Here is a 273248-nt window from a genome sequence, read left to right as displayed (position 1 = left end):
GTTTTAAGTTGATAAATGCAGGCTAATTTGTTAGTTATCAGCAATAGATAGTTAAGATAGGCTGTCTTCTATTTCTTTGCTGAAAGAACATGCCAATGAGTAACCTTGACTGGGTCAAGCATATACTTCTTTCCCTTTTTATGCATTTCACTTTTGCTCATGAGTTTTATTTAAAATTTTTTTATTTTGGAGGGGAATAATTCTTTGTCCATGTTTGGGAGGTAGAGATCAGTGCTGGAAGTACAAATTTAGGAGTTGCTCGTGTAAGGATGATATAAATGACTAACTTGATAAGGGGATAGTGTAGAGAGAACAAGGTTGAGGTCTAATGTCAGCCCATATTCTCATTTAGGGAATGGCTGGAGAAGGGGAGAGAACAGTGTAAGAGAATGAGGCATCACCAGAAGCTAAAGAAGAAAAGTCGATGAAGTACATGTGGTCAGGATGTTACAGAGAGGTAAAGGACAATGAAGAGAGGCACGTCTAGATTTTGTGAAGCTCAAGTGTATAAAACTTGGAGAATTATATGTAAGTAAACTGATATAAAACTGCAGATACAGAATTAGGCACAAGATATTGGAAGACACCTGGGCTAGAGAGGAACTGTGAGGCCTAAGCTTCATTAGCTTCATGGTTGTTTTCCTTTGAAGATTAAGAACTTCCAGTTCTCTGTTTATGTCTGACTCTACCTCTCAGTAAGCATCTGACTATTCCTTCCTCCCCGGAAGTATTTTCTTTTCTGGCCTTCATTGATAGCACACTCTTTGGTTTTCCTTTTATCAATGGCCTCCCTGCCCTGGCTCTGCTTCTGTCGGTCCCCCAAATGCTGAAGTATTCCTGGGCTGTTCTAGACTTTTCTCTCTTTCTGTCTTCTTTCCCGAGATGATCATATTGAAGCTTTAAAGGGCAACTATGGGGCAATATTTCTCAAAATTAGACCTCCTCTGCTTCTCTTTTTTAGCGACCGATTATTTTAAAAAACCCAACTGCCCCCGACCTCTCCATTTCTATGTCTAAATAGCCTGTCAAACCTGATGGACTTTGTCTAATTTCCACCATATTTAAAATGATGCCTGGCACAAAATTGGTGCTAAACAAATATTTATGTAATAAATGAATACATGAACAATCAGAGATCACTGGCATATCCGTTAGGGATTGCATTTAGCTACTAGTGACAGATCCTGCTACAGTGTCTTAAACATTAAAACAATCATTCTCTTATATAAAAGAAGTCAGAAGTCTATAGGAAGTCAGTCTACCACTGGCTTGGCAACTCCCTGATTCCACTAGGGACACAGCTGAAGTCCTCATATCTTTCTGCACCATCCCACTCAGCTCACATTCTCAAGGTCATCTACTGATCCAAGGTGGCTGCTAATGCTCCAGACATTACATCTGTTCTTGAGGAAGAAAAAGAAAGGATGGGAAGAGAAAGGCCTGCTCCAGCTTTTTTAAAAAAGCACTATTTTTTTAAATGCTATTCCACAATTTTGCTATATCTAATTGGCCAAAATTGAATAACAGGTCACTCCTAGGGGCAAAGGATGCTGCGAAATAGACTTTTCAGCTGGACAGTTTGCCTAGAATTCTATTACAAAGGAAGAAGGGGAGAATGGATACTGAGGGGCAACTAGCAGGCTCTGCATGGTTGGATTTGGTGACCTGGAGGTATTTGAACCTTGAAAGTTCAAGAGGTCAGCTTCAGTAGAGTAGTATCTACAGAAACAAGGTACTAGTGGGCTAAGAAGTGAGCAAATGGAAGACATGAAAATAAAATACATTTGCAAAAAGTTTGGCAGTGAAGGGAAAGAGAGAAATAGCATGAAAATTCACAGGGATCGAAGTGTCAAATGAAGATTTTTGAATGTCTTGTTTTGTTTGTAACTCAAGGGAGTATTTGGAGAGACATAGTGATGAAGTAAAGATGTACAGGTTATTGGAGAGGATGGGACTGAGGAGGACAGAAGAGAAGGGTTGAAGATAGAAAATGTTAGAGATAAAGAGAGAGACCTCATGATGTCTCTCTTTACACATGATGTGTAAACATGTGATCGTTGGACTTGATCCTGAGACAGACCAATAAGACATATAACGAGTATTGATTTATTGTTTGTGCTCTACATCATTCTATGATGGCTTAGAGTTAGCCACTATAATACAAACCATAAAGCAGAAAAATATGTAAATAATTTGGGATTCATCCAGAGAAACAGAACTAGTAGGAGATATGTATGATACAATTTATTGCAAGGAATTGTATAATGTAATTTTGAGGGCTGGCTAAGTAACTCTGAAGCCCGTAGCACATGCCATCAGGAAGGGAAGACTGGAACTCCTGGGCATGGCAGAAAGCTGTTGTCCACAGCTGGAAGTTTTTCTTCATCAGGGGACCCATATCCCTGCTCTTAAGGCCTTTCCACTGATTGAATCAGGCCTACCAGATTAACTATGATAATCTCACGGTTTTGAAGACAAATGAGGCTGGGCATGGTGGCTCATGGCTGTAAACTCAGCACTTTGGGAGGCTAAGGTGGGAGAATCACTTGAGGCCAGGAGTTCGAGACCAGCCTGGCCAACATGGCAAAACCCCATCAATACTAAAAATACAAAAAAAAAAAAAAAAAAAAAAAAAGCCAGGTGTGGTGGTGTTTACCTGTAATTCCCGCTACCCAAAAGGCTGAGGCACGAGAATCGCTTGAAACTGGGAGGCAGAGGCTGCAGTAAGCCAAGATCATGCCACTGCACTCCAGCCTGGGTGACAGAGCAAGACTCTGCTTGGAGAAAAAAAAAAAGTCAACTAATTATGAACTTTAGTCATATCTACAAAATACCATCACAGCAACACCAAGATTCGTGTTTGATTGAAAAACTGAGGAATGTAGCCAAGCCAAGTTGACACATTCGAAGAACATCACAGAGGCCAGGGAACACTCAATTAGATATAGAACATCAGATTGACGGAAAGTAAATACATAGATCCATGGCCCTATGGTACCCTAAATTTGGCTCTGGGAGTCTTCCTGGGATTTATGGCCAGCATCTAGCTTCTGTTGAAACCAAGGAGATGGCTCCTCATTATTGCTGAGCAGAGGTGGACATTCCACCTACCTGCCGGGCCTCTACTGCTGCCTCCCTGCTGCAAGGTAAAGGAGTCCTCGTCACTATTCCACTTGTGGTTTCCACTAGCACCACATGGTTATGGGGGTATGGAGATGGCCTCCTTTTCCTTGGACAGTGGTGAAAGTCCTGACTCTCACTAGGCTGCCTCTGATACTACCCCAGAAGGGAGGGAAAGGGGGACCTCATTCTTTTTGGGCAGGGGTGGAAGTCAAAGATCCCCACGTGGTCTCCACTGCCACCATGGAGAAGAGGGGTCTCATTACCACCCAACCAGAATGAAAGTTCTGGCTTCTTCCTTTGCCTTCTTTGACATGACCCTGGTGGCATGTGGAGGCACCTGGAGAGGGTAGAAGTCTAGGCTGCCCACTCAGCCTTCCTCATGGTTTATTCTTTGGTTTTGGCTACAGTAGAGTGATTGTTTTCTAAATGTATCTGTCTTGCCCCTTTCTTGGTCTTTTAGCTAGAGGGACGAGGCTTTTTGTTGGGGCTTTTTTTTTTTTTTTTTTTGTCTGGGCCCATTGGCATCTCTGGGTTGCTAGCTTCTTTAGCAACCAATCTGTGATATAAGGGGGAAAAAGAAGTCCAGGGACCTCACCACTCTGTTGTTCTTCAGATTTCAGAGCTCCTGCCTCAACTGCCTTTTTTTCTTCACATTTTGAAGTCTTATTATCTTTGTTTTATATATAATGTCCAGTGTGTTTAGTTGTACTTAGCAAGAAGAATTCAAAAAAAATACCTATTTCATCTTTCTGAAAGCAAAAGTCACTCCTCTTTGTTTTATTCTGAGCATTCAGAGTAGCTTCACAGACATTAATGCACTGAAATTCACCTACAAATTACAATTTAGATGTCTAATTCCCCCAAATCCCACTTGATATAAAGTCAATGTCTTAATATTTCTAATATCAGTGAAATTTAAGGTTAGCAACTTTAGACTAGAAATTGGATGCCTAGAATACCATCCGGTAATCCATCTACAATAGGAAAATGCAAGAGATACAAATATCCCTGACAAATGCCTCAGAATAGTAATTTTAAACATATAAATGTATTAGTAACCAAAGGAATTTGAAATAAAAATAAACAAATGCCATTTCCACCTTTCCAATTGTCAAAGGTATTTAATAGATATGGGGGATTGGTGATAAGGGAATTTGGTATAATATTTTGGAGGTCAATGTATCTATGTGTATCAAAAATTTATAAAGATATTCATATAATTTGACCTAGAATTAATTGTAAGTAAATATTCATATACATCTTTAACTTTACTAGTAATCAGAGAAATACAAATGAAAACCACAATGAGATACTACACACCTACTAGGTTTGCAAAAATTGAAGTCTAACTATATATGATGTTGGCAAGTGTTTGGAGCAATAGAAATGTTACCAGGAGTATAACCACTTGGAAATCACTTCCAACCACTTGGAAAACAGGCATTTCTAGTAGAGTCAAAGGTGTTTAGAGTCTGCCACTCAGTAATTCCACTCCAGGTTTACACCCAGAGAAGCCAGGAGACACGTACAACATGTCCATAGCAGTGTTGTTCATAATAGCCCCCATACAGGAACAGCCTCAAACATCTATCAGTGGCAGAATAGAGAAATAAATCCTCTCATATTCATACAATAAATAGTATACAACAAAGAGAATGAACAAACTATAGCTAGCTACCATGGAACAATCTGGGTGATTCTCACAAACAAAATATTGGGCAAAAGGAACAAGTTATGATAGAACACATGTGGAATGATTGTAGTTATTTATTTACTTATTTATTTGTCTGTTTATTTATTTTTGAGATGGAGTTTCACTCTTGTTCCCCAGACTGGAGTGCAATGGCATGGTCTAGGCTCACTGCAACCTCCATCTCCTGGGTTTAAGTGATTCTCCTGCCTCAGCCTCCCAAGTAGCTGGGATTACAGGCGTGTGCCACAATACCCGGCTAATTTTTTGTATTTTTAGTACAGACAGGGTTTCACCATGTTGGCCAGGCTGATCTCGAACTCCTGACCTCAGGTGATCCACCTGCCTTGGCCTCCCAAAGTGCTGGGATTACAGGTGTGAGCCATAGTGAAACTAAACTATATTGTTTAGATATATATTGTGTATATATAATATTATATATGCTATATATGCACAATGTATATCTAAACAATAGGTATTCATTGAAAAATTGTATACTGTATCATATATCTCTCTATATATATCTCCATAGGGTTTAAAACTATAAAGAAAATAAAATCAAGATTGCAGGTGTTGGGTTAATGGTACCTCTGCAGGTAAGTAAGTGGGAACTATGATCGGAGAGGGGTACATATGGGCTTTGACGTACTGTCAATATTTCTGTTCTTGATTTGAGTGGTGGTCACATGGGTGTATTCTTTATTCTTTAAACCATTTAAAAATGCTTTATGCACGTTTCTATCTACATATCACATATTTTTCAAAATAGCTAGGAAGGAAGATTCTGGAATTATCTAATGGACAGTATTGTAATGAATACTTTTCTTTCTTTCTTTTTTTTTTTTTCAGACACCATCTTGCTCTGGCACCCAGGTTGGAATGTGGTGGCGTGATCATGGCTCACTGCAACCTCGGCCTCCCCAGGCTCAAGTGATCCTCCCACCTCAGCCTCCCCAGTAGCTGGGACTACAGACACGTGCCACCACACCGAGCTAAATTTTGTATTTTTTTGTAGAGACAGGATTTCGCCATGTTGCCCAGGCTAGTCTCGAACTCCTGAGCTCAAGCAATCCACTCGCCTTGGCCTCCCAAAGGGCTGGGATTACAGACATGAGCCACTACGCCTGGCCTGTAATGAATACTAACTAGAATATTACCCTGAGTTGACATGAAATAACTCACGAATTTTCCTGCATCTTTTTAGTGCCATTTAATATAAGTGATTATGTGGAAGTGTTTTCTACTCAAGGAAAGTAAATTTTCTTTCAAAATTCCTTGTGGTAATCTAATGTAATCGAGTACTAAACTCTCTCCTAAAACCAATTTACTTTTCAGACATAAACTTTATGAATTCTGTTCTAGATCTTTGGCCAAAAAAAACAAAAACAAAAACAAAAAAAACCCACTCAGTTTTATAGTCTGATATTTGTCAGTAATCTTCACAATTTTAGTAAACCCATTTTTTTCTAAACAAAACTCTAAGACATCACATAAAAAGAAATATTATTTAAAGGCACAAAAGTAAACAATTAGTTAAAATAACAACTGTGAAAATTAGGAGTGAAGGTGAGGATAGTGGCAATGAACTCTGACACTGGGGAGTCAATAAACAATGTCTTTTTTTTTTTTTTTTTTTTTTTTTTTGAGAGAGAGAGAGTCTCGCTTTGTCACCCAGGCTATAGTGCCGTGGTGCCATCTTGGCTAACTGCAACCTCTGCCTCCTGGGTTCAAGCGATTCTCCTGTCTCAGCCTCCCGAGTAGCTGGGGTTACAGGTGCCCCCACCACGCCTGGCTAATTTTTGTGTTTTTAGTAGAGACGGGGTTTCACCATGTTGGCCAGGTTGGTCTCGAACTCTTGACCTCAGGTGATCCACCTGCCTCGGCCTCCAAAGTGCTGGGATTACAGGTGTGAGCCACTGTACCCAGCCTAATAAATAACATCTTATATTGATAAATCAAGAGATAAATAGCACTAGGGGCACCAGAACTTTACTGTTCAGGGAGGTAATCCTGAGTAGAACTAAAGTCATTAAAAGTTAAAAGTGGTTGCCACTGAGAAGAGAGGACTAGTGGAGAAGCAAAGAAGTTTGGGAGATATTGCTTACATTATAAATTGCTCTGTATTCCTACATGTTTTGCTATGTGCATTGTATTACTTTGATAAAGAGTAGTATGGCCAGGCACCAGTGGCTGATGCCTGTAATCCCAACACTTTTGAGAAGCTGAGGCAGGCAGATCATTTGAGGCCAGGAGTTCAAAACCAGCCTGGCCAACACAGTGAAATCTCATATCCACTAAAAATATAAAAATTAGCTGGGCATGGTGGCGTGTGCTTATAGTCCCAGCTACTCAGGAGGCTGAGGCATGAGAATCACTCGAACCCGGGAGGTGGAGCTTGCAGTAAGCTGAGATTATACCACTGCTCTCCAGCCTGGGTGACAGAGTGAGACTCCATCTCAAAAAAAAAAAAAAAAAAGAAAAAGAAAAAAAAGAAGAGTAAAATATTTGTAAATAAGCAAATGAGAAGGAAAAAAGCCAAACTACAGCTCTTTTGAATTAGACATTATAATGCATGTGAAGAACCTGAAACAGTAGGAGCTACAAAAATGTTTGCCCTAAATGAATTTTCTCCTGTTTAAATTACATTTAAAAATCCTCTTATTTAATCATTGTATTTTAATTTCTAAATATAATTTTTTCTACATTAGAGAAATTAAATGTTCATAAAGTATTTCAAAAATCTTTGTTCCAGTTACCTGTTATTATGTTAAACTATCCCCCTTGGTGGCATATAACAACCATTTATTATATCTTATAATTTTATGGGTCCAAAATGTATACAGGGCTCAGCTAGGAGATTCTTCTGTTTCATGTAGCATTGACTGGGGTTACTTGATGGTATTCAGATGGCAGATAGGCCAGTCCGGAAAGTCCAAAATGCCTTTATTTCATGCCTGATGCCTTGGTAGGAATGGCTGGAATGCTGGGCTCAGCTGAGACTTTTGATCTGCATGGTCCCATGTGGCTTCTCCAACATTGCAGTCTCAGAGTAGTTGAACTAAGTTTTCAGAGACTTATAAGAGGCCTAGGCAGAAGCTGCAAGGTTTTTATGTCTTAGGCTTAGAAGGCACAGAATGTTGCTTCCGCTGTATTCTCTTGATCAGGCAAGTCAGTAAAGCCAGCCCAGATTCAAGGGAAGGGGAATTCGACTTTACCTCTCAAATGTAAAGAATTTGCAGCTACCTTTGATCTATACATCCCCCAACAGGACCTGTGATACAAAAATAAAAAATATATATGGGGCAAATATTTTTTTTCTGCCTGAAGGGGGAAAAAACCATATGTGAATCAGAATTGTGGGAAAATTCAAATCGTTAACTGAATATGCAGTTTGGAAAATAAATATTGTTTGGCCTCAACACTGAAGAGTCTTCTAACAAATATTAAGGTAATACTGTTTCAAAATCTGATTCACTTAATATTTGAATTATTTAATCAGAGTATTAAAAGGTTTGTGTTATTTTCAAAATCTTTTTGTTCTATTTCAAGTTCAAAGAATAAAGTTTTTACATTTAGTAAGAAAATGATAGTAAAATATATCTATCAGATAGAAAATGAATATTGAATACAAGGACTGTGAATGTATTCAAGTACCTAGCACAGTACCTAGAACATAGTAAGTACCGGGAATAATTTGAAGATTGACTATAGAAGGGACACAGAGAGGATATCTAACCTTGCTAACTGCTTTCAGAAAAGATTACATCTAAACCCCCAACCCTAAGGAAAGTCTCTCCTAACCCAGACCCAAGATACAAACCAAATGACAAAGGAAATGTAAGAGGTATATAATTATAAATGGTAATGTAGAAGGTAATTATGGAACTTATAAAATATTAAGCATTTTCATAGTCATTCAGGGAGGAGCCTGTGTTCAAATCCTGGCTCTACTAATATCATTGTGATCCTGAAAGTTCTTAAATTAACTGGCCCCATATGACTCATCTGAAAAATGAGAATGATGACAGTGCCTTCCTCTTAAGTTTTGTGTGAAGATTAAGTAAAATAACAAAAAAGAACAGAACTTGGTACATTGTGAGTCACAATAAATATTAACTGTTATCTAACATTTAGAAGAAATTCTATAGGATATTATTTGAAAATAGGGCAAGTAAAAATGATACTTTTCTACTTCCATTTCAAAGGTAATTAGCTAGAACTGAAAATATATGAGACAGACAAACTATCCATTTGTGACCAGGAAGTGATCTGGGAAGCTTCGTGCTCCCTAGAGACTTAGTCAGCCTTGGATAAAAACTTCAATTCCGTGGTCTGTGCAAGTCCAAACTCCATCCCAATATTTCCAGGAAATCTTGCTGCCTTGTTCCACTCATCTCTAGCTCTTCAATTATTCTGCATAGCAGCTAGGTGTGGTGGCTCACGCCTGTAATCCCAGCACTTTGGGAGGCCGAGGTGGGTGGATCGTGAGGTCAGGAGTTCAAGACCAGCCTGACCAACATGGTGAAACCCCGTCTCTACTGAAAATACAAAAATTAGCTGGGTATGATGCCATGTGCCTGTAATCCCAGCTACTCAGGAGGCTGAGGCGGGAGAATTGCTTGAACCAGGACCTGGGAGGCAGAGGTAGCAGTGAGCCAAGATCGTGCCACTGCTACTCCAGCCTGGGCTACAGAGAAACACTCTGTCTCAAAAAAAAAAAAAAATTATTCTGCATAGCTCAAACTCAGTCCTTTCTTCAGTTTCCAGAGAAACCCACTGGTTCCAAACAAGCTGATTTCTGAGAGAATGGAAAGAAGAGTGTTCAACCAACAACCATCTCCCCAGGTTCCTGCTCACTCTCCCCTGATTTCTCCTTTTCCCAAATTTGCCCTTGCAAACTCTTTCTTCTCCTCTCTTCTGCCCAGCATGTTAGTTTACCTTAGGGTAAGCTATCTCTAAACTACCTTTGATGACCCAACATCATCAAGGTATTTAGTTAGTAGAATAAAGGATCTTCCATGTGACAGGATTTACATGCTCTGGATCACAGACGTAGTTAATGATCCAGTACTTGGCTCCTGCTCTAGTACATGTTCTTCTATCTCATGTTTCCTGCATTGATGTCATCAAGATTTGAAGAAAAATAACCAAGGGATAGGTGTATAACATCTTGATGAGTTTAAAGTAGTTGATAAAATGAATAGTTTCATGCATATGCATACAAATGGCAATTCCAAATAAAATTTAAGTTTGCCTGCTATGGGCTATGCAGTGAGTGGTCTCTGTGCTTATAGCAATGGAGTTCCTGGATGGTGCTATTTGAGCATCAATAATCCAAGAGCCCAGTGGCCCACGTTGCTATATGCTAATGCGCTCTCCTTCTCCTTGACCTGAAATTCTTATGATTCGAGTCATTCAGCCACACTAAACACTAGAGTTGGAAATGTCTCCAGAAGTGTCAGTTTGTTTGTGATTATCTAATCTTGGAAGTTGGGAAGAAAAAAAAAAGCATAATAGGTATCAGACTGTATTTTAAGGATTGTCTGAGACTAATACTTTCCTACCCCTTTAGAAAAGAGCCACACTAATTGTTGGGATTTATAAGAAGGCAAATATTGGCTCAAAAATGTTTCAAGAGTCAAAAGACAAGTTACTGTTTTCACAATCCATTGGAAGAGTGTCATAGTTAAATTTATCTTCCTAAGACAGATCATTTTTCATTTGCCTGGGTCTTAGGAGTGAATAAGTGAGGGAGAAGCCCTTTACTTCCCACATAACAGACCCCAGTGGGAAACTGGCTTTTCTCTGAAAAATGGGAGTGCCAATAAGAATGGGAATGCAAATGGGGTAGAGAGAGGAAAATACTTCAGTAGGTCGGGGACCCACATACACCAAGGCTTCTGGGACTGGCATTATATCATTTACATTAGATGACGCCATAGATCCGTCCCTACTGTTTGCATCTCCCCACATGGGAAAAGTGACATGCCAACAGTTGAGTCCTTGTCTTGGAAGGATATCAAGAGCAAGTCCATAGTAAACCAAAGATATGCTGAAATGAAGACTGTCTGAACATGCAAGACTTCTAACAGGCATTGGAAGGGGAATGGCAAACTGGGCAGGTAATGCCATTCCTAGTGTTTTCTTTTTCCACAAACCCAATAAAAGGGCTTTGTTTCTCTGTGGTAATACCCCATGTTGAGTATGTTATTCTGTTGAACCATGAGGTTGGGCTCAGAACATCTGGAATAAGCAGATTATAAATCAGTGGAGGTAGTCCAGGGGACAATTTTGCAAATGTTACTAAGATTCAGATATACTACCCAAGGGACACATGAGAATTTTCTTCCCTGTGTACATGAATAAATACAGGTTTAATAGGTTTTAGAGACTTCACCTTGAAAAGCAATGTCTTAGACACAAGAGAAGTACATAAAGCACACGTGTTTATAGAAGTAGGGGAAGGTCGCAAGAGCAGCAGGGTTGGGAACATGGAAGGAGCAGGCAGGATGCATGGGTTGCAGGAAACTGTCCTGAGCAAGAAGATGGTTCTCTCATCAGAAAGCCACTCTTGCTAGAGCCCAGCAGCATGGAGTGCCTGGCCTACCAGGAGCTATGCTCCTTTCACGACTGAAGGGTGATAGTTACGTTTATGGTCTTTGGAGTTAGACTTTGAGTTCAAATGCCATCTCCATCACTCACCAGTTGGGCAAGTTACTTCACTTACCTTATTTTCCCCCATCTATTAAATGGAGATATCATGAGAATTAAATAAAAATAATCTAGATTCAGAGTTTAGCACCCAGCTTGGCACAGAGTAAGCACTCAAGAAATGTGGGTTATTGTTATTATTATCCACTTGAAAAATACCAATTGAGTGTACTGTGTTCCAGGCTCTGTGCACTGGTAAACAATTTTAAGTATGGCATGCATTATTTCTGTCCTCCCAGAGCTCACAGACCAGCGGGAGATACAATACGCAATCTGGCAATGACAGCATTGTATGAAAATGGGATACGATTGGGAAAATGCAGGGTGTTATGGGATCACAGGGGCTTCAAAGAAGCTGAGACTTGAAGTAGAACAGGAGTTCACCAGGTGAGGGCTGCTGGGGGAAGAAGGAAAGGGTAGCGCACATGAAGACCTGGAGTTAAAGAGGAATGATGCACTGAAGCCAATAGGTCTGTGGCCCTTGTGTGCTGAGGACAGGGTAGGCAGTCAAGGGTGACATTGAGGGCGTGGGTTGTGAGAGAACACGTTATGCAGAGATGGTAACTCAGGTGGAGGAGACAGGAATTTTAATTCACACCACAAGGGCCCATTGACTTTACTTTAATGAGGCAAATTTAATCTGTTTTGAATCCATGTCCCACTTGGTTATCAGAATATTCACTCAGTCATTACTGGGGCTCCTTTCTTCTCCAGCCCCACCCCACCAGGCTCATATATGAGTCTTGGGAGCTTACACAGCCACAGCATTCTGGGCTTAATCTGCACAGTGGCCTATGCTGATGTGCTCATTGTCCACGTCCACATGGTCTCTTGAAAGCAGGTGCAAGCGACACCAGTGCCAAGTTTGAGCCTGCAGAAATTCTCCCCCCTAGATACCAAAGAGATGGCTCTCTGTGAATAGCACCATCCTAGTTCCCATTAATCCACTCCACCATCCTCCATCAGTCCTTAGTCTGAAGTGTTACTAACAAGTGACTCAGGGTCCCCATCTGATTGAAAACCTTTTAGAAACTGATCTCTTAACTCTGGAAATATCTCTCAGCCCTCTAGTTTGTCTACTTCTGTCTCTCTTAAACACCCAGCTCTTGACCTCTTCCTCTCCTTCTCTGGGACAAGTTAATATCCATGAGCCCAGATGTCACAAATAAAATCTGGGACAGGAGTTATCTTCTTCCTGGTAACCTCTCCTTTCAGTTCTCTAACACAGACTCCAAGAAAACACAAAAATCTGACTACTTTCTTGGGATAGGGGAAAGAAAAATATCTAGAGCAGCAAAAATGACACTCAAAACAAAACTCATCTTGTCACATATTATTCTGGAAGCTTTATCCTAAAACACATTAGGGAACATTTAAAGGGTTCTATGATTTGTATTTCAGAAAGTTCACTGTGGCTATAGAGTGGAGAAGAAGAGGTGGGTAACAATAGAGGTGGGGAAAGTGATTAGAAATAACCATCCCAGTAATCTAGGTGAGAGCTGACTTTGGTCCCATCCAGGGTAGTGCTAATGGAAATGAAGGAAAACAAAATTAAACACAGTATAATATTCATATTTAAATACAGATGCTTGCTTTTCCAGGCAATTTTCTGATTTACTAACTTTTTTTTATATCTGCCACTTCCTTATGAGCTCATTTTCCTTTTTTTCTGAAAGATATCTTTTAGTAGTTTCTGAATCTCTGTATATCTGAACTTGTTTCTTCTTTATCTTGATTTTTGATTTTGAATGATTTAGCTGGGTATAGAATTTTAGATTCATTATTTTCCCTCCTCGGTGCTTTTCTCTTTTCTTTTTTTTTTTTTTTTTTTTTTTTTTTTTTTTTTTTTTTTTTTTTGAGACGGAGTCTCGCTCTGTCGCCCAGGCCGGACTGCGGACTGCAGTGGCGCAATCTCGGCTCACTGCAAGCTCCGCTTCCCGGGTTCACGCCATTCTCCTGCCTCAGCCTCCCGAGTAGCTGGGACTACAGGCGCCCGCCACCGCGCCCGGCTAATTTTTTGTATTTTTTTTTTTTTTTAGTAGAGACGGGGTTTCACCTTGTTAGCCAGGATGGTCTCGATCTCCTGACCTCATGATCCACCCGCCTCGGCCTCCCAAAGTGCTGGGATTACAGGCGTGAGCCACCGCGCCCGGCCTTCTCTTTTCTTTTCTTTTCTTTTCTTTTTTTTTTCTTTCCTTTTTTTTTTTTTTTTTTTTTTTGAGACAGTCTTCTTCTGTCACCCAGACTGGAGGGCAGTGGTACCATCTTGGCTTACTGCAACCTCTGCCTCCTGGGTTCAAGTGATTCTCCTGCCTTAGCCTCCCGAGTAGCTGAGATTACAGGTGCCCACTACCATGCCTGGCTAAATTTTGTATTTTTAGTAGGGGCAGGGTTTCACCATGTTGGCCAGGGGGGTCTCGAACTCCTGACCTCAGGTGATCCACCCTCCTCAGCCTCCTAAAATGCTGGGATTACAGGCGTGAGCCACCAGCTCCGGCCCCTTAGCACTTTTTCTTCACTCCATTTTCGTTTCCCCGTGGAATCTATTGACAAGAAATCTGTTATCAATCAAATTATCATTCCCTTAGCTATTTTGTCTTTTCTCTGTGGCAGCTTTTAGGATTTTTTTTCACTTTGTCTTTATTGTTTTAAAATTTTTCTGTAATGTATCTGAGCATAGATCTTTTCTAGTTTATTCTGTTTGGTACTCATTTGTTCTTTTCAACTTGAAGAATCAAATCTTCTTTTAGTTTTAGAAATTGTCAGCCATTATCTTTTCAAAGATTGTTTCTCTATCATACCATCTTTCCTTCTCTTCTGGAACTCTGGGCTTTTCCTTGTTTCTACATCTGCTATGTATTCCCTGTTTCTTATCTCTCTGAGCTACATTTTGAGAGACTTAGTTCTTTCTTCCAACGTGCTTATTGCCTCTTCAGTCTTTTTTTTTTTTTTGAGACAGAGTCTTGCTCTGTCACCCAGGCTGGAGTGCAATGGTGCCATCTTGGCTCACTGTAGCCTCCACCTCCCGGGTTCAAGCGATTCTCAAGCGATTCTCCTGCTTCAGCCTCCCAAGTAGCTGGGACTACAGGTGCGTGCTACCTCGCCCAGCTAGCCTATCTAATGAATTTTTTAGTGGTATAATAATCAACTGTATTCTTCACTTTCATGATTTCTAGTTTCTTCTTATTCTTCACTTTTCTAATTCTTACTTCATAATTGAACTATATGTTGTGCATATGAAATTGCACATTCTTTCTCATAACTTCCAGTTTTTGTTGTATTATTGCTATTTTCTTTTTAATGTCTTAAGGATTGCTCTATTGTACTTATTTCCTCAGGTGTGAATTTTCCCATTTGTTAGATCTGTTGATTCTATGTTATGCCATTAGAACTTCTTTGGCCTTAAGATTATTGCTTGCATGCATATTTTCTATTGTATTTTTTCCCACATTTACTCTGAGGCTATATAATGGTTGCTCCTACTTCAACACCAAAAGATGCACAAGTAGGTCTTAACAGCTCAGCCAGGGGTTCTCGTCATAAGTAATATCCCACAGCAGGTCCCAAGTCCTGACCTCATTCTGTGACTCATCCTCTGTCCCTGGAAGTTTCATTTCCTCCCTCCATCCTTCCCTTCCTTCTCTCCTTCCTTTTTGTCCTTTCTTACTTTTTATTATAAAAAATGTTCAAACATACATAGAATAGAACTAGTGTGAATAGTATAATGAGCCTCTGGTACCTATTACCCAGCTGTAACACTTATCAGTATATGCCTAATCTTGTTTCATTTATACCTCTCTCCTTTCTACCTCACTGGATTATTTTAAAGAAAATCCCAGACATCATAGCATTTTATCCATGAATGTTTCAGTATGTATGTCTCAGAAGTATTGTCTTCTTTAAAAACACATAACCATAATACTATTATGACATGCAAAAATTAGTAATTTTTTTTTTTGAGACGGAGTTTCACTCTTGTCACCCAGGCTGGAGTGCAGTGGTGCGATCTCGGCTCACTGCAACCTCTGCCTGCCAGGTTCAAGCAATTCTCCTGCCTCAGCCTCCTGAATAGCTGGGATTACAGGTGCCTGCCACCATGTCCAGCTAATTTTTTGTATTGTTAGTGGAGACGGGATTTCCCCATGTTGGGCAGGCTGATCTTGAACTCCTGACCTCATGATCTGCCCGCCTCAGCCTCCCAAAGTGCTGGGATTATAGGCATGAGCCACCGCGCCTGGCCAAATTAGTAATTTTTTAATATTACTAAGCTGTTAGTGTTAAATTTCCCTGATTATTTCATAAATATTTTTATAGCAGTTTTGTTTGCATTAAAGTTCATATAAGCTGCAGACATCGGCAGGGTGTGGTGGCTCACACCTGTAATCCCAGAACTTCGGGAGGCCAAGGTAGGAGGATCATTTGAGTCCAGGAGTTCACGACAAACCTGGGCACAATAAGGAGACCCTGTCTCTACAAAAAATTTTTTAAAAATTAGCCAGGCGTGGTGGTGCAAGCCTGTGGTCCCAGCTACTTGGGAAGCTGAGATGGAAGGATTGCTTGAGTTCGGTAGGTTGAGGCTGCAGTGAGTCACGATCACACCACTACACACCAGCCTTCGTGACAGAGCAAGATCCTGTTGCAAAAAAAAAAAAAAAAAAAAAAAAAAAAGATGCAGACATTGCCTTTGGCTCATATGTCTCTTAAGTCTTCTTTAATCTATAACATTTCTTCCTCCAGAATACAGGGATGAGAGAATATACAGGACAAGAGAAGAAACTACATTATTTATCCTGGACAATTTCCCACATTCTGGTTTTCATTGATTGCATCCATGTGCCATTACTTAACATTTATGGATCTATTGCTTCAATAACGCTATGTAACAAAACACCACAAAACCTCAACGGCATGCAATAATAAGGGTTTATTACTGCTCATGCATCTGGGGAAATTGGCAAGGTGACTTTGCTGATCTTGGCTAAACTTGCTTGCCTGTCTGAGGGTCAGCTGGCTAGCTCCCAGCTGGGATAGGATGACCTTGGCTGGGAGGACTGGGGTGACTGAATTCTCTTCTATGTATCTCTCATCTTCCATTAAATTAGCATGATCATGTCCTTCTCATGGTGATGACAGAAGCCAGAACACAAAGATTGCCAGGGTTAAAGACACAGGGGTCAGCAAGGCCTCACGTGAGGGATCTCTTTTTTTTTTTTTTTTGAGACAGAGTCTTGCTCTGTCACCCAGGCTGGAGTGCAATGGTGCCATCTTAGCTCACTGCAACCTCCACCCTCTGGGTTCAAGTGATTCTCAAGCAATTCTCCTGCCTTAGCCTCCCAAGTAGCTGGGACTACAGGTGCGTGCCACCACACCCGCCTAATTTTTGCATTTTTAGTAGAGACAGGGTTTCACCATATTGGCCAGGCTGGTCTCAAACTCCTGAGCTTGTGATCCGCCCGCCTCAGTGTCCCAAAGTTCTGGGATTACAGGCATGAGCTACTGTGCCCATCCCCTAGGATCTCTTAGAAGATGGCTGAAACAGGAGGAACCCAGGTCCTGAGGGAAATGGGTGACTGGAGAATGTAGTAAGTTGGAGTCTCAGAGAACACTGCAGAGTCCACCAATAATTGGACTGTAGGATAAAAGAATAGTCACAACATATAAAGCAATAGTCCAGATTCTGTGTCCTAAATAAAAAGTGAATCAGAATCAGGATGAACGCATGGCAGATTTTCTGTAGATTAATATTTATTGCATTCCTACTAATGCTAAGTACTTCATCAAACACATCACATAAATTATAGTATAGTGGATGAGACCAAGAATTCTGAGGCTGCCTGGGTCTGAGACCTATCTCCACCAGTGAAATGAGTGAATAGACCCACAATGCTTAGAAAAATGCCCGCCGCAAAGTAAGCACTCAAAAATCTTAGCTGTTACACATGATCTCATTTTACATTCGCAGTAACCCTTTAATATAGAAAAATATTGGCTGGGCGCAGTGGCTCACACCTGTAATCCTAGCACTTTGGGAGGCCGAGGCAGGTGGATCACATGAGGTCAGGAGTTCGAGACCAGCCTGGCCAACATGGTGAAACACCATCTCTACTAAAAATACAAAAAGTAGCCAGGTGTGGTGGTGAGTGCCTATAATCCCAGCTACCTGAGAGGCTGAGGCAGGAGAATCGCTTGAACCGGGGAGGCAGAGGTTGCAGTGAGCTGAGATCATGCCACTGTATTCCAGGATGGGCAACAAGAGTAAAACTCTGTCTCAAAAAAAAAAAAAAAGATAGAAAAATATTGTATTCCCATTTACAGATGGGAAAAGGGAACCACAGACAGGTTAGCTGACATAGCCAAGTCACATAGCCAACGAGCAGCAGAGCAGGAATCCAAACCCAGGAATTTCATCTCAGGGCCCACATACCAATTATGATAGGATGCTATCTCATCTGTATCACTTGATTTGATATGAGTCCTGGAGTTAGTTTTTTAAGTGTCCTTGTCTCGGGCTAGGATTGGCTCCAGAGCCTGAGTATGTGCATAAGAGGGGTGGTGGGGGTGGGGTTGGGGTGGGAGGAACTGGATTTATCCCCGTAAGTGGCTTCAGACATAGGAATTAGTGAGCTACAGGGGCAGAACGCAAGCAGTCAGAACAGTGTGGGACTCCCAGTGGACGAGGGCCCCAAGGACACAGGAGGAGCAGAGGTGTGTGGCCAACGCTGCAGGTGCAAAGCAACGTGTCCCAAAATCAGTCAGCAAGGAGCAAGGAGGGTGATGGTGGAGATGAGTTGAATTTGAGAGATTCTTCTTGAGGTATTTCTTTAAATAGAGTACGAAGAGAGCCATGCCAATGAAAGACCAACTGTAGCCAGTTTTCTAACGTGGTATTTCTTTTCTTTCTTTCTTTTTTTTTTTTTTTTTTTTTGAGATAGAGTCTCGCTTTGTCTTCCAGGCTGGAGTGCAGTGGTGTGATCTCAGCTCACTGCAGCCTCCACCTCCTGGGCTCAAGTGATTCTCCTGCCTCAGCTTCCCGAGTAGTTTGGATTACAGGTGTACGCCACCAGACCTGGCTAATTTTTGTATTTTTAGTAGAGATGGGGTTTCACCATGTGGCCAGACTGGTCTTGAACTCCTGACCTCAAGTGATCTGCCCACCTCAGCCTCCCAAAATGCTGGGATTACATGCATGAGCCACCACGCCCAGCCTTCTAATGCAGTATTAATATTTCTGAAACATGGCTTATTATCAGAAACATCTGGTGGAGCTTTTCAAAACTGCCCATTCCTGGGCTTACCCTTGTCAATGCTAATTAGTAGTTCCAGATAGAGCCTGAATAGCTGAACATTTCTAGAGCTTCCCAGGTCTTGATTAGCTTGGTCTGGGTCCCACTGATCTAAAGGTACAGCCCTTCGGGCTTTTTAAAGTTTCGACTTTTATTTTAGATACGGGGGTACATATGCAGATTTGTTACATGGGAATATTGCGTGATGCTGAGGTTTGGAGTACTGATTCTATCGCCCGGGGAGTGAGCGTAGTACCCAGTACATAGTTTTTTAACCCACCCCAGCCTCCACCCTCTAGTAATCCACAGTGTTTGTTGTTCCCACATTTATGTGTGTTCAATGTTCAGCTCCCACTTGTGAGAACATGCAACAACTCTTCATTTAACAGGTAAGGAAGCTGACACCAGGGAGGTTAAGCATCTCACCCGAGCCACACAGCTGGTTGATGGCAGAACTGAAACTGGGTTTTAGTCCAAAGTTCTTTCTATAATACACATTCCTGTCACTATATTCAACGGGTAAAGTTGCTTGGGGGAAAATACTCCCAAATATAAATGCATTTGTATTTTGATATAGGAGTATCAAATAGCATTCATCGTCATAAACTATGAGCAACCATAATTATGCACAAATTCTATTTGACAAACTGTCTTTTCAGCTCCTAGGTGTGTGGCTGTATCCCCAGGTGGGATATGAGTAGCTTATATATTGGAACTTTTTTTTTTCATTTTTATACCTCCAACTTTTCCCACAGTACATTTAATAAATGTCAGTTAAATAATTGTAATGACCAAAAAAACTCAATATATTATGACATGTTTGGTGGGGAAAATTCAATAGCATGGTATGAAAACATATTTATGCTTTTGCAAACCTCAGAATTTTTTTTTCTTTTCAAGTCTGTCAAACATTTGCCATTTGAATTACAGCTTGTTTGATAAGTGATATCAATCCATGAAGGAATAATATAATACTTCCTACTTAAAGGAGATTTTGTCAAATATGATTGAGTAAACCAACTTCAGATGAATGGATCAGTTAATGCACTTAGCTTGACGAATTCTCTGCCTCAGTTGATAGCACTGATTTTCACTTTGGGGATGGCAGTATGCCACACTAAGCCTGGTGTCACATGTTACCTTCCTTTTTCAAAAAAGAAAACTGAGGCACAGAAAGTTTGCATAATCCTCCTAGATCACACCACTAACAAGTGGAGGAATTTGGAGCCTGTGCTTTTTCTATGCATAGTTTTATGCTGCTGCCCAGGTAAGAAGAAGAAGATTGCTGGGTATGCTTTTGCTTTTGCTGCCCAAAGATGTCTGCAAGTCACACAAGCACAGAGGCAGAAGAAACTTCAAGAGAGTAGGAGGAGACTCAGGGCCAGTGAGAGTCAGTGCGGGAGCTTTGTTAACCACATAAGCCATCTTCATGGGTATTCTCAGAGGTTTCTGAGGTCCATAGAACCTGGCACTCTGGGGGCTCCTGGTCCTGACAGAACCCCAGGATAAGGAATAGGGCAGATTGTGCTCATTTATCCCCAGAGGCTTAGAGCCCAGTAGGGGCTAGCTCTCCTAAGTCTCTGGAACAGAAGTCTTAAGGATTTGTTCAGGAGTCAGCGTGGGGTCTCCACACCAGAAGAATGATGACTTGATGTCCGTAGGGATGGGGCTGTTGTTAGAACTTGGAAGGGCCGCTCGTTACATGACTTGGCTTCAAGTTGTACCTGCATAGCAGGTGCACTGCTTTTGTTTAGATTCTACTTTTATTTGGGGTGGCTTTGAAAGGGGCTGGGTGGAGATTACTGGAAGGGGTGTTTCTAAATCTCCCAAGATACCTCTTTGTGTCCCCGTTGTGCAAGAGACAGCTTCAACTGAAGAGCATTCACCACCATCTGAAAAGGAAGCTGGAACGCCATCGACTCTGAATCTAACTTGATGTTCACAGGAATAGAGGATCATCAAGTACCACGCAGGTGGTACTTGACATCTACAGGGGTCCCTTTAACCCATCTAGAGGCAAAGGAAGTGTGGCAGTCTGGGCCATCTCAGATGGCTCTCTGGACTGCGGTCCCTCTGGAGCCAACCTGTTCAAGTTGGCACACAAAGCTTCCCTCTTAGCTGGGCCTCCATCTGTCCAGGCAGACCCAGTCACATAGTTTTGGGAAAGCAGTCTTGGGCAACCTTCTCTGGTCAGAAGGAGAATGAAAGACCCAGAGGTGGTAGTCACTGGACCCTGAGCAGGAGTCTTAGACATCCAGGGAGACAAACAGTCCCAGCTATAAGGACCTTGATTTAGCCTTTGCTGGAGAAATTATGATTAATGTACCTGAGGAGGAAGTTATCTGGGGTTTGAAGCTGTTTAAATGTCCAGGAGCAAAAGGACGTTAGGTCACCAGAGGCATAAAAGGAACTGAAGGGCCACAGTACTAAGAGAGAATCTCAATGACCTGCCCTCTCCTAGGGAGAAAGGAAGATGGAAGATAAGAATGAAGATGTTCTAATAGAGGGATGAAGGAAGAGGCGCTGCTCAAATGTGCTGGAATCACAGTGATGAACACAGAGCAGTTCTCCAGCATAGCCAGCCACCACGGGGATCCTGCACTGTGCTCTTACCACTACCCCGGGCACCCAAGATCAAGTGCAGGGGCTTCTGCCAGGGATTTGAGACGAGGGCAGCAGACCCTCAAGCTAAGCCTTCTAATTCTAGAGAATGTATTGCTATTGATGAAGGTCTGCCACGTAGATAGCGATTAGGTTTTTTTGTTTGTTTGTTTTGGTTTTTTAAAGATGGTGGAGATGAACAAAAATGGGAGACACATCCATCCTGGCTTGCAGACACCTTTCTGTCTTCGAAGGTGTTAATTCTGCCCAAGTAACCTCACCACACATTCATGTGCTGGGCCCACAGTGATGCTTATAAGTGAAAGAGTTATTGCCAGAAAATGTAGCTTGTGGATGGAAGGGACATAGTATTTCTCACCACCGCACTGGAGCTGAGTAGAACAACTTCAAATACAAAATATAAACTCACCCAAAATATTGACATGCGTGAATGTTGAAGTTGTCTTCAGTTCTACCTTAATCAAATTGGCGAACATAATCCAGTCTTACTAAGACAATTAAAGGGACACTTCTATAATTAGATGGAAAGGTGTTTTTTTGTTTTGTTTTTTCTAGGGATTTCATCATCCACCTTGCCAACAATCTAAAGAAAAAAACATGCAGATCTTATGGCACTAGAGCATACTCTAGTGGTGGTGAAGAAAAGCAAACACTTCCAAACTGCTATCTGTATCCACTGCTGGGGAGTACTAGGTAAATACTTCTTGTTTGGGCAAAAGGTTAGGTAGGATTGCCTCATAAAACAGCAAAGAAAATGGATGGAGCACTGTGTGACAACTCCACGCCATGTAATTCTCCCCTAAGAATAAGGCAAGTTCTGTTTTATCCAATGCTCAAAGCCAAAGGCAAACAAACAAGAATTATTAAAAATCTTAAAACAATCTAAAATAACATCCTACACCGTGAGGTTTTAGCGAAGCTTTTGGGTTTTTTTTTTTCTTCTTCTTCTTCTTAAATCTGAGCCACATTTAGACTTTCCCCTTAGAGATTCTGTTTAAAGAAAGGAGAGGGAGCAGATAATAGATATAATACCTAAAGCAAACTCCCTTCAGCCGTGACAGTGTTATTACAAACTTGAGTGAGTGCCATTATTTCGAATAAATCAAAACAATGGACCAGAACCAATTTTACATAAGAAAATATTGTTCAATTTGTTGCAAGCCATGGTGAAGACTCCTCTGGTCTGTCAAGTGATGGTTAATATAAGTAAGAACATCTGTCCTTGTTAAAGATAGCACTCATAAAAGCAAACTTATACATTTAACCAAGTAAACTCATTGCCATATGCTGTGTGTGTCTCCAAACTGAGGGAAATATATTCCCACGGTTTTAAATGTAAATTATACTCTTACATTCAAACTAACATGAACTAAAAGGAAGAAAAATCCAACATCACCACACACATAAAAAATAAAAAAACTTTTTTTAAAACCAGAAGCTTTGTGTTCTATTGTGTTTAGATTTAAAATATGGAACTATTTAGAAAGAATTAAAGAGATTATGTTTATTTGATTTCAAGTTATCTCAGCAAGAAACATATTTTTCATACCTCTTTGGAAGAACAGCAGGTCAAATGACACATTTGTGAGTGACTGTTTGAAATATTTCAGCCACGCCGCAGGGTCCGCCTGACCTGGGCACCGTAGATCGAGGGAACAAAGGCTTATGTTTTAAAAGTTCCTTTAAGAGCCTTTCTGGGGGAGGGGAAAGGGGGACACGGGAAGCTGTCACAACCTCGCTTTTTATTTTTATCCTATGACACTAATCAGTTTAATTATATTTCTAACCCATGACTTGGGATCATAATTAATTCTTCCAAATGCAAACATTATATTGCATAATTCTGCAACTTTGCAAGAATCAACACAGTTTGTTTCAAAGTCACCCACATTCTTTGAACTCCAGAGTTTCCCAGTCTGTGCAAATTCATTCCTCCCTTTGAGTAGGTTTTGTTTCTGGCTATGTTCAATAGCAAAGGTGGGTCTTTATTCTTAATGATAAAACAAGTTGCAGAACAGTTTCATTAAAGAGATCCAGGATCTGAAGAACCTATTCACTTCATTACTTGACTAAATGAAAATCATACACTGACGTAAGGTTAAATGGGGCTGCGATTTCCTTATTAAATGGAACAATTAATATTACAAGTGTTTGAAGATCATGATCGAGAAGACTTCACTGAACGTTTCCAAGAGTAATTATTGCAAACAGAACACAAACCCTATTTAGGGTGTAACTCAATATGAGGGCTTGTGAGTCAAATGTTGAGCCATTTAGAACTACAAATCTTTCTTTGTGGCCTTATTAAAGAAATTCTCCCATCTCCATTTAAAGGGATAGATTGCCAAGGCCTAAATAAAAGGCCAGAACCTAAAATGAAAATGCTTCTGACTTCACTGCCACACCTGATACTTCCAATACAGATTTCCTCCGAGTGCCGCTTTCTTCACCTCCTTTGCCCCGGGCCTTCATAATCCAGAGAGAGAAAAATGAATTTCATTCCCAAATGCTAGAATTGCTGGTGCAGAATGTAACTAAATATCAGCAGCTGTGCCAGGGCACCTGGGGCCATATAAGGAAGCCTTACAAAAGACTTAGTTATGAACAAGATCCCAGTTCTCTGCTCATCTTGGTTTTCTGTGCTTTAAGAAGGGCAGGGAGAATTGCAACTATGCCCTTAAAAAAAGTGTGTGTGTTGTGGGGGAGGGGGGGGCGGTTCTAGTTCTCAAAAAAAAAAAAAAAAGAAAGAAAGGATAAAACAGGTGTTCCTACTGCAAATAAATGGGACCAAAGTAATGCTGCTACAGCTCATGACCATGACTTCTCAAACATTAATGTACAAATGCATCACACAGGGATCGTTGAAGATGCAGATTCTGAATCAGTAGGTCTGGACGGGGCCTGAGAGTCTGCATTTCTAATAAGTTCTAACATGATGTTGGTGCAGCTGGTCTAAGGTCCACATTTTAAATAAGGAGTTAGAGCAATTCACGGCCTTTTCACGTGATTAGCCTCCTTCTCTATATTACTATTCCAAAGTAGTTTCATTTAATACTTGTCACTCAATCACCGAAGTCAGGATTTTCCTGAAGACAAGCACTGTGTACCCCATCTCTGCTATATCCTTTAGCACCTAGCATAGCACTAGGAATGAGTGCTATTATAAGGATGAGAAAAAGGAAGTAGCAGGTAACAGAGACAGACCCTTTCTGGAGGTATGGGCAGCAAAACTGCGAGGAAGGAGGCAGGTTCAATGGCAATTATGCAATCTTTGTGGAAAAGGTGTCATAGAGCCTCTCTTCACAATTCTTCACAGATATCTTTAACAAAGAGTGTCTGAGAAGACAGTCTGTGATCTCTTTTTATCTCTCTTTCGGTGTTTGGAATGACGGTATTGTCCTTCCAGAAGAGGAAACAGATTTAGCAGAAAAAGATTGGGTTTAGGGACTGGCAAATGGAATGCACTGTCTGTGACCTTGACTCAACCTTAAGATGATCATAGCCACTTGCAAGTTGATTTTAAGGGTTATAAAGGATCTGTATAAAGCACCCAACACAATGGCTGGGGATAATAGTTGCTCAATAAATGTAAGTGCAATCAATTCTCCTGTATCAGGGCTTGCTGTAACCCAGGTGTTTTCAACCTTAGCAACTGCACATCAGAAACAGCTGGGGGACCTTTAAAAATTCCTGATGCCCCCAGGCCATACCTCAGACCGAGTACATTATATATCTCTGAAAGGGTGAATGGGGACGCTCTTAAAACCCCCAGGTGGTTCTAACACCCAGTAGCTGAAGTTGAGACCACTGACCTAAGTGTAGTGAAGGAGCAGTCACTTCTTTGGGGCTTAGGAATAGGCACCAGCTAATTAGCCTCCCCTAAGGATGGCAGGGAGAGAGGGAGGATGGTGAGAAGCTTCCCACCCTCATGCACATCCCCAAGGCGTGTCTTCTCTCTTCTCGCCCTGCAGGGGACAGCAATCTGCTAGCAATCAGTGCTAATCAGTTTCCTCCTAGTTACAGAGCTATCCTGGGGTTGTCAGGACAGTGCCATCCCTCCGGATATTTGAGCATAGATTACTTTGTGTTATTTGTGATTTGTGTTTATCTACCTTCTCCTTAACCCAGTATGATTACTTTATTATTACCACCCACATTTTCCAGGGGTTCACCAATCTGTGAAATTGAATGGGGTCACATGAATAAAACAGCCACCGGAAACACTCATCTGATATTCAGTTCCTGGCCAGCTCACCCCACAAGTGTGTCTGTTTCCTGGGGTGTGCCTTGTGTGTTCTTGAACAAATCCAGTCAGTTACCATGCTGATTCTATAACACCGTATCCATGAGATGAAACTATCTCATAGGATGGTGAACAATTAAAATAACATGCGTAAAGTACACTAGCTTAGTGCGGGGAGCAAAGTTATGTTTTTAATAAATATTATGGTTTTACAATTAACAGGTGGCACCTGCTGGGCTTGACCATCCCTGACAGGCACTGCCTTTGTCAGACACTACAATCCCTTCCTGATGCTATTTTTTCTCATCATATTGCTTCTGCACAGGGCTCCTGTCATTGTCTGGAGACCATGCTGTGGAAGCTGCATAAGAATTTGTGGCAAAGGGGGGCAGAGTCCCAACCTTTTGTGAGACTCGTTACAGAGGTCCCCAGCAGTACAACTGGGGCCCTGAAGTTTCGCTGAGCTTTTACATCCTTCCTTTTTTTCCCTCTAACCCAAGCCTAAGTGCCCACCCCGTACTCAGAATCATTCTGCCCATTATTCCTGAAATGTTGCTGCCAGATTACGCTCACTGGCCTGACTCCCCACTTCCTCTTAGGAGACACTTGGTGGGCTGCTGCACTAGGTCATTAGACATTGCTAGATGTAGCTGAGTCTCTGCAAGGAGCACAACCTGGGCCCAGGCTGGGGCATTGATACGCTTTCCTACAGTGAGGGGAGCAGGGCCTTTGCGAGGTACTGGTTTGCACTTACCACCCACACCTTCATCCACTACCAATTGATGAACAATTTCTGTCATTTGGTAGGTGATGGATGCCAGACCCAGTTATGCCCTCATTAAATTCTGTTTGAGGAGAAACATGATTTATAGGAAGGAATAGTTAAACACATTTAGCACTGCATTTAAATAAGGGCTATAAAGATATAGAGTATAACAGCTACAGAAAAACGCAGAAGAAACAGATATTGGGAGTCAGCTTGGCATGGATTTGTCAGAAGAGACTTTCTAGATGAGATAGATCTAAGAAAATATTTGAAATAAGAGCTGTGGTGTCCCAAGGGAGGGGAAAGGTTGGGAATGTCAGATCAGGGTGCAGGCAAAATAGAGGTACATTGTCTGGAGAGAATTTAAAAACAAAACTAACTAAAAGTCAGTTCGCTTTTTATTATCACCATACACCAGAAATTCTAGACAATAAAAGACCATTCCGGTAGTACTTCATTTATTGGTTTAGTAATTCTCAGCAAACACAATGAGTTGGTGACTTAGACATAGAGAAATCAGTAAGCTATTTGACCTCCCATTGCTCCTATCAAATAAATTAAGAATGTATTTTTAATCTCCCACCTCATGCGATTCCTAAGAGTCTGGTACTTTCTGGAAAGTCCTTTTGGAAGTCCTTTCTGAAACACGCAGTGTTTGGCAAAGACCAAGTCATTTATTCCAATTTAGAATGAAAATAGGAAGTCAGAGAGAGGATTATGGTCATAAACAATATTTGGGGAATGGGCAGTGGGTCTAGAAACTTAGAATTCTACTTCAATCATTACGTTTATGGCTCCCCTACATAAAACCACTGTCCCAACCAAAAGCAGGCAGCCCGTGGTTTTGTGGATGGCCAGGTTGTAGACTGCATGAGAGCAGGAAGTCTTTTCTTTACTCTGCTCACTGATAGAGCTGTGGGGGCCAAGAGAGAGCTTTCCCTTTGGCCCTCTGAAAGTTTGTGGAAAAATCAACTCACAAAAGGCAGACTAGAGAAAAGGCATGCAAATTTCTTTAATGTGTATACACAGGAGCCTTCAGAATGAAGACTCAAGGATAACAGAGGAACTGTCCATTTTTATGCTTAGGTTCAACAAAGTCTGGACAATTGTGTCGAAATATGATTGGGCAGAAAGGGTAACATCTAATGCTAGCTATAGACTGAGCTGGGAAGCCCAGCAAGGCCTGTTTAGATTCTTCTTGGCTTCTCTGAGAATGCATTTCCTCCTTCTCTGGAATGGCAGCCTAATGACCTAAACAAGGTAAGTCAGATAATTTCTTTATGGCCAGTTTTTACATAGAAAGGCAGAGGGAAAGTTAGAGTAAGGCTTTTTTAGGTTTTATGGCTGGCTTTGGGGAAAGGGGGTTCTGGTTTCTATGACCTGCCTTGCGGGAGAAAGGAACTGAGGGATAAGAGAGCAGGAGAAGGTCAGAGATAAATGTTTGCTTCTGAGGCTGCTTCTGAGTTTTTCACTTTGGCATATTGTTATCTGAGCCCCAACATACCCGAAGCACCTGGATAAGTAGTTGGCAAGAGGAGATGGTCAATACACATTCGTTGTGTCAGGGAAAAATCAATAGTTCAAGTGATCCAAACTCAGGTTAAAGGCTTCATTCAACTGATGGGAATCTAGATCTGAAGACCTAGAAACTCCCCAAGATGAAGCAGTATTGGGGGTCTCAAAGATTGAGAAGAGTGGGGGCCTGTCCTTGTGGTCTGGTGGAGGTTGCAATTTTCTGTATCTCTAACTGCTGTACAATCTGCCTTTGGAACAGCTGGAGATTGCTCTGGGTTTTTTATGCCTCCTGCTTGGGAGCACTGGAGCAATCTCATTCCAGTAACTGTCAGAACTGTTCTTTCAAGAGCTGTTTTTATAAGCATGTGGGTTGTCTGTTAGTCAGGGTTCACGGAAGGGGAGGTAACAAAAAAAAGTAGGGGGTGGGGCAGGGGTGAAAAAAGAAAAAGGAAAAAGGAGGCAAGGGTTGAAGCCAGAAAAACCGAGGTCTATTTTAATCCTTTTATAGTGAATGAATGAATGAACGAGCCCCTTGCCTTTCTCCTGCTGAGCCATGAACTGGGAACCTGGAAGGTTGCTAGAAATATTTAAGACACATTAATTTTTTTGGATTCATACACGTAAAATCTGCTGCTGCTAAATGCCCCTCGAGAGCTCTGGCCTCACATGGGAGACTTGCTACTGCTTTCGTTTCCAAAGCCTCTGTTTTAGCAGTCGTGGTAAATTAAAGTCAGATTCACCGCAGGCATTTTAACATCTCTTGAATGATGAGATCAGGACTTGGGGTCCTCACTGCACACTTCAAATGGACGGCCAAGAGGGAGCAAATCAGCCAAGTTCCACCGCGTTTTAAATGTGGTCTAATTCTGCGTTTGTATGCAACTTCCATGTGTTCTGGGGGCACAGCCTGCACTTCTGGTCTGGACCCATTGTCTTGGAAATGTATGTCCTGTTCATAAGAGATGCTGAGAAAGATGAAGTAAATAGATTAGGGCGAGGCCAGTACTCCAGAGAAAAGCACCTTAAAGGCAGTGCTGGTGCTATGTCAGCATTGTCACCTTTAATAGGAAAGGTGCTTCACGTAGGTTTCAAAGGTATTCAGTTTATAATTAGGACTGTGCTGAGGGAATTGGGGAGGAGAAGGAAGTAAGGCAAAATGCTATTTTACTTATTGAGAGAACTTTAAACCATACAGTTCTTTCCTTTTTCAAAATACTTGTTGAGCTGAATGAATCTTGATCGCTTGTCAATCTTCCATTTAGTGGTGTGGAAGTTGGCTTGCACTGGCTCATGTGTGCCAAGTGTGGGCATCCCACTTCACATTCATTAATGTTTGATTGGTAGTTTTAAGTCAGCCATGGTGGGAGTATTTGTGGACATTGACAAATGCTACAAATCAGGCTCCCCATCCCAGGAGCTGGTTTTTACCAGCATACCTCTGCCCCAATTCATCTTTCATGAACCAGCTTGCTACCTATTTTCTCATAAAGCTTCAACTGACAACTCCAACCCAACAGTGATTTCCTGCTTGACATGAGCTGAGAGCACTTATACCAGCTATTCCACTTATTTGACACTTAAGCAATTTACTGTGCCTTTGGTTATTGACTTAGTGTTATCTTCTTAACAGACCACCATTTAATGTTTAATGATTCTTCATGTAAAGTGTAAGCTCCATGAGGGCAGGGGCCATGTATTATGCATCTATGTATAGACTCCCATGGGGTTTGACAGAATGAAAACAAATGGCAGGTGCTCAAACTGATATGTGCTAAAGAAATGAGTTATCGCAGGGGTCCTCAATTCCCTGGCCATGGACCTGTACTGGTCCTTGGCCTGTTAGGAACTGGGCCGCACAGAGGGACATGAGCAGCACGTGAGGGAGCATTACCACCTGAGCTCCACCTCGGGGTCATTTCAACAGTGGCATTAGATTCTCTTAAGAGCATGAATCCTGTTGTGAACTGCACATGCGAGGGATCTAGGCTATGTGCTCCTTATGAGAATCTAACTGATGCCTATGATCTGATGCCAAACAGTTTCATCCCAAAACCATCCCCCCGACCCCTCAGCCTATGAAAATATTGTCTTCCACTAAACTGGTCCCTGGTGCCGAAAAGGCTGGAGACCGCTGAGTTATTGGGTAATTAATATATTAGGTGCTGGAAAACCTGGGCATTTGAATGGAACGTGAAATATATTTTGAAATAAGTAAAACTGTATTTTTGGAAAACAATTAAAATTAACCATATAGCCATAGGTAATGCCACTTCCACCTTGTTGATCACTGAACTGGCTTATGGTTTTTGGAGGCTTTGGCATGCCTTTTGTGCTAGTGCCAGCTTTGCTTACTTGTGAAATCTGAAAATTGATGCGCGGTTTGCTTATGGCACATGTCCTTCAACACTGCAGCCAGTCACAGGCAAAGACAATAAGGCAAAGAATGCCACAAGGTACCGTCTTTTTAATCTGCTGTCTTGCTAATCAATTTGTAAATGGCCATCAAATCTTTTCTCTGCTACTAATTGAAAAACGGATATAAATCATAATCTATATTCCCTGCCTAACTTCACATATAGTGATGGTTTCTACTGAACATTTTTGGGGTCAAGATGTATCTTAATACCAAGAACTAAACTCCACACATAATGTACCAGTAATGGATACATGTGTTTTTAAATATTTGTTTTAATACTAATGTCAGATTATTTAGGCCCAATCCATTCTGTTGATTGGACCTAGTATAAGTGGAAGGATAAAGATTTCTATCCCTACATTAACACATTTTATGGGTTGCAAAGCCACTTTTTTGCCACTAAAACATAAGGTCATGAACTAATAGAATCCTCACTTTCTGAGGGTTTCATTTGGCTTAAAAAAAAAACAGTTTTAGAAAAATTAATCTGCAGAATAGGCTTGTAAAAGTAAATAAGTCATCTGAATTTTATAAAATGTTGCTCTCAAACCAATATCTGTTCCTCAAAACATTTATGTTAAATGGGATAGAAGTAAATGTCGAGAAGCACTCTGCTCAAAGCTATTTACATAAATGTGCTGTCACAGATTATAGTTAAGCGACTTGAGGCAATTCTTCCCCCCACCCCCAAAAAAAGGCTAAAAGAAAAGACTTTTGGTTCTCTTCATATCCTTTTCCCCCCCCAGATAACTAAAATTCCTTATGGTCATTAGTAGTTATAATACTATGTGATTTGCTGTTACTGATTTCACCGTTCAGTTCATTTTTCCTTCTATCATGTGAGTCTTCTCTATCCATCGTTTTTACATCAGTAAATGACAGTCTTGTGGATTTAAAAAAAAAAAATCAGGAAAATAATATAATTAGGACCCTGTTTTTAAAAGTAGGACCATTCCCTCTCCTCTCTGCCCAGATCCTGCAAACTTCCTGCCTGACACCAAAGTTTTCTCCTTTTTTTTCTCCTCATTTCCAGTATTTTATTGTATTCTACTAATTTCTTGTTTCTCCAGAATGGCCCATTTAGTCTTCCTTCGGGGCAAAATCAGATGAAGTGAGAGCTGGAGAATCAGGCCTAAGCAGAGTGACCTCACCCATTTCCTCACCTGTCCCTCTCTCTGCTGTTCAGGCTCCTGGCAGGTGATTTAGGACTCACAGTCCCGGACAAACAGAGTTTATCTCCCAAAGAAAATCCTGAACCAGCTGTCTCTTTGCTTTGGTGTATTTCCTTTGAATTGTGCCAGGATGAACATATTGCAAACTCTTTCCAACCTAAGTGGGAAAAGGCTACTGTAGGGGCATTACCAGAGCTGAAGCCACAAGGCTACAAGTTTTAGGTGACCCCAGAATCTATTTGTCCATGCAGGAACTTAGTAAACACTGGGTTTTACTTTTCAAGAAAAAGGAAACTTTTTTTCTTTTTTGAGACTGAGTCTCGCTCTGTCGCCCAGGCAAGAGTGCAGTGGCACGATCTTGGCTCACTGCAAGCTCCTCCTCTAGGGTTCAAGTGATTCTCCTGCCTCAACCTCTGGAGTAGCTGGGACTATAGGCGCCCACCACCACGACTGGCTAATTTTTTGTATTTTTAGTAGAGATGGGGTTTCACCCTGTTAGCCAGGATGGTCTTGATCTGCTGACCTCGTGATCCACCCGCCTCGGCCTCCCAAAGTGCTGGGATTACAGGCGTGAGCCACCACGCCCAGCGAAAAAGGAAACTTTTTAAAATGCTATTTTCCGCAATTAAATCATGAAGATAAAGAGGCTTCCTATGATTTGTTCAAGGAACTTGGTATTGTTGTTTCTCTTTGAATTGTTAAGCAGCACAAGTTTTCTCTTTTCTTCCCTGAAAGCATCTCTTCTCAGTCCTTTGCTCTCTAGTCTCACTGCCCAGAGCATTTTCTTTCTTCTGTTCCTATGGGGCCATCTGTATCTCATCTTATATTAAAAGCCACCCTCCATATACCACCTGAGGGGTCTTTCCAAAACAGAAATTTTGTTTTTTCACTCCTCAAAACTTTTCAACGTTTAAGTCCTAGCTCCTCAAAATGGCAATCAAGGGCCTGATCCCTTGAGAAAGTGAAAAGCAACTGCATTGATGCCCCAGCTGAACATAAACTACGCTCACAGCACAAGGATCAGACAAGTTCCCTCCATGACCCTGTCTGAAGCAGCAGAGACAAGGATACCCTGCAACCACAAAAGTGACTACAACCCTCCCCCTCTCCCAGCTAACACAAAAGACTTTGCTATTGATGACACTAGCCCCACTTTAATTATTCTATCTCCTAAATCAAATTATTAAATACCCAATTACTGAATTGTCTCTGTTCTTGATGGCGCTCAATCCAGAATGGGCCTGCACTTTTTTAAACCTTAGAACCACTCAGCAAAAGCACAAGTCCCATAATAAGGCCTTCCCAACTCCATCTTACTGAGCTGCTCCACAAACTTTCTGCCATTTATTCTCTCTTGATACAACAAGCTAAATACTTTTACCTTTTCAGCCTAGAAGTGGATTATTGGCAGTTTTGGTCTATTGCCTTTAATAAAATATCTTTCCCCCACAGTGCATGCTCCAGTCATACCAAGACCATGTAAGTTTCCCAGACATACATGTTTTGGTCCTACAGAAGTACCTTTGGTTTGTAGGACATTTTCTTCCTTTTTCCACATAGAAAAATTTTATTTTTCAAAACCCAATTCACATTTTAACTCACATGTGAATACATCCAAGAATCTACTCATAGAATTGGGTCAAGTTTCCACTGTCTCGTGTTAACTCTGAGCTGGAGCCTATAGTGTAGAGGCTTAATGCATATGAACGTGGAAATCAGAGAAGACCTAATTCCTCCTGCCTTTGACAATGTACAACCTTAAGAAGCTCACTTATTACTCACATCTGGCAGAACTGGCAAATGCCATTTCCCTCCATCAATTCTACTCAATCATTACTACCCATTGACAATAAAGCAACTGCACACATATCACGATCCTGGGGCAGAGAGAAACATATCTTTTTCTTATTGGAAGTTTAATAGGGCAATGCCTAAGACTGCTAAATAAACCATGTTTATTTCTTTTGCTTCTTTGCTTCTCTAGTTTATAAACTAGGACTTACCAACTTGATTTATTCTGGAGCGTGGTGGGTGAAATATTTAGATAAATTGGCTCTTAAGAGAGAGAGGGAGTGGAGGATTGTCTGAGGATTAGGTCTAGGTCTCAAGCCTCAGACTCTGTCCTGACCACAGAGTGCTCTCCATCTGGAAATCTGTGATAATACCACCTTCCTCTAAGGGTCAATGGGATGAGACAGATGGAATTTCTCAATCAGTGGTTATCAACTGGTGATGTATACTAGAATCACCTGAAGAGTTTTAAAAACATACTCACGCCTGGGTTTCACCCCTCTAAATTCTGGAGTGAGGCCTAGGTACTGGCAATTTTTTAAAACTCCATGGATGATTCTAAAGCAACATCAGGAGTGAACACTGCTGATCTAGATAGAAGCAGAAAAGTTACTATAAAAACATAAAGCATTTCTCAGTGCTAGGGAATGGGTAATAGAAGAAGCAAGGAAATCTGTTTCCAATAAACAATGATTGACAAATAATCAAATTTTATGAAGACCCTAAGCACAACTTCATAAGGGCTGGACTCTCCCAAACAAAAAGGAAGTAAATGGTGGTTAGATTCACTGTGAAATTCAGGCTGTAGAAATTTAAAACATTAACAAATTTGGAAATGTATACTGTTGCACAGATCAGGGAATATTGAAATGAAATGGGGCCAGAAGCTAATTATATGGAAATATTTCTATTTGCACATTTCTCCAGAAGGCAAAGTAGAGATTGCAACCAATATATCTATACAAATGACAAGAATATTAAGTTTTCTATCATTCCCTTAGTACACTACCTTTCTCAGCATGTATTCTGTCCTAGTTCTTGCAAAGGTGAGAATAATATCAAACTCATTAATTGTCTACATTTTAGAATATGATGTGACTTTAGTGGATGGTGTTAATTAAACTACAAAACAACTCCTCTTGCTGTGGTGTGCATTCCAAGTTAGAGCAATTAATTCACTCACTTAAACTGATCAAGATTTAATTACCATCACTCTGTGCAATTACTCCATAATTAAAGTAATTTGGTTCATTCCACTTGCTGACAGTGTCATTGAACAGCCATTCACAGAAGCAAAAGAAGTGATAATTAACTTAAAGAATAGCTCAGGGCAGTTTTACCCAGACAAGTTCACTGTTAGTTATTCCTAAAATACCTAGAATGAGGTAAAGTGTGGAGAGAAAATCCTGGGAGAATTTTAAAACAAAAATAATCATAAAATAAACAACAATTTAGGGGGGGTTTTGCCTCCCCAAAATAAGGTCCCTAAAAGCTTATGAATTTCTTAGCAGTTTAAATGGTCGTGGTTGCCATCATTATAACCTAACCATAAATTAGTGTGATGGGCAAAACAAACAGAACTTGAAAAAAATTAAGCACTTAAATATTGGTTAGGGCTAATTACTGTGGGGGATTAGCGCCTATTTGCGGGTTGGTAGGTGTGGTACAAATATACTGGTACAAAAAGAACACTCAGAATCTTCAGAGAAGAACTGAATAGGTGTTTAAGAATTGCAAAATCCAAGTTTGGAAAAAGCTTTTGGAAACTGCATGTACGCACACACACAAACACACACATACACATGGGCCACACTCATGACAGCCATGGAAATGAGCAGTTGCCTGTGTTTACCTGTAGAATTATAGAATTTACCTGTACAGTAGTTAATTGACTAGTTCCCCAACCAGCAAAATACAGAAAGATTAGCTTAGGAATTCTGGAATTCTTTTTTTTAATTTTCCTTTTTTTTTTTTTTTTTGAGATGGGGCTGTTACCCAGGTTGGAATGCAGTGGCACAATCATGGTTCATTGCAGCCTCGAACTCCTGCGCTCAAGCAAGCCTCCCACCTCAACCTCCAGAGTGGCTGGAACTGTAATCCCACACCACCACACCAGGCTAATTTTGAAAAGTCTTTTTGTAGAGATGTGGTCTCCTTACTGTGCCCAGGCTGGTCTCGAACTCCTGGGTTCAAGCCATCCTCCTGCCCTTGCCTCCCAAAGTGCTGGGATTATAGGAGTGAGCCACTGTGCCTGGCAGAGTTCTGGAATTCTGATAGAGCACTAATGACAAATACTAGAGCAGATCCTAGGCTATGGATAGGAGTGGGTGGAGTAGATTTGCCTAGGATCACAGGTCTAGAGAGTGAGAGAGCCGAGGCTGAAACTCTCATCTCCCCACATGGTGCACTCAGAGGCAAATTGTATTGAACTGAAGAGACTGAATTAAATGAGGTTTTGGGGGACAGGACCAGATAGAACCTAAAGTGGCCTTCATACTAAAGGGCCAAGCACAGCTTATAGCAGCTCTGCTGGGACTTGGGAATAGTTCCTGACAGTCCTGCTTCTAAGGGAGCTACTCACAGAGGCAACAACCTTCCATTACACTCGGGGGAAAACAATAGCTTTTGAAGGGTGGTCCTCTAGCATCAACCTGCTGAGCATGCATGATACCTGGGGCAGCTTCTCCTGCTGAACCCTATGCATGGAGTTGGGGAGATGGTAAGAGGTGTCATATCCTCTGCCATTTTCTGAACATTATTTAGATGTAACTTGGAAATTTCCACCTTTAGCAATGTATCTTATGAAGCCTGTCAAAGATGCCAAGATTGAGGCCTCCTTTCAGGTGCAATTGACTTGGGTCCACACTGGCAGAATTGCCTTGGGAACAGAGCTCTTCCAGGGAAGCCCTGCCCACATCTGCATCATTATACTCATAAGAAAACCAGATGGCCCAAACATCTTCCTTCAAATACTGACAACAAGGAGGCCGTGGGGATTTGCCCAAGATCACAGGTCTAGCTTGTGCCAGAGCTGGATCTGAAATTCCCATCTCAAGTCAGCCTAGATAAACCATAGAGTTCTTACCGGGCAATTACTAATATAAACTATGGCATGAATGGCTCTCCATTAATCAAAGCATTATGTATTTCCCCATTCATGATATTTCCATGTATACTTAGAAATTAACAATGCATTGCTCAGCCCTTACTCTTTTTTCTCTCCAGATCTCATTTGAAAATATTAGAAGAGGCATGATTTAACATATTGTTCAAGGGATAAGACATATTCCTTCAGAAGATTTTTACTCACAAATTAGTAAGTCATCTATACGTCATTAAAGGTATTTCCCGAATATAATGAAAAAGATTGTAATAATAATATATATAATGATAAAAAAACATTTGTAAATAGTATAATGTCACAATGATCAGGATGATAGAATTTCATAGCTAGATGTGATTGTAGGAATCAGCCTAACAATGTAAATTCATATATAAGGAAGGACACAGATGCCTAGGGAGGTTATGTGATTTGCCAAAGGCCAGGTGCCTAATGAATGGCAGAGCTAGACCCAAATTTCCTCATTCTCATCCAGGAAGCAGTTTAGAAGGTCACAACCTTTCTTAGCACAGATATTTCAATAGAACATAAGACTTTCTGAGCTTTCCAAGGAAATCCACCCAGGCTTCTGCAGGTAAGGGGTGCTATGGTGTTAAGGGCAGAGGCTCTGGAGCCAGATCACCTGCTCTAGATCCCAGGCCCACCACTTACTGATCTCTCTGTACTTCAGTTTTGCCACATGTAAAAAGGGGATAATGACAGTACCTCCTTGTAGAGTTATTGTTGGCTTAAATGAGTCAATTCAAGGAGAGGACTTAGAAGACTATCTCGTCCATCTAACTCAATGGCTATTACTATTCTTACCACACCTTAGCCATGAGAGGCTGTCTCAGCAGTTGTGTCCATCCTCTGTTCTGTTCAGCCTGTTGTTGGACCTCCAGCTCAATCCAATGTGGCTGTTTTCTAGCCCAGACACTTGAGCTTCTAAAGGGTCTGATACTTCCGGGTTGGAATGCACTGTAGTAGGAAAATGGGCCAAACAGAATCCTGCCATCTTGAATTGGCTTACTCATAAAATCATTAACCCAGATCTGCAGACATAGCCAAAACCTCAGGCAGTTTTTTCCATTCTTACTGGAAAACTATTGTTGCTGTCTCTCCAAACTTCTCACCACCAATCTTATTTGCATCCTCTAGCTAATGAATTCTCTCCATGGAATCCTAGTGGACTTTCCACCACAATTTACTTGAGTTTCAAATATTATTTTCTGTTGGGTACAAAGGCAAAATTCTCATTTAAATAAGTTGTTTTCATGTTTTAAAAGTACATGCATGTCTGTGTGAGTGTGTGTGTGTGTGCACACCAATGTGATACAGTGCACAAGTGGCACAGTGTGCAAGAGCGCTGAAGTAAGAATTTGAGAAACTATTTCTGATCCTGATTTATTCCCAAGTGGCTGTGTAAGCTCGAGCAAGTTACTGGCCTCTCTGGTCCTTAGCTGAGTCAATTCTAAAGCGAGGAGGTTGGGTGAAAAGCCTTCTATATTAGGGTTCTCCAGAGAAACAGAACCTTGTTCTATATTCAGACCGTATTCCAAACCTTATTCACAGCCTATTCAAACCCTGTGTGTGTGAATGTGTGTGCATACATAGCTTATATATGGAATTAGTTCATGCCATTATGGAGGCAGGGTGAGTCAGCAGGTTGGAGACCCAGGAGAGCTGACATTGTAGTTCCGGTTCAAAGGCCAGGAGGCTCAAAACTCAGGAAGAGCCAATATTTTTAGTCCAAAGGCAGAAAAAAAGCCAATTTCTCAGTTCAAAGGCATTCAGGAAGGAAAAGTTATCTCTTACTCAGGGGAGGGTCAGCCTTTTTGTCTATTCTGGCCTTCAGCTGTTTGGATGAGGTCCACCCACATTGGAGAAGGCAACCTGCTTTACTCAGTCTACTGATTTAAATGTTAATCTCATCCAAAAACACCCTCATAGAAACACCCAGAATAATATCTGACCAAATATCTGGGCATCCTGTGATCCTGTGGTCTAGTCAAGTTGGTACATAAAATTAACCATCACACCTTCTGGGATCCCTTCCAATTTAAACCCTTATTATATAAAATCCTACTTAACACTAGTGTACAGACAAAAGTCTCTTCTGTAAGTGGAAGCAGTGCTGTCTCCATGGCTATTCCCTAAGTGCAGGAAGCCTAACAACTGCTGTAAGAGAGGTGCATGTAAACTGTAGTAGAACAGAAAAGAAGAAGCCCATTGTTCGGACTGCGGCTCTCTTCACCAAATGTGTACACAGCTTAGCGGCAGGAAATATTCTCTTTGTCTTATAGTAGCCACTAAATAATAACTGCTTATTAAACTGAAAGATATAAAAAGAGTGATAATTGGATAGGCTGGGGAAAACAAACATTTCAAAATATTGAGCATAATATGAAATTAATCAGGTCAGCAGGATGAGAAGTTATATAGGGGAAAAAGTTAGAAAGTCTGGCGAGTAATGACCAGTCCAAATTGAGATACAGGCACACCTCAGAAATAACTGTGAGTTTGGATCCAAACTACCACAGTAAAGCAAATATTGCAATAAAGGAAGTTGCACAAATTTTTCATTTCCTAATGCATATAAAAGTTATTTTTATACTATACTGCAGTATATTAAGTATGCAATAGCATTATGTCTAAAAATGTACATAATTTTAAAATATTGATACAAGAAACTAACAATCATCTAAACCTTCAGCAAGTCATAGTCTTTTCCATTGGAGGGTCTTGCCTTGATGTTGATGGCTGATGACTGATCAGGGTGGTGGTTGCTAAAGGTAGGGTGGCTATGGCAATTTCTCAAAATAAGACAAGAATGAAGTTAGCTACATCGATTGACGCTTCCTTTCATGAAAAATTTCTCTGTGGCATGTAATAGTGTTTGATAGCATTTTACCCACAGTAGAACTTCTTTCAAAATTGGAGTCAATCCTCTCAAACCCTGCTGCTGCTTTATGTTGATGCAATTAAGTTGATGTAATACTCTAAATCCTTTGTTGTCATTTCAACAATGCTCACAGCACCTTCACCAGGAGTAGATTTCATGTAAAGAAACCACTTTCTTTGCTCATCCATAACAAGCAACTTCTCATTCATTCAAGTTTGATTATGAGATTGCAGCAATTCAGCCACATCTTCAGGCTCTACTTCTAATTCTCTTGCTATTTCTACCACATCTGCAGTTACTTCCCTCACTGAAGTCTGGAATCCCTCAAAGTCTCCAGGAGGGTTGGAATAAAATTCTTCCAAATGTCTGTTAATGTTGATATTTTGACCTTCTGCCATGTATCATGAATGTTCTTAATGGCATCTAGAACGGTGAATCCTTCCCAGAAGACTTTCAATTTACTTTGCCCAGATCCATCAGTGGAATCACTATAAGGGCAACTATAGCCTTATAAAAATGTATTTCTTAAGTAATAAGACCTGCAAGTTAAAATTAGTCCTTGATTTATGGGCCACAGAATGGATGTTGTGTTAGCGGGCATGAAAACCATATTCATCTCCTTGTACATCTCCATTAGAGCTCTGGGGTGACCAAGTGCAATGTCATCAATAAGCAGTAATATTCTGAAAGGATTTTTTTTTCTTTGCAGCAATTCTTAACAATGGGCCTAAAATATTCAATAAACCATGCTGTAAACAGATGTGCTGCCATCCAGGCTGTTGCCCCATTTATAGAGTACAAAAAGAATAGAGTTAGCATAATTCTTAAGGACCCTAGGATTTTCAGAATGGTAAATAAGCATTGGTTTCTGCTTAAAGTCACCAGGTACATTAGCCCCTAACAAGAGAGTTAACTGTGAAGCCAGGCATTGACTTCTCTCTAGCTAGGAAAGTTCTCAAAGGTGTATTCCTCCAATAGAAGGATGTTTCATTTACATTAAAAATCTGTTCTTTAGTGTATCCACTTTCATTGATGATCTTAGCTAGATCTTCCTGGATAACGCTGCAGCTTCTATGTCAGCACTTTCTTCACCTTACACTTTAATATCATGTTTCTTTAAACCTCATAAACCAACCTCTGCTAGCTTCCAACTTTTGTTCTGCAGCTTCCTCACTTCTTTATTTTTTATTTATTTTTTTTTTTTGAGACGTAGTCTCGCTCTGTTGCCCAGGCTGGAGTGCCATGGCATCATCTCGGCTCACTGCAACCTCCACCTCTGAAGTTCGAGCTATTCTCCTGCCTCAGCCCCCCTAGTAGCTGGGATTACAGGCACGTGCCACCATGCCCAGCTAATTTTTTGTATTTTTAGTAAAGACAGGGGCTCACCATGTTGGCCAGGCTTGTCTTGAACTCCTGATCTCAGGTGATCTGCCCACCTCAGCCTCCCAAAGTTCTGGGATTACAGGCGTGAGCCACTGTGCCTAGACTGGAGTAGCACTTCTAATTTCCTTCAAGAAATTTTCCTTTGCATTTACAACTTGGCTAACTATTTGGTGCAAGAAGCCTAGCTTTCAGCTTATCTTGGCTTTTAACATGCCTTCCTCACTAAGCTTAATCATTTCTAACTTTTCATTTAAGAGATGTGTAACTCTTTCTTTCACTTAAACACTTAGAAGCCTTTATAGGATTATTAATTGGCCTAATTTCAATATTGCTGTGTCCCCAGGATAGGGAGTCCTGAGGAGAGGGAGAGAGACAGGGGAATGGCCATGAGTGGAGGAGTCAGAACACACACAACATGTATTGGTTAAGTTTCCATCTTACATGGCCACAGTTCCTGATGCCCCCAGACAATTACAATAGTAACATCAAAGATCACTGATCACAGATCATTTTAACAGATTTAATAACAAGGAAAAAGTTTAAAGTATTACAAGAATTACCAAAATGTGACACAGACATGAAGTGAGCACATGCTGTTGGAAAAATGGTGCTAATAGATTTGCTTGACACAGGATTGCCACAAACCTTCCATTTGTAAAAAAAAAAAAAAATCTAGTATCTGTGAAGTGCAGTAAAGCAAAGCACAATGAAATGCAATATGCCTGTATTCTGTAAGTATAAAATACACACTGGAACAGAGACTTAATATTTAAAAAGAATGTAAAATACCTCAATAATTTAAAAATACTGATTATGAGTCAAAACAAAATTATATTGGACATACTGGGTTAAGTATCACCTTAAAATTAATTTTATCTGTTTCTTCTTACTTTTTCAATGTGGTTACTAGTAAATTTAAAACTATATATGTGGTTCAAATTGGATTTCTATTGAAAAGTGCTATCATAGAACTTTGACAAAAGTCTCTAATGAAGTAGAAGATGGTAAAAATTGTTAATGAGAAGATATGGAAATCCTGAAAGGGAATGATGTGGTTACTTGAGTACACATATATACATTTTAGGAAAAAGTTTTTAAGAGTTACTAAAAGTACAGGTGTGCGGAATGTCTTTCTGTTAAATACTCATTAAGAGCTCATGTCCACTCAAGGATGCCAAAAAAGAGCCTATGAAGAACATATAGAATGAATATATCTTATTAATGGACTATGAGGCATTGTGCTTGGCACACTGAGGTTCAAAAACTTTATCCATCTCTTTACATCTCGTTGGCTGGAATTAGGTCATTAAACACAGCAAAGGATAATAGGATTATCCCAAGGACCCAGGGTAAAGAGTTCACCTTTCTTGAAATCAAGTCATCTCACCCATATACCTGAATGCAATTTGAGTTTTTAAGCAGGCAATAAAGGCGACAATTGCTGTATGTAACAATCAGTGCGTGTCACGGTGTCCGGGTTAAAAGATAAGTATACTTCACAGGATTCAACCTGATAGATCCCTTAACAGAAATATCATTCAGAAAGAAGAGGCAATGGGCTCATTCACATTTGATCATCATCTTCCCAAAAGCTTCAAACACAGACATGAATTTTAGTCTTGCTAGCATAGGATTCCAACAATAGGCATTTCTTGCTTTTATTTTAAATGATTTTTTTTTTTTTGAGACAGGGTCTCACTCTGTCACCCAGCCTGGAGTGCAGTGACACGATCACAACTTACTGTAGCCTCAACCTCCCAGGTTCATGCAATCTTCCACTTCAGTCCCCCTGAGGAGCTGGGACTACAGGCATGCGCCACCATGTCCAGATAATTTATTGTTTGTAGAGATGGGGTTTTGCTATGTTGCCCAGGCTGGTCTCAAACACCTGGACTCAAGTGATTCACCTCCTTGGCCTCCCAAAGTGCTGGGATTACAGGCGTGAGCCACTGCTCCCAGCCCAATATGCATTTCATTTAGACTTAGGTAAGGACAAAAATTGGTTTCAGATTGAAAAAGATACACATAAACATGATCCTCTCTCTGTCTCTCTCTCTCTCTCTCTCTCTCTCTCTCTTTCTCTCTCTCTCAATGCTACAACATGGGTATACCTTAGCACTTATTTTTTTACTGCAAGGGGGAAATAAGAGAGTAAGGAAGCTCAAGCCTCTTCTAAAATATAGGATTTTCTTGGATGGTGTATACTTCTGTCTACATTTGTAAAGGCCTGTAATAAACTACCACAAAGTTATGTCTTCCTCTGGTAACTGACTCAATTATGTCATCCCCTTGAGCATGGACCAAAGGACAGATTTATATCATAAAGCACTTGTCCTAGGTATATATTAGTCTATCTAACTCTTTTAGGAGGGCACTTTAGAAAAACAGAAAAGAGAGGATTCCACTGAATTGCTTCTTGAAGCTTTCTTGCACAAGAATGAGACACATTTAGTAATAGGTGGATGTGGACATAATTTATATGAACCTTGCACATTTAATACCATTAATTCTTCAAAACTAATAATATTAATTCATTCAAAAATGAGATTAAACCCAGGCACCCCTTGCAGCCATAATCCGTGACTGATGGCTCCGTGACGCCGGCAGCCCAGCACCGCCAGCAGAGCCCAGCAGAGCCATCAGTGCACGTGTGGCAAATTGCGATGCGAAGCCACCCGGGAGCTCCTGTCTTGAGTTAAAGCATCGTTGGGGAAGAAAACAAGATTGCTTGTCTCTCTGTTCACCTTGAATGTTATATTTTAGCAGCCAAACCAATGATTTATATTTAACACCAGCAGGGCAGGGTTACAAAATTATTTTTCTAAACAGCATTTAATGGAAATCAGCAGGTATAAAGAACCCAACCTGGCTCACAAAATGATGGTCGCTGCAGATGAGTTTATTTCTGACCATGTAAATCAGGTAGGGGCGTTGTTAAATGTAGCCGACCAAGAATAGAGTTATATGTTGCATGATGTCACTCTGAAGGACACCCACTTGTCCCTTGTCTTGTTTCCCTCTCTTGCTCAGTTTGCAATGTATTAACACTCCTACCTACCTTCCTCTTGTCTTTTCTCTACTTTTGTTTTGTTTTTTTGAGATAGAGTCTTGCTCTGTCCCCCAGGCTGGAGTGCAATGGCGTGATCTCGGCTTACTGCAACCTCCACCTCCTGGCTTCAAGTGATTATCCTGCCTCAGCCCCCCAAGTAGCTGGGATTACAGGTTTGTGCCATCACACCTGGCTAATTTTTGTATTTTTAGTAGAGATGGGGTTTCACCGTGTTGGCCAGGTGGGTCTCAAACTCCTGACCTCAAGTGATCCACCCACCTCGGCCTCCCAAAGTGCTGGGATTACAGGTGTGAGCCACTGAGCCCAGCCCTTTTCTCTACTTTTATACATTCTATAAACATTTACTGGGTGCCTACTATGAGTGAGGGATCTACTGGAGCTGGGCCCAGGAAGATTACTAGAAAATGGCAGTGTTTCCCATGGAGGTGCTTTCCAGTGGAGAGGTCATGGTACATGGAAAACAGTAGGCAGACAAACCAGAGTCAGGTAGCTCCAGTGTCTAGCTCCAGCTGGAATTAGAACTAGCTGCACGACCTTGACGCATGATTCAGCTTCTCTAAGCCCCGCTTTTCTCCTTCATAAAAAGAAGGTATCTACCAAATGCTTATAACGTTGTGGCAAGAATGAACTGAAAATATTCATACAACAATTAGTGCAATGCCTGGCAAATGGTTATTAGTTAATAAATAATAGCAAATGCTGTTGTTATTATCATATAAAGTACTCAGCAAAGTACATGTTGTGAATTAGACACCCAATAAATATTTACTCTCTTCTTCGGAAGTGGTGAAGTGGGAGAAATTTGTTTTGGCACATTCTCTCTTCTGTGCCCATTTTCCTCCCTGGTGAGGCTTCTCCCCACTATGCTTCCGTGTCTTCTGTATAAAGCACCTATTATCAGGGACATAAATCTAAAATTTCTCCAGGCTGAAAAAATGTCAGTAAATAACTGACACGTGAAATGAAACTCTAAAAGTAGATGCATAGCCACCAGTCTGTGGATAGAGAAGCCTTCTGCTTTTATTAGGTGCCAGGCACCAGAGATATCAAAAAACCTCTGTCCTCTGACTCTAATTACTGGTGGGGTTGTGATATAGAAAAATAAGCAAAACCAAAACAAAAAAGATTTTTGGGGTTCAATATTCTGTAGCAGGCATTTACTAAATTATTTTTCCAATCAGAGATAGTTTTCTGTCTAAGATAAATTTCTGTGATAGTTGGAAAAACAAAAGTAAATATATTTTAAAATATATAAATATATTATGTTTACAATAATGGTAATATTTGCATATGTTGTGTATGTACATAACATGGATTTTCTCATTACATCCCTTAAAAATTCTACGTAGTTAACTTGTTTGCATTTTACAATGTTCAGATGAGAAAACTGAGGCCTGAGAGGCTAAATAACTAATTGCTTATGCCGGGATTGACAGCTCCTTTGAAATGAATACAAACATGGTATTCTTTACCCTACAGTGTTATGGAATCCTTTCTCACAAAGTTGGGCTTCAATAAACTATATGCAGTTAAATGCAATTTTTATTTTATTATGGGTTTATAGGTGGACTTTTTCTTTACAGTTACTTTTATCAGTAAAGCAAATCACACATATAAATCTGTTGGGAGCGGCTGATGACTCTGGGCTACCTCTGGCTTACATAGAGTTCACCACTAGCATGGCTGGGTGAATGGACGTGTGCACAACCAGCGCAAAAGAACCTGGGCAGCTTCCTCGTGTGTCCCACTGTTTGTTCTGCCCACAGGTATCTGCCCAAGGCCTCATATCTGAAATGCACGCAGAAAACAGCACCGCGGAAGCAGGTTTTTGCTTTCATGTTTTTAATTAAGTAATTAAGTTACTAAGCAATTAACTAATTAACTAATTGGATCTTGTACCTTTTTTTGACACTATTTATTATTGATTAGGGCCTAGACTGTAGGAAGTTACTTGTAGTTTGTCTTTCAGAAGGCTAGATTCTTTTTAATTATGTTACCTATTTTGGTGTCTTGAATGAGAGAAATAAAAAACTCTACCTTGTTTGGGTTGCTCATAGCTCAAGGGATTGTGGCTGGCAATGTCTCCTGAGCTGAAGGCCCAATTCTACAACAGCCTTCAGGGTGCTTGGTAGGACTTAGTGAGGAATACAAGGGCCTAGCTTTCGGGGGTTACTAGCCTCCAGTAATCTTTCCCTCATGGAAAACATACCTCATTGCAATGTGCGGTTTTCCTTTAATACATTCAATTCAATCTCTCTCTCTGTCCCTGAGGTAGCACCTAGGGGCAAGTGAAGTGGAGAGCAGCTGCCATAAAGGCACCGGGGTAGGAAGGTGCCAGGTTTGTTTGGAGTATGGGAAATAGTTTGCAAGGGGAATCAATGAGAAGATGTAGCTGAAGGTTAAAATGAAATGATAGATTGGGGCTTCATTATGTGTCTTGATTATCAGGCTAAGATATCTGGATATCGGGTAGCAGCAGGGAGCTGTTGGAGGTGTTTAAGACATAAAGTCATCAATGAGCTCTGAGTTTTGGATCACATAGGCAGCAGAGTGGAGGGGGTGGGGAGTCCAGGGCGTCTGGAGGCAGAAAGACCCACTGGAACTCGAGTCTGATAGATCACCTTAGACACAACAAAAACCTGGTTTAGAGATCACACAATATTCATTGTGAGAAACAAACTCACCAATCCAAATCCAAGGAATGGACTCAGAGACCTGAGAACATCGAAAGTGAGACTTTTAATGACGGTCTTGCAAGATCGAGTGTCTGATGGGCAGGCACACCCAGGACAGTTACAACAAGCAATTTATCCCCTAGTGCTCAGGTCCCTCACAGGTTCCGGTTTCTCGTAGGCTGAGTACTATGGGGTCACAATCTTCTTGGACGTCGCCTATTGGTTGTTGGGTTGGGGCTTTAGGTGTTTTCTTTAGGGTTGCCTTGCTGCAACCTAGTCAGCTCAGGGGATTTTAAAGTATTTGACTTACGACCTAAGTAGCTGGGCAGGCTGATAAGAACAGACAAAAGCAAGCTATTTTGCTTGCTTTTTTGCTGGTAAATTTTTATCTTAGACTAAACTTCTTTGGTTCGGGTGAGGGCAACTAAGGGTAGAGGGCCCCACAAGCAGTCCTCAGCTCTCCAAGCAGGGGCCTAGTATATCCTGTTTTTTCTGTAGTTTGCTGACATAAGCCGATTTAAGGCACTTTGTCTTGGAAATGGACCACTATATACATTATTTCCTTCTTTCACAGAGAGGAAAGGACACACATTCAAAAGAGGTTTTGGGGGTGGAATGATTCAGGTCGGGGTAGAGAGACAGTCCACTGATCACTGCATATAGATTAAGGATCAAGAAGAAGGCTCAAGGATAGCCCAGAGTTTCTAGGCCAGACGTGACCATCAGATTTCATCTCAAATGCCAAGAGGATTCTGGGGTGGAGAACTGGCTGGGTGATCCTGCTGCAGGCACAGCAAGAGCAGTGGCAGCACACTGGCAAGGTATTTGTCACCCCATCCATGGAGCAGGCCTTTGTTTTTGAATCAAATTCATGTTAGTGCCTAATAATAATTTGATTGGTCACCATCAGCATGATTGCTGAAGACCAGAAGATGTGGAATAAGATAATACACATCACCTGCAAAACTGACCTAAACCAGCATACATCAGCTGCAAAGCTGACCCAAAAAGTAAGCACCATGAGATACTAAAAATATTAACAAAAAAAGAAAAACTATGGAGAACTACAACTAAACATTTTTGGACAATGTAAACGTAGGAGGGCTAGGAGACAAGCCCAGATTCTTCCAAATATGTTTGAAAAATTGACTATAAAACTCTCTTAAAAAAAGTATAGACACATGCTGATGCTTTGTTTCCTCACCTTGTGGGTGAGGAAGGGAATGCTGCCCTATGGTTCTGGAGAGAGCTGAATACATGACGCTGGACACTCAGTAGGTGAGACTGACAGCAGTTATTAGTCCCATATACTCACACTCAAATACTTAGGGAGGAAGATGCTGCGTGACAGCCAGGGCCATGCAGGGGTTGCACTCAGGAGCAAGGTGAACCAGCAGAGACTGTGGAAGGCTGGTGTTGTAGTAACAAGATGGGGAGATGACTCCTGGTTCTCACGGGAGGATGTAACTGGCTTGTTTGGATAATTCCACAGGCTGGCAGGGAAATGGCTCATTAGGTTGAGAAGCAGGTGGGGAGTGGCTGCTCTGGCTGTCAGGGGAACTAGCTGGGTAGGGAGCCATTCCTACTTTTTTGGGAAGAGAGCAGAGGAAATTGCATTTAAGTTTTGGGAGTCCCCAGGAATCTGAATGATGTCAAGACAGCACAGGACATTTTAATATGTTAGCCACTGGCTACATGTGGCTGTTAAACTCATGAAATGTGGCTAGTCTGAACTGAGATACGCTGCAAGTATAAAATACACACCAGATTTTAAAGACCTAGTATGAAAAAAAGAATGTAAAAAATTTCACGACTTTTTAATCAATTACTTGTTGGAATGATATTTTAGGTATATTTTTCAGTTAAGAAAAATATATTATTGAAATTATTTTTACCTATATATTTTTGTTTAAAAACGTGACTACAGGAAGATTTAAAATTACACATATGGCTCATATTTATGGTTTGCATTATGTTTCTATTGGACAACAATGGCATTGACCTTCCTCTAGAAAAATGGGGAATTCAAAATATTCAGGAACAGTTGGTTAAAATCTTTTTTTTTTTTTTTTTTTTTTTGAGACAGAGTCTCGCTTTGTTGCCAGGCTAGAGTGCAATGGCGCGATCTCGGCTCACTGCAACCTCTGCCTCCCAGGAGAATTCAAGCAATTCTCCTGCCTCAGCTTCCCGAGTAGCTGGGACTACAGGCATGTGCCACCATGCCCAGCTAATTTTTGTATTTTTAGTAGAGACAGTGTTTCACCATGTTGGCCAGGATGGTCTCTATCTCTTGACCTCATGACCCACCCACCTCAGCCTCCCAAAGTGCTGGGATTACAGGTGTGAGCCCTGCACCCAGCCGGTTAAAATCTTTGTAGCATGAAAACCTCCACTTAACTGACCAAGAGAGCTCATTATAGCTACTTATTCTACTTATCACTCCTCAAACAGGCCCCTCACAAACAGGTGGAGTATTTTCCTGGTCCTGACTGAATCTCAGCCTTCATTTACTACATTCCAAATTGGCTTAACTGAAGTTCAGAAAAAGAGATTTCACCGTTAAGTTTTTGAACTGCGTTATGGCAAAGCACCAGAAGGGGCCTCAGGTAGGGCAGGAATCCCGGCAGGAATCCCGTCCCTTTCTTCTGTGATGTGCATAGCAGAAGATGCTCTAAATCTTACACAGGATAAATCTCTAAGCCCCTACAGCTTGACTATGCTGGCCAAAAATATCAGCAGGCTTCAAATAACATGAATTAACAGGTTAAAGAAATGAACAACAAATGATTATTTTGACTACTAAACTGAAGGCCAAATGCATGTAACATTAAACAAATTGGAATTAGCACAGTTTTACACACTCAGAAAAAAACTGACTAAAAAAGGAGTGGCCAGGCAGTGGGAAGCTCAGTGTTTGGAGGCAAAAACTGTGCATCCAAAGAATGTTTCTGTTTTCTCACTGAAATGCTCTATTAGATGCTAATTTTGCCGTTTGCTGGTGTGATAACCACTCAGGAATCAAATGCGGCCACGGGATTTGGTTTCACTATAAACAAAGCAACAACTTGCTCTCCAGGTGTTAGAAACACTGAGCATGCATTAGCCATAAGCAGAGAAATCTCCTAAAGTCAGAGCAGAGGGACACAGTTTTTAGATACTATTTATGGACCATCCTAACTAGGTAAGGGTCTGTAAAGCTGAGCTCAGCCTGTTAGTTTCCACTCCAATATGGCCTTAACACTTTGCCCAGAAGACAGTGCCACCTCAAGGTAAGTTTGGGTCTGCTCTTTAAGTTTCCCCCCCAAAAAGACTCATTTTATTCTGAATAATAATAATCATTATATATTATTAATAATCATCTCCAATTATTACTGTGAGCCAAGCACCGGGCTAGGAGTTATACATATACCAACCAGGCTTTACAGCAAAGCTTCAAAGTTGGTAAAGAGTAGATACACATTTCACACATGAGGAAAATGAAGTTCTGAGACATCATTAGCTTATCATCAGAAGTGACTTTGGCTGAAAATAACAGAAAACCTGACAATTGGTGGCTTAGGGAAGTTGGCCTTTATTTGGCTCACGCAACAAGAGCTCATGAGGAGGCCATCTAGGGTTGCCGTATTGGATCAAAGATCCCAGGGTCCCAGGCTCTTTGTGTCTTTCCACTCTGTGCTTCAGAGTATGTTGGGTTTTGTCCTTGGATTCATCATTGCCATATGGCTGCTACACCTGTAGCAGGAAGACGCAAAGACAGAGTGGCAAAGAAACCTGACAGCTTAGGCTGCTTCTCTTAATTAAAGCTTCCCCACAATCCCATCCAGCATCTCATTGGCCAGAACCTGTCTCATGGCTACTTGTTTTCTGGAAAGGCCAGGAACCAGTATTTTTATCTGGACAAAGAACCCAAAGCAGGATTATTTTAGCAAGGAGCAAAGGGAGAATGATTAGGCAAGTAACTATAGGATCTATCACTTTGGGATGGTTTCATCTTAAAGGCTTTGCAGCCTCCAAAGGACCCTATCTTATTAATCATATTCCCAGTGACTAGCACATAGTAGCCACCCAAGGCACCATGTTGAAATCCCACCAAATAGAGAAGTTTGAGTATCCTCCTATGTAAACACCTTCCTTGTAATTTCCTCTGGATGACAGCAAATGCTGCACAATTGGCTACAGTTCAGTTGCACACCATTAAAGTCTCTGCTTAGGGATACTGAGAAAAAAAAAAAAAAAGGCAGGGATGCTAAGCCTTACTGCTTTGCTAAGTGGTTTTTAAAAGGTTTGGAGACCATTTACATGAAAAGATTTCTCCAACAGCTAGATACAGAAAACAATTCCAAGACTACTCTTGTCTCTCCGTCTATCTAAGCTTTTACTAATATGTTTTTAGCCCCTAAGACCTGCCTCAAATCCTTTGCCTTTAAGCAGCAAGTTATTGGCACTAAGCTTCGCATTTTTGCTAAACTCACATTTTCTCCTTAGGAGACATGGATGCTACTAGATACGGGATATTTTTGTAATTGGAAAACAAATGAGTGATTGGCATGAGCCTGTCTGTATACACATGTGGAGGAAAAGTTTTTTGAGGACAACAGCTGATGAGGTAGACTGCAAACTGCAGAGCTAAGGAAGGAGCCAAGAAGACATCATAAACATGACTTTCTTCTAGGATAGCATCAGGATCCCTCATAAGGAAACCCCTGTGGAGTGAGATTTTCTAGGGAAGTCCCAATTTTCAATATTCTGTCCCGTTGCAGCCCAAATGTTTGATGATGTGTCTGAACTGTCATGTGTGAAATACTTGCCTTTATCTATAAGCTTCTGGCAATCATTTTCTATCACAATGATTTAAACCTCCTTGGATTAAACTTCGGTGAGAGATGCTTAGTTTGGCCATTCCCTCTTCTCTATCTTTTCCTGTTGCTTTTCTGTTCTTTATAATAAGTTTCCAGGGTGAAACTCACATTTCTAGGCCAAGGCACTTGTGTAGTTCAGACCACAGGGCTTGGGTGCGCTCATGAGGCCAGTTTTTAAAATTGGGAAGCTGCTCGGAATTGCTAATGATTAACAAACACACACATGAAGTCCATTTTATCTGAAATAATTGCACCTGATTATAGATATACTCATCAAATGGATGTAGTGATAGCTTTACACTAAAATAAAATGAGCAAAAATTTGAAAAAGAATTGTCTTACTTTTTAAGTGTTTAAACCTTGCAGATACATTTGACTTTTATCATATAAATAGCAAACATTTCATTCAATGCTATAGGCTGCTTGGCTATTCACTAGGACTATCACAGCCATTATAGCAATATAATAGTTGTACTAATGTATGCCCACTGGCCAACTATATTCATTTTTGTGTTTGCTTCTGACCTCATCCAAATGATGTTATTTTAAATTGAAAGATGCCCACTGTTTTAGTTCATTCCTGCTGCTATAACAAAATACCTTAGAATGAGGAATTTATAAATAATAGAAATCAGTTTCTCACAGTTCTGGAGGCTGGAAAGTCCAAAATCAAGGTGCCAGCAGAGTCAGTGTCAGCTAAGAGCTCGCTCTCTGCTTCCAAGATGGCACCTTCTTACTGTGTTCTCAGATGTTCTCGGGTTGAAACAGATGGAACAGCCAGGCAGCTTTTTGATGCCTCTTTTATAAGGGCATTTTCCCATTCACAAGGGCACTTCGGGATGGTCTCATCCCAAAACCCATGCTTACATCTTATGAATTAATCACTTCCCCAAAGGTCCCACCTCTTAATACTATTCCCTTGGGAATTGAGTTTGAATATGAATTTTGGAGGGACAACACCATTCAAGCCATAGCACCTGCCTTGTCTTCATATAGGGCACAGGAAGTGCCATTTGACTTATTTTGCGATAAGCTAATACAATTTTGGTCTTGTTTTTATTTTGTTTCTTTCCCTTCCACCCTTCCCAAAAGCTCTGGCATGAGGGAACTTTAACTAAAATCCGTATTTTAAAAGATACTACAGCGAGTGTGGCTTTTTTTTTTTTTCCAAAGGTCTGCTGAAAATTGCAACAGACAAGACTAAAAAGGGCAGGTAATCAGTGCTTTGTCTCATCTTCTGGCTTGTCAGTTCCAAATTTTCAGTCCAACAAACACCAGTTTGGGGTGCTTTTTTAAGCCAGTACATGGCTGATGGTTTCTGGAAACTCTCTCTAGTCAGAACCACACTATCTCAACACACCCTCATCCATAATCCTGGGGTGGGCTCAAAAGCGACTAGGCTGTGTGAAATGTTTTCATTTCCCATTGACTGGTTGTGTACTTCCCTTGTGTTAATCCCTTGTTAATGGACACTTTCTTTGAGCCAGCTGAGATCGGAGTTGTGTTGTCTTTGTGATTCTAGCAGATTTTATTACTTGGATATCTTTGTTTTCATTATTTTGAGATTTTGGGATTTTGTCTGTTTCATTGATATTGATTCTCTCAGAGATGGCCCAGCCTCCCACTGTTTCTGTTTGTGTTTGATCTACAAACAGTGGGAGGGAATCCTCAGCCTGCAAATGTTTTGGTTCTATGCTTCAACTGAGAAAGGCATGGTAAGAGCCATTAGCAGCTTTCTCAACTGAAAACAGATGAATGTGGCTTTAAACCTAGGTGGGAGACTTGTATTTTGTCATGTAAACTACCTCACGCCATTGTTCTGGGACATTCATTTTACAGGGCAATGTGGAATTTTGAAGAGCCCTGACAATCACTTTCTGTGAAATCCAAAGAAAAATACAATTCCTTATTTTGGTTATTAACTGTGCCTCTTTCTAGCTGTGTGACTTTGGACAAGTCATTTTGCCCCTCTGAGTCTCAGTTTCCTTATCTCTAAAATGAAGATACTAGACCAGATGATCTTCAATCTCATTGATTAAGCCAGGGGAAGAAAGCAAAAATTCCTTAGCTGCTACTATACACTCAGGTATTTAAATATTTTATTTCAATGATGTATAGTTATTTGACTTAGTGACAACCCTGTGGGTAAGTACTATCATCCCATTGTGCAGGTGAAAGAACTGAGTTAAAACATAAGTCTGTGTTCTCACTATATCCATCAATACCGAGATACAGTTCACTATATAACTGCTTCATATGGGGAAATGTACCTTCTCTCCTCATTAAGTTTATGAGCACCTAGAAAGGAAAGGCCACATCTGCCAGACACCTACCCCAGGCTTGGTCTTAAATAAATGCTTGTTGAATTGGGTTACTTAGTAATTTACAGTATGTGAGGATAAGATGCCCTTTTGGCAATGCCCCATGCAAATGGATGATGACCCTGCAAATACACTAGTTGTGTGTGGTTGCATCCAGGTACCAGGCTGACTTCAGATGGCAATTACAAGAACTCTGACGGGCTTCTAGGTGTCTATTGTCTTGTCATCCAACTAACTGCCACAAAGATGCTTCTTTTCACTCAGGATCCCTCTTCAGGTAATGCACCTTTTCACTTATGTATCTGCTAAGAAAGGTTAAAAACTGACTAAACAAAGAAGTAAATTTAAAAAAATGTTTAAGTATCAGCAGTCAAGAGATTTAAAAAGCTGAAACATGGTGAAAATATTTTATAATTGCATAATTAAAGAACTAATCTAAATTGGCTAGGAGTTTTATAATAGTTATAATAAGACTGCTATTTCAGAAGGAAGCATACTTTCAAGCATCCCCCTTTATAATCAAGCAGCAGCCTGGGCTGGACAGCCCTGTCTTTGCAGAGAACCTGAACCTTTTTACTCAGAGGTAGAGGAACTGATGGTCAGGTCCAGGCTAAGAAAAGAGGACTTAGTAACTTGGATCCCTTTCAAACTGATACTGTTTACATTTTTGCTAACTATGTAGGAATGGCTGAAGGCTGAAGAAGGAAAGGCTGGAGAACACCAACTCCTGGTGACAATTCAGTTTTGGCCCCCAACTTTTCATTTTGGCCCAGCAAAACAAAATTCCTGTGATTAAGTGTTTGTGCTTCTTAGAAGACAATTTAGCAGTAGTTCATTGCCCTTCATAGCATGCCCTTTGGGGATGCTTACTTAAAGCTTCATACTTGGCCAGGTGCAGCAGCTAATGCCTGTAATCCCAGCACTTTGGGAGGCTGAGGTGGGCAGATCATAAGGTCAAGAGATCGAGACCATCCTGGCCAACATGGTGTAACCCTATCTCTACTAAAACTACAAAAATTAGCTGGGCATGGTGGCACACACCTGTAGTCCCAGCTATTCAGGAGGCTGAGGCAGGAGAATCATTTGAACCCGGGAGGCGGAGGTTGCAGTGAGCCGAGATCGTGCCACTGCACTCCAACCTGGTGACAAAGCGAGAATCTGTCTCCAAAAAAAAAAAAAAAAAAGCTTCATACTTACAGCTGTTCAATTAAGAATTCCTTCCAACCTGTTGCATATCTTTACCTGAAAAGGGGGTCTAGTTTCTCCATCTCCTAACAGTTCTAGAGACACTTTGGCAGGGTCTTGAGCAGCTGCTTTGCTGAGCCACCCTTTAGTGCAGCTCAGGATAGGATGATGTGGTTTGGTGCTCTTCTGCCCGGACCTACCCTTCCCTGGACTGACTTATCGGGATGCTTGAAGACTCTACCATCAGAATTTCTCAGATGACGGTGTCCTAGAAGTCATTCTCAATCCTGAGGACACATCAGAATCCCTTGAGGAGTTAAAAAAGTCCTCGATGCCCAGGCTGTGCCCCAGGCTAATAAAATATCAGAATCTCTGGGGAGGTGAGACCAAGCAGGCATCATTTTGAAAGCTTCCCCAGGTGATTCCAACATGCAGCTAAGTTTGAGAACCATGGCTTTGGAAGGACTCTGTTAAATTACAAGGCTGTTACCTGGAATTTGCAATATATTTATCTGTTACCACTCGTTGAAAATTATGGCTAATTCATCTGTTTTTCTGCAGAGGTCTGAAGAAACATATTTTTTCCTTTGTAAAAAGAGGGGTAGATTATTTAATAGATGGTGCTGGGAAAACTGGCCAGCCACATGTAGGAGGATGAAACTGGATCCCTATCTCTTTCCTTATTAAAAAAAAACAAAAAACTCAAGATGAGTCAAAGACTTAAATCTAAGACCTGAAACCATGAAAATTCTAGAAAATAACCTTGGAAAAACCCTTCTGGACATTGGCCTAGGCAAATAATTCATGACTAAAGCCCCAAAAGCAAATGCAATAAAAACAAAAATAAATAAATGGCACCTGATTAAACTAAAAATCTTCTGCACAGCAAAAGAAATAATCATCAGAGTAAACAGACAACCCACAGAATGGGAAAAAATGTTTGCAAACTATGCATTTGACAAAGGACTAGTATCCAGAATCTACAAGGAACTCAAATCAGCAAGAAAAAAGGACAAATAGGCCAGATACAGTGGCTCACACCTGTAATCCAAGCACTTTGGGAGGCTGAGACAGGTAAATCACCTGAGGTCAGGAGTTCGAGAACAGCAGTGGGCAACATGGTGAAACCCCGCCTCTTCTAAAAATACAACAATTAGCCAGACATGGTGGTGTGTGCCTGTAATCCCAGCTACTCGGCAGGCTGAGGCAGGAGAACCAAAAAAAAAAAAAAGGAAAGAAAGAAAAGAAAGAAAGAAAAGAAAGGAAAGGAAAGGAAAGAAAGGAAAGAGAAAACGAAACCAAATAATTCCATCAAAAAGTGGGCAAATGGCAGGAATAGACATTTCTCAAAAGAAGATAACAAATGGCCTACAAACATGTAAAAATGCACAACATCACTAATGATCAGGGAAATGCAAATTCAAAACGCAATAAGATACCACCTTACTTCTACAAGAATGACCATTATGTAAAAGTCAAAAAACAATAGATGTTGGTGTGGATGTGGTAAAAAGGGAATGGGTATACATTGCTGGTGGGAATATAAATTAGTACAACCTCTATGGAAAACAGTATAGAGATTCCTTAAAGAACTAAAAGTAGATCTACCATTCAATCAAGCAATCCCACTATTAGATATCTACCCAAAAGAAGTCATTACATGAAGACACATGCACATGTCTGTTTATTGAGCACAATTCATAATTGCAAAGACATGGAACCAACCTAAATGCCCATCAACCAATGAGTGGATTAAGAATATACGGTATATATACACCATGGAATACTACTCAGTCATAAAAAGGAACAAAGTAATGTCTTTTGCAGCAACTTAGATGGAGCTGGAGGTCATTATTCTAAGTGAAGTAACTCATGAATGGAAAACCAGATACCGTATGTTCTCACTTACAGGTAGGAGCTAAGCTATAGGTATGAAAGGCATACAGAGTGATAAAATGGACTTTGGAGAGTTAGAAGGGGGAGGGTCAGAGGAGATGTGGGACAAAAAACTACATATTGGGTATAACATACACTACTTGGGTGCATTAGAATTTTAGAAGTCACCACTATATAATTGAACCATGTAACCAAAAACCACTTGTTCCCCAAAAGCTGTTGAAATAATATATGTATAACATATATAAATAACGTAACACATATGTATGTATGAAACATAATGTATTTGGTTTTCCATTCCTGAGTTACTTCACTTAGAATAATGGCCTCCAGCTCCACCTAAGTTGGAGATATATATATATATGTATGTGTATGTGTGTACACACACACACACAAACACACACACACACACTCTTTTAAGAGCATACAAAGGAGCGTTAGAAGCCAGGGTGGAGGTAGCCACTTAGAGCCTTGAAGTTGTAGTGATGTCTGCTCTCTGAAGATGAATGTGTGGCTGACTCTGCCCTGTAGAAGCAACTACGGAAAAGCTGCCTTGTGGAGGGCAAGGACAGAAACAGGAGACTGGGACAAGGGGCAGAAGAGGGCTCTGAGTCACAGTTTCCATCTAGAACCCTCATTGGAGAGCAGAGACCTCAGCATGGCCCATATCATCCCAGCTTCCCCACGAGGAGCTCAACCCTTCCTTTGATGGAAGAAGCTGCCCATTGTCCTATTTGAAGGCCTTTCCATTCCTCTGCTCTGCCCTGCCCTGCCCTGTCTGCATCACATTCTCCTCCAACGTATTAACTTGGTCTTTCATTTATTAAACTTTTATTGAATATCTATAATATACTAGGCTGTCTACTGGGTCCTATAGTGGTGATTTCCTTACTAAAATGTGCATTAGAATTAGCTGCAAAATATGTTTACAAAAGTGTATTTCTACCCCAGTTCCTTATTAAAAATGAAGACTTCCAGCACTCACTCTCATACATTTGATTCAGTAGAGCTGGCTATGGGTGGGAATCTGTGTTTTTAAACATGGCCCCCATACAATTCTGATGCAGGTGGTCTGAGAACTCCAATCTGAGATGCTGTTCCAGGGGTTATATATAGAGAAGAGTCAGATGGAGTCCTTGACCTCAAGGAGAAAGACAACAACACGTTGTAACAGAGCGGCAGGAGCCACAGTGCAGGATCAAAGCGTGTGGTGCTCCAGCCTGGGATTCAATAGGAACTGGTCTAGCCCGTGCTCCACTCACCACTCTTGTACTCTCTCATCTTCACTAGAAATGTGCCAAATAGACCAGTCACAGCCTTGACAGAGGGGTACCCTAATACTAGAGTAAGATCCATAGCACATGACTTGTTCCCCAACTAGTCACATCTGGGAAGTTTGGTGCTTGGTTTCTTCTGCCATATCCCTTCTTGTCTATCTGGAAAATTCCATCAACTGTATAACATTTAATTAAATATGTCACCCTCTGGGCAAAGTCTTGATCCTTCTAAAGCCCAGTTGGTGTATCCCTTGGGCTCTCATGACAGTGTGCGCTTGCCTCTATTTGCTTGTCTCATGCTGTATGTCTCACTGCAGCCCCTAGATCAGGCAGTGCCTGCCAATCTCAGTATCACCAGTGCTTCACTGGGGGCAGGCATATGGCAGATGCTCAATCAGTCTTTATCGAATGGATTCCTAAAGGCAAGAAGAGGCAGCCAGTGAACTTCTTCACATAATAGGAACATCCTGAACAGTCAGAGTGCGATGAGAAGACACTTTCCCTTCTCTAGCATACCATGCATGATTTTCCCCACACTCCAAGAATGGTGGGGAACAATGGAATATGAGCTTCCTGCTATGAGGAACTCTGCATCCAGCAAGCTGATGAATGCCCTTTGTCCAGAGCTCACAGTCCCAAAGACATCTGGGGCAAAGGCAGAGCAAAGAATTCATGTGTAACAGATAGAAATATCTCAGATAGTGCTTCCTGCATACAAGGCCCTATGCTAAGCACTTACACTAGCAACTGACACATTGTCTCCATTTAATGATGAGGGAACTGAGGTACAGAGCGCTCAGTTAACTTACCCAAGAATGTAAGTGGCAGCACTGTGATTCAAACTCAGGCAGTCTGGCTCCAGAGCCCATGTTCTTAATCATTGTGCTCTAGTGGTTCTCTATAATACTGGAAAGCATTCATTTTACGGCAGAAGAAGTGGGGGAGAAGGTCATCATCATGCAAGACTCACTGATTTCATTGTATTAGGTTTTTGTATCACTCAAAATCATTTAATCCCATTTGCCAATCCAGTGCAGCCATGACTCATCATCGTCTTCAGGTATTTAATGCTACCCCCAAATCTATATTAATTCACTAAGTTGGGACTTTTAGAATTCAACATTTTTGCTTACCTCTTCAATTGCTGCATGAGAAAGCAAATTGACCATGCAGAATCCTTTCCATTACTTGGTGTGATTTTATAAAATAAATTATTTTAGTTATTTAAGCTTAAATAATTTTCAGTGGTAATTGCTTAATGCTGTCCACCAAGCTTACTTTTTCCTACTCCTTTCATTGCTTCAAGGTACTCATTGAAGAGGATTTAAAATTATTGCTTAGAACGCTCTTTCCCTTAACCAAGAGTAAAGGGCATTATATATCCAACAGACTACCTCACCTTTTCCACTTAACTTTTCAGAAAAGTTGCCCCGTGCTTAACATTTGCAAGCCGCAGAACAAAGGGAGAAGCTTAGATATTGATGGTGTCTTTGGGAATCAATGCAAGAGAGCTCAGGGGAAACTGGCAGAGGCACAACACCGGAGGAAAAAGCCTTAGGAAAGTCAGAAAAGAGATGTTCTTCCTAAATTAGCCATGTCTGGCAGTGGAATAGGGACAGGGGCAATGGAAAATACCTGGATGGGTGGCCTAATGCCAGAGTCTGCAGCAGACAGCTGCTCCCACCCACTGCCCAAACCGTGGGCATTCTCTTGCATCAACAACCAAAAATCAGAGATGGGAGCCTTTGCATTTGTCAGGAATCGTGCACTAACGCTGATGAATTTCTTTTGTGATGAGTTAAGGAAGGAAGGAAGAAACGAGAAAGAGGGAGGAAGAAAGGAAGGAGGAATACCCAACATAGAAAAAACAAACACCAGCACTCAAAGGTGGCAGAAAGAAATGGCAACCTGCCTAGATTCTACATTTAATCACTTGACTTCTATACTTTTTCAACAAATAGATGGCAATTTATATTACTTTCTTTTCATTTTTCGGGTTGAAAAATAAGAGACCATTGATTTCTTGTCTAGAAAACTTCTGGGAATAGAGTGGTAGGACACAGATGGTTTGGGACTCCCCTGCGAAGCACAGTAAGATAAAACTTGCCAAAGCTTTCTAAACTTGCCTCCTTGAAGCAGACAAAACATTTCATGGCTGGTGGGAAGATGGTGGTGGCGACAGGAGCATAAGTACTTTACAAACAAAATTCTAGTGCAGAAATTACAGGCTGAATCTCTCCAAGGATCCATCCACCCCGATATGTATGTAGTCTCATAATATCTTCAAGGGAACTTGGAAGGTATAAGTATAAAAGTTGCCTTCTCTAAAATTGTTCTCATAGATTAGGAATGCTTCCCTGGGACAAGAATGCTATTTACCTCCAATATTCTTTTTTTTTTTTAATTAAAAAAAATCTTAATTTTTAGCTAGACATGTCGTCTAGTCAAAAGAATTTGCTCTTCAATCTCCCCTGAAGTTAGGCATAGCCAAATGATTACAGTCTGGCCAATGATATATAAAAAGACATGTTGTGTGCAACTTTTGGGAAGTGCCCTCAAAGGGAGAGGGTGCACTCTTCTTTTCTTGGACATGATGCCTGGGAATTGAGCAGCCACTGTGGAACACAACACAAATGATGGCAGGGCAGCAAGCTAGCATATCTAGTCCCTGATGACCATGGAGCGCTGTATCAGCCCTGGATTGCCTTCCCTTGACTTATTTTTTTTTAAATAAATGTTATAGTGCGTATTTGAGATTTACAACATGATGTTATGGTCTTGACTACTATTATGTGTGAAAGAAAAATACTTTCATCTCGTTTAAGCCTTTGTTTGTTTAGTCCATGCTATTGCATGCAGCCAAAGCTAATCTTAACAGATAGAGCTCCTTTTTGTAGTTCATTACAGTTCTGTTATCTATTAAGTTACTAAAATTTTTTTAGGCGAGAAAAGCTGCGACAGATTTTCTCAGAGACCTAGAACTTAGAAACTTATTGATATACTGAGATATAGTTAATAGCCCCCCTTTTGTACAAAAACCTATAAAACAACAACAAAACACACTTAAATTGGATGGCCAAAGAAATAAGGCATAAAAAATGAGAAAAAGCCTAAGTAAAAGAAGTTTCCTGAGGAGGAAAATGATTTGACAGTTTCGAATTCTTCTTTCTCCTCTCAGAAGTTCTCTAAAACACAAACCCAGACTGACTTTCTGATGCTTGATAATAAACATGGCACATTAACTCACCTTCAGGTTCTCAGCAATCGCTTGTGCTGGTACTAATTCTCTTATTTCATGACTTAAAAAACCAATTCAAGGCAGCAGCCATTTCCTATTTCACTAAGTGGATTGAAGCCCTCAGCTGGTGCATATCACACTGTAAGACATGTGAAAAACTGATACCCACAACATAAATCACCATTCCTTTCTCTCCTGAGACGAGGAACATGATCCAATATCTACATAAGGGCTGTCAGAAACATACCAGTTCAGTGCAAGAAAAATAATCTAACACCGCTTCCCAGACACAAAATGTTATTGTTCAAAACATTTTTTAAAAGCACTTTACACCTTTCTCCAAGCAGTTAACTAAAAGCAGTTAGCTAATTAACTGGCTAGTCCCCAACAGTGGACTCTTCAAAAGAAATCCAACACAATTGTCAACATCGTTGACATTTCTTTAGAAAGATGATTTGTGTATAGGATATAATTTTCCAGCAGAGTCTTGGGGTCGGTCAACAGGATCGGTGAAACCTGGTTTACTCCTCTATAAGGCAAAGGGCATTTCATTCTGATCATGAGTAAGTAGTTCTAGTGTTGGAAATAACAAGGGTGCTTTGGATGACTTATGCCATTTTGTGAGAATAAAAGTAGACTTGGGCTTAGATCCAGCAGGAAGTTAAAAAAAATAGCAGCTAATGTTTGGTTTTAAATTTGTGCTTATCTATTTTTCTAGATCAGTCATGGTGAATATATGGCACTTTATTCACTCTGCTTCCCTTGAACGCCCCTGGAAAACATTGTTCATCTGGACTCCTGCTTACTGAGTCCAGATGTAATTTCAGGATACTTCTCAACACAGCATGCTAATTACTTACTACCAAGCGATTGGCTTTGACATGTAAATTAATATTGGTTAGCTCTGCTCCCATGCTTGAAAGTTTGGTGAAAGTTATTTTATCCAATGCAATTGGGCAGTGACTCAAGGCCTTACTGTGGCATATGACTCTGCTGAAGCTCCAGTCATCGCACTGGCTTAAAACAGGGCCATATTACCTCATGCATGATTTCCACTTTCAGTCTCTTTCAAGTGAAGTAAAAACCTAAAGACACCTGTAAAGCAACCTAAGTTCAGAATCCTTTTGAAGTTTTTTATGATTTTCCCACAAGCTTTAACTTTACTTTGTCCATACCTAGTACATCTGCAATATTTTTTTAGGGCTCACCTTTATCAGGTTTTACAAAGGTATTCAACTTGGTTTTCATAAAAACAACTCTTTGTCTTTGTGAGCTCACATTTCATCAGCTTATGTAATATTTAATAAAATTGCATAATTAAAACAACCAGGTGTGAACAGGTTTGGGAACTGTATTAGTCCATTCTCACACTGCTAATAAAGATATACCCAAGACTAGGTAATTTATAAAGGAAAGAGTTGAATTGACTCACAGCTCAGCATGGCTCAGGAGGTCTCAGGAAACGTACAATCATGGTGTAAGGGGAAGCAAACATGTCCTTCTTCACACAGTGGCAGCAAAGAGAAGTGCAGAGTGAAGCAGGGGATGGGGGAGAGGGGAAAAGCCCCTTATAAAACCATCATATCTCGTGAGAACTCGCTGACGATCACGAGAACAGCATGAGGGTAACGGCCCTCATGATTCAATTACCTCCCGCTGGGGCCCTCCCACGGCACATGGACATTACGGGAACTACAGTTCAAGATGAGATTTAGGTGGGGACACAGCCAAACCTAGCTGAATCTCAGGAGGCATACAGCAAACGAGGGGGAGCAGAACGCATGAGCACAGGCACTGATGCTGAGCTTTCAGCTTGCCGGACCCTCAATCGAAAATGTTCTACAGCTGGAAGGGAGTGTGGGTGGATGGATCCTCTGAGTCAGTTAAATGGAGGTCAGCTGGAGATGCCACTGCCAGGCAGAAGCTGCTAATTCTCACCACAGATAATACTATGAGTCATGAATGTGATGACATCATGAATGTAAGAATAAGCGTCATTGCTTTTTTTTTGCTTTTTGTAAAATTGTGGTAAAATGTTTATCATAAAAGTTACAATTTTAACCCTTTTTGAGGGTGTGACCCAGTGGCATTAAGTACAGTCACATTGCTGTGTAACCATCACCACTATCCATCTCTAGAACTTTCTCATCATCCCAAACTGATATTCTATCCCTCTTAAATGCTAACTCCCCATCCCCTCCTCCCACCAGCCCCTGGCAACCAACATTCTACTTTTTATCTCTATGAATTTGGTGATCCCGGGAACCTCATACAGGTGCAACATATATCTATCCTTTTGTGTCTGACTTATTTCACTGAGCATCGTGTCTTCAAGGTTTATTCATGTTGTCTCACTGGCTTTTAGATGGCTTTCCCTAGACACTTTCCTCCTCAGACCATACCATCATAGCCCTGAGTCTGCCATATACTCACGTGGTTGCCTTTCTTCCTTTAGCCTCCTGGACAGTGGCAATCATCAGCCCCCCAAGTGTGAGTGCCGGTGCCTTTCTTGGAGCTGAAAGCCTTCCATGGCGGGCGTTTCATGAAGACCACCCCACAGGTCCCCAGACACAGTTTGCGGGCCTCATTTCGTCCTTCCCAAGGTTCCAGGATTTTCCAATGCCTATTAAATCTTCTGTAACAATCCATTCAAATACACAAGTTTGGCTATTCAAATTACTTTTTCCAAAAGTACTTTAAAATGCATTAAGTTATTAATTGCCTGCTGGCACTTTAATCAAATGGGAAAATTGACATAGCCAGAGGCATGTATTTTTGTGGAAAGAAAATTTATTTAAGAAGAAACAGCAGCTCTTACTGCTTAATTTAAACTGAGAAAACTGTGGAAAATCAACTGCTATGGAAAATTAATAAAACATTTCCAGCTGCAAACAGTGACTAATTGTACAAGATGAAGACTGCCCGGAATTAATAACTTGCAGTCTTCTGTGTGAAGAACCCCCCACCACTTCAATTTACTGGGAGATTAAATTACTTCTAAGTTTGCCATATTAAAACAGAACATGAATAAAATGTTAGTGAACGCACATCTATTATTTACTGTCTGTGATATGGATATAATTATTTCCAAACAACTACAATGTGACGTGACCAGTAATATTTAAATGACTCTTTTAGCAAGAGAATCTACTGCAACATTTTTTTGCATGAAGAAAAAAATTCTTCTTTTACTTCTAAAGTAATAAAATGATGCATAGTGGAGTTCTACAAATGGTGTGTCCCTGTCCCCAGTGGACTGAAATGTGCTCAGTGTCCCAGCTTATACCTTTTCTTCTCTGAATCAAGTATTGCTTTAGGGAAGCATGTGCAGAAGGAAATCTTAGCTACTCCTTCATGAGCCATGACCTTAAATGGAAGCTGATCCCACTGCCCACAGGAAACCACGGTAGATGCTTAAAGGCTTCTCCTGGTGCCTGGTATGACCATGAGCACATGTGCCTAACAGGAGGTGCCTTAATGGGAGGCAGAAGGGAGGGCCAGACTTTTTCCCAAGGAAATAGGACTTATACACAGGGGATATACATCATCACAAGCCCCCTCAGCCTTATGTCTCCAAGTTTGCTCAAGACATTGCATTGTCTCATACGCCCTGGTTTCCTTGGCAATAACACGAACATTCAATAACATAAACAAATCGTGTTACTTTTCTGTCTTTGCTGCCAAGATGGGATTATTCTCTTGCCCCGGAAAGCCACCAGGAAGGTCTGTCCATTTTCCTAGTGCACTCAAACTCTCTGAGACCCTGAGAAGCAAGATGTTATAAGAGGACATCCGGCCGGGTGATGTGGCTCACGCCCGTAATCCCAGCACTTTGGGAGGCCGAAGCGGATGGATCACGAGGTCAGGAGATCGAGACCATCCTGGCTAATGCGGTGAAACCCTGTCTCTACTAAAAATACAAAAAAAAAAGGTCTGTTCAAGAGTGAGACATAAGAAAAAGAAATTCAGAAAACTAAGAGCTCTGTTTGCTCAGGGTGATGGGATGTTTTAGGTTTGTTTAGTTTTTGTTTGTTTGTAAAATTTTAAGAATTAGAAAATAACTCCAGAAATCAAGAGGAAATGAGCTATTTTGATTGATGTGTTTGTAGAGGAGAGATATCAAAGATGGAGATTTTCTCAGCAGAGAGGCACTGCCTCCTTCGGCTGTTTATCCTTTAATGCACACACAGAGGGTACATTCAGCCTCTTGCTATTTGATATTGCTGGCAGGAAGGTCCGAGTATTGGCCTAGAGAGAATAAAAGGCATGTTGTTTAAAAATGCAGAGGCTTAACCTGAAGCATAACTGGTTTGGGGCTTACCACAGAAGTTATCTGGACATATCATTTGATTTCCAGGTTTTAAATGTAATTCTAAACAAGATCTGGCCACACAGCCTTCCACTGTGTGACACAGAGCGACTTTATCTGCCACCAAATGCCATTCAGGCTTAATGCTGTAGAAATGAATTGTATAAATTGGGGCATTCTTTGAGGCCCTAAAGCATTAGTGCCTCTCAGAGGAGGAAAGATGAAGCCTGCTACCTCCTCCCCGTCACTCAGGGAAGAAACCTGTTAGGTTGTTCCTCTCTGTTTGGGTTCATTTTGGTTTTCCTTTTTTAGAAACACTTAAGGCTTGCTTTAGCGAGCCGAGCCTTATCCACAGGCCACATGGGCAGCTGCAGATACCGCTGGATTTGAGGAGTCATTGGGAAGATTCCTTGACCTGGAAAGCCTCTCCTTCCTGCTGCAAATGCAAGACATCCTCGCAAAGTGGGAGACAGCGTGTCTTACATCTCATTTTGCAATAAGGCTCACAGTGCAAATACATAACAGGAAATGAAGTGATTTGGGCTTTGCTAGAGGTGGTGTCAAGCAGGATTTGAACCAACGATCAGTAGACCTTGAAGGGAAAAGGACAGTGGAAAATGGCATTTGAAGAGAATGGGGAGATAGATCCCAAGGTCAGAGTGCCTTGGTCTAGATCAGCCCACATTGGTGAACCGACCTGTCCTCTCCCCTTCACACATCACTTCACATATGGAGTTTGTCCCAGCCTTGAATTGAAAGTGGACATTTTAAAAAATGCATCTTTCCTCTAAGGAGTATGTACTACACAGTGTTTCTCTCTCTGAACCCCCTTCAGTCAGACCCTCTTATTCCTGTTGCTCCTTCAGAACTGCCTTTGTCAAGGTCATCATGACCTTCTTGTTGCCAAATCCAGTGGTCAACTCCAGGTGCTCCTGTTATTTGCCTGACATGAACATCTGATCCCAAACATTTGATCTTTCTTTCCTTCTTGAAACGCTTCCTGTACTGGCTACCAGGAGGCCGCACTCTTCTCATTTTCCTACTACCTCCCTACCACTCCTTAGTCTACTTTTTTTTTTTCTTTTTGAGACAGAGTCTCGCTCTGTCACCCAGGCTGGAGTGCAGTGGCTTGATCTGGGCTCACTGCAAGCTCCGCTTCCTGGGTTCACACCATTCTCCTGCCTCAGACTCCCGAGTAGCTGAGACTACAGGCGCCCGCCACCTTGCCCAGCTAATTTTTTGTATTTTTAGTAGAGACAGGGTTTCATCATGTTAGCCAGGATGGTCTCAATCTCCTGACCTCATGATCCGCCTGCCTCGGCCTCCCAAAGTGCTGGGATTACAGGCGTGAGCCACCGCGCCTGGCCTTTCCTTAGTCTACTTTTAACCACCTCATGTACAGTATATTATTTGCTTTTCATCCCTTTCTCCACAATGATAACGCAACCCTATAAACGTGGGGAGTTCTGTGTCTTGCTCATGCAATCGTCATACATGGTAAGCACTTATTAAATATTCATGCAATGTTGGAGGAATAAAATAGTTTAGAACACTCAGTTTAAAGCAAGGTTGGAATGTTCCTTTTTACAAGGTATGTGAAATTAATACAGTGGAATTATATCTTGCATAGAGATTAGACTCTAAAGTTAGCTTTTAAGGAGTAATTCTCATACAGTCAAAAATGAGGCTTAAAAATCTCTTGAAAGGGGCCTTGCTGAATTCTGATTTACCAATTTCTGAATAAGGCCAACCTAGACAATCTCTCCTCCAGAACTGGAATACGAATTGCTGTTTCTTCAGTTGAGTACCAGATGAAGTTGTTGGCTTGAATTAAGAACCATGATGTACAAAAATATCTACTTAAAACATCAGCCTCTCACACGTGGTGTGGCAGCACTCACACTCTGGCCGTCACAGGAAAGTGGGTTCCCTGCTTCAGTCTCCTGGTCACACATACTCCAGGGCTTGTGTGCCATGAGTCGCATGGTTACAGAAAATACCTGGCATTCTCAAACTCACATTTCTCTCTGAGCTCTTGGAGTGAATTCACCTGTGTTCAATTGCACATATAGACAACTCCACTGTGTGAAGATTTGCCAGTGTCTCTTAACTATGACTGGACACTAGAATCATCTATGGAACTGTAAAAAATATACAAGACCCCACTACAGACTTACTCTATCAGAATCCCCAGGGATAAAGGCCAAGTCTCTATATGTTTATTTCTTAAAGTTTGATAACAGAGTTTGATGCATAGGGAGAATTGAGAGTCACTGCTGGGGTATTTGATTCTGTTTTCATTTGATTTTAATGATTTCTTGGTCCGTCTTATGTCAGACGGCATTCTTCTTTTAGAAAACGTAGTTCAAATTATTGCTGTATATTACTATGGGGTCCAGGTAGTGTATTTCTAGGCAAAATTAGAAAATAAGCATCTCCTGCCTATTAGGGCCCTTGTCCATGATGTCGTCTCACTCCTACCCCATCAGTGCTTGAATACTGCCCATGGGCAGGGAGAGTCCCCTAAACCAAAGCATACTTCAGAAGTGTTCTCTTGGGCAAAACACTATGGATATTTCCTTCCCCTGCCTCTCCTCCAATTTCAACTTACCTTTTCCATCTCATTTAGCTAATCAGAAGTTAGTCTCATAAGCCAACCCCGTTATGGGCTAAATTGTGCCCCTCTGCAAGCTCACAGGTTGAAGCCCTAACTCACAGTACCTTAGAATGAGACTGGATCTGGAGGTAGGGTCTTTAAAGAGGTGATTAAGTTAAAATGAGGCCATTAGGGTGGGCCCTGTTACAATATGTCTGGTGTCCTTATGAAAGGAAATTTGGACACGCAAAGAGACACCAGGAATGCACGTGCACAGAAAAAGACCTCGTGAGGTCACAGCAAGAAGGCAGCTACCTGCAAGCCAAGGAGAGAGACCACAGAAGAAACCAAACCAGCTAACACCTTGATCTTGGACTTCTAGCCTCCAGAACTGTCAGAAAATAAATTTCTGTCGTTTAAGCCACTCAGCCTGTTGCATTCTGTTATGGTATCCCTAGCAACCTAGTACACCTGTCAAGATATTAACTACTGATAAGTCAAGTCTTAAGTACAGACTGTTCGACTTATGATTTTTTGACTTCATAATGGTTTGAAAGCCAAATTCATTCAGTGGGAGCTCTAGGTTCCCATACAACACTTCTGCTTTTCACTTCAATATAGTATTTAATAAATTGCATAAGATGTTCAACACTTTATTATAAAATAGGCTTTGTGTTGGATGATTTTGTCCATCTGTGAGTTAAAGTAAATATTCCAAGCACTTTTAAGGTAGGCTGGGCTAAGCTAGGATGTTCAGTAATTTAAGTGTATTAAATGCATTTTCCACTTCTGATATTTTCAACTTAGGATGAGTTTGTTGGTACTTAACCCCACTGTAAGTTGAGCATCTGTATTTTTCTCTATAAATTATATTAAGAGGAGAAAATATCAGACAGAGACTTTGGCCTCAAAAAACTTGCCATGCATTGCCCCTGCAGGGGTACTTGCATTTTTATGGATCATTCTGGTTATTCTCCACTTGACTTTCTAGAACCTCCCTCCATCCTACTTTGTCCTGCTCAGTGCCCCCAGAGGCTGACTCCAGTGGACTGAATCACCTGGGTTCTCTTGTCCTCTAACTTCGAGTTTGGTTTGGCCAATGAAAAGCACTAACAAGAAATTGGAGGCAGATGAGAGAATTAGGTTATTTATTTCAGCCCCTCTCCAAGAAGGGCCAGGTTTTCTCAAGGATTGGGTTCCTCCCTGGCTACAGCTTTCTCTAGGTTCTGTTATTTCTATTCCCCCTCCTTGTCCCTCCAGGCCTATAGGTGGTCATGGCTTCCTGCTACTCCTAGCCCTCAGGTACTCTCTCCTCTTGTTGATTTTCTTAATCCTGCACACACCTCTATAAATAATCTCTTATTTAAGCTCCTTTTGATTATACCTCTTTGAGCGTGCTGTGCTTCTTTTGTTAGAACACTGACTGATAGGTAGAGGAGTATGTGAGAAAAACCAGCACTTTGGTGTCAGACAGCCCTGAATGTAAACAGCAACCTCATCTGTGAACGGTTATGTAACTCTGAGCAAGTCCTTTTATTTCTCTGATCCTCAGTTTCCCCATTTATGTAATGGAATAATACCACTTTTCTCACAGGGCTGCTGTGAAAATTTAAATAAGATAATACATAGTGCCTAGCAAATATCAGGTGCTCAAAAATGGTATTACGGAAGTAGTTGTAGCAAAATCATGTGCTGCATAAGAACATTTCGGTCAGTGGTACATTACATATATAGTGTTGGTCCCAGACAATTATAATGGAGTTGTCCTAATGGGTGTGACATTTTATGTCATTTATACTATAGTTTTACTGTATCTTTTCTATGTTTAGATACACAAATACTTACCATTGTATTGCAATTGCCTATAGTATTCAGCACAGTAACATGCTGTACAGGTTTGGAGCCTAGGGACAATAGGCCATACCACATAGCCTAGGTGTGTAGGAGGCTATACCATCTAAGTTGGTGTAAGTACTCTCTATGATGTTCGCACAATAGTGAAATGACCTAACAGGACTTTTCTCCAAGTGCATCCCCGTTGTTAAGGGATACGTGACTGTAATTTCATAACACACTCAGAAATATGAAGCTTAAGCCCAAAGGAATGACTTTCTCTTGAGAAGGTTTCAAGTGCCACAGTAATTTCAAAGAGGAAATTGAGGCCCTGGCAGGTCCGCTGTGGTGGGCAGAATTCTAACATGGCCCCCAAGTTTCCCAGCCCCAGGTATGCACACACACACACACACACACACACACACACACACACACACTTTCTCTCAGGTATTCTATCAGACACTCATACAGGTAGTATTATTTATTTATATATTTATTTATTTTTGAGATGGAGCCTCATGGTTCTCACTCTATTGCCCAGGCCAGAGTGCAGTGGCACAATCTCGGCTCACTGCAACCTCCACCTCTCGGGTTCAAGCGATTCTCCTGCCTCACCCTCTCAAGTAGCTGGGATTGCAGGCATTCACCACCACATCCTGCTAAGTTTTGTATTTTTAGTAGAGATGGGGTTTTGCCATGTTGGCCAGGCTGGTCTCAAACCCCTGACCTCAGGTGATCTGCCCACCTCGGCCTCCCAAAGTGCTAGAATTACAGGTGTGAGCCACCACACCTGGCCTAATATAGATATTATGTTAAAGGGATTTTGTAGATATAATTAAGGTTCCATATCACATGACCTAAAGAGAGGGGGATTATCCAGGTGGGCCTTAACGAATCACCTGAGCCCTGTAAAAGCAGAGCATTTTCTCTGGTAGATCACAGAAGAGAAATACAGAATTGTGTTCCAGCTGTCCTGGAAGACAGAAAATATCCATGGTGTGAACAACCTGTGGGGGGGCCACATGGCAAGGAACTGTGGGCAGCCTCTAGTTGTTGAGAGTGGTCCCCAGCCATCAGCTAGCAGGAAAATGGAGACTTCAGTTCTGCAACTGCAAGGAGATGAATTCTTCCAACAATCAGTGAGCTTGGAGGGGACTCCAAGCCCCGGGTAAGAGCTGCAGCCTTAGCTGACTGGTGGACCCAGAAACTAAGATTTCTGCCCGGTGGACCCTGACCTGCAGAAACTATGAGATGACAAATCTGTTATGTTGTAAACCACTAAGTTTGTGGTAATTCATTTTTCAGTAATAGAAAACTAATTCATTTCCCAACCACCATGCCAGCAAGTTTCTATTCTGACTATAAAGAAGATGCATTCTGGCCCCAACTCAGTCACAGAATTGCTCCATTCCCCAGTTTTACCATCAGCAATTGACACATCCCCGCCTCTGCCTACATTTCCTGCTCACTTATCTTGAATGTTCACCCTCCAGGAACAAAGTTTCAAACAACGTTAAATAATAACAACCACACATCAAGCTTCTGCCTGTGCTGGGAAACAAAATAGTCTGCACAGCTATTGGCCAAAGGGATAAACAAATGAAGAGAAACAACACAGAAGGATAGTTTCTGATTGAAAGTGAAATTTTTAGTAGGCTTGCTTAATTTCAAGAGTGACAATGGAGGACTTTGGAAAGTTTCACAGTTCAAGACTAGGAAAAGGAAGGCTTACCAGAAGGCACATAAGTTCTTACCTGTGCTACCAGTGCCTGGAAAGCCACTACACTCTCAGCTTAAAGAAACAGGTAGCACGAGGCCACCGTGCAAACACCTAAAATCTTAAAGAAACAATTGAAGAAGATAAAGTATGTAGGGAAACATTGTTTATGTGATAGAGGTGTGCCTTAAATAAAATGGAATTTGAATAACCATTTTGGTACAACAGCAAGCATTAGCACTAAGAATCCAGTTTACTCTAAAAATCTGTATCTATCAGGGATCATAAGTTATAAGGAAAGAATCTTATTTTTGGTGGCACTTATAAGGGGCTTGAAAACATGTGTCTCGGATGGGTTTTCATGATTTGGATAGATTTTTAAAAACTTTTTCTTATGAACATTTAAGGGAATCTAAATTCCTTTCTGAATCTTCATTGTTCCTCCCTTGTTCTGTGGAATACTGTGGAAATTGAGCTTTTCAATACAGTGCTAAGGTCTTTGTTCCATCATGGGGCTAATTGTTACCATAGGTCATTATAAGATAAGAAGCCACAAATACATGAGGAATAGCAAGGATCTAAGCAACTAATATAATGCACATGCTTGGATGGGGATATATTCTTGCAAAGATATCTTTACATTCCAGTAATTAAGTATGTCACATTAATTGCATGGCCCTTTCACAAAACCTTGCAAAACAAACAAACCAAAAAAAAAAAAAAACCCAAAAAAACAACCAAGAACTTTTCCTCTTGATATCAGACTAAAACTGATTGCATAATTACATTACCTGGATAATTAAATACAAATTTAGTGGCCTCAGAACTGTATGATATTGTGGTTTCATTTTCTAATAGAATTATCCCGCCTTTGGCATAGAATTCTTGCTAAGCAATGGAGATCTAATTACTTAGTGACATGACATTAACTCCTCAGGGACCTTTCTTTGGAATAAAGGCTTAGATTAAAAATGATGCACAGAGCTTCTTTCTCATTTCATTACTGGGATCCAAATCATAGGAATTAGAGATGTGAGAGATCTATTAGGCTTTCTTCTCTCTTATCTAGCAGGCAGGGGAAGAGCGTTCATCAGACATTGTTCTTCTGGGCTTGGTTAGGTCCAATTTAGATAGCAAAGAACCATTTATTGATGTGATGTATTGCTGGGATGAGTCCCTCCACCAGCCCCTGAAAGACATGTCATTACTCTTACCTCACAGATCTTATGTAATGAGATCTGAGGACACACTTGTTTGTCAAGATCCAGGGTGTTAATATGGCAGTGTTCCCAACAGAATGATAATTAATTAATATCAAAAATGATTTAAGGCAGAACTAAAACAGGAATATCATCATATAAGGGGCACCTTCAAATAACTCTATAGGATTTGAAGACCATCATGATTTGGTTTGATAAACAGACCTGGAAGCTCTTGCAGGTCAGAGCCCAAATCTTTTCATAGTTGTTGAAACTTACACTAGCTCCAACTCTCTTTGTGAAAGTGTTTTGATGAGGGCATGCAAAGAAACATCTTCCATCGCCTCTACTAGAGGCAATGACCGTGGAGAGCATATATTTTTCACATTTGTAGTATGTGTCAGGTTGTGGTGATAGCTCACGTGTCTGTGACCATCTGGAGGTCAGCTAGGAAGCTTTGCTGACCTTGGTTAGGCTTGCTCACATGTCTGGGGGTTAGGCTAGCTGCAGGCTGATCCAGGCTGGTGGGACTGGGGTGACTCAGCTCTGGTCCTGTGGAAGGCTAGCCTCAGCACATCCCCATGTCGATGGCAGAAGTGCAAGGGAGAGCAAAGGCAATGCACAATTCCTCTCGAATCTCTGCTTGCATTCTCTCTACTAACATTGCATTAGTCAAAGCAAGTTATGGCATAGGGTGTTAACATACAGACTAACATTCCCATGGTAGGAGAGCAAAGCTACATGACAAAGGACATACATACAGGAAGGGATAAAAAGTTGGAGGGATAAAAAGTTGCAGACATAATTGCTATTTATTGCACAGCCTAACCAGCAACTTGAGATTTCCCTTTTGTTTTATCTGGAAAACATCCTTTATTTATTGTTAAAGTGTCCGGAGGATGACCTTAGATCATAGAGTAGGCTTATAAATGAGCCATTAAATGAGATATGTAGAAAAATTATGTAGTATCTTTATTATCTCTGAGTTCTCTAGTTAATTATTGAAATTGGTAGTTAGAAAGACCAATCTTGGTCTGGGTGCGGTGGCTCATGCCTGTAATCCCAGCACTTTGGGAGGCTGAGGTGGGCAGATCACCTGAGGTCAGGATTTCGAGACCAGCCTGACCAACATGGCGAAACCTCCTCTCTACTAAAAAATACAAAAAAAGTAGCCAGGCATGGTGGTGCATGCCTGTAATCCCAGCTACTCAGGAGCCTGAGGCAGGGGAATCACTTGAACTCGGGAGGTGGAGGCTGCAGTGAGCTGAGATTGTGCCATTGCATTCCAGCCTGGGCCATGGAATGAGACTCCATCTGAAAAAAAAGAGAGAAAAGAAAGAAAGAAAGAAAGAAAGAGAAAGAAAGAAAGAAAGAAAGAAAGAAAGAAAGAAAGAAAGAAAGAAAGAAAGAAAGAAAGAAAGATAGAAAGAAAGAAAGAAAGAAAGACCAATCCTGGATATAACTTACATTACATCTTACTTTTCTATCTTTATTAATCGGTAGCATTATTCCTTAGGAATAGCTGTTATAGTCCACTCAGGCTGCTAGAGGTGAAATTTGTTGGAGCTCTTTTCTCAGGCTCTGAATGCCTCTATAGATGTGGGAGCCCACTTTACATTTATGTTTCTCTAAGCACCTTTATTATCTCTGGTGGGTGTGTATTTGCACAGATGGTTGACAGTCACTCTGATTTTTTGTAGAGAGTCTTTACAGCTTCTTTCACAGAGAATCATTTTAGTTCTGGAATTACAAGGTTGATCAATTACTCTAGCCTGTTATTCCATTAAATATTACAAGTAGTTAAAATACCAAATATGCACAGATTTCTTTTCACTAAAACATGTTGAAACTACAAGTTTGGGTCTCCTCACACCCTTGTATATTTAATTCAGTCGTCCGCAAGTTGAAAGACTTGAATCATCTCAAGCCATGTTAAGGACTGGGATTGCTTAATGAACAGAAGTTATGGGCAGGCCAGTGACTGGATCGTTGTCAATAATCCTGATAGAATGTACTGTTCCTGCTTTATAGTAATTATATTTAAACATCCCCCAAAACACGTGGTCTCAGATAGTCCATTACCTGGGTTCAAGTTATATTATGACCTAAATCTTCTGTAATCACAGTCTGAACACCCTCATCTCCACTCAGGAAAATCACTAGACTAGAATGTGGGAGGGGCAGCTGGCACCATATTCATGTTGTAAACGGTAATTCAATTTCAATAAAACATTATGTCAACATTAATTTAATGTTGTTAATTTGAATTTTATTGGTTTTGCAATTTGTTTGTAATTAGTCCATTTACTTTGGTTTTGTAATTGAATAAGAACTGCAACATAAGGAGTACATAACTAGTTTTATGTTCATACATGTTGAAGTAATATCATTATAAATGTAATTGAAGTCAACATCTGGGGAGCAGTGGGAGTTTTTTTTTTTTTTAAAGGGGTTTGTATAGAACTAGAGTTTGAGAAACTGTGATGACACATTCATATACCAGTCCTATTTCCATTTCCTGCCCAGAGAACTTAAGTATTTTAAAGGTAATTTGAGTACAATAATTAATAAATACATAGATGTATGTATTTATATTCATGTAAAATATATATGTAGGTATACATACATATGCAGAAGAGCTGAAAAATGCTTTGAACTCCTCAGAGATACATTATGTTTACATATGCATTATCATAATAAAAGTTATTACATTGTATCAAAGTATATATACATTGTATCACGGTATTAACAATAAAACCCAATGTGGCTAATCCTGACCCAGGACCGTAAGTCTATGCAGTAAGCTATACTAATGGAGTGGAGTTATTTTTCACTCATTAGAATAACTTGCTTTTTGTTTGCATTTCTCTCTTTCAGATTTTCAAACCAAATGCAAATACCAGGATGAAGCATGCAGTCTGTCTGCTCTGATGGAGGGAACTAAACAGCATTTCCTGTTTCCCCTGAGTATTGTCACTGCTCTACATCTGAGTGATGGGAACCTGGGAGGTGCTCAAACGAGTGTCATTTGATGGGGAGATGCCTGGTGCCAAGTCTTGAAAAACAAACAAGAAAAAATCTTCTCGCTCTGATCCTCTTAACCTGAAGTTCTTACCCTGGAGAGGACTCTGGGAGCTGGGGTGTGGAGGGTGGAGGGGGTGGGGGAGAGGAGAAGGAGAAAAAGGCCTCTCCGTGTAAGAGGAGAGCAAATTGAAAGTCACCGAGGGGTGTGCCTCAAGGCAGTTTGTAAATCCACTTCCTTTGTCATAACAAGAACAAATCCCACCTTTGAAGTTTTTCCTTCTTGTTACAAGGGGAATGTCTTTTGTTTAATCCATTTTAGCCCTTAATACCTGACCTGGATCAATCCTGTTGGTTAGATTACACAGCATTCATGCTGATTTTAAACTGGCCTGGGGGTGGGGGGTGGGACAGGTTCTGTCTCATTGGTGTGAGAATCTCAAGAATAATCAACATGTATACCTAGTCCATTTTTACTTTGAATAACAAACTGTCCTTTTATATTTAAATGAATAATTATAATGAGCATTATTAAACAGATTTTTGTGTGTTCTATTAGTGGTGTATTTTGAATGGTCCCTTAAAAACTAATTCTTTTTCATTTATTCACAGTAGGGTAAGAGACTGATTTTCATCATGTGGTGGATCATGTCTTCAATTAAAAATCGAGAACCACTTTTTCTCTGAGGCCCCACATCAAATGTGAGTGTAAGTACAAATTTTTCCAGCAGTAGGAGACACTTAACTTCTCAACCCCAAGCCTGAGCATCACCTCTTTTTCACAGGGATCTGATCATTGGATAAGAAAGAGAAAACAAGGAAAAACAAAAACAAAACAACAACAAAAAAACCCAAAAACTTGTTTCTAAAACTCAACCGCATTCCTCAATCTCTGAAAGAGTTTTCAGTTCCATTTCTTACAAGAATTGTCAAAGTGGGTGACGAGCAAAGGTGAGGATTCCTCTGCATAAACCTCAAAAGGACCATTTGTTAATTAGGTATGTTTCTAGGCAAGTGGCTATTAACTGATTCTTAACAATACTCACTGTTTCTCAAATCCCTTCATCTTGCCTGAGTGCTAAGAAACCTTCCCAGAAAACCGAATGGATGGCTAAGCAGGGAGGAGGAGAGATGGAGCAGGCTGTAATTATCAGCAGGACTTTCCACTTACCTTTTGTCCCAAAGGAACACAAACTTCATGACTTCTCCTCACCAGCCAGTTGTGTCTTTAAAAAAGCTAACCGCATAGGAATGACCATAAAATGTCCCAGTGAGTAGGGCAGGAAATGTACATTTGATACTTGTGTAAAAAAGAAAATAATGTGCCATCAGCCAAACTGCAAGACAGGTTGGCTGCTGGCTTCTTCGTTTTGGCTTGTGTTTGCTCTACAAGGCTCCCCAAGCTTTGCAAGGGCAGGAGCCATGATTATTCATCTCTCCAGCGACAAATCACATCACAGAGCTTGGGGCTTTGTAAAGTCTCAAAATAGGTTTATGATGATGAATTGACATTGAGAGTACATTGGGTGCTCCTCCCAATAAAGGTGAAACTATCTTAGCTTTGTCATCAATAATCACACCAAGTAAAGGATGTAGAACATGCCACTTTTCCTCTTTAACAATCAGGAGAGAGAAGTATTATTTAAGTTACGGTATTTGAGAATTGAAATTACTTATTGATGTTGTCAGAGGCATTTGAAACAGAGTGACTCCATCTTGAATAGGGGTTGGGTAAAATAAGGCTGAGACCTACTGGGCTGCATTCCCAGGAGGTTAAGGTATTCTTAGTCATAGGATGAGATAGGAGGTCAGCACAAAGTACAGGTCACAAAGACCTTGCTGATAAAAGGATGTGGTAAAGAAGCTGGCCAAAACCACCAAAACCAAATGGGGATGAAAGTGATCCCTGGTCATCCTCACTGCTCATTATACACAAATTATAATACATTAGCATGCTAAAAGTCACTCCACCAGCTCTACGACAGTTTACAAATGCCATGACATCTGGAAGTTACCCTATATGGTTTTAAAGCAGGAGGAACCCTTAGTTCCAGGAATCGTCCACCTCTTTCCCGAAAAACTCATGAATAATCCACCCCTTGTTTAGCATATAATCAAGACATTACCATAAAAATAGCTAACCAGGCCTGGCGCTGTGGCTCATGCCTGTAATCCCAGCACTTTGGGAGGCTGAGGTGGGAGAATTGCCTGAGGCCAGGAGTCTGAGACCAGCCTGGTTAAAATGGCGAAACTCCGTCTCTACTAAAAATACAAAAATTTAGTTGGGCATGGTGGTACACGCCTGTAATCCCAGCCACTCAGGAGGCTGAGGCAAGAGAATGGCTTGAACCCCACAGGCGGAGGTTGCTGTGAGCCTAGATCACGCCACTGCACTCCAGCCTGGGCGACAGAGCAAGACTCTGTCTCAAAAAAAAAAAAAAAAAAAAAAAAAGCCAACCAGCATCCCTGAGGGGAGCAGCCATTCTTTTATTCCTTTATTTTCTTAATAAACTTGCTTTCAGTTTATAATATAGACTCACCCAGAATTCATTCTTGCACCAAGAACCCTCTCTTGAAGTTTGGATTGGGACCCCTTTTGGCTAGCAATGTTATATTAATTCATTTATTCCCATGATGCTTTTTCATCTCTGTCTTTCACACTGGCAGTTAGAACATAATATTGCTGGCAGGAGATAGGAAATACATGAAATGATCCTGAGAGATGATGGAGTTCAGGACACACTACCCCAAAATATGGCACTTTGACATTTGAGAAAACAGCAAAAGCAGGAAGGCTTCTCTGACCTTCTCCTGTCCTTCTCCCTTGAGGCAGAAACATGCCATAAAATAATTCTCTGATTTTCCTGTAAAGTAGGAATAAGACCCTCATTCCAGAGGTCCTCCCTATACCTGGAAGAAAGGATTGGAAATACAGAGACACAGAGATTAATCTGAAAAAACAGGCATTGCCATGTTCCCCCAGTTAATGTGACCATGAGATCACATCTTTTGTCCTCCAATCAAACTTCTACATGTTCTTAAAAATACAGTTTCCCTTGTTTCTTTGGGTCTTCATTTCTGAAGGTCTTACATTCCTGAGTCATGTAAAACTGATAACAAATAAATGTGTTATGCTTTTCTTTTGTTAATCTGTCTTTTGTTATAAGGGCCTCAACCACGAACCTTGTGATGGGTAAGGAAAAGATACTACTTTTTTTTTTTTTGAGATATAGTCTCATTCTGTCACCCAGGCTGGAGTGCAGTGGCGCAATCTCAGCTCACTGCAGCCTCCGCCTCCCGGGTTCAACAGATTCTCCCACCTCAGTCTCCCGAGTAGCTGCGAGTACAGGCACATGCCACCATGCCTGGCTAATTTTTGTATTTTTAGTTGAAACTGGGTTTCACCATGTTGGCCAGGCTTGTCTCGAACTCTTGACCTCAGATGATCTGCCCACCTCGGCCTCCCAAAGTGCTGGGATTACAGGCATGAGCCAGTGCCCCGCCTCCAAGATAATTCATTTTTATCCCCTACAGAGACAAAGCAGAACATCTTAGCCCACTCTTTTAATCATATGAATTAGATTTCAAAGTTGCCAATTTATCTTAATATAAAAATAAATGCAGGTACAGAAATTGATAAGCTGATTCTAAAATTCATAGGAAAAGCAAAGGACCCAGAAAAGCCAAAACTTTCTAGAAAAAGAACAAAGGGGACTCACACCTTCCCGAGTTCGAAACTTGCTACAAAGTTGCAGTAATTAAGACTGTGTGGTGCTGGCATAAGGCTGAGCAGATTGTGATGGTCAGTTCTATGTGTCAGCTTGGCTAGGAAATAGTCTCCTGTTACTCAATCAAACACTAATCTAGGTATTGCCGTGAAGGTATTTTGTAAATGTGACAAAATCTATAATCAGTTTACTTTAAGTAAGGAAGATTATCCTAGATAATCTGGGTGGGCCTGAATCAATCAGTTGAAAGGACTTACGAACAGAACTGAGGCTTCCCTGGAGAAGAAGAAATTCCGCTTGTGGACTGAAGCTTCAGCTTGTGCCTGAGAGTTTCAGCCTGCCCTTCTTGACAACTTTAGGCTTGTCACAATTGTATAAGCCAATTCCTTGCAATAAACCTTGTTCTCTTTCTTCCTTCCTGTATATATGTATGTGTACGTGTGTGTGTGTGTGTGCGTGTGTGTGTGTGTAAGTAATTGATTCTCTTTCCCTGACTAATATGTAGTCAACAGAATAGAATTGAGAGTAGAGTCCAAGAACAAATTCTTACATTCTTACATTTATGGTCAGTTGATTTTTGACAAGGGTGCTAAAATAATTCAATGAAGAAAGAAAGAATAGTCTTTCCAACAAATAATGCTAGGACAACTGGACATCCACATGCAAAATAATGAAGTTGTACCCCCACTTCATGCCAAATACAAAAATTATTAATATGTCAAAATGGACCAAAGACCTAAATGTAAAAGCTAAAACCATTAAAGTCTTAGGAAAAACAGGTGTAAATATTTGTGACTTGAAATTAGGCAATGGTTTCTTAGATATGACCTGGAAAGTACAAGCAACAGAACAAAAAAATAGATAATTGGATTTCATCAAAGTTAAATTTTTGAAATTTTAATCTTCAAGAAATCATCAAGAAAGTGAACAGCACAACCCACAAAATGGGAGAAAATATTTTCAAATTATATATTAATAAATGTAGTAGACTTTTATTAGGTCTACTACCAGAATATATAAAGAATGATTACAACTCAACAATAAAAGGACAAAGAACCCAATTTGAAAATGGGCAAAACATTTGAATAGACATTTCTCCAAAAAAGACATTCAAATTTTAGAGAAATGTCTATTCAAATATTTGTCAATTTTTAATCATTCTATATATATTTGGGTAGTAGACCTTGTTAATATACAATTTGCAAATACTCAAAATTTTTAGTCATTAGAGAAATGCAAATCAAAACCTCAGTAAAATACCAGTTAATATCTACTAGGATGGCTAAAATCAAAAGTCAGACAACAGTAAGTTTTGATAAGGATGTGGAGAAATTAGAATCCTCATACATTGCTGGTGAAAATATAAAATATAGCCGTCACTTTGAAAACAGTCTGGTAGTTCCTCAAAAGGTTGACTAATTCTGCTACAAGGTATATATCCAAGAAGAATGAAAACATACGTCCTCACGAAAACTTACACACAAATTTGCATAGTAGCATTATTCATAATAGCCAAATAGTGGAAACAATATAAATATTTATCAATGGATGAATGGATAAACAAAATGTGGCATAGCCATATGATGGAGTACTATTCAGCCATAAAAAGGAACGAGGTAGTGATACATGCTGCAATGTGGATAACCTTGAAATCACGCTAAGTGATAGAAGACAGACACAAAAGGCCACAAGTTGTATAATTCCATTTATACGAAATATCCAGGATAGGCAAATCCATAGGAACAGAAAGTAAATTAGTGGTTTTAGAACCTGAGGGGGAGAGGAGAATGGGGATTAATAGCTAATGGGTATGGGATTTCTTCTGGGAGTGATGAAAAACTTAACAGAATTAGATAGCAATAATGGTCACGCAAGCCAGAATATATTAAAATCCACTGAAATGTATACTTTATAGGGTAAAATTTATAGTGTGTAAATTATATCCCAATAGAAGAATAAATAGGTGATAAGTTAGAAATCTTTCAAATACATTATAGAACACATATGACCTTACTATAAGTAGGTCTTCATGCTTACAAGATTGACATGCAAAACACACAGTGTTCCCAAGCTGATATTCTGTGATGTTTCCTAGAGGCGAGGGATTTCATTATCACGAGGTTGTGGGATATGGAGCTGTCTACATATGTGCGTATACGGAGCGAAGAAATTTCCCAACTTCATTTGTGTAACATGGTTCATTTTGGTTCTAGGGTAGTGAAATCACCTGCAAATAAGGAAACTTTGAACTGATAAAACCATATAATTAAAGATCCAAGACGCAGTCACTAATCATAATGCTTTTCTGAGCAGCTACCACGTGCCAAACACTTTACATGTGTTATGTCATTTCATATTCAACATACTCCTCTGAAGTTACTGTTATTGTCATATTTCACCAATGAGCAAACTGAAGTTTAATGAGGCTAGTTAACAGGCTAACTTGTGTTGCTCTTTAGTAGAATGTGATAATGGCAGAGTCAAATCTCCAAAGCTTAGGCTCTCCCAATGAAACACTGCCTTCCCAGAGATGGCCCATGAGGGAGGGTGATCTCACTTCTACATTTGGGGAGCTGGGGTAGGCAAACAAATGGAGCTGGGGTAAATAAGGGCCTGGCTATACAGGAAGCCAGCACACACAGGTAGAAACACCAGGCAGAAGCATCTTCACTTTGAGACAGGGCACCTCTTCCTTAAGAAGTGTGTTCTTTCACAATCCCCAAATAATGAAGTTTTCTCTGTGTGTGTTTTATCCAGAAATACTATTTCTTAAGGAATTATAGCATGCAGCAAAACTCGCTGAGGTTCTCACTGATTCAGTTGGTGTTTATTAAGTGACTACTACGTGCCTGGCTCTGTGCCCAGTCTTGGGGACATAAACATGAATATGACATATATGAATAAGACTCCTCAAGGAGCCCAATCTAGTGGTGAGCAAAGATAAGAAAACAGACAGCTACAATTCAGTGTGATACATGCCAACACAGTTTGTCATGAGGCCAGAGATGGGCCTGCTTAACACTGAGAGGTAGAGCCAGGAAATGCTCATGAAGATGAGTTCAGTAGAAGCCTGAGGATGAGCAGAAATTCACTAGGAACATAGCCCTGGGTATAAGGAGAAGTTAGTTCAGAAGAGAAAAGGAGAAAAGGAGGGGGAGAAAGGCATGCACAGCAAGGGGAACACCTGCAAACAGTGATGGAGCCCATTGTGTTTCCATCCCACACCACCTGAAGACCACACTTCACAAGCCAGCAAGTCTGGGATGGCAAGGGCTTGTGACAGACACTGTGAGTTGTCTACCCAATAACTCCCTTCCCTTCTTGTTAATGGAATCCTAATTTTGTTTGTGATAACAAACAGCCCGCCCTTGGAGATGAACCGTGACTGGTCACGTCAATCCTTTTGCTCTTAGACGACACTCATTTTCCTAGCCTCCCTTAGAGCTGGGGGTGATCAGATGACCCAGTTCTGGTCCATGAAATGTAATGGGAAAAGTTTCTCCTTTCCTGAAAGAAGGGGCAGAATGGCTGGCACCACCTCTTTCCCATTCTTCTTGCCTCCACCTTAAATATGATACCTGAAATAATACCATGAAACAATAAAAACTAAAATCCAACTTACTGAGAATGAAGGACAGAAAAGACATATATAACCTATGTCCTTGATGCATGATAGAGCAGTTGTTATAACCAGAAAATCCTCCTGCATAGGACTTCTTGTCATACAATAATCTCCCATTTTCAAGCCATCATTGCTGGACATGCTGTAAGTAGTGATCAAAAGCATTTGTACATGATAGAACTTCCAGCTAAAAACAGAGAAGTAGTCCTCTCCCTATTCCTTCTTTAAAATTCCTCTATCAACAGCTTTTCTCAGTTTGGTGCATAGGTTTCATTCTTGACTGACCAGCTCTGTGGATGTCCTTCCTAATATCCATTCATTCCCAACTCTGGGGAGTTACAAAAAGAATGATGTCATTTTGCCCTGGCATATTCAGGATAATGCGGTGTCCATGGCAGCCATTATGTTGTATGAGGTCCCTGGAGCCACGACAGATAGTAAATGACTGTGGTGGAGATGGCACACGATCCTGGGGCCATGCACATGTCAGGCTGCAATTACCAGAAAGATTTCAGCTTTTGCTCCTGGCAGAGGACCTTGTTTATATTTGTCATTGGCACCATTGCTTCCATCACTGGGCCAAAAGCTTATTAGCCACTGGAAGTTGGCAGAGGTGCATGGACCAGAGCAGCTGACTGTGACATGAGGAACTGATATTCTTGCAGTCTTAACAGTGTCTCCACTGCAGCTTTCTACTGGCCAAATTTGTGAGGACCCACCTGTAACAAGGGGCAACTGGCTATCTTTAGTCATCAGCATCAAATCCATCTTCAGCCCGAAAGACAGAAATAATTTAATCCTAGACTTGGATAGATTCGGTGAGTTTTTTCTTTCATGCTCTATGTAAGAAAAACCCACAAAGAAAGCAGCCAAAAATGACTTTTACCCCTGAGTTGAGATCACCTAGATTTTATTCATCAGTGAAAGCTCCGAGAAACGACAAAGCCTTGTGAAAATACACACAGTTGTCCCTCAGTATCCACTGGGGATTAGTTCCAAGATCCCTGCAGATACCAAAATTCAGGGATGCTCTAAGTCCCTTATATAAAATGGCACAGTATTTGCACATAACTTTTACATCATCTCTAGATTACTTATAACACCTAATAAAATGTAAATGCTATGTAAATAGTTGTACTGTATTTTTATTTGTAGTATTTTTTATTGTTGTTTTGTTATTTTTAAAAAACATTTTCAACCCATAGTTGGTTTGAATTTGCAGATGCGGAACCGGCAAATGGAGAGATGACTGTATACTTTCCTCTGTGAATAATAGGGACTTACTTAATGTAAGATCATCATCTTTAGGAGATGGTGGGCTCAGTAAGGGCAGAAGCAAGGTTTTTTATTTTAGCATCTCCCCACAGGACCTAATTTGATGCTCCCTCTTTGTAACTGCATCTTGTGCTGTTTTCCTCACTCTCTCACTCATCTCTCTTGCCTCTCTCATCTCCACCTCTTGCATTTTTTCTTCTCTGGGAGGCTCCATGTCCTTTTACATGGAGATTAATTTAGTTTACCTGGGCTTCTGCAATTCTGCATCTCTACCTATTACCCTCTAAGCACAGCAAAGGCTGGCTAGCCAAGTAGTGCCAATAAGGTTTCTCCTTAGAAGATGAGGGAGGGAAAAGGTTATATTTGTACCTATATCCATATAATGCCCATAAATCATAATATCAACACATTCACTCTCCCACTTAAAAATCTTCTGTACTCTCTTTGCTTACCAAGTAAGCTCCCTTCCCTTCCCCTGATTTTCAAGGTCTTCTGTGACCAAGACCAATCTTCCCGAAAAAAGGGTTTCCCAATATTGGCACTATTGACATTTGGGGCTGGATAAGTTTTGTTGTGGCAAGCCATCCTGTGCATTGTAGGGTATTTAGCAGTATCCCTGGCTTCTACTCACCCGATGTCAATAACATACCCTCACCTAGTTATAACAACCAAAAATGTCTCCAGACATTGCCAAATGTCCCCTGGGTGGCAAAATCTCCCCTGATTGAGAACCACTGCTTTAAAGCCTTATCACCTGCTACTTCCCATACTAGGCCTGTACTCTATCTATATCGGACACACTCAGAGTGATCTTCCCTTCATACTTCTGCTTATTCTCTTTCTCTGGTTTGCGATGCCCTCCCTTTCACCACCCAACTCCATCCACCTAAAATCCTACTCAGTCTTTTATGGCCAGTCTTTACTCCATGAAATATTACCTAATTTCCTCTTAATCAAAGCTTTAGGCATTTGTCCTTTGAATTCTCAATAACGTTTTGTTGATACCTCTCATAACTTTAATTCTGCATCATTTCCATTTGACTCCATGAGTATAATAACTATTTTGTAGGTGTTCAACAAGTGAGTGTTTGCTAATGCACATACATATGTGTGTTTTTGTGGTTGAAAATTGGAACACGGGTGTAGGAGATAATGTTCTTTCACCTCCTTGAAGGAGGCCAGAGGGGGGTCATTCTCATGCCTTTTGCATCCTTCTTCCTGAGCTGCTGGTAATCTATTGTACTAGATGTGAGGATTCAATAGACCCTGCCGTACTCAACAAAATTTAAGGAAATAAGCAAAAGCTGATCTTATTTCCTTCTGTGATATGGTTTGGATTTGTATCCCCACCCAAATCTCATTTTGAATTGTAATCCCCAATGTTAGAAGAGAGGCAGGTGGGAGGTGGTTGAATCATGGGGGCGGATTTCCCCCTCGCTTTTCTTGTAATAGTGAGTGAATTCTCATGAGATCTGGTTGTTTTAAAGTGTGTAGCACCTCCCCCCAACATCTCCCTTCCTCCTGGCCACATAAGAAGAGCCTACTTCCCCTCCCCCTTCTGCCATGATTGTGAGTCTTCTGAGGCCTCCCTAGCCATGCTTCCTGTATAGCTTGTGGAACTATGAGCCAATTAAACTTATTTTCTTTATAAATTACCCAGTCTCAGGTATTTCTCCATAGCAGTGCAAGAACGGACTAATACATCCCCCAAAGCCCATGGTAGGTGCCCTAAACCATTCTCATTGTTCCTAAGTGCTGAGAAAAGTTGAGGCCACTCTCCTACTCCAGCAAAGCCCTGGAAATGCAAAGGTCCCAGCCTCATCTGACCAATCAAGATCCCATGGCCATAGGCACTCACACTGAGAAGCCTTTCTGCCACAGTAAGTCATGTCAGCAACATTAAAAACAAATTTAAGGTTTTTCTAGGGAGGCTCAAACTTTTCCTTTATAAGTCACTTGTCATCTCTGGCGACAGGACAGCTAGAAACTCATAGATTCCAGGAGAGCTTTCCAGCTGTCATGGTAACTGACCCGATGTGGCGCTGAAACTGTCCTCATAGCTAACCAACCATTACAGTGGTCCTTCGCTGGATCGGGGGGTGACCTCAGGAAATTCATTTGGAGTATTTCTCCACTGCCATCTTGAGGTCACTGGGAATAGTGCATCCTCCTTCCTTTTGTCATTGAACAGACATGGGCCTGAGGGATTTGCATGCTCTCTCTGCCTCCCATGACAGGTGCTGCAGCAGGCTCAAGAAACAGCATTGCCCTTATCACTGGAGCTTAGTCACTCTCGCTGTTCTTACCACGAGGCAGACCTGTCAGCAGGAACATGGATGTCTTAGCACTCAATGACATATCCTAGACACACCATGCTGCTTACTTTAAAAGAAAAGCTTAGGAAAGAAATGGAATTATAAAAATAAAAAAAAAGAAAATCTCTTTCAGAATCCCTACTCCCATGAGATGTCCAGGGTTCGAACTTTAAAAAGCAAAAATAAGAATAGTGGCCAAGAAATACATTTTTGTGTATGTGTGTAAAAGATGGATAAAATAAGGCATTGTTTAATTTCCTTCTGACTTCCCAAACAATTTCATATCATGGACATGAATGCTTTCTCATTTTATATGAGTTTTTTTTTAACCTGAATAATACAGAGTCTATTTAAAACTATTTTACCACTTATAACCCTGGAAAAAACTTCTTTCTCCTGGGCAGTGCCTGGTGGTTGGTTTGAAAAGCTAGTGGCTCCTTTTCAGAGTGTTTTTCTTAAATAAATGTCTGTCACATTAATGATTAAAATCAATTAAGCTCAATCATACACCTGAATCTAGCTAGAAGAGAATAATTCAAATGTTCCTAGCATAAAGAATAAATATTTAAAGTGATGGATATCCCAATTACCCTGATTTGATCTTTACACATTATAAGAATGTATCAAATTATCACATGTACCCTCGAAATATGTACACCTCATATATATAAATTTTAAAAATCAATTAAGTTCCTTTTGGAAGAAAGGGACACTGATTTCCTCATTCTAATTAGGTGATGTATTGCCCTCTAGCGGCATGATATGATAAATAGTGATATAAATCCAATGCAGGATGAATTTGCCTCCATTCATTCAGTGGGTTATTGAACAGCTACTCTGTGCCATGTACAGCTCTGGGCTCTGCCCGGGTACAGCAGCAAAGAAGATAAGCCAGTGTCTTCACTTCAAGGAGCATATATTCTAATGGGGGGATACAGAAAATTAAAACTTAAATAAGAAAAATCTTAGTGATATATGCCCTGGAGAGAATTAAAATAGAGTTATGTGGAAGACAGTGGTTGAGTAGATACTTTAGATTGAGCCATCTAGGATGTCCTCCCTATGAAGATGATATTTACCCTTAGATATGAATGCCAAGGTAGCTAGCCAAGACGAAGATCAGGAGTAGGAACATTTTAGGCAGAAGAAACAGCTAGAGCAAGAAGTTTAAGACAGAAATGAGAGGTGTTCAAGGAACAGAAAGATGGTCAGAGCTGCTGAAGCTTGGTAGATGGGAGAATGGCATAAGATGAGTTTGGAAAGGACAGATGATGGCCAGATCATACACGGCCTTGGAAAACCAAAGAGAATAATCTTTGAAGATATCAAGCAGGGGAATTACACTATTTGATTCACATTCTTTAAAAACTCTGGTTACTATGTGGAGAACAAATCCTTTGTGGAGAACAGAGGAGGCTGCTATAGTAATCCTCCAGGAGAAATGATGGCGGCTCGGCCCAGCATGACATTGATGGGAATGAAGATGGTTGACACATTTAGATATGTTTTAAAGGTAGTATCAGTGGGATTTGTTCATGGCTTGGTATAGGTAGTGAGGGAAAGAGAGGACTTGAGAATGACACCTTGATTTTTAATTGACTAACAGAATGGAAGAAAATGATATATACCAAGATGAGAAATATTGCTTGAGGGTTGTGTTTGGGAAGCAAATCAGGTCATGGCCTTCATAATTAGGATACAAAATACAGAACAACTTTTTTTTTTTTTTTTGAGATGGAGTCTCGCTCTGTCACCAGGCTGGAGAGCAGTGGCTCAATCTCAGCTCACTGCAACCTCCCCTCCCTAGCTGAAGTGATTCCCCTGCCTCAGCCTCTCGAGTAGCTGGGACTACAGGCGCCCACCACCACGCCCAGCTAATTTGTGTGTGTGTGTGTGTGTGTGTGTGTGTGTGTGTGTGTTTTAGTAGAGACGGGCTTTCACCATGTTGGCCAGGATGGTCTCAATCTCTTGACTCATGATCTGCCTGCCTCGGCCTCCCAAAGTGCTGGGATTACGGGCATGAGCCACCGAGCCCGGCCAGAACAACTTTTTAAAGAATGTGTTAAACAAAGATGATGAGCCAATAAATATAAATATTCACATTTCAAGGGGTCCAAGAGAGCTATAGAGTTTATCAAAGGAAATCAGGAAGAAGAGTTCTCAGATTGCAGTATAAGGCACCCTGAACAACCAGGAAAGAGAATTTAGCACTATGGAGATAAGAGCCAGTGGCTTTGAAACCTTCTAGAGCTGTTTATCTCCCAGTTTCTTCTCTGTATTTTGGGAAATGACATTATATACCACATGAGAAGGTTGCAAGAGTCACAGGACATTAGAAGTGAAAAATCTTGGAGGAAAAATGAGCCCAACTCCCCTTAAACCCTTCTTTTCCAAATAAAGTGGTGGAGCTCAGACCCCAGGGAGTAGAAGGGATACCAGCATTCATGGCCCTCCTGCAATATACCAGACACAATATGAAGAACATCACATGCCTTACCCCATCATGTCTTTGAACAATCTTGCAAAGTGTGCATAAATTTCCATTTCTAGCCAAGAAAACACAGGCTCTGGGAAGCCCAAGGCCCTACAAATGGCTACTGGAAGAGATGGGATGAGAACTCTCATGTTCCAGTGCTCTACAATCCATGTAATGCCATGCTAAAGAAGATTTTTGAAAATGTGAGGAGGGAAATGAAACTAATTTGGGTAAATCTTTTTAGAGTTTAATATTCTATCCTTTCACCTATACATGTTGGGGCAAGCCAGATTGCAATTCTTCTATGAAGCAGCCAAGCAAACTCTCCCAGCTAAACTTGGGGATGATGACGATGATGATCATGATGATGATGATGATGTAGCTGCCATTCACTAAGTGTTTTCTATGTTCTAGTGTTCCAGATACATTCATTTGCTTAAAGACAACAAACCTGCAATCTACCATCTCTATTTTCTAGATGAAACTAAGACATAGGTTAAATTATTTGCCCAAGGTCATATCACTACTCTGCCCAGTGAAAAACCTTGATGTGGACTCAGGCATATCTTCTTTCTCTGCCCATGTAGCCCTTTTAACAGCTTCTCTTCTCTGGAGTCGTAGTGCCATGGCCCACACAGGCATGTCCTCATTTGCAGCCCTGGGGATACAAAGAGTGGGACCATAGCTGGGGTGACCTTTGGGCCACAATTAAGTATCACACATAGTATGAAATCCTATCTAACACTGTACTCTGAACAATAGGACAAGTGAGAAGAGGAAAGAAAAGCAAATGTGAGCCAGCCATGTGATCCCATGGCTACCCTAAGGGCCTATTAATATGATTCAGAGATGCCTGAGTAACTGACTCTTGTTGCAGTTCCCTAGTTTAGGAGTGAAATGAGACAGTGTTTGCCTTGAGAGACCAAGAACTGAGTGAACGCCTGAGTATGTCATACCATGCTGTGCTCTGTAATCATGTTGTTTATTGCATGACCCCAAGATTATCAGATGCATCAGTCCCAGATGAATATATAGCACTGGCATATAGCCAGACTAATTAATATGTAGAACTCTCTAATCTCATAAAATTGAAGGAGGACAGTCTTTCTGCGATGCTCAGTTACAAGGGTATTTTTAGCCCACTCTCCTTTGTGAGGATTGGAGAATTTGAAAACTTGTGTCTCTGCTTGCCCTAGCTAACTCTATTACTTATCCTGACTGCAATATTGTTTAGCTTAATCACTTGAAGTCTGAGTCATTGGTCTCTCCATCAACCCAAATTTGCTGTTGACATTTGTCCATACAGTCACCTTGCAGATTAGGGATGGCAGGGAGAAGGTGGAGATTTAACGACTTTATTCCAGACCTATCATAGATGAAGGGACCAAGACGGTGTTGCAGTGTTGGGTTGATCAGCTGAGTGCCTGTGGTGTGAGATAGCTAAGGGCTTCAGATATGTAACAAGAAGAACCATGGCCTTGGGTCTGGTCCACTAATTTAAAATAGAGAATTTTTTTTCCCCACAAATGAGTGTGAAACTGGCCATGCCTTGGCTATTGTTTATTGCTCTGGTGAAAATAACTGAGCCAATAGAGGGAGCTAAAGTTGTATAAATGGGATTTCTGAATACAGAGTGTTATTGCAAAGAAATTCCCAAATACTTGAAAGGCGTATTTCAGGGAATTCGTGGATGCAGTGGAAAAGAGGCAAAAGATCAATAAAAACACTGCTAACAAGAGAGCTGTTGGTAACTGGTGATCACTCCAATATCTAAACGTGTAATTAGAGTGGATATCATGAATGAAAGGAAAACTTCTTGGCATGACTATTATCTAGGTGACTAGGATACAAAAATATGCTCTTTTCTCTCTTTGAATTGGCCATGTTAAAAGAGAATCTCTAGATTTATCAAATCTTTGTATTTATCAAGGCTGAGAGGTGTGATAAATTCAAAATAGTGCAAGCTCTCAGGAAACAACAGGAAGTAGAACTTTTAATTAAAGAAACAGTGAATGTGTGGGTATTAATAAATACTAATGTTTTTCACATTAGCTCAGTTTGGCCAAGAAAATGTTAGATGGCACCTATTAATTTACCTTGGACTGAGTTCCACAATTGTGTAAAAAAAGTTCAGCAACCTGGGAAAGAATGGGATTTAGTGATTGAACTTGATATTGCCTTGATAATGCCTCCTTTCCCACACCTAAGAAAGAGAACCGGCAGGAACCATTTACTTTTACATGCAACATAATACACTTTTATTATGTTATCTTAGGACTATATTAATTACTCTGTTTATGATAATAATTAAGAAGTAATCTGACCATGATAACTGCTATGGATTGAATGTTGGTGTCCCTCCAAAATCCATATGTTAGAACTTAACCCCCAAGGTGATAATAGTAATAGGTGTGGCCTTTGGGAGGTGATTAGGTCCTGGGGACTCCACCATCATAGATAGGATTAGAACCCTTATAAAAGGACTTAAGAGAGTGAGTTTACCCCTTTCAGCCCTTCTACCATGTGAACAAGATGGCAACAAGGTGCCATCTTGGAAACAGAGTTTGGGTCCTTACCAGACACTAAATCTGTTAGCCCCTTGATCTTGTACTTTCCAGACCACAGATTGTGAGCAATAAATTTCTATTGCTTATAAATTATTCAGCATAAGGTATTTTGTTATAACAGCCCTAATGGATGAAGACAGCAACCATCATCTGTTTTTTCATAATAACTTTTTATTTTGAAATAGTTTAAGATTAACCATGTTTTTGAAATTGGTGATAAATGAGAAGAACATTGTTACCTGTAGGAGGGGACAGAAAACATGACCTCATCTTGTTGGCTGGTAAATATACCTAAATATAAGGGCTAGTACAAGTCTTAAGCATGTCTTAGCATATGCTGGGCTAAAGATTCACAGGATAGTTCATTGATACAAAAACAATTGGCTGAGAACATTTCTAATTTCACCATGAAATGGAAGCAAATGGGCTGACAGAATTATTTGGATGTTTTAGTCCATTTGTACTGCTATAACAAAATATCACAGACTGGGTAATTTATAATGGATAGAAATTTATGTCTCACAGTTTTGGAGGCTGGGAAGTCCAAGATTCGGTGCCAGTATTTGATGTATGGTGAGAGGCTTGCTGCTGAGTCCTCACATGGTGGAAGGGCAAAAAGGGCCTAAGTCAGTTTCCTCCAGGTTTTTGGAAAGGCACTAATCCATTCATGAGGGAGAAGCCCTCATGACTTCATCAATGCTGTGGTGTCAATGTGTCACCCAAAATTCATGTGGTGGAAACTTAATCCCCAATGCAACAGTGTTCGGTGGTGGGGCCTTTTGGAAGGTGTTTAGCTTATGAGGGCTTACTCTCATGAATGGATTAATACCACCATGAAAAGGTCTTGCAGGAGAAGTGTGCTCCCTTTTTGACCTTCCATCTTCTGCCATGTAAGTATGCCACAAGAAGGATCCATCAGATGCTGGTGCCTTGATCTTAGACTGCTCAGCCTCCAGAACAGTGAGAAATAAATTCCTGTTTTTTGTTAATTACCCAGCCTTAGGTATTCTGTTACAGCAGCACGAAATTGACTAAGACATTTCCCAAAAGGCTACACCTCTTACTACCACCATGATGGAGATTAAGTTTCAATATCAATTTTGGAGGGGACATCCTCAAACCACAGCATTGGATATTGGAGAAGTCATCCCATACCTGGGTGTACTTTGGGTATTTGTTTTGTCAAATGTCATATTAAAAACCCTGCTTTTAAGTAAGGAGAAAAACAGAAGATGCCACTGGGTCCTTATAAGCTTATTGATCCTATAATTTTGACAGTTTGCATAATAGAAACCTTTTAGATTCAAGACTCTGCAGAAACCAGGAGGGGTGTTAGTCATGGGACTTTGGAATTTGAAGCATACTTAATGCAGCTGCCTGTCATTCCACTTTTGAAAGCATTTTCTGCTTGTGATTGTTGGTTAAGATGCCATGTTCCTATAAAAGAACGTTAAATAATTATAAGACTAGAAATTCCAAAACTGTCCTTGGTAACATTTGTCAGATGTTTTAGATACTGGAGGAGCAGCTCAAAAAAGGTTAGTGATAAGATAGAAAAGGTATATTAAAGAATATTAGAATTATTATAGAAATATTATAGATATTTATATAGATAGAAATATTATAGAAATACTAAAAGAAATTAGCCGGGAGTGGTGGCGGGCGCCTGTAGTCCCAGCTACTCGGGAGGCTGAGGCAGGAGAATGGCATGAACCCAGGAGGTGGAGCTTGCAGTGAGCTGAGATCGCACCACTGCCACTCCAGCCTGGGCGACAGAGCAAGACTCCATCTCAAAAAAAAAAAAAACACGAAAAAGAATATACAAAAGGAAGTGAGCTCATAGTGGGCCATGGGATCCATAGCTGGCAGCTGCAGCCCTGGAGCCAAAACTGTCCTCACCATCAGGTTTGCTTCTGGCAGTAGGGATTTGTGAATATATGAGAATATGAATCCAAGAGAGCATGGCCAAGGCCAAGTTTAGTTTACTAAGCACAGTGCTCAATTAGCTGAGGAGGGTTTTGGAAGTCTGTGACTGTCCTCTCAGCCCATGGGCTAAGTAGAAAGTCTTCTGGTTGACTCTATACTTTCCAACACAAAAGCACCTCTATTTGTTTGGCAAGTGCTAAAAATACCTCAATGTAGGGGCGAGATTTATGAAACAGCTATAGGCTTTCTGACTTAAAATATGAATTGTTCATGTTGACACCTGTTTGTTATATGTAGATGAGAAAGGCGGTGGTAACAGAAACATCGAGGTAGCTCTATCTATCTGTTGGTGAGATTTTAAAGGTGGTAACTGGGGTCTACAAGAGGAGTGGATCCTGGAGACCACAAGCTATGAAACACTGGGTTCAATCATGATACACGATGTTTGACTCCATCGAAAAATGCCTATGTCTGTCAGGATTTCTCAGCTAGAACAATATCAAAAGACAAATCTACCTTTGTTAAAGGGACAGAGCCCAAAGGGGTATGGGCCATTATATACTGGCAGAATGACTGTGTTGAACTTTTACCTACAGCACCAGGTAGTTTCAGGTTCTATTGACTGGTATTGACACTTCATTTTCTGGTTTAAACTTCATCCATCCTGAATCTGAGGCTTTAAATTTATGAGTTTATGAGAATCTGAGGCTTTGAATTTTTAGGATTAACGAACTGGAAATACAAACTTTCAATAATTCTGACCATCAATTGATATATCAGCAATAAGATAATACATCCTATAAAATGAAGATGGCAGGAGTGAGCCAAGAAATATAACACAAAGTAGTCTTTTTACGTTCATATCCCTCCCGAAGTAATAATGTGACCGAAAATTAGAATGGATAATTGAAGCAATTGTGATACAAAGTCATGACAGGGACATGATGGACTAACTGGCTTTGCAGGCGAGGAGAGCATCTACTACTAAACACACCAGGCTGCAAAAGTGGGTCATGGGTTGAACTTATTTCTAAAGTATGAGATCAAGAACGAGGCAATAGGAAACGATGGCTTGGTTCATACCTACCATTCTATATGTTTCTCTTGGGCAATCCATAACCAAGCCCTAATAATCTGGAAGGGTTTTGTGGTACCCTCACAGTATGCCACCATGTACTGTTGGACTTCTTCTTGCTACTGCTAGAACTATGACTACTGACAATAATAATAAGAGCAAACACTTAGATAGTGCTTATCATATACCTGGCACTATACTAAGCATTTTCCACCTCTATGTATGTTAAACATGGGATTAATTAACTCTGATCTGAAAATCACTGATTTTCAGAGAAAGTTGACTACTTTCTCAGAGATAATAAAGCAAATATCTCTAAACAGTTTTTTAAAAGGGGAGAGAGGGAGGGAATAAGAAAGGGAGGAAAAAGTGCAGTATTAGTAAGGTATTAGTCAAGATGTTTGGATTACACATTATAAAAATTTCAACTAAAGGCAGCTTAGGCAAGATACAAAATGTGCTGGCTCATGTAACTAGAAAGGGAAAGGGCAAGTCATTTTCCTGGAGGACAGCTTCCCAGATCCTGCTTAGGGTCCTGTGACACTGACAGCAGAGAGGAATGCCTCTGAATAAAAGCAGGTGGAGCCATTCAAAATGCCCACGGGTCTATCCCTAGGAGCTCCACCCCAATTCCTCTGCAGATGAGACTGCGAAGCACAAACTCAGGTACTCCTCAGGAGCTACCCACAAAGAGGGGTAAGGATACCTCTCTTATTTCCTTGAGAGTAGGGAAAGCTGCAGGGTGCCCAGAAAGTTCAGAGCAGGCTCCAGGTAGAGAGAGGGCCTACAAGCATGAGGGGAGCTGGTGTTGTTTTGTTACGCAACTGCAGAGGGCACCATTTCTTTATATTCTTTGTGAATGACACTCCTGGGTGTTCAAAGGAGTGGCTCTGCAACAGCCATGGCAGAAGCCAGTGGAGAGTGACTACGGACACAGCAATAACCAGAAATCTTTAACTGGTCACTAAGCAAGCCGATGACATCCTGGCTGTCTGCAAGGGAACAGAACAAAATGTGGGAAGGGGTTGCCATTTGGAGACCTAGCGATCTTAATGGAAGTGAGAAGGTAGATGGAATCAATATGTATTATAATCAGTAGCTGTGGTCCTATTTGCTCCCCACCCCTCAAGTTGGGCCAGGGGAAGTGAAGGTTATATTCCTCTTCTGAGTCCTTGGGAACAGAAATCCTAACATGAATGAAGGTGACCAATCTTGGAATTGATGCTATTGACAGAGGAGAATAGAGAGCCAAAAAGTGCACTCTGCAAGGTTGATATTACTCACGGTATAACCATGACATAGACATTCCTAAGAAAACAAATGAAAAAGCAGTAGAACAGATCATAAACTTCCCCGTGCAGCGTTTTTATAATAATAATAATAATAATTATTATTATTATTAGCATATTCTTTCATTTTTATTTTGTTTTAGGGCTATAGTCAGATGACATACCAAGACCACAATGAGTGCCAGTAGGCAGGCTCCAGCCCTGTGCCAGCCAAGCATTTTGGTGATTAATGTTCTTGGCTCTGAGGAAATAGCACTCTTTCTCTAAATTCAGATTTTTTTTTGGCATAAAACTTTGGAAACTAGGTTTAAAATTCTCCATAATGACCATCTTGTCTATTCTCAGGCTAGTCATAGAATTCATAGCTAATCTAAGATTAATTTTAAAACCAGGGAGAAACAGTAGAGGTCATCCACTCCGAGCCTTTTTTTCTTTCATCTTTCATCCTTCTTTCCTTCCTTCCTCCATCCCTCCCTTCCTTCCTTTCTTCTTTCTAATGAATTCACTAATATATTTTATTTTAAATTGCACTTTGATTATAAAAGTAGTATATATTAATACTTAAAATTTGGAAACAGAAAATTTAAACTAAATGCCTCACAATCTTCCACCCAAAGACAAATACTGTCATCTACAGACTGTCCCCGACTTAGGAGGGTTTAAGATTTTTCACGATATGATTGTGTGAAAGTGACCCACATTCAGTAGAAACCATACTTCAGTACAGAAATCAATACATTACATGGGATACATAGCACTTTCTTATAAAATAGGATTTGTGTTACATGATTTTGTCCAACTGTAGGCTAATATAAGTCTTCTGAACATATTTAAGGTGGGTGAGCCTAAGCTATGATGTGCAGTAGGTTAAGGTGTATCAAATGCATTTTTGACTTGCCATATTTTCAAATTATGATGGGTTTATCAGGATGTAACTCCATGGTAATTGGAGGGGAACCTATGTTTTTATATTCATTATAAGAATTGATACGACTCTCTTTTTTGTTCTTTCCCCAAATCTGACCTCTTCACCATGAGACAATGCTCCTAAACTGTTGATTAGACACAGGGCTATTCACTCTCTGGGGGAAGGGGTCAGGAAGACCTACCCCAAAGAGCTTGGGAAATTGACATGTCAGAATATACCTCCATTATTTTTAAATGGGAAAATTGAACTCCAGTCATTTGCCAAAAGGCAATGACTCTATCAGGACTCCTCCAATGTAATAGCTAATTGCTTCAAAATTCACTGTGCTCCTTTTCAAGTGTGAAGTCCAGGGAATGGACAGGATGCTGTAGTCCAGAAATGGACAGAAGATGTCATATGGTAAGATGTCAGAAAGATCTTCACGATTTTCTCTTTCGATGTGTTATGTCTCATCACACACAAAGTGTGAAAACACTTCCTAAATTAGACAAGTAACAATTTATATCAAGAAAAATATTGTCTTATCCTATAAAATGAATAAGTGGCAGGTAAGTATGGTTCAATATGTGTCTACTGATATTAATAATGTCCAGTTGAGTTGAAATATGTAGGAAAGTCTTTGAGGGAAGGAAATACTTTCCTGACTCTAAATGGCCTTTTGCTTGTCATATTTACTTGGATGTCCAACAGAGATTAACTCTTTATGTGGATGTGATGGTAGATTTCACTTTTAAATCAAACAATTAGCAAAAAAAAAAAAAAAAAAAAAAAAAACCATACAGGAATGGAGGCAAAAGCTTCCAAAGTCCAAACAAATGCCATGTAAACATTCCATGATCTACTTTTACTTTTAGATGGTAGATCATGTGTTGAGAATTTACATGAGTTAGCATCAGAAAGTATCACAAGCCCATTGTACACCATCTTTCCCAAGTTTCACAATACGTGGGAAATTAACATTTGGGTTGCCATTTTTTAAATTAAAAGTATGATGGCTTTTTGCTGACCCAGATGATCCCTTGTCTACTTTCATCAAAGGCACAGTGTGAGAGAGTAGAGATTTTACTATATTGTCTATTTCTCCAAAAAGGCCTCACCTAGCACTGGCCTTCTCATCAGGATGGGTTAGCTCCTTGCTAAATGTTAACTGCGGACCAGCAGAATCGACATCAGCTTCATCAGAGGAGCTTGTAAGAAATGCAGAACCTCATGGCACACTCCAGACTTATTGAATCAGAATCTACATTTTAACACGTTCTCCATGTGATTTATACGAACATTAATGTTTGAGAAGCACTGGGTTAATTGACGATTAAGAAATATAGTGCATCTGTTTGCCCTACTCTCCATCTGTTGCCCAACACACACACACACACACACACACACACACACACACACACATGCACACACACACTCTTTGGGTTTAAAATTAAAGAGCAGACTGGTCAAAATCATGCAAAATCATGAATTTGCAGGATTTAACTGCTGAATGCAATACTAAAAATCATGTAGTCACAACCCTTCAAATGGCAGAGATTAGTAAACATCTCCCACTATTCATTCTCCCCTTCTGCCCTGTAGTAATAGAACTCTCCAAGGTTTATCTGAGCACACCACACAACAAGACAGTGCATTTCCCTAGCTCCTTTACAGCTAAGAATCGCCATGCTATTAAATTTGAATCAATGAGATATGAGCACAAGAGACACATTCAACTTCCAGTCAGTTCCTCAGCAAAGTAGCAGCTTTTCACAAGCTTTCCTTTTTCTGATGGCTGGGAAGCAGCAACAGCTACAGTAGATACCTTGGGCTCAGAGATAGAAGTCACACACTGAGAATAACAGAGCTACTAGCCATCCCAGGTCAATAGATGACCTTCTGTAACAGAGCAGCCCAACTATCCCAGAATGCCAGATCAGCCTGGGACATGGAAGGGAAATTAAGCTCTCTCTCATCCTACCCATTGAAGTCACTGTGATTTTAAGTCTCTTGATGGCAGCTTAGCCTTTGTGCTCTGATTGATTACTTCACAAGTGAGGAACTGAGGCCCAGAAACTGTATGACTTATGGTGAAAATATCACTTACGAATGTAAAAATAAGCCAGTGGAAAATATTTAAAGATTTTTAGGCCAGGCATTGTGACTTACACCTATAATCCCAGCACTTTGGGAGGCCAAAGAAGAAGGATGACTTGGGGCCAGAAGTTCAAGTCTAGCCTAGGCAACATGGCAAGACCCCCCTCCATTGCTACAAAAAATAACAAATTAGCCAGGCATGGTGGTGCATGCCTGTACTCCCAGCTACTTGGGAGGCCAAGGCAGGAGGATTGCTTGAGCCCAGGAGGTCAAAGCTGAAGTGAACTATGATCACACCACTACACTCCAGCCTGGGTAACAGAACAAGAACTTGCCTCAAATAAATAAATAAATAAAATTAAAGATTTTTAAAAATGTATACTCAATTTTATAATGAAGACATTTTAAATGTTTTGAGGCCAGATGTGATAGAACACTGGCTTTCCTGACTAAGCTTCTTGGCTTGGAGGTTTTCTCTTAGCTACCTCTGAGGGATATGCATACTTGTTTATCACACAGCAGCTACTTGGATGAATGAATAAATAAAAGGATAAAGTGAACTCTGTTTTTACTAAACCACCAGGTTAAAAAAATTTTTTTGGCTTCTGCTTATTTTGAAGAATGTAATCTTAAAGTGCATCTTAAGTTGACCACTTGACCCATCTGCCACCATGAAACAAAGCGACAACCAATAAAGGGTTTCAAATAGGCACAGTTTTCATAGTTTTTTGAGTTTTCCTTTCGAGTAGATACATGGGTGGGTGGGGGGAGTAGTTATAGATCTATGTGTTTGCATTGGGTTAGGACTAGAGTTCAGCGTTATTTTTTTCCTCTTTGGTTTGTGGTCATGCCTTAATAGTCATTAAACCAAAGTCATAAAGACGGTTGAAGATACAGGACACGGTATTGCCAACATGAGGATAGTTTATTGGCTCCATGGTTCAGTCACTTTTGAATTCAGATAATGTTTGACCAGCAGACTTCTTAACAGATTTTCTAGAATCCTATTTCTATCATTACAAGTTAAATTGTCACTTTGCTATACAAAGATCCACACCTAGTCACCCAGTTATATTTATCCAATGATAAAAAAACAAAACGCGACTATATGAGATCATTTTAAAATAAAAAAGTAATGAAACACTAAACAATCACTCCAGGTTGTCTGTAACCATAATAATTCATCATAAGGTTGCCCCACAAGGAAGGATTGCATGCATAGACGTTTAAGCAATATGTAGACTTATAACTTTTATTTTTCTGTTTGCTAATAGTGCCTATAACTGAAACAATGAATTATAATATTGACAGGGACTCAATGAATCCAATACAAAGTTGTCTAAAACTATCAAAATGATATAAATTTAATGTAAACAGAACCACTTAAAATATTTTAAACACATGATAAAAGTCTGTAAACAATTCATATCTCTAGTTTAATTTTTGCATTAATAAGTCATATTCCCAAATCCAATTAAAGTCTCCTGTTTACAGAGTGGTTCTCAATCTTGGCTGCGTATTAAAATTATCCAGGGAGTGTTAAAGATCCCAAAGTTTAGGCCAAACTCAAGAAATTCCATCAGGATCTCTAGGGGGTGGGACCTCAACATCAGTATTTTCACCTTTGGTTGTAGTAGGGATGTTGATTGGGTCAACAGGTGTAAACTATTAACCAAGGGTGACAGATGTTCATTCAGAATAAAGGGACACCAGATGTTCACCAGGCATTGCTTTCCAAGAGCTATTATTTTCCATCTGAAACACATTTGCCTTCATCAGCTCTTTCATGTCTCTTTCACCAAAGTCACCAAGAGGATTTAGTGCACTCGAAGTAGAGGGACTTTTTTTTTTTTTTTTTTTTTTTTGAGGGCTTTTCTGAAAAGCTAAGCCTGAGAGAAATGAATAGTTTCTTATCCTCTACATAGAACTCCCATTTAGCTCATTGACCTGCAGAAAGGTTTTAAAATAGCCAGGTGATGTTTTAAGCGGGTGCCTTGTATCCTATGTTAGTCTTCCCAAATGACCAATCCAATCCAGCAGGTTTTCCCATTTCTCCTTGAGCTCAGACATTTTATCCCTAATCTGTCAGCACAGGAAATTGTGAGCAGGTATTTTATTTCATGCAAGAGCCAGGAAAAACACAGAGGTGGTGTAGCTCACTGCTTTGAATATGTGTTCAGTGGGACTGGAAAATTTTCCCTAAAACAAAATTGTTCTATCTCTGGTGAGCAAGGCTACCCCACACTGAGGACCAAAGATAGCATCCGATCCTCAATATGCTTCTGTGTGAAAATGAAAATGAGCAATATTTTTAGTAAAATTAGTAAAAAGTACATGCAATATAGCTTCTAAATATAACATCATCCACATAGCTGTTCAACTGCTTTGTTTAGTTTTCTCAGTCATACATGGCAGAGCAAACTACAAAACATCATTTTCCTTGACATGCCCATCCAGAACCAATTGTTTAAAACTGGATGTTTAAATTTGGGCATTTAGAATTATTAAATCACCAGGAGCTGAACTGTAGTGAATTGTAAAGAAAGGTAAGAACGTGGCTAATCAAAGTCCTCTTCAATTCAATAGGTATTTGCTGACAACCTAATATATACCAGGCATGTGTGTGGAATGAAAGGGTTTCTCTTTCAGCTGCAGCATTTCCCCATTATGCTGAAAGGGCTAATTTCAAACTGATGATGAACCTCTGTTTCTTCAAACAGATGATGAACCTCTTTGTTTCATGGTTTTTGTTTTCATGAGTTATCCAACAATTTCACTTTCCTGAAACCAGATTCTGCTACAGACGCCCCTCAAGGACTCCAAGGTATATCTGTTCTTTTAAACAGGTCTATGTATTGCTCAAATACCTATCAGACTTCTCATGGGACAATCCAAATTTTTCATCTCTCTGGCTTCCTTTGTTTAAAGAAGTTAACATTGCCACGATTCTTGGTTGTTATATTCTATTATCTAGCTTACAATATACAAAGACTCCCTGGCATTACAGCTATTTCAAAGAGGTCATATTTTCAATTTTGTAAATTTTCCAAATGAATATCATTTGAAATATTTAGTTTAAAACGATGCTAGCTTTCTGAGAACCTGTCATAATTTTCCCAGTATAGCCTTAACACAAAATATGTTAGAGCAAAATAAAATCTCTTTAAATCTTTCATTTCAGAAAATGACCTTCAATGCAGTCCATAAGCATTTATTGAGTACTGTGGGAGATCCTAAGATTGAAATACAATTTTTTTGCAACTAGGGCCTTATAATTTTAATGGAGAACCAAAATATAAAGATATGTATGTATGTGTGTATATGTGTGTGTATATATATATATACACACATATATGTATATATATACATATATATACATATATATGTATATATATACATATATACATATATATGTATATATATACACATATATGTGTATATATATACATATATATGTATGTGTATATATATACATATATATATATGTGTGTGTATATATATATATATATATATTTTTTTTTTTTTTTTTTTCTTTTTTGAGACAGAGTCTTACTTTGTTGCCCAGGCTGGAGTGCAGCAGTGTGATCTCGGCTCACTGCAACCTCCATCTCCACCTCCTGGGCTCAGGTAATCCTTCCACCTCATCCTCTCAAGTAGCTGGGATTACAGAGATGCGCCACCACGTCTGGCTAATTTTTGTATTTTTTTGTAGACAACTATTAGCGTGCTTTTGCCATGTTAGCCAAGCTGGTCCTGAACTCCTGGCCTCAAGTGATCTGCCCGCTTTGGCCTTCCAAAGTGCTGGGATTACAGGCATTAGCCACCATTCCCGGCCTGTATTTATATATTTTAAGGGATTAAGATAGCAATGAAAAGTAATTTTCATGGGCCTTCCAGGGAAGGGGAGGGTGAGAGGAAAGAAGAGAGGAGAGAGAGAGACAAAGTTTGGGGTAGGTGTCCACAAGCAAGTAGGAACTTAGAGTCTTCCTGAAGTCATCTACTTTGCAGGGGAAGGGTCTTAATAATGATAATGTTAATAATAATAACTAATGTCTATTTGGTGTCTGTACACTGCACGTCCTGATATTAAATTGTTGTTCACTTACTGTTCGCTTAGAATATTCACATAAAAAAATATTTATTAAGCTTTACCATGGTGCTGGGATACAGAAGAAAGAGTGGATAGAAGATAGCTATGCAAATAAAGAAAGAAACATATAATAGAAGTAGGCACCGAGTGTGGCCATGTATTTCCTCTTAAGTGGCAACACGTTCTTGCATTTTTACACAAAGCTAGAACTCATTGATACTCAGAGGCTGTAATGAGAATTTCTACGGAATGTAGCTTTTATCTCTGCAGTATTAACTTTGGTCAAAAGATGGCAGCAAAGTTCAGCTAGCTCTTCGGAAACCACTTCTCAAAAGTGAGGGGAGAAGGGAGTAACTATTCACATCTTTTACAGGTTAATGGGCAAGTTGGGGAAAGGTTGTCTTGCCGCCTACACATGAAATTGTTTTCGAATTGTATATCACAATATTTATTAAACATTAAAATATCACAAGTTCAATGTAAGCCAGGTTATAATATTCAAATTATATTTATTCATTCACTTGTTAATTTACAAATGTAAATATTCATTAATTTCCCAAATGTTTTAGTACCTGCTAGGCATTAGCACTACACTGAGAGCTGATGATACTTGTCGACCAGAATATACACAGTTCCAGCTCTCATTGAACATAGGGCCTAGAGTGGGAATGATATTAAAAAGATAAATAAAGAAATGAACTTGTAATTAATTATTCATAGAATGTAATTACCTGTGGTAATTATATTGTATTTTTTCAGTTTCCTAGTACTTGAGAGTAACAGAAAATACTCAAGCATTTATTTTTCAATTGCTTGACTAATTATTCAGTTGCCTAGGACAGTACCTGGCACAAAGTAGGTGCTTAGTAAAGAGCTGTTAAGTGAGTGAAGGAGTGTAATTACAAATCTGAGATACACATGTCCAGAACATGACTGGAGACAAGTTTCTAATGAAGGAACATGACCTGGGTCTGGGAAAGTGATGTAGGTCTGAAGGATGAGTAGGAGGTAACTAGATGGCTGTGTATGTGTGTGGATTGGAGGTGGGGAGTCTCTGGGCATACAGTAGACCATGAGTAAAGGCCCTGTGACGATGGTGGTTGTGGGGTAGGGAGGGGGTGGAGAGGAGGCATGGGAACATGTCTTGCTACAGGGAACTAAAAGACCAGTGCGGCCTCAGCACAGGGAGTCAGGGGGTTGAACAGTGATGCACAACATAGACTTTGGTGTAAAGAATGAGTAGGAGAGGGACGAGAGTGGATTTGGGTAGAACAGGTGGGAAGCTGTTGCAGTCCAGGTGAGAGATGGTGGTAGCTTAGACTAGGGGGTGGGCTAATGGAGTGGGAAGTTGTCAAAGTCACCCGATGGGAGCACATGATTATATACAGACTATAGAGTGTGAGGGAGAGAGGAGCTCCAAGGATTACTGACTTGTGCAATGGGGTGTGGTAGAAAGGAAATTCTGGAGGAAAACCAATTTGGGGGAGGAGGGAAGATCCTAAGTTCTATCTGAAACATTCTGAGAATTTGAGACATCCTAGTAGAAATATTAAGTCCATAATTACATTGAAGGGACAGAGCACAGAGAGGTCTGGAGTGGAAATTGATTTGGGAGCCATTGGCATGTAGATGACATTTGAAAAGAAAAGGCCTGGTTGAATCCACATATGAAGAGAGTATAGGGAAAGAAATGGGGACTAAGACTAGCCTTGGGGAACTCACACTAGGTGCCTGGTGGAGAAGGATGGCGGCAAACAAAACAGAAGTAGCCAGAGAAGAAAAGAGGAGAGCCAGGAAAGAGTGTGTGAGTGCAATGGACAGAACTCTGGACACAGGAAGACCTTTCTCATGTTCTGAGAAAGGTTGGCATCTCCATCCTCCACCACAGTCCTTCCATCCAGCCTGTTCATTCACCCATTTAACTGTGGCCCTTGCTAGCTCCAACACAAATGTCCTTGGCTCTTGGTAGAGCCAGTCCCAGGAAGATAATGTATTTTGAGCCACCAAAACTATAGATCATGGCAAATAGAGAGCAAAGAATAATGACATGGACATTGGTGGAAGAATTTATTTACAGTTCCAAAGAAAAAGACCACTGGACTAAGAGTTAGGAAGCCAGAGATCCAATCTGAGCTCCCCCACTGGCCTGCTGTGCCAGTTTAGGGATTTCTCTGGCTATGCTTTATTTCAGTGTTATCATCATTAAATTTCAGGGCAGGAGACTGTGGTGGGTGGGTGGGCAAAGAGAAGGAAGAAAGTAAGAGAAAATAATACACACTCTGCATAATAATAAGCTCCTTATAAAGATCTTATGAGATCAGGTGTCTAAAAGTGCCTTGGAAAACATATAACATCAAATACTTTCCTATATGATAAAAGAATTTTAAAAATACTCTCATAAAAATGGAACCATGCAATTGATAAATCTGGAGAGTTTCCAGGCATTTATTCCTAAAAAGCTGTGTGAATGCCTTTTATCTCTTTCTATCCTGCTGCTAGCACCATATCCTTTTCTAACTAAAAATGAAAAAAACGAAATAAAGAAAAAAACTTCTAAAATCTGTTATTGATGCAAGGAAAAGGATACATATAGATTTTTAACAATATAGATTCAGGACCACCCAAGCTAATGGATTCCAGGCCAGACAGCAAAAACAAAAGGATTACCACTAAACCCTCCAAACTGTTTTAAAAGCTGGGGAGGATAAGTGATGGGAACATGGCGGGCTAGAGGTACCAGGCACCAGACCCTCCACCAAGAAGGACCAAAACAGCAAGAAGATAACCATACCTCGAACAGAACTTCAAGAGAGAACCCCAGAATTGAGCAAGAGAGTGACAGAGCACTTCTGAGGCTTGTAAGGAGAGGGGAGCGAAGCATCCTGAAGCCAAGAGAAATTCCCAATGGCAGGCGAAAGATAAGTGAGAGATCCAAAGTGGTCCACATTCCCACAGTGAACTCTGCAATCCTGGCTATGGGAAAGCCCTTAGGCCCCTGTGGGCCCTGAGACTAGTATGGGAGCTGCTTGGAGGCCACATAACGGCATTGTTCTGCGGGGGGATTTTGTGCTGGGTCCCAATCCCCCTCCCCTACCCAAGCAGTTGCAGCACAATAATATTTTGAGAGCGCAGCCCTCACCAGACTCCATCCTGTCCTGGCTGCTCACAGCCCCTGCATCTCCATATTCCCAGCGCCACACTGGGATCTCTCATGTCCACCTGAGAGCTACAGTACTGCAACTGTGGTGAGTCCCAGTGGCACAGCTCTGTACCCAGCAGTCTGGTCAACACAGTGTCCTACCCCCCAGAGAACAGGTGCAGTGCACCACGGAGGCTGCCCCTGGGACCAAGGGAGCCAAAATGTGTGCCCCCCAGAGCCTGAGAGCCTCCTGCCCTAGGCTGCGGTACTGACACCAACCCTAGCCCCTCCAGGAGCAGAGCCACCACACTTCTGCACAAGCTGTCAGGATGCCTGGGGATTGGCCCGCCCCAGCTACTACCACCAGCTCCCATGCACATGCCATCTGGGGTCCTGGGGATAGGCTCACCTGCTGCCGCTACTGGAGCTTGCACACACTGTCCAGGGACAGGCCCATCCTACCCGCTGCTGCACCCCTGGACCATGCTCACCCAGCCTGCTGCTGCCGCTGCCAGCTCCCATCCGGGGACCTGGTGACTGGTCTGCTCAGCCTGCTGCCACCACTGCTGGCACCCATGTGAGTGACCCAGGGGCCTGAAGGTTGGCCCCCCACTGCTACTGCCACTGCTGACGCCATATGCACATCTCCCAGGCGCCTGAGAACACACCTTCCCAGCCCACCACTGCAATTGCCTGCACCTAAGCAAGCCGCCTGGAGGCACAAGGATGTGCCTGCCTGGACCTGCCACTGCCAGTGCCAGCATACACCTCCCAGGCCTCCAAGGACTGGCACACCAGGCCTGCCACTGCCACCACTGGTTCCTAAAGACTGGCCCACATGTCATCCCCATCCCCAGCAAAGCTTTGCCTCAGGCTCCACTGCAGCCTAAACCACTGAGAAAATCACAGAAGTCACTGAGGCGGATTATAGCCAAAGAAATCATACAGAGACTATAGTATTGCACCCACCCAGAATCAAAGCCAAAGCACCCTGGCTGACCAACCTTGTAGAAAGCTCTTTCCCTGTGAAAGCCTATCCGTAAAACTGGGAGCAGTGCTGTCACACCAGATGTGAAGATATCACCCTAAGGAAACAAGAAGCATGAAAAAGCAAGGAAACATGACACCTCCAAAGGAACACAATAATTCTCTAGCAGCAGATCTTACAGAGAAGGAAATCTATGAAATCCTTGAAAAAGAATTCCAAATATTGATATTAAAGAAACTCAATGAGCTATGATAAACACTAGATACGAGAGAAGGGGCTTCAGTGGCTGACTGGAGGCACCAAGCACTGGCTTCCTCCACAAAGAAGAAATAAAACGGCAAGTAAGTAATTACTCTCTCAATAGAGCATCTGAGAGAGAACCTTGGAATTCAACAGAGAAGTGACAGGACACACCTAAGGCAAGGAAGGAGAGGGAAGGGAGGCAGTCTGCTCTGCTAGGATCAGCTAGGAGCCCAAGAGTGAGGAACCTACTGTGAGGAAAGGGTAGAAGAGATCCTCAGTGGTCCACCTCACTACTGCCAACTCCTGCAATCCTAGACAAAGAAGAGCCCCACTCCATCCTCACGGATCCTGACACTAACACAGGGAGCTAGCTGCCTGCAGACGGGGCTATGGCATTGGTCCAGCAAGGTAGCTCACGCTGGCTCCCACACACCACCCAAGACCTAAGCAAAAAATACATGGTGCCATTTTGAGAGCCCAGCCCTCACCAGACTACATCCTGCCCTGGGGCCAAAGAGGCTTGCACCTCCCCATCCCTGGAGTTCCATTGACACCCTGTGCCTGCAGCAGCTGCTGTTGCTGGCTGCTGCAATGGGGGCTAAAGTGAAAGCCACTGATAGCAACCTCAGCACCCCTGGCAGGGGGGCTGTCACACATTTGCAAGTTCCCTGAGGACAGAGTCCCCCATGGGCAGCCATTGCTGCCAAGTGCCTAAGCAAGTCCCACTTGCAGTGACCCCATTCCACCTTGGTTAAATTTGCTTTTGTTGCTTGTGTTTTTGAGATCTTAGCTATAAAATCTCTGTCTAGACCAATGTCCTAAAGTGGGTCTGCTGTTTTCTACTGGAAGTTTTATCATTTGGGATCTTACATTTAAGTCTTTAATCCATCTTGAATTGATTTTTGTGTATGATGAAAGATAGGGGTCCAGTTTCGTTTTTCTGTATATGGCTATCCAATTTCCCCAGCACCATTTATTGATGAGACTGTCCTTTCCCCAGTCCATGGTCTTGGTGCTTTTGTCAAAAATCAGTTGACTATAAATTTGTGGGTTTATTTCTGGGGTCTCTATTCTGTTCCATTGAACTATGTGTCTGTTTTTATACCAATACCCTGCTGTTTGCATTACTATAGCTTTCTAATATATTTTAAAGTCAGGTTGTTGGATGCCTCCAGCTTTGTTCTACTTGCTCAAGATTGTTTTTGTTATTCAGACTCTTTATTGGTTCCATATGAATTTTAGGATTCTTTTCCCTATTTCTGTGAAAAATGACATTGGTATTTTGATTTGAATAGCATTGAATCTGTAGACTGCTTTGGGTAGTGTGGTCATTTTAAGATCACTTCTTCTGATCCATGAGCATGGAATGTCTTTCCATTTGTCTGTGTCCTCTTCAATTTCTTTCACCAGTGTTTTGTGGTTTTCCCAATGCTGAAGTCTTTCACCTTGTTAATTAAATTTACTTCTATGTATTTTCTTTATTGTAGTTATTGTAAATGGGATTGACTTCTTGATTGCTTTTTCAGCTAGTTTTTTATTGGTGTATAGACATGCTACTGATTTTAGTAGGTTGCTTTTGTATCCCGCAAATTTACAGAATTTATTTATCAGATCTAAGAGTTTCTGGTAGCGTCATTAGGTTTTCTAGATGTAAGAGTATATCAACAGCAAAGAAGAACACTTTGACCTCCCCTTTTCCAATTCGAATGCCTTTTATTTCTTTCTCTTGCTTGATTGCTCTGGCTAGGACGTTCAGTACTATGTTGAACAGGAGGGATAAAACTGGGCATCCTTGTCTTGTTTCAGTTCTTAGATGAAAGGCTTTCAGCTTTTCCTCATGCGGTATGATTTAGCTGTCGGTTTGTCTCAAATGTCTTTTATTACATTGAGATATGTTCTTTCTACGCTTGGTTATGAGTTTTTATCATGGAAGGATGTTGAAATTTATCAAATGCTTTTCCTGTGTCTATTGAGAGGATCATATGGTTTTTATCCTGCATTCTGTTGATAGGATGTATCATGTTTATTGATTTGCATATGTTGAGCCATCCTTGTATCTCTGGAAAAAATCCCACTTGATTATAGTGTATTTATTTTTGATATGCTGTTGGATCGTTTACTAGTATTTTGTTGAGGGAATTTTTGCATCTATACTTATCAGGGATATTGACCCATAGTTTTTGTTGTTGTTGTTGTTGTTGTTGCATCCTTGACTGATTTGGTATCAGGGTAATGATGATCTTGTAGAATAAGTTAGGGAGAAAACCTTTTCATTTTTTTGAAATACTTCCAGGAGAATTGGTGTTAGGTCTTTTTTGTAAGTTTGGTAGAATTAGGCAGTAAAGCCATCCAATCCTGGGCTTTTCTTTGTTTGCAGACATTTTATCACTCATTCAATCTCATACTCATTACTGGCCTCTTCAAGTTTTCTATTTCTTCCTGAATTTTAGTAGACTGTATATGTCCAGGAATGTATCCATTTTTCTGTAGGGTTTCCAGTTTATTAGTGTACAGTTGTTCATAATAATCTCTGATGATCTTTTGTGTGTCTTTGGTATCAGTTGTAATGTTTCCTTTTTCATTTCTAATTTCATTTATGTGGATTTTATCTTTTTTCTCTTAGTTTGTTTAGCTACTTGTGAATTTTATTTTTTTCAAAAAAACAATGTTTCATTGATCCTTTGTATTATTATTTTAGTCTCTTTTTTGTTTAGTTCTGCTCTGGTCTTTATTATTTCTTTCCACTAATTTTGAATTTGGCTTGTTCTCACTTTTCTAGTTTGTTGAGGTGTATTGTTTGATGGTTTATTTGAAATCTATTTTTAATATAGGGGTTTATTGCTATAAACTTCACTCTTAGCATTGCTTTTGTTGTATCCCTCAGGTTCAGTTATGTTGTGTTTTGATCTTCATTTGTTTCAAGAATTTTTTTATTTTCTCCTTAATTTCTTTCTTGATCCAGTGGTGATTCTGGAGCTTGTTGTTTAATATCCATGTATTTGTATGGTTTCCACAGCTCCTCTTGTTATTGATTTTTTTCTAGTTTTATTCCATTGTGATCTGAGAAGATACTTGATATTTCAATTTTTAAAAATCTGTTGAGATTTGTTTTGTGTCCCAACATATGGTTTATCATGGAAAATGTTTCATGTGTTGGTGAGAAGAATGCGTATTCTGCAGCTATTGGATGAAATGTTCTATAAATATCTGTTAGGTCTATTTGGTTTAAGTGCAGGTTAAATCCAATGTTTCTTTAATTTTCTGTCTAGATTATCTGTCTCATGTTGAGAGTGGGGTGTTGAAGTCCCCAACTATTATTATATTGGAGTCTATCTGTCCCTTTAGATCTACTAATATTTGCTTTATATATCTGGGTGTTCTGGTGTTGAGTGCATATATATTTAGAATTCTTATATACTCTTGTTGAATTGGTCCCTTTAGCACTGAATAATGACATTCATCATCTCTTTCTACTATTTTTGACTTAACATCTGTTTTATCTGACATAAGTATAGCTACTCCTGTTTGCTTTTGGTTTCCATTTGCATGGCATGTTTTTTTCATACATTTACTTTTAGTCTATATGTATCTTTACAGGTGAGGTGAGTTACTTGTAGGCAGCATGTAGTTGGGTCACGTTATTATTGTTATTTTTTAATCTGTTTGGTCAGTCTATATCTTTTAAATGGAAAGTTTAATCTGTTTACTTTCAAGGTTATTATGGATATGTGAAAGCTTATTCCTCTTGTCATTTTATTAATTTTTGTCTGGTTATTTTCTATATCCTTTCCCTTCCTTCTTATTTTGCATTGTAGTTTGGTGCCTCTAGTCAGTCATCTTGAAGAATCCTCCGCTGCATCTCGTTTTATCTCAGTAATTTGGTATTCTTTTTCTTAAAGATCAGCTCCTCAAAATCTGCACTACTCATGCTCTGAATTAGCAAGAACATGCTAGACTAGCAAATTACTGAGACAGTCGTAGGTTTGGGTTTGATGGTTTCCATCTACTTTTCATAACTATCTCACTTCAGACTGTAAAGATTTATTTATGTAACCTGGATCCCCAAGTCCTCTAGAATCCTGTGATCTTTTAATTAAGAAAAATGAACTGAGTTCCCCTTTCATATAAATGTAGGGAATCCAGCATGCTTCCCCCATTTCTCAGGTTTCTTGGGAGTAGGGTAGAGAGGTAGAAGGGTGACTTTTTCCAGTCCCCTCTCAGGCTGAACTCGTCCTCCTGGCTTCCACGCAGATCTTGGTCTGGCCATCTCAGCTTTTGTGGCTGCTGTCCCCTCTTCTCACCACTTCTCATGTGTGAACTCTATTCCCCAAATTACCATTTACACAAGACCATTGCTAATGTAACAGATTTCTACTGAAAGGCTGAAGGGACTGGGGCAATTATGGAGCAGCAGGAAAAAATTCAAAATTAAATATTCAGTATGAGTTTTCCTCAAGATTATTCACTCCATGGAAGGATCTTCCTCTGTAGTTTTAGGGCGTTCTTCCAATGGAAACATCGCTCTTCTCTCACATTTTCTAAGTCCCTCAGGGACCCCAAACATCCTCCCTTTAGAGAAGCTAAGGAAAAATTCTCCAATCCTTTTTACTTTATTACACAGACCAATTTATCTCTTTTCATTTTAATATTCTTTTCCCAGGTCATGCCCAGGGAACTTTGCCTTGCATGACCAGAATGAGCCACTAAATAATGAATTTCATCATGACCCTTGAAGGTGGAAGGAGTATTGATTGCTCCTCTCCCCACTTTTAAATATAAAAAGTTTCTTTCCATTCTATTCAAACTTGAATTATTAATAGGACTCTAGTATTTAAGACAATACAGCATCACTCACATCTTTCTGGGTTTGTGTTCATAACTCTTAGTCAGCAAACTGGCCTTTTGCATTCTGGCTAACTTAGAAAAGTCATCTTAGACAGGACAATGTCTTTTCACTTTGTTTCCTCTTCCCATGCATCTCCTCCCACTCCCACCCCATCCATCTTTTCCTCTGATAGTGAATTTAGAATGTCTCAGTTCAAAGCTTAGGCAAGTTGTAGGCAATTTTAAACCCATCTGGGCTTTGAGCATGTTGAAAAACAGGCAACATTTTTGTTTCACAGAAACTCATTTTTTGGCTTCTTACATTGACTGAGAAAACTGACTTTTAATCAGCATTATCAGTTGACCATTTGTGACTTGTGTTTGTGGGCTTTGAGAAGCCGATTAGTATTGAAGTATAATTTTCACAAGGTTAAAGACATGACTCATGCAAAAACAAAGTCAGTATACACTAAAGAGCTGCTTATTTCATTAATGAGAGACCCAGTAGGATACTAAAACTGGTTCAAAGAAATGTGAGAGAAACAGATGTATTTGTAGTCACTGAAAGAAGTAACTCTAGAATTAATTATTAAATTACACACAAAATTGGTTAATGTCATACAGGACAATAAAACTTAGACCTTTGGGTTGTAATCCTTTTTACCAGGCAGAAATCATTTCTGTCTCTACGGGCAAAATTCCTTTGTATTGCTATAAGAATCATTTGCAATGCTCTAAGTTTATCACAAATTAATATTGACAAATCAATCGTAAAAGGTCAAAGGTAGATATCATATTGTTACCCACGTAATGGGTGGATTTGATCACTTGATGGGCATCAACCCAATGACCACAGGCAAGAAAGATTTAGCAAAGGGATTTTGTTACTTGTAACAAGTAAGGAGAACACAGGAGATAATTCCCAAAGCAGTGCCTCTCTGAGCTGGGAGCTGGGTCAGGTTTTATAAGCATAGGGTAATGAGGCATAATCTGATTGGATCTTGCAATGAGGTGATGCCAGGAGGCATGATGTGACTGGATCCTGTCATGGGGTGACACCAAAACTCTACTGATTGGATCCTGGATCCTGCCATGTGGTGTCCACTTCTAAATTCAGTTCCTGCTCTTCTGTCGGGGTACTTAGGGTCTCCCTGTGATTGCAGGATTGGTTCTTCTGGGCATGCTCAGGCCACGTGATCTGAGGGTCCATGACAACTGAAAAACATCTCATAACTTTGTTATGTAAAAGTTGAATCAGACTGGTCTGGTGCAGCTACAATATCCCTAGAGAATCAGGCAGTCCTTAGGTGTGTCTATTAGACATTGCTCCAGTGTGACATAGAAAAGATATGTAGCCATCCTTTTCTCTATTTCCAAGTTTTGAATTTTTTTCTTACTTTTAGAAGAACAACTGTGTTTTTCTCTCAACTTCTCTAGGTATACCAATCAAATGTTTTGCTCAATCATGATTTCTATAATAAAGTCTATTACCTTAGAGAACAACATACCTAATGCACTTCTGAATTTTAACCCTTCCCTACCCCTTCAAAATCCTCTCTTATTTAGAATAACCTATTAATGGGTTAAGTGCACTTACTTTATTTCTTATAATAAGATATTTATATACATAGAGAAAATGGAATAATGCTGACCATGATTTCTGCAGCATGACATGTAACATGACTGGACACTGGGCTAAAGGCATCATAATTATGCTTTAATCAGAGATACATAGACTCACTTATTTTCTCTCCATTAATTTTGACATATTCAACTAAAGCTATAAAACCGTAAGAATAGTTGACACTTAGTTCTTTCAGGTGATAGGCATTACTTTAAATGTGTTAAAGGGAGGAAGGCATAAAACATATCAGGAGAAGGAGAAGGCAGTCTCCCGACTGCCTATCTTCTGATGGTCTGTTGAGCACTATACAGCAAATCCACAGTCCTGAATTAGCAACTGACTTCTACACTTGTGCACGTGAGCTGTGCCCACTTCCGTGACTGCCTGAATGCTTCCCAGCAGACCCCCCATGGATACTGCTCTGTGACATGAATGGGATATTTCTACCAGTTCCTACTTATTAGCACTACAGGAAAGAGATTTTTTTGAGATAAGGAAACATAGGCAAGAGTTAGCTGTGCTTTGGAAACATTTATATAACAAATAACCTAAGTGTTCATCTGCAGCCTCCTAGCTCTGTGCCAGTGTTCCAAATTCCAGCTCTAATCCTACAGAATTCCCACTGCTCTCCTTTGGCTGAGCTATTGTGGAAATTCTTTCTGCAACTGTTGAGGAGGCCAATCAGAGTCAGAGAAAAGATGGCACTGAGCTACTGCATATCCAATACATAATATCCACAATCACTGAGAATAAGTAGAATAGGAAAAATCTGAAATCTACTGATAATCTCTAACCTTGAATATTGATTAGGTTGTAGGAAACCTCACAATCCAATAGGACCTTGGATTGGACCAGTAATCAGCAATATTTATAAATTTAAATTTATTCTCCTTTTATTTCCCTTGCCTATTCTTGTTGAGGAACAATATGGGAAAAAGGCCAAAGAGTAATTGGGGGATGGGAGGAGCAGTAAATACCACTGAGTTTTATAAGATTGCATGATGTGTCTATTTATATGATGTGAAATACACCGGCATCATGCAGGAAACACTGCTTTTATTTTTTATTTATTTTTTGAGACAGAGTCCCACTCTGTCACCAGACTGCAGTACAGTGGCGTGATCTCAGCTCACTGCAACCCCCGCCTCCTCCCAGGTTCAAGTGATTCTCCTGCCTCAGCCTCTCCAGTAGCTGGGATTACAGGCACGTGCCACCACACCCAGCTAATTTTTGTGTTTTTAGTAGAGACGAGGTTTCACCATGTTGGCCAGGATGACCTCGATCTCTTGACCTCGTGATATGTGCACCTCAGCCTCCCAAAGTGCTGGGATTACAGGTGTGAGCCACCGCACCCAGCCGAAACACTGCTTTTTTGTGTTTTTAAAATTGTGGCAAAATATACATAAAATTTACCATTTTAACCATTAGGTGTACAGTTCAATGTACAACATCATTTACAATAATGTGCAACCATCAGCACCAAACATCTCCAGAACTCTTTCATCATCCTAAACAAAAACTCTGAACCCATTAAACAATAATTCTTTATTTCCCCTTCCCTCAGTCCCTGTCCACTATTTTTCTTTCTGCCACTATGAATTTGTGTACTACAGGTACCTCCTACAATCGTACAATATTTGTCTTGTGGTGTCTGGCTTATTTCACTTAGCTTAATGTTTTCAAAGTTCAACACTGCTTTTTTTTTTTTTTAAACAAAATTACTTTCAATACTTTATTTTTGAGCCTTGTAGAAAGAACAACTTAATAGTATCTTGTGATATGATTTAATGTACCTCAAACTCAAAATCCCCAGTTTTGCCTTATAAAACAGCTGGCAGTTGGACTCCGATTACTTTTTTATTTTAAGTTAGCTATTGGCTCTGTAAAATATGAATGGGAAAAAAAGCAGTAATAATCTTCACCAAGTGATTCATCTCAGCTGAGTATGACTTGCAATTCAATAATGAAATGAAATCTGCCCCTTGTACCTAGACTGAAAAAGACGAACAACAGTATGTTCTGTTCATTGCTCCTTCCTGCGAGCCATGGAGAGACGGGACCATGACTGATGCCGCTTGTTAGAGGATAATGAAATGCAACTGGTGTCCAGCAGACCTAGCAGAAATACTCCTAGGCACAAGAAAAATATGCCCAGATGGTATTCTCCATTTTTCAAACTAAAACAGCTAACTGCCTCTCCACTTTGTGCCCAGAATGCCGCCTCTTTTAGAGAGAGGTTCAAGCACTGAGTTCTGTGTTCAATGAACCAGGGTACATACTAACCAGTCAATCAGAGCTGCTTTCATCCCAGCTCTGCCTTCATGACACAGTGCCTTAGATACTAATGCGGGAGAGGGGAATGAATGAACCAGAACAATATAATGAGAAAATAAAATCAAATGTGATTACAGTGACCCCCAACCTAGTTTCTCTTAGCTGTACTCCAATTACATTCAGTAGCTCCCAGGTGTACAGCAAAAACTGTAACAAAATAGTAAATTCTTCTTAGGATAAGACTCTCATAAGCCTCTCCAGTTGTATCCAAACTCATGCCATCAAATGAAAGCCTCAAATTGTGTGATATTTAAAACACAAATACACATGCAAGACCAAACTGAGATACAGTGAAAAGCATAAATTAGCAGCAGCTGCAGCCCAATTAGGCAAAGATTTCCACGAGGGAAAGCTTACTTGTAATTTACCTAAACAAAGCCTTTCTTTTTGTTGAGATTTGCTGCTTATTATTTTTTCTTATTAAAATGACTACAAAGAGTAACCAAGAGCATCATTATATCAGGAAAAGAAATTCTTCCAATCTAAACAATTTTTTGAAAGGATATTTTTAGTTGCATGTTTGTGTTTGTAACATTTTAAAAAAAATTGACAATTTTTAAAAATCAAAGATACACATGCACTGTTAAATGTGTCAAAGCTTATGATAAAACACAGTAATTTCAAGCTCAATTTAGTCATTTCACAATGTATACAATATCTCAAAACAACATTGTTGTACACAATAAATATATATATTTGTAAATTAAAAAATAAATTTAAAAAACCCCAGTAATTTCTAGCTCCAATCCTCATCACCTTCTCAGAGGCCACAATTTTCAAATCTTTTAGCTATTTCTTCTGGTATCTCTATATTTCTAGATAATATGCTTCTACTGTGATTTCAGGATTTATGCATTTTTTATGTATCTGTTGACTTCCTATGATAAAGATTTACCACTACCAATCTCCCTTTCCTCCATAATTCCAAATATAATTACAGCTATGAGAGGGGGTAGGTGAGGATAAAGACAGTATGTGGTCATGCTCTACCACATATTGTGAAGTGCACGCATATATACAATATAAACATATATTATTATGTATAATATAAATAAAATTATATATAATTTGTTTTATATAAATTAATAGAATATTTTATTATATATAAATATATAATATAAATAAAGTATTATTTTATTCCTGGTGTATATATGTATTTAGTTGAATGGGGATAATCCCAGTACCTATTTATTTTGTGTGCATTTTTTAAAAATTATACTTTAAGTTCTAGGGTACATGTGCACAACGTGTAGCTTTGTTACATATGTATACCTGTGCCATGTTGGGGTGCTGCACCCATTAATTCATCATTTACATTAGGTATATCTCCTAATGCTATCCCTCCCCCCTGCCCCCACCCCACAACAGGCCCCGGTGTGTGATGTACCCCACCCTATGTCCAAGTATTCTCATTGTTCAGTTCCCACCTATGAGTGAGAACATGCGGTGTTTGGTTTTCTGTCCTTGCAATAGTTTGCTGAGAATGATGGTTTCCAGCTTCATCCATGTCCCTACAAAGGACATGAACTCATCCTTTTTTATGGCTGCACAGTATTCCATGGTGTATATGTGCCACATTTTCTTAATCTAGTCTATCATTGACGGACATTTGGATTGGTTCCAAGTCTTCGCTATTGTGAATAGTGCTGCAATTAACATACATGTGCATGTGTCTTTACAGCAGCATGATTTATACTCCTTTGGGTATATACCCAGTAATGGGATGACTGGGTCAAATATTATTTCTAGTTCTAGATCCTTGAGGAATTCTACACTGTCTTCCACAATGGTTGAACTAGTTTACAGTCCCACCAACAGTGTAAAAGTGTTCCTATTTCTTCACATCCTCTCCAGCACGTGTTGTTTCCTGACTTTATTTAATGATTGCCATTCTAACTGGTGTGAGATGGTATCTCACTGTGGTTTTGATTTGCATTTCTCTGATGGCCAGTGATGAGGAGCATTTTTTGACGTCTTTGTTGGCTGCATAAATGTCTTTTGAGAAGTGTCTGTTCATATCCTTTGCCCACTTTTTGATGGGGTTGATTTTTTCTTGTAAATTTGTTTAAGTTCTTTGTAGATTCTGGATATTAGCCCTTTGTCAGATGGGTAGATTATAAAAATTTTCTCCCATTCTGTAGGTTGTCTGTTCACCCTGATGGTAGTTTCTTTTGCTGTGCAGAAGCTCTTTAGTTTAATTAGATCCCATTTGTCAATTTTGGCTTTTGTTGCCATTGCTTTTGGTGTTTTAGTCATGAAGTCCTTGCCCATGCCTATGGCCTGAATGGTATTGTCTAGGTTTTCTTCTAGGGTTTTTATGGTTTTAGGTCTAACATTTAAGTTTTTAATCCATCTTGAATTAATTTTTGTATAAGGTGTAAGGAAGGGATCCATTTTCAGCTTTCCACATATGGCTAGCCAGTTTTCCCAGCACCATTTATTAAATAGGAAATCCTTTCCCCATTTGTTTTTGTCAGGTTTGTCAAAGATCAGATGGTTGTAGATGTGTGGTATTATTTATGAGGGCTCTGTTCTGTTTCATTGGTCTTTATCTCTGTTTTGGTACCAGTACCATGCTGTTTTGGTTACTGTAGCCTTGTAGTATAGTTTGAAGTCAGAGAGCGTGATGCCTCCAGCTTTGTTCTTTTGGCTTAGGATTGTCTTCGCAATGTGGGCTCTTTTTCGGTTCCACATAAACTTTAAAGTAGTTTTTTCCAATTCTGTGAAGAAAGTCATTGGTAGCTTGATGGGGATGGCATTGAATCTATAAATAACCTTGGGCAGTATGGCCATTTTCACGGTATTGATTGTTCCTATCCATGAGCATGGAATGTTCTTCCATTTGTTTGTGTCCTTTTTTATTTCGTTGAGCAGTGGTTTGTAGTTCTCCTTGAAGAGGTCCTTCACATCCCTTGTAAGTTGGAGTCCTAGGTATTTTATTCTCTTTGAAGCAATTGTGAATGGGAGTTCACTCATGATTTGGTTGTTTGTCTGTTATTGGTGTATAGGAATGCTTGTGATTTTTGCACATTGATTTTGTATCCTGAGACTTTGCTGAAGTTGCTTATCAGCTTAAGGAGATTTTGAGCTGAGATGATGGGGTTTTCTAGATATACAATCATGTCATCTGCAAACAGGGACAATTTGACTTCCTCTTTTCCTAATTGAATACCCTTTATTTCTTTCTTCTGCCTGATTGCCCTGGCCAGAACTTCCAATACTATGTTGAATAGGAGTGGTGAGAGAGGGCATCCCTGTCTTGTGCCAGTTTTCAAAGGGAATGTTTCCAGTTTTTGCCCATTCAGTATGATATTGGCTGTGGGTTTGTCATAAGTAGTTCTTATTATTTTGAGATACATCCCATCAATACCTAGTTTATTGAGAGTTTTTAGCATGAAGGGCTGTTGAATTTTGTCAAAGGCTTTTTCTGCATCTATTGAGATAATTATGTGCTTTTTGTCTTTGGTTGTGTTGATATGATGGATCATGTTTATTGATTTGCATATGTTGAACCAGCCTTGCATCCCAGGGATGAAGCCAACTTGATCATGGTGGATAAGCTTTTTGATGTGCTGCTGTATTTGGTTTACTAGTATTTTATTGAGGATTTTTGCATCAATGTTCATCAGGGATATTGGTCTAAAATTCTCTATTTTTGTTGTGTCTCTGTCAGGCTTTGGTATCAGGATGATGCTGGTCTCATAAAATGAGTTAGGGAGGATTCCCTTTTTTTTTCTATTGATTGGAATAGTTTCAGAAGGAATGGTACCAGCTTCTCTTTGTACCTCTGGTAGAATTCAACTGTGAATCTGTCTGGCCCTGGACTTTTTTTGGTTGGTAGGCTCTTAATTATTGCCTCAATTTCAGAGCCTGTTATTGGTCTATTCAGGGATTTAACTTCTTTCTGGTTTAGTCTTGGGAGGTTGTATGTGTCCAGGAATTTATTCATTTCTTCTAGATTTTCTAGTTTATTTGCATAGAGGTGTTTATAGTATTCTCTGATGGTGGTTTGTATTTCTGTGGGATTGGTGGTAATATCCCCTTTATCATTTTTTATTACGTCTATTTGATTCTTCTCTTTTCTTCCTCATTAGTCGTGCTAGCGGTCCATCAATTTTGTTGATTGTTTCAAAAAACCAGCTCCTGGATTCATTGATTTTTTAAAGGGTTTTTTTCTGTCTCTATCTACTTCAGTTCTTCTCTGATCTTAGTCATTTATTGCCTTCTGCTAACTTTTGAATGTGTTTGCTCTTGCTTCTCTAATTCTTTTAATTGTGATGTTAGGGTGTCAATTTTAGATCTTTCCCGCTTTCTCCTGTGGGCATTTAGTACTATAAATTTTCCTCTACACACTGCTTTAAATGTGTCCCAGGGATTCTGGTATGTTGTGTCTTTGTTCTCATTGGTTTCAAAGAACATCTTTATTTCTGCTTTCATTTCATTATGTACCCAGTAGTCATTCAGGAGCAGGTTGTTCAGTTTCCATGTAGTTGAGTGGTGTTCTAGTTTGATTGCACTGTGGACTGAGAGACGGTTTGTTATAATTTCTGTTCTTTTACATTTGCTGAGGAGTGCTTTACTTCCAACTATGTGGTCAATTTTGGAATAAGTGTGATGTGGTGCTGAGAAGAATGTATATTCTGTTGATTTGGGGTGGAGAGTTCTTAGATGTCTGTTAGGTCTGCTTGGTGCAGAGCTGAGTTTAATTCCTGGATCCTTGTTAACTTTGTCTCGTTCACCTGTCTAATGTCGACAGTGGGGTGTTAAAGTCTCCCATTATTATTGTGTGGGAGTCTAAGTCTCTTTGTAGGTCTCTAACGACTTGCTTTATGAATCTGGGTGCTCCTATATTGCGTGCATATATATTTAGGATAGTTAGCTCTTCTTGTTGAATTGATCCCTTTACCATTATGTAATGGCCTTCTTTGTCTCTTCTGATCTTTGTTGGTTTAAAGTCTGTTTTATCAGAGACTAGGATTGCAATTCCTGTTTTTGTTTGTTTGTTTGTTTTCCATTTGCTTGGTAGATCTTCCTCCATCCCTTTATTTTGAGCCTATCTGTGTCTCTGCACATGAGATGTGTCTCCTGAACACAGCACACTGATGGGTCTTGACTCTTTATCCAATTTGCCAGTCTGTGTCTTTTAATTGGAGCATTTAGCCCGTTTACATTTAAGGTTAATATTGTTATGTGTGAATTTGATCCTGTCATTATGATGTTAGCTGGTTATTTTGCTCATTAGTTGATGCAGTTTCTTCCTAGCATCCATGGTCTTTACAATTTGGCATGTTTTTGCAATGGCTGGTACCAGTTGTTCCTTTCCATGTTTAGTGCTTCCTTCAGCAGCTCTTGTAAGGCAGGCCTGGTGGTGACAAAATCTCTCAGCATTTGCTTGTCTGCAAAGGATTTTATTTCTCCTTCACTTATGCAGCTTACTTTGGTTGGATATGAAATTCTGGGTTGAAAATTCTTTTATTTAAGAATGTTGAATATTGGCTCCCGCTCTCTTCTGGGAGATCCGCTATTAGTCTGATGGGCTTCCCTTTGTGGGTAACCCGACATTTCTCTCTGGCTGCCCTTAATATTTTTTTCCTTCATTTCAACTTTGGTGAATCTGACAATTATATCTTGGAGTTGCTTTTCTCGAGGAGTATCTTTGTGGTATTATCTGTATATCCTGAATTTGAATGTTGGCCTGCCTTGCTAGGTTGGGGAAGTTCTCCTGGATAATATCCTAAAGAGTGTTTTCCAACTTGATGCCATTCTCCCCGTCACTTTCAGGTACACCAATCAGATGCAGATTTGGTCTTTTCACATAGTCCCATATTTCTTGGAGGCTTTGTTCATTTCTTTTTACTCTTTTTTCTCTAAACTTCTCTTCTTTCTTCATTTCATTCATTTGATCTTCAATCACTGATACTCTTTCTTCCACTTGATCGAATTGGCTACTGAAGCTTCTGCATGCGTCACGTAGTTCTCGTGCCCTGGTTTTCAGCTCCATCAGGTCCTTTAAGGTGTTCTCTATGCTGTTTATTCTAGTTAGCCATTCATCTAATCTTTTTTCAAGGTTTTTAGCTTCTTTGTGATGGGTTTGAACATCCTCCTTTAGCTTGGAGAAGTTTGTTATTAGCTATCATCTGAAGCCTCTTCTCTCACCTCGTCAAAGTCATTCTCCATCCAGCTTTGTTCCATTGCTGGCGAGGAGCTGCCTTCCTTTGGAGGCTAAGAGGTGCTCTGATTTTTAGAATTTTCAGCTTTTCTCCTCTGGTTTCTCCCCATCTTTGTGGTTTTATCTACCTTTGGTCTTTGATGATGGTGACGTACAGATGGGGTTTTGGTGTGGATGTCCTTGCTCTTTGTTAGTTTTCCTTCTAACAGTCAGGACCCTCAGCTGCAGGTCTGCTGGAATTTGCTGGAGGTCCACTCCAGACCCTGTCTGCTGGGGTATCACCAGCGGAGGCTGCAGAACAGCAAATATTGCAGAACAGCAAATGTTGCTGCCTGATTCTTCCTCTGGAAGCTTTGTCTCAGAGGGGCACCCAGCTGTATGAAGTGTCAGTTGGCCCCTACTGGGAGGTGTCTCCCAGTTAGGCAACTCGGGGGTCAGGGACCCACTTGAGGAGGCAGTCTGTCTGTTCTCAGATCTCAAACTCTGTGCTGGGAGAATCGCTGCTCTCTTCAAAGCTGTCAGACAGGGATGTTTAAGTCTGCAGAAGTTTCTGCTGCCTTTTATTCAGCTATTCCCTGCCCTCAGAGGTGGAGTCTATAGAGGCAGGCAGGCCTCCTTGAGCTGAGGTGGGCTCCACCCAGTTTGAGCTTCCTGGCCACTTTGTTTACCTACTCAAGCCTCAGCAATGGCGGACGCCCCTCACCCAGCCTCGCTGCCACCTTGCAGTTTGATCTCAGACTGCTGTGCTAGCATTGAGCAAGGCTCCATGGGTGTGGGACCCTCCAAGCCATGCACAGGATATAATCTCCTGGTGTGCTGTTTGCTAAGACCATTGGAAAAGCACAGTATTAGGGTGGGAGTGTCCCAATTTTCCAGGTACCATCTGTCATGGCTTCCCTTGGCTTGGAAAGGGAATCCCCCCACCCCTTGCACTTCCCAGGTGAGGCGATGCCCCACCCTGCTTCGGCTCACACTCCATGGACTGCACCCATTGTCTGACATGCCCCAGTGAGATGAACGCAGTACCTCAGTTGGAAATGCAGAAATCACCCATCTTCTGCATCGCTCATGCTGGGAGCTGTAGCCCCTGGTACCTATTTTATAGGATTGCTGTGATGGTCAAGTGAGTGAATAGATATAAAGTGTTTAGAACCATGCCTGGCACAAAGCAAGTACTACCTTGGAGCTTGCTATTAAAATAATTTTAACATAATTATGTATATTTATATAAAAATTTACATAATAAAATAATAGCAAGCTCCTACACAGTGCTTGCTTTGTGCCAGGCATGGTTCTAAGCACTTTATGTCTATTCACTCATTTGACCTTCACAGTAATCCTATAAAATAGGTACCAGGATTATCCCCATTTTACAGATGAGAAAACTAAGGCACACAGAGGTTACGTAATTAGGAGATGTTGCAGGTCACTCAGCCTCTAAATTGGATCTAAGATATAGATGCCATAGCTCTTTGAAAAGTTAAAAGCAACAGACATGGGCCAAGGGACATAATGACAATCTGGATGGTGACAATGGTGATAATGCTTGGTCAGTACAGACACACATATCCAAGTAAGAACCAGAGCAAGAGGGGTAGACAAAAGCCAGTCCAAGTTCTCTGGGGGCATTATACTTATGTAATTTGGGGTCCCACTTTAAGAAAAAGTTCAAAATTACATACCAAAATGAATATTTATTTAGAGAGAGAAAAGAAATCACAAGTTAAAAATCTAAAATTGTGTCAAATGCAATAAACACTACAACATAATAAATCAACAGCCTGACACACCTCTCAAATTCTCTTTCCCATCTTATTGGCTGCATATTCTTTAATCACCTCTTCATAGATCAACAATCGTATAGTATCATCTGCTAAAGAGAGCCTAGAAAACAAATTTATTCTTTCCTCTAGTGCAGTAGATTAGAATGTGTTTGTAATATTAACAGCTTAACACTTTATTTCAGTTTTAAAATTTGTTACTAGAAATAGTGTGTGAATTTTAGGATGGATTTTGAGTTTGCGAAAACCCTGAATACACAGATCTTTTGTAATGAGCTGATGATTTCAGGGCATTTCCAGGTTTGCCATGTTGTGCCTGCTCTTTTGTACTCTTTGAATTAATAGCATTCATAAACCAGAGTCTAGGAAGGAACCCAAAGTTTGTAGCCCTCCAGCTTTCCAGCTCTGAGGGCACAGATCCCCAGGCTACCAGCCTCTGACCTCTAATGCCCAGGCCCCTCTGGCCTTCACTTCACAGCTCTGAAGGTTGCAGCTGTGTTTCTGGTAACAGAGTCTGCTGGTCCCCAAGAAGTTGCACCCAGCTCCCAAGAGCAGTTCAGGTTTCATCTCCCAGGTTGAAGACTGAAGTGCAGCGACACGATGGCCCTGTGATCCAGGCCAATGTTGGCAGTGCTGGCCATGGCGCTGGAAGGGTAGGAGGCCCAGGCAGGCCCTGGAGTTAAAGCCGTGATTTATTCCAGGAAGGAGGCCAGGGCTTGATGGGCAAAGACTGAGCCGAATATGCTAATGAGAAGACTTGCTAGACTGTGCATGAGCTGAAAGGCAGCTAGGCATTTCATCGTTCAAGTCAAACATCTGAGACATTCCAGCAGTCAAGACAAATCTTCAGTTGAACAACTTTCATTACAAGCCATGGAATGAGCAAAGTGGGGTTGGGAGAGAGCACTAGATTAGCAGTCAGGAGATCTGGGTTTCACTGCCTGTATTAGGCTGCAGCCAGCAAGCCATTTAATTCTCAGCCTGTAATTCCTCTCAGTAGATGGAAATGCTGAAATGGATCACCAGCTCAGTCCTTTTCAGGACCCTGGACTAGCCAGACAAGAGTGTGAATGGGAATCCCCACCCCTCATATCCTAACCACCTGAATAGGCAATTAGCTGAGAGGAAGCACAGTCCTTGCCACTTTTCCTAGGTTCATTGTAGAGCACCCTGAGAATTCCATGAGAGGGCACCATAAACTATTCTTTAAGAGTAGAATATTTTCTATTGCCATCCTGCAGTTTTAGAAGTTGTACAAAGTCATGAAAACCTTGGAGTCTGAAATGTCAAACAGAAAAGAGGAGGTATGGAAGAATTTACAAGCACCCTCTTCTAGTTTGAGGCTTGTGGAGTGTATTCTCAATCATGAAGGTGGAAATAAAATGTTTTCTAAATAGAGCTTTTAAATGTTTCCAAATGTTCTTCTCCTTCTCTCCTTTTTCTTTTTTCAAAATATTAATGTGTCATATAAAAATGCTCGTCACTTCCTAAGTTGTGTTTATTTAAGCATCTTAAAATAACTTGTAGGCTTTTCTAGCTAGAATATTAGTAAATAAGCTCTTAAGCTACTGCTTCTCCAATCAGTAAAAAAAATGTTTTAATGATGCATAGTGGTGTGACATAAAAAGTTAGAATATACACCCCAGATGCAGTTAAGAAATTTCTAAAATTTAGTCACTGGTGTACAAATCTGTTCAGGGAACACTTTGACTTTCAAGAACAGCATCACGAGTGCTCTGGTGTCAATTGGTTTTAAAAATGAGTGTGCAGCACTTCTTTTTTTCTGACCAATAATTTTTCTTGTTTTAAAAATCATTATTGTTATCTCTGATAATAAAGAAACAGATGGCCATAATAAAGATTACAAAGTGTATGCCGTAAAACCATGAAAGTTCTGATAATCCCAGAGATAAACACTGCTTGGTTTATATTCATCCAGATATTTTTTCAAAGCATGCTATTACAGATCTTCACAGTATACATAAATTGAAATAAGAACATACATAATGCTATTTTCACATTGCCTTTTTGTTTTCTTTAACTTGAATCTTAGTAATGGACATCTATCTATGTCAATGCATGTGCAGTTTCTTCTCTGTTTTACACTTACCCTAGTATCCTATTGTATGGCACTATCATGATTGTTTAATCTGCTTTTGATATACATTTGGGTTATTTCCAATGTTTCTAAATGGCAGCAGTAATGAGTAAAATACTTGTTTCATAATCTTTGTGCACATCTGCCAGTGTTTCTGCAAGAGAAATTACTAAAAGGGGAATTGCTGGGACAGGTACTATGCATCTCTTAATTTTGACACACACTGCCTGTCTTCTAAAAGAATCAAGCCAATTTATACCCCTACCATTATTACATAAATTAGCCTGCCTTTTCCTCTTACATTTTTGCAAACACTTGTACCCACTAACTTTTAAAGCTTTACCAATCTGATTAACAAAGAAAGATAACTTATTTAAATTTCTTACATCTGGATTTATTGTTACATAAGATATAAAGATATTATGGAAGTGATCACTAATAATAAACTTACAAATAAGTAAATAAATAAAGTAGTAATAAAAAATTTAGTTCAGTAGTTTTTAAAGATTTCTCTAAGTTTCTTAAGCTTTAAGTTTAGACATCGAAATAATAGACCATCAAATAACAGTACGGATTACCAACAGAGTGGTTTCATAATGGAAGCAGCATGCTTCTTCTCCAGTTTTCTGTGCTTAGGAAGTTGGATGTGTGAGTTCTGGTTCCTGTAAACTTCCTGACTTTTTACCCTTTCCCTCAGTCTCCCCAGCTCCCCAAATGAAGTCCATACATGAGTAGGCAGCTATAAAAATGATTTATGTATATAAATAGGTTGCTGTTACTTTCTTCTAAAGATTAAGTGGTCTAGCTTCAGTTCATAGGGCTTTCAGGAAAGCATGGCTTCATTTTTAGTGATTTCAATTTAGGAAAACTGTGGGGGTGGGGTAGGGAGGAAAGAAAGAAGGAAAAATTTGAAAACATTATTTTGGAGATTCGTAGCCAGAAAACAATTTATAATTCAGTCCAAATTATAGAAAATAATAAAAATTCAAAAACATTGGGCAACACTATAATCTAATAGCAGGTGTACTGTAGTTTATTCTGAAATATAATTTTTGTCTCTCCAATTCCCCAAGACAATATGATAGTAGGACCAATTTATTTGTAAAATAAATTTTAGTCTTATTATACTTGGCTTGATTATTTGCATAAAAGGCAGCAAGAATAATCATTTGCCATACGGTCTTTTCTTTTTAAAGAAAATTTAGCTTTGCTGAAATGTTTTCTATAAGGAATATAATATTATACATTTTTTTAAAGTCTCAAGCCCAGCCAAGAATATATCTGTGCCTGCAGATATCTGTATAAATTGGGTGAATTCTTCTCCTTTTGAGATTTCAAGAAAACTTGGGGTTCCTCGACATGTCAGAAGGTGACATTCTTTATTTACCACAGGTCAGGACCCTGTAAAGGTCAAGGTATAAGGCCAGTTTTCCCAAGCGGCTCTTATCAGCTGTATATTTTTATAAGGCAATCTGAAAATACATCATTCTAGCCAAAGCCTTGGTAAAATAACCAGTGTCTCTAGTTATGTCATGTTATAAAAGAAAACAAATTCTTATTGAGCTTATGTGAAGAACTGTGTGACCATAAATTAAGAATACTTACAAATAGCTTCCAAATTTTGGAAAAATTAGGTAGAGGGAAAGGAATTATATTTTAAATTTTGCTCATTAGAGTATACTTTACGCAATTGTTAAAAGCTATAAACAGCTTAAAGGAAGTTTCCCTGACTGTGAAAAACAAAACAAAAAGAATCAGAAAATGTTTTAAACAAAAAGTCATAAAAGATTATGTCAGTCTTCTATTAGTTCAGTCCATGCAATTAACTCCTGTTCTGCTTATTCAGCAAACCTCATGAATATATCAGTACTCCATGAGAATCCTGGAAGTTTTTCTATTTTAATAGCACAATCTCTAAATTTATCAGAAACTTATATAATCTTAGAGTTGATTATAATCCACTATATAAAAGGATCAAAGTAAAATAACAATTGTGGGTGACAAAAGGCTTAGACCAGCCATGATTAAAGACGCAACTAATGAGGGTACAAGGGATCATGGTGGACAGGAGGCAGGACTAGATTGCAGCTCTGGACAGAGCAGCATGCGGAGGCTTGCATTATGAATTTTTAGCTCCAGATCAAGTGCAAGAACAAACCAGCAATGCGGAGAGGACCCACAGACCCTCTGAAGGAAGTGCATTGCTCATGCATGACCCAGGAGACACCCCAAATACTGAGTGCCCCAGCTGCGGAAGTGGGAAAGGGAGACACTCCTCTCCCGAATACACACCCCCACTGGAGAAGGTGAAGGTCTGTTTGCAGGAGAAGTTTCTGACTTTACCTGGAGCTGAGTCAAGTTAGAGAGCTGAGTGAAATACAGGGGTAGAGGAAGCAGCAGAAAGGCCCTGGGAGCTCACTGGGTCCCTGAGCAGCCCATTCCTTCCAGGCACCACAGGGATCCATCAGGAGGGTGGCCAGAGGAGCAGGGGGTAAAACTCCACAGGGAGAAGGAATTCTCTAGCTGAACTTTGTAGCAATTTGAATGAGGCAAGAAGCCTCCTGGGTAGAACTTGGGGGTCGAATCAGGCATGCACACTTCAGAGGCAGAGGAAGAACTAAAGCACTTTTCTCTCACAGCTGGGAGGCAGAGAGCCTCAGGCAAGTTTTCGAGCCTATTGCCCACTGCCTGGAAACAGACTTGGGGCTACTGGGGGAGGCATGGTGGGAGTAAGACCGGCCCTTCAGTTTGCATGGGAGCTGGGTGAGGCCTGTGACTGCTGGCTTTCCTCTACTTTCCTGACAACCTGCATGACTTAGAAGAGGCAGCCATAATCCTCCTAGGTACACAACTCCAGTGACCTGGGAATCTTACTTCCATCCCCTATAGCAGCCACAGCAAGACCCGCCCAGGGAGAGTCTGAGCTCAGACATGCCTAGCCCCACCCCCACCTGATGATCCTTCCATATCTGCACTTGTAGTGGAAGACAAAGGGCATATAATCTTGGGGGTTCTAGGGCCCCACCCTCTGCCAATCCCTCACCACACTACTACAGCTGATGCTTTCTGGAAAGTGCCACCTCCTGGCAGAAGGCCAACCAGCACAAAAATAGAGCATTAAACCACCAAAGCTAAGGACCCTCATGGAGTCCATTGCACCCTCCACCACTTCCAGCAGAACAGGCGCTGGTATCCATGACTGAGAGACCCACAGATGGTTCACATCATAGGACTCTGTGCAGTCAACCCCCAGTACCAGCCTGGAGCTGGGCAGACTTGCTGGGTTGGCTGGACCAAGAAGCGAGACAACAATCATTGCAGTTTGGCTCACAGGAAGCCACATCCATAGAGAAAGGGGGAGAGTACTACATCAAGGGAACACCCCGTGGGACAAAAGAATCTGAACAACAGCCCTCAGCCCTAGACCTTCCCTCTGACAGAGCCTACCCAAATGAGAAGGAACAAGAAAAGCAACCCTGATAATATGACAAAACAAGGCTCTTCAACATCCCCCAAAAATCACACTAGTTCACCAGCAATGGATCCAAACAAGAAGAAATCCCTGACTTATCTGAAAAAGAATTCAGGAGGTTAGTTATTAAGCTCATCAGGGAGGGACCAGAGAAAGGCAAAGCCCAATGCAAGGAAATCCAAAAATTGATATAAAAAGTGAAGGGAAAAATATTCATGGAAATAGATAGCTTAAAGAAAAAACAATAAAAAATTCAGGAAACTTTGGACACACTTTTAGAAATGTGAAATGCTCTGGAAAGTCTCAGCAATAGAATTGAACAAGTAGAAGAAAGAAATTTAGAGCTCGAAGACAAGGTCTTCAAATTAACCCAATCCAACAAAGACAAAGAAAAAAGAATAACAAAATAGGAACGGAGCTCCGGTCTACAGCTCCCAGCGTGAGCGACGCAGAAGACGGGTGATTTCTGCATTTCCATCTGAGGTACCGGGTTCATCTCACTAGGGAGTGCCAGACAGTGGGCGCAGGCCAGTGGGTGTGCGCACCGTGCGCGAGCCGAAGCAGGGCGAGGCATTGCCTCACCTGGGAAGCGCAAGGGGTCAGGGAGTTCCCTTTCCGAGTCAAAGAAAGGGGTGACGGACGCACCTGGAAAATCGGGTCACTCCCACCCGAATACTGCGCTTTTCAGACCGGCTTAAAAAACGGCGCACCACGAGACTATATCCCACACCTGGCTCGGAGGGTCCTACGCCCACGGAATCTCGCTGATTGCTAGCACAGCAGTCTGAGATCAAACTGCAAGGCGGCAGCGAGGCTGGGGGAAGGCAGCCCGCCATTGCCCAGGCTTGCTAAGGTAAACAAAGCAGCCGGGAAGCTCGAACTGGGTGGAGCCCACCACAGCTCAAGGAGGCCTGCCTGCCTCTGTAGGCTCCACCTCTGGGGGCAGGGCACAGACAAACAAAAAGACAGCAGTAACCTCTGCAGACTTAAATGTCCCTGTCTGACAGCTTTGAAGAGAGCAGTGGTTCTCCCAGCACGCAGCTGGAGATCTGAGAACAGGCAGACTACCTCCTCAAGTGGGTCCCTGACCCCTGACCCCCGAGCAGCCTAACTGGGAGGCACCCCCCAGCAGGGGCACACTGACACCTCACACGGCAGGGTATTCCAACAGACCTGCAGCTGAGGGTCCTGTCTGTTAGAAGGAAAACTAACAAACAGAAAGGACATCCACACCAAAAACCCATCTGTACATCACCATCATCAAAGACCAAAAGTAGATAAAACCACAAAGATGGGGAAAAAACAGAACAGAAAAACTGGAAACTCTAAAACGCAGAGCGCCTCTCCTCCTCCAAAGGAACGCAGTTCCTCACCAGCAACGGAACAAAGCTGGATGGAGAATGACTTTGACGAGCTGAGAGAAGAAGGTTTCAGACGATCAAATTACTCTGAGCTACGGGAGGACATTCAAACCAAAGGCAAAGAAGTTGAAAACTTTGAAAAAAATTTAGAAGAATGTATAACTAGAATAATCAATACAGAGAAGTGCTTAAAGGAGCTGATGGAGCTGAAAACCAAGGCTTGAGAACTACGTGAAGAATGCAGAAGCCTCAGGAGCCGATGCGATCAACTGGAAGAAAGGGTATCAGCAATGGAAGATGAAATGAATGAAATGAAGCGAGAAGGGAAGTTTAGAGAAAATAGAATAAAAAGAAATGAGCAAAGCCTCCAAGAAATATGGGACTATGTGAAAAGACCAAATCTACGTCTGATTGGTGTACCTGAAAGTGATAGGGAGAATGGAACCAAGTTGGAAAACACTCTGCAGGATATTATCCAGGAGAACTTCCCCAATCTAGCAAGGCAGGCCAACGTTCAGATTCAGGAAATACAGAAAACGCCACAAAGATACTCCTCGAGAAGAGCAACTCCAAGACACGTAATTGTCAGATTCACCAAAGTTGAAATGAAGGAAAAAATGTTAAGGGCAGCCAGAGAGAAAGGTCGGGTTACCCTCAAAGGGAAGCCCATCAGACTAACAGCGGATCTCTTGGCAGAAACCCTACAAGCCAGAAGAGAGTGGGGGCCAATATTCAACATTCTTAAAGAAAAGAATTTTCAACCCAGAATTTCATATCCAGCCAAACTAAGCTTCATAAGTGAAGGAGAAATAAAATCCTTTACAGACAAGCAAATGCTGAGAGATTTTGTCACCACCAGGCCTGCCCTAAAAGAGCTCCTGAAGGAAGCGCTAAACATGGAAAGGAACAACCGGTACCAGCCGCTGCAAAATCATGCCAAAATGTAAAGACCATCGAGACTAGGAAGAAACTGCATCAACTAACGAGCAAAATCACCAGCTAACATCATAATGACAGGATCAAATTCACACATAACAATATTAACTTTAAATGTAAATGGACTAAATTCTCCAATTAAAAGACACAGACTGGCAAGTTGGATAAAGAGTCAAGACCCATCAGTGTGCTGTATTCAGGAAACCCATCTCACGTGCAGAGACACACATAGGCTGAAAATAAAAGGATGGAGGAAGATCTACCAAGCAAATGGAAAACAAAAAAAGGCAGGGGTTACAATCCTAGTCTCTGATAAAACAGACTTTAAACCAACAAAGATCAAAAGAGACAAAGAAGGCCATTACATAATGGTAAAGGGATCAATTCAACAAGAGGAGCTAACTATCCTAAATATATATGCACCCAATACAGGAGCACCCAGATTCATAAAGCAAGTCCTGAGTGACCTACAAGGAGACTTAGACTCCCACACATTAATAATGGGAGACTTTAACACCCCACTGTCAACATTAGACAGATCAACGAGACAGAAAGTCAACAAGGATACCCAGGAATTGAACTCAGCTCTGCACCAAGCGGACCTAATAGACATCTACAGAACTCTCCACCCCAATTCAACAGAATATATGTTTTTTTCAGCACCACACCACACCTATTCCAAAATTGACCACATAGTTGGAAGTAAAGCTCTCCTCAGCAAATGTAAAAGAACAGAAATTATAACAAACTATCTCTCAGACCACAGTGCAATCAAACTAGAACTCAGGATTAAGAATCTCACTCAAAGCCGCTCAACTACATGGAAACTGAACAACCTGCTCCTGAATGACTACTGGGTACATAACGAAATGAAGGCAGAAATAAAGATGTTCTTTGAAACCAACGAGAACAAAGACACCACATACCAGAATCTCTGGGACGTATTCAAAGCAGTGTGTAGAGGGAAATTTATAGCACTAAATGCCTACGAGAGAAAGCAGGAAAGATCCAAAATTGACACCCTAACATCACAATTAAAAGAACTAGAAAAGCGAGAGCAAACACATTCAAAAGCTAGCAGAAGGCAAGAAATAACTAAAATCAGAGCAGAACTGAAGGAAATAGAGACACAAAAAACCCTTCAAAAAATCAATGAATCCAGGAGCTGGTTTTTTGAAAGGATCAACAAAATTGATAGACCACTAGCAAGACTAATAAAGAAAAAAAGAGAGGAGAATCAAATAGACACAATAAAAAATGATAAAGGGGATATCACCACCGATCCCACAGAAATACAAACTACCATCAGAGAATACTACAAACACCTCTACGCAAATAAACTAGAAAATCTAGAAGAAATGGATACATTCCTTGACACATACACTCTCCCAAGACTAAACCAGGAAGAAGTTGAATCTCTGAATAGACCAATAACAGGCGCTGAAATTGTGGCAATAATCAATAGTTTACCAACCAAAAAGAGTCCAGGACCAGATGGATTCACAGCCAAATTCTACCAGAGGTACAAGGAGGAACTGGTACCATTCCTTCTGAAACTATTCCAATCAATAGAAAAAGAGGGAATACTCCCTAACTCATTTTATGAGGCCAGCATCATTCTGATACCAAAGCCGGGCAGAGACACAACCAAAAAAGAGAATTTTAGACCAATATCCTTGATGAACATTGATGCAAAAATCCTCAATAAAATACTGGTAAACCGAATCCAGCAGCACATCAAAAAGCTTATCCACCATGATCAAGTGGGCTTCATCCCTGGGATGCAAGGCTGGTTCAATATACGCAAATCAATAAATGTAATCCAGCATATAAACAGAGCCAAAGACAAAAACCACATGATTATCTCAATAGATGCAGAAAAAGCCTTTGACAAAATTCAACAACCCTTCATGCTAAAAACTCTCAATCAATTAGGTATTGATGGGACGTATTTCAAAATAATAAGAGCTATCTATGACAAACCCACAGCCAATATCATACTGAATGGGCAAAAACTGGAAGCATTCCCTTTGAAAACTGGCACAAGACAGGGATGCCCTCTCTCACCGCTCCTATTCAACATAGTGTTGGAAGTTCTGGCCAGGGCAATCAGGCAGGAGAAGGAAATAAAGGGTATTCAATTAGGAAAAGAGGAAGTCAAATTGTCCCTGTTTGCAGACGACATGATTGTTTATCTAGAAAACCCCATCATCTCAGCCCAAAATCTCCTTAAGCTGATAAGCAACTTCAGCAAAGTCTCAGGATACAAAATCAATGTACAAAAATCACAAGCATTCTTATACACCAACAACAGACAAACAGAGAGCCAAATCATGAGTGAACTCCCATTCACAATTGCTTCAAAGAGAATAAAATACCTAGGAATCCAACTTACAAGGGATGTGAAGGACCTCTTCAAGGAGAACTACAAACCACTGCTCAAGGAAATAAAAGAGGATACAAACAAATGGAAGAACATTCCATGCTCATGGGTAGGAAGAATCAATTGCGTGAAAATGGCCATACTGCCCAAGGTAATTTACAGATTCAATGCCATCCCCATCAAGCTACCAATGACTTTCTTCACAGAATTGGAAAAAACTACTTTAAAGTTCATATGGAACCAAAAAAGAGCCCGCATCGCCAAGTCAATCCTAAGCCAAAAGAACAAAGCTGGAGGCATCACACTACCTGACTTCAAACTATACTACAAGGCTACAGTAACCAAAACAGCATGGTACTGGTACCAAAACAGAGATATAGATCAATGGAACAGAACAGAGCCCTCAGAAATAACGCCACATACCTACAACTATCTGATCTTTGACAAACCTGAGAAAAACAAGCAATGGGGAAAGGATTCCCTATTTAATAAATGGTGCTGGGAAAACTGGCTAGCCATATGGAGAAAGCTGAAACTGGATCCCTTCCTTACACCTTATACAAAATCAATTCAAGATGGATTAAAGATTTAAACGTTAGACCTAAAACCATAAAAACCCTAGAAGAAAACCTAGGCATTACCATTCAGGACATAGGCGTGGGCAAGGACTTCATCTCCAAAACACCAAAAGCAATGGCAACAAAAGCCAAAATTGACAAATGGGATCTAATTAAACTAAAGAGCTTCTGCACAGCAAAAGAAACTACCATCAGAGTGAACAGGCAACCTACAACATGGGAGAAAATTTTCACAACCTACTCATCTGACAAAGGGCTAATATCCAGAATCTACAATGAACTCAAACAAATTTACAAGGAAAAAACAAACAACCCCATCAAAAAGTGGGCGAAGGACATGAACAGACACTTCTCAAAAGAAGACATTTATGCAGCCAAAAAATACATGAAAAAATGCTCATCATCACTGGCCATCAGAGAAATGCAAATCAAAACCACTATGAGATACCATCTCACACCAGTTAGAATGGCAATCATTAAAAAGTCAGGAAACAACAGGTGCTGGAGAGGATGTGGAGAAATAGGAACACTTTTACACTGTTGGTGGGACTGTAAACTAGTTCAACCATTGTGGAAGTCAGTGTGGCGATTCCTCAGGGATCTAGAACTAGAAATACCATTTGACCCAGCCATCCCATTACTGGGTATATACCCAAATGACTATAAATCATGCTGCTATAAAGACACATGCACACGTATGTTTATTGCGGCATTATTCACAATAGCAAAGACTTGGAACCAACCCAAATGTCCAACAATGATAGACTGGATTAAGAAAATGTGGCACATATACACCATGGAATACTATGCAGCCATAAAAAAAAGATGAGTTCATGTCCTTTGTAGGGACATGGATGAAATTGGAAACCATCATTCTCAGTAAACTATCGCAAGAACAAAAAACCAAACACCGCATATTCTCACTCATAGGTGGGAATTGAACAATGAGATCACATGGTCACAGGAAGGGGAATATCACACTCTGGGGACTGTGGTGGGGTGGGGGGAGGGGGGGAGGGGTAGCATTGGGAGATATACCTAATGCTAGATGACGAGTTAGTGGGTGCAGCGCACCAGCATGGCACATGTATACATATGTAACTAACCTGCACAATGTGCACATGTACCCTAAAACTTAAAGTATAATTAAAAAAAAAAAAAAAAAAGAAAATAGGAACAAAGCCTCCAAGAAGTCTGGGATTATGTTAAATGACAAAACCTACGAATAATTGGTGTACCTGAGGAAGAAGAGAATTCTAAAAGCCTGGAAAACATATTTGGGGGAATAATCAAGGAAAACTTCTCTGGCCATTAAGGACACCTAGACATCCAAATACAAGAAGCACAAAGAACACCTGGGAAATTCATCACAAAAAATATCTTCACCTAGGCAGATTGTCATCAGGTTGCCCAAAGTCAAGACAAAGGAAAGAATGTTAAGAGCTGTGAGACAGAAGCACCAGGTAACCTACAAAGGAAAATCTGTCAGATTAACAGCAGATTTCTCAGCAGAAACCCTACAAGTTAAAAGGGACTGGGGACCTATCTTCAGCCTCCTCAAACAAAACAATTATCAGCCAACAATTTTGTATCCAGTGAAACTAAGCATCATAGATGAAGGAAAGATACAGTCATTTTCAGACAAAGAAATGCTGACAGAATTCGTCATTACCAAGGCACCACTACAAGAACTGCTAAAAGAAGCTCCAAATCTTGAAACAAATCCTGGGAACACATCAAAACAGGACCTCTTTAAAGCAAAAATCACACAGGATCTGTAAAACAAAAATACAAGTTAAAAAGCAAACACAAAACAACAAAAACAACAACAACAGACACAAAGTACACAGGCAACAAAGAGCATGATGAAAGCAATGGCACCTCACATTTCAATATTAACGTTGAATGTAAATGGCCTAAATGCTCCACTTAAAAGATACAGAACTGTAGAATGAGTAAGAAGTCACCAACTAACTATCTGCTGCCTTCAGGAGACTCACGTGACATGTAAGGACTCACATAAACTTAAAGTAAAGGGGTGGAAAAAGGCATTTCATGGAAATGGACAGCAAAAGCAAGCAGGGGTAGCTATTCTTATATCAGACAAAACAAACTTTAAAGCAACAGTGGTTAAAAGAGACAAAGAGGGACAGCATATAATAGTAAAAGGCCTTGTTCAACAGGAAAATATCACAATCCTAAATATATATGCACTCAATGCAAGAGCTCCCAAATTTATAAAACAATTACTAATAGTCCTAAGAAATGAGATAGATAGCAACATAATAATAGTGGAGAACTTCAATACTCCACACTGACAGCACTAGACAGGTCATAAAGACAGAAAGTCAACAAAGAAACAATGGATTTCAACTATACCTTGGAACAAATGGACTTAGCAGATATATACAGAACATTTCATCCAACAACTGCAGAATACACATTCTATTCGACAGCTCATGGAACGCTCCAAGATAGACCATATGATAGGCCGTAAAATGAGCCTCAATAAATTTAAGAAAATTGAAATTATACCAAGTACTCTCTCAGACCACAGTGGAATAAAACTGGAAATCAACTCCAAAACGAACCTTCAAAACCAGGCAAATACATGGAAATCAAATAACCTGCTCCTGAATGAGTATTGGGTCAAAAAGAAAATCAAAATGGAAATTAAAAAACTTTTTGAACTGAATGACAATAATGACACAACCTATCAAAACCTCTGGGCTACATCAAAGGCGGTCCTAAGAGGAAAGTTCATAGCCCTAAACGCCTAAATCAAAAAGTCTGAAAGAGCACAGACAATATAAGGTCATGTGTCAAGGAACTAGAGAAACAAGAATAAACCAAACCCAAACCCAGCAGAAGAAAGGAAATAACCAAGATCAGAGCATAATGAAATGAAATTGAAACAAAAAAATACAAGAGATAAATGAAACAAAAAGCTAGTTCCTTGAAAAGATAAATAAAACTGATGGACCATTGGCAAGATTAACCAGGAAAAAAAGAGAGCAAATCGAAATACCCTCATTAAGAAATGAAACAGGGGATATTAGAACTGACACCACTGAAATACAAAAGATCATTCAAGGCTACTATGAACACTTTTACACACAAACTGGAAAATCTAGAAGAGATGGATAAATTCCTGGAAAAATACAACCCTCCTAGCTTAAATCAGGAAGAATTAGATACCCTGAACAGACCAATAAGAAGCAGTGAGATTGAAATGGTAATTAAAAAATTACCAACAAAAAAAGTCCCGGACCAGATGGATTCACAGCAGAATTCGACCAGACATTCAAAGAAGAATTGGTACTAATCCTCTTGACACTATTCCACAAGATAGAGAAAGAAGAACCCCTCCATAATTCATTCTATGAAGCCAGCATCACCCTAATACCAAAATCAGGAAAGGACATAACCAAAAAGGAAAACTACAGACTGATATCCTTGACAAACATAGATGCTAAAATCCTTAACAAAATACTAGCTAACTGAATTCAACAACATATCAAAAGGATAAGCCACCTCGATCGAGTGGGTTTCATACCAGGGATGCAGGGATGATTTAACATACATGAGTCAATAAATGTGATACACCACATAAACAGGAATAAAAACAAAAATCACATGATCATCTTAATAGATGCAGAAAAAGCATTAGACAAAATCCAGCATTGCTTTATGATTAAAACTCTCGGTAAAATCGGCATTCAAGGGACATACCTTAATGTAATAAAAGCCATCTATGACAAACCCACAGCCAACATAATGCCGAATGGGGAAAAGTTGAAAGCATTCCCTCTGAGAACTGGAACAGGACAAGGATGCCCATTCTCACCACTCTTCTTCAGCATGGTACTGGAAGTCCTAGCCAGACTGATCAGACCAGAGAAAGAAATAAGGGCATCCAAATTGGTAAAGAGGAAGTCAAACTGTCACTGTTTGCTGACAATATGATTGTTTATCTTGAAACCCTAAAGACTCCCCTAGAAAGCTCCTAGAACTGATAAAAGAATTCAGCAAAGTTTCCGGATACAAGATTAATGTACACAAATCAGTAGCTCTTCTATATACCAACAGTGACCAGGTAGAGAATCAAATCAGGAACTCAGCCCCTTTTACAATAGCTGGAAAAAAAATAAAATAAAATACTTAGGAATATACCTAACAAAGGAGTTGAAAGACCTCTACAAAGACAACTACAAAACACTGCTGAAAGGAGTCATAGATGACACAAACAAATGGAAACACATCCCATACTCATGGATGGGTAGAATCAACATTGTGAAAAGGACCATACTGCCAAAGCAATCTACAAATTCCGTGCAATCCCCATCAAACTATCACCAACATTCTTCACAGAATTAGAAAAAACAATTCTAAAATTCATATGGAACCAAAAAAGAGCTCACATAGCCAAAGCAAGAGTATGCAAAAAGGACAAATCTGGAGGCATCACGCTACCTGATTTCAAACTATACTATAAGGCCATAGTCACCAAAACAGCATCGTATTAGTATAAAAATAGGCACGTAGACCAGTGGAACAGAATAGAGAACCCAGGAATAAACCCAAATACTTATAGCCCACTGATCTTCGACATGGCAAACAAAAACATAAAATGGGCGAAGGACACCCTTTTCAACAAATGGTGCTGTGATAATTGGCTAGCCACCTGTAGGAGAATTAAACTGGATCTGCATTTCTCACCTTATACAAAAATCAACTCAAGATGGATTAAGGACTTAAACCTAAGACCTGAAACTATAAAAATTCTAGAAGATAATATTGGAAAAAGCCTCCTAGACATTGGCTTAGGCAAGGATTTCATGACCAAGAACCCAAAAACAAATGCAATAAAAACAAAGATAAATAGCTGGGACCCAATTAAACTAAGGAGCTTTTGCACAATAAAAGGAACAGTCTGCAGAGTAAAAAGACAACCCACAGAGTGGGAGAAAATCTCCACAATCTATACATCTGACAAAGGACTAATATCCAGAATCTACAACAAACTCAAACAAATCAGTAACAAAAAAACAAATTATCCCACCAAAAAGTGGGCTAAGGACATGAATAGACAATTCTCAAAAGAAGATACACAAATGGCCAACAATCATATAAAAAAATGCTCAACATCGCTAATGATCAGGGAAATGCACCTCAAAACCACAATGCGATACTACCTTACTCCTGCAAGAATGGCCATAATCAAAAAACAGTAGATGTTGGCATGGATGCAGTGAACAAGGAACACTTCTACACTGCTGGTGGAAATGTAAACTACTACAACCATTATGGAAAACAGTGTGGAGATTCCTTAAAGAACTAAAAGTAGAACTACCATTTGATCCAGCAATCCCACTATTGGGTATCTACGCAGAGGAAAATAAGTCATTATTCAAAAAAGATACTTGCACACACATGTTTATAGCAGCACAATTCACAATTGCAAAATCGTGGAACTAACACAAATGCCCATTAACCAACAAGTAGATAAAGAAACTGTGGTGTGTGTGTATATATATATGATATATGATGGAATACTACACAGCCATAAAAGGAATGAATTAACCATGTTTGCAGTGACTTGGTTGAGATTGGAGATTATTATTCTAAGTGATGTAACTCAGGAATGGAAAACCAAACATTGTATGTTCTCACTGATATGTGGGAGCTAAGCTATGAGGACACAAAGGTATAAGAACGATACAATGGAATCTGGGGACTTGGGGGGAAGAGTTGGGGGGTGGTGAGAGATAAAAGACTACAAATATGGTGCAGTGTATACTGCTAGGGTGAGAGGTGCACCAAAATCTCACAAATCACTACTAAAGAACTACACATGTAACCAAATACCACCTATACCCCAATACCCCAATAACTTATGGAAAAATAAAAATAATAAAAAACAATACACGATTAACAAGGAAATTTGGTTACTTCTGTGGCATAAAACAATTTACATAACAATCATAATTACTACTGATAAGATATACTAAGACATATTAGAATCACAAGATCTCATAAAATTTTGGAACACTTACTAATAATACAGTTATATAAACCTAATCTAAAGAAGGTTAACACCATTTCATACTTGACAATTCTTCCTGTATGATTTTAGTATACCAAATGAGCCAAATACGTCCCTTTTGGACTTCAGGGACCGTATATCAAAAAATTAATGAGGTCAAAAAGGCAAAATTTAGAATTTGATTTTGGAAAGTTTATCAAATATCAAAAGTTTAAAACACCTAATTATCACAAAATAGGGTCACAGGTCATTGTGAAATAAGTCATTCATTTAACCAAAGTGACAACTCAAAGATTTCAAAAAAGGCAAAAGTCTTTATTCTTTGAAAGAGACTTACTTTCCAAACAGTAAGCCCTAATAAAGATAGAATGAGGCTAATTAAATCTGTCTCTCAAATCTTATAAATAAATCTATTAAATTTTAATCATCTTGACCACAAGATGCAATTTCTATAAACCTTTTTATAACCTTTTGTAATTGCTTTTATTAAAGAGTAAGTTAATGCTCCAAGAAAACATTGTTAATCTGACATAGGGGCCCAGATGCTGGTCTTGCATCACTGTGCCTTTGATATTAATGTTTAATTTATACAGAAATTCTGAACTAATTTTATTTCTCAAAATCGACCCTTACAATCTCATGCTCCCACCTCTTCTGCAATAGTCCTCGGGTCTACAGGGGTTAGTTTTAATTTCTGACCCTGTGTCTCATGAATTTGGCTTATTTTGATTGTCATCTTCTCTTGGATCTGAGGATGAGACCTTAACTGCTGTCAGTGTTTAAGATTTAGCAGGACTTGGTGTCCCTTTTAGACTGAGGAGTCAAAGCTCTATAACTTAACACAAATACTTTAAAAGCAATACAGAAAATTACATGGATGTAATAAACTCAACTTTTTAATTTCAGCTTTTCTAGGCAAATAAAAAAACTTAATAACAATGATGTAGAAATTATTTCAATAAAATATAAAATCTATTTGTTAAGCCAGTTACCACAAGGCAAACAAACAAACAAAAGACCTTCTGAAATGTGATTGCTTTTCCCTACGGGGAGTCCATTTAGATAGGCTGCAAGTTAAAATTTATGAAAATGGCTTGACTTACTTAGACGTAGGAAGAGTGTGTCCCGTGTCCTAAGTGACAGTTTTCTATTTTATATAAGAATTTAAAGCCACGTGCACAGGACGTTACATTGGAAAAAGACATTTCCTTTAGACCTTTAAAATAAAACATTTTTAGCATCAGTCCACAACATCAGTTAGAATCTGAAGGAAAAAAGTTACAGGAGCTGACAAAAATGTTGAAGAAGAGAGTTATTATATCAGGCCTTCTTGATGGGGGGAGAAAGCTGAAAACAGTGAGACACAATAAAAATTAAACTTTTGGGTTAAAAATTAAAATCTCTTGTCATTTTATGAAGAGTAAATCAATACCTTAAGAAAATTTTGTTGTTCTAACCCATTCTTCAGTGTATTTTTAATATAAAAGCCCAATCTCTAGAAAGACTATTGTAAGTAATTTAATTATAACCAGCTTGATTACATAAAGTGTTTTTTCCATAAATTGTCTTTTTACAAACCTTATTATGACTTATACAAACCATTTATGACACCCTTGGACTTCCTGTTTTATCCTAAACATCCCTCTTTCTTAAATAACCAATTATTTTGTTTTAAGACAAAAATTTTACCACACGATTCCTTCTCATGTAAAATTATTTTCCTTTTAACCTTTCTTACCAAAAGTATTACTTTGTACTTATCTTTCTTTACATCTTTCTTATTTACTGGTTCATTTTACCTTGTTTTATAAATAACCTTTAAATAACCTTTGAATTAGACAAACTATTCCCTTTTAATAAGAACATATTGTTTTTTAGAAAAATATTTTCCTGTAATTGTTTTAAAAAGCTAGGTGACCCTAACATTTAATGAATATCTATGATTTAATTTAACTGTAGATTCTAAATTATTATATATACATTTGTTTTACAACCACTTATTGTTATATTAACCTAATTACGTTTTGTAAAAATTAATTTACCTAGATTACTTATGAAAACTGTGATTGTCATCATTTAAAGTTATTTTCTTGTTAACCATTTTTTATAGTCTGTGAATTTCAGTTGCTAACCTAAGTAAGAAATTTAAGGTTAAGTAAATGTGGCTTTTTTTTTAGTAAGACAGGATTTAGCTATTTTTTATTAAATTGATAATATTACATACCTATTTATCAAAAAATTACATGATAATCTTCTTTTGGGCTTCATTTAGAGCTTTATAACCCTCATGTCAAATCTTGACATCTGATAATATTTAGCACAGATAAATATAAAACTGCTTGGCCAATAAATCAAAAAAATAATATATGTTGACAATTCTGAATCCATTCTCATTTCATTTTACCAATTATTTAAGAGCCAGCTTATTGATTAAAAATTTACTTAAGTAGCTTGAACTTGAAAAGTATTTGGGCTTATTTACTTAATTTATGAATATTCCTTTATTTTTAAGCCAATTTGGTACCTTATGGCCATAACACGTAACAAAACACATATACGTACATTTAAATACACCTAAGCACACATGCACACTTACTCATACAAATAAAGATTCTATAGCTTTTACTTTGGAACTGTAGCCATGAGATATCAATACAAATTTACAAGTTTACAAAAAAAAAAATGCTTGGATGCAAACAGTGGTTTTTATCTCAACACCAGTAGAAAGGCCTTCTAAACTAGAAAAGTTACATTTTCTTAAACAAAAACCACATTCTCTGTTTTTTTTTCACAAAGTTTACCAAAACACATCTTACCCTCCCACTATTCTAACTCTTAGTAACCTTAATTCCTAGTGAAAAAGGTAGGATCACTTAATTGATCACAACATGAGGGGGTGTAGCAGAGGTGGGGATGGTTAATGGGTACAAAAAAATAGAAAGAATGAATAAGACCTAGTATTTGATAGCACAACAGGGTGACTATAGTCAAAATAAATTAACTGTTCATTTAAAAATAACTAAAAGAGTATAATTGGTTTATAACACAAAGAATAAATGCTTGAGGAATGGATACCCCATTTTCCATGATATGATTATTACACAATGCATGCCTATACCAAAATATCACATGAATATATGTGTATACCTACCATGTACCCAAAAAAATTAAAATAAAAAAGTAACATGACTTTAAGATTTTAAATTACTGGGGAGAATTTTGAAACTAAATATACCAAATTAATCTTACCAAAAAATACTGAAGTCATGTGAACTGAAAAGCCTCTGAGTTAGCTTCTATTGGTCTGATAAATGCTTATTTTTTAAAAGTCAATTAATGAGAGCTCTTTCTTCTAATTGGTAGTGAAATATTATTTCTACCTGACTTTATAAACATACAGACATAGCAAGCTCAGACAGAGGTGAATTTTACAGATTTAAAATTTTTCATTTACCTGTTTTCAAAAAATTTCTCTTCCCTACTTTAGACTATTAATCTCTTGATTATCTGTTCCATGTCCTAAACAATAGTTAATTAGGCAACTCTAAATTTTCATCTCCAAAGACATGACTTAAGTGAAGCAAGGTAGAAAATTCAAAGTCGCAGACGTAAGTCTAAACAAATGCAAGGTCTGTTATGTAAACTTCAAGCTACTGTCTTTCCCCCTAAATTTCCTAGTGGTTTAGGTGCAGAGACAGAGATGCCCTTACAAAATGGAGATTTCCTTTAAAGACATGTATTTCCCTTACAAAGAGTTTTATTAAAGTGACTTAGTTTGATAGGTTGTGGTTTCAATTTAGCTTGATTAGATTACTGGCTTTAGGGTGGAGACCTTTAGGAAACAGGATCAAGAAAGCATGTACAATTTTCTAATCTAAGCATGCAAAAAACTAGTAGCCTCCTGTAGTAATGACCATTTTCTGTAAACTGTCCTCAACTTCCCCTAACATTGTAGCTCTTATCTATTACACATGCCAAGGTCAAATCCCCTCACAGTACTAGGTAATCTCAGGTGCCCCCAAAAGCCAAAGAGGTCAGGTAACACCATGCAAAAAAGCAGAGCTTTAGATCTGAGAAGAATATGTCCATGACTCTAGAAACTCCCCAAAGAAAGCAGAACATCCAAAACAGAGATGAATGGTGCCTTTATTCTCAATTCTTTAAGGGGCTTGAGTCTTTAGAAGCCCTCTCTAGATTTTTTTCACTTGGTACTGAAGATGGCAAAAGGGAAGGAAGAATAGGGTGGGAAAAAATAATGAAAAAATTAAAAATAATAATGAAAAAAAGAACAATTTTTTTTTAAGAAAGGAAAGCCAGGCACGGTGGCTCCTGTCTGTCATCCCAGCACTTTGGGAGGCCGAGGTGGGTGGATCACTTGAGGTCAGGAGATTGAGACCAGCCTGACCAACATGGTGAAACCCCATCTCTACTAAAAATACAAAATTAGCTGGGTGTGGTGGCGTTCACCTGCAGTCCAAGCTACTTGGGTGGCTGAGGCAGGAGAATTGTTTGAACACAGGAAGCAGAGGCTGTAGTTATCCAAGATCGTACCACCGCACTCCAGCCTGGGTGATATAGCAAGATTCCATCCAAAAAAAAAGAGAGAAAGAAAAGAAAAGTAGAAAGAAAAGTAAGAAAGAAAGGAAAGGAAAAAAAGGAAAGAAAGAAAAAGAAAGAAAGAAAGGGAGAAGGGAGGGAGGAAAGGGAAAGGAAAGGAAGGAAGGAAGGAAGGAAGGAAGGAAGGAAAGGAAGGAAGAAAGAGAACAGAGAAACCAACTGTATGGGTTCATTTTTTGTTGTTGTTGTTTTGTTTGTTTTTTTGTTTTTGCAGCTGCAAGGAATTTTACCCAGAGGCCTTGCTCCCCATAATTTGGAATTCTCCTTAAGATTTGACCAAGTCAGGTAGAGTTGATCAAATCTGATGGGAGAAAGATGGAACAACCTACCAAAAAAAAAATTATTGAGTGATTTAATGGTAAGGAGAAATGAAGATCAGCTGGTGGTCAACCTTAACTTTTAGTCATTGTGGAGAATTTTCAAGACAAAACCCCAGTTCGGCTACTTACCTAAGATTGTTGCCCAGGCTCAAGACTGCTCTCTACCATCTTAGAAACAGGAAAAAACTCAAACTCGCTTTCCCTATTGGAAGTGAGCTGAAACACCGGAAAGGAATTGCCTGCCCTTTATCATCACAGAAGCAGGAAAACTCACCTTCCTTGTTGGAAGTGAGTAAACCTCCAGAAAAGGAGTTGAAGAGCAAACCCAACTTTGGAGATCTCAACCAAACTTTGGAGGATCAGGGATTCTCTGGAGGGGGCACCTCCCAGACATCAGCAAATTGTCCTGTTGGTTTGAGCAATAAAGATACCCCAAGCTGGTATCAAACACCACTGGGAGATTTGTCAAAGGTCAGGACCACCTCCACTCAAAGTCCCTTCATGCTTGACAATTTGTAAACCAAAAAGTATATGAGACAGGTCTCAATCAATTTAGAAGTTTATTTTGCCAAGGTTAAGGACATGGCCAGGAGAAAGAAAACAACACAGAATCACAGAGACAGTCTGTCGTCTGTGCCTTTCTCCAAAAGTGAATTTGAGGGTTTCAATATTTAAAGGGGAAAAGTGGGGTGGAGGAGTAAGAGAGAGGGTATGGGCATCCACACATTGCAAGGGAAAAGGAGCAGGTAGGGGAATAATCAATTACGCATTTGTCTCATGCTCAGTAAGTCGGCAATTTATTATCAGATAAGGTGAACATACCTGTGGAGATAGTTAACCTTTTATCTGCTTAGGAACAAAAGGAAGGGCAGCTTCTTGTATGACTCAGCTTTCATCTTAATTTTTTCCTTTTGGCATAGTGAATCGGGGTCCTGAGTTTTTATTTGTCTTTCACACTGTGTTATAGGAGTTTTGCATTTTACATTTGGCCAGATATTGCAAAATCATTTTTGAAAGAAGTTGTACCAATTCACACTCTCCCTGGTGTATACAGGGCTTTTCCTCACTCTATCAAAGGAAGCTCTTTAAAAATTAGCAATCCTACAATTACCATGCATGATACAACTGTACTGAGGAAATGGATTTTAAATAAAAGACGTAAATTACATAAATTAGAAGCTGTTTGGACCCCTCAAAAGGGAGTCAAGTCAGGCCCATTGATATGAGTTTCCCTTTACGGTGATACACCATTTGTCTGCATTTACACAAAGACCTTTGTGAACCACCTCAACTTTGGCAATTTTACCCAAAATCACCATCTCTGATGGAGGTGATGGTCCCAACAACACTTATGTGCCCATACCAAAACTGCTTTGTAGCACATTTCCATTCTAAAGCTTGAGCTTAACCCCAAGTTATTAACAGAACCATCTTGTGTTGCCCATGAATTATCCACTGTTCTAACTAAGCCACTGATTGCCCAAAGAGAAAATATCATATTCACTGCCACTAATCATAATGCTATCTTTGGATTACAGAACTTTTCCAGCAAAGCGCTCACAACACTTTAATATATCTCGTTTAATTGCACAGCAGCTTGCTGAGGTGAGAAAGGCATTGTTGAGACTCTGTAGAGATATAAGGAGAGGTCTTGATATCCTCTATAGCAGCTATCAAAGCAAGGTCCTGTGGCAATGTCCCAGAATAAATCAAGATGGAGCCAAAGAAACTAAGTGATGAAACTCTTAAAAAAATCTATTAAATTATATATATTTTTTAGTCTCTTTTGGATTTCCTCAGAATCTGTAGGTGACCTTTAAAAATGCAGCATCAGGGCAAAAGTGGGCTACTAAGTTGCTAGACCTCCTTCCAGTGGGTGTTAGTGAGGCTGGCAGGTGGTTCCAGCCTCCCGTTTGGCTCATCATAAATCTAGACAGAGCTGAGGGCACAGGTGCCCACAGTCTTTTAACCTATAAATAAAGGAATCACAAAGTTTGGTGTGGATGGTTAGGAAGGGAGCGCAGGTAGCAGTGGGAAAGACAAATTTGGCAGTTTTAACCCTGTCACCAGCTGGGCAGGTACATGATTCCAGTGTGTTAAAGCAGGCTCTTTGGAGCATTTGTGGTGGTATATTTTCATTAGGATTCTTTAGAGTTCACAGGCTCAATTCAGGTAGTGCAGTGGTTGTTTGGGTGAGAAACCCCACAGGTCTGACAGGGACTGTCTACTGTTTACAGGACAGTAATACACGCAGTGAGAGGCTTGGTTTTAATTCCAGAGTATAACAGAAAGTTTCCTGTTGGCTATTCTGAGCTCTCCTGTCAGAAAACTGCCTTTGAAAGGACTCTGTCAACCCACTTGGATGTCCCAGAGCTGCGCCAGCCAGGGAATCCTCAGAGCCCCACTCTGCCCTGAGGCAACCTTTCCCTAGTGGAACCAACCCCTGACATAAAAGCCCCACTGAGTGGGTTCTGAAGTTTTTGCACCATCCAAGGCCTGTCCAGCCTGAAACAGCATGACACTTTCAATACAATCCAAACTCCTTAAGCTTCCCCAGGTCTCCAGGAGAGGGGCAGGTAAAAGGAAGAGGGAGAGAGTCCTTTCTGTGTCTTGAGCTATGCTAGGAGTACATATAATATTCATAACTTTAAACATGGTAGACACTGGTTTAGCCATTTTGCAAAGGGGGAACTTGAGGATCAGAGAGGTTAAATAACTTGCTCAGAGTCACAGAGCTCCACAGTGTCTATACAGACATGTGTTATTTTTTTCCTGCCCAGCATCCCTTTATCCTTAAGTAACAGCACCACCTTTCCTGAAGTTGAATGAGATCGATTACTTCCCTCTCCCACCCCAACCTCCCTGCAAGAGTGTACATGTGACTTAGGATTCACCAATCAGCAGCCTCACCAAGACCTGTGTTATAAATCTTGGCAGAGACCTTCTTCCTCCATTCATCATGTGAGTCTGGAGCTGCTGAGGAAGCACTGTCCTCAGAATGAGGCCAATAGAGAAATCACTGGAGCAGAAAGAGAGAAGGAAATAGATTTCCAATGATGTCTTTTGAGTGCCTGGATGTAGCTGTTCCTGAAGGCAAAACACATGCCTGGATTTGTCAGCTCTATTAGTTTAGACAATGAGTCCTTACTTTTACTATTTTGGTCAATGCACTAAAAAGCTGGAATTTGAACCTAGCTTTGTCTGACTCCAAAGCCGGTGTTCTTTTGACTCTACAAAACAGCTTCCCCACAAACTTAGCATTCACTGAGCCTGTATTTTCCTAAGGCCAGGTCTCACAAGTCCAAGTTGCAGGCTTCAGGGTGGAGAACAAATCACAACGCACCCATGAAGTTGAGGACACTTGGAGGATTGGTCCATTGCAAAAGTCTCCCCTCCCCAACAGACACACACTCTCACATACACATTTTGCTCTGAGGTTGGTGGGAAAGAAGCTTGCTTTGCTATCTGGGCCCATTCATACTCTGGAGTCTTGGACTGTGTTATAATATAGCGAAGCTGTGGTGGGTGATGAGGTCCCTTGGCTGAGATCCGTCCAGTTGTACATGTATGCTGGGGTACTAAGCACTCCCAGGCGGATGGCAGGGCACCAGCAGTTTTCACAGTGTTCCTGGGAAAACATTGCTGGGTAACTGTTTAGTCAGCTTGGGCTGTCGTAACAAAATAGTAGAAATTGCATGGCTTGAAGAACAAAAGTTTATTTTCTCACAGTTCTGGAGATTGGAAATCCAAGATCAAGGTGCCAGAAGGGTGGGTTTCATTCTGAGGCCTCTTCTCTTCGCAGGTGGCCACCATCTCATTGTGTGCCCATACGACCTCTTCTTGTACACTCAGAGAGTAAACAAGCTCTCTGGTGTCTCTTAAGGACACCAATCCTATTAGATCAGAGCCCCATCCTATAGCCTCATTTAACCTTAATTACTTCTGTAAAGGCCCTGTCTCCAAATACAGTCACATCAGGGGTCAGGGCTTCAACATATGAGTTTTGGGGAAGTAGGAGGGATATAAACATTCAGTCTACAACAGAGATGCTCTGGAAACTTTTAGTCACAGTGAATGTGGAGAAAATTCAGAAAGAGTATTCAGGGGAGTCTACAGGCAGTTGAGGCTGCTTCACAGAGCTTAGGCTTAGGTAGTTTGCAGCAACAAAGATAGATATTTTCTGGACCCGTGCTTCTTTGCTGTCTCATGACAGGACAAATGTTGGGTTTTCCTCTTTTGTTTTGCTGGCAATGTATGTTGGGGCCTCCTGGTTTCAAGATAAATTCATGTGTTAAGGTTTGTGGTATCCCAACTGGGAAAGCTAAATTAGTTAATTGAAAAATGAAAAAGAGGAAAATTAAACCAGCAATTTCTCCAAACATATTGGGCCAATTTAAAACCCAGGTTAACATTGATTTATTGCTTTAATAAGATTCCTGTATAAGGAAAAATGACTGGTCTGCAACATAAATAAATTTGGGAATGTGTTTATTTGGCTGCAATATCCAGGAGCAACAGGGCAAATGACTCCTTAAGTTTTTGCATTTTTTTCTTATCTTTAAGACCCCTGGGCCTTCAATTCTTAGTTATTCTTAGTCAAGACCAATGTCCACAAAATAATGCAAATATTCTGAGCTCCCCCTTCACCAAAAATGACCCACGAAGCCATCTCAGAGCCCAGATGAGGGTATGGGGCAGACACTGCCCTGAAGCTCTCCAGCCAGGACAGTGCCACGGCTGGAAGAGAAACCCTGCTCAGAAGAGGCCAAGTGAGAGGACAGCTGGACCTGCCCTCAAACCCAGCCTCAGCCCGGCTCACCCTGTCAGTACAAGGTGTCCCCATAGGGGGCTGAGGCTCCAGGAAACAGTGGCACTGCTTCCTCCTTTATGAGTCTAGTCCATTTCAAGTTCAGAGAGCTTGGTCAGCTTCCCTTGGCCTCTCAGGCTGATCCTCATGCGGGGCTTTGGGACTTCTCATTGAACATCCTGGAAGAGGTGGCCATGGGAAGCTATGTGCGCTTCCATCTGACGACAAGGCCCAAGGAAAAGCATTCAAAACCCATAGCCAAGTTCCAGACATTGCAAGGCTAACCCACAGCCTCAAAAATCACGAGGTCAACCTAGACTTCGACAACATAGAAGCCAGAGACATAAAGGGAATCTCCAGGGCCTCACAAAGATGGCAAAGACAATGCCCAGGTCCCTAGGCTCTCAGGAATTGACCTCTGGGAAGTAACAGACTCTATCTAGAAGGCAGTGAGCATAAATAGTGGATTTAACTGCTCCTAATGTTGTATTTCTTGAGCTGCTTGATAGATACGTAGGTATTGGTTTGGTTTTCCTTATCCCTTTTTGAAAGTCTTAAAAACTGCATAATACATTTAAAAAATAAAGTAACGTTTAAAAAGAGAAGATATTGAAGAAGGAGAGTAGGAATGTCTTTTGAAACTCAATATGCTTAATAAAGTTGAGGGAGAACTGAAGAGTTACATGTTCATAAGTTCGGAGAAGAGACTTCCCATTCTGGGGCTACAATGTTTCAAGTCTTTGCCGAGTGTGAAAGAAATCAAATTTATCAGCTATTGAGTTGAATCCTAAAATAATAGCAACAGACCGTTCTTCTTGTTTGGACCCAATGGAATAGAAAATCCACAAGTTTTGTCTTTCTGCATGAAGAGTGCACTTAACCCTTTCAATGCTCATTTTCATGTAGCTTTCATACACAGACCAGAGAAGAGATAAACAGCCTTTTGCCTTTCACCATGGAGGATGAAATCCAGATACATCACAGGAGGAGGCTGAGCACACCTTGGGAAGGAACAGGAGGGCTAAGGTTAGAAACGAAGGCATTTTACTCCACAAACCCTCACTCCCCGCAAAGAAAGGCTTTACTCATTGCCCTGCCAGCATGTATCAAATGTTAGATAAAATTAATTGGGAATGGACATTGTTATTGATTTGTATTTGTTGGTTTTTATAACCTTACATTATCAACAAATGGTAGAGGTAAAAAGGCTGAGGTGTAATGAGGGTTGGAAATGTTTAATGGAAAGACATCACCTCTATCGTGAGGCATTGCTCACATGAACAAGCCCATGGAATTGATTTCCATGGAAAATGCTTTCGATGAAAATCCAAGGAAAACTTTGACAATTACCACAACTGTTATCTTTTGGGGAATGTTTATGCATATGTACATATGTTTATGTTTTTAATTGAACTATAGCTTATATTTGATAATAAGGAGGTGTATTAGCTTGTTTTCATGCTGCTGATAAAGACATACCCTAGACTGGGTAATTTATACAGTAAAAAGGGCTTATTGGACTTGCAGTTCCACGTGGCTGGGGAAGCCTCACAATCATAGCAGAAGGCAAGGAGGAGCAAGTCATGTCTTACATGGATGGGAGCAGGCAAAGAGAGAGCTTGTGCGGGAAAACTCCCCCTAATCATGACCATCAGATCTCGTGAGACTCACTATCACGAGAACAGCACAGGAAAGGCCTGCCCCCATGATTCAATTACCTCCCACCAAGTCCCTCCCACAACACATGGGAATACAAGATGAGATTTGGGTGGGGACACAGCCAAACCATATCAGGAGGCCTATGTGAAACAGGTAAAGCTGAAAGGCCTTGTTACGTATGGTAAGCATGTACTTCAAATAATAAGTTACATGTGGCTTCATTCATTGCTCCACTGTAAGTGATAAATTCAATGTGATTAGATTGATTAAAGAGTTACTAGTTGGCAGGGCGCGGTGGCTCACACCTATAATCCCAGCCTTTTGGGAGGCTGCGGTGGGCAGATCACAAGGTCAGGAGATCGAGACGATCCTGGCTAACACGGTGAAACCCTGTCTCTACTAAAAATACAAAAAAAATTAGCTGGGCATGGTGGTGGGCCCCTGTAGTCCCAGCTACCTGGGAGGCTGAGGCAGGAGAATGGCGTGAACCCGGGAGTCAGAGCTTGCAGTGAGCCGAGATAGCACCACTGCACTCCAGCCTGGGTGACAGAGCAAGACTCCTTCTCAAAAAGAGTTACTAGTTGAATTAATAAATGGAAACAAAATGAAAATATTGTTATATAAGAAGACTCATTTGAAGGGTTAGAAAGAATACAGTGGACCTGTTTGATAAAATGCACAGCACTAATGCCCACCTGGAGAATTGTATCACTGACATGTTAACAAGAAAACCTTCAAAACTGTAGTGTGATGAGGTGGGAAAGAAGGTTCCAGCTCAGGAGTCAGGGAGATTTGGGTGGAGCTTGGATCCACCTTTTACCAGACGTGTGACCCTGGGCACCAGGCTGCTCGTCTGTATGATGGGAGTAATAAATACCCACCCAGGTGGTGCTCGCAGGGGAAAATGAAGACATGTTTATAAAACTCCAAGCTCGGGGTAGGCACACGGTAGGCACTCAGTCATAGCAGTCTCTTTTTCCACCTCGGGAAGAGATGCTTTTATCTAAAGGTGTCATTTTCTCAGGAGAAGGGAGCCTAGGTTTTAACCAGTTAGAGCAATAGTGAGAGAAACAAAGGAACTGGATTTTGTCAATATTTTCTCCCCATGGCTCCAAAACCCTCTATGAGACACATCGAGTTCTTGATTACAGATTTCAGCTGCCAATATGCAGGGGTGTAGCATATCCAGTTGTTAAATATTGAAATGCTTCCTTACTGGCTGCTAAGTTGCCTCTGCATCCACTCCCTGTACAACCACCCCAGCCACCTTGGAACCCCTCACCTTCCCTTGATCCAGCAACCAAAGGGTTAATACCTGCTCCTTAGGGTAGTGGGGAGAAGACTGTGCTTCAGGGCCTTTTTAGGAGCTCTGGCTCATGGATCATTCCAATGCACTGACACCCAGGCCCTACTGGTTTCTAAGTACTTGAATTATCACCTCTGTTTCTAGCCAGCTCTCTTCATTTACCTTTTCTTTAGCTACCATCTCGTTTGTGGGAGAGCAGCAAACTTGAAATCACGCTCCCCTTGGGAGGCCCCTGGACTAGAGCCGCCTGTCCTAGGAAGTGTCTTGTCTACTTAATTTCCCTCCTTTGCTCCAGCTGCCATGAGGCCACTTTTCCTTGTAAAGTTTGTAACATGAACCAAAAGGATACAACTGAAGTCCCAGCCTACAGGGTAGCTTTGTTTATTTTGAAGATTTCAGAACCACGAAAGAAGGGATTTTAACAGTGTGGTTTCCTGTGGGTGGGCCTGATCTAAACACTGATCTTTTCCCAAGGGCACAGACTTGGAAGGAGCTCACAGAGCTGCTCCTGGACCCGGCCCATGCACACACAAAACTGAGCAAGTTTGGCCCCTGTTTCTCTCCAGTGGTGCCCCAGCCTGTGAACCACTCCTTCTCTAGGGTGTTGAGTTATTGTAAAAAGGTCCATGAATCCATATGCACCCCAAGCACTTTCTTTATTCATCTCACTGGTATTTACAGGGTACTGCAGCGTCCCCGTCCTTGCTGATTTTCAAATGTAATTCAATACCGTGTGATTAAAATAAAACTTAATCCAAATCTTATTGAACTCAGGTGCTTTTTATCACATATTTTAAAAATCAACAGATACTAAAAGTACAACTACTATCATGTGGGAATGGTATAAAATTTGACATTAACAAGAGGTCCTCTCCTAGAAAAGTTGGACAGCGTTGTGGCTCATTATGGAGGTGAGAAGAAGGTACATAATTTAATGACTAGTATAAGGGTAAAGAGACATCAGAACATCAATCCACCACTCTTCTGCCTGGGAGGTCATTATTCCAGTCAGTGGGGTGTTCCTGGTTCTGCATAACTGCAAAGTAAAGAGGAATATTAGGGTAATTCTGGAATCTGAAACCTCAGGGAAGTGTGCTTACATCTAAATAGGACTTTTACAAGCAAGATCAGTCATGGCTGATGGTATGTCACCCCCTCTGGAAGCACAGAGATCTGAAGAGGGCTGGAGGCCAGTGCAATTAGATTTGCATCTTCTCTTGCCTCCCTCCTCAGCCCTCTGCCCTCCTGTTCTTCCTCCTCTGGCTGGTCTTCAGAAAAGTGTTGGCAGGTAGCTTCCAGCTGGGATAGCTGCCAGGTTTCTAGATGGAGGAGCTATGCTGCAGCTGTGTTGGCAGGGAAAGAAATGGAGGAGCCAGGGTAAATGAATTAAGTCCTGATTCTCCATGGTTAAGCTATAGGACATTTCTAACACAAGGGGGCAGCTGCTGGCTGCATCACATCAGCTGATAGAAGTATAGTGTTGCAAACAGAACGAAATATAACAGTGACCAAAATAAAGAGAATCACCATGCTACAGCAATGTAGGGAGGGGTAACCTCCTTTTAAACAAAACCCCAATGCAATTTTTTTTTTAATCCACTATTTTTTATTATTTGCTGAGGATGTTGTAATACACCTTCAATCAAGCTGCACTATTTTGAGTAGCCATCTTATAATCGTTCTCATCTAACCCCAAATTGGCAGTATTCTAGGGAGTAGCCAGTTTCTAAGGGCAATATGTCAGGTCTCTATAGAATGAAATAAATGGAGAATTGGCAAAGTGAAGGTGACAAGGGGAATGTAGTCATCTGTGTCTCAGATCCAAAACACATTACTCTTTCCTCAAGAAATGGGATAAGTCATGGCTAAGCAACATAGTGGTGGAGGCATGCAAGGGCCAGCTCTCCAACAGAGCCTCCTCCAAATGTTTAAGACTCCTCAAGAGTTCACTTCTGATTTATCGAACTGATGAAAATATTAAGAATCTTTAAAATTGCTTTTGCTTCAGTACCATTGCAGTAGGCAGAATAGTGCCCTCCTCCCCAAAACGTCTATGTCCTGCTCCCTGGCACTTGTGCACAGGTTACTGCACATGGCAAAAGACTTTGCAGATGTGATTTTTTTTTTTTTTTTTGAGACGGAGTCTCACTCTTGTCACCCAGGCTGCAGTGCAATGGCGTGATCTCAGCTCACGGTAACCACTGCCTCCCGGGTTCAAGCGATTCTCCTGCCTCAGCCTCCTGAGTAGCTGGGATTACAGGTGCCTGCCACCACACCTGGCTAACTTTTTGTATTTTTAGTAGAGACGGGGTTTCACCATGTTGGCCAGGCTCCAGGCTAGTCTCTAACTCCTGACCTCAGGTGATCCACCCGCCTCGGTCTCCCAAAGTGCTGGGATTATAGGTGTGAGCCACCATGCTCGGCTGTGATCTTGACATGGGGAGATTATCCTGGATTGTCTGGGGGTGGGCACGATGTAATCACAATGGTGTTTATAAGTGAAAGAGGATGACAGGTCAATCATTGTCAGTGATATGATATGAGAGAGACTCGACTGGCCATTGCTGGCTGGGAAGACAGAGGAAGGCGCCACAAGCCAAGGAATGCAGAAAGCTTCTAGAAGATGTAAAAGGCAAGAAAACAGGTTATCTCCTAGAGCCTCCAGAAGGAACACAGCCCTATTGATGCCTTGACAACAGCCCAGTGAGACCCATTTTGGGCTTTTGACCACTGGAACTGTAAGATAATACATGTGTGTGGTCTTAGGCCATGAAACTGGTGGTAATGTTACAGCAGCAATAGGAAACTAATCCAATCACAATCACATCATGTCAGATTTGTAGCTGAAAAGTACTGAATTCCAGTTAGGATTAAAAACCGTCTATTCCATTTAGAAAAATTTCTCTAACAATATTTATTAAACAAATATCTACAAAATATTTCAACTTTCATAGAACTGAATTTTCTCAGTTCCTTTTCTCAAAGGGGAGGTGAGTGTCAAACTCTAATTATATTCTATAGTTGGGTAAATATGGAGCAAGGGATTTTTGTAAAACCTAAGGCACATAAAAATATGTAACAGACAGAAATGGATATTTAGGTCTCGCATGGGTCACTCCAGTGAGAACTCAACTGCTGTGCCTCACCAGTTTTGGAAATAAATGCACGTCTAGATAAAACTCTATTTTTCCCATATCCAGTTTCTGAGATACATTAGAAATTCAGCCTTCAGAAGTAGTTAGTACATTACTTAAACTAATATCCCCAAGAACTTAAATTCAGTATTATACTGGCAGAAACTGGAGACATGAAACTTAATTCTTATGGCTTTCACAAGAGGAAAAGAAAGACAGCTTTTACTTGAATTGTTCACGTTAAGCTATTATTTTCCAAGGTGCATTTCAATGGCATTTTTTTGGACCAGGTGTGCATTTCATGTAAAGTGATCTCTGACTTTAAAAGGTTCTGGAGTGGGAAATATATATAAGAATCATTGGCCTCACAGCATAGCATAATAACCCAGCCTGGTGTCTAACTGCACAATACAATCCTAGGTAAGATTGCTGGGAGCATATTTTCAAGCTCTATCCCTACTGGAAGTTATTTGTATGTCAATTGTGGATCAGCTGCAAGTAACCCAAGGCCCTCAGTAGTGCACTGTTAAGGAAATGAAAACAGGCTGGAATTGGTAGGGATCAGGACCAGACAGAAGATCCAGCTATAGCATTGCTTCTGAGGAAGATGACCAGTCCCCCAAAAGTAATGGGTTGGGAATATGGGAAGTGTGGGTTCACTCCAGTATGGCACTATTATTTTTCAGGTAGATTCAAGTAGTAAGTATTCAAGTCTAACTGATGGTATCTCTGAATGAAGGAAGTACCCCTTAGCACCTGGGTAGTAGCTGCACCTTCCAAGAAGGAATGTAATCCACATCCATTGTGTGGATTGAAGCAGAACAGCTTAAAGCTAGGATAGGAGGAAATGGGGGTAAAAACGTATGTAGCTCTACAGGGAGAAAGAGTTAAGCAGACTGTCATGGTGTTGAACTAGGGGGCAGCTCCAGGCCAAGGAGGAAAGAGGAGTTGATGAGGCAGGGCAAAATCTCTCTGCTATATGGATTACACACTAAGAGAGTTACTCAAGAGACCAGCAGTTCCTTAAGCAGCAACCAAGCTTCAGACAGCTTAATTCTATATCTCATGCATGATGGGTAAGGAATCCTGGATAAACTTCTCAGACAGCTTAATTCTATGTCTCATGCATGATAGGTAAGGAACCCTGGATAAACTTCTCAGCTTTGTTCTGATCAGCTTGGGGACTGGCTGTGGCTGGTCCTTCCAGTTGAAAATCATCAGTCCTTGCAGACAGGCAGAGCCAAGGGCAGCGTGGGAGTGGCATTTCCAACAGTGTTGGCTTCATCCAAGTGGATCATGATATTTTTCAGTAAGAAGCTGTGAGAATTTGAATTTTGCATTCCTTCTCCAATCTTAAAGCTGCTCTGTTCCCGTCTCATGGACATTTAACTTTGCAATTCAATTAAGTGAGGCTGAAATTTAAAATGGAAAAGTTAAAAGAAGTCTCCACAACATTTAATCCGCAGGCCTGGCCCTGCATTTGCTTAGCCCAAAAGAGTAAGGCAGAGCATGAGAGATGAACCTGAGGGCTTGGGAGCAAGGAAGGTAGGAAGCAAAGCAAACTCTGAACTGAATCAGAGCGCATGTAAGGCACAAAGTTAAGAAAGGTCCAGAAGAGCCGATGAACCGTCACTGTTCAGGGATCTCTGAAGACTCCCAAAGAAAACCCAGCAGTGCAGAGGAGGCTAGTGGAAACTCAGACTTGAGGCCATTAAAGTTCCAGCTCTTCTGAGACATTAAGCAGCCACCTTCCCCAATAACAGCACACCCTTTTGCAGGCAGGGAGGCAGGGGAGCAGGTTGCATGAAGCAGTCAACTTCTGGTGTCATTAGGGTGGAGAGAAGTTTTGGTTCACTTGAAAGGATTTAGGTTTCAGACCTGATACATTCCCAAACACAAGGAGGGCAAATTGCACACTTTAATTTACAAAGGCAAAATGCACTGGAGTAGAAGTCTGCAGGAGGATTTCCTCATGGATCCCACTCCATGGGGGCTTGCAGGAGGATGGTGGAAGAACATTTGCAAAGAGCTTGGACTTCACAGCGATGCAGCTGATTAGCAATCTTCTTGTTAACTTCCGACTGATCTGTTTCATAGATTATCTTTTCTATCCCTTCCCACCACTCCTTAATACAGTCCTGATATGCCAGTGGTGGGAGGTGGGGTCAGAAGAAAGAGGGAGGTAGGTGTAGAACTGGACGATCTCATTGTCAGAGTGTGAGTGGCCCTGGTGACCCACCAGGACAAAGGACCGACCTTGGACTTTGAGGACAGAGAAGGCCTATGGCCCATGTAAGACCTGGCCACTGAATTATTAAGGGACAGGTCAAAAAATAGCTTCTTCCCTTTTTTAGTTTCCCTTTTGGCTGAGCTTGCATTACCCCACCTGTCAGATTAAAAGTGGTATGGAGCTTTGTAAATACAAATACCAGTTATGAAGACACCTGCAGCGATGATCTCAGGTGGTGTCTCCAGGAAACAGAATGTGAGATGGAGATTGCATGCAGGTAGCTTATCGGGGAGTGCCATCCACGGGGGAGTGAAGGAGGCCAGATTGGGCAGTGGGAGAAACTCAGCAGTGATGTAGTCACAAGCAAAAGTCTCAGCTTATTCCACTGGGAGCTCTGAGGCTGGGCTGGCTTTGCAGAGTTGTCCTGAATTGGAGTGAGGAGGACAGGTCTTAACACTCCTGCGTGGTCACTCATTGAATGTGGGCTGCCCAGGAGAGAAGAATGTGACCTTGGTCCGGGTGGCTTTCTTCAGGCCTGTCCTGGAAAGGCACTTGGATGAGGAGAGTCAGCCTCCAACACAGGGAGAGTGAAGCCTCAGGTTTGCGGGCTACAATCTGGGTGGTGTGCCACTGTGTCCTCTGCAGCCCTCCCCTGCACTGCTCCCATTTTCTGGCTTCATACACTACATTCCAGCAGCAGTTCCCCCAAGATACTGAGGGATCTTTTTTCCTGGAAGACACTTTTTTGTTTTTCAGACGGAGTCTTGCTCTGTTGCCCAGGCTGGAGTGCAGTGGCCTGATCTCGGCTCACTGCAAGCTCTGCCTCCTGGGTTCATGCCATTCTCCTGCCTCAGCCTCCCAAGTAGCTGGGACTACAGGCAACCGCCACCACACCCAGCTAATTTTTTGTATTTTTAGTAGAGACGGGGTTTCACCGTGTTAGCCAGGATGGTCTCGATCTCCTGACCTCGTGATCTGCCCACCTTGGCCTCCCAAAGTGCTGGGATTACAGGCGTGAGCCACCGCACCTGGCTGGAAGACACTTTTAAGACAAAAGTTAGTGGTATAAACTACAACTCTTGCCACAGCAGCTGATCTTGGGGTATAACTGGTTCTCACCATTCTCCTCTTTACTATCCATTCTAGATCCCCATCATCTTCTCTAGCTAGTGCCGTAATGGTTTAGATGGTTTACCTGGGGAGTGGTCCATACTCTCATCCCCGAGTAGCTTAGGTGCCTGGTCACTATGTACTTCTCAAGCCATGGATGCTGCTCTTGTTCATTTCTCATCAAAGTGGGGCAAGAGAGTCAGGAGGCATCCAAGCAGATCACCTGGTGCCACTCACTTTTTCCAGCTCTCCTTCCTTCTGATGATCAGGGTCAGTTATTCCAGCTAGAATGGTGACTCCTCTCTTTGCCTGGCATAAGAAGCTTGCCACAACCAGGTGGAAGCCATAGTCTGAGGTTTAGTGGGCTACTTGCTATGTCCTGTGGTGGATGCATTTCCATTCTGGGAACCAGGACCTCTGAACCACAAAAGCCAGAGTTGTGAAGCCAAAAACCACAAATTCTCCAAGTCAGTCACTGGGAGTGACAGAAAGCAGGGTCACTCCTACTTCCACCTCTCGGTCCCCAGAACCCTTCAATCTATCTAATGGTTTGCATGCAGGTAGTTTACTAGGGAGTGCTCTCAGTATCACACTTGTGGGGGTATGAAGGACTCAGAACTGGGCAGTTGCAGAAGGACCATGATACAGCCCAAAAAGCTTCAGTGAGTCCCACAGGGAACTTTGGGGCTGGGTGACCCTGCAGAGCTCTCCTGAATTGGGATGAGCAGGCCAGACCTTTACACTTCTGCATTGCCATTTAATGGTTGTTGATTTAGAGTATACCCAGCATCCTGGAGGGTGACACCCCATCTGCATTGGGCATCCTCTCTCTCTGTGGCCCCTCTTCCTCTGATTTCCTTATCCTCAATCTTCTCATCTTTCTCCTTCCAGGCCCCCGACCAACCAGCCAAGTATTTATCATTGTCTATAAAGATTCCAACCTCAGGCCAGGCGCGGTGGCTCACGCCTGTAATCCCAGCAATTTGGGAGGCCGAGGTGGGCAGATCACAAGGTCAGGAGCTCGAGACCAGTCTGGCCAACATAGTGAAACCCTGTCTCTACTAAAAATACACAAAAAATTAGCCAGATGTGGTGGTGTGTGCCTGTAGTCCCAGGTACTCAGGAGGCTGAGGCAGGAGAATCGCGTGAACCTGGGAGGCGGAGGTTGCAGTGAGCCAAGAACGCGCCACCGCACTCCAGCCTGGGTGACACAACGAGACTCCATCTCAAAAAAAAAAAAAAAAGATTCCAACCTCAGATGACTATTCTTTTCACCCAAAATAGATAGACAGGTGAATCACCCAAAGCTGTGCCCATTGTGAGGCTTTCCAGCTTACACCTACATGCTGAGCTGAGCCACCCATGTACCAAATTTGACCTTTACTCTCCATTGTCAGGTGGTCATAACAGAATCCCCCATGTGGCTGAGGGAGAAGCACCAGTTTCTCAGTGGATGCCACAGGGATCTGGGCCACCTGCTCGTGCAGCCTACTTACGCCCTGTGGCCCTTTTTGTGCCAATTCTCAGATACACCACTTCCACCTTACTTTAAGACAAAGGGTTTGAGAGTTAACATAGTCCTGGGAAAAGATCACACTTGTATTCTTTTGTCTGTCCAAAGTGATCACGAACTATTTCTGATCTTCCTTTCTCACTAGAACAAAAAAACCCCACATTATCCATATTAAAAGCCACATACTGTGTCTCAAGACCAAGTTGATCATCGTAGCAAATCGTGGCTACTATTTGGTTGAGTTTACAGTAATCCACTGTTTCACTCTTCAAGATCTGTCTGCCTTTTGTAGGGGGGCAGACTGGCTCATTAGTTGGGACATGATGGGGACCACTCTCCTCCTCCCCCCGCATCCTTTTAGGTCTTTAAAAATTGCACTAGTCTTTGACATTCATTGCCCCTTGGTTGTTGTGATGGTTAATTTTGGGTGTTGATTGGATTAAAGGATATCCAGATAGCTGGTAAAGCATTATTTCTGGGTATGCTTGTAAGGATGTTTCTGGAAGAGGTTGGCATTTGAATCGGTGAACTAAGGAAGATCCACCCTCACCCAATGGGGGTGACACCATCCAATTGGCTGAGGACCCAGATAGGACAAAAAGGCAGAGGAAAGGTGAATTATTTCTCCCTCTTCTGGAGCTGGGACATCCTCCTTCTCCTGCCGTTGGATATCAGAATCCCTGGTTCTCTGGCCTTTGTACTCCAGAACTTCCACCAGTAGCCCTCAGGTTCACAGGCCTTTGGTCTCTAACAGAGTTACACCATCGGCTTCCCCGGTTCTGAGGCCTCCAGACTTGAATGGAGCCACGATGCTGGCTTCCCTGGTTTTCCAGCTTACAGAAGGCACATCATGGACATCTCAGCCTCCATAATCATGTGAGCCAATTCCCCTGATAAATTGCCTCTCACATATCTATATGTACATACTATTGGTTCTCTCTCTGAAGAACTCTAATACAGTTGTGAAGTTGTTTTCTATTTACTATCTTGGCCAATGAGGTGAGGAGATGGTTTTCATTCAGCCTTCCTTGCATTAATAGCTCTTACCCCACAGCTAAGGAGCTAACATGGGTGTTTTGTCAATCACTGATTACATCTGTTCCAATTATACATTCCAGGGCTGAGAAAGAGACTTCCTGGTGGATCTGTGCACCAGTAGACACCCTAAGAGATGGACCTGACCAGCTCCTCACTTACTATCTGGACTCCATGTGTCTACACTTTAACAGGCGGTCTAGATGACACTTCAGCTCCCCAGGTGTCAATATCAGCTTAGACTCTGTGTCCAACTGTCTCTGAAATATTTGGGTATTCCCTTTTTCCCAGTGTATGAGTACACAAGTTCTAGAGGAAGCATATTCCAAGGACTTTCTGGCCTTAAATAGCATATCCACTCCAACATGCCTGCTTCTCTGAGTCCTTTGGTCCTGTCTCTGGCATTTTCCATGGTAGTTCTGACACTTCCACTTCATATAGTATGAGCCATCTATTTCTCCAAGTTCCAAGATACATCATAGCAGCATTTAGATTGTTTTCTTGGGGTCCTTGTCAGGGTGTTATATTCTGTATCATGGGAGAGGATTCTCATATCCCTAAACTCTCCCTTGTCCAACTTTATTTTCTGTCTAGGATCCAGAACTCGCAGAATCCAGTCCTACGGGTAGTATCCTGGCTTTTGCCAGTATGTGTTATTTAGGTCCTGCAGCCCCTTTCCAGTGCAGCCTTTTTCTTTTCCAGCAGACCCACTGCTTCCCCAAACAAGTCAAGGTATGACTCAACCCTATTCACATGCCTGTTGATCAAGAGGGAAGCTGTGAGCGGATTTGGGGGAGGAGGAGCATGTTGCCTTGTAAAACAGAGACCTCTGTGACATCTTCAGGCAAGGGAGGAGCATTAGCCTTTAACAAAGAGCAGTGGGACCCAACTGTGGTCCCAGAGGGTTCAGAAGAATCTGGAAATTCCCACTTTTCTAGTACACCAACCCAGATATACCTATCCCAGGCCCAGGTCCCACTCCAGGCCTTAGCACAGCAGACCTGTCAGGGCTAAGAACGCAACCTTCTCTGGAGCTCTGCTACTTTCTTGATTAAGCCCTTGGCCGTCCTTCAGTTTATCAGCTCTCCAACTGCAGGAGATGAGTCTCTGTATATGCTGCAAAGGAAGACTTCTGGTGATTTATCACTCTTTGTACCAACTGTTGCAGGTTTGGATCCCTGAGAAAATCTGAGACAGTTTTGCCCACAAAAAGCTTATTAGGAAGTGGAACTGCTCTGGGGACCATCTCTTTTAGGACAGTGAAGGAAGCAGAACTGGGCCAAGGGAGAAGATGAACCACGATGCTACCACAACAGAGGCCTCACTGATCCCATGGCGAGCTCTGGAGCCAGGATGGCCCTGCAGCGTGGTCTCAAGTTGAGATGAGTGGGGCAGGCACCCAGTAAGGGTTGCCCCTTGGAAGGAAGTGTAACCTTGGTCAAGGTGACTGGCTCTCTTTAACCCAGAACAAGTCCCAAACAAGGACTTAGTTAAGAGTTGTCAGCCTTGGGGAGATGGAATGAGTGCTTGAGGCTGCTGGGAGGATCTAGACAGAGAATCATGACATCGTCTACAACGACCTACCTAACACATATGGAGTTTTACAAACCTTAACTGCATAACAAGTCATCGTTTTCAGATTCTCAGGTAAAATTTAGGTGAAATACATCTTTGTAAGTCTCAATTACCCAGCATCTTAAGTTTTCTAGGGGTCTCAGGTTTCAAAACAAACCAAGGTCTTTTTTTTTCCTTTTTAACATAGACAACAAAAGGGGTCCATGTGGCATTTGGAGTAGACAATCCCAGTGATGGTCCTGCAAATGGTCCCAGAATTTCAACCCTCCTGTCTACCCTTCCTTTGCTACTTGGAGCTGAAAGCCACAGCCAAACTCTAAGCAACTCAACATGCTAATAGCCCTATGGTATACATACATGTGTTCTCTGAGCCATACTTTCATGGTCCTGAGCCACTCATAGCCACCCACTATCTGCATTGGGTCTGTAGACAACACACTGATTCCCTCTGGTGCAAAGAAGGAGCATAATAAGCAAGGCCCATTCCTTAGCAAAGAAAAGCAGTTGAATTCGGTGCAATGAAGACAAATTGGCCATAAACTCTGCAAGCCACGGAGGTTATTTCAGTTACTAAATGATTAAAGTCTCTAATCTCTGGAGTGGTGATAAAGAACACCGGAGAAGGGGGCTGGGTTTTTGATGCCTGGGGAAGGTGCAAAAACATCTCTCTTGAGACCATGCCAGAGGAAGCCCACCCCATAAAAGAACCACAGATAAGTAAGACATCATTAATAAATCAATGACAGGAAAATGAAAACGGAAGCAGATGAATCAGCCAGCAGATCGGGTTGTAGATGAAAAACAGCACATCTGTTGCTGCTGTCGGTGCATTAACAAATAAGTCTGCTGGATCAGATGGTCTTTCACGCTAATACTTGGAATAATGAAGCTTCAAAAGCGATTAAACCATAAATCAATTTTTAAATGTATCTTGTAACTCCCCCAAACAACAGGAGGCATATTTTTCCTTGCTTGAATTCTTTTTGGCAGGCATCGGAAGGTGCAGGGATAAAAAAACAGTGCCTCATTTTGGCTCTGCTGTGAGGTACAGGCACACAGCTAATTTAGTGTTTAGCCTCACGATTTGATTCTTACCAGCTAAAGGCACCGAGCTGTGCTTCATCTATATGTTAAATCCAAGCCAATGCATTTCAGCCTGAGCAGTACCCACCCGTCTTCTTGTCCAAGACAGCTCGGTTCTAGTGCCTGTTCCTCTTCATGCAGCTATTGATTTACATTTTATTTTGTTATTTTTGAAGACTTCAGCAAAATTAGCAATTGAGGTGGTGAAGTATTTTTCTCCTTTGAAGCATAACTCCTCCTTTTCTTCTATACTGAAAAAAAAGTTGCTTCTCTCTAATGGCAGAGTGGCCTGGTTGTAGGACATTAAGGATGGACATGAGTGGTTAATTTGGCAAATTCTACATCCATGTCCAAGAGGAAGAGATGTGCTCTCAACATAATTTTTTTACTTAAAAATGTTGGGACAATAAGGAAAGAGAAAAGGGAAAGGTTCAGGCTAAGAGAGGCAGACAAGGCCAGAAAGGACATAGGGTCACAGATCAGAAAAGGAAATCAAGTTTTGCTCCAAAATTTCTCTGAAAAGCAGAAAATCCTGTGAACTGACCAATAAATGAGTTCTTACTGAATAAGACAAATGGGGAAGAAATAGGAAGAAAGAAGGAAAAAGAAAGATGTGTAAGAAGATGAGTAGAAATGGTGAGAGGAGAACCCAGGATGAGGCAGAGGGAAACCAGGCCATATTTCCTCTCAGCGCACGGCCTTTGCTCCACATTACACCTCCTAACCAGCCCGGGGACAGTTGCACTCCAAGGAAGCAAACTGTTCCGTTCTTCTTCTTCTTCTCCTTGAAACACAATGGCTCTTTCAGGAAACAAACAAATAAACAAAAGCTAGGAAGAAACTATTTTGTTTACTTTGTCACAGAAAACAGGCTACCCTTGGGTCAGGAGATAGGGTATTCTGAGTTCATTTAGAATAGCCAGCAACACCCATGTTTGGTGAGAAGATGCCAAAAAATTATACCAAGTGGAAACTTTTATGTTAATTAATGAGTGACAATCAAATAAAATGATCAAGGCTCATACAAACATTTCCAGAAATAAGCACAAAGGTAGACAGAGGCTGTTTTTTTTTTTAATCATTGTAGGATCTGACAATATAAACTTTTCATATTAGATATTACCTATATACAGTTAGAATCCAAACCAATTGGAAGATTCCTTGGTCACCTGATAACTTCAAATGAAGATATCCAGAAAATTTAGGGACAGGTGATATCCTATAAACCAAGGTTTCTCAAACTTTTATGTGCCTACAACTATCTGAGGATCTTGTGGGAATTCAGATTCTAGGGAAACATTTCTGGAATGGTAGAGTAATGACCTCCAAAAATAGACTTTTCCATAAGAAGCAATAAACATCCTGGCAAAAATAGTCAAAATCAATTTTTTTCAGAATTGTGGAAATTAGCCAAAGGTATACAACACTCTGAGGTGCATTTCTTCAAGAAAAGCAGCTGACTATTGGTAAAAACAGCAAGCTTTGTGACATTCTAGCTTGCCCTATCCCCATTCCCTTCTCCACAGTTTCATAGTAGTCTCAAAAGTGAACAGCCTTACAGCCATGGTAACTGTAAAAACAGCAGCCTAGCAGTTACTGAAGGAAGAAGAATGGGTTTGGAGCTTAAGTCTAAAGACACTCAAGATTCAAAAACAAATAAGTGAAAGGAAGGAAGAAGATCTGCTATGCAAACAGTAACCTAAAAAGAGCTGGAGTGGCTATAATATTAACAGAAAAATCGACTTTAAGACCATTGTTACTAGAGATAAAAAGAACATTTTATAATCACAGAATGACCATTCCATCAGGAAAACATAACAATTACAAACATGTATGTCCCTAATAACAGAGGCCCAAAATACATGAATGATTAATAGAATTGAGGAAGAATTAGATTCAGCAGTAATAGTTGTAAATTTCAATATCCCACTTTTAATAAGGGATAGGCTGACAAGGCAGAAGATCAACAAGGTAATGGAAGACTTGAACAACACTATAAAACAGCTAAACATAACAGAAATCTATAGCACACTCCACCAAACAACAGAACACACGTTGCATCAAGCAAACACTCAGCATTCCCCAAAATAGAACACACGTTAGGCTATAGAAAGAAGTCTCAATAATGTTAAAGAGATGAAAATCATAGAATCTTCTATGACACAATGGAATGAAATTAGAAATCAGTAATGGAAAGAAATTTCAGGAATTCACAAACGTGAAAATTAAAAGACACACTTCTAAATAACCAATGAGTTAAAGAAGGAATCACAAGGGAAAGGAAATAATACTTTGAGATGAAAAAAAGAAAACCACAACATATCAAAACTTATGGAAGGCTGCTTGCCTTAGTCCATTTTGGTTGCTATAACACAATACCACAAATTGGGCAGATTTTAAGCAACAGAAATTTATTTCCCACAGTTCTGGAGCCAAAACAATCTTGAAAAAAAAAATAGGAGGATTCATACTTCCCAATTTTGAAACCTATGACAAAGATCCAATAATTAAGACAGTATGGTACTGGCATGAAGATAGACTTATAGATCATTGAAATAGAATTGAAAGTGCACAAAGAAGCTGTTAATTAATGGCCAATTGAATTGTGACCGAAGTGTCAGAGCAATTCAATGAGGGGACGAACAATCTTTTCAACAAATGGCGCTAGAACAACTGGATAGCCACAGGCAAAAGAAAGAAGTTGGTCCCTTTCATCATGCCATATATAAAAACTAACTCAAAATAGATCAAAGACAAAAATGGAAATACTAAAACTACAAAAGTTTTTTTTAACTATTAGTTTCAGGGGTACATGTATAGATTTGTTATATAGGTAAATTGCATATCATGGGCACTTGGTGTACAGATTACTCATCACCCAGGTAATATGCATAGTATCTGATATGTATACCCTCACCCTCCTCCCACCCTTCATCCTCAAGTAGGCTCCAGTGTCTGTCATTCCCTTGTTTGTGTCCCTGTGTACTCAATATTTAGCTCCTATTTATAAGTGAGAGCATGCAGTATTTGGTTTTCTGCTCCTGCATTAGTTAGCTTAGGACAATGGCCACCAGCTTCATCCATGTTGCTGCAAAGGATATGATCTTGTTCTTTTTAATGGCTGCATAGGCTTCCATACTGTCTATGTACCACATTTTCTTTATCAAGGCTACTGCTGACAGGCCATTAGGTTGATTCTACGTCTTCACTATTGTGAATTGTGCTGTGATGAACATGGATGCGTATGTGTCTTTAGAGTAGAAAAATTTATATTCATTCCTTTGGGTATATACCCAATAATGGGGTTGCTGGAATGAATGATAGTTTTAAGTTTGAGAAATCACCGAACTGCTTTCCACAACGGCTGAACTAATTTACATTCCCACCAGCAGTGTAGAAGTCTTCCCTTTTTTTTTTGCAACCTTGACAGCATCTGTTGACTTTTTAATAATAGCTATCCTGATGGGTGTGAGACGGTAGGTATCTCATCGTGGTTTTGATTTGCATTCCTTTCATGATTAGTGATGTTGAGCATATTTTAATATGCTTGTTGCTTTTGTGTATGTCTTTTGAAAAGTGTCTGTTCATGTCCTTTGCTCACTTTTTAAAGGGATTGTTTTTGGCTTGTTTAAATTCCTTATAGATTCTGGATATTTGACGTTTGTCAGGAGCACAGTTTGCACATATTTTCTTCCATTCTGTAGGCTGCCTTTTTGCTCTGTTAATAGTTTCTCTTGCTTTGCAGAAACCCTTTAGTTTAGTCCCATTTGTCAATTTTTGTTTTTGTTGCAATTGCTTTTGGCATCTTTGTCATGCAATCTTTGACAGGGCCCTTTACAGAATAGTATTTCCTAGGTTGCCTTTCAAGGTTTTTAAAGTTTTAGGTTTTACATTTAAATTATTAATCCATCTGAAGCTGATTTTTGTATATGATGTAAGGAAGGGGTCCATTTTCAATCTTCTGCATATGGCTAGCCACTTGTTGAATAGGGAGTTCTTTCCCCATTGTTATTGACTTTGTTGATGATCAGATGGTTGTAGGTGTGTGGCATTCTTTCTCGGCTATTACGTTACATTGGTTTGTGTCTATTTATGTACCAGCAGCAAGCTGTTTTGGCTACTGTAGCCTTGTAGTATAGTCTGAAGTCAGGTAGTGTGACACCTCTTTGTTCTTTTTGCTTAGGATTGCTGTGGCTGTTCGTGCTCTGTTTTGCTTTCATGTAAGTTTTGAAATAGTTTTCTAATTCTGTGAAGAATACCATTGGTAGATTGATAGAAATAGCATTGACTCTAAATTGGTTGGGGCAGTATGGCCATTTTAACATTATTGATTCTTCCTATCCATGAGCATGAAGTGTTTTTCCATTTGTTTGTGTCAAATCTGACGGTTTGAGCAGAGTTTTGTGATTTTTGTGGTAGAGGTCTTTCATCTCCCTGTTTGGCTGTATTCCTAGGTATTTTACTCTTTTTGTGGCTATTGTGAATTGGATCACGTTATTGGTTTGGCTCTCACCTTGGACATTGTTGGCATATAGAAATGCTACTGATTTTTGTACATTAATTTTATATCTTGAAACTTTGCTGAAGTTGTTTAATCAGATGTAGGAGCTTTTAGGCAGAGACTATGGGATTTTCTAGGTATAGAATTATATCATATGCAAACAGAGACAGTTTGACTTCCTCTCTTCCTATTTGGATGCTTTCTTTCTCTTGCCTGATTGCTCTGGCTAGGACTTCCAGTACCATGTTGAATAGGAGTGGTGAGAGTGGGTATGTTCTTGTCTTGTTCTCAAGGGGAATGCTTCCAGCTTTTGTCCATTCAGTATAATGTTGGCTGTGGGTTTTTTGTAGATGGCTTTAATTATTTTGAGGTATGCTCCTTCAGTGCCTAGTTTATTAAGGATTTTTAACATAAAGGGATGTTCAATTTTATCAAGTCTTTTCTGCATCTATTAAGATGATTATGTGGTTTTTGTTTTTAGTTCTGTTTATGTGAGGAATCACGTTTATTGATTTGCATATGTTGAACCAAACTTGCACCCCAGGGATAAAGCCTACTTGATCATGGTGGATTAGATTTTTAATGTGCTGCTGGATTCAGTTTGCCAGTATTTTGTTGAGGGTTTTGGCATCTACATTCATCAACAATATTGGCCTGAAGTTTCCTTTATTTGTTGTGACTCTGCCAGGTTTTGGTATCAGGATGATGCTAGCTTCAGAGAATGAGTTAGGGAGGAGTTACTTCTCCTCAATTTTTTGGAAAAGTTTCAGTAGGAATGGTACCAGTTATTCTTTATTTGGTAAAATTTGGCCATGAATCCATCTGGTCCTGGGCTTTTTCTGGTTGGTGGGCTTTTTATTACTAATTTGACTCCAGAACTCCTTATTGGTTTGTTCAGAGATTCAGTTTCTTTCCAGTTTAATCTTGGGAGGTTCTTTGTTTCCAAGAATTTATCCATTTCTTCTAGGTTTTCTAGCTTGTGTGCACAGAGGTATTCATAGTTGTCTGAAGATTTTTTGTATTTCTGTAGGGTCACTGGTAATGTCCCCTTTGTAATTTCTGATTGTGTTTATTTACATCTTCTCTTTTTTCTTTATTAGTCTAGCCAGAAGTCTCTAAATCTTATTTATTCTTTCAGAAAACTAACTCTTGGATTTGTCAATCTTTTATGTCTCAATTTCCTTCAATTCAGCTCTAATTTTGATTATTTCTTGTCTTCTGCTAGCTTTGGGGTTGGTTTGCTCTTGTTTTCCTAGTTTCTCTTGGTGTGATGTTAGGTTGCTAATTTGAGATTTTTTTTTTTTTTTTTTTTTTTTTTTTGGAGACAGGGTCTTACTCTGTCATCCAGGCTGGAGTGCAGTGGTATGATCTCAGCTCACTGCAACTTCTGCTTCCTGGAATCAAGTAATCCTCCCACCTAAACCTCCCAAGTAGCTGGGAATACAGGATGAGCCACTGTGCCCAGCTAATATTTTGTAGAGATGGGGTTTCACTATGTTGCCCAGGCTGGTCTTGAACTCCTGGGCTCAAAGCAATCCACCTGCCTTGGTCTCCCAAAGTGTTGGGATTACAGGTGTGAGCCACTGCATCTGGTCCTCTAACTTTTCACCATCAACTCTACCTTTTAACACTACTTTAGCTATGTCCTGAGGTTATGGTATGTTTTATCTTTGTTCTCATTAGTTTCAATTTCTTGATTTCTGCCTTAGTTTCATTGTTTTCCCAAAAGTCATTCAGGAGCAGGTTGTTTAACTTCCATGTAATTGTATGGCTTAGAGTGATTTTCTTAGTATTAATTTCTATTTCTATTGCACTGTAGTCTGAGGGTATGGTTGGTATGATTTTGTTTTTTTTTTTAATTTGCTGAGAATTATTTTATGGCTGCTTGTTGTTTGGTTGATTTTAGAGTATGTGCCATATGCAGATGAGAAAAATCTATATTTTTTGGAGGGGTGGAGAGTTCTGTAGATGTCTGTTAGGTTCTGATATGGTTTGGGTCTGTGTCCCCACCCAAATCTCATTTCAAATTATAATGCCCAATGTTAGAGGTGGAGCCTGGTGGGAGATGATTGGGTGATCATGGGGGTGGGTTTCCCCTTTGGTACTGTTCTCATGTTAGTGTGTCAGTTACCATGAGATCTAGTTGTTTAGAAGTGTAGCGCACTGCACTCAACTCTTCCTCCTGCTCTGGCTGTGTAAGACATGCCTGCATCCCTTTTGCCTTTTGCCACAAGTTTCCTGAGGCCTACCCAGCCACGCTTCCTGTACAGCTTGCAGAACCGTGAGCCAATTAAACCTCTTTTCTATATAAATTACCCAGTCTCAGGTATTTCTTCATAGCAGTGTGAGAATGGACAAATAAAGGTCCCAAATATCTTTGTGAGTTTTCTGCCTCGGAGATCTGTCTAATATTGTCAGTAGGGTGTTAAAGTCTCCCACTATTATTGTGTAGCTATCTAAGCCTCTTTGCTGGTCTCTAAGAACTTGCTTTATGAATCTGGTTTCCCCCTTGTTGGATGGATATATATTTAGGATAGTTAGGTATTTTTGTTGAATTGAACCCTTTACCGTTATGTAATACCCCTCTTTGTCTTTTTCAATCATTGTTGGCTTGAAGTCTGTTTTGTCGGAAATTACAACATCAATCCCTGTTATTTTCTGTTTTCCACTTGCTTGGTAGATTTCTCTCTGTTCCTTTATTCTGAACCTATGATTATCATGAATGTGAGATAGGTCTCTTAAGGCATCATACAGTTAGGTATTGCCTTTTTATCAAACTTGCCACTCTGTCTTTTAATTGGGATATTTAGCCCATTTACATTCAAGGTTAATAATATAGGTTTGGCTGTGTCCCCACCCAAATCTCATCTTTAACTATAGCTCCTACCATTCCCATGTGTGTGGGAGGGACCCACTGGGAGAAAATCTTCACAAACTATGCATGCAACAAAGGACCAATATAGAATCTACAAGGAATTCAAACAAATCAGCAAGAAAGAAACCAAATAATCCTATCAATGAGTGGGCTAAGGACATGAATAGGCAATTCTAAAAAAAAAAGATATACAAGGCTGGACCATGGCAGCTCATACCTGTAATCCCAGCACTTTGGGAGGCCAATGTGGGTGGAACGCTTGAGGCCAGGAGTTCAAGATGAGCCTGGCCAACATGGTGAAACCCTGTTTTTACTAAAAAATACAAAACTTAGCCAGGTATGGTGGTGCATGCCTGTAATCCCAGCTATTCAGGAGGCTGAGGCATGAGAATCACTTGAACCTTGGAGGCGGAGGTTGCAGTGAGCCAAGATTGCACCACTGCACTCCAGTCTGGGTGACATAGTAAGATTCTGTCTCAAAAAAAAAAAAAAAAAAAAAAAAGGAAGGTATGCAAGTGGCCAACAAATACATTCAAAAATGTTGAACATCACTAATTATCAGGGAAATGCAAATCAAAACTACAATGCAATACCACCTTACTCCTGCAAAAATGGCCATAATTTAAAAATAAAAAAATAATAGATTTTGGCATGGATGTGGTGAAAAGGGAACACTTTTACACTGCTGGTAGGAATGTAAGCTAGTACAACCACTATAGCAAACAGTGTGGATATTACTTAAATAACTAAAAGTAGATCTACCATTTGATCCAGCAATCCCACTACTGGCTATCTACCTGGAGGAAAAGATGTTATTATATGAAAAAAGACACTTGCACATGCATGTTTATATCAGGACAATTTGCAACTGCAAAAATATGGAACCAGCCCAAAGGCCCATCAATCAACGAGTGGATAAAGAAAATGTGGCACATATACACTATGGACTGCTACTAAGCCATAAAAAGGAATGAAATAATGACATTCACAGTAACCTGGATGGAATCGGAGACCACTATTCCTAAGCGAAGTAACTCAGGAATGAAAAACCAAGCATCACATGTTCTCACTTATAAGTGGGAGCTAAGCTATGAGGATACAAAGGCATAAGAATGATACAAATGGACTTTGGAGACTCGAGGGGAAGGGTGGGAGGGGGGCAAATGATAGAAGACCACACATTGGTTACAGTGTACACTGCTCAGGTAATGAGTGCACCAAAATCTCAGAAACCACCAGTAAAGAACTCATCCATGTAATCAAGTACCACTTGTTCTCCCAAAACCTATTGAAATAATAATTAAAAAAGAAAGTGAAAAGACAATAGCAAAGACATAGAATCAACCCAGGTGCCCATCAGCAGTGGATTAGATAAAGAAAATGTGGTACTTATACGCCATGGAATACTACACAGCCATAAAAGAACAAAATCATGTCCTTTGCCAAGACATGGATGTAGCTAGAAGCCATTATCCTAAGCAAATCCTAAGTAACAGAAAACCAAATACCTTATATTCACACTTGGAAGTGGGAGCTAAGCATTGGATACACATGGACACAAAGGTGCGGTTAGACACTGGAGACTCCAAAAGCAGGAAGGGAAGGAAGGAGGAAGGGAAGGGCTGAAAAACTACCTATTGGGTACCATGTTCACTACTTGGGTGACGGGATCATTAGAAGCCCAGCCTCAGCATCATGCAGCTAACTCATGTAACAAACCTGCACATGTACCCCCGAATCTAAAATTTAAAACAGAAAGTGAAAAGATAATGCATAGAATGGAAGGGAATATTTGAAGATCATATATCCATGATCTATCAGGAAGCCTTACAATGCAATAATAAAGAGATATAACTCAAAATTGGTCAAAGTACTTGAATAGACATTTCTCCAAAGAAGATAAAGAAATGGCTAATAAGCACAAGTAAAGATAGTCAACATCATTAGCCATCAGTGAAATGCAAATAAAATATACAGTGAGATACCATCTCATACCCACTAAAATGGCCATCCTAAAAAAGATAATAACAAGTGTTGGTAAGAATGTGGAGAAATTGGCCAGCATGGTGGCTCACACTTGTAATTCTAGCACTTTGGGAGGCCGAGGTGGGCTGATCATGAGGTCAGGAGATCAAGACCATCCTGGCCAACATGGTGGAACCTCGCCTCTATTAAAAGTACAAAAATTAGCCGGGTGTGGTGGAGCATGCCTGTAGTCCCAGCTACTTGGGAGCCTGATGCAGGAGAATCACTTGAACCCAGGAGGCAGAGGTTGCAGTGAGCTGAGATCACACCACTGCACTCCAGCCTGGCAACACAGCAAGATGCCATCTTAAAAAAAAGAAAAAAAAAGGGGAGAAATTGGGAATACAAAATGGTGAAGGCACTTTGGAAAACAGTTTGGCAGTTCCTCAAATGGTTAAACCTAGAGTTACCATATAACCCCACAACTCTACTCCTAGGTATATGTATATACCCAGGAAAAATAAAAACATATATTCACACAAAAATTTGTAGATAAATGTTCAGAGCACCATTACCTATAATAACCAAAAATTTGAAACAACTTAAGTGTCCATCAACTGCTGAATGGATAAATGTTAAAATATGTTATATCCACACAATGGAATATTATTTAGTCATAAAAAAGAATGAAGTACTGATTTATACTATAGCATAAATGAACCATGAAGACATGCACTAAGTGAATGAAACCAATTAGAAAGATACATATTGTATAATTTTATTTATGTGAAATGACCAGGATAGGCAAATCCATGGAGACAGAAAGTAAATTAGTGGTTGCCTAGGGCTAAGGTAGATTTGGAGAGAGGTGGAGAGGGACTGCTATTGGGTGTAGAGTTTCTTTTTTAGGTGATGAAGATGTTCTGAAAGTGATTGTATTATTGGCTCTACACCTCTGTGAATATACTAAACGTGTTTGAATTGTATAATTTAAATGAGTGACTTTACACTTTAAATTTGTTTTAACAAATTTAAACAATTTAACAATTTGTTAAACTTTAAATTTGTTCCTGTGAATTATATTTCAATATAAAGCTGTAATCTGGGAGGAGAAAATACCGCTACCTAACTCCCTCATACAATGAGAGAAAGAAAAAGGAGAGGATGGGAAATGTAGTCTCCAATGACTGGCATATTCCTAGTTCTATTACTAAAAGAAAGAAAGCAGGATGGGTATTTGTGCACTTAGACTCTGCCACACATCCCATCTCCACCACGTCCTGCTCTCTGACATAGCCTTCATGCGTGCAGATCAGGGCAGAAATTCCCCAGACATCCATCCTAGGCTACCCTGGCAGCCAATGTGACTATTTCCCTGAAGGCCCTTCTCCCATCTACTGCAAGTCACCTACCATGGAGTTTGCCTACTCTTCTGTGATATAGTTTTGTTTACTCAAAATGGAAAAGACATGTCCTGACTTAGTGTGATGTCTCCTTTAGCCTGTACCTAATGTCCTGGCCTATACAAAGTAGAGCCTATTCCCTTCTGAGGTGAATACTTCTTTGAAAGAGAAATTTACTCCAAGTTTTTGAGGGCTTAAGTTAGATGCCCTGTGGATAAATTTCCCTGGTATCAAACTCTCTGTTTCATGTCATCCTTTACCACACACTTTTTTTTTTTTTTAAATCAAGACAGGGCTTCACTCTGTTGCCAAAGGCAGGAGTGCAGTGGCATGATCTCAGCTCACTGCAACCTCCGCCTCCTGGGCTCAAGCGATCTTCCTGCCTCAGCCTCCCAAGTAGCCAAGACTACAGGCACATGCCACCACACCCAGCTAACTTTGTATTTTTATAGAGACAGGGTTTCGCCATGTTGCCCAGACTGGTCTTGAACTCCTGAGCTCAAAGGATCAGCCCTCCTCAGCCTCCCAAATTGTTGGGATTACAGCCATGAGCCACCATGCCTGGCCACCACACACTTTCAATGACCTTCTACTTTAGGGTGAATTCTTTAGAATTCTTTAGCATCCTAAAGGGGTTGAGAAGGCCTCCAGCTTAATAGGTCAGGGGCCTTTACCATTTTATCACCCATAGGGCCCAAGAGGTCTCTGTGCAGGAAGGCTTAAAATCCCTTCCTTCCAATGGTGAGTCCCACTGTATTCTTCGCTACATTTATAAAAGGAAATTTAGTAAGTGTCAGATAAGTGCTTGTTGATCTATTGATTCAGCCTCACCATAGAACTGAGAAAAATTCCGTCTAAAAAGAAGTAAAATAGTGCTTAAAGCTTGCACTACAGGGTAGTGTAGGAGGGTTCACCAGGGTGCCTCAGTTTTCCCATTTGTTAAATGAAGATGCTATTTTTGAAGTGTGTGAGCATCTCCAGATAAATGCTCATAACTGAGAAAATGGATTCAGCATCTGACTGTCTAAAAGTGGAAGGAGTTGACAGAAAAGCCTTCCTTCTCTATAGTCAGGCTTCTCTGTAACACGGGAGAGAGGCTGTTTTTCAGCAAGCTCTGGGAAAGAACACAGGGAACTAAGCTGAGAAGGTAAGTTCATGACTCAACAGACATCCTTTCCTGTACTTTTGCTTTATCTTCTTACTTAAGCAAAGTTGAAATTGTTTCCTTGCTGAGCTTGTTTTTCCAGAGTATTAGCTAATGTGGTAATTGGGATACATTTGTTCCTGTTAAATTCAGGATTTCAAGAAGCAGCTGAATTTAAACTAACCTAAGTGTGATATATAAAGATCTTTAGTGTTCTTTAATCCAGACCATTATTAAACTTCCTGGAATATGGAAAAAAACACAAAATAATTAAATAAACTCACATTGTGTTGTAAAGTCCATTTGCATTGCACATACCAGCAGATCATGCTTGGATGGGTTTTTTTAATTTCTTGACTTATTTCCTTTACTAATGACCTCTGTACTCATTAGAAGGTATTAGCACATTACAAAGACATTATGAAGCATCGATGGGCGTACATTTGTCCCATATTTAATTTTATTCCTGAGAGTAATGCTCAGGTTTTCCTTCATGCTGGTTTTCTTTTCAGCACACTCTGGTAGTTTGCAAATAAAACAATCAGGGCTAGTTTCACAGGAGTACAACCTATGCAACCACACAGGGTCCCATGTTTAGAAAGTTCCCAGACTTGGAAGGATCACATACTTGTCTTAATGTTCTGCTGTCATTTTTGTTAGTTTATTTCCAAAGAAATTCATTTCTTTGGAGAGCCATTCTCTCTGTGGTTTTAGGTTGACATAAGTGACTCCATTTTGGTACTGATACCCTTCACATCGTCTTGAGATTCTCAATAATTTCGAACAAGGGGCCACATACTCGTTTTGCACTTGGTCCTGAAAATTTTGTAGCTGGTACTAACCACAATACTTGGAATTTCAGATCTCACCTCTGATCATTATTAGCTGTGTGGCCTTGGACAGGTTTCTGAACCTCTCTCAACTTCACTCTCTTCAAACATTAAATTTGAAAGAACAACATCTGTCTCAGAATTGTTGTAAGAATTAGCACTCAAATAAGATAGAAAATACACTGGTGTGTAGCACATGGTTCTAGTAACTAACTCTTATTAATTGCACACTCTGTGCCAGGCACCGTGCGTGCTGTTTACACAGATCAGCTTATTAATTCCTTGCACCTGTGGCTGATGATCAGCAAATACACCATTTGCACTTAGAGGATTTTTATAGCCAGTGTCCATTTCTCACTGGTCCAGCCTCCATTCTGGTTGGTGTCTATGGTGATTATGGTTATCATTACTATTTCTCTCGATGCTCTGTGCAGCTGGTAGTATTTTATAAATGAAAGAATTGAGGCACAGACATATTAAGTAACTTGCCCAAGATCACACAGCTTATAAGTAGACACTCCTTAACTATTAATGGCATAAACTCTAGTAAATAGCAGAGAGAGGTGAGATCTTTTAACTTGAAGTTTAATGTTCTTTCCTTCTGTCTCCAATTTTTTACCCTCAAGGAGTTAATAGTTGAGTGAGAGTGATGTTACATATAAATCTGGCTACTGCACAAAGCTGTGTGCTCCTACCTGTTCAGCCTCACCTGCCAAACACATGCTCTCCAAGCTGCTTGCAGTTACCCTCTCAGGCTTCCAGGCCTTTGATTAAATTGTTTCCTCATCTAAAGGTTCTTCCCTAATTCCCAGTCCTTAGCACTTCCTACCTAATTTCTCACTTTCTTTTAAGAATCAACTTAAGTGGTTCACCCCTTAAGAAGTCCTCTCCTCTGAGCACTCTTAGAATTTTACACATAGTTTTATCATAATGCATCTCACATAAATTCTAATGCTGGTTTTCTTGTCTGCCTTCCTCCAGGCCTGAAAGATCATTGATGAGCAAAGATGACATATTGCTCATCTGGGTGTCACCAGCACTTAGGAAAGTGTGCCTGACACATAGCTACTATTCAGTACATAATGAATGAAAGTTGGTACCATTTTCCAAGGAATATCAGATGCTCTAATTCAAAGGGGGGAGAGATGAACTCAATGGATAGACACAGCCTTCATAGAGGAAGTGGTCTGCATATTAGGTTTTGAAGGATAGGGAAGACTAAAATAATAAGATTGAGGATACAGGCAGAAAATCCACTCAGAAGGAACAGCTTGTGCAAAAGTGGGAATATGGAAGGGTTAAGACAAAGCTTGTTTAGAAAACAACAGGTAGATCATTTGGCCTGGAACATTGTATTTTTACTGAGCAAGGGATCCCCAAACCAAATGCTTCTTGGAACCAGGCTTTATAGCACAATAAATAAATAAAACATGGCCCCATGTGGTACAATAGAAGGGGAAGGGATTGTGGCAAACCGAAAAAAACATGCCCTACTGTGAAGGAATTAGTTACTACTTCTCCATGACCAATAATCATGTAAGGATCTTTCGATTTTTCCAGATAACATGAAAATCCAGATTCTACATGTGTGAAATATCTTGATTTTTTTTTTTTACTTTTTATTTTTAAACAATTTTAGACTTGTAGAAAAACTGGGAAAATACTGCAGAAAGTTCATGTATACTCTCCACCCAGCTTTCCCTAATATTGTCAGCTTTCATACCCATAGTATAATTCTCAGAACTATGAGTTAACATTGCTATAAAGAATTAAACTGCAGTGCTTATTCAAATTTCATCAGTTTTCCCCTAAGGTTCTTTTTCTGTTCCAGGATCCAGTCCAGGATCCCACATTGCTTTTAGTGTTGTATTTCTTTTTTTTGTTTTGTTTGGTTTTCTGACAGAGTCTCACTCTATTGCCCAGGCTGGAGTGCAGTGGCATGATCTTGGCTCACTGCAACCTCGCCTTCTGGGTTCAAGCGATTCCCCTGCTTCAGCCTACTGAGTAGCTGGGACTACAGACGCCCACCACCATGCCCAGCTAATTTTTGTATTTTTAGTAGAGACAGGGTTACACTGTGTTGGCCAGGCTGGTCTCAAACTCCTGACCTCAGGATCCGCCCGCCTCGGCCTCCCAAAGTGCCGGGATTACAGGCGTGAGCCACCATGCCCGGCCTAATTGTTGTATTTCTTTAGTTTCGGTCTTTCCTTGTCTTTCATGACTTTAACATTTTATTTTGTTTTTAATTTTTTTTTATTATACTTTAAGTTTTAGGGTACATGTGCACAACGTGCAGGTTTGTTACATATGTATACATGTGCCATGTTGGTGTGCTGTACCCATTAACTCATCATTTAACCTTAGGTATATCTCCTAACGCTGTCCCTCCCCGCTTCCCCCACGCCACAACAGGCCCCAGTGTGTGATGTTCCCCTTCCTGTGTCCATGTGTTCTCATTGTTCAATTCCCACCTATGAGTGAGAACATGCAGTGTTTGGTTTTTTGTCCTTGCGATAGTTTGCTGAGAATGATGGTTTCCAGCTTCATCCATGTCCCTACAAAGGACATGAACTCATCATTCTTTATGGCTGCATAGTAGTCCATGGTGTATATGTGCCACATTTGCTTAATCCAGTCTATCGGTGGACATTTGGGTTGGTTCCAAGTCTTTGCTATTGTGAATAGTGCTGCAATAAACATACATGTGCATGTGTCTTCATAGCAGCATGATTTATAATCCTTTGGGTATATACCCAGTAATGGGATGGCTGGGTCAAATGGTATTTCTAGTTCTAGATCCCTGAGGAATCACCACACTGACTTCCACAATGGTTGAACTAGTTTACAGTCCCACCAACAGTGTAAAAGTGTTCCTATTTCTCCACATCCTCTCCAGCACCTGTTGTTTCCTGACTTTTTAATGATTGCCATTCTAACTGGTGTGAGATGGTATCTCATTGTGGTTTTGATTTGCATTTCTTTGATGGCCAGTGATGATGAGCATTTTTTCATGTGTCTTTTGGCTGCATAAATGTCTTCTTTTGAGAAGTGTCTGTTCATATCCTTCGCCCACTTGTTGATGGGGTTGTTTGTTTTTTTCTTGTAAATTTGTTTGAGTTCATTGTAGATTCTGGATATTAGCCCTTTGTCAGATGAGTAGATTGCAAAAACTTTCTCTCATTCTGTAGGTTGCCTGTTTACTCTGATGGTAGTTTCTTTTGCTGTGCAGAAGTTCTTTAGTTTAATTAGATCCCATTTGTCAATTTTGGCTTTGGTTGCCATTGCTTTTGGTGTTTTAGACATGAAGTCCTTGCTCATGCCTATGTCCTGAATGGTATTGCCTAGGTTTTCTTCTAGGGTATTTATGGCCCAAGGTAATTTATAGATTCAATGCCATCCCCATCAAGCTACAAATGACTTTCTTCATGGAATTGGAAAAAAACTACTTTAAAGTTCATATGGAACCAAAAAGGAGCCCGCATTGCCAAGTCAATCCTAAGCCAAAAGAACAAAGCTGGAGGCATCATGCTACCTGACTTCAAACTATACTACAAGGCTACAGTAACCAAAACAGCATGGTACTTGTACCAAAACAGAGATATAGACCAACGGAACAGAACAGAGCCCTCAGAAATAATGCCACATATCTACAACTATCTGATCTTTGACAAACCTAACAAAAACAAGAAATGGGGAAAGGATTCCCTATTTAATAAATGGTGCTGGGAAAACTGGCTAGCCATATGTAGAAAGCTGAAACTGGATCCCTTCCTTACACCTTATACAAAAATTAATTCAAGATGAATTAAAGACTTAAATGTTAGACTTTAACATTTTAGATGACTACTTGTCAATTATTTTGTAGAGTGTTTCTATTTTCTCATGATTAAGTTGAGATTTTTGCATTTTTTTGCAAAAATACCACAAAAGTGATGCTGTGCCCATCTCAGTGCATCATATTGGGGGGTACATGATGTCAATATGTCCTATCAGTGGTGATGCTTACTTTGATCATTCAGTTAAGATGGTGTCTGCCATGTTTTTCCATTGTAAAGTTTTCATTTTTTTTTTTTTTACCTAATAAACCAATAGTTTGGGGACAATACTTTGAAGCTACAAGTATCCTGTTTCCTATTAAACTTTAGTCCACTGATTTTAACATCTGTCAGTGGATCTTGCCTACAATGATTACTGTTTAATGTAATATCTGCCTAGTGGTGATGTATTTCCTGCATTCATTCTACATTTATTAATTAGAATTCCTCTGTAAGGAAAAGCTGTCCTATCCCTTTCCCCTGTTTATTTATTTATTCAATTATTTATATTAGTATGGATATTTATTTTATTTTATGGGTTACAATCCATTATTATTATTGTTATTTTGTTGCTCAAATTGTTCTCGATTTGCCCATTGGGAGTGCCTTCCAATTGGCTTGGCTGTGATGTGCTTTTGTCATGCCTCATCCTATTTTGAGCACTTCCTTATTTTCTGGGATGGCAACATGTTTCAGAGGCTCATCTTCTGCTTTCCTCGCCCTAGCCCTGGAATCAGCAACTTCTCCAAGAAGCTCTGGCTCCTCTTATTGGAAAAGAAACATCTTGGATTTAAAATATAAAAAATGAACTCAAACATAAAAATATATTGCGGATGCATATTTGGGTCATATAGTTTTTCACGTTGGAACCTCTGATACAAGAGATCACAGAGATAGCAGGAAAGGTCAGAAGGTCGACTCTCTACTTGGAATTGCTAAATACATATTCTAAACATGTAGCAGAAACAATAGCCTTGAAGGAAGAGATTTTTTCATTACTCAAGCCAGAGCCAAGTTTCTGGGCCAGACAATAGATTTTTTTTTTTTAATTAATAAGCTTTGTGTTTTAGAGCAGTTTTAGGTTCACAGCAACATCAAGCAGAAAGTATAGGGTTCCCACATAGCTCCTATCCCAACTTACACAGAACCTCCTCCACTACCGGCATCCCCCACTAGAGTGGTACAATGGATGAACTTACATTGACATATGATTGTCACCCAAAGTCCACAGTTTACATTAGGGCTCACTCCTGGTGTTGTATGTTCTAAGGGTTTTGATAGATGTATAAAGACATGTATCCACCGTTTTGGTATCATACAGAGTAATTTCACTGCCCTAAAAATCCTCTGTGCTCTGTCTATTCACTCCTCCCTCCCCACAACCTCTGCCAGCCACTAATCTTTTTACTGTCTCCATAGTTTTGTCTTTTCTAGAATGTCATATACTGTAATTAGAATCATACAGTATGTGGCCTGCTCAGATTGACTTCTCTCATTTAGCAATATGCATTTAAATTCCTCTATGTCATTTCATGGCTTGATAGCTCATTTCCTTCTAGAGGTAAATAATATTCCATTGTCTAGATATACTACAGTTTATCCATTCACCTACTTAAGGACGTTTTGGTTGCTTTTAAGTTTTAACAATTATAAGTAAAGCTACTATAAACATCTGTGTGCGGATTTTTGTGTGGACATAATTTTTCAATTCGTTTGGGTAAATACTAATAAGTATAATTGTCAGATCATACGGTACGGCTATGTTTAGTTTTGTAAGAAAATACCAAACTGTCTTCCAAATTGGCTGTACCAGTTTGCAATTCCACCAGCAATAAATGGGAGTTTCTGTTGTCTTGTCTCACCAGCATTTGGTGTTGTCAGTGTTTTGCATTTTGGCCATTTTAATAGGTTTGCAGTCATATCTCAATGTTGTTTTAATTTGTATTTCTCTGATGAGATATGATGTAGAACATCTTTTCATATGCTTATTTGCCATATGTATACCTTTTTTGGTGAGATCTCTGTTTAGGTCTTTTGCCCTTTTTTTTTTTTTTTTTTTTTTTTTTTTGAGATGGAGTCTCACTCTGTCACCCAGGCTGGAGTGCAGTGGTGCTATCTCAGCTCACTGCAACCTCTGCCTCCTAGATTTGAGCGGTTCTCCTGCCTCAGCCTCCCAAGTAGCTGGGACTACAGGTGCATCCCACCATGCCTGGCTAATTTATGTATTTTTAATAGAGACAGGGTTTCACCATGTTGGCCAGGCTGGTCTTGAACTCCTGACCTCAACTGATCCACCTGTCTTGGCCTCCCAAAGTGCTGGGATGACAGGCATGAGCCACAGTGCCAAGCCTTGCCCATTTTTAGTTGGGTTGTTTGTTTTCTTATTCTTAATTGGGTTGTTTGCTGAGCTTGAAGGGTTTTTAGTATATTTTGGATAATAGTCCTTTATCAGACGTCTCTTTTGCAAATATTTTCTCCCAGTCTGTAGCTTGTCTTCTCATTCCCTTGACATTGTCCTTCACAGAGGAGAAGTTTTTAATTTTAATGAAGCCCAGCTTATCAATTATTTCTTTCATGTGTCATGCCTGTAGTTTTGTATCTTAAAAGTCATCTCCATACCCAAGGTCAATTAGGTTTTCTTTTATGGTATCTTGTAGGAATTTTATTGTTTTGTGTTTTATATGTAAGTCTGTGATCCATTTTTAGTTAATTTTTGTGAAGAGTGTAAGGGCTTTATCTAGATGGGTCTTTTTTAAATTTTATTTTTATTTTTATTTTTGCATGTAGATGTTCCAGTTGTTCTAGCAACATTTGTTGAAAAAACAAACAAAACAAAACAAAAAAGCACCACATTTTCTCCATTGAATTGCCTTTGTTACTTTGCCAAAAATCAGGTGACCAATCATGCAGGTCCGTTTCTGGACTCTCTATTCTGTTTCATTTGTCTCTTTGTCTGTTTTTTTCACCAGATGCCACACTGCCTTGATTACTGTAGCTTTACAGTAAGACAATAGATTTTTAAGAATACAGTACTCACCTGGCTGGTTCTCTTAAAGACAGTCCAGACAGCACGGTGCAGCAACAAAACAGGGGAGACGATGGGGCCAAAGAGGGCTTTCACATTTGTCTAACTCTCCTGCACACACACAGAAGGGAAGTTTGCCTTACTTCTGGATATATCAAGGGAGTGATATAAAGGGCCCCAGTGGATCTGAAGGAGCTTTTGGTTGGGATGAGGGATACACAGAGTACATGGACATGCTAATCTGATACCAAAGAGGAAACAAAGACACTGGGCTAAAGGTGTGATGTCCAAAGAGCAGATGGTGCAAGCAATATCTCAGTGAATGCCAGTCCATACTGAAGGCCACCTCCTCCTTCCCATTGCTAGAAGCTTCAGCCTTCCCTGCAACTTAGAGTATCTGTGGAGAAAGTGGGGGAGGGAACCTAAATACACCAAGTTTGTAAAGTTACAAAAAAATATAGAAAAAACTGACATGTTTTAACACACTTGTTAGCTTGGGTTTTGTTTGTTTGTTTGTTTGTTTTTAAGATGGAGTCTTGCTCTGTCACCCAGGCTGGAATGCAGTGGCGTGATCTCGGCTCACTGCAAGCTCCGCATCCCGGGTTCATGCCATTCTCCTGCCTCAGCCTCCTGAGTAGCTGGGACTACAGGTGCCCACTACCACACCTGGCTAACTTTTTGTATTTTTAGTAGAGACGGGGTTTCACTGTGTTAGCCAGGATGGTCTCGATCTCCTGACTTCGTGATCCGCTCGCCTCAGCCTCCCAAAGTAGCTTGGGTTTTAAAAGTCTCACCTAGGCCGGGTGCAGTGGCTCATGACTATAATCCCAGTACTTTGGGAGGCTGAGGCGAGTGGACCACGTGAGGTCAGGAGTTCGAGACCAGCCTGGCCAACATGGTGAAACCCCATCTCTACTAAAAATACAAAAATTAGCCCAGCATGGTGGCACATGCCTGTAATCCCAGCTACTCGGGAGGCTGAGGCAGGAGAATGGCTTGAACCCAGGAGGTGGATGTTGCAGGGAGCCAAGATCGTGCCATTGCACTCCAGCCTAGGCAATAGAGTGAGACTCAGTCTCAAAAAAAAGAAGTCTTACCTGCTGTAAAATCATGAAGCTAACTTAGTGCTCATCTATCAAACTTATACTGAATGAGGTTACTTGAATGTCTGAGTTCAGACTTCTAAGAGCATGAAAGGCAGCAGAGTTCTCTTGAAGGGCAGTAGAGCCTCCTTTTTGTTTTTTGTTTCGCACATTCTAGTTGTGCTAACCAAGAGAGATGTACCCCCACCCTACTCCAGGTAATCTTATTAAAACGTTCGCTCCAATTGTGTTGAGTCATGGCTCATTGGATAAGAACATTTAGATATTAGAAGTCCACATCATCTAAGGTCAAGCCTCCAGTGAAAGGAACATGGAGGTGATGCAATTATACTGATTTCTGAGCAGATGGCTGTTTTCTAGAGGGAAATGGTGCATAAAACACACAAATAATGAAAGACTTGAGAGAGAAATTCTTCATGGCAGTCGTGACTATAAAATCAACACAAAGGGACTAATTCACAGAATTGGTACAATGTTTAAAAGCACTAGGGAAAATTAGAGGTACTTGCTGCCCTGATGGGGCATTCTGCCTAGACTTGGAGGTGTAAGGGCATAGGATGAGGTGCAGGTATACACGTTTCTATATGTGGTATATACAAATCTCAGTTCACAAACCCAGGTGTGGAAAGAGTTAATACTTACAATGACCCCCTTTTCTTCCAGGCAATAGAAATTTAATTTCAGTCATTTCCGGATACCTGCCTTTCCCCTGTGATTGCATCTCAGTTTGAGGATTACACAGTGCTACTGAATGAAGGTTAGGAATGTAGGGCATCTCATCTAAGTTGGCTGCACTCTTCACTAGCATAGCTACTTAGATGGGACAGGGACACCTGCTGGTCATTGCCAAGTCATCCCTTTGTCAGACCATACCATAGTAACTCTGGATCTGGTTTTGAGTTGCAATACCTTGATGTCTCCATGCCATTCTGAGACCACAGAAAACTTGGTGGGACCATCCACAGCCATGTGTCACTTCCTTGGTACCCTTGGGTACACAAGTATAATTCTACTGTCCCAGTACCCCAACCTCACCATTCACAGGTCTACTCTGAGACATTTTCAAACTTATCTACCAGGGCAGAGTAGACAGCCATCCTTACTTGGGGGTCTTGCCTCCTTTCTCGAGTCTACCAGAGAAGGTGAACACAGGTTTCTTCTGTACTACAATCCCGAAACATATCTGGAGTTCCTGTTGTGGAACATTCTCCCTGGTACCTACCAGGAAGAGAGCTGGGTGCAGGCTTTTTCATCCAGGACTCATTACCATCTACGACAGGGGTGTTCAATCTTTTGGCTTCCTTTAGCTGCATTGGAAGAAAGCAAATTGTTTTGGGCCACACATACAATACACTAACACTAACAATAGCTGATGAGCTAAAACAATTGCAAAAAAATCTCATAAAGTTTTAAGAAAATTTATGAATTTGTGTTGGGTGACATTCAAACCCATCTTGGGCTGCATGTGACCTGCAGGCTGCGGGTTGAACAAGCTTGATCTAAGCTCTCCTTTCTTCTGTTTTCAGAGGAAGAACAAGCTTTCTCTGTTTTCCTGGTTGGTTGATGAAGGGAGCTTGGGGCACACTTTGGCCTAAAGGAGGGAGAGCCATGTGGATTCAGGAAGCTTCTTTTTTATTATTCATCACTTCTCCCACATCTATTGTAAACACTCCAGTTCTGTTCTCCTGAGGCCAAGACTTTAAAAACTAAAAAGCTAATTAATTGACTCATTTTGTGTTATTTGCTTTCTTCCCAGTTATTCCTTTCCTTAGGTAGTGATGCCTACATAGACAGAAGGATCAAGGGTTACAAGAGGGGTGAAAAACTATACATATATTCTAGCCACATAAACACTACTGTGTTTCCCCAGTATCGTGATCCCTGCCAAGGTCAGCTACAGCCCACAATGTACACTAGGAAAAAATCAAACAATGTGGACTTAGCAGCTGGATTAACAGTGGGGTCAGCTCAGGAGACCTCACCTTCGATTCTTTGGTTCATTCTCCGTTCTTAGTCTTCTTGGAGGGCCCCAGTTGTTGTATTTTAGAAACTAGGACTTCATCAATCAGATATCATGCTAAAATGAGTCCAGCCCTTTTCTTGTCTCCTCTCACTTTGCCTCTTCTCCTTTCTCTTTTTCTTCCTGCCTCTCCATTTTTCTTTCTCTACTCTGCTTTGTCTTTCCTCTCCAAAGGCAAATCAAAGGACATGATTCCAGGACTTTTGCAGGAGATTCTCATTTGCTTTGTTGGAGAAATTATTGTTCGGTCTGACATCTGTGGCCCCAGCATCATACCCAGTTAGTGCCTCTTTTCACCTTTGATACTGTTCAGATTTGAGTGATGAACTATGTGGCCACTCTAGTCATTACAGACCAGCTTATCCTTAAAAATATTTGACCTCAGTTGAAAACTATTTAGATGTCATAACAATTTAAACAAATATGGACATACTGTTAGGGCATGCTCAAAAAAGTCAGGCTTCAGGAGATGGAGCAAGACGGCCGAATAGAACCCTCCAGCGATGGTCTCCGCAACAGGAACACCAAATTCAACAACTATCCACACAAAAAAGCACCTTCATAAGAACCAAAAATTAGGGGAGTAATCGTAGTACCTGGATTTAACATCATATTAAGAAAAGAGATACAGAAGGGGGTAAGAAAGACAGTCTTGAATCACTTATGTCACCCCCCCACCCATCCTCCAGCAGTGGCCATGTGGCATGGAGAGAAAATCTGTGCACTTGGGGAGGGACTACGCAGCGATTGTGGGACTTTGCATTGGATCTCACTTCTGCCCTATCACAGTGGAAAACAAAACAAGGAAAAATTCAGCCAGCACCCACAGAGGGAACATTTAGATGAGCCCTAGCCAGAGGGGAATTGTCCATCCCAGCAGACAGAAACTGAACTCTGGCAAGCTCCACCACCATAGGTTAAAGTACTCTAGGATCCTAAATAAACTTGAAAGGCACTCTAGGCCACGAGGACTGCAATTCCTGGGCAAGTCCTGGTGCTATGCTGGGCTCAGAGCCACTGGACTTGGGGTGCACACAACCTAGTGAGACACCAGCTGGGAGGGCTAACAGAGTGCTTGCATAACCCCTTCCCCAACCCCAGGCAGTACAGCTCACAACTCCTTCCCTATACTTGAGGATACAAGAGGGGAAAGTAAAGAGGACTTTGTCTTACAACTTGGATACCAGCCCAGCCACAGTAGAACAGAGCACCAGGCAGAGTCATGAGGACCCCATTCCAGGCCCTAGCTCCTGGATGACATTTCTGGACACATCCTGGGCAAGAGGGGAGCCCACTGCCCTGAAAGAGAGATCTAGGCCTGGCAGCATTTACCACAAGTTGACTGAAGAGCCCTTGGGATTTGAGTGAATATCAGTGGTAGCCAGGCAGTACTTACCACATGCCTAGCCAGTAGTGGCCACAAGGAAAAACTCCTCTGCTTGAGGAAAAGGAAGAGAAGACTGGGAAACACTTTGTTTTGTAGCTTGGGTGCCAGCTCAGCTGTAGCAAAATAGAGCACAAGGTAGCTTCTGAAAGTTCCCAACTCCAGGCCTTGGTTCTGGGATGGCATCTCTGGACCCTCCTAGGGCTGGGGGGGATCTTGCCATCCTAAGGGAAGAACAGAAGCCTAGCTGGATTCACCACCTGCTGGTTGTAGAGCCCTTGGACCTTGAATGAACATAGGCTGTAGCCAGGCAGTGGTCACCAAGGGCCTTAGATGAGACACAGTGCTGTGCTGGTTACAGGTCTGACCCAGTGCAATCCCAGTGATGGTGTTTGCATCACCCCTCCCCCAGCTCCAGGCAGCTCAGCGTAGAGAAAGAGATTCCATTCATTTGGGGGAAAGTAAGAGAAAAGTATCTCTGCCTGGTAACCCAGGGATTTCTCTCAGATCTTACCCAAGGCCACCAAGGCAGTAGTACCTCTATGAGTCTGCAAGAGCCACAGCATTGTTGGGCTTGGGATAATCCCTAATCCAGATATGGCTCTAGTGACCAAAAACTTAGATCATAACACCCAAGTCTCTTTGAATACTTGGAAAGCCTTCCCCAGAAGGACAGGCATGAACATGTCTGCAAAGACTACAATAAATACCTAATTCTTCAATTCCTAGATGTGGATAAATATCCACAAGCATCAAGACCATCCAGGAAAACATAACCTAATCAAATAAACTAAATAAGGCATCAGGAGGTCAATCTCTGATAGACAGAGATACGTGACTTTTAAGATATGGAATCCAAAGTAGCTGTTTTGAGGATGCTCAATGAAATTCAAGATAATACAGAGAAGGAATTCAGAGTTCTATTAGATAAATATAACAAAGAGATTTATGTAATAAAAACAATCAAGAAGAAATTATGAAGCTCAAAAATGCAATTGATGTACTGAAAAAAGCATCAGAGTCCCTTAATAGCAGACTTGATCAGGCAGAAGAATTAGTAAGCTTGAAGATAAGTTATTTGAAAATACATGGTCAGAGGAGACAAAAGAAAACAGAATAAAAAAGAATAAAGCATGCCAGAAGATCTAGAAAATAGCCTCAAAAGGACAAATCTAAGAGTTATTGGCCTTGAAGAGGAGGTAGAGAGAGAGAGAGTATGGAAACTGTATTCAAAGAAATAATAACAGAGAACTTTCCAATACTAGAGAAAGATATCAATATTCAAGTACAAGAAGGTTATAGAACACCAAGCAGATTTAATCCCCAAAAGACTATATCAAGACATTTAATAATCAAACTCCCAAAGGTCAAGGATGAAGAAGGAATCTTGCTACTTTTAGCAAGAGAAAAGAAACAAATCACATACAAAGGAACTCCAGTACATCTGTCAGTAGACTTATCAGTGGAAACCTTACACACAAGGAGAGAGTGGAATGGCATATTTAAGGTGCTGAAGGAAAAAAACTTTTACCCTAGAATGGTATATCCAGTGAAAATATCTTTCAGGCATGAAGGAGAAATAAAGACTTTCCCAGACAAACAAAAGCTGAGGGATTTCATCAGCTCCAGACCTGTCCTACAATAAATGCTAAAGGGAGTTCTTCAACCTGAAAGAAAAGGCTATTAATGAGCAATAAGAAGTCATCTGAAGCTACAAAACTCACTAGTAATAGTAAGTACATAGACAAACACAGATTATAACACTGTAATTTTGATGTGTAAACTACTCATATCTTAAGTAGAAAGACAAAAACATGAACCTATCAAAAATAATGACTATAACAACCTTTCAAAACATAGACAGTATAATAAAGATATAAACAGAAACAACAAAAAGTTAAAAAGTGGCAGGATGCAGTTAAAGTGTCAAGTTTTTGTTAGTGTTTTCTTTGCTTGTTTGTAAGTTTGTTTGTTTATGTAATCAGTGTTGTCAGTATAAAACAATGGATTATACAATATTATTCCCAAGCATCAAATAAAATAAATACAACAGATACACAAAATATAGAAAGCAAGAATTTAAAACATACCACCAGAGGAAATCACCCTCACTAAAGGAAGGCAGAAGGGAAGGAAAAAAAAAGGAAAAGAAGACCACAAAACAACTAGAAAATAAAAGCAAAGTGGGAGAAATAAGTGCTTAGGTAATAATAACATTGAATGTAAATGGACTAAACTCTCCAATCAAAAGACAGAGAGTGGCTGAATGGATAAAAAAACAAGACCCAATGATCTGCTGCCTACAAGAAATACACTTCACCCATAAAGACACATGTCAACAGAAAACAAAAGGATGGAAAAAAATATTTCATGCCAATGGAAACCAAAAAAAGAAAAAAAAAACAACAACAACAGGAGAAGCTATATCAGACTAAATAGATTTCAAAACAAAAACTATAAAAAGAGACAAAGAAGGTAATTATATAATGATAAAGGGGTCAATTCAGCAACAGAATATCACAATTATAAATATATATGCATCAAACACTGGAGCACTCAGATATACAAAGCAAATACTGTTAGAGCTAAAGAAAGAGACAAACCCCAATACAATAATAGCTGGAAACTTCAACACTCCACTTTCAACATTGGACAGATTATCCAGACACAAAATCAACAAATATTGGACTTAATCTGCTCTATAGAACAAATAGACCTAATAGATATTTTCAGAACATTTCATCCAATAGCTATAGAATACACATTCTTTTCCTCAGCACATAGACCCTTCTCAAAGATAGACCATATATTAGGTCACAAAACAAACCTTAAAACAGCCAATAAAATAAAAATAACATTAAGGATGTTCTCCGACCACAGTGGAATAAATCTAGAAATCAATAATATGAGGAATTTTTGAAACTATACGAACACATGGAAATTAAATAATATGTTCCTGAATGACCGTTGGGTCAATGAAGAAATTAAGAAATGGAAAATCTTCTTGAAACAAGTGAAAATAAAGACACAACATATCAAAACCTATGGGATACACTGAAAACAGTACTAAGAGGAAAGTTTATAGCAATAAGCACCTATATTAAAAAAGAAGAAAAACTTCAAATAACCTAATGATATAACTTAAAGTACTAGGAAAGCAAGAACAAACCAAACCCAACATTAGTAGAAGGGAAGAAACAAAGATTAGAGCAGAAGTAAGTAAAATTGAAATGAAGAAAACAATACAGAAGATTAATGTATTAGTCCATTCTCGCATTGCTGTAAAGACATACCCGAGACTGGGTGATTTCAAAAGAAAAAAGAGGTTTAACTGACTCACAGTTCTGCATGGCTGGGAAGGCCTCAGGAAACTTACATTCATGGTGGAAGGGGAAGCAAACACGTCCTTCTTCACATGGTAGCAGGAGACAGAGGGGTACCAGCAGGGGAATCACCAGATGCTTATAAAACCATCAGATCTCATGAGAACTCACTATCACAAGAACAGGATGGGGGGAACAGCCCCCATGATTCAATTACCTCCCACTGGGTCCCTCCCATGACACATGGGGATTATGAGAGTTACAATTCAAGCTGAGATTTGGGTGGAAACACAACCAAATCATATCAATCAATGAAACAAAACGTTGGTTTTTTGAAAAGATAAAGAAAATCAACAAACCTTTGGCCACTGTAAGAAAGAAAGAAAAAAGACCTAAATAAATAAAATCAGATGAAAAAGGAGATATTAAAACCAAAACACAGAAATTGAAAGGATCATTAGAGACTATTATGAGCAACTATATGTCAATAAATGAGAAATCCTAAATAAAGTAAATAAATTCCTAGAAACCTGCAGCCTACCTAGATTGAACTATGAAGAAACCTAAAATCTGAACAGACCAAAAACAAATAATGAGACTGAAGCCATAAAAAAAATCTCTTAGCAAAGCAAATCCTAGGACCTGATGGCTTCACTGCTCAGTTTTAACAAACATTTAAAGAAGAACTAATATCAATTGTATTCAAACTATTTCAAAAAATAGAAGAGTAGGGAATACTTCCAAATTCATTCTGTGAGGCCAATATTACTCTAATATCAAAACCAAAGAAAGTACACCAAAAAAAAGGAAAGAAAGAAAACTACTAGCCAATATTCCCCATGAACATTGATGTAAAAGTTCTCAACAAAGTACTAGGAAACTGAATTCAGCAAGTACTAGGAAACTGAATTCAACAGGAAACTGAATTTAACAACACATTAAAAAAATTATTCACCATGACCAAGTGAGATTTATCCCATGAATGCAAGAACGGTTCAACATATGCAAATCAACCAATGTGATACATTGTATCAACAAAATGAAAGACAAAAGCCATACGATCATTTCAGTTGATGCTGAAAAAACATTTGATAAAATTAGTATTTCTTCATGATAAAAACAGTCAAAAAACTGGGTATAGGAGGAAAATACCCCAACAGAATAAAACAGAAAAACAGAAAAAAGAATAAAATGTGACACACCCACAGCTAGTATCATACTAAAGGAGGCAAAACTAAAAACCTTTCTTCTAAGATCTGGAAGATGACAAGGATGCCCACTTTCACCACTGCAATTCAACATAGTACTGAAGTCCTAGCTAGAGCAATCAGAAAAGAAAAAGAAATAAAGATCCTCCAAATTGGAAAGGAAGAAGTCAAATTAACCTTGTTTGCCGATAATATGATCTTGTATTTAGGAAAACCTAAAGATTCCACCAAAAAACTATTAGAACTGATTAACAAATTCAGTGAAGTTGCAGGATACAAAGTCAGTAGCATTTCTATGTGCCAACAGCTAACAAGCTAAAAAAGAAATCAAGAATGTAATCCTAATTACAATAGCTACAAATAAAATAAAATACCTAGGAATAAATTTAAGCAGTGAAAGATCTCTATAATGAAAACTATAAATCATTGATATGATAGATTGAAGAGGACACAAAAAATAAAAGATATTTCATGTTCATGGTTTGGAAAAATTAATATTGTAAAAATGTCCATGCTACCCAAAGCAATCTATAGATTCAATGCAATCCCTATCAAATTACCAATGACATTCTTCACAGAAATAGAAAAAGTAATCCTAAAATTTATATGGAACCACAAAAGACCCAGAATCACCAAAGCTATCCTGAGCAAACAGAACAAAACTGGAGGAATCACATTATCTAACTTCAAATTATACTACAGAGCTACAGTTACCAAAACAGCATGGTACTGGCATAAAAACAGATATATAGACCATGGAACAAAATAGATAACTCAGAAATAAATTTATACATTTATAGTGAAATCATTTTCAACAAAAGTGCCAAGAACATATGCTGGAGAAGGGATGGTCTCTTCAATAAATGATGCTGGGAAAACTGGATATCCATATGCAGAAGAATGGAACTAGTCCCCTATCTCTTGTCATATACAAAAATCAAACTAAAATGGATTAAAGACTTAAATCTAAGACCTCAAAATATAAAACTACTACAAGAAAACATTGGTGAAACTCTCTAGTACATTGAACTGGGCAAAGATTTCTTGAGTAATATCCCACAAGCAAAGGCAGCCAAAGCAAAAATGGATGAATGAGATCACCTTATGTTAAAAAGCTTCCACACAGTGAAGGAAACAATTAACAAAGTGAAGAGATAACCTACAGAATGAGAGAAAATATTTGAAAACTACCCATCCAGCAAGGGATTAATAACCAGAATATATAAGGAGCTCAAAATACTCAATAAGAAACCATCTAATAATATGATTAGGAAATGGACTAAAGATCTGAACAGAAATTTCTCAGAAGAAGGCATACAAATGGCAAACAGGTATATGAAAAGGTGCTCAACATCATTTATCGTCAGAGAAATGCAAATCAAAAACAATGAGAAATCATGCCACCCCAGTTAAAATGCCTTTTATGCAAAAGACAGGCAATAATGAATGCCAGTGAGGAGGTGAAAAAAAGGGAACACTTGTACACTGTCAGTAATGTAAATAAGTACAACCACTGGAGAACAGTTTGGAGGTTGCTCAAAACACTAAAACTAGAGATACCATATAACCTAGCAATTCCACTGCTAGATATACATCCAAAAGAAGGGAAAACAGTATATTGAAGAGATATCTGCACTCCCATGTTTATTGCAGTACTTTTCACAATAGCCAAGATTTGGAAGCAACCTGTGTCCATAAACAGATGAATGGATAAAGAAAATGTGGAACATATGCACAATGGAGTGCTATTCAGCCATAAAAACTAATGACATCCTGTCATTTGCAGCAACATGGATGGAACTGGAGGCCATTATGCTAGGTGGAATATGCCAGTCACTGAAAAGACAAACCGCATATTCTCACTTATTTGTGAGGGCTAAAAATTAAAACAATTGAACTCATTCTACTCTCTTGGAGAGAGAGAGAGAGTACAATAATGGTCACCAGAGTCTGGGAAGGATATGAGGAGGAAGGAAAAGAGGAGATGGTTGATGGGTACAAAAATATAGTTAGAATAAATAAGGCCTAGTATTTGATAGCACAACATCGTGATTATGGTCAACAATAACTTATTATACATTTAAAAGTAACTAAAAGAGTATAATTGGATTGTTTGTAACACAAAGAAAGGATAAATGCTTGAGGTGATGGATACCCCGTTTACCCTGATGTGATTATGCATTGAATGCCTGTATCAAAATATCTCAGGTACTCCATAAATATATACACTTACTATGTACCCACAATTAAAAAGGAAAAGTCGGGCTTCAAATATAGCTAATAATACACAGTGTGAGATGGTCAAACAGAAGCCTGGGTTAAGTCCCATTGGAGCCTACAGGGTTAAGTCAGAGTTGGGAAACCTTGGTTGTCCGACCTTGGTGGAAGTGTCAGCTATCAGTTGGCTTGGCCTTCAAATCCTGCTCTGAGGTGTGCGGATCTCTCTGGGAGTACTGGAGGGTGGAGATGGGATTGGGGAAAGAGCAGAACAAAATGTTGGAGAGTGTCTTCCAGTCTACAGCCTTGACAAATGTCAGGCTATCCAGAAATGAAGCTGGAACAGAAATAAGGAGATCAAGAGAGATCCTGGCCAAGGAGCTGTGTCTTCCCAGTTGATAGGGTGGGGACCTTTAAATCTGACTTTTCCCTTCTCTTAAAGAGCTTCCTCTACAGCATTGGGTAAGCTTTGAGAAGACATCTTCATGAAAATGAAAACTCTTTATTGTAGCTTCAATAATTTATGAATTAAGAACTATTCTCTAATCACCATAAGTTATCTTTACAAAAGGGGGGAACAACAACAAATATGTGTAAAAAAAGCTGGCTCTTTCCTCTTAACACATGTGAATAATAATAATAATCAATAGCCCTTAATTGAAAACCATAGATTTGAAACCAAATTATAGCAAAATCTAGAATCCATACTTATGTAGCAGATACACCTTTCCAGTTATGTTTAGCTTAAACTATTTGGGAGATAGCAGTTTGGCAGGGTTCTGAGCACTGGAGACTTTGACCTTGGAATAAAAAAATTACATTAGAAAAATCCACAAAGTGAATAATTAAGAATTTGCTATACATTAAGTTCATTATTCTTCAGGTTAAGGGCTATACAGACTATATAATAAAAGAAATTATTAATAATATTAAAGTCATTGAGGACATTTTCACAGTTATATTAAAAGCAGAGGCTGGATTAGTATAGGGGAGTTATTTTGTCTTCTGACACCATTTCTTCCCCTGGTCCAATGAAATGTCTTTTGAAGAACAGAGTAAAGAGTACATGTAGCCCACTACCAACGTTAAAGTGATTAGTGTGGCTCTCTCAGGGATATCCAACCTGGATTAGGCAAGACCCAAACTGAGTCACAGTCAAATGACCAACCAGAGCCAACCTGCCACCAGAACAATAAAGTCTTCTAGAATCTCATCAAAATGCTCTTCTTTTGATAGGGATTAAAGAAGAAAGAAGAAAGGAGAAGAAGAAGAGGAGGAGGAGGAGGCAAAGGTGATCTTAGCTAGAAATGGAAAGGAAAAAAAAAGAAGCTCAAAAGAAAGAAACTATGATAGTGGCTCTTAAACTTTTAGCATAAAAACATGGACGAGCATAAGAATTACTGGGGCCCAAGTCAAAAAGGCTCATTCCTGGGCTCTACTTGCAGAGATTCTGATTCAGGATTAGAATCTCGACCCAGGAATCTGGGTCTGATACAAGTGCTGTACTGGTTTTGGTGATTGGATGCCAAATGAAAAATCATGTGGCTTGGGGCTGGAAGGGAGAGGAGGAGATGATGAAACCTCAGGCCTTCTTAGCCAAAGCTTTGATAGCTCTCTTCTACCAGACAGCTGGGCATGTCAGGGTTGAAGAAATATTATCTGTCTTAAACAATTAAGTGGTTTTGTGACTAAATGGGAAGGCTCTTTGGTATTGTTCACCCAGAGCTTTTTTGGGAAGGAAAGAAAAGCTCATGACCACAGTTTGGGGTCTGCATCCCCAGAACAGCACCATTCCCACCAGGACTGAGAACTGAGATATTACTCTCCTCCAACAAACATCAACAAGCTCTGCTGAGCCTGAGCCCTCCATTAAATTAGTCTTGCCTCCTGCTCCTATATTTTTCCCACGTGAGCCTAATTCATTATCTAGTCCTTTTTTAACAGAGGATTTTATAATTCAGAGCGGAGTGGAAGATCTCTTTGGGAGCAGAGACAGTACTATTTTGGGATCCTATTTATTTTATAATTTTGCATGTAAAGAGCAGGCAGCCAGAAACACACATGATCTATTTTTTTTCCTCTATGTTCTTTCCTCCCAACAGAGTTCACATTAAAGCTAGAGAAATACTATTTTTTAAATCCCCAAGTGGTGGGCACAGCTAACAGGCAATGGAAAGCGGCATAAACACTCCTCACCCACCAATACATCCACAGGCCACATGGCATGTACACCTCACAACACACACTCTCCCACCCTCGAACTGTTTCATATTTCTTTTAAAAATGTACTTTTTTTCTCTCACACACATTCTCATGTTCTCTCACTCCCAACTTTGTAATGAAGCCCACTTTTTATTTAGTCAGGATCTTAAAGATCTTACCACAGACGATCAGATTTAATCATACAAGATGCCCCTAGTGAAGGATCTCTACAATAAAAGGTCTTGACACAAACAAAAATGAAGCAAGCTTCAGATTAGTCAGCCCCACTCTGCAGATGGTCTTTGTGGGCTTAATGAAAGTAGGTTCAGGCTGAAGACCCTGGATATACAAATTGACTAAACAAACATCAATTTGTCTACCAAAGTGCCTCTGAATCACAAATGAGTAAAATCGAGTTGTCTTGGAATCTGAGTTATTTGGCTTTAAACTTGGCTGGCAGTACCATTAACTATTGATCTGTTAATTTACAATGGTTTAGAACAAGACTTTGATGGAAGGTACTAGAGCTTTGACCATAAAGTCAATAAGTCTCTTATAAAACAACCTTACCCATGTATTATACATACACCCATCGGCAAGACTTCATCTGGGGCATTTCTCAGTCGGGCTTGAATTCACTGACTATTCATAATATTGAAAACCTCCTATTAAACCCAAGCCATTTAAATTTCTAATTATCTGACCATTATACATTACCTTAATACTGATGACTCAGTACTCTGTGCCTCTCTGATGTGCTAATAAAAAGGGAGGGTGATTCATTTTCATATGTTCCCTTTTCTAGGAAATGAATCAGAGACTTTTGCTGCAATGCCTGTGTTCAAAGTTTATTTCAAAACCAGAGTAATTGAAAAACATTTCTCTATTTGGAAAATCTAATGAAAACATTCTTATGCTAGAACGGAAACATAGATAAGCTTAACTGGGCAAGGGATGGGAGGACCACAGTGACTTGAAACTGGGAATGCCAGGAAAAAGCAGAGAGAAACGCATTATGTGTTCTGGGCAGCAGGTCCTCAGCAGGTATTTGTTCTTGCTCAACCCTTCCTTCATTTTCAGTCTTACTTTTCTTTTGCCCGCCAGACCTCTTGTCTCCTTGTTGAGAGAATGCCATCCAGGGTCTAGCTTTTTATAAGCAAAGAGTCCTGAAAGACTGACTTCCATCATTACCATATTTTGGACAGAAGCTGATTTCCCTGGGCTGAAGACATTTTGCAAGTTGGAGGAGTATTTGCATGACAAGCAACAGGAGTTTTTGGACATCTGGAGGCTTAGTTCCAACGTGACCTTAACTGTGCCCTCAATGCCACATTCATCTGCTCAGTCTAGTCTGCAAATGATCCTCTTCTGTGGACCACTGATCTTTCAAAAATCTTTTCAGATAGTTTATGAAAAGACAATGCAAATTATTAACAAAGATATGAATAAGCACGTGCTCTCATCGTAATTAAAGAACAGCAGGTTGAATCAAAATTAAGGTGTGTGTGTGTGTGTGTGTGTTTGAATTAATTTGAGAAAGATCTTTAATAATTACAACGCTAGTGTTCCAGTTAGAATGCTTCAGCTGCAATATCAACACCCAAAGCAAACTTCTAAAACAGTATGTATAATATATTATTTCACATACAAAGAAGTCCCAAGGAAGGACAGCTCCTGAGTTGGTTTAGGGTTCGACAGCATTATCAGTCTCTTATCCTCCACTGGTTTTATTCTCAGGCTGTCATAGTTCAAGGTGTATGTGCATACATAACAATGTTCTACACACAGAAGGAGACTGTTCTGGTCTATTTTTAAGAATGAAAAACATTTACCTAGTAAACGTCACAGTTCATCTCATTAGCCCCAGCTCGGTCACGTGCCCATCTCTAAACCAATCTCTAGTGAGAGAAATGAGATTAGCAAATTTGGCTTAGGCTGATAAGGATTTATTCTCAGAGGAAGCATGGACATCTGAAGAAATTAAGCCACTAGTAACAGGGAAAAGGGGGAAATAGTGACTCTTGGGTAGGTAACCTGTGGTGTCTGCTCTGGCTGCCAAGGATATAGTAAAATGGGCCACATGCAGCTGGTAGACATTCTGGAAAGTAATCTGGCACTATATACTAGGATACTTAAAAGCATCCATACACATTGACAAAGTAATTTGACTTCCAGAAATAAAGCCCATGGAAGGTGAACCTAAATGTAGATAAAGCTTTGTGCTTAGAGGAGTTCATTGTAGCACCTTTATAAGGGAAAGAAGGAAGGAAGGAAGGAAGGAGAAAGAGAGGGGGAAAGAAAGAAGGCAGGAAGAAAGAGGGAAGAATGGAGGTAAAGACAAAGAAAGAAGGAAGAGATAGAGGGAGGGAAAGAAAAGGAAGGAAGGAAGGAAAGGAAGGAAAAGAAGAAGGAAGGAAGGACTTAAGGATCTAATAATAAGTTACATAATTACAGTACATCTGTTTGATTAACTACTCTTTGGTATGTTATTTTTAATATATTTTTTTAGAGACAGGGTTTCACTATGTTGCCCAGGCTGGACTTGAACCCCTAGGCTTATGTGATCCTCCCGTGCAGCTGGAACTACAGCCGTGTGCCACTGCACGTGGCTTCTCTAGCATTTTAAAATGAGGTTTACAAAGAGTTTTTCAGAATGTGGCAAAATGCTCATATTATAGTGCTAAGCAAGAAAAGCAAGATGTAAAATTATATATATAAAACGCTATGTAAAATATTAATAGCAACTATCTTCTCAACATCTACCGTGAGCTGGGAACTTATACACTGTCTCTAACCTTGACAACAACCCTGAAATGTAGGTATTTTTATGCCTGGTTTGCAAATAAGGCAACTAAGGCTAAAAGATGTTCAGTAGGTTTCCAGAGGCACTCAGATATCAAATGGCAGAACAAGGATTTGAGTCTAGGCCTCTCTGGCTGTTTGGAACACAGTCTCACAGTTGAGGAGCAAACTTCTTTCTTTCCCCTTGGTTCTCTTCTCCCTTCTCTGCAGCTGATGGATATGAATAAAATATCCTCAAGTTCAGCTACATGAATATGTCTTGTTTAGGAAGTATAAACATTCACAAATATTTAGTGAAGTGCAATTGAATAAGGACAATGGGAAATTAGAGGGGCCAGGGGTGGGGCAAACAGATAGGAAAGTGAGAAGAAGGAAAGATACGTGACTGGAGTGACTACTGAGAACTCAGAAGTGACTCTCTGATGCCCTTTCAGCTGATTCCAAGTGCTTCATTCAGTACACAGGCCTGCTAGTCAAGGACGATCCACACCAATTCGTCAAGACCCTCTCTCAGGACTCAGGTGCTTATTTAGATGTTGAAGCCCAGCCTAATTCACATGCTAATCAGAAATTTCTTCTACCAGGGCCTGCCTGATCAAGAGGGGCGGGTACATATTATGATGGCAGGAATAAAGGTAGTGATGGATACATCTGTGAAAGAAGGGGGTGGGGGGTCAATACATTGGAAATCACACATTATTTCGTAGCATAAAATTCACAGGCCCAAGATAAAGGTATACTTGCAACTAATAAGTGAAAAAAATATTGAATTAAGGAGAAAGTAAAAGGAATGATGATCCTCTGGACATCTGCTTCTGTGGTTTTTCACTTCAGTGCTACCTCTGCTATTAAGAACCCAGTGTGCACATTGGCTGAAGACAATCTGTTGTTGCAGAATTTAAATACAGACATATTATGTTTTCATATTTATACTGTGACCAAGAGAATCCTCATTCAGGCCTCAGCCTTGTATTTTTGCTACCATTTCCAAACAGGAGGTGAAAGCCCTGCTGTCACGGTGCTAGGGTTATGGAATAATTAACATCCACAGGTCCCCTGGATCCCTTGTTTATATGAGAAATGGAAGAATAAAACAACCATGCAAAAATAATGAATATCACAGCTAATTTTGGAAAGCCCATTAAAATAACAAATCAGCAATGTCTTCAACAAAAATCACTGGAGATAAGAATCATACAGAGGACTGTTTCTTTTGCAAGAAACAATACATACTTTGCAAAGTATACATTTTTAATGCTGAGGTTTTTAAAAACTGATTTAATCTTTCATTTAATATTTTCAGGTTTATTTACTATGCTTGATATTTCATACCTAGCAATACATTAAATACGGGAAGAGATGAAATTTTCGTGTGGCCAAATCATCCGCTTGGACATTTTTACATGCTTTGTCTGTGCAAGCTTCCCAGTCAGCCCTGAGCAGGCAACATGCCACCCTGGTAACCTAACTCCTTTGCTTGAAATCCTTTATCTTCATAGCCTTCCCCAGTCATCATCCCAGACATCATAAGAAGCAGCCCGACAGTTCTAGGGCTCCCTACTGAAAGCCCAAGGAAAAATTATTTGGTGCTTAGGCAAGCAAGATAACTTCTGGCTCCAAACTCTAGGGGGTCCTCCCTTATTCTTGCCCTTGAAAGGAGCTTTCTCTTGGCTGGTGAAGGTCATTGCTAGGAGGAGACCTAGGGCTAGGGGCTTGCTGAGGCAAAATGGTAACCAGAAGAGCTGGAACAGAAAGAACCAAGAAGAAAGGCAAACCAGGTTTGAGGAACTTGCCAAAGGAGAAGGTATGAGACCAGATCCACCTTCAGATCCAAGGGGGCACATTTAGGGCCAGGAGCAGAAAACAAGGCTAAAAGATCAAAAGTCACTACATAGTAGGAGGGGCCAAGATGACCAATTAGAATCAGCTACGGTCTGTGGCACTCAGGAGAGGAATGAAAGGAGTGAGTGAATTCAGCACCTTCAACTGAAATATCCAGGTTCTCACATTGGGACTGACAAGGCAAATAATTCTACCCACAGAGAATGAAGAAAAGCAGGGTGGGGTGATGGCCCACCCAGGAGTGGCATGGAGCCAAAGGAACCTTCACCCCCAGCCAAGGGAAGCAGTGAGTGATTGTGCAACCCTGTCTGGGAAATCATGCTTCTCCCATGGATATTCACAACCTGTGGATCAGGAGATCCCCTTATGAGCCCACTCCACCAGGGCCTTGGGTCCAATACAGAGTTGTGGAGTCTCAGCAGAGCAGCTGCTCAGGCACACACAGAGACCCAGGAGTTTTATATACTCTGGCCCCAGGTTCCTCAGCAAGGTGGGAGATCCATATGTAGATATACTTAGGAAGGGGGCTGAATCCAGAGAGCCAAGCAGCATCATTCTGCAGGCCCTACTTCCATGGCACCTCACAAGTTAAGACCCACTGACTTGGAATTCCAGCCAGCCAATGGCAACAGGCTGGAGTCTGCCTGAGATGGGACTGATATCCTGGGGGAAGGGGTGGCCACCATCTCTGTGGTTTGGTAGCCGCAGTCATTGCAGTCTGTGGGCTCTAGAGAATAAAAATGGTCTGGAAGAAGAAGGGCACCCCACAGTGCAGCACAGATGCCTTGCCAGATTGTGGCCAGACTGTTTCTTTAAGTGGAACCCTGATCCATTCCTCCTCACAAGGCAGGACCTCCATGTGTGGGCTTCAGCCACTCCAGCAAGGGTTCTACAGACAGAACTCTGATCTCTCCCTAAGATGGAGCTCTCTGGGGGAGGGGCGGCTGCCACCTCTATAGTTTGGTCAACTCAGTCATACCAGCCCATTGGCTCTGGAGAAGACAAACAGTCTTGATGAAGAAGGGTCCCCCCAGTGTGGCACATTTGCTCTACCAAAAAGCAGCTGAATTGCCTCTTTAGGCAGGTCCCCGATCCCATTTCTCCTAACTGGGTGAGACCTCCCAACAGTGGTCTTCAGACACCTCTTATAAGAGTGTTTGGACTGGCAGCAAGTCAGTAACCCCCAGAGATGAAGCTTTCAGAGGAAGGAGCAGGCTACCATCTTTGCTGTTTTGCAGTCTTCACTAGTGATACCTTTAGGTATGGGAAAAACCAAGGCAATTAGGATCTGGAACAGACCACAGCAAACCACAACAGCCCTATGGAAGTGTGGCCTGACTGTTAAAAGAAAATCAAACAGAAAACAACAACAACATCAACAAAAAAGACCCCATAAAAACCCCATTCAAAGGTCAGCAACCTCAAAGATCAAAGGTAGATAAGCCCACAAAGATGAGAAAGAATCAACTCAAAAATGCTGAGAACTCAAAAAACCAGAGTGCCTTTTCTCCTCCAAATTACTGTAATATCTCTCCAGCAAAGACACAAAATTGGGCTGAGGCTGAGATAGCTGAATTGACAGACGTAGGCTTCAGAAAGCGAGTAATAATGAACTACTCTGAGCTAAAGGAGCATGTTATAACCCAGTGCAAAGAAGCTAAGGACCACGATAAAACAATACAGGAGGTGATAACCAGAATAGCCAGTTTAGAGAGGAACATAACTGACCTGTTGAAGCTGAAAAACACAATACAAGAACTTCACAATGCAATCACAAATGTCAATAGCAGAATGGACCAAATGAGGGAAAGAATCTCAGATCTTGAAGACTATCTTTCTGAAATAAGAGAGGCAGACAAAAATAGAGAAAAGAGAGTAAAGAGGAATGACCAAAGCCTCTGAGAAATAGGGAATTGTGTAAAAAGATTGAACCTATGACTGATTAGAATACCTGAAACAGACAGGGAGAATGGAACAAGTTGAAAACATACTTTAGGATACCATCCAGGGGAACTTCCCCAACCTAGCAAGACAAACCAACATTCAAATTCCGGAAATGCAGAGAATACCAGTAAGATACTCCATGAGAAGAAGATCCACCCCAAGACACATAATCATCAGATTTTCCAAAGTCAAAATAAAAGAATAAACATTAAGGGCAGCTAGAGAGAAAGGTCAGGTCATCTACAAAGGGAAGCCATCAAACTAACAGTGCACATCTCAGCAGAAACCCTACGAAGCCAGAAGAGATTGGGGGCCAATATTCAACATTTTTATTTTTTTAGACAGAGCCTCACTCTGTCACCTGAGCTAGAGTGCAGTGGCATGATCTCAGCTCAGTGCAACTTTTGCCTCCTGGGTTCAAACAATTCTCGTGCCTCAGCCTCTTCAGTAGCTGGGACTACAGGTGCACACTGCCACTCCCAGCTAATTTGTGTATTTTTAGTAGAGACAGGGTTTCACCATGTTGGCTAGGCTGGTCTCGAACTTCTGACCTCAGGTGATCCTCCCCACTGCCACCCCCACCTCCCAAAGTGCTGAGATTACAGGCATGAGCCACCATGCCCGGCCTCAACATTCTTAAAGAAAATAACTTCCAACCCAGAATTTCATATCTGGCCAAGCTAAGCTTTAAAAGCAAAGGAGAAATAAGATCATTTTCAGACAAGCAAATGCTGCAGGAACTCATCACCACCAGGCCTGCCTTGCAAGAGCTCCTGAAGGAAGCACTAAATATGCAAAGGAAAAACCATTACCAGCCACTACAAAAACACACTGAGGTACACAGACCAGTGACACTATAAAGCAACTGAATAAACAAGTCTGCAAAATAACCAGATAGCATCATGATGACAGGATCAAATTCACACATAAAAATACTAACCGTAAATGTAAACGGGCTAAATGACCCAATTAAAAGACACAGAATGGCAAGCTGGATAAAGAGCCAGGACCCATTAGTATGCTGTCTTCAAGAGACCCATCTCATGTGCAAAGACACATATAGGCTCAAAATAAGGAGACGGAGAAAAATTTATCAAGCAAATGGAAAACAGAAAAAGCAGAGGTTGCCATTCTAGTTTCTGAAAAAACAGAGTTTAAACCAGCAAAGAGCAAAAAAGACAAAGAAAGACTTTACATAATGGTAAAGAGTTCAATTAAATAAGAAGACTTAACTATCCTAAATATATATGCACCCAAGACAGGAGCACCCAGATTCATAAAGCAAGTTCTTAGAGACCTACAAAGAGACTCAGACTCCCACACAATAATAATGGGAGACTTTAACACCCCATTGACAATATTAGACAGATCATTGAGACAGAAAATTAACAAAGATATTCAGGACTTGAACTCAGCTCTGGATTAAGTGGACCTGATAGATATCTACAGAACTCTCCACGCAAAAACAATAGAATATACTTTCTTCTCATCATCACATGACACTTACTCAAAAATTGATCACATAATTGGAAGTAAAACACTTCTCAGCAAATGCAAAAGAACTGAATTAATAACAGGCTCCCAGAATACAGTGCAATCAAATTAGAACTCAAGATTAAGAAATTCACTCAAAACCACACAACTACATGGAAATTGAACAACTGGCATCTGAATGACCCTTGGGTAAATAATAAAATTAAGGCAGAAATCAAGAAGTTACTTGAAACTAATGAGAACAAAGAGACAATATACCAGAATCGCTGGGACATAGCTAAAACAGTGTTAAGAGGAAAATTTACAGAACTAAATGCCCACATCAAAAAGCTAGAAAGATCAAGTTAACAACCTAACATCTCACCTAAAAGAAACAGAGAAACAAGAGCAAACAGACTCCAAAGCTAGCAAAATACAAGAAATAACCAAGATCAGAGCTGAACTGAAGGAGATAAAGACATGAAAAACCCTTTAAAAAATGAATCCAGGAGCTGGTTTTTTTTTTTGAAAAAATTAATAAAATAGATTGCTAGCTAGACTAATGAAGGAGAAAAGAGACAAGAATCAAACACAATCAGAAATGATAAGAGGGATATCACCACTGACTCCACAGAAATACAAACAACCATCAGATAATAGTATAAATACCTGTATGCACATAAACTAGAAGAAAAGGATAAATTCCTGGACACATACACCCTCCTGAGATGGAACCAGGAAGAAATTGAATCCCTGAATAGACCAATAATGAATTCTGAAATTGAGGCAGTAATAAATAGTTTGCCAAGCAAAAAACAAAACAAAACAAAACAATAAAAAGGCCCAGAACCAGACAGATTCATAGCAGAATTCTACCAAAGATACAAAGAAGAGCTGGTACCATTTCTACTAAAACTATTCCAAAAAATTGGAAAGGAGAGACTCTTCCCTAACTCATTCTATGAGGCCAGCATCATCCTGATACAAAAACCTGGAAGAGATATAACAAAAAAAACCAAAAATTCAGGTCAATATCCCTGGATGAACATGGATATAAAACTTCTCAATAAAATACTGGCAAACTGAATCCAGCAGCACATCAAAAAGCTTATCCACCACAATCAAGTTGGCCTCACCTCCAGGATGCAAGGTTGGTTCAACATGTGCAAATCAGTAAATTTGATTTATCACATAAATAGAACTAAAGACAAAAAATGCATAATTATCTCAATAGATACAGAAAAGACCTTCAATAAAATTCAACATCACTTCATGTTAAAAACTCTCAATAAATTAGGTATAGAAGGAATATACCTCAAAATAATAAGAGCCATTTATGACAAACCCACTGGGAGCATTTCCCCTTGAAAAATCAGCACAAGACAAGGATACCCTATTTTCATCACTCCTATTCAACATAGTATTAGAAGTTCTGGCCAGGCCAATCAGGCAAGAGAAAGAAATAAAGAGTATTCAAATAGGAAGAAAGGAAGTGAGACTTTTTGCAGATAATATGATCCTATATCTAAAAAACCGCATTGTCTCAGCCCAAAAGCTTCTTAATCTGATAATCAACTTCAGCAACATCTCAGGATACAAAATCATTATGCAAAAATCACTAACATTCCTATACACCAACAATAGGTGAGCAGAGGGCCAAATCATGAATGAATTCCCATTCACAATTGTTACAATAATAATAAAATACCTAGGAATACAGATCACAAGGGAAGTGAAAGACTTCTTCAAGCAGAACTACAAACCACTGCTCAAAGAAATCAGAGAGGACATAAACAAATGGAAAAACATTCCATGCTCACAGATAGGAAGAATCAGTATTGTGAAAATGGCCATACTGCCCAAAGTAACTTATAGATTCAATGCTTTCGCATTAAATTAACCCTGACAGTCTTCACAGAATTAGAAAAAAAAATATTTAGAAATTCATATGGAACCAAGAAAAGCCTGAATAGCCAAGACAATCCTAAGCAAAAAGAACAAAGCTGGAAGCATCTTGCTACCTGACTTCAAACTACTACAAGGCTAGAGTAACCAAAACAGCATGGTACTGGTACAACAACATACACAGACCAATGGAAGAGAATAAATAACTCAGAAATAAGACCACACACCTACTACAACCATCTGATCTCCAACAAATCTGATAAAAACAAGCAATGGGGAAAATATTCCCTATGTAATAAGTGATGCTGGGAGAACTGTCTAGCCAAATGTAGAAAATTGAAACTGGACCCCTTCTTTACACCACATACAATCATTAACTCAAGATAGATTAAAGACTTAAATGTAAAACCCAAAACTATAAAAACCATAGAAGAAAATCTAGGCAATACCATTCAGGACATAGGCATGGGCAAATATTTCATGATAAAAATGCCAAAAGCAACTGCAATGAAAGCAAAAATTGACAAATGAAGTCTAATTAAACTAAAGTGCTTCTGCACAGCAAAAGAAACTATCATCAGAGTGAACAGACAACCTACAGAATGGGAGAAAATTTTTGCAATCTATCCATCTGACAAAGGGCTAATATCCAGAGTCTACAGGGAACTTAAATTTACAAGAAAAAAACAAACAACCCCATTAAAAAGTGGGCAAAGGACATGAACAGACACTTCTCAAAAGAAGACATACATGAGGCTGACAAACATATGAAAAAAAGCTCAACATCACTGATCATTAGAGAAACGCAAATCAAAACCATAATGAGATACCATCTCATGCCAGTCAGAATGGCATTAAAAGTCAAGAAACAACAGATGCTGGGGAGGTTGTGGAGAAAAAGAAACACTTTTACACTGATGGTGGGAATTAAAATTAGTTCAACCATTGTGGAAGACAGTGTGGCAATTCCTCAAAGACCTAGAGGTAGAAACACCATTTGACCCAGCAATCCCATCATTGAGTATATATCCAAAGGAATACAAGTCATTCTATTATAAAGATACAGGCATGTGTATGTTCATTAAAGCGCTATTCATGATAGCAAGGACATGGAATCAACTCAAATGCCCATCAATGATAGACTGGATAAAGAAAATGTGGTACATATACACCATGGAATATTATGCAGCCATAAAAAGGAACAAGATCATGTCTTTTTCAGGGACATGGATGGAGTTGGAAGCCATTATCCTCACAAACTAATAGGAACAGAAAACCAAACATGGCATGTTCTCACTTATAAGTGGGCACTGAATGATGAGAAGACATGGATACATGAGAGGGAACAACACACACTTGAGTCCTGTTGCTGGCAGGAGGGAGAGCATCAGGGAAATAGCTAATGGATGCTGGGCTTAATACCTAGGTGATGGGATTATCTGTGCAGCAAACCACCGTGGCACATGTTTAGCTATGTAACAAGCCTGCATATCCTGCACATATACCCCTGAACTGAAAAGCTGAAGAAAAAAAAAAGAAGAAAGCTGAAATATAAAACAAAAAAGTCACTAGGTAGTCACATCACAGGGATACAGCAGGAGTGGTGGGAAAAGGTAGGAATTAATCAAAAAGATTCAGAACTGCGTTCTCTAACCCTCCTATCATATGCCAGCTATGCAGAGGTTGGGAAAATCCAGCTAATTTAAAAGCCCAGTGCTCTGAAAGAAGACCTTTAAAACCACATGCAAATAGCCTAGTGCTAGTACTCAGCACAGATAATGTTCCAGAGAAGACTGAAATTGGCTGCTGTCATCCAGAAGTTGTCGTCTTTGTCCTTACAGTTTTTGTCTCCCTGAGGTAGCCCTGAAATAGAAATGTGTGGGTAAATGAGCTTTGGTAACAGAAGATTGCAGTGCACAGTGCATTCAGGGCCTGAGCTGAATAAGTATTCTGTCAACTTTTGCCTATGTAAGTTGTCAGAAGCAGTGACACCTTTGACATTTCCACCTCAGAATGGTATATTACCATAAAATGACTGCCACTCCTGATGAGCCGTTGGCTGGGAGGTAAATGGAAGTACCAGGTATGGAATCTGAGAGCCAGGGCCATTCCTCAAAGGGTACAGACCAGAGGGGTCCCCTCATTATTTCTATCCCTGTGGGATCTGTTGTAAAGGAGCAGGGACAGCTGCCTTGACAACATACAGGGTTAAAAGATACATAACAAAGAAGGGAGGAAGGTTGGGAGGCAGAGAAGCAGGGACCAGGTGAGCCAGCCTCAGCTCCTTATCAAAATGATTTGGAACCTGAGGAATCTACACACAATTCTTCCTGATGTTTTCAGGCCTTGTTTCAGGAGAGCACTGAGCACCGTGTCACTTCTTGTCCTCTAATAACCCTATACAGGCAAGGGTTTGCTTCATAGAGTTCAGATCTGGACTTCTCTTTACATCAGGAATGGGGAGCTTTTGGGACATGACTCTTAACAGTCATGTGTTGACCTCTTACTAGTTCCAAAGAGCTGCCTGCAAATCCCAATCTGCTACAGGAGGATTGTTTAAAATCAACTTTTAACTTTAATATTAGGTTTATAGAAAAGTTGTTAAGGTAGTACAGGGAGTTCCCCTATACCTCACACCCAGTTTCACCCATTGTTAATATCTTACATTATTAGCATAAAATAAACTAATGAGCCAATATTGATACATTATTAATAACTAAAGTCCACACTTGCTTCAAATGTCTGTAGTTTTCATCTAATGTCCTTTTTCTAGTCTAAGATTCCTTCCAGGATACCACATTACATTTAGTTACCACGTCTGCAAGTAGAATCTTAAATTTAAAAAAAAGTGTGAAATCACTTAAGCGTTTTTTATTCTACACTCCTACCTGGAATAAACACCTTACTCACCCATAAAGGAGAAATTATTTCTAAGATACCTTTAGGCAACAACCTATATTCCTAAAATAAAATAAATAATTTGAAGCAATTTCAAATTTTCCTCTTACTATACTTAGGCAAGTCAGGTCTCAGAAGGAGAGTAAGGAAGGCCTCCAGTGAGAAACAGCAGACTTTTCTGTATCTCTCTTTGTTTTATAAATACCTCATTGTTACTTTTCAGCCCCTCTTGTTTCCTTCCCTTCCCACCCAGGTGCTCCATAAGAATATCTTGGGTTTGTTTCAAGTTCATGATTTGAGATGCTGCTTTCCAGGTTTCAAATTTCAAGAGGTTCAAAGGTTAGAAGTTATCCCTCATCTGAAGAAACATGAAATTCCACAACAAGCATGATTTTCCCAAATACATACTGAATGGCCAAATAAGCAAACAATGAGGTCTGAACAGAAGGAGTTAACAAAGATCACTCATTCAAAATGTCTACAGAGCACTGTGCCTGGTCTCAGGAAGTGTTTATCTGGGGAAATTGAGGACTGCTTTCAACAGAATACTTTTCTTTCATATTAGATGTGTTAAAGCAAACTAAATATGGCCTGAGAAGGACTCTGTACTTCTATATTTGAGTCCTTGTGGATGAACTGTAACCTGGCTAAATAAGCAGACAAAATTGAGAACCTAACTTAGTGGTATGCATCTGTAACAATAGCTAAGTCTTGGCCAATCCCAGCAGCTGTACTTCAACCAGTCATACACTGCTGAGTGTTCCAACTGTGTTCAAATAAGGCATACACTGAGCTGTGACCAATCCAGCTGTTCTGTACCTCACTTCCAAATTTCTGTATGTCACTTCCCTTTTTTGTCTACAACTCTCTTCCACCACATGGCTGTGCAGGAGTCTGTGAATCTACTGTGATTCTGGGGGCTGCCCGATTCACAAATCATTCATTGCTCAATTAAACTCCTTTAAATTTAATTCTGCTGAAGTTTTTCTTTTATCAGATGGCAGAGTTTTGGAAAACATAAAATAAACATTAGAAATACCTTGAACCTACGCTTCAACTGTACATTGTCAGTGAAGAGAAATAAAATAGGTGAATACTTTAAATTATGAAATAAATTTAATGGTGGATACAAACGAATATGAATACATCTTCAAAAGAAAAATAATTATTGATGCAACACAAAAAAATAAACCAAGGAATGAAGAATCAGGGGAATTGTTTCATTCCCTTCTCATAGTGGATGCTTCACTAAGAAACAAATGTGTGATAAGATACAATTTATTATGATGAGAGTGGTCCTTGACTTCCCATCTTCTCTGATCTTTCTAAAAGATGCCTGCCATTGCCATTTCAATTTTCCTCTCTCCATTCCCTCCCTTGAGGAGAGTTTATCTCTGCCAGACAAGTTCTTCTGGCACTTTTGATGTTGGATCAAAAAATAGATGTTGTATCAGAAATAGATTAGAGAGACAGAAGGAGCATTGTAAGAGCCTCTGGAAAGATGTGTAGGGACTACACGTAAGTGAAGAGCTGAACAAGAGGGGAGACAGTGAAAGCTTCATGGGCTGAGATAAAGGTAATGTTTTGGTTTCAGTTTTTCCGGTAAGGCCTTGGGTAACCGACAGATGGAAAGTGAGGAAAGGGTACTTAAGGTTGTTGCTTCAATCCTCTTTGATTTCCTTTAAGAGATTCAAGGAAACAATACAAATTTTTCTTGGGCAGGGCTTCCTTAAATGTGCCTGTCATAGGTTGCAACTGACTGGGGCCAGCGTTGTGGGCAGTAAAAGAATTTACCAAGATAGTAGTGAGTTAAAGAAAGCAGGTTTTTCAGCAGAGGGGCTTGAGTGTTAGAGGAAAATTAACAAACAGAAGGGAATAGCATCAACATCAACAAAAAGGATGTCCACACAAAAACCCCATCTGAAGGTCACCAACACCAAAGGGCAAAGGTAGACAAACCCAGGAAGATGAGGAAAAACCAGCACAAAAGGCTGAAAATTCCAAAAACCAGAATGCCTCTTCTCCTCCAAAGGATCACAACTCCTTGCCAGCAAAGGAACAAAACTGGACGGAGAATGAGTTTGATGAATTGAAAGGAGTGGGCTTCAGAAGGTGGGTAATAACTCCTCCGAGCTAAAGGAGCATGTTCTAACACAATGCAAGGAAGCTAAGAACCTTGAAAAAAGGTTAGAGGAATTGCAAACTAGAATAACCAGTTTAGAGAAGAACATAAATGACCTGATGGAGCTCAAAAACACAGCACAAGAATGTCGTGAAGCATACACAAGTATCAATAGCTGAATCAATCAAGTGGAAGAAAGGATATCAGAGATTGAAGATCAACTTAATGAAATAAAGAATGAAGACAAGATTAGAGAAAAAAGAATGAAAAGGAACAAAGCCTCGATGAAATATGGGACTCTGTGAAAAGACCAAATCTATGTTTGATTGGTGTACCGGAAAGTGACGAGGACAATGGAACCAAGTTGGAAAACACTCTTTAGGATATTATCCAGGAGAACTTCCCCAACCTAGCAAGACAGGCCAACATTCAAATTCAGGAAATACAGAGAACACCACAAAGATATTCCTCAAGAAGAGCAACCCCAAGACACATAATCATCAGATTCAACAAGGTAGAAATGAGGGAAAAAATGTTAAGGGCAGCCAGATGGGAAGGTCGGATTACCCAAAAAGGGAATCCCATCAGACTAACAGTGGATCTCTCTTCAGAAATGCTACAATCCAGGACAGAGTGGGGGCCAATATTCAACATTCTTAAAGAATTTTCAACCCAGAATTTCATATCCAGCCACACTAAGCTTCAAAAAAGGAGACATAAAATCCTTTACAGAAAAGCAAATGCTGAGAGATTTTTGTCACAACCAAGTCTGCCTTACAAGAGCTCCTGAATGAAGCACTAAATATGGAAAGGGAAAACCGGTACCAGCCACTGCAAAAACACACCAAATTGTAAAGACCATCAACACTATGAAGAAACTGCATCAACTAATGGGCAAAATAACCAGCTAGCATCATAATGACAGGATCAAATCCACACATAATAATATTAACTTAAATGTAAATGGACTCAATGCCCCAGTTAAAAGACACACACTGGCAAATTGCATAAAGAGTCAAAACCCATCAGTGTGCTGTATTCAGGAAACCCATCTCACATGCAAAGACACACATGGGCTCAAAATAAAGGGATGGAGAAATATTTACCAAGCAAAAAAACAAAAAAAAAGGGGGGGGTTGCAACCCTAGTCTCTGATAAAACAGGCTTTAAACCAACAAAGATCCAAAAAGACAAAGAAGAGCATTACATAATGGTAAAGGGATCAATTCAACAAGAAGAGCTAACTATCCTAAGTATATATGCACCCAATACAGGAGCACCCAGATTCATAAAGCAAGTTCTTAGAGACCTACAAAGAGACTTAGACTCCAACACAATAATAGTGGGAGACTAACACCCCACTGTCAATATTAGATCAACAAGACAGAAAATTAACAAGGATATTCAGGACTTAAACTTAGCTCTGGACCAAGTGGACCTAATAGACATCTGCAGAACTCTCCACCCCAAATCAAGAGAATACACATTCTTCTCAGCACCACATCACACTTATTCTAAAATTGATCACATAATTGGAAGTAAAACACTCATCAGAAAATGCAAAAAAAAAAAAAAAAACGGAAATCATAACAAACAGTCTCTCAGACCACGGTGCAATCAAATTAGAATTCAGGATTAAGAAACTCACCCAAAACCACACAATTACATGGAAACTGAACAACCTGCTCTTCAATGACTACTGGGTAAATAATGAAATTAAGGCAGAAATAAATAGTTCTTTGAAACCAATGAGAACAAAGACACAACATACCAGAATCTCTGGGACACAGCTGAAGCATGTTTTTAGAGGGAAATTTATAGCACTAAATGCCCACAGGAGAAAACGGGAAAGATCTAAAATCAACACCCCAACATCACAATTAAAAGAACTAGAGAAGCAAGGGCAAACAAATTCAAAACTAGCAGAAAACAAGAAATAAGTAAGATCAGAGCAGAACTGAAGTAGATAGAGACATGAGAAATCCTACAAAAAGTCAGTGAATCCAGGAGCTGTTTTTTGGAAAGATTAACAAAATAGATAGACCTCTAGCAAGACTAATAATGAAGGAAAGAGAGAAGAATCAAATAGACACAATAAAAAATGATAAAGGGGATATCACCACTGATCCCACAGAAATACAAACTACCATCAGAGAATACTATAAACACCTCTATGAAAATATACTAAAACATCTAGAAGAAATTGATAAATTCCTGGAAACACACACCCTCCCAAGACTAAACCAGTTGAATCCCTGAATAGACCAATAACAAGTTCTGAAATTGAGGCAGAAATTAATAGCCTGCCAACCAAAAAAAGCCCAGGACAAGACGGATTCACAGACAAATTCTACCAGAGGTACAAAGAGGAGCTGGTACCATTCCTTCTGAAACTATTCCAAACAAGAGAAAAAGAGGGACTCCTCCCCAACTCATTTTATGAGGCCAGCATCATTCTGATACCAAAACCTGGCAGAGACAAAACAAAAACAGAAAATTTTAGGCCAATATCCTTGATGAACATTGATGCGAAAATTCTCAATACAGTGCTGGCAAACCAAATCCAGCAGCACATAAAAAAGCTTATCCACCATGATCAAGTCAACTTCATTCCTGGGATGAAAAGCTGGTTCAACATACACAAAATCAATAAACGTAATCCATCACATAAACAGAACCAATGACAAAAACCACATGATTATCTCAATAGATGCAGAAAAGGCCTTCAATAAAATTCAACACCCCTTCATGCTAAAAACACTCAATAAGCTAGGTATTGATGGAACTTATCTCAAAACAATAAGAGCTACTTATGACAAACCCACAGCCAATATCATACTGAATGAGCAAAAGCTGGAAGCATTCCTTTTGAAAACCAGCACAAGACAAGGATGCCCTTTCTCACCAGTCCTATTCAACACAGTATTGGAAGTTCTGGCCAGGGAAATCAGGCAAGATAAAGAAATAAAGGGTATTCAAATAGGAAGAGGGGAAGTCAAATTGTCTCTGTTTGCAGATAATATGATTGCATATTTAGAAAACCCCATTGTCTCAGCCCAAAATCTCCTTGAGCTGACAAGCAACTTCAGCAAAGTCTCAGGATACAAAACCAATGTGCAAAAATCACAAGCATTCCTATACACCAATAATAGACAGAGAGCCAAATCATGAGTGAACTCCCATTCACAATTGCTACAAAGAGAATAAAATACCTAGGAATACAACTAACAAGGGATATAAAGGACCACCTCTTCAAGGAGAACTACGAACCACTGCTCAAGGAAATAAGAGAGGACACAAACAAATGGAAAAACATTCCATGCTCATGGACAGAAAGACGCAATATCATGAAAATGGCCATACTGCTGAAAGTAATTTATAGATTCAATGCTATCCCCATCAAGCTACCTTTGACTTTCTTCACAGAATTAGAAAAAACTACCTTAAATTTCATATGGAACCAAAGAAAGAGCCCAGCTAGCCAAGATAATCCTAAGCAAAAAGAACAAAACTGGAAGCATCATGCTACCTGACTTCAAACTATACTACAAGGCTACAGTAACCAAAACAGCATAGTACTGGTACCAAAACAGATATATAGACCAATGGAACAGAACAGAGGCCTCAGAAATAATGCCACACATCTGCAACTATTTGATCTTTTACAAACCTGATGAAAACAAGTAATGGGAAAGGACTCCCTATTTAATAAATGGTGTTGGGAAAACTGGCTAGCCATATGCAGAAAACTGAAACTAGACCCCCTCTTTACACCTTTTACAAAAATTAACTAAAGATGGATTAAATACTTAAACGTAAGACCTACAGCCATAAAAACCCTAGAAGAAAACCTAGGCAATACCATTCAGGACATATGCATGGGCAAAGACTTCATGACTAAAACACCAAAAGCAATGGCAACAAAAGCCAAAATTGACAAATGGGATGTAATTAAACTAAAGAGCTTTTGCATAGCACAAGAAACTATCATCAGAGTGAACAGGCAACCTACAGAATGGGCGAAAAATTTTACAATCTATCCATCTGACAAAGGGTTAATATCCAGAATCTACAAGGAACTTAAATTTACAAGAAAAAACAACCCCATCAAAAAGTGGACAAAGGATATGAACAGACACTTCTCAAAAGAAGACATTTATGTGGCCAACTAATGTATGAAAAAAAGCTCATCATCTCTGGTCACTAGAGAAATGCACATCAAAACCACAATGAGATACCATCACACACCAGTTAGAATGGCGATCATTAAAAAGTCAGGAAACAACAGATGCTAGAGAGGATGTGGAGAAATAGGAATGCTTTTACACTGTTGGTGGGAGTGTAAATTAGTTCAACCTTTGTGGAGGACAGTGGCGATTCCTCAAGGATCTAGAACCAGCAATACCATTTGGCCCAGCAATCCATTTATTGGTTATATACCCAAAGGAGTATAAATCATTCTACTATAAAGACACATGCACATGTATGTTTATTGCAGCACTATTCACAATAACAAAGACTTGGAACCAACCCAAATGCCCATCAGTGATAGACTGGATAAAGAAAATGTGGCACATATACACCATGGAATAATATGCAGCCATAAAAAATGATTAGTTCATGTCCTTTGCAAGGACATGGATGAAGCTGGAAACCATAATTCTCAGCAAACTAACACAGGAGCAGAAAACCAAACACCACATGTTCTCGCTCATAAGTGGGAATTGAACAATGAGAACACATGGACACAGGGAGGAGAACATCACACACCGGGGCCTGTCAGGGGCTGGGGGGCTAGGGGAGCGATAGCATTAGGAGAAATACCTAATGTAGGTGACAGGTTTATGGGTGCAGCACACAACCATGGCACATGTATACCTATGTGTAACAAAGCTGCACATTCTGCATATGTATCCCAGAACTTAAAGTATAATAATAATAAAAAAGAAAGCAGGTTTACTTAGAGAGAAACTATGCTGCAAGGAAGCAACAGGCAGCATGGCAGAGAAGGGACTGTCTGCCAAGAGGCAGGGGCTGGAGGGAAATTTTACAGGGTGTTGCTGCTGGGGCTATGTGCAGGAGCAGGATGTGTCAGTAGGTTGTTTGTGGTTAGCCATCTCTCAGAACAGTTGCTGACAATCTCCACCTGGGGCCCCTTCCTTGACGCTGCTTACTTATCAGGACTCCAGGGTGCCTTGGCTCTGAGACTGGACCACATGGGTTATAGCTTAATGGGGTCATAAGTCTAACTTTGTAAGACTTTATCAGGTTCCAAATACTGACAAACTAATCTTAGTTATTTGAATCTCCGAGCCCGTTTTCTCATTTGTAAAATGGAGAAAATAGATAGGATTGACATTTCTGAATTATGTTCTATAGAAACGTAATAAACATTATCTAGAAAAGTTATCCTAAGTAAAAATTTGAAAACAATGGGTTTAACATATTTAGACTAGCCTGTTACCGCAAGGGGGTCTGAGAGAAGCCTTTGAAATTTAGCCAATGTGACTTGGGAATTTCGGTTAATGTTCTCCAGACTTGCTTGACTGTGGGACGCTTTTTCTATAACATCTCTCTGCTCAGTGTGTTTCAGATTATACTTTGGATAAATGCTGGACTAGATATTCTTTGTTTTTTCCTCCCTAATTCTAAAATACATGATGTTATGAAAAATCATGTCCATCAATGTAAGACATCATATAATTGATCAGTTAAGAAAATCCATTTCCCAAGAAGAAAAGGGTCCCAAGAAGAGGGATTGGTGTTTCCTAAGTTATTAAGCTTGATGAAGAATATGGCAGAAAAAAGGGCCTGGAAGGACAAGGAGGCAGGAAGCGCTATGGAGGACTCTGTCAGGAGGAAAGTCAATAACTCTTCCAGGGTTTTCAAATTTACTTACATTTGGAGTGGCCAGAATGCTTCTGTGTGTGTTATTTTTTACCTTAGTTGTGAGCATAGGGGACCTGTATGTCTTCTTGGGGTGGCTGTTATCAGAGAAAGGAAGACTGTGTCTGATAGATTCAGAAGTTCTGCCACCAAGACGTTCACCCACAGAATAACACATGATGAGCAATGAATGAGACATCATTTAACATACTGCAGAAGCAGCACAGAGGATTGAAAGCTCTCCAAACAGAGAGGTGAAGCCCCATGCCTTCTCTCTGGAGGCAGCTGGGGGTACCTTCTTCACGCCTTGAAAATCCACCACAGGTATGTGGAGATCCAAGAATATCAGTAATTTCTAGAGACCAGAAAGAAAACTTTACAGGATGACCAATGTAAACTGATTGTAGTGGCATTTAGTGACATTTATTTCCTGTGAGCCACAAGAGCTCCATATTGGCAGATCTACACAACTGGAGTTATACAGAGAAACAAAAGCAAATCAAGGCAGAAGCTGACATGCAATTCCTACTGGAGTTTCTTCCCTTCTTTAGCGGTTGGTTAGTGGACACCCTACAGGAAAAGAGGAGCCACAGCCAGGATGGCTGTCATGGAGTAATTTTCACCTACTGAAGTATTAATACTTCTTATCTAAAGTAATTTTTTTTTTTGAGACCGAGTCTTGCTCTGTCACCCACGCTGGAGTACAGTGGCGTGATCTTGGCTCACCACAACCTCTGCCTCACGGGTTCAAGCGATTCTCCTGCCTCAGCCTCTCAAGTAGCTACAATTGTACTATATAGTTTCTCACTTATAAAATCTGGCCAGATAATCAGACACAATTACACTCTTCATTTGCTCGGTGGAGAGACCGCTTTTCTAGCATGCGGAGGGCCTCACTGAGCCTAACAGCACATCAGATACGGGCCACCCTCATGTGCTGCCTTGCACACACATATCCTTAAAGCGGGTCAGCAATTCCATAACAACATTAAAACAGCAACTGGGGAAGCAGAGCCCCACGGCTGAGAGGCACCCAACCAGATTGCAGTGCTATTTTTATCCCTCGAGCTGAGCGTATTGATGGAATGGAGAATTACTTTTGTGATTAAACGTGGCCAAAAACCTAGCAAGTGTTAATCTCTGGAAATCTGTTACAAATGGGATGGCAAGCACCAGCAAACTGCTGTTTTTTAAATCTAAAAATAGTTCTTGGTTCTCTTGTAAGTAATGCAGCAGGAAGACAAGAAATTTTAATCGGTCAGAGTGGTTTGGTTTTTACAGTCAATTCCTGAATATAATAGCAGGGATGGGTCTCTGGAGCCCCAAGTGAGAGGAGTCAGGTGCTGAGAGGATGGGCAGAGGCCCTGGAGAGTCTGCATTTACATCTCTTAGCTGTTCTGGCCTAGATAACACAGCTCTAGAACCAGAAATACTCCAACTCAACGTTTTGGGGGCATTTATGTGATTGCGCTGGGAGTAGGGTCATACATGGGCAAAATCAGGGTGGCGGATTCACTGACTGGGTACCGGTTTGAACCAGTGATGAATGCATTGGCCATATAAAGTTAGTATTGGCTCCATTTCCTCTAGCTGTGTCCCTTTGGAAATCTGGTCCTTTTTGTTCGGTCATGGAAGTGGAGTTTCCAGTTGGGGTTCATGAGGAGGTGGCTGGTGCCAAACCAGCTAAGGCATAGCAGCTCCGGACCCAGTGGTACAGCACGATTCTTCAGTCATACAAACCCAGCCCTTCACGAACACTTTTCAGAACACTCCCTCCAGGGCTCAGTCCCACATTGTCTAGTATTCATTCCCCGCCCCCTTTAAGGAGCCCAGCTACACTTTGGCTCAGCTTCCTCTTGCTTGGGTGGAGACCCTAGACCCTTTCATTTCCAGTGATGTTCTTAACTCCTCCCGCTTTTAACCTCACCCAGTGTGCCTGTTCCATATTCCAGGGCCTCTGTCCTATTTCCCCATCACACTCCAGTTCTGTGTCTGTGGCAGCCTCATGGGCTGGGGCAGAAACTTTGCCAGACTCCTCTCCCTGTAGCTTGCCCTGATCTCCTCTTTCCATCTCCCAACAGAAATCCTGCTTCAATCTGCATAGTCTCCTGAGACCTAAGGATGAGAACCTTCACTAGCTAGACCCTTTTGATGCCAGCCCCACCCTATCAGATCATGCTTGTGAGAAAGCATTATCTTTCCAGGATAGCACAGTGGTTAAAAGCATGGGATAGACATTTATCCTGTCTTTTCTGTATTGAATGTATTTTAGGATGTCTAACTAGTTGACAAGGGTAAGTTCTTCTTATGGAATTCTAGCTAATAAATGCATAAAGAATAGTGGAATTAGAAAATTCACACTTTGGAACACCCGGTAAAACAAGGGGTCTATTCTAGGCAATGATCAGTGACTGCTCAAAGCATTAGGTAAAATTGTGATGGGGAATTTTATAAAGGATGGATCAACTTGACAACCTGATTTGACTAATCCACCTTAAAGGCATTAATGGAAAGACAGCCAGATATTATGAGCCTTCTAAAGGGATTCAATGGAAATTTCATAGCCCTGCCATGAGGTAACCTTTTAAAAACTTAAATCTGAATCTAATCAAGTCTTCAGATGCAAATATTAGTTTACAAACTTATGGGGGATAGAGGAATATGTTAAATGACATTGTGTGGACTCAGACAAATAGAGATTGTGAGATTCTGCCACAGGATACATAAGCCAGTATTCAATAAAAAATGGCATTTAAAAAGGAAGAGTTACCTGTTATAAATATTTTTAAAAATCAAGACTGTACCAACCAAAAGAAACACAAAGCTGAAAGTGCTTTGTAAATGGCCAAGTTGTTAAACATTAGCTATTATTATTATAATGATTGCTCTATATCGTAGTCCCAGATCCTTAAGTCTAAGATATTCATTGTTAAGATAAGCTTCAGAAACTATCCACTTGATTTTCTAAACCTTGTGTCTCGAACATTTAAAGAAGCGTAGACACAGGATGTGAGGAAAACACAATTTTCTAATGAATACGAGGAAGCTATGACAAACAGCATAAATCATCAAGCAATGGCAAAACTGAAAGTCTAATCAGACATCAGTATCTTATTCTTAAACCTTCATACACTTTTTAGAAACCTTCTGATTGCAGGAAGCTTTGGCATGTTCACTTAAACATACTCATGTACTCACTTTAAACAGTATGATAATATTTCTATATGCACATATATACATTGACAACACTTGCTATTTGTTTATGTGTATATATATATACACATATATATACGTGTATGTATGTATGTGTGTGTATGTATATATATGTATATATATGTGTATATATGTATATATATGTATATATGTATATATATGTATATATGTATATATGTGTATATATGTATATATATGTATATATGTATATATATGTATATATATGTATATATGTATATATATGTATATATATGTATATATGTATATATATGTATATATGTATATATATGTATATATATATGTATATACCTTGTAGCCATGAATAAATAATCCTTTTAATTTTTCTCTCCCCCAGGTAAAATCTTATAAAGTAAAACATTGACTATTGGACACTCATGCGAAATAAATTCATCTGGATACATGAGGAATTCCAAATTAATCAAAATTTGACCTTTACAATTATCGGTTTTAGGTTTCGCTTTTCTGGATGGTAACCTTTCTGAAATGTGCTTCTCTCTTCTCTGCATCTTAAAAGAAGAATATCAAACACTTCCTTGACCTGAGGCTTGTCATTATGAACATGGTAATACAAGGGTGTAATATATACACCTTTGGAGTTCATTGAAGGTATTTAAGGTGTTGACTATTTTCCAATCCATGAAGTGACCTCAGCTGACTGTTCTTTGAATCCTTTTTTGCTGTTGTTTCATGAAATCAATAGCTTATTTTTTCTATTGTTCAGCAGTATTTCATCTTATGGATATACCACAATTCATTTATCAATATTTAAAAAATGTGTATATGCTACAAATATACAATTCGTTGCTAATATTTTTTGCTTTAGACTAGGGGTTAGAAAAAGATGGCCTGCCCCTCTACAAGTCACGACCAACTACTGCCTGATTTTGCATGGCTCATGAGCTTCAGAATAGCTTTTACATTTATCAACAGTTAAAAAATCAGAAACAGAATAAACACCCCTATGTAATACATCCATGTAACGAAATTTCACTTATACTCCCTAAATCAATTCGTTTAAAAAGTAGAATACATTGTGGCACATAAAAATTATATGAATTCTTATTTCTACATTTTACCGTTTTTCTTTCTACTCCCTTTGTTTCAGCTTGCCTCTGCAGTAGCTACTTGGTCATCCCTTCTAACTGCTGCTCCCAATCTGTTTTATTACCAGATAATCAAGCTCATTGATTTGCGGGCAAAATAAGAGTAAAGAGGCTCTGCTGAACACCAAAAGATTCTTTTGTAGGTAAAGAGCATGACCTTTAGTACCTGGGCTTTGTGAACAGTATTTTGCTGCTAAGAGGTGTTTTCTGTTGCCTTTCAGATTCTTAGTTATGTTTCACATAAGTGAATGAGGCTGCTAAAAAAATGATGGTTCAGAAATACAAGATAAAAAATGTATCCTTGCAGTGTACTTGAGTTGAGGCTTCCATTAACTCCTTTTAGGGAAAAAGAATTTAGTGCCATGAAAAACTGAATCTTGCTTTTCTTAAATTCAGAATGAACCTCTGTACCATCATTATGCTGAGACCCCAAGCTCTGATTACAAATTACTCTTTTAAAGCAAAAATAACAAATTTAATATCCCCCTCAGATCCTATTTGAATAAATTTACTGTATATACTGGACCCCTGGAAAGTGGAAGGTTACAAAGACTATATGTACAGTTCCTTTACATACAAATTCCTGGCAGTACTATGAGCATTTAATACTCACAAATGATTTTCTGATTAAAGAGAATTTTTTTTTTCAGCCCAATTGGAGCAACACTTGGTTACAGTTAGGTTAGACCTGTGATTTTTATGAAATGCCTGGTTAAAGTGTATTGTTCTAACTCTCTCACCTGTATGAACCTCACCCCCTCAATCTCTCCCTTCCTTTTTGCATGAATCAACACAGGTCCCTAATATGACACCATATAATGTCCCCAGCCCCAGCCTCTTTCATTTAGATCTTGGGTAACCTCAGCTTATTCAGATTAGATAAATAGTAAGTGCTTGGAGATAACAACCAGAACTCTTCAGGTCCTCTCCATAATACCCACTAGTGATTTCTGTAATATCAGAGTTTAGTGCTTTTCCCAATTACAATAGGCTTACCTTGCTCCTTGCAATTTGAAGTGAAATGTCTGTGATTTCAGTATGTGCATAGAGCAATGGACGTGTGGCTTAAGAGCACAAGCTACGTAATCCTAGGCTTTTCTGAGGATTCAGCAGCCTAAATGCATAGAGAATCATGAGAGCATTACTGCAGGAACAGAGCATTTCCATCTAAAATGAAATGTCCATTAGCACATCCTCACAGCACTCTCCACAAGGCTGGGAAATCACAGGAGGAAGCTGAGCTGATTTGATGAGACTAAAATCCCTTTTAATTATGATGAATAACCTAGCTGCTGTTATTATTTGAGCCAAACAAATGTATAATTGCCACTATTCAGAAGTTCTTTCTCTTAAAATGACAAATATCTTTATGACAACAAACTGTTCCTGAGATGGAAAAACAAAAATTCTCAAAATATATCTTCTGCATCGTTGGTTTGCTTCTGAGATACTCTGCTTTTATTCACATTTTAATAAAGTATCAGTGGTGGTGGGTTACAGGAGTAGGAAATAGTAAAGTTTTCTGTTTTCAGGATCAGGAATATTCCCATTATTTTCATTTTGAAAACAATTTGCAGGCTCCCAGTTACCTGTTCTGGGAATCACAAAAAGTTAACTGAATTTGCTGTAAAAATTTACAGAAAATTAGAACTGGTAGAATTGTTTGAGGGATTAGTGTTATCTCATTCAGAGTGCCTTGGTTAATGAGCTCAAGGCAAAAGTTCAACCCCAGTTGCCATAGTCCTGACCCACTTATCCTAAAAACATAGGTAAGGCTGGTGGACCAGTCTTACAAGTACCCTTGTATATTAAAGGCTAACCAGTCTACATTTGCATGAGCCAACTTTAGATGGAGAACAAGAGACAATAAAGCATAGTGGTTAAGTGCACTGGACTTAAAATCTAATAAACCTAGATTCAAATCCAGCTCCACCACTAAATAGTTGGTTCATTTTTGGCATGGTACTTATTCTCTTTGAGCCTTATTTGCTTCATCTATAAATTGGAGGTGGTAATAGTACACGTAAGTTTAAGGCTAAATAAGCATTCTAGGTATTTTAAGCAGAAAGGGATTTAATACAGGGAAGTGGTGTTTAAAAACTTGTTGGAAAGACTGGAGTAGTGCAAGTCAGGGGAGCCACCAATAGGCCATATACTTCAATGGCATATCGTCATTACTGAATTCCATAGGCCCTGAAGCTGCTGTTGCTGCAGCCACAGCTACCTCTTCTTCCCACAAAGCTGGTGACTAACACCGTATTGTGGAATTCTCTGTAGCAAACACTCACATTCCTCTGACCTTACTTGCTAGCAAGGATGTAGCCACGACCTCACTTTTATCTTCCAAATCTTGGGCCATTGCCTCTTACAGGTAGCATCCAGAACTCCAGCTTTAAGGGAATCTAGTTTTTATAACAGATTTCCAACACCAGCAATGTAGGAATGTGCACGGAAAGAGATGTGACTGAATACTAGATGGCAACAGACAATATCACACATGACACCTACCTCCTTGACTCGCTGTAAGGATTATATGAGATTATTTGGGTAAAACACTTAGCACAGTGTCTGGAATATAGTAAGCACTCAATATTTATATGGTTATTTACATAGTTGTTATGTTACTGAAACTATGGCATCCCTCGTGCATTAAATGCAACTTACTCACACAGTTCTCCTCGGGCAGCCGGATCTCTCCCTCCTTGAACAACTTTTTCAACATTAATTCCTATATGTCTAAGGCCCTGTATCAAGGCCATCTCATTTTCCCTTTGCTCCCAATCTTCCCCAGGCTTTTCTCAATTCCAAGTTTTATCCCATCTTTATCTCTCCACATACCATTACCCGGCAAAATGTATCTCTTATAAATTCTTAGCAGTTAAGCAAACAAACAAACAAAAAATGATTTTTTTTTCTTTGAGGGCAAAGAGGGCTTCATCTTCAAACATTCCCAGGGCAAGAGGAAGTATTTACCTTCCATCTACCTAAAGCAGAAAAGAAAAGGGAGAAGGCTGGGCATGGCAGCTCATACCTGTAATCCTAGCACTTTGGGTGGCCAAGGTAGGTGGATTGCTTGAGCGCAAGAGTTCGAGACCAACCTGGGCAATATGGTGAAACCCCATCTCTACACAAAATAAAAAATTAGCTCGATGTGGTAACGCACACCTGTAGTCCCAGCTACTTGGGAGGCTGAGATGGGAAAATCACCTGAGCCCAGGAGTAGAGGCTACAGCAGTGAGTGATGATGATCACACCACTGCACTCCAGCCTAGGCGATGGAGTGAGACCCTATCTCAAAAAATAAAGAAGAAATAAATAAAAGGGAGAAAAAAATACTTATTCCAATTGAAGCAGGCTAAAAGGTCCTATCCTGATAAGTAGTTACATATAGTCAGGTCTCAAGTAGGAAATATTTCTAAGATTCTGAAGTCAGAAGTGTAACTATGTTCCCCCCAATCTAAGATGTTAAAAGCCCCAAGATCATTAAGAGTTTAGGTGACATCTCCCAATTCAAGATGGAAAATTGAGCATATAGAGTTACTGCTTGCTTTCACAAAATTCTATCAAAGAGGTAGCAAAATTTAACAGAAAAGAAAAGCTGTGGTAGTATTAAAAACAGTGTGCTGCCACGGTCTGAATGTGTCTCCCCAAAATTCATAGGTTGAAACTTAATCCCCAATGTGACAGTATTAAGAGTTGGGGCCTTTAGGAGGTGATTAAGTCATGAGGGCAGACCCCTCATGAATGGCATTGGTCACCTTATAAAACAGGCATGAGGGAGCTGTTCACCCTTTCTGCCTCCTTCCACTATGGGAAGACACAGAGGGCAGCATCTTTGATAAACATCTATTCACCACACATTGAGTCTGCTTGTGCCTTGGACTTCTCAGGATCCAGAACTGTGAGAAATAAATTTCTGTTTATAAATTACCCCATCCATGGTATTCTGTTACAGTAGCCCAGACAAACTAAGACACATGCCATTAGCAACTCAGAGATTTTTGATGAATTTCCTGAGGAGAAAGAAATCAGGAATCGGGTAGATAGATAAACTGGAGCTGCAGAGAAGAGATTTGGGATATTTACAGAAAGAAGCCTTGGCAGGGAAGAGAGTTATTCTCCTGGCAGTCTCTGAACTAGGAGAGCCAAGTCAGGGAATGTTCTTTCTACTTCTTGGCATCTGTCCTCCTCCTCCTCCTCCCCACCTGGCCAAAATAAAGACCTGCAGGAAGGAATAGTAAATAGAATGGGAGTTCTGCTTGGAAAGGGATCACTGAAAGGAGCAGAGCAGATCTTGAGGGAACTCCAGAGAAAGAAAAAGAAAGGAAGCACTACCTAGAGGGAAGTACAGTGAAGAACTTCCCACACCACTAACACAAGAGTAAATATGCTTTATCCTGGCAATTGTGGAGGTGTTCTCTACTTATGCCCCCTAAAAGAAGGCCATACATTGACACAATCTCTTCACTTCCATGGAAGCCAGAGTCAGCCCAGTGACTTGCGTGAGAAGCCAGAGAACAGATAAAGAGAGGATCCCTATATCCTAACATTGCCCTTCGCACATAAATGTGAACAGTTAACAAAGATTATTAGACATTTGAGGAAAACCAAGAACATGGATTAACAGGAAATATTAAGATTTGTAAAAGGCAGAACATTTATTCTGAAGAAAAGAGATCCTATCAGATACAGAAAAAAGTTTGAAAATTCAAGTTAGTACGCTTCTTAGTGTTGAGAGAATTCTGCCTCCATAAAACAAGAACATGCTGCTATGAAAAAGGAGCAATGATAGAATAAGAAATATTCTTAGAAATTAAGAATATCTTACTAAAATAAAACAGTGTATTAGAAAGTTTAGAAGGATATCACCCAGAACATAGTAAATATACAAAGAAATATAAAATATGAGGGAAAACATGAAAACATGATGTTAATCTAGGAACTTCAACACTATTAATGAGAGTTTAAGAATGATGCAACAGAAAAAAATTAGGAGTGATAATTATTTAAAAACTAAGGCAAAAAAATTTCCCTGAGTTGAAGGTTTTTGAGAATTTTATACTAGCTGAAACACTACCAGATTACACTGAAAGGGGGCAGAAAGAGGATGAAATGCAAGAAGGTTGTCAGATTCTCAGGATTCTACAGGCAGGGAACAGGATGATTAAACTACTCAGCTGCAAACTCTACTACCCTTTTATGAAAAAGGAAGAATGACTCAGAAGGTGGAGCTGAGGGTCCAGAAAGTGGAACCTGGAGCCCCATAGGATTATGTGCAGGCCTTAAAACCTAATGGAGTTTGCCCTGTTGGATTTTGAAATTGCTTGGACAGGTAATTTCTTCCTTCCCCTTTCTCCCTTTTAAATGAGAATGTCTATAACTGTTATTCTATACTTGTCCCACTACTAATTTTGGGAAGAGATAACTTGTTTCTTGAGTTTTACAGGTTCACAGATGGAGATGAACTTCGCCACAAGAAGGGTCATGCTCAGAGTCTCACTCATACCTGATTTAGATGACTTAGATGAAATTGAGGGGCTTTTAGGCTGATGAGACTTGATTTTAGACTTTTAGTTGATGCTGTAATGGGTTGAGAATTTTGAAGATATTAGGATGGGGTGTATGTATTTTTCATGTGGGTTGGATATGAATTTAGGAGGCCAAAGACTGACTGTGCTAGACAGAATAATGGCTCCCCAAAAAAGTTCACATCCTTACCCCTATAATTTACCTTACATGGTAAAGGGATTTAGAAGATTAAGCAAGGATCTTGAGATGGGGATATTACCCTGGATTATCCAGTAATCTAATCACAAGGGTCTCTATAAGAAGGAAGTAGAAAGGTCAGAGAAAAAAGGCAATGTGATAACAGAGTCGGTAAGAGAGAGACTTGAAGAGGCTATGCTGCTGGCTTTGAAGGTGGAGGAAAGGGCCACAAGCTGAGAAATGCAGGCAGCCTTTAGAAGCCAGAAACAGCAATGAAATGGATTCTTCCAAAAAGCCTTAAGAAGACACGGAGCACTGTTGACTCATTTTGGACTTCTCACTTCCACAGCTGCAGGATAATAAATGTGTGTTATCTTAAGCCATTAAATTTGAGGTTGTTATAGCAGCAATAGGAAACTAATAAAGAGACCAAAATCTTCAAAAATAACCTACTCAATATCAGGCCAGATAAGTGGAGGTCAGTCAAGGCTGGGAGAAGGAGGGAGATCACTGAAATACATCACTGCAATATTTTAAAAATTAAGGAGAGTAACTAGACCCTGAACTTTTTGAAAAAAAATTATTTTAGACAGAGTCTCACTCTGTCACCTAGGCTGGAGTGCAATAGCACTATCTTGGCTCACTGCAACCTCCACCTCCAGGTTCAGGCAATTCTCCCACCTCAGCCTCCTGAGTAGCTGGGACTACAAGCATGTGCCACCATGCCTAGCTATTTTTTTGTATTTTTAGTAGAGATGGGGTTTCACCACATTGGCCAGGCTGGTCTCGAACTCCTGACCTCAAGTGATCCACCCACCTTGGCCTCTCAAAGTGCTGGGATTACAGGGGTGAGCCACTAGGCCTGGCCTAGACCCTAAACTTAAAGGGTAGTGGGACAGAATATGGAAAAAGTAAGTTTCAGCAACATTAAATACTAATAGACAATGGAGCAATTCCTTCAGAAGTCTGAGATAAATTTATCTTGCTTTTAATCTATAATGCTATACATAGTCAAACTCTTAGTTCACCCTGAGGACAGAACAAAGATATTTTCAGACATGTAAAGATACAGAAAACTCACCCTCCTATACCTCTCTTGTATCATCATTTTTTTTTAGGGAGTTATTTAAGGATATGCTCCAGTACACAAGGATGTAAAGCAAGAAAAAGGTAGATATAGGATCCAGAAAACAGTGGCTTCAATTCAGGAAAGTAGCTCAGAGAAGTTCCAGGATAAGAAAGAGCTGGGCAGGTGGCTTTGGGGAGCAGCCAGAACAGGTAATGTTCTAGAGGGAGAGGACTAGCATTGGGGGGAGGAAGGGATTCCGTGAACTATATACGATTACAAAGAAATTGGAAGTCCCTTATACTGTGAAAAGGGCACAGAATAGAGGAATAGGGATGATAAGGAAAAAAAAAAAAAAAAGAAAAAGCATTTAAAGGTTTTAGGATACATTAAAGGTGATACGAATTATGGCCCAAATGAAAGTAACCTGGAAGTCAGTGAGCTTCAGAAAAAATAAAATTGATTCCAAGCAAGAGAGAGCCCAAAGAAGAAGAAGCTGGAAGATAACAGAAATACAATGATGAGTGAATATTATTCTTTTTCCAGCAACTGAAAAAGAAGGTAATAGGAAACTCCCGAACAAGACAATAGCCACCTATAAGAAAGGTATGGTTCAATTACGAAGCAAAGGTTGCTATGACATGATGGATGGTGACCAACTGGTAAACTGTAAGAAAGAAAAATCAATTTTATTTTTAAATCAACTTTCCTTTTAAGTCATGACATTGGAGTCAGAGAGAAAAAAATGTAATCATTTCTTCTTGGCTCTAATGGAAAAATTTATATAACATAAACTGTAAATCATTTTTTTTTTCTTTTTTGAGACTGAGTCTTGCTCTGTCGCCCAGGCTGGAGTGTAGTGGCACAATCTCGGCTCACTGCCAGCTCCACCTCCTGGGTTCACGCCATTCTCCAGCCTCAGCCTCCCAAGTAGCTGGGACCACAGGCGCCTGCCACCACATCGGGCTAATTTTTTGTATTTTTAGTAGTGACAGGGTTTCACCACGTTAGCCAGGATGGTCTCGATCTCCTGACCTTGTGATCCGCCCGCCTCAGCCTCCCAAAGTGCTGGGATTACAGGTGTGCACCACCACGCCCGGCCAACTGTAAATACTTTTAACTCGTTTTCATTTTTTAAAAATGAACCTATGGAGAAAGTGTGAAAGACAACTATGGCTTCAGAACAAAAAGTGTTACCAAGATTACTGTTTCCTCCCTACCAAATGAAATCAGTAATCAGTGGACATAATCAGCTTGGGTTTCGGGGTTATATTGCATGAAAAATAACTTTTCTATAAACATTAGAATTACACTTAATTCAGAACAGTTGTTCTCAGACTTAAGCTTGCATCAGAATCACCTGGAGGGCTTGTTCAATCGGATTGCTGGTCTCACCCCAGAGTTTCTGGTTCAGTGGGTCCGGGGTGGGGCCCAAGAATTTGCTTAAGTTTTCAGGTGATACTGGTCGAGTGTCCCTTATCCAAAAAGCCTGGGAACACTTGAGTTTCAGATTTTTTATTTTTTTTTTGGAATTTGGAATATTTGCATATATTATATACATAATGAAGATATCTTGGGGATGGGACCCAAGTCTAAACACACATACACACACACACACACACACACACACACACACACCCCTTATACACATAGCTTACATTTAATTTTATATAATACTTTAAATAATTTTGTGTATGAAACAACGTTTGTGTACGTTGAACCATCAGAAAGCAAAGGTGTCACTATCTCAGCCACCCATGTGGAAAATCTGGTATTTAGCATCACCATCATCTCTGACTCTGAATTTATATGCTACTGATAAGCATTTTCAAAAAGTTTTGGATTTTTGAAGCATTTTGGATTTTGGATTTTCAGATTAGGGATGCTCAACCTGTACTAATTTGAGGGAGATACTCACAAATATGAGGCAGGGTGGTGGTGGTGAATGAGACCAAATGAGCACTGATCATACCTCCCATCCCAGCTCACTTATTGGGCAAAATGCAGGTGCAGCTGAAATCATCATTCACACTATTTAAGAGTTCTGCCTCCCCCACACCCCCTCGGCCTGTCTTCCTCCTGCCCCCGTTTTCTCTCTCACTTCTTCCTCATACCCACTTTCTTCTTTTCTGGCCAGATGAAGTTAGCTAATACGTATGAGCTAAGTGCACACATATTGCAACTGCACTCTATCTTCATATTATAAAGCGAGGAGACAAGATAATTTACCTATCACTAATAGGATTAAAAATAAGAAGTTTAGTCATATTATTTGTAGTGAAAAAAGTAACATAGAGAGGACTTTACAAGAGCAATGTAACTGTGTTGTGAGAAAGAAAGGGAGTAATGTAAGTGAACTAAGAACTCATCTGTCATAGGAGGAAGAGTCAGCAGCTGTATTAGTCCATTTTCACACTGCTGTAAAGAAATACCCAAGGCTGTGTAATTTATAAAGGAAAGATGTTTAATTGACTCACGGTTCCGCATGGCTGGGAAGGCCTCAGGAAACTCACAATCATGGTGGAAGGTGAAGAGGAAGTAAGGATCTTCTCCACATGGTATCAGGAGAGAGAACTGCAAGCAGGGGAAATGCCAGACGCTTATAAAACCATCAGATCTCGTGAGAACTCACTATCAAAAGAAGAGCATGGGGGAAACTGCCCCCGTGGTCCAATCACCTCTCTCCCTTGACACATGGGGATTACAGGTCCCTTCCTCAACATGTGGGTATTACAATTCCAGATGAGATTTGGGTGGGGATACACAGCCAAACCATACCAGCAGCATACACTTAATATTTGCAGACATGGAGGAAACCACTGGAAGAACCAGAATCTGGAATATTAAAGAGGGAGCTCAGGGCTGGGCAGAGGTGAGGTAAAGATCGAGTCTTTAAGTAACTGCCCTGGGCAGCAGCACTAGCGGGCCCAGGGATAGAACAAGGTGGAGGAAGCCTTGTTTTTCATATTGTAAACTTCAGTCCCTTGTGAATTCATTTTGTAATGCTATTACTTCTATAATAACCAGATAAACACATGTTTTTCAATTTTTATTTTTAAATAAGTCAGTTGAGATGAACCCAGTGATGTGAGCTTTTATTCCTAGGACCCTGAAGGGCGGAAACAATGACTCGCCAAGGGCTGATAACGGCACTTTTGCTGCTTTCCCAGTGGAAGCCCCAATCACCAGGTCCTGTTCACTTGACCTCTTGTTTCTCAAATTGGAGGAAAGGCCCCCTTCACACATACACCCATTCACCTGCATCCAAGTGAAGCAGCTCATGCCTTCAATCTTGGATGGCCTGACATGTAAAAGGCTCCTTGCCTTTCTGAACACCCCCAGAAGTAGACTTCTGCAGAGATAAGTAGACTTCTTGCAGAGATAAGACTGGGAGATACCTGAGAAAAATTACCCTGCATCCCAGTTCATTATGACCCTGTGGCTCATAACAAGATTCGGGCACTTTAATTCCTTTACTGGATTGTAAATTTCCTGACCATTAAGTTACATGATTAATCCTCATTTACCCCCAGTTCTCAACTTCAAAAAGAAATTAAGCCCCAGAGATGTTGTATGGGTATCCAAAATGCATTACAGATTTCCAAACAAACAAGATTAACGCCAACCCAGCAATGCTGACTCCCAGGCCTACATTTGTCTTAATGACTGTTATTCCTCAAGGCAGTAATGAGTCTTGCCACTGGGTGCTAGACTGTTGGCCACCTGAACCTCATACTTATTGCAACCTGCAGTTAAGGCCTTGGCATTCATTCAAGCCCCAGCCTTGAATCATCTGTTTGAAATTCAGACCTGGGCCGGGCACGGTGGCTTACACCTGGAATCCCAGCACTTTGGGAGGCTGAGGCGGGTGGATCACTTGAGGTCAGGCGTTTGAGACCAGCCTGGCCAACATAGCAAAACCCCATCTCTACTAAAAATACAAAGGTTAGCTGGGCATGGTGGCACGTGCCTATAGTCCCAGCTACTTGGGGGGCTGAGGTAGGAGAGTTACTTGAACCCAGGAGGCAGAGGTTGCAGTGAGCTGAGATTGTGTCACTGCACTCCAGCCTGGGTGACAGAGTGAGACCTTGTCTTAAAAAAAACAACAACAAAAAAAACCTGAAGGGTTCTGCTCCGGGAGACTGGAATCTGGAATTGCAGTACTGATGGGCCAGAGGATGCCATGCCCAGCATCACTCGCTTGGCAGGACACACTGGCTAAGCGCTCCGACTCTGGACAGACAGCTCTGAGTTTAATCTCTTGCCTGTCGTTTTTGAGCTACGAGATTTTGGGCAAGTCTCACTTCCCCCATCTGTAAAATGGAGAGACTGCCGATAGCATCTATTTCATGAATCCTGTATGAGGACTAAATAGAATGATGTTTATATATGCATATAAGGTGCCTGAAATATATTCATTGACTGTTAACTTTTAATATCAACCATGCCATTTTTCTTATTAAAATTGACATAATGATTAATCAGATTTATTAAATTGTCTAGGAGAGAGAAGTCAAACCATAAACTACTATTAGAAATAGGAAGAGTTAAGCCCAAAAACTGATCCCTTCCACAAGGAAAGCACCTCAGTGCAGATGGTTTGGAAAGAGCTCTTTGACATTTGGCTCACCCTCAAGTTTCCTGTTCATAATCACAGGTGACTTCACATGGGTCGTAACAAGGACATCCTAAATGAAAAGTGAGAAGGACCATCTCTAACAAAAGCCGGGGGAGCTCACTCACTGCGCTGAAGGCCCTGTGAATGGGTTAACCATCCTGGGGGCAGAGCAAAGCAGTGTGACAGCTTCCCAAGAAGCTATTTTTATCTTGTGTTTTGAGCATCTGACTCAAGCTGGGTAAAAGGGTTCATTTTCTCACTTGGAAAGTTTTCAAAACACCAAAGGATTTGGTCAAGAGGGAAATATACTCACTCCAGCCAAATCTTTTTCCGTGGTCAAAAAAAAAAAAAGGCCAGCAAAAATTTAATCATAAATCTGCTTCCGGCAATATATGGACCCATTCAGGGGAAGTTGTCATTTGTTTATCAGTAGCAGACAGCAGCTTCCTGCAACCAACAGCAGCTGTCACCCTGCAAAAGGACATCTTTTCATTTTCATGAAGAGTAGTGAAAATTTTAAGGCAAAGCAAATGACAAAATATTTGACTGCATTTATCTGCCTTTTGGCTATTTTTACCCCTGTGCCATGCAAACGCCTTACAGGCTTTCCTGACAACATCTTACTTTTTATTCTAGTCCTGCTTAGCAGCCAAGGCATAGTGTTGCCATTTAAATTTTACAGATGGTGAAAGCTGAAACCCTGAAACTTCAGTAACATGAACACGGTGGGGCCAGAACTGGAAACCACTCCATGGTTGATTTAAAACTACCCCAAGTCCCAAGGGAGACACAACGGTCATCAGGGAAATGGGAGCGAATACCAGTTCTGTGTCAACTTGGAGCAGGGCAAAGTGGTGACCTAGGAAAACACACAGTCTAACTGCTGATTTCTTCCCCAGTGAAGAACTTGAGGTCTATAACACAGCATCATGTGTCTGCAGCGTAAGAATTCTGTTTTCTCAGCTAAGAATGAAGTATGAGATCACATGTTTATTGCTGCCGTTTACTTCCCACAATTCCTTTTTACATATTCATACTCTGGGTATTTTTTTTCTACATACCTCTGCCAGACTATGTCGTTCTCTTCTCATCCAGAGTTACCCTAGTTATTTTGCTAAAGTACCTGATCCCATTCATTCACTCATAGATCTTACACTGAATGCCGGCCATGGGACCTAGGGCTGGGAACCTGGGGACACAAAGATGAATGAGTCTCAGTTCCTAACGTCAAGGGGTTCAGGGGCTACCAGGGAAAACCGACATGTAAAGATGTAGGTAGATCTGTAAAGAAACGTCCTGGAAACCACAGAAGTAATTGTCTCTGATGGGTGAGGAAAGGCTTTCTTTTCTCCTTGATACCTCTCCTGAGTGCCTCTGGTTGCCTCACTTTGGCATCTCATCTCTGCCCTGCCCACTCTGCCCAGTCCCCCTTGGGTATTGACATTTCTGCTAATATCTCCCTCTCTGCACTTCAGATCAGACCTCCAACCCCTAAAGTTATGATTGCAGGTCACAGAGGACAGGTTTGTGCACATAGTACTAATTTTTTCAAATATCTTAGCCATGAGCAGTTATTTTGTAGAGTAAATCAATGCTAATTCTTTAGAGCAAAGCAACATTAAAGTCTTTTTCTTTTTTTTTTTTTTCCTGAAGCACATTCTGAAGATTATAATCTACAAAGAGTACTAAAATGAGAAAGGATCCCTGGGCCTAGCTTGGTACTAATTTTTATTCATCTGATTTATAGAGTGGGTAGGTGAGGTAATGTCCTCCTCATCTCTGGACTGGGGATATGCTGACAGCTCCATCCATCAGGCAAGCTGTCAGAGCATAACGCTTCAAAGAAGCTGTTAAACAAAGGTCCAAATGGCTAACACTTCTAGGAGATGAAAAAGCAGAAGTTAACCTTAGTGTCCAGGGAAAAGTATTTTGCTCATCTAGTAGAGAAATGGATGTAGCAGTAAAGTCTTTAGACAAAGGTATTAGAATTTAAAGACAAATTCCAAATACATGCCTGGATTTCTGCTGCCTTTATGATTCTGGAAGCAATTCCTGGTTAAAATGTATTGATAAATAATCAGCCAGCAACGTTGATCTCACTGAAACTAGGATCCATCTTCATTAGCAAATTTAAGGATCACTTATGTCTATAAATATAGGGCAGAAGAAATAGAGGGGATGTAATCCAAAGTCCGCGGTTATGCCTGTCCACCAAGGAGCTGGATTGCAGCTGGTGGTCTTTAACAATTAGGGGCATGAGAAGGACAATGATCATTTACACAATGACATTAATAGTGTAGTTGGTGACCATTTTATGGTATCTTGAAGAATTTTAGGCACATACAAAACATCCAAAGGACATATTTTAGCTGCTAGGTTTAGTATATTTTCTTTCTTTCATTTCAACACCTTCAATGCCTTTCAACAGTTTTAGATCCCTCTGAGTTTTAGATCATCCAAGTTCCTCAAGGACAGAGAGAGGTTCCATTAGAGCATGACAGACTCATAGAACGACCTCTTTTGAAATCTAGGTCACACAGACAGCGAAAGTATCTCCAGTGGTCTCAGAGATCCTGGCCATGGCTCGGGGCGTGGAGAATAGCTTCAAGAATGGGGGCCTATGCAAGAGGGCCCTCAGCCGGCAGATGGCACTACAGTGTTTGGCAGTCTGAACTTCGTGCGTGCTCTTTAATAAGGGCCTTTTCTCATCATTCTACTCAAAGTGTTGTAATTCCCTCTGATTGTCTTCTCTGCCCTCATTTGACTTTGCTGAGTCATTCCATGCTGTGTCATGAAACTCTGTGCTGCTGCAGGAGACTCAGAAGAAGCTCTAAACACTTTGTGGCTGTTGGGATAACTCAACATGGGGGGCAGGCTGCCATGCCAAGAACCCCAGTGAGGGTGGCTGAGGAGAGGGTCTATGTACGGGGGTAGTGTGAACCCGAGGGTGATGAGGGAGACATAGCTTTGGGTGGCTCTAAGCCTCTCAAAGCATTTGAAGACTCCACTCTAAGTGAACCCTCCACCTCCCCACCTCTCTCTCTCTCACTCCCCTGCCCTGACCCAAAGGCTCCAAGTATCCATATTGCATGGGCAAGTGCATTCTCCTACAGGAAAGATGGGGATGCATGTCAACCTCATAAGCCCCACATAGAAGGGAGATTTCTATCTCCCAGCTGTGCCTGTCTCATTTTGCTTGGAGAAAGAAGGGGATCACAGAGGGGTGGATCACATGCTCCATAAAGGCAAATATTCTCCCCTAAAGAGAACCTCTTTGCTCCCACTGTTGGAGTTGGTGTCAAGGTGGAGTGGGGATGGGAAAGGATATATTTTTACAATCCTCTCCTAATGTCTAAGGAGGAAGGATCCCAAAGAAGATCCCCTAGTTGCTGAAGGAAGATGGGGGTGTTAAATTGATTCAGGTGGGTGGATGCAAATTGGAAGGGGGGAGGACACCTAAATTATTCTACATAATCAGAGGAGGAAAGAGATCAAGAGAAAAACTGGTGGGAGGCAGGGAGGACAAGAGAGAAGGAGACAACTAAGGTGGAGATTTTGATGAAGTGTTGTGTAGTGCAGCGTTTGATATATTCTCTTCTCCATCTTTCCAGAAACAGCCTGGAAAACCGACATTACCAAATAGTGCTTTACGAGTTCTATTGAGGTGGGGAGAAATGAAATTTGAGGAGGGGTTCAGTCTTGGGGAAGTGTTTGTGCGTGATCAAAAGGCAGGAGCAAGAACTGCCCGATGTGCTACGCCAGAACTGAACAACGTGATATAACTAGTGAAGAGTGAGGGACAGCACTCCACTTGGGTCTACTATTGCTATGGCCAAGGTCATTTTGCAGTGTCAGGGCCACTCTCCAGGTGAGTTATGGGGAGAGACCACAAAGAACCTGGAGAGATAGCATGTTTCATCCACCTCTGCTACTCTGCCAGTGATCTGAGAACAAAAGGCCCTCCCAGCCTAAAAGCAGGAATTTAGTGGGGCTCAGTGGAAGTGTTTGTTTTGATAAGAAGCTGCTTTAAAGCCACCATATGTTTGGTTTGATGGTGACACATGGCTGTAAGTGCAGCCTGGGCCCAGATACTAGCTTAGTCAGTGGTTCTCTACGTGTAGGCCCTGGTCCACAAATAACGATGTCACTTGGGAACTTGATAGAAATGTCAACTCTCAGACGCCAACCAAATCTGCCGAACCAGACACCTGAGAGGTAGGGCCCAGTGATGTTGTTAAACAAGTCCCCTTGGTGATCCTGATACATCCTGACATTTGAGAATAACTGGATTATGCAACAATTCTAAATGTTTGGTATCTGAACCCCAGTAGGGCTTGTCAAACACAGAATCCCAAAATCTCTAGCACAGACACCAGAGATTTTGGCTGTGTAAGCCTTGGGTGAGCTTGGCACCCTTTGTTTAATAAGCTCTGCAGTAATTCTTGTCCCCATCTAAGTTCGGGAACCACTAGAGCAACAGATTAAGAAGAAACTGAGTCCATATCCTGAAATTATGAGCTAATGTGGCTGGCAAATTGAACAACTTATTGAAACAATAGAGACCTTCCAGGATAAGTAAAGGAGCTTAATTAATGTTCCCAATTAATACAGGATGTCCTGCAGCTCATGGAGAGGAAGCTTTGGAGATTATACTTAGGGAAGAATTCTTCAACCTTAAGCTCAAAGCTTGACTTCAGAGAATTCAAGCAGTTATGGAATAAATGGGGCCCCAGGGAGTAACCCAGAGACTAATTCATACCTCACAGGGCAGCAGCTGTGGCCCCAAGTGTCCAATGCAGATAGGGCAGGGCACCCTGCTTCTCCAGGCAGGATCTAGAGTTCAAGAGTAGTCCTTAGAATCACCCAGGAGTTAGGAGGTGGGCACAAATGCAGATTCAGGTTCCTGAGCCCCTCTCAGGCCTGCTGAATCCATTTGTAGGATTGGTGACCAAGAATCTAAATTCCTACTGTGTGCCTTAGCTGTCTGTCATGCACATTCCAATTTGAGAACCACTGATCACCGAGTGTGGTTAGCATCACTTACACTTTGGTGAAAGGCAAAGACTATCCATGCAGTTCCAGGGTCAAAAGCTCGTGGGCCAGGCGCAGTGGCTCACGCCTCTAATTCCAGCACTTTGGGAGGCTGAGGCGGGTAGATCATGAGGTTAGGAGCTCAAGACCAGCCTGACCAACACGGTGAAACCCTGTCTCTACTAAAACTACAAAAATTAGCCGGGTGTGGTGGCACGTACCTGTAATCCCAGCTACTTAGGAGCTTGAGGCGGGAGAATCACTTGAACCCGGGAGGTGGAGGTTGCAGTGAGCCGAGATTGTGCCACTGCACTCCAGCCTGGGCAACAGAGCAAGGCTCTGCCTCAAAAAACAAAACAAAACGAAACAAAACAAAAACAAACAAAAAAAAGCTTGTGGCCTGGAGGGAGAAGCAGGGAAGATCCATCTCTCACATTTCCACCTTGGGAAGGGCAGAGAGTCCTTGGTTGTGGGTGAGGCCACTTAAAAATTAGTTTCCATGTGTAGGCAAAACACGTAATATTTGAGATATGCAATATGTAGTATTTAAATATATTAAGTTTAATATAGCTCCATGGTAAGAGTGCTTGTCTTCTGTTTAAAATATTCCCACGAGTAATGGGAAAGTAAGAAAATGCCTAGCCAGCAATATACCATAAAATTTCCTAGGGAAATTGCTTTGATATAGCTATAAATATAAGATTTCCCATAATATTCAATTTCCTCATTTCTTGTTTATTTTGTAATCCCATTTTCCTTAGCGTGTCCAGTTGAAAAATTCCTTAAGTAATAATTAAAAAGAAGTGAGCAGGTGCATGTTTTGGAGACGGTAAGGAAGGGTTGCAGTTAGGAGGGCTGGAAAGTCTGTGTTCCACTCTGCAGGGGAGCGTGCAGGAGGAAGAGAAGCCCAGGCCGAGGGGTCACGAGGGGTTACCAGCGAAAGGAGGGTGAGCCCAATCCCTGAAGCCTCCAGAAGTGGCCAACAGGAGAATGCATCCGAGTGTCCCGTTACTATTTTCACTGAGTCCCTCTCAAAAGTTGAACTGCCCACTCATCAATTTGAATGTTTTTCACCAGTTAACCCAGTCTAACAATAGGTTTTGGAGTACACATGCCTGTGATTTAGAAGTAACAAGACACTTTACATCTTTCCCTAAACATTTGCATGTCTACTTCTACAGCATAGACTTGTAGTATCTTTAAAACCCTTTTCTCCCAAGTGCAGCCTCATTAGAAGTCAACTGGCCTTCTGACTAGCATTTCAGACTCTGATTATTATACCAAAATCCATTAAACACATAAAGTCTCTTATTGGAACCTCCAATTAAACCTCAAGTCTCATAAAAGAGAATGAAGTGATTATAGGAAAGTGATCTAATACTATGCGAAGTGTTGGGAATGATAATGCTGGGAATGAATGCGGTGCCTTTTGCCCAAGGAGCTAAAATTAACAAAATCTAATTTTTCCCAATTCGAAATGATATAGAAAGGAAAATGTAAATAAAATGACTCGGAGTAAGTTCAATATAATGCTAACTTTCATTCAAGGTAAACCCATGGGTTAGTTAGAACTAAACAAATTAATTGTTCCTGGTGAGCCCCAGGGATTGGCTCACTTTCCCTTCCCTAATACCCGCTTCTGACTCCGTAACTTGTTCTTTTTAGCCCAAGAGGGCCTTTTGTTCTCAGATCACTGGCAGAGTAACAGAGGTGGTTGAAAGACGCCATCTCTTCGGGTTCTTTGTGGCCTCTTCCTATAACTCGCCTGGAGAGTGGCTCTGATACTTTAAAATGACCTTGGTCATAACAATAATAGACCCAAGTGGAGTGCTGTCCTTCACTCTTTGCTAATTATGTCACGTTGTCCAGTTCAGGCTTAGCACATCATCTCCTAAACTTTGTCTAGTGGGGTAGGTTTTGATTCTTTTTTTGTTAATTATCTGACCTTGCATATGTCCAAGTTTTTCTACTGTGAAATGGGAATAAGTGTAACTGCCTAACCTAACCCCTGGATATATTGGGTGTAAACGTTTTATGCAATACCAGAGAATCATCATCATAATCATAGTAGAAACCAAGGTGCGGCTGTTCCTTCATTTTCAGGTTTCTAGAGTTTGGTGCTTTCAGGGGAATCAACACTGTACTACACTGGCCAGTATCCATGTACAGGAGGGCAATGGTTCTCACACTAAACTATGCCTGAGGACCAACTGGGGATCCTGTTAAAATACAGATTCTTGGGACCTGCCCCCAGAGATTTTAGTTCAATGATTTGGGATTGGGCTCAAGAAATTCATTCGTCCAGCAATTATGTGCAGACATTGTTAAAGGCACTAGGGTGATGGAAGTGAACGAAGAGACAAAAATCCTTTCGTGGTCTATCTGCATTTGTAACAGACCTCCAGGTGACGCTGAGGCCATTAGCTGTACTCTCCCAAGGGCCACACCTTGGCAGCAGCACATGTCAACTAGTGACAAGATCTACTCTCTGCTATGCCAATGGAAATTTCATCACATTTCCAAACTCTGATTCTCCTTCTTTTCCACTGGGACCTACTTTTTGGCCACAATCTTCAGGAATTAGTTTTTATATTCAGGAACAATGGTTCACTGGGGTCCTTCTCAGCAAGTTCATTTACTCCATTGCTTTTTTATTCCAGTATCATACGTTATTAGCACTGGGTTCCCGAAGGACCTCCTTAGCATCAGAGTCTTTAAGAAGGCTCAGGAAACATCACTTGTACCAGAGACTTTGGTAACAGGAATCATCAAGAAGATGTCTGGATTTGACTTTCAAGGATCAGAAGACAATTAACTTGATGAGTTCTAACCTAAACCACAAGCTTACCCTTAAGAAAAATTAGCCTTATACTGAACTTACTCCAAGTCATTTCATTTACATTTTCCTTTCTATACCGTTTTGAGTTGGGAAAAATTCACTTTTGTTAACGGCCCACACATCCTGTGGAATGAAGCCTTCATTCTAAAATGCAGTTGATTAATTTCACTAAGTCCTTTGATGCATCAATACTAAAGATGTGTGGGAAACTTAGCTGACCTGGACCAACAGAGCAAATGAAGTAGCTTCACAAGGGCATTGGCTGATTTTAAAAAAAAAAAAACACTTTTTACGTGCAATATCTACCTTAAAAAAGATGTATTAGTAAACAGAGCTGAATTATAAAAAATTCTTTTCACTCCAGCAAGCCTCAAGTACCCAAAGCTGACAACAGATGACTCAGTGAGTAAAATAAAGGCAGAACAAGGCAACAAGGACAAGTAAGACTTTAAGTGAGTAAAGGAAATGAAGAACTACAAAAATACCTAATAGATTTTAGGTTTATTGAAAAATGTATCTAGGGAGATTGCTTAAGTTATATTTCATGTAGTCCATATTTTGTTTATTTATGTCCTGCCTCCTTCCTAAAAAGGATTGGAAACTGCTCATTTATTCTCTGTATCTGGTGTGAGATAACATTTTAAAGAAAAGATTACTGTTTCATTCTTAATCTCCTTCCTCACAAGTTCTCCAACCATTAAAAAATTTCAAACAGGATAAGGAAACGACATACTTCTCTTATGATAAGTTTTCCCATATCCAGAAAAATCTGCCATTTTAATAACTATTTTTTATCAATCTTAGAGATCCTCCCAGCTCCAAAAAAACTGGGTCGGTATGTAAACATTATGTTTGTAGTTGATGGCAGTGAAATTGCACAACGAAGCGTCTTGCTTTATTTCTAATTTTAAAAGTATATGTGAAACTTTAAAAAAGAAGTCTCCAGTTTTTGAAAACAAGCTTCCTTTTCCATGTCCTTCTAGGCCTTGGCCTCGTGCATACACATTTTACATACATGCACCTCTTGTGTGCAATTGTTTCACTTAACATTGTATTATAGGCATTTTCCCCACATTGTTATGCATTTTAACTTTGAAAATTTAAATTGCCATTTTTAATGGCTACATAATTGTCCATAGAGTTGCTGTATCATTAGAATACAGGAAAAGGAAGGCAGATATTTGAGCAGATGGCCACGACACAGTTCAGGAAATGAGTCACATCACTGTTGTTTACAGTGTGCTGGAGCACTTCATATTCCAGGGAGAGAGGTCTGGCCCTGAAGAGTTGATTACTGTAAGGGCTTATTTATCTGAAACACATAAGATGGAAGCTGTCCTGGTCTCAAATTTGTTTTGAAGCCACTCTTTATTCATTTCCTGTATTAATATCCTTCAAGGGACAATATGTTCTGCAAAAAGCAGAGTGAACACCTGAAATGAAACAACTCATCCCTGCATTCTGCACAGTGGCTGGGCTGGTAGGTGTGAGGGCTAGGGGCCTCCCGATGCCCCAGTTCTCTCTCTCCCTCTCACACACACACGCCACCACCACCAGCACTTCAGTGGAGTTACAGTGTACAAGGCATATAGAATATGAGGCAGCAGCAGAGTGTAGTGGCCACGAGCATGTAGTCTGGAACCAGAACTTGACACTCGTGTTCTTGCATCTTAACCTTTAGCATCTGTAAAAATGAGGTAATAATAATCACTTAAAGTCTTACTTGTCCTTGTTGCTTTGTTCTACCTTTATTTTACTCGCTGAGTCATTTGTTGTCGGCCTTGGGCACTCGAGGTTTGCTGGAGTGAAATTGATTTTTTATAATTCAGCTGTTTACTAATAGATATTTTTAAAGGTAGATATTGCACATAAAAAGTGGTTTAAAAAAGAGGATAATAATATCCTCATCCTATGGAGTGAGGATAACGTTCACTCCATAGGGTTATGGTGGGGATTGAATAAGGTAATATCCATAAACATAAAGAATAGAATTTGGCACGTGGTAAGCGCCATGTCAGTGCTTATTACTATATTTTCTTGCCACTCACTTCTTTTTTTTTTTCTGAGACGGAGTCTCACCCTGTCACCCAGGCTGGAGTGCAGTGGCGTGATGTTAGCTCACTGCAACCTCCACCTCCCGGATTCAAGCGATTCTCCTGCCTCAGTCTCCCAAGTAGCTGGGACTACAGGCATGTGCCACCACGCTTGGCTAATTTTTGTATTTTTAGTAGAGATGGGGTTTCACCATGTTAGCCAGGCTGGTCTCGAACTCCTGACCTCAAGTGATCCACTCACCTCAGTCTCCCAAAGTGCTGGGATTACAGGCGTGAGAAACTGCACTTGGCCTCCACTCACTTTTAAGGACAGCAGAGCAGAGGTCCAACTGCCAGGACAATAACTGGGCATTATCACCCCTTTGATAATAGGAAAGAATACACTTCCCTGTAACATCCTGACCACTTCTATCTGTGTCCCATAGAGAGAAAAATGACACTTATTTTACAAAAATTTTAACCCAGGGACAATATGTGAGACCCTGTGTGTACATTTTAAGCCCACAACTAAAGAACCACTCCTGGAAGTTTAAGCCTTGGTTTCGACTTCAAGCACATAGTGTGAGTGATACTATTTAGTTAGTACAAGATTCTCTCACCACCATTACTGGCTACCATTTATTCATCACCTACCACCTGCCAGGACTCTCTCTTTCATATAAGTACATCTAGCCCTCACAACAACCTTATAAGGTAAGTATTATTATTATTATTATTCCCATTTTATATTTAAAAGATGTGGGAACTTGGGGCCAGAAAGATAAGGTGATTTGCCTAAAGCCAAGTGGACTCAGAATTAGAATTTAAATTTAGGTCTGGTTAACTCTCAAGTCTATTCTTTTCCCACTGCGCCCACTCCTGTTTACTGTCATCTTTGTACAAAGAGGACTTGAGCCTTGGGGGCTTGCACTGCTGATTAACTAAACTGGCTAATGCCTACAGCTGCTGTGCTGAACTGTTCAGTGCTTCCCACATGTGTCCTGGGCTCCATGCCAGCCCTACAAACCCCCCTGCCTCCCGACACCCACACCCGCTCTTCAGACTCAGCATCTATGCTCCTGACCCTGGCCTGGGTTGGATCCTCCACCCTGCTCATGAAAAGAGTAGTGTGAAATTGACATCGAGACAATCAGATAAAGCTGGCTGGTTCTGGTCCTACCTGTCAGCTACCTCCTCCTCTGTTCCCACATCTGGCGACCTTCTGTTTCACCTCAACTCCTCTGTCCACTCTTTACCCACTTCCTGCTGAGTAGGCGTTGAGGTTATACAGGAGGTGATGGAGACCCCTGTCTCTTTTCCCTTCCCCCCTACCTGGCACTGGGCACGAGAATCCCTGATTACACTCCTGGAAGTGAGGGGGCACACACCTCCCTTGGGATGGAGAAGAGTGAACTGAGAGAGGTGCAGAGGCCTCACTCACGCTGAGTTGCTTTGGAACATCAGGCAGAAGGGGCTCACACTCCAAACCCACACTGAGATCACAGCATCTTCGTGAACTGATTTTAGGAGTTCTATTGCCCCACACCTCCCTGGCCCCCAAAGATTCAGATGTTGCAACCCTATCTCCCCATACATCAGAATGTGACCTTATTTGGGAACAGGGCAGATGTAATTGGTTAAGACGAGGTCATAGTGGAGTGGCCTTTAATTCAATATGACTTGTGTCCTTATAAAAAAGGGCAAATGGGCCGGGCACGGTGGCTCATGCTTGTAATCCCAGCACTTGGGGAGGCCGAGATGGGCGGATCACAAGGTCAGGAGATCAAGACAATCCTGGCTAACACGGTGAAACCCCGTCTCTACTAAAAATACAAAAAATTAGCCGGGTGGGTGCCTGTAATCCCAGCCATTGGGAGACTGAGGCAGGAGAATGGTGTGAACCTGGGAAGCGGAGCTTGCAGTGGGTGGAGATCACTCCACTGCACTCCAGCCTGGACGACAGAGCAAGACTCGGTCTCAAAAAAAGAAAAAAAGAAAGGGCAAATGGACACAGACATGCTCACAGAATGCCTTCATGTGAAGATGAAATATCTGGATGATGCATCTACAAGCCAAGGGATATCTGATTGCCAGCAAGCCACCAGAAGCTAGGAGAGGACATGGGACAGATGCCTCCTCATGGCCCTCAGAAGGAGCCAACCCTGTTGACGCCTTGAGTTGAATTTCTGGCCTCCAGAACTGGGAGAGAATAGCTTTCAGTTGTGTGAGCCACCCAGTTTGTGGTATTTGTTACGGCAACCCTAGGAATCTGCTAAGCTGGAGAGATGCTCAGAGGAGTCATGAAAGTGTCTCAGCTCTGGGGTGAGGTAGGGAGAAAATCGAGTCAAGGTTGTGGGAGTGGCTTCTGGATGGGCTGAGGGAGCCTGGTTCATGGACAGGCCCCAATCCCTAGCTGAGTTTCTTCAGAGAGAGTTCGAGACCAGAAACAGCTCGCCCTCATCAAATGCCCAATGCCACGGGCAGTCTCTGGTGCCTGCCTGGGGATATGGGAAAAAGCGAGATTTTAAGCCTGGCTCACCTTCATGGTAAGGAGTCATTACAGCTTTCATGGGCCTTAGGCGCTTTGGTTTTTCTGGGCTTCTTCCTGCATTTAAAAAAATAATTAAAATATTTTATGACTTCATTGGTGTAAAGACAAGTATAATCTATGCTGGACCAATCACTATATATTTGTTATTATTATATTCATTTTTCTTCTGATTTTAAAAGAAGCTAAAATTGAAACATTTTCTGTGGCCCCCTGAAAGTGGTGTGGGCTCAGCCGCTGCGCCTGCTGTGCCTATGGGATAAGTTGGCCCCACCCCACAGATAAAATGAGAGAACCATCAGGGATGCAAAAAAAAAAAAAAAAAAGACCTTTTCTGGATGGTACTGACACCAAGAAACTGAGTCTTAAAAAGGACTCCGAGCGAGTGTGTTATATTAAGCTCTTTCTCCATCCTTTAAAAGCTATGCAATTGCTACGCAGCTTGCATATCTGGTGTCAAAAGATCCATAGTTGCCTTTCATTTTTCCTTTACCTCAGGATGAACCAAAAAAATAAATACTTCCAGGTATCGATAGAGAACCTTGCTACATATTGGCTGTCATCACCTGCAAGCGTGTCCATAAATCCATACCCCTTCTGCTAGGGCAGCTGTTGTACATTGTCAGAACCCTGCATAAAACATCTCCCTATGTACTGTATTATTGGCCCTCCTGATTTACTGTATATACAGTCTGCAAGTTAAATACCAACAGAAGCACCCGAAAATATATTCTCTTGCAGCCTCTGTCTGAAAACTGCATTGCCCAAATAATGTCTGCTCATTCATCATTTACTTCCCAATATCTGAATGTCATTCTCTGAAATACATCTCTACAACAGTGCCCTGTGAAACACCAGCCCAGAGAAGCAGAAGCGGAATCTCCAGCTTCAAGGCCCAGACATTTAAAAAGGGGGCCTGTTTCAAAAATGAGACTAAGCAATTCAAACCGTTGGTATCTCGCGTCCCTTTAAGGGACTTTTACGGCTTCCCTTAATGTAATATTGGAATCCTTCTTCCTTTTACGCACACCTCCTAGCATTAGGAGCAGTGATAACAAATTGAATACGTAAACCCACATAAATGGTTCTCCCTAGAATTCATTAGGAAGTATTTTTGTTTACACAGAATTCCAATTGATTTCTGTGAGGGATCCAGGAGCATAGATTTCTACTTAGTGACAATCCACTGGAACACACAAATCCAGACGTAAAACTGATTCCCATGTGATATAGTTTGGATCTGTGTCCCTGCCCAAATCTCACGTTGAATTGTAATCCCCAGTGTTGGAGGTGGGACATGGTGGAAGGTGACTGGATCTCGGGGGTGGGTTTCTCATGAATGGTTTAGCACCATCCCCCTTGGTGCCGTCCTTGTGACGGTGAGTGAATTCTTGTGAGATCTGGTAGTTTAAAAGTGTGTGGCACCTCCCCACTGCTCTCTCTTGCTGCTCCAGCTATGTGACATGCTGCCTCCCCCTTCACCTTCGTCATGATTTTAAGTTTCCTAAGGCCTCCCCAGAAGCTGAGCCGATGCCAGTATCATGCTTCCTGTACAGCCTGCTGAACCATGAGCCAATTAAACCTCTTTTTAAAATAAATTACCCAATCTCAGGTATTTCTTTATAGCAATGCAGAACAGACTAATATACCATGTTACAGGTTATCAATACGAGAAAAGGAAGAGTGTAGTGGACATGTACTTGTTTCATAGACTGATCTAGGTTTGAATATCAGCTTTACAACAACTAGACAGACATTTTTGAGCCCCTGATCCCTCATCTAAAAAATGAAGTCAATGCCAATGCAGGACAAGGTTGACTGGGAATTCAACCTCCATCCCCTCCTTTCTAACAGAACCCTAGTTTTGTCTAGGTAATTACTCATCCAGGGCTGGCTTCATGGACAGGTGACAGGGCCACATGCTCAGAAGGGTCCTGTGCTTGGGGAAATGCTCTGCTATTACCATCTTGAAATGCTTAATAATTTTATCTTAGAACTTCTGGTTTGCAAGTAAAGTCTGCTGGGACAACACAGCACACAGTGAGCAGGTAAGATAAACATAATATGCACATCTGCTATCTTAGCCATCCCATTTGCTACCTCCGTAACATACTTACCTTCTACTTGCTTTTACTCTTGCTGGACTCCCATCACTGTGGCTTCACTGGAATTCGATGATCATGTTCTGTATCAACATGTCTGCAATTGAGTAGGTAGGGGTACTGACAGCCCCGGGTGGCTATACTTTCCATTCCAGTCATAACTTGCTTGGACACAGAAAGAAGGCAGTGGTATTCTAAGAAACACAAATGATCAAGGAAGCTTTTCACAGCCTTTCTTACTCATGTTACACCTTTGTGTTAGTCAAACACTTATTCTGAAAATGATGGAAGGGAAAGATAAGGCAACCCATGGTTCTTTTATTTCCTTAGGTCCTTCCTTAATCACAATGAGTAGCAATGTAGAGAGTGTTAGCAGAATGTGCACATATCAAGAAATGAAATAAAAATTGTTGAATTAGTTGTGTGCAGTATTTCCCTGCTTGGTAAGAATGAAATACTGTGCATTTATGAGCTACAAACTATGAATTACTTTATTTCACAGATTCACATAGGAATTAAGTTCCCTTATATATGCCAACCACAACCCTGGCTCCAAGTGTGGGAATGATAGCACCAGGGGTAATTTCATCCCACTTGCTGGTGATTGGTCCAGGACAGGCATGCCACTCAATCAGACCAATGAGAAGCTGCTAGGGACTCCTGAGAAAGTTCTGACTTCTGCTTCCAGAACCGACTCTCTTTATTCCATCTTTCTACAAAGTGAGGATGAAGTCAACATGCAGAGGAGGGTAGAGTCACAAATTCATTGACAAAAAAAAACAACTTTTTAAAAGAATTTGCACGGCTGGGTGCAGTGGCTCACGCCTGTAATCCCAGCACTTTGGGAGGCCGAGACGTGTGGATCACAAGGTCAGGAGATCGAGACCATCCTGGCTATCACGGTGAAACCCCGTCTCTACTAAAAATACAAAAAATTAGCTGGGCTTGGTGGCGGGCGCCTGTAGTCCCAGCTACTCGGGAGGCTGAGGCAGGAGAATGGCGTGAACCCGGGAGGCGGAGCTTGCAGTGAGCGGAGATGGTGCCACTGCACTCCAGCCTGGGCAACAGAGTGAGATTCCGTCTCAAAGAAAAATAAAAATTAAAAAAAAAAAAGAATTTGCCGAAAAATAGAACTAAAGCTTCCAGTCTAAGCAACCTAAACACTGGTCTCCTGCTGTGACTTCCAGGAATGCGAACCAACTATTCCATTGTTACTAAATCCAGTTTATGATGGATTTTCTGTAACTTGATGCTGAAAGCACATTGATAAATGTTTGTTGACTGAGTGGATGAATGTGTACAGCATTATAATCCCTGGCATTGGACTGGCCATGACAAACTTTATGGCTCTTAAAGGAGGAGTCAATCTGACAGCTGAAGAACAAGGAAGAAGGCAGTGCAGGAAGGAAGGGGCACCCTGGTGTGCGCAGGGGTGAGAGGCTGACAAACATTAGGGGTCAGAAAGGAACATGGTCTGGAGATGCAAATGATTCATGCAGGGAGAGCAGGGACCATGGAGTGGCTGCCCTGGATTTTCAAGGGTCTGGGATTTTCTCAAGGTCGCCGGCGTGGTTAGTTGTAGGGGAACCCTATGCTATGTGTAGAAGTACTTGGAGCGGGCCGGGCGCGCTGGCTCACGCCTGTAATCCCAGCATTTTGGGAGGCTGAGGCAGGCTGATCACGCAGTCAGGAGATCGAGATCATCCTGGCTAACACGGTGAAACCCCGTCTCTACTAAAAATACAAAAAAATTAGCAGGGCATTGTGGCGGGCGCCTCTAGTCCCAGCTACTCGGGAGGCTGAGGCAGGAGAATGGCGTGAACCAGGGAGGTGGAGTTTGCAGTGAGCTGAGATCGCGCCACTGCACTCCAGCCTGGGCGACAGAGCGAGACTCCGTCTCAAAAAAAAAAAAAAAAAAAAAAAAAAAGGGCTTGGAGTAGTGAAGAGATCTGCAGCCGCACAGCCATGATAAGATCTTAGGAACTACCTCCTTATTTATATAAAGGTGCTTTACTGAAATATTAATAGCTCAGTTTGGGTTTGAAACCGAGCTGTGCCTCTCACTAATGGTGTAACCTAAGCAAGTTACTTTATCGTTCTGTGTCTTGGTTCCCTCAAAAGGAAAATGAAGAAGATATGAGCAGTACTTACCACCTCCTTTTCCATGAGGATAGTGAGGTCATCCAGCGTTTGGCACCTGGCAGGAGTTGCGTGGATGTTGGTTATTGTTATGTCTTTTGATTGCCTTACATGGTTCCTTGCAGGGGGAGAATTTTTTTTTTTTTTTTTTTTTTTTTTTTTTTTTTTTTTGGGAGTCCACCATTCCTACACCCTTCCCTCATCTTTTAATGTCTGGAGACTGCTGTCTGCAATTGTAAACCACTCTTTCACCTTCCTGATGCCCACATTACATGTAGCTTATTTTTGCCTTACTGATATTCAAGCTGAAGGAGGATGATGAAGAAGCTCTTGGGACCAAATTCAACACCAGCCAGTCAGCCTCCCTGACTATCCCCAACAGAGACTGGAGTGGCTCGATTCTACAGCTTAGAGTTTGTAGAGGAAAAGCTAAAATCCACACAAGAAATATTTCTGTGGCCGATTTCAGCTGATTTATAAGATTTTTTTCAAGTAAATAAAGCATATTTTCACCATTTTCAACATATCGTAGTATACTGTCCATCTTGGTGATCTGTTTCCCCAGGCCATATTTGGCAACATTTGGTATTACCTCCCACAGACTCTTGCACTTCCTTGGCCACAGGAATCAGATACGACCCTGTTAGGGACAGCACGTTTTCTTTAGTTTATTCATTCATATTCATTTAATGCTTATTGCATGCCAAGTACCATTTGGTGAGCTGCCTTACACAGTTATCTGCATTTTATATATTATGTGTGATATAACGGATGATCTTACACATATGTACTTCTGCATTTCAAATAGCTCAAAGTAAACTACAGAGGGAATATGCAACTTAAACCACAAACTACTCTTTAAAAACTTTGCTTCAAAACTCCAACCAAGAATTGGATAGTTTGTAATTGCACTGATTTCTGGCTCCTGGATTAGTCTAATCTTTCTGAAGTGGATATAGAAATATAATTCCATTCAGCACATCGTTATCACCAATATTTACAGCTTGCCTTTAAAAAGTAAACAAATTGGAGAAACTAGAAAAATTCTCAACCACCAAGTCCCCAAATTTCCATGAATCTTTATATTAATGTGATAAAAGATATAAAAGTTCTTGGCTGTGGTTTAATACTAGAAGATGATTCAGATGTAGAACATCTGACAAAGATTTTAAAAATTCTTTTTTAATGAATATGCAGACGAAGCAAGCTCAGTGTAGAATAACAAAATCACATATGTTGTCAATTATTGGAAACACACAGCACAAACAGCCAATAAACACAGGTAGAACCCCTCAGTGTTGTTGGTAAGATTATGGGGGTGGGGAGAGATTGCTTACAGCTGTTATGTTAATTAAGGAATAAAATAGCTCCATCTGCTACTCCATCTCTCCGTCGAGCTACCCACCCTTTTTGCTGCTTGGTTCTAAGTTGACACTGAACTAGGGAGCTGACACCTAAGTCCCTGGCCTCAGTTGGTTTCCATGTTGAATAGAACTTGGAGAGGAAGGTATGGCAGGCTGAGTCACAGACTCTCATCTGAACACATCTCCATCACTCTTAGGCCTGAGATGGGGGTGGGTGGCATGGCAGGCTTGCCTTGTCCCATGCAGATGTAGCTGTGGTTATGGGTAAAAATCTGTGGAGTCATCTTGCTTTATTTTTCCACATAATTTGCATGTAGCACTAACCCCATTAGTACACAGTGTAGCCACCAATAGTCAGCTTTGGTTGCAAGATCCTAGGAGAGTGAAGTTTGGGATTTTTTCCAGTGTCTTTCTTAGGGCCCAAATCAGAGACACTTTCTGCTAACTGCTGAGACATAGATTAGACCACAGACTGAATACATTTTATAAAAAATGGGGGGCTTCTCATGCATCCAGCCTTTATATATGAGCAAGTGACACTTTGTAGCTTTCTCTATCACCTCATGTTCCCTAATTAGGGTAAAAATCATTCTGTCCAAGATGAAGGCAGGCAGAAGAGTAAGGAAGATTTAAAATGCATTATATTCATTACCATGCTTAAAGCCATTAGTATGTATCAAAAGTCTTTAATAAAATAAACATCCCATTGCTTTAAAAAGTCAGTGAAAAATCATATTATCCTCCCTTTTGTTTTTTCTACTCTCTTTTCTGGAGGAACTAAGGAGCAATGAAATATCAAGAAGGTAGTTAAATTTCAAGAGGAAAGATTCGTTGAGCACCTGTCATGTGGTGTGCATAGTCCTTTATGCGCAGAGTGCCCCATTGTCTCCCTCACAGAGTCCACAAACCTCCCCTTGCTCTCAACTAGAGACCAGGAGAATTATTGTTCTTTCTAGCCCTATGATGGAATTGGCAATCCCTTCTTGAATCCTTCCACCACCCCTCCCCGACACCATGTCCCCCTACACGACACAATCCTTGAAAAAAGTGGCACATAACTGCAAGACTCATCCCACACAGAAAACAAGGAGAACAACCATTGACAACTAAGTGTTTCTCTAAAGAGGCAGCAGGGCTCAGGGGCAGAAAAGGGTCAGGTGGCGGGGCATGTTTTATCAGAAGAAAAAGACCAAAGTCATGACAACAGAATAGATATTCTTTCTTTGAGACGAAATTGGGTTAGTGACTCTAAGAAAAAATATTAAGGTTTACGTCAGTTGCAAGCTCTCTTAGGAGTGGAGAATGGTCTGAGACTGGGATGCCCCAGTTTATCTAATTCTTTGGAGCCATCATTATCTTCCTCCAGAGATTACGACACTCAAGAAGAGGAAAATATCGGCAAAGATTGGTTGAAGAGCTGAGGCATTACTCAAATTGCAAGGTGGAGGAAAATGTTCAGGTTACTCTTCTCTTCTTTTGGGGAGGGGTAGAGCTTTCTGAGGGAAGGGGCTAGGCTGTTTGTGAGGCATCAGGGGTGGAGGTGCTAGGAGCCAGCGAGCAGAGAGGGATGGCGGGACATGCCCCCAGGAAAACAGGTGTCGTAGGTATCTGTGTTTAGGTGGTTCTTCCTATTTATGCTGCAGGAAGACAGCTAAGTGGATTGTTGGTTGTTTCAACTTTTATTTCTCCCAGACTCTAATGTCCCTCTCAGAATCGCCTGATCTTTCAGTAAAAAGCCCTTCCTTCCCACCATGCCATCTACACCGTCCATAATGTGCGTGTCCATTCCAAACCATTTTTGGGTGAAGGGCATTGAAACAGATGCCAGTGGCTCTGGAGAGCACCAGAAATAAACTTGAGAAGCTCAAGACAGTGTGATACAACTTCTTTACTGCTTCTGTAGGTTAGTGAAGATTCCCCTAATAATGATATACACAATCTAAGTTATATTCACCTTAACCACCAAATAAGATTGCAACCCAAGAGGCTGTGAAATTCTTCTTCCTACATTTCTTTGAAACAGAAATCTCTTTAAAATCATCCAAACATAATGGTGAGAGGGCATGTGGAACAGTTCAATCCAGGGCTTACAGCAGTAGTCAAGAGTAAGATAAACAGTGTGATGAGGATCATGCAAGCCCAGCGTGTTGAGGAGCCCAAGATGCTGAAGGCTTTTGTACTGGGAATCATTGTAAAAATGCAAACAATGATGATGAAACTCACTGACTGGTTACAAAGTGCCAGGCACTGTTCTAACTGCTGTCCATGTAATAACTCATTTAATAAACAAATATTTTTGCAAATCAAGTGCAAAGAGAATAGAAGAGGTCTATTCGTTGTCCCTAATTTCCCTTGCAAGGCATACTAAACATTCAAACGAGCTTCTTTCTTGGTATAATTTATTATTTACTAATCACTGATGGCATCCTGAGACAACCAGAAAGAGCCAGCCTCAGACACCAACATAGCAAGGCCAACTCTACTAGATTCTACTAATAATGAAGTTCCCATCCCAGGTTCCCAGGATCACAGCCTATTGCAGAAGTGTGCAGCAGTCTCTCAGTGGTATAGATTTGAAATAGGTTGAAATAATGTTCTGTTGTTTGAGGAACATATATGGAAGCAGCATTGCTAAATAAGCTATCTTTTAATCAAAGCCAATTTAACTATGTTTTTCTGTTTATAATTCATTAACTTTAAAAACATGGTACTATACAAAACATAGAAGTCATGAATTAAAATCCCTGCAGTCAAATTAGACTCTGCATGTCTGGGATATTTAAAAGATAATGTATAGGGGTTGCCATGGTAACTCATCAAGTGGTAATTCTGTACCTTTCTGAGTGAAAACCTTGAAAGGAGAAGACAAGCAATTTGGGGAGATAACAGCACCAGAAATTGAGTTCATCTGTAACTTAGGCTCTCTGTGAGTTTGTTTACCAGCTATTCACCATGTGGATGAAAAACAGTAAAAAGACAAAAAAGATTCACATTTCAAGGCTCCCTAAAATTGCCAATTCCACTCTATAGCTGATTCTCAGCACAGGAGGAAATGGGACTAGAATGCTGGGAGATGACACTATCATCGAACAGTGAGCTCCAAGGAGAAGCCTAATTGTTACTTCTCAATGGCAGAAGGCGGGTGCTTCCCCCGGGGCAGGATTCTGTTTAATCCTTAGGTTAGAGCCCAGCTTCAACCCAGTGTCACAGGTCAATTACCACCCTCCAACCCTGAGGGGCGACATGAACCATACTCACGCACCGGCGCATGCTCCCTCCTCAGCACCTCTTGTACATTCAGAGCTCCTGCATGGGATGCCGAGAACTCACACCCTTCCAGGGCTGCTGAAGATCATATGACTGATCATCAACTTTGATTTTGACCCATCTGTCAACAACGACACAATTGATGAAAACTTTTCAGGCTTTTTTGTAACTCTTTGCTTTCTCTCTCACCTTATTTAGATGGCATTGAATCCAGGTTCTCTAAGACTGTCATCCCCACTCTCACACCTGTTCCGGTTTCTCTGTTTAAAATATTTGTATGAAAACCGATAGATTATAAAATCTACTTCCTAAGCAGGTAAGTTGCCTAATATGGTCAGGAAATGCGAACGACCATAATAATCGTGAGGACATTATTAGTGGCAGGGATTTATGTCACTTAGCTTTTAAAATTCCAAACGATGAGGAATAATAGAATCAATTGCATGGGTGTTGTCAACGGTGCTGAGTTATGTTATTTTCAGTGGAGGCAACTTTTCCCCTGCCCGGGAACACTGGTGGTTGGGGGTCTTATGAAAAGTCAGTGATGGCAGAGTTGTGACAAAGTGAGGGCCAGAGAAGGGTTCTCTTTTTAGATGATGTGTAAGCGTGATGAATATGTTTAGAATGTAGATACAGATAACACATTAGCAAACAAAGTAAATAATTAATGTTTTAGTTATCTAGACAATTCCAGTGTTTACTGGAGTTACACTGGATTCTATTTCATTTATTAGGAATTTACTTAACTTCCTAACTTTGCACTGGAGAATTATTTATGAAGCAACTAATGAGGCCTGGATAGGGATATCAATGCTAAATCAACTGGCCATGCTTGAACCAAAGGGTTCTACCTGGGAGCAGTCTACTTTTCAATACAAACCAACAGCTATGTGCTGATGAGCCATAGCAGTAATAAAAGTGGTTCTATTCTATAAATGGCATATGTTGCCTTCTACAACAAGGCATGATAATGTGCCTTTTCATGCCAGGCACCTTCCCTGATAATGGATCAGTTTCCATCTTAGTTTCTACAAAATTACCTCTAATCCCCTCAGACCACATTCATCAGAGGAAAGCCTTCACTGAAATTAGCTTGCTATAGAAAGTGTTAATGGCTACAAAACATTGTGAACGTACTTAATGGCACTGAATTCTACACTTAAAAAAGGCAGTAATCATAAACTGCAGGTTATATATATCTTATCATAATAAAAATGCTATTATCAAGGTTTTTTATAAGAGTGATATGGTAGAGGGTGTTAGGCTGTTCTTGCATTGCTATAAAGAAATACCTGAGACTGGGTAATTTATAAAGAAAACAGGTTTAATTGGCTCCCAGTTCTGCAGCCTATACAGGAAGCATGATGCTGGCATCTGCTTGGCTTCTCGGAAGCCTCAGGAGACTTACAATCATGGCAGAAGGTGAAGGAGGAGCAGGCATGTCACGTGGTCAGAGCAGAAGCAAGAGAGGGAGCGGGGAGGTGCCACACACGTTTAAACAATCACATTTCATGAGGACTCACTCTATTGCAAGGACAGTACCAAGGGGATGGTGCTAAACCATTCATAAGAAACCCACCCCCATGATCCAATCACCTCCCACCAGGCCCCACCTCCAATACTGGGGATTACAATTCAACATGAGATTTGGGCAGGGACACACATCCAAACTATATCAGGGTGCTAGGGAGGGGAAGTGGGAAAGAAGGGTAAGACAGCACTGAAAGGGAGGAAAGGAGGGAGAGGGAGAGGAAGAGAGAGAGGGGGTGGAGCAAGTGAGGGAGGGAGAGAGAAAAAAAGATATTGACTGATGAGAATGAGTTTCAGAGTATGGCAGAAGTTTTTTAGGTAGACGAAAGTGTGAAGTGTTGCAGTAGACATTTGTGATGCTTGGCTGCCTGGCATCTGAACACCCTTTCTACTCTGGAGGAATCTCAAGATGAAGCTGAGGGTGGCATTTGGGGAATAAACTGACTGAGGCAGATCTAAGAGAATGCATATGCCTAGGATGCTACATCTTGAGGGAGGGACTAAGATGCAGGTTAAGCCAGCTGTGGATGGCTCTGTTGTGTCATTTCCTCTGGTTCTTGCCCTTTCTCCTGTTTTTTTTTTTTTTTTTCCAGCTCTCATGTTAATTCTGCAATAAAATCCTTCTGGTAACTTTTTTTCAACCTAAGTTATTCTATGTTAGTTTCTGTGGTTTGCAATGTTAATACAAACAGAAAACAAATAATTACTCCCACATTGTCAAATAATAGTTGAAATCAAGTTCAAAATAGAATTTCAACTGTGTTTTGTTTTTTTTTTTTTTTAGCAAAATGAGAATCTTAGCTGAATTGGTAGCCACAAATCTTCCTCTGTTGTGGCAAAACCGTTTGATCTTGCCCATTTTCAGTCAAACAGGGGCTTGGGTAATTGGGAAATAGTTTTCTATTCTATCACAAAATCCAAATCCCCTGGAAGATTAGAAGGACTGATTTCATGCTCTCTCTCTTTTTGTTATGGCTTCTTCAAAGGTTGCAGTAGGAATTCCCAAAGAAGAGTCTGTCTTTTCCCTAAGAGCCTTACTAATGAGATGCCAGCAGCAGAGACATTATCTAGTGGACCCTGGGCTATTCCTCCAGAGTGAGACAAGAAAGAGCTGACTAGGACCCAGGCTCCAAACCACAGAGCCCCATGCTGAGAAGCAACCTCATTCCCACTTGGGAGGGCAGGTGAGGGGGTGGTTTTTCTCCTAGCATAAAGTCTTCATCTCTTTCTTTGAGTTTATCAACCTTGATACTCAAGACAGTTCTGAAGAAATTGTGGAGCCCTGGTATGGTTTGGCTGTGTCCCCACCCAAATCTCATCTTGAATTCCCACATGTGGGAGCGACCTGGTGGGAGGTAACTGAATCATGGGGGTAGGTCTTTCCTGTGCTGTTCTCGTGACAATGAATAAGTCTCAAGAGATCCAATGGCTTTATAAGACGGAGTTTCCCTGCACAAGCTCGCTCTCTCTTTGCCTGCTGCCATCCATGTAAGACGTGACTTGCTCCTCCTTGCCTTCTGCCATGACTGTGAGGCTTTCCCAGCCATGTAGAACTGTAAGTCCCTTAAACTTCTTTTTCTTCCCAGTCTCGGGTATGTCTTTATCAGCAACGTGAAAACGGACTAATACAAGCCCAGAAGCGCCCAAACCCAAAATGTCTGTGTAGCAGCAGCATCTCTGGCTGTGGGTTGACCAATGGGGTGTTTCTGTTTACTTCTTCTTCACCTCCTCTCCTTTTTCCCTGATGATTTGCCCACAGGTGTCAGAAATGAGCTGTGTACCAAAGCTTATTTACATCCTAACTCTAAGACAAACTATGCTTTTAAAAAAGCTACATTATCTCTGAGGATTTCAACCAAAAGGCTGAAATCAGAATCCCAGAAGCCTGTATTGGAATCATTTGGGGTGGGTTTATTTTCTCCTAAATGATGAACATTCACTGCCCTTGTCCTCTAGATGTGCACACACCCCCATTAGGATAAGCACTCACTTTTCGTTGAGGTGACCAGGGCAATGTGCAGCAGGTTTTTTTCAGGATGAACAGTTCCTGGTGGGGATTTGCACCCAGTGTTTCCTGCTCCACATCCGCATGGTATCCATCAGGCACATGGTGGAAACCAGAATCTGGGTCCATCCTGGCTCTGCCCTTTAAGCACCAGGCTGCTTGACAGCACCCCAGTTTGCACTTGCATTTGGAGAATTGTAAGGATTGGGGAGAAAACAGGGTGAGAACATGTCGGGCAATGCAAAGCACTCTAGAAACACCATTTGCCAGTGTCATGAGTTCTAGTTGTATGGGGTGTGAGTGCTAATGCTCTCAAAGGACCGCTCTGGAAAAGAAATGAGGCTGAATGTTAAACAGTGACAAGTGCCTTATGCCTTGCTTCAATGAAAAAAAAAAAGGTCTTCTTTTTCTTGCTATAGAAAAAAAAAATGGAAATTGAGAACATGAGTGACTTACAGGTGAGCTGGTTCCTCTCTGAGAAGTTCGAAAATGTGTACCGAGGTAGAAATCATCATAACTTTGTTAACAGAGGTGTCCATTTTCTTTCCAAGAGATATTAGGAGCACTGGGAATTTATATTTGATTTCCTTACTTTGTTTTCTCTCTGCCAATTCTTCTAATGGAGAAAATACGTGGTTATCAGAGAGAAAGAGGAATAAAAGACAATGTTACTATGGAACAGGCTATTACCAAGCCAAGGTTGATAATGGAGAGGAGTTGCATTTAGGAAGATATATAGTGATGTCTGACCAAAGTGAAAAAAATAAATAAAGAGATTCTGTTACGGACTTGGCATTATCCTTTGTAAAGTTGGCACACTATTTTCAATTGCAATTTTATGAGTTTTTTAGAAACTAAAATAACAAAATAATTACATTAATGCCTACATAGACATGTTTGTGTTGTTTGATATTCTTGAAATATTTTAAGTCCTTTGCATAATCAGATTAAGTAACATGAACACAAAACTCTACAGCTAAAGGCCAGTGTGATCCCAGGAGAGACCAGCATTAGCAAACAAATTAATTCCCGAGTAAACCAGAGAGAAAGGAGTTAAGCCTTTGATCTAAGACTTACTATTTCCAAACCATCTTCAAGTTAAATTACAGATATATCTCCTGAAGTGAATCATTGGAAACCAGGGCATACATGGCACCCCATTCTTTCCTTCTATGACCCCATTGAAGGAGGCAGGTTGTGTGAGTGTGGCGAGACGCAACGCTCCATTTTGAAACACTTTGCCAATTTCCCCCCCACTTCATGACCTTGGGTAAATGACTTCAGCACTTTTGAGCAGGGTGCTGCCTTTCCTACACTATAAAAATGGCTGTTATGTCTATCGATCATGCAGAGGTGCCACGAGGCTTAATTTATTAATGTTTGTGTTACACTCTGCAGCTCTTACATGGAAGGTGTTATAGAAATGCAAAGCAGCAATATATTACCTAAACATCTGCCTCCTCAAATAGCTCTCCAGAAAGTTTTCATTGCTTCAGCACAAGTGATTTCCTTCAAAATGTATAATTTTGTCCAGGTCTTTCTTGGCCCATAAATTGATTCTCCCTCTTTTCACAGTATAGAGTCTCTGTGCAGAGTACACTTTCCATCTTGTCCCTGAAATGTTCACTGTGCCTGCTCTCCCTTGTGTGTGCATTGCAATTACTGACAGTCTCTTTTTCCTCATCACGTTTGCCCTCTTCATTCTTTACTCCAAAAAGCTATTATAATTTAACCCTTCTTTCTATGCTTAATTTCATACATGGACATGTTATGTCTCACCCAAGAGCATGATGTTTTAAAATTAGGCACTAAAAACAAAAGAAATCACTTAAGAATTTTCTTGAAACTAAAATAAGAAAATGCAAAAATAGAAGGTCCAAGTCTGAACATGTTTTGATGAGATGAAGTTAACTGCTAAATTGCTAAAGATTGTATTGGAGATTATTTCTGGTAATGTTAATATTGTCCATAATTTTGTAAAAGTAAGTTCTTCATTAAAGAACTCTATAGCAAATGGGTATTATTTACATAGAAATTCCAGAGTTCCAATATCTATTTGCCTGGGATTTAGATAACTTCTTTTCCAAACACGATTAGAGAGAGGAAATAATAAATTATGCCAACATATTGTATTCAAAGGCTTTCTTCTTTCCACATTTTTACTTTCACTTCAGTTTTGAGACTATTTTTTTATTTGCATATTATTCTTCAGCCCTACGTTTTTGGTTATGGGAGTATCTTAAAATGTACCTGGGATTTGATTGATTGATTGAGAGACGGGGTCTCACTCTGTTGCCCAGGCTGGAGTGCAGTGGCATAAACATGGTTCGCTTGCAGCCTCAACCTCCTGGGCTCAAGCAATCCTTCCTCCTTGGCCTCCCGAAGTTTTGGTATTACAGGTGTAAGCCACTGCACCCAGCCCTGGGATTTGTCTTAAACAGGTATGATTGTAATTGCCCAGGCAGGTTCTTCTTGCCCACTGCCCAGAAAAGCCAATGCACTGAGGGCAGCAAGAGTGTTCACAGCAAGGAAAGATTTAATTATTGCAGGCCAGCCAAATAGCATGATGGGAGATAATTCTCAAATCTGCCTCCCTGAGAATTTGGGGACTAGGGTTTTTCAAGGCTAGTTTAGCAAGCAGGGGACTAGGGAATGGGGAATATTTGTTGGCTGGGTTGGAGATGAAATCATAGGGGGTCGACCCTGTCTTGTGCTGAGTTAGTTCCTGAGTGTGGGTTACTGGTCTGGGTGGTGCCAGTTGGTTCATACAGAATTGAAGATCTGAAACATATCTCAAACACCAGTCTTTGGTTTTACAATAGCAATGTTCTCCATAGGGGCAATTGGTGAAGTTATAAATTTTGTGGCTACATCACTCCTGAGTAGTAAGTAATTTTTAAAAAGCAAGTTATAAAACAATGACTGGTTAGGGTTTATACCTACATCTTAGCAGAATTCAGGTTCCTATCACAATTGTAACCTTGTGGACTTTCATTAGTTTTAAAAAGGTGATTTTGGTCCCCGAGTAAGGTGGGGGTTACTTTCAGGAAGGAACTGCTATCATCTTTGTCTTAAAGTTAAATTATAAACAAAATTCCTCCCATAGTTAGCTTAGAATGAGCAAAGGCTTAGCTTGTGAAGTTAGAAGCAAGATGGAGTCAGTTATGTTAGATTTCTCTCACCGTCATAATTTTGCAAAGACAGTTTCATCACAGATATAGAGACAACTGTCTTTGAAAGAAGAGTTTATTACTTACAGGCTCCAAGAGAAGGGGCATGCCATATTATGTCAGGCCTCCGGGGAAGTACCCAGGTCAGTCAGGAAGCAGAAGGAATGAGGGAAAAGCCTGGTCTAGAGTCTTACTGTGGTTTCCATGGGAGAGAAAGGGTGAGGCAGGGAAGGCAGGTTTGAGCAAGCTTAGAATTGGATAGTTTGGATAATGTGGGCAGGCTCTGGCCATAGGGGTGGTCTCTAATTGTCTGATGCCCGGCCTTGGGTGATTTGGCAGTGGAAATACTGGCTTGGTGTATTAGAGTGAGATAAAGGTGGTGGTTGAGGATATGGGCTTTGGATTGGTGGGGTTGTATACAAAAGGTGTGCTCACAGGCAAGTTGTCTGCTATCTCTAAAAATTAGCTAACCCCTGGAGGGGCAGTCCCTCCCCAGGTCCACACAGCCCCCACAGTGTCAAAGCATCATAAAATATGAAAAAAAAGAACATGATTAATACAGGGGTATCATCTCTGAAATTTTCCAAGCAAATCTTTAAACTAAGTTTGGCTATATAATTCTTTTTATTTAGTGATAAAATAAATGCTTTATAAGGAAAAAAGTTGTGAAAAGAATCATGAAAATTGCTACCATTGATGAACACTTACTACGCCTAGCAATTGATGAAACAGTACATATATGACCTCAGTTGAAGTATTAAACTACAAAAGAAAGCTAAATGAAAAAGAAAAGCTTAAATTACCTCCTGCCCTTATTTACTTGTTGTTTGCAAGAGGCAGATCCAAGCAGCTTGGAAAGAGGTAAATCAGCATTTTCTTCTTTCTAGACAGAGCTGAGTCAGCCTCCCAGCACTCACGTGTGGTGTTGTGAGGCTGCTCAGTTAGGAGCATAACCTGCTACATCGGGCAGTTAACTGGCCAATTTGAATGAGTTCTGCCATTGTTTGGCAGCTCAGCTCTGACAGTGACTCTAACAGAAAATCCCTCCACATATGTCCTCAGTTTGTGGGTAAGCGTTCTTAAACTGGCAGTATGCAGGGAGTTACTACCTGGCATATGTACCACCACATCCCAAACCATATCGATGGCAGGTATCATTTTGTCTGAGCAAGGACGCAACCTCAGAAACTCTCAACAGAGTGTTCTAGGAAATTCACACCCAATTTTCATAGGTTGGCATAATAGATGAAACATATTTATTTGCCATCTGATGTGGCTTTGCTGTCTCCCCACCCAAATCTCATCTTGAATTGTAGCTCCCATAATTCTCACATGTCATGGGAGGGACCTGGTAGGAGGTAATTGAATCACATTGACAGATCTTTCCCATGCTGTTCTCGTGATAGTGAATAAATCTCACGAGATTTGATGGTTTTATAAAGGGGAGTTCCCCTGCACCCGCTCTCCTGTCTGCTGCAATGTAAGATGTGTCCTTGCTCCTCCTTTGTCTTCCACCATGATTGTGAGGCCTCTCCAGCCATGTGGAACTGTGAGTCTATTAAACCTCTTTTTTCTTTATAAATTACTCAGTCTCGGGTGTGTCTTTATTAGCAGCATAAGAATGAACTAATACACCATCTCTATACAGAAGGATGAAGACTCTATCTCTATACATAATTATAACTACTTTTTAGAGTATTGTAGATCAAAAGATAATCAGTTACTATTCATTGACTTAAGAAAATCAGACATAATTTGATGTTTATATGTTTATAATGGATATTTGTCCACGAAATGGGATAAATATGAAATGAGACATTCAAAAATGAAATGTCTTATGAAATGTACACTCCTGCTGATGAACTCAAGCCTTTTCCCAGCTAGCTTCAGATGGGCATCTATTGCTTTGGACTGCACAACATCATCCCCTAGTGCCACTTTCCTCTAATACCAGGACCACTCATTCCCATGGGTACCCATTTCCATAGCTGTGGTGTGGTTTGATTGGAACTGCTGTTGCCAACCTTGCCTCACTCCAACCTCCCCACCCCCCACCCCAAGCTGTACAGAGGTAGGCACCTGGTCCAGCTAGGTAACAATATCCCTCCATCCATAGTGACTGCTTCTAGGCTGAGCCAGTCACAGCTCTTCCCATCAGGGGAGACCATTTCTGCAGGAGATGCTAGGCTAGGAGGGTGATATGGTTTGGCTCTGTGTCCCCACTCAAATCTCATGTTGAATTGTAATCCCTGATGTTGGAGGTGGGGCCTGGTGGGAGATGATTGGATCATGGGGGTGGTTTCTGATGGTTTAGTACCATCCCCCTAGTGCTATCTCATGACAGAGTTCTCCTGAGATCTGGTTGTTTGAAAGTGGGTAGCAACTTCCCCTCCACCTTCCTCCTGCTCTGGCCATGTGAAGACCATGCCTACTTTCCCTTCCCCTCCTGCCATGATTATAAGTTTCCTGAGGCCTCCCCATAAGCAGAAGCCGTATAGCTTGCAGAACCGTGAGCTAATTAAACCTCTTTTCTTTATAAATTACCCAGTCTCAGGTATGTCTTTATAGCAGTGTAAGACCAACTAATATATAGGTATTAGTTGGGTATAAGCAAGGGGCTGGTGGTGGTCACCTTTCCTGTCATGTGAAAGACTGCAGGTATAATTATGTGAGCACAGTCAAGAGACAAAGGGAGAGAGACAGCAGCAGTGATGGGGACAGAGTCTGAGCTCTTGGATTCAGCTGTTCCTGAAATCAGAGGCACACTGAACTTCCCAATCCCAAGAGGCAATAAGTTCCTTTTGTGTCCCCTTAGGCTAGTTCAGAAATTGGATTTCTGAATTTGCAGCTGGCAGAGCTCTAATTAATACAAAGACATGTTAAAAAAAAACAAAGGGATATTTTTTACTGTCTTTATAGTGCTATTTTGTGGTGTTCTGACTGTTGCACAGGTGCTTGTTATTGAAGAGATAGATACATGCTCTATATAAAAGACATTTACTGAGTGCTTACTATTGCTAGGCATTATTCTAAGTACTTCCCAAACAGTGAGTAAATTAATTCTCATAAAATCATTTGCAGTGGGTATTACTAGCAATGTTATACAGATGCAGAAACTGGGACAGTAAAACAGTAAAGAAACTTGTCCTAGGTCACAAAGCCCGCAAGTGGCAGAGCTGGGATTTGAACCTAGGCAGACTGGCTTGAGTCTGTGCTCGTAGCCACTATGCTAACACTTACAACTTGCTTTTGTCCTAGTTTTATATTTCATAATTACATCTAATAACAAAAGAGAACAAGGCACCATATACCTTCTCCGTTCCATGCCTTGAATGCTGGCCTCTAGCTGCTGTTCTTCCAAGGTGAGAAAGAGACCTAGTTATACTTTACAGAGAATTTGAGAATCATGGTCCTTTAGACTTGGGAACATTTTGGAAGAAACACTGTCCATAAGCCTCACCTAAATTGGCACAACTGAAAATGCCCATCTTTTCATAAGTCTATTGAACGATGTTATTCAACCAGTGATAAATTAACCCCAAAATACATAGGTGAACTGCAGTATATAACATAGAATAAATATATCTGAGAAAGTCAAATGTTGTGAGATGGGAAAGGGTACTCCTGCTGCTCAAGGATTAGAGTTGAAAGCAGGAAAATCTGCTGTGCTTAACTGGGTAAAGTCACAGCATTTACATTTCTTGTTGATAGCTAGTGAAGATTCTCCTTGAAGCTCAAGTTCTCGCTGCCCTCTGTCCCAGTCCCCTGTAGAATTGTCAAATCCCGCTTTTGCACTTACTTGATTACCTGCTGAAATCCTGAAATTGCCACAGCTGTTGCCATTTCAGCTCCTTGAATTTATGAGCACCAATGCATCTCCCTTGCATCTGCTTTGGCTGTTGCTTTTGAAAGGAGCGATCACACAAGGAGGGGTAGAGGAAGAGGCCCAGATAGTTCTGTGGCACTGAAGGCAGCTAAGAAAAGAAGGAACTCTTGACTTTGCGATTAGAATAGTAGCAACTGAGAACATTAAATGTGTTTATCTTTCTTCTGAGGAATGCCAAGTATTTTTTAAAAGAGAACCCTGACTCATCGTGCAGAAGCACAAGGACACACACTAAAAATAGTGGCGTGGTTTCTAACATCGAGATGCTCCGCAGCGGGTGACGAGAGGTTTGCTTCTAAATAGACAGGTAACCTACGGAGAGCATATGACGATCTTCTCTCTAAAGGAGTCTGTCAACTCTGTGGGATCTTCCTTTCAGATGACTGATGGGTACAGCAGGGTGGAGGTCGGGAAGGGGAGGCCAATGGATATGGAGGTGGTACTGTTTCCATAAGCATTTCTCTTCTTTCCTTAATGGAATCGACATACACTCTGGCTTCCGCAACGTCCTAGATTAAAGTGGCTTTAAGCCAAGGAGTAAGCCAGTCAGACACCCTTTACACATCCTCAGTTCTAGGTGGGCTCTGGTCTGGGACCAACTATTCTCCCTGATTGATCTGTGCCCTGCCACGGCCTCAGAGAAAGACTGATTCCTGCGTATTCACTAAGGACAGTAAGATGCTTCTGGACAGTCAGATATTTGGGACCTTGATATTCCCCACAGTTGAGTCCACTGGCTCTTTATGCACAGGTGACCAGCACTGACCGAAGCTTCTCAGAGTGAAACTGAGCATCTTTCCAGGTGCCTGCACCGCCAAAGCCGAGACCATCTCTCCATTTCCACACACAATGGCACCTTCAGAAAGCAGGGAGAGGATGTACCTCCCTGCCAAAATCAATCCTGGTCAACTCCAAGTGAGTCTATAAGCCGTACTAAAATAAAGCTGATTTAACAAATAATGGCTTAACACATGGAATCACTAAATGTTATGCTTTAATGTATTTGTAAGAAAATCTCACCATTTGATGTTAAAAGGAGGAACAAGATGAATTTTGACACGCATTTGTCAAATCTTGAGGAACATTAACTTTCTGAGCAGAGAAGACCTTTTTAGAGCCCCCAGATGGAAACTGGATAAAGTCCTTTAGACTTATGAAAAGCTACATGCTTGAACACAGCTCCTGCCCTGTGGTTTCAAATACAGGCTTAGGACTTCTGCCTCTGAATAGGCTGTCGGGCAGCAGACTGATGCTCTCACCAAAAATAACTAGAAAGGCCACATAAAATAAAATTAAATTTAAAACTCGGTTAAAAGACATAAGAGAACTGCTGATGCATAGGTGACTATCAAGGCCACAGTTTGAAGAGGGTAGAATCACAGAGGGGTGAGTTGTTGATCTGTTGATCTGCAACTTCTTTTATTCGGGGACATTTGCAGAGTTTAGATGTAGAGTAAGAATCCGCCACTGGAGCAGAGAAATCAGCAGAGCTCTAGATAGCCTTGGAGGGTTCAAAAGACAAAGTTGAAAATATACGAGGCCAAGATCCTGGTGAGAGGCAGAAAACTGACCCTGGTTTTCTCTTCAAGAGGTTAAGAGAGCAAAAGGCTAAAAGATTAACAGGGCAAAAGGCTAAGTGGAAAGACTGAAAAGAAAGTGAAGTTTTTGGCAGGGTCACCATGCTTAGGGAACAAGAATTACGGTTCAGGACTCACAAGGGGAAGGGCCCTGGTGAATAAACCAGGGTCTTGGCTGAGGCCTTAGGAGCCTAGATTTCACTCAGCTCAGTGAAAGTTGATTATCCCCTTCTCAGCTTGCCTAACAAAAGAAGGTGTACTCCCCTTTGGTGAAGAATAACATCTGGAGCCTCCATACTTTTCCTTTTAATGGATAATGCGCAGCGTTCAATCAAAACTTTTGGGGGTCCCAGCAGCATGCCTGGTAATGGCTGTGATGACAGTTTTCTAATATTTAATTTGATATTAAGTGCATATCTAATTCATAGAACTTGGGCTTCCTGGAAGCACGGTTGCCACAGGCAGTCTGGGAAACAGTGCCAAGGTGTGTGAGTCTGTGTCTGTGTGTATAACACTGGCTTTCATACAGGAGCTGCTCATTAAGGGATAAGCTGCAAGCCAATCATTTGTCAAAGATAATTCTCATTCGGTTTCATACCAAGGAGTGAGGAAGATTTTTTTTTAACTGTGAAAACCCCACAAAAACAAAAAGAACAACAAAAAAAGAACAAAGAAGCCGCCTCGCATCCTACAAATACAAGTCAGTATTCCTTCTGTGTTCTCTTGTAGCATGGTGCTTCATTTTACTTATCTGTATTCTTCCCAAGCTGCAAATTTACTAGGGCCACAGACTATATCTACCTCAGTCACACAAGTCTCCTCCAGTGGCTGGTGCAGTGCCTGGAGTACAATGGGGGCTTAATAAATATTTTTTATAGAATTAATGAAGGAAATAAATAAAAGCAAACTGAATGTCAAACTTACTTTGGGAAAACAGTCACAATACAGTTGTGATCTGCAGTTGGGTGCACAAAAGCCCAATGTGAACTATAGCAGAAAGTCTCTTATCTGATGTAGTTAGAAAGGTAGTTATTCAGGCCAGGGACAGTGGCTCACACCTGTAATCCCAGCACTCTGGGAGGCTAAGGTGAGGATCCCTTGGGACCAGCAGTTCAAGACCAGCCTGGGCAACATAGTGAGACCCCATCTCTAAAAAAAAAAAAAGTTAGCTGGGTATGGTGGTGTACACTCATAGACCAAAGTACTCAGGAGGCTGAGGTGGGAGGATCATGTAAGCTCAGGAGTTTGAGGCTGCAGTGAGCTAGGATCACGCCACTGTACTGTAGCCTGGGTAACAGAGGGAGCCCATGTCTCAAAAAACAAAACCAAAAAAATTTTTTTAAAAAAGGAAAGAAAGGTAGTTTTCAGTTCATTGAAAGTAATTTATAGCAGGGAACTTATAGAAAATATATACTTATTTTGCATTTTACCCTTCATACCTCATTTTAACTTAAACACAAATGCACATTTGTATACTAATATCTTGACAGTGTGCCAAAGCCTTTTGAGTATAGGTCCGTTTACAAGAGTCAAGTGATCCTTCTTGATGATCTTTCTTGAATGAACAGCATTCACAATGAATCATTTCCAATTTAAGCTTTTTTAAAGTGGAGTGAGAACCAAAAGGCAGTAGGGACAATCTGAGCAAAAACTTCACAAAGCCCATACACTTTCCAATATTTTCCAGTTTTCTTTCCCATACTTGAAACCTTTTTTTAAAAGCAATTTGCTTAAAGTCCTCTCAAAGTATTCAGCTTAATTTTCAAAGGCAAAACAACTCTTTGATACTCATATTTATGAGATTATGTGACATTTAATTACCTAATATTAACAGTATGACTGATATAATAAGTTTGGAAACAACTATAACTGAATCCTGGTAAGCATACAACTCAACTGGCAGAAGCAGAAGTATGCGGGTTAGGAGAAGGTAGCAAATTACTAGGTGGGAGCATGGGCATGCCATGGGCATTCATTAGTATGTTTCATAGAGGCGTGGTCAATCCCGTAAGAAAGCAAAGTAGAGGTCATATAAGAGAGCTTATAGAGAAAGTGTTATTAAGGACAAGGAGCAGCTTCCATTTGCAAAGGGTAAGTATTCCAGAGTATTTAAATATATGATAGTTTAACTATTAATTAAGTTAAACTGCCTTAACATATTAACATTTTATAGTAAAGAATGGAAAATACATACATCACCATTACATGTACATATATAGTAATACATAGTCAAATATTTAATTGCTTTTAAATATATTTAACATAAATTATATTTATACCATATTCAAAAGTCTTTTTGAAATATTTTAAATTTTCCTTTGCTATCTTCTACCAATTTAGGATGAAAAAGGGGGGTTTGATAGGTAGCTAATCCTGTTTGAATTATCAGAAGCTCCAAATTAATGCATTACAAATTGCATGTGTAATAGGTGGTACAGCAGGCCACTTTTAGACAACAGGCTCCTGGAGAATAGAGCTAGCACTCAATGAATATGCTGTACACAAGACTCTACCAACATTAGTTCTCCATAAACCTCATTTTTTCTTTTCTTTCTAAACATTCAGACCTGTAATAAGAATGCAGCTCAGGTCTATCCACTTAAATGCTGTGCCAAGATATCATACTATAGATATTTTTGCACTTAGTCTATTAGGTAATTTTTGCCTGACATGAGTATTAACGAGAACGGATATACTTGTTAGGTATTGCAAATAATTCAACTTTAAAAACATTTTCTATTACTTCTCTTTCAAGCTTCTTGCTCGGACTAAAGAGTATTAAGATTGCAGGTGAGCTATGAATCATTTTCTCCAACAAACACACACACACACAAAAACAGATGAGACTGATATAAGATTATAACTATTTCCTCTAACACTAGACATTATTTTTTTTCTCATTACACAATTTTACCCATTTAAGCTTATGAAGCTTAAATATTGCTGCAATATTGCTTTTCTCTACTTGCATGTTAGGAATCCATGAGATTTTATTTGATTTTTTTTTCAAAAGTGTTGTGCACATATATAACAATTTGCAAACCATTGATTTGGTCCAATTTTATTATCTCTCAGAGTAAAAAACAGACAGGGATTAAGTAACTTGCAAAAGATCACAAAATTAATTAGAGGCCACACCATTAACAGAAACTGACACTTATGTCAATGATCTTCCCATTGATCACACTGGCTTTGTGTTTTCTAATTTCAGCCATGATGATTCAGACTAAACTAGTCATTGAAATCTTCATTTTCTGAAGCAGTTTTCATCCTAAAGACTCATGAATGTTAAGTAGAGAATCAAATCCATTAAAAGATCTAACTACCATCAATTGGTTTAGATAAAGAAGGAGTTTTCATCTAATGGAAATGTTGATGGAAGGCAGGAACTTGAAATTTGGCTAGTTTATTGGGTTTCATTGCATAAATTATGGCAATTTAAATGAGTTTTTATTCTTACCCTATACAAGAAACTAACAAAAGAACTGGTAAAACTTTTGGATGCTTTCCATCAGCAGCCTAGGGTAATAATCCAGCTTGGCATCCATCCAATCCAAGAAGTGAATTATTCCAAATAAATAAACTAATTCTAATAACAGAATAGGGCTTCAATATCATAAAAATAAATATATTTAAAATTGAGAAACATCTACCAACTGAAAGGGTGGTGCATTAATTGTCAATAGTCTTATAGTGCGTTTTCAAATATGTAGTCACAAGTATATTTGCTATGTCTTTCTTTTCATAAAATAAAGTTATTCCATGGTCATCAGTAATACCATATTAAACTGTTTTAAGTCATAGAGGCTGTGATACAGAGTTTTGCATAAGGAGTAACAGTATTTTTCTGTGAAGATTAGGGTTTAGAACCACATGAATAGCAATAACATTGGGTTCATGCTTATCTGTTTTCATTTAAAATAAATTTTGAGAATGTATGGCAATAGTTCCACAATAGCTAAATTCTATCAATTTTAGCATTCACGAAGAATTCAAAATACCTTATATGGGGAGAAAAAAGAAAGTCTGCAGTCAAATGAATTTGGGATACAGTAGATTATTTTTCAGAGTTATAAGATTATATGACTTTTTTTGCAGAGAATTTCTGGGACTCAAAATTTAAAGAAAACGCTTTGGGTAATGTTACCGCAAGGGAATAATATAAGCAACTATCATTTAGCGAGCACTTACTATATAACCATAGTGCCTGTATTATGTTGATTTGACTACATCTCTAAGGGGTAGAAACACTATCATCACCTCTATTTTATAGATAAGGAAATACTTGAACTCAATGAATCCAAACAGCAGAACATTTCCAGAATGTATACAGAAATCAAACTCTGAAATTAAAAAAAGTTCCTTTCCCAGTTTTATTACGAATACATCACTAGATGATAGGAACCCAAAGCCTGTGAAATATGCCCTGATGACACCCAGTTTGCTTACCCACAGCAAGTTTCTATCAGGTTAATGAAAATTTTGAGAATTCAGCAAG

General features: G+C 40.4%; 2 long non-coding RNA genes across 3 annotated transcripts, besides 13 other annotated features; both read right to left on the bottom strand.

The window, feature by feature from the left end:
- Positions 16460–16651: a silencer, noted in NCBI's record as "fragment chr14:57028256-57028447 (GRCh37/hg19 assembly coordinates)". NCBI's record gives its function as "represses an EF-1alpha promoter that drives an FKBP-Casp9 reporter gene in an ReSE screen in HepG2 liver carcinoma cells {active_cell/tissue: HepG2}" and the evidence as "EXISTENCE:reporter gene assay evidence [ECO:0000049][PMID:32094911]".
- Positions 23252–23421: an enhancer, noted in NCBI's record as "experimental_34318 CRE fragment used in MPRA reporter constructs". NCBI's record gives its function as "activates a minimal promoter by MPRAs in K562 erythroleukemia cells, with activity observed for the introgressed 14:57021571 variant allele {active_cell/tissue: K562}" and the evidence as "EXISTENCE:reporter gene assay evidence [ECO:0000049][PMID:34662402]".
- Positions 26880–63858, bottom strand: LOC101927690 (uncharacterized). Its single transcript, NR_135241.1, has 2 exons — positions 63672–63858; positions 26880–28918 (listed from the first exon to the last, which is right to left on the bottom strand). It is a non-coding gene; the product is annotated as an uncharacterized LOC101927690 (long non-coding RNA).
- Positions 43592–43761: an enhancer, noted in NCBI's record as "experimental_34296 CRE fragment used in MPRA reporter constructs". NCBI's record gives its function as "activates a minimal promoter by MPRAs in K562 erythroleukemia cells, with activity observed for both the introgressed and non-introgressed 14:57001231 variant alleles {active_cell/tissue: K562}" and the evidence as "EXISTENCE:reporter gene assay evidence [ECO:0000049][PMID:34662402]".
- Positions 52826–53433: an enhancer, noted in NCBI's record as "OCT4-NANOG-H3K27ac hESC enhancer chr14:56991474-56992081 (GRCh37/hg19 assembly coordinates)". NCBI's record gives its function as "activates a minimal SCP1, AML or CMV promoter by ChIP-STARR-seq in naive H9 embryonic stem cells {active_cell/tissue: H9 hESC(naive)}" and the evidence as "EXISTENCE:reporter gene assay evidence [ECO:0000049][PMID:30033119]".
- Positions 55713–55882: an enhancer, noted in NCBI's record as "experimental_34274 CRE fragment used in MPRA reporter constructs". NCBI's record gives its function as "activates a minimal promoter by MPRAs in K562 erythroleukemia cells, with activity observed for the non-introgressed 14:56989110 variant allele {active_cell/tissue: K562}" and the evidence as "EXISTENCE:reporter gene assay evidence [ECO:0000049][PMID:34662402]".
- Positions 60084–60253: an enhancer, noted in NCBI's record as "experimental_34268 CRE fragment used in MPRA reporter constructs". NCBI's record gives its function as "activates a minimal promoter by MPRAs in K562 erythroleukemia cells, with activity observed for both the introgressed and non-introgressed 14:56984739 variant alleles {active_cell/tissue: K562}" and the evidence as "EXISTENCE:reporter gene assay evidence [ECO:0000049][PMID:34662402]".
- Positions 62740–62909: an enhancer, noted in NCBI's record as "experimental_34259 CRE fragment used in MPRA reporter constructs". NCBI's record gives its function as "activates a minimal promoter by MPRAs in K562 erythroleukemia cells, with activity observed for both the introgressed and non-introgressed 14:56982083 or rs61987831 variant alleles {active_cell/tissue: K562}" and the evidence as "EXISTENCE:reporter gene assay evidence [ECO:0000049][PMID:34662402]".
- Position 62824: a transcriptional cis regulatory region, noted in NCBI's record as "Neanderthal adaptively introgressed variant 14:56982083 (GRCh37/hg19 assembly coordinates) or rs61987831 in the experimental_34259 CRE". NCBI's record gives its function as "modulates activity of the experimental_34259 enhancer by MPRAs in K562 erythroleukemia cells {active_cell/tissue: K562}" and the evidence as "EXISTENCE:reporter gene assay evidence [ECO:0000049][PMID:34662402]".
- Positions 124509–125008: an enhancer, noted in NCBI's record as "H3K4me1 hESC enhancer chr14:56919899-56920398 (GRCh37/hg19 assembly coordinates)". NCBI's record gives its function as "activates a minimal SCP1, AML or CMV promoter by ChIP-STARR-seq in naive H9 embryonic stem cells {active_cell/tissue: H9 hESC(naive)}" and the evidence as "EXISTENCE:reporter gene assay evidence [ECO:0000049][PMID:30033119]".
- Positions 125009–125510: an enhancer, noted in NCBI's record as "H3K4me1 hESC enhancer chr14:56919397-56919898 (GRCh37/hg19 assembly coordinates)". NCBI's record gives its function as "activates a minimal SCP1, AML or CMV promoter by ChIP-STARR-seq in naive H9 embryonic stem cells {active_cell/tissue: H9 hESC(naive)}" and the evidence as "EXISTENCE:reporter gene assay evidence [ECO:0000049][PMID:30033119]".
- Positions 130011–130616: an enhancer, noted in NCBI's record as "H3K27ac-H3K4me1 hESC enhancer chr14:56914291-56914896 (GRCh37/hg19 assembly coordinates)". NCBI's record gives its function as "activates a minimal SCP1, AML or CMV promoter by ChIP-STARR-seq in naive H9 embryonic stem cells {active_cell/tissue: H9 hESC(naive)}" and the evidence as "EXISTENCE:reporter gene assay evidence [ECO:0000049][PMID:30033119]".
- Positions 130617–131222: an enhancer, noted in NCBI's record as "NANOG-H3K27ac-H3K4me1 hESC enhancer chr14:56913685-56914290 (GRCh37/hg19 assembly coordinates)". NCBI's record gives its function as "activates a minimal SCP1, AML or CMV promoter by ChIP-STARR-seq in naive H9 embryonic stem cells {active_cell/tissue: H9 hESC(naive)}" and the evidence as "EXISTENCE:reporter gene assay evidence [ECO:0000049][PMID:30033119]".
- Positions 151157–267200, bottom strand: LINC02284 (long intergenic non-protein coding RNA 2284). 2 transcript variants are annotated; one of them, NR_187174.1, is made up of 7 exons: positions 267095–267200; positions 256578–256703; positions 251964–252009; positions 249828–250006; positions 247702–247767; positions 233119–233215; positions 151157–152001 (listed from the first exon to the last, which is right to left on the bottom strand). It is a non-coding gene; the product is annotated as a long intergenic non-protein coding RNA 2284 (long non-coding RNA). The 2 variants fall into 2 exon arrangements; NR_187175.1 differs by lacking the exons at positions 151157–152001; positions 251964–252009 and adding exons at positions 184889–185600; positions 187529–187613 and having other exon boundaries at positions 267087–267200.
- Positions 163325–164524: an enhancer, noted in NCBI's record as "CDK7 strongly-dependent group 2 enhancer chr14:56880383-56881582 (GRCh37/hg19 assembly coordinates)". NCBI's record gives its function as "activates an origin of replication core promoter dependent on BRD2, BRD4, P300/CBP, MED14 and CDK7 cofactors, with strong dependence on CDK7, by STARR-seq in HCT116 cells {active_cell/tissue: HCT116}" and the evidence as "EXISTENCE:reporter gene assay evidence [ECO:0000049][PMID:35650434]".
- Positions 267201–273248: the final 6048 nt, after the last annotated feature.

This window comes from Homo sapiens, chromosome 14 (assembly GCF_000001405.40).
Source record: "Homo sapiens chromosome 14, GRCh38.p14 Primary Assembly".
Lineage (NCBI taxonomy): Eukaryota > Metazoa > Chordata > Mammalia > Primates > Hominidae > Homo > Homo sapiens.
Note: the sequence above shows the minus strand (reverse complement) of the source record. Positions and strands in the feature narration are given on the sequence as shown.